General features: G+C 46.3%; 1 protein-coding gene across 1 annotated transcript; it reads left to right on the top strand.

The window, feature by feature from the left end:
- Positions 1 to 107,402: 107,402 nt before the first annotated feature.
- Positions 107,403 to 220,839, top strand: KCNK3 (potassium two pore domain channel subfamily K member 3). The gene is made up of 2 exons (XM_060250600.1): positions 107,403 to 107,743; positions 219,260 to 220,839. The coding sequence occupies exons 1-2, from the start codon at positions 107,461 to 107,463 to the stop codon at positions 220,165 to 220,167; spliced, it is 1,191 nt and encodes a 396-aa protein (XP_060106583.1). The 5' UTR covers positions 107,403 to 107,460; the 3' UTR covers positions 220,168 to 220,839.
- The last annotated feature ends 18,944 nt before the right edge of the window (positions 220,840 to 239,783 follow it).

The following is a 239,783-nucleotide window of genomic DNA, read 5'->3' as shown; positions in this document are numbered from 1 at the left end:
GACAACAATGATGAGCAATAAAAATAGCTGTATCAAATATTAATCTGAGTAGCTATGTAAATAGCAGCACCCAATGAGTTCCCGCAAATTCACTGCCATTTCCGAACATCTTTCAAAACAAGAAAGATACCAGGCCCTGGAAAGTGAGGAGAGAGGAGACTAGAAACAATTCCCCTGCAAGGGCATTCTACAGGCTAGGCACAACTGCAGGAAAAGTCCCATCCCCATGTGCCCATGATGGGGTGGGGAAGTGGGAGGGGGGAAAACCCAGCAGCATCATAACCAGGGCAGACGACTGGTGTGTAAGAGACATAGGTGCCAACATGTCTATTTTGCAGGTAGTGTTGGTTTCCCATCTCTAAGTGGCTGCAATTTTGAGGCTTCATTTTACAACCAGGTAAAATCTGGGTTGCACTGAAGGGAAGATGGAAACTGCCTTGGCTCCTCTGGCCTTCATCCACCAGTCCCTCTGCCTGCGTCCTTCTTTGGCCACAACAGGTTGGGAAAAAAAAAGGGGGTGCAGGTGTGTATCCTGTCTTGGTGCTTTAGAGCCCTGAAAAGCACCCGGGGGGGGGCTCCATCTCAGGGGGAGGGCTGGGTTTCCTTAATTATTATAGTACACTGTAGCCTTGCCATCCCTAATCCAGTACTGCCTAATTGCTTTATATAATACCCGTCAAAGTACAATGCCCAAGCACTGAATGAGGTCTGTCAGCTATGCACAACAGCCATGAAGTCAGAGGATTTGTCAGGGTTGCCGACTCTGAGTTTACAAATTCCTACATATTTTTTTTTTGTGGGGGTGGAGCCTGGGAAAGACAGGATTGGGGGAGGGGAGGGACCTCAGTGGGGCACAATGCCATAGAGCGCCCCTCCAAAATTGCCATTTTCTCCAGGAGAACTGATCTAGAGATCAGTTGTAATTCTGGCAGATCTTCAGGCCCCGCCTGGAAGTTAGCAACCCCATCTTGTCCTGCACTTTTGCGCGACTCTTCTTTCAGCCTCTGGTTTGACACACCAGACCTGTGTGATGGGCCTCCTAGCCTGGTGATCCTCCGGCCCTGCCTGCTGATTCTCACTGTCGGAGCCACGTCTCCGGTCCATCCGTCACATCAGCCTCTTGGCTCCTGCTCAGGCGCATTCTTGCTGCCAGAAGGACCCCCCAGCTGGAGAGATCGGCTGAGCCCCAGAGAGGCATCCTTGGCTGATGTGGCTGTCTTTGCACCTGGAGTGGAGTTTTCCAGCCAAGCTGCGAGCAGCCAAGCGCTTGTTGCTGTCTTACTCTCCCCTCCCCCACCCCCAACCATCAAGGGCTCAGCCTGAAGATAAATGGTTTTTCCATCCAGCAGTCAGCCTCCCTGGGCCATGACCCGTGGGAGGCCAGGATAGGAGGGTGGGGGGAGAGATGGAAAAACACTAAAAGGCCTTTGCCAAGGCTATTTTCAAACTTGCCTTGTATCTGCGGCTTGGAGAGAGAGGGCCACATGCTGGGTGCTCAGGGGGGTCCAGGTTAACCCTTTCTGTCCTGCTACAGGCGCTAGGCACTGGGCACTCAGCTCTCGGAAGAGACATTGATCTTAAATGGGTGATCCGGCAGCCACAGCCACTGAAGGTACAAAGACAGCGTCATAATACAGAGGGACGGCTTGGCTCTGGGATGCACAGAGCAACAATAAGAAAGCAGAGCATGCCTCTGAGCATATGAACCTATGAAGCTGTCTTATTCTCAGTCCATCAAAGTCAGTATTGTCTACTCAGACTGGCAGCGGCTCTTCAGGGTCTCAAGCTGAGGTTTTTCACGCCTATTTGCCTGGACCCTTTTTCGTTGGAGATGCCAGGGATTGAACCTGGGACCTTCTGCTTACCAAGCAGATGCTCTACCACAAAGCCACCGTCCCTCCCAACATGTCTCCCAACATGTGGAGTAAGCAACCCTCCACTAAGTAACCACAGACTGTTCCTACAAACCTTAGGCTAGAATAGCTGCTTCCCCCCTGTGGAATGCTGAAGGCAGTAGAATAGAGGAATGGTGGTTTCTGGTTGGATATAGGCACATTTCTTTCCTGTTCCTGTGTTTCTGGCCAAACAGATTTGGGTTGGGTTTTTTTTTAACCCTGCAAAAACAGAGACTGCAGAAGTGAAAAATAAATGACTGGCCGTACCATGGGCAACGAGGGGTTTGTTGTACCATCTCTTGGGAGTGGGAGGAGGATCCACAGCAACCTGCTGTCTTTCTGAGTCTAGGACAGAAAGTGATCTCCAGGGTTGAGGCCCTTGAGATGCTCGGCGCATGCTGTTCAAGGCCTTGCTGTGCTTTAATCTGAAAAGCACAAGGATAGTCTGCCTGGATCAGACCCAGGTTCCATGTATTCCATCCCCTTTCTGACAACAGCCACCCAGGTAGGGTTGCCATCCTCCAGGTGGGTAAGAAAACAACAAAACACTGTGTAAATTACATGCTTCAAATACATGCTTTACATTCTTTATGCATGCATCACTTATTATTATGTCTCACATCAAATGCTCTTAACCCCAAAACTATAACTTCAAGAGTCCACAGTCCTCAAACAAAGGCTCTATTGCAAATAAGATCCAAACTGGATCCTGCAAATAATAGGTACCAAATCCTGCTGTCTTTATATCTCTTGCTGGTAGACGCAGAAGGTACTGTATATCCTCGAATCAATCCTGAGGTAGCAGTCCTCTATTCGACAGGTGTCCCAGGTTTAATTCATGTTTCATTTGTCACTTCCACTAGCCGTGTATTCTTGAATCAGGAACCCGTACTAAGGCAACTGCTCACATCAACTTGCTTAGTATTTCTTAATTTGCACGAAGGGTTCTCCTCCAGGTGGGGGATGGAGATTTCCTGGAATTACAAATGATTTCCATACTATTTTCCTTTAGTATAGATTTAAAATATTTTCCCCACTTCCCCTGGAGAAAATGGCTGCTTTGGAAGGTGGACTATATGGCATTATACCGTACTGAGGTCCCTCCTCTCCTTAAACCCCACCCTCAAATATCCAGGTATTACTGAAGTCAGAGTTGGCAATCCTGCATCCAGATGCTGTTGGGCACTCACAAGCAGGGCAGGAAGGCAAGAGCCTTGCCTGTGGTTAGTCCCCAGAGTTTGATATTCACAGGTAAATTGCCTCTGACCATGCAGGTTCCATTTAGCTATAATGGATCCACAGCCTTGGAGATCTCACCATGAATTTAACTGTCCTTTTTTCAAAGCCTCATAAACCGCTTGGCCATTGTCAACTTTTGTGACAGTAAATTCTGCAACTGAGTTCTGATAAAGTTCTTCCTTTTGTCTGCATGGAATCTTTAGCCCATCAATTTCACAGATCTTTCTTTCTAGCACTTTGGGAGAAGTAGAAGGACTTAAGTCCTGAATAGCCCTCTCTGAATCATCCATAATTTTACAAGTCCCAATCATGTCCCCACTTAAACTAAACCCCCTCCCCCAACTCTGAATGGTTTAACCTGCCTCCCAGAAAAGGTACTCCAGCTCCTCCTCCTTTTGATACCTTCATTCCTTTTAGAAATTGCAACTTGAACAAAAGGCACACAACTATTATGAACTGCTCACGTCAAAAAGACTCAATGGAGGCTGCTGGTGGTAGTTGTCTACATATGGCACTGGCCCTCTGAAGGCCTCCTCTTTTCCTATGCCTTGACAAATAGTCTGATAGCGAGGGCTGCCAGCCTCCAGGTGAGGCCTGGAGATCTCTTGCTTTTACAAATGATCTCCAGCTGGCAGAGATCAGCTCCCTTGGAGAAAATGTCTACTTTGAAGGGTGGGCTCTAGGGCATTGTACCCTGCTCAGGGCCCTCCCCTCCCTAAACCCCGCCCTTTCCTGGCTCCACTCCCAAAGTCTCCAGGTATTTTCTGACACAGACCTGGCAACTCTAATGGTGACATTACAGATTTTATTTACAGATGGGAGGCAAGCAGGCAGGCAGACAGCACTAGTTTCTGGGGGGGAGGAGACGACTGAAGAAGAGGAACTTTCACTAGAGACTGCCAACAACCTAAGATATTCTGCAATTTGAATATTCTGCATTTAAAGGACTTGTGGATTTATGAACTAAGTATCACTTTGCATTTATAACTCTATATAGTAATTTTTATTGTGGAAATATTGGTGTCTGGTGTATTGTAAAAATAGCAATATAGGAATATATACATAGTGCTGCACAGGGCTGCCGCTTCACACGTGCCCACAGCTGTTCCTTTCTGTATAATTGCTTCACATGCTAGAGTTCAGAACCCTGGCATTTAAAACAGGTTCCAGAGGTTGGCCAGTGCCTCAGATGAAGCCCCTTGACTGTCCATACAGTTGCTTGGGAGACTCCTCTGCTAATAGGTAATAGAGGCAAAGCGTTGCCCCTATAAGGAGGTCCTGTCTTGCCGTGTTACTCGATAATTCTGTAACAAATGGGTACTGCTGGGAGGACTGCAATTGGACCCGGGCCAAATTCACACAGTTTCTCTGCCCCACCATTATCTCGAGCCACTCCCTTCAGGCTCCGTCACTTTCTCCTTCTTTGGTGACGGGGAGAATGTATTCATTTTTCATAATCCTTCATCCGAGATGCAAAGACAAACACACGCAGGCCAGAGATTTATAACCAGTGGAAAATAACAAGATGATAAGATCAGCCTCTGGCCCAGCCAGCAAGATACATGGGGTGGAGGGGGTGGAGGGGTGGGGAGCCTTTTACCATTTCGCCACTGAGTGGCCAAAAGGGAAGAGAGAGCCCATGATGGAAACTTTGTTGAGTTGGCTTCGGGAGTGCCTTGTGTGTTTGTTTGCACACGTGCTTCACAGAGCTGCTGCTTAATTAACATGGATAGCCAGGAACCAGAGTTCAAACACAGTCAGCTAGCGAGATGCTTTAAAGAGACAGAATCGAGGTTGCCTCAGACTCTGGGCAGGAATCTTCTTTGCTAATTTGTTGAGCAAGTGCAATATAGTGGTCTGGGGAAAGAATCCACACACATAATGCTTTAGTGAGGCTGAGGCCCATGGCAAAAGGTTCTCCTGGTGATGCTCACCCAGCATGCTAGGCACATGAAATGCAATACATCAGTTGCACTTAGGGTTACCAGGTCCTCCCTTTGCCACCAGCAGGGCATGGTGTGTGTGTGTGTGTGGGGGGGGGTAAGGTTGCCAGATCCAGGTTGTGAAACTCCTGGAGATTTGGGGATGGAGCCTGGGGAGGACAGAGACCTCAGTGGGATGCAATGCCATAGAGCCCACCCTCCAAAGCAGCCTTTGTCTCCATGGGGACTGAGCTCTGTTGTCTGAAGATGAGCTGTAATTCCAGGGGATCCCCAGGATCCAGCTGGAGGCTGACATCTCAAATTTCACATAAGAACATAAGAGAAGCCATGTTAGATCATACACATATATACACACACACATATACACACTGTGGCTAATAGCCACTGATGGACCTCTGCTCCATATTTTTATCTAAACCCCTCTTGAAGCTGGCTATGCTTGTGGCCGCCACCACCTCCTGTGGCAGTGAATTCCACATGTTAATCACCCTTTGGGTGAAGAAGTACTTCCTTTTATCCATTTTAATCTGTCTGCTCAGCAATTTCATCGAATGCCCACGAGTTCTTGTATTGTGAGAAAGGGAGAAAAGGACTTCTTTCTCTACTTTCTCCATCCCTCTATCCCTTGTAAACCTCTATCATGTCACCCCGCAGTCGACGTTTCTCCAAGCTAAAGAGCCCCAAGCGTTTCAACCTTTCTTCATAGGGAAAGTGTTCCAGCCCTTTAATCATTCTAGTTGCCTTTTTCTGGACTTTCTCCAATGCTATAATATCCTTTTTGAGGTGCGGCGACCAGAACTGCACCCAGTACTCCAAATGAGACCGCACCATCGATTTATACAGGGGCATTATGATACTGGCTGATTTGTTTTCAATTCCATTCCTAATAATTCCCAGCATGGCATTGGCCTTTTTTATTGCAAACGCACACTGTCTTGACATTTTCAGCGAGTTATCTACCACGACCCCAAGATCTCTCTCATGGTCAGTCTCTGCCAGTTCACACCCCATCAACTTGTATTTGTAGCTGGGATTCTTGGCCTCAATGTGCATTACTTTGCACGTGGCCACATTGAACCTCATCTGCCACGTTGACGCCCACTCACCCAGCCTCAACAGATCCCTTTGGAGTTCCTCTCTGGTTCTCACCACCCTGAACAATTTAGTGTCATCCGCAAACTTGGCCTCTTCACTGCTCACTCCCAACTCTAAATCATTTATGAACAAGTTAAAGAGCATGGGACCCAGTACCGAGCCCTGCGACACCCCACTGCTTACCATCCTCCACTGCGAAGACTGCCCATTTATACCACTCTCTGCTTCCTATTACTCAGCCAGATTTTGATCCACAAGAGGACCTGTCCTTTTACTCCATGGCTCTCAAGCTTTCTAAGGAGCCTTTGATGAGGAACTTTATCAAAAGCTTTCTGGAAGTCATGTTAAACAACATCTATCGGGTCTCCTTTGTCCACATGTTTGTTCACCCCCTCAAAGATGATGATCACATGATCACAAAAGATGCAGAAGCGCTCAGGGAAGCTTAATGCAAGAATGACTAAGAGGCCCAGTGGCCTAGGGAGATCTGTGCCATTGATGAAGTTCATTGTCCTCAAGCCACTTGTCTTACAGTATTGTCAGTAGGGTTGCCAGCCTCCAGGTGGGCTTGGAAATCTCCCACTTTCACAACTGATCTCCAGCTGGCAGAAATCAGCTTTCCTGGAGAAAATGGCTGCTTTGAAGGATGGATTCTAGGGCATTGTGCTATGCTCAGGCCCCTCCCCTCCCCAAACCCCACCCTCTGCTGGATTCACCCCCAAAGTCTCCAGGTATTTTCCAACTAGGGGTGCCAAGCTCAAACCGAGGGTGGGGGAGCCCCTGGTTTTGGGGAGCACAACCCACAGGCAGGGAGGAGGCTGCTGGGGGAATCCCCACCCCTGATGAGCCCTGTCACCATGTGGTGCAATGACATCACCTGGAAGCGATGTCATCATAGCTAGCACTTCGCATGGATGCTCTAGGAATCGCGACAAAACTGTGGTAGTGGCGGAGGGACTTGACAGTCCTATTTCCAACACAGACCTGGCATCTCTAATTGTGACATAACAGATTTGTTTACAAATTTAGAAGAAGAAGAAGATGATATTGGATTTATATCCCGCCCTCCACTCTGAAGAGTCTCAGAGCGGCTCACAATCTCCTTTACCTTCCTCCCTTACAACAGACACCCTGTGAGGTGGGTGGAGCTGGAGAGGGCTCTCACAGCAGCTGTCCTTTCAAGGACAAGCTCTGCCAGAGCTATGGCTGACCCAAGGCCATGCCAGCAGGTGCAAGTGGAGGAGTGGGGAATCAAACCCGGTTCTCCCAGATAAGAGTCCGCACACTTAATCACTACACCAAACTGGCTCTCCAAATTTACAGGTTGAGCAGAAGTGAGGCAGGCAGGCAGCACTAGTTTCAGAGTGGGGTGGGGGAGCAGAATAATCAGTCCAGTGTTATGTTATCCTAAGTAGCCTCAGTCAACCATAGCTCTCCAAGCAAGCTCCTAAGGAGCTTCTCTCTTCTGTCCACATGGAAGCTGAAACCATTCCTCTCCCCCAATCTGTTTGCCCCCGACTAAGCAGCAATGAATGTGATACAGCCTTCAAGGTTCTGAGTAGCCATCATTGGCCACCATTCAATATTAGGCCATGCAAAAACCTTCACCAAAGAGCTTTTTTGTTTAACTAAAAAGGATATTCCTTATACTGGATTTTTAATAAGCGCCTGTAATACAAGTATCTGCTTATAATCCTTTTCCCTCACCCATCCCTTCATCCTTTGGTATTTTGTCTATTCGGTTTTAAGCCATTCTGGCAGGGGCTAGTCTCTTTTATTCTTTGTATACTAATTTGTAGAATGAATTCTTCACAAGCTATAAATTGTAATGAGATTCAGAGAGAGGGGGGGATTTCTGCAAGGTTACTGTGCTGCCAGTAATCACCCAGTGATTAAGGAGGAGGAAAGGAAGGGATTTGGCCCTGGACTATAAGAACCGTGCCAGATCAAATGAATGGTCCATCAAGTACAAAGTGGCCAAAGAGCTGCCTGGAGGACCAGCAAACAGGGTTGCTATGCAGAGGCAGGCAACGGCAAACCACCTCTATTCATCTCTTGCCTTGGAAGCCCTATGAGGGGTTGCCATAAGCTGGCTGCAACTTGATGGCACTTTCTACCAGGCTCAGCATTCTTTTTTGCTGAGCAGCTGACAAATAAAGCGCTTGGCAGTTTGGCAAGTTTTGAATAGTTTAAGAACATAAGAGAAGCCATGTTGGATCAGGCCAATGGCCCATCCAGTCCAACACTCTGTGTCACAAAGTGGACAAAACCCCCCACAAGTGCCATCAGGAGATCCATCAGCTGGGCCAAGACCCCAGAAGCCCTCACCCTGTTGCCCCTCCCAAGCACAAACTCCAAAGTCAGTTTACCTGACTATGGGGGAGCAGCCTTGCAATGTTGCTTTGTTTTGTTCTGGTAAGCCACTACTTGACAAAATGTACCTGGACAATGATTTGCTCATCAGTCTCTGCCCAGTAGGAACTCATTAGGCCACACCCTCTGACACCAGGCCAGCCGGAACTGTGTTCCTGTGCGTTCCAGTGCACCCCCTCCCCCTGTGTCTCTGTGGCCCTTTTCTGTGGGAGGAGAAGGAAGAGTCCTCCAAACCTCCCATCAACTTGAAAGCTAATGTTTCAAAGGAAGCGGGGGGGGGGTGGAGGGGTGGGGGGGGGAGCAAAGGGGACTCAGAAAATCAGGGTGACCCAGATTAAACACCTCAGAACAAACCCTTTCCTTTGGTTTAGTTTCTTAGGTCTCAGACCCTTACAGAATAGGGTCCATGACTAGATTTTGCTTGTCACGAGTGGCTTGGCCATTTACGCTGGCCGGAGATGACTTTTCTTTAATCAAAAGTATCTAAATCCCTTTCTAATCCCAAGTGCGAGCAAAGGGCTTCAGCCGAGAGTCTGACGCACACAGACGCTCTGATTCCCTTTCTTCTCCCCCCCCCCAACTCCCTTGGTCACATGTTACCTGTTTGGAGAAGAGGTATGGGAGAGGGGAGAGCAGGGAAATGGAGGGTGAACGGGCCCATGGACTCAGTTCTTGGGTCATGTCTAGTAGAAGACCCCACTGAACCCTTCTGTGTTTAAGCCACGATCAGAAACCAGATTGGCAGTTTTTGGAAAACTAAACAGAGGGCGCCTGAAAGGATTTCCATATTTATTTAGGGTATTAATGTATTCATTAGCTGCTCTGCCAATTAAAAAATGCTTGAGATATACTCTGGTTTCTCTTCAGATCAGGTAGCTCACTGTGATCTTTAAGTATCCAAGACTGAAAATGAGTCTCCAATACAGTAACAATGCTGTTGTTGCTGTTCATATATTTTAACAAAATTTAGAAAAAATACAGTGAAACAGCAGCAAAAATAAGCAGCCAATAAAAGCAGCAGATAACCCATGTTTTTTTTTTAAACGTATCAGGAGATGACCAGTGCAACATAGCGGTTAAACTTTCAGAGCAGGACCTGGGACAACTGCATTCAAATCCCCTTCTCTGCCATGAAAGCCCACCTGGGTCCATCCCAATCTCTCATTTTAGCCTACCACACAAGGTTGTTGTGAGGATAAGGTGGAGGAAGGGAAAATGGTACAGTAAGCTGTTTAGGATCCCAATTAGGGAGAAATGTGGGATTTAAAATAATATCGTCCCTTCCTAGGTAGCACTAATCAGATCTGGAAAGCGACCCTTGGTGGTGGGAAGTGGGAGGCTCTCCTTTGTTGGAGACTAGATGGCCGTCTGATAGCAGTGTAGATTCTGTGAATTTAGACAGAGCATGAGAGGGAATGTGGGAAGGGATGAGCCAGTGTTTGGCTTGCAGGGCCCTTTCTTACATGCCCAGGGTAATGCTAACCATGACTTGGGGGTCAGGAAAGGATTTTCCTCTGGGCCAGATTGGCTCAGGGTTTCTGGAGGTTTTTTTTGTCTCTGAGTATAGAGCAGGGGTCACTGGGGGAGTGTGTCTGGGGGTAGCTGTGAATTTCCTGTGTTGTGTGGGGGTTTGGACTAGATGACTCTTGGGGTCAGCAGTATTCAGGCACCATCTCTGATTTTGTATAGGAACAGCTGGATGCCTGACCTCTGTTCCTGATGGTAGATCTGAACTTGCAGTGGCAACAATCAGTAAGGTGATTGGAACAACTGATATCTGGTCTACGGGTGTTTCACATGCTAATCATGCCCACCAAAGCCCTAGGATGTCTGTGAGCCGCCCTGAGCCCGCCTTTTGGTGGGGGAGGGCGGGATATAAAAATAAAATTTATTTATTTATTTATTTATTTATTTATTTATTTAGGATTGCTAGAAAAAGTCAACATCTGGAATTGCCCTTAGGTATCTCCCCTTCTCCTCCTTGAAGACCAAAAAAGGAGGATTGACCTGCATACCTATAGGCTATGGAGATTATATATATATATATATATATATATATATATATATATATATATATATATATATATATATATATATATATATATATATATATATATATATATATATACACAAGAGACAGCTTAATTATATATATATATATATATATATATATATATATATATATATATATATATATATATATATAATTAAGCTGTCTCTTGTTGCCATAAAAATGAACTGAAGATTTCTGTAATTTATCTGCTCTAAAATGTGCAATTTAGCAAAATCTTTCCTTTGCCTGCTGGCAAAGAAGCTCAGATCTTCTGTGCACCTGAGATTTCTGCCAATTCCTAGTTTCAACAGGAGCAGAGGTCCAGACTCCATAGAGGAACACTGTTCTGTTCACACTCCTCCAGTATGGGGTGGCTTTCTCCCCCCTGATTATCCTCCCAAGAACATGTTTGCAATAAATTTCATTCTATTGAAAGATTAAGGTTATTGTGATTCACTAGCTTCACAAATAACACACACATACACACCCACCCAGGGCTTCTTTTGTAGAAAAAGCCCAGTAGGAACCCATTTTTCTATCAAGCCACACCCCCTGATACCAAACCAGCCAGAACTGCGTTCCTGTGCTTTCCTGCTCAAAAAAAGCCCTGCACACACCAATATCCAGGAAGCTGCAGTTAATCAGAATAAAGGCAAGGACTGTAGATCAGATTTGCAAAGAGGAGGCATTAAATCTCAGTCCCTCTCCACCAGAAGACCACCTAATAACTTGGTCATATGCATATTTACTTAGAAGCTAATTCAGTGGAACTTAGTATGGAACAGAAGAAGAAGAAGAGTTGGCTTTTATATCCCATTTTTCTCCACCGTAAGGAGTCTCAGAGCATCTTACAATTGCCTTCCCATCTACTCTCCACAACAGGGACCTTGTGAGTCAGGTGGGTCTGAGAGAGCACTGAGAGAAACTGTGACTGGTCCCAGGTCACCTAGCAGGCTTTATGTGGAGGAAGAGTAGGGATTCAAACCCTCTTCTTTAGATTAGAGGATGCTGCAATTAATCACTCCACCATGTTGCCAGCCTCTAGATGGGGACTGGAGATCTCCTGCTATTACACAACTGATTGGTTTAGAATAGGAAAAGGAGTTTGACAAGGATGTATATTGTCACCCTGCTTATTTAATTTATATGCAGAGTACATCATGCGGAATGCTGGCCTGGATGAAGCACAAGCCGGAATTAAGATTTCCAGGAAAAACATCAACAAACTAAGATATGCAGATGATACCACTCTAAAGAACCTCTTGTTGAGGGTGAAAGAGGAGAGCACAAAAGTAGGCTTGAAACTCAACATCAAAAAAACTAAGATCATGGCATCTGGCCCCATCACTCCTTGGCAAAAAATGGGAGGAGCTATACCAGGCCATAATCTTAAAGAACTCTAAAAAATTCTGGTCTATTGTATCAGGTGCCCATAGAGTTGAAGCCCCTTCTATGTCTGCCATTTCCCCCAATGTCTGGTATCAATATTTCTTCTCTATGTTCTCCCAAAGTAAACTATACACTTCTAGACCTTTCAAACTTTCTCAGGTAGATCTTCTGGAGTGGCCCTCTGTGACTTCTGATGAAGTTAAAGATCTAATTTTGCAATTGAAATCAGGTAAAGCAGCAGGACCAGATGTTATTCCCTCTGAAATCCTAAAGTTAGATCCAGATTGGTGGGCTACTCCGCTCGCATCTCTCTTTACTAGTATTGACAGAACTGGCATAATTCCTAAAGCCTGGCTTAATTCAATAGTGGTTCCAATTTATAAAAAAGGAGATCCCACCACTCCAAATAATTACAGGCCGATTAGTCTCCTATCCACCATTGGTAAATTATATTCTAAGTATCTGCTGAGGAAACTTGAACAATGGATGACACGAGAAAAAATTCTTGGTCCGGAACAGCTGGGTTTTTGTAAAGGCAAAACTACTCTTGATCACTGTAATACTTTGTCCCATCTAATGTCCAAATACACTATTGGGAAAAAGATGAAATTGTATGTAGCCTTTTTAGACTTAAAGGGAGCATTTGATTCAATTGACAGAGACCTGTTGTGGGATAAACTGGAACAAACAAGTATTGATAAAAGACTCTTTATGCTCATTAAAAAATTATATACTTTCAACTTTTGTCAAGTCAAATGCTCTTTATCAGGCAATCTTACGTCAAAAATCCCGTTAAGAAAGGGGGCTAAGCAAGGTTGTGTGTGGGCCCCCTTTCTGTTTAACCTCTTTCTTAATGATCTTGCTTCCTTTTTGTCAGATACTGACCATCATAGTCCAAAACTTGGTGCTAGACATGTTCCCTTACTGTTATATGTGGACGATACCATCTTACTATCTTGTTCCAGAATTGGATTAAAGCGTTTGCTTGTTCGCTGTATCACCTTCCTTAACAGCAATAAGCTCCTATGAACTATGACAAATCTAAAATTGTTGTTTTTTCCAAATCTTGGAAACCAACTAAATAGTCAATAGGCGGCAAAGAGATAGAACAAGTAAAATACTACAAATACCTAGGAATTCATTTTCAATATAACACACTTTGGACTAATCATCGTAACTGTATAATTAAGTCAGTCAATGTTAGCGTTGCAGCTATCCAGCGCTTCTTTTACAGCAGAGGCAATCAGTTTATCCCAGCCACACTAAAAACTTTAAGGCTAAAGTGATATCGCAGCTTTTATATGGGGTCCCAGTGTGGATCACAGCCTTGGATAATAACATTGAAGGTGTCCAATCAAAATTCCTACGGAAAATTCTGGGATTCCCAAAGTGTGTACCATATGCAGTTTTGTGTTTAGAAACAGGGACGAATCTTGTGGAAACACAAGCATGGCTAATGTCACTTAAATACTGGCTACGGCTACATTTGCACTCTGACTCAGAGTCATTTATATCAACTGCTCTCAGAATCTAATTTGTCAAATTGGCTAGTATTTATTGAGAAGAAAATAAAATCTATGGACATTGATTTAGATTCACTTCTTATGCTATCCTTAAAAGAAGCTTTTTTTGAAACTTAAGCTCAGAATTCTAGATATTGAAATGCAAATGTTATATAGCCAGGCCAACAAGTCCTGCTCCCCGCTGAATTTCGAACTTCCTCTCTCAGTAGGGAAATTAGCGTCGTATTTCTCCTCTCTGCAAGCTCCACAGCAACAGCGTGCGTTCTCGTTAACGAGATGTAATGCATTACCATTTGCTATCCTATTTGGTAGATTTAACAGGATTGAGTACTCTAATAGACACTGTCTTTGTAATTCCAAGTGTATTGAAACTATTTCCCATGTACTGAACTGTCCTCTTTATGATGATATTCGTTGTATATACCAGTACTTGAAAGATATCTTAGCAGATATGTTGGGCTGTGCTAATTCAGGCAAAGTCCACAAACTTTTAAATGACACTTGCGCTGAGGTAACTTTAAGGGTGGCTAGATTTCTCCAACAGGCCATGGAAATACGACAGAGAATGGTTCTGGAATGACCACATTTTATTTGTTTTAATTATTTAATTTGGCTAAACTCAATTCATATATATTTTACTTATTTTATGTATTTTAGCTCCCTATGTACTTTATAATCTTGGATTTTATATTACTTATATTGCTATTTTACCGCTAAATCTGTTTTATGCTGATAAAGGCTTGCTATTTGCTATTTGCTCCTTGGCAAATAGAAGGGGAAGACATGGAAGTAGTGACAGACTTCACATTTCTGGGATCCAAGATCACTGCAGATGGTGACTGTAGCCATGAAATTAAAAGATGTTCGCTCATTGGGAGGACAGCTATTGTGAACCTAGGCAGTATAATAAAAAGCAGAGATATCACCCTGCCAACAAAAGTCCGTATAGTCAAAGCGATGTAGTAATGTATGGCTGTGAGAGCTGGACCATAAGGAAGGTAGAGCGCAGAAGAATAGATGCTTTTGAGCTGTGGTGCTGAAGAAGAATCTTGAGAGTCCCTTGGACTGCAAGAAGATCAAATCAGTCAGTTCTAAGGGAAATCAACCCTGACTGTTCCCTGGAAGGCCAGATGCTGAAACTCAAATCCTTTGGCTACCAAATGAGAAGGGAGCACTCCCTGGAGAAGATCCTGATGCTGGGAAAGACAGAAGGCAAAAGAAGAAGGGGACGGCAAAAGATGAGATGGCTGCACAGTGTTACTGATGTAACTAACACAAATTTGAGCAGACTTCAGAGGATGGTGGAAGCAGGAGGGCCTGGCGTGACTTTGTCCATGGGGTCGCAAAGAGCTGGACTCGACTGTGTGACTGAACAACAACAACAAGAGATAAAATGGCTGCCTTGGAGCATGGGCTCCATAGCATTATACCCTGCTGAGGTCCCTCCATTTCCCAAGCCCTGCCCTCCCCATGATCTACTCCCACAAAATTCTCCAGGTCTTTCCCAACCCAGAGCTGGCAACTGTAGTATGGAAATACATGGTACCTTGGCTTTTGTTGGGCAAAATGGATGTGGTGGGAAAGGACACTTAATCCTAGTCAAGTCAAGTCTGCTGTCTCTGCTTCACTAATGCCACACTACGCTCCTCCAGCCACTTTTTCCATTTTCCAGTTGGCTTCTATTTTCAGAAGCCAATTATGAAGCGAAGTGTTCCATCTGCGCCTTGTGGCTAATAGCCACTCATGGACCTCTGCTCCATGTTTATCTAGTCCCCTCCTGAAGCTGTCTATGCTCATAGCTGTCACCTGTGGGAGTGAATTCCACATGTTAATTCTCTTTGGCTTATGTGCCTCTGCTTGTGAACCTATGTGAAACAAGATTTTGGACTAGATAGACTGTGGATCTGATCCAGCAAGGCTAGGGTTGCATCCTAACTTGTTCTGTCCAGTTGTGGAGAAAGAATAAATGGACAGCAGAATGAGCAAATCAAAGAATGGCTTGTGGTGTCTCCCCACCCGCCTTGAATATTTGACTGTAAAGGGTGGCTGTTCCAGGGTGATCTTGCCCAGCTGTCCCCCTCCTAACAATTAACAGTTCTGATAAAGCAGATACAGTCCTTTCCCTGGAAGCATAATGGGATCACTAGAAGAGATCTGGCCTTCTGGAGTATTAGCTATTTATGGTGGAGCTAGCTGATTAATGACAGCAATAATTTCACAGGATTAATTTGCCGTTTTACACTGAGCTCTTGAAACTGGTCTGCTAGAAGAAACACATCAAATTTATCCTAGAAAGCCCACAGAGAGGAAACTGGGAAGGGCCTGGAGGAAGTTTCCCTTTAAAAACTGGGTTCTGGGATACCGATGCAGAGGTGAGGAGTCTGGTGTGTTCTAAACTCATGGAATTTTGGGTCAGGGACAGCATCACTATTGGGACTGATTACCTTGCTGCCATGTGTTCTGGTTTCTCCGCCAGTCCTTCTTGGTCTGCACATTTACAAACAGATCATTTGGATCAAAACCATTGGAACTGGTTGTGCAGAAACTACTGTAACCTACTTCCTGAAATTCCATAACAAGATACATCAGGAGCAGGGATAGTTGTCCAGTTTTGTGATCCTGTCAAGACACTGAGCTAAGGTCTAGCTATGTATTACATTTTCCCCTAGGATTTTCCTGGGTCAGAAGAAGAGGTATGTTCTGAAGTTCTGTTGTTCCTAGGAACCATGGTGCATTGTGTGTGTGCATGTGTGTGTTAGAACATGCCTTTGTACTATTTTCTTCACTTGAAATGGCACTTGGGGAACTATTTGTTCCTCTATGGGAATGTAAATGCAGTTTTTTTTAGCACACATGCCCCAGTGGGGCAACTATCACCAATTTCAGTTCAGGAGCACAACATGGAGGAGATATAAGCTCTCCTCTCTTTGTGCGCCATGGTCCCAAACAAAATTGGGTCTGTGCATGTCTAGGAGATGCAGAACATCACCACACATCTCTGTATCCCACCAGGGTACATCCCTGGGGAAAATATTTACTTAGATCCTAAAATCCTGCAAGATTGGTGTGTGTGTGTGTTCCTAGCAGTGTGACTAATATGATAACCACATAATATAATAAGTTACCACTCTTGAGATCTGAGACCATCTCCCTTTGGTCTTCCATTCACCTGAATAAAGAGGACTCTTTGTTGTCCTGCCTACCTAGGGTTCTGACTGAACTTTGGGCTGGCAGATACAGGGAGGTTGGGGGTCATACCAAGGAAGTGCGGAGTTTTAGGTGGAAGTGATGTCAGTTCTAGTTGATGCTTTAAGAATTTCCCCTGATTTCTGTGATAAAGACCAGAAACTAGGAAAAATTCCTAGAGCACCACCATCAATGCCATCACTCCCATTTTTTCTCCTGCTCCTCAAATTATCAAGGGTGGGGAATCAAGTGCGGGGGATTGCCTGCTGCTTGTAGGCAAATGGTGATCCTATTCCCACCACCTCTCAGGCTAGTGACCAGGCCTCATTCTTGGCAGGAGTTCACAGGAGCGGAGCTCTGAAACCTCTAAATTTTATTGTGCTCTTTCTTTCTTACTCCCTCCTCCCCAATAATTGTTTCTGGGCTCCATTGTTCAAACCCCCTGAGAATTTTGCTGAACTTTAAGATTTGACAAACTTTCTAATATCTTTCCCCACAAAAAGGGAAAATAACCAAAACATATAAAGCAGACGGATGGAAATCTTCATCATGCCTGTGTGGCCACACAGGAGAAAATAATTTTAAAAGTATGATGGGAGCAGGGTTTTATTCTGACAATTTTAATTCAAGAAGCATGTTAAGGTAGATGCTGAGCTGATATAATTTAGTGCACCTTTCGGTGATGTCAGGGGTGTGTGGCATATGCAAATGAGTTGTGATAATGAGCTCTGGCAACTCTTTTTCTATGAAATGATCCCTGCTAGCGAGCATACATTAGAATGGGGTCAGAGAGCTGTGATCAATACAGGCAACTATCTTTGATTCCCCCCACTTGTCTGTGATTATCAAGGTCTGGTGTTTTCAGGATTTGTTTGTTTTTCAGAAAGGGAAATGATTCCCATCTACTCTGGATTCCTGGGTGATTTCAGCTAGGGCTGCTGTTGCACACCTGTTTTCTTGTGTTTGAGAATTAGACTTAAAAGCTTTACCATGGCCTTGATGTCCGGGGCTGTTTATAATTCGGGAAGGCGGTTCCGTTGCCCTGTCATAATTAATCAGCGCATGTGGCTGCTGCTTGTTCATTAATGGAACATCCAATTCTTTTTATCTCTGCACCTCTCCCCGGTCCAGGAAACAGGCATCCCAAGTAATTTGATTTGCCAGTTCAGAGCAGCTAATGCATGCACTAGAGATGAACAGATACCTGGAGATTTTCCATGACACCTATTTTGGACAATTCTGTTCTTTTTGCTTAAAATGTAAGCAGTCTACACTCCAGAAGGGTAGGGGAATGAGTGGAGGGAGAGATGATTAGATTTATAGGTTTTAAAAGGCAAGATTTGAAAGTGGAGCTGAAAAATAGAAGATGACACAAAATAGGGATCAGCCATCATTTCATCCACTTCCTCTGTTTCAGGTGATGTATCCATCAACTTCATTTCATGAGAAATACCAGAAAAACTCAGCCATTCTCTTCCCTCCAGCAGAAGAGAGCAAACATGGTCCCCAAGAGTGTCCAAGAAAAAAAAACACCACCTCTAGCAAAATGAGGGAGGGAGTCATAGTTCAGTGGTAGAGGATGTAATATGTAGGCCAAAAAATCTCACATTTAGTCCTGGGCATCTCTGCTTCAGAACTTCAAACCACAATACCCTGCATTACAGATACTTTAACGTTTTCCTCTGCAAGGGTGAAAAGAACTTTTTTCTGTGGACAAAAGGATTGAAAGCCATTATTTGTGTCATTTTCTCCCCCCAAAAGCAGGCTCATTGGCCACATTGAACCTCATCTTCCATGCTGACGCCCACTCACCCAGCCTCAACAGTTCACAATCCTCTCTGGTTCTCACCACCCTGAACAATTTAGTGTCATCTGCAAACTTGGCCACTTCACTGCTTACTCCCAACTCCAGATCATTAATGAACAAGTTAAAGCGCATGGGACCCAGTACTGAGCCCTGCGGTACTCCACTGCTTACTGTCCTCCACTGTGAAGACTGCTCATTTATACTCACTCTCTGCTTCCTATTAATTAGCCAGTTTTTGATCCACAAGAGGACTTGTCCTTTTACTCCATGACTCTTGAGCTTACTAAGGAGCCTTTGATGAGGAACTTTATCAAAAGCTTTCTGGAAGTCAAGGTAGACAACATCTATTGTGTCCCCTTTGTCCACATGTTTGTTCACCCCCTCAAAGAACGGTAACAGGTTAGTGAGGCAAGATCTTCCTTTATAGAACCCTTGCTGAGTCTTTCAGAACTCTTGGATGTATGCCATCTGGGCCTGGTGACTTATTAGTTTTTAATTTGTCTATCAGTTGTAGGACCTCCTCTCTTGTCACCTCAATCTGACTCAGGTCTTTCAATACCCCTTCCAAAATTAGCGGTTCTGGAGTGGGCAAACACTTCTCATCTTTCACAGTGGAGACAAAAAATGCATTCAGCTTCTTGGCCATTTCCCTATCCTCCTTCAGTAATCCTTTTACCCCTTGGTCATCCAAGGGCCCCGCTGCCTCCCTGGCTGGTTTCCTACTTCTGATATATTTGAAGAAATTTTTATTGTTGGTCTTTATATTTTTTGCAATATGCTCTTCATAGTTCTTTTTTGCCTGCCTGATCACAGTCTTGCATTTGATTTGCCACAGCCTGTGTTCCCTTTTATTAATCTCACTTGGACTAGCTTTCCACCACTTAAAGGAGTCCTTCTTTCCTTTTACAGTTTCCATTCCTTTGTTTGTTAACCATGCAGGCCTTCTCTTATACCTGTTTGTGCCTTTCCTAACTTGTGGTATATATTTTATCTGAGCTTCTAGGATAGTAGTTTTAAATAGTCTCCAAGCTTCCCCAAGGGTTTTGACTGTATTTACCTTTCCTTTCATTTCCTCTTCACATGCCTCCTCATCTCACATAATTTACCCCTTTTAAAGAGAAACGTGGTTGTGCTGGTCTTTTGGGGCAACACCCTATTTATACAAATGGTGAGATCAATAACATTATGGTCACTGCTCCCAAGCAGTGAGATCACTTTTACAACTCTCACCAAGTCTTGGGCATTACTTAGGACCAAATCCAGGATCGCCCCACCCCTGGTAGGTTCTGTGACCATCTGCTCCATAGCACAGTCATTGAGAGCATCTAGAAACTCAATCTCTTTCTCTCAACCTGAACACATATTGACCCAATCATTCTGTGGGTAGTTAAAATCACCTATTACAACACAGTTTTTACATTTAGCCGCTATCTTTAATCCTTCCATCATATTATAATCATTCTCTATCTTTTGATTTGGTGGATGATAACAAACCCCATAGTTAAATTTTCTTTTGGGCCCTCTATTCTGACTCAAAGCATTTCTAGAAGGGAATCTAATTCTTTGACCTCAGTCTTACTGGACTGTATTGTAAGCCAAAATGCCCTCAAAAGAGGTTGGGGAATTGACAGGTGGGCAACTTTGGCTCAAAAGGACCTAGAATCTATGTATACAGGATTCCACTGCCAGAAATTATTGCTAAATTTACCAAGGACACTAATTAAGTAAAACAATTATGAATTTATTACAGAAAAATATAGAACACACATACAAGACAATAGATACATATAACATACATACAGGCCTAATAAAAATAGAGAGAAATATATAGAGGTAACTTAAGGATGGACAAACAGGGTGATAATTACCGATTGTAGTCTTTGAGTAAGGCTCCAATGGCGACAAACTAGGGAGATGGGGGAAGGGACCCTCAACTGATCAGGAATCGGGGATGTATCTAAACAGCAGGAATGGGGTACTGCTAGATGCACATGTGCAGAATGTTGGGTCAGAGTCTACCTTGACCCCTAAGGGGGCAGGAGGTTCAGGGGCGGATGACAGGTGGTCAGCTGGTACATGACCTCAGAAAAAGGGGAGGCTCCACAATGACCATAAGGGCTGGACTTGTGCGGTAGCCAATGGCCAGTTTATTGGGGGCACCTGATTGGATACCCATACCTGGCCAATGAGCGGACCTGGCCCTAGGTACCTGATTGGGCTTCCAGGTAACAATGGGCAAGGCGGAGTTTCCAGTGTGACAGTTAGGGCAGGGCATGGGTGGAGGTATCGGCTGGAGGTGATTAAACAAGCTATCCAAACTTATCTGTAAGTGACAATAGAGGGTCAAATTAATACCTAAGGTGACACCTGATTTACACAATAACTATGGCTCTGAGTGAAGCTGTTCTTCCTCTTCTTTACTCCTCTTCTGGCACCATCCTTTGTCTTGGGTTCCGTTGGACAAAAGCTTAGGCAGTCTGGCAGGATCCACACCTAAGATAAGCTTGATTGCCTTATGCAGAAGTTGAAGCAGCTGTTGGATACGTGAGTCTCTTGCTTTGCTGTAATGGAGTCAGGAAAACAAGATGGATTCTGCTGGTGTTAGCCTTTGGTTCATGGAAACAGGCTGGAAACTGTTTGCCTGTACAGTTAATGGCGGCATGGCTTCTTCCACTACAATGGCCGAGATTGTGCATGCAAGGAGCGGCTGGAGGCTTGTCTGTAGTTCTGGCTAACACCCATCCAGAGATGTAGAATGCTGCTGCAAAGCTGAGGCTTATAGTATTCACATAAGCCTTAGAAACCGTGGGCAAAGTCCACTTCTTAGAGCAGATGTGTGTGAGTCAAAACTCCAGGCACCCTGGCAACCATACTGGTGATCATGATGTCCATGTGTATGAAAAGTAGGGGGCTTTTTCTTACAGTATACCCTCTCTGACATTAAATCCAGCTCTTCAACTGCAGACCAACAAAGCTGCCCACCACCCTGAGTATTTTGCATGTTTCGGTACATTCAATCTCAAACCTTGAAAAATGCAGAGGCAAGTTTGCATGTATATGCAAAAATACATGCGTTGTAACTTGCCTTGTTCAGACAACATAGTAATTGCATGTATCAGGAGGATCTATGCACCTGTGGGAAGCTCCCAGTCAACACTCCCTCTAAGCTGTGGAGTCTTGTGAGCAAAATTTCTATTGGCATTAAAGTTGTGAGTGAGTGATTTGGCTACTGCATACATTAGTTTGTTCTGGGGCCATTTGTTTTGAGCTAAGATGGGGAAGGTGGGGTATAAATTTAATAAAGTAAACTAAACTAAATTAAATGTGTGAGCTGAAGGCTAAAAAACTGTGAGCTAGCTCACACTAACTCAGCTTAGAGGGAACACTGCTCCCAGTGTGCCTGGATGCAATGTCTGAAAAGCTCTATTGTTTATTTAATTAAACCATGGCTTCATGCAATGTTTGACCTGAGCCATCTGTGCATGGATACAAACTCAGAAATTGCTAAGGGAGTCATCCTGTGTTAAGTGAAGTGCAAGGAACTGCTGAATCTCTCCTCTTGTCAAAATAATATACTGCACTAGTGGGATTTTGAGCTTAGATGCCCTCTAGCCATTGCAATCTGCCGGCTTCCTTAGAGGATGGAGAGCAGTCCCTTAACTGAGACTGTGCATTGTCCGTTCTGTTAGAAGCATCCCAGCCACGAACACACCAAGAACTCCTGTGATTACAAATTATTCAACTGGATTGCGCAAGGAATGAGTGCCAGATGCACGTGAGGACCAAAAGCAGTTCTTAGATTGAAAGATTTCCTCATCTCACCTTGAAAGGCTGATTCATTTATTGGCAAAAGAGCCGATATCCTCAGCCTCAAAAAGGGGGGGGCAGAATCAATAGGAGGAGCAGCTATGGAGAAGAGGCGGCAGCAGCGTTTCCCCCCTCCCCTGCTTCCATTTTTTTGGGGAGCGGGGGAAGAGGCTGGAAATTCTGGGGTCCCCCGCCAGGGCGGGAGGGTTGGGAAGCCTAATGAGCAGGGAAGAGGAACCAAACAGTCTGTCCAGGAAACAGGAAATGGAAAAGAACAGGGCAGTCTGGGAAGCAGGGAACAGAAGCCATAGCTCAAAATTAGGTGTATAGTTGCTCAGGCCAAGACCTAGGAACAAAGCAGTCTGTGCAGTCTGTACTTCTAGCTAACAAGCATTAATAACAAAGCAGGTCTCCAACCCGTGAGATTAAACCAGTTCAAACAAAATATCAGAAGGGAAGCAGAAGACCATTCCATTGTAATGCATGTAATAAATATATCATGCGGCCAGGGGGAGCGTGGATGGCACAGTGCTCACAAGTGAGCACACTGGAAGTATTTGTAGCCAGGACTGGCCCTAGACTGTCTGGCACCCTAGACAAGGCTAACTTCTGGCACCTGCCTCTGCACTAATAACCTCACAGAGTCACCGGGGGGGGCACCCAATTTGGCTCCCCCAGAAGGCCAGCACCCTAGGCAATCACCTAGTTTGCCTAGTGGCAAAGCCAGCCCTGTTTGTAGCCAAGGTCAGGCTAGGAGGAACTAATGCAGAGGCTGCTGGGAGATTCTTGATTGGATTTATGGAGGGTTAGTCTATCAATGGCTACTAGCCATGGTGACTGGGGGGAATTTCCACATTCATAGGCCTCTGAATCCAGAGCCAGGAGACAACATCAAGGGGAGGCTTCAGCCTCTATGCTTCTGCTGCTGGCTGTCCAGAGGAACTGGTTGGCCATTGTGTGACATAGGATGCTGGACTAGATGATTCACTGGTCTGATCTAGCAGCGCTCTTTTTATGTTCTTAACTGTGTGCCCCTCAACTTCCCCTCCTCCATCTTCTAGCAAGTTCTCCCACCATCCAGTATGTCCTATTCCTGCCATGCTGGGCAACACATGCAGCCTATAATATACCTTTTTACTTGTCAGTCAGGATGAGGGTACAAATTCAAGTTCCTGCTTCTAGAATCATACAGCAGAGAAGACAGGTGTGCTCAAAACATCACCCATTTATTGTCTAGGAGACACAGAGACAGAACTATCTGGTTTCAGAACAAAGCAGCTCATGCAGTCTGTACTTCTAGCTAACAAACAGTAATAACAATGCAGATCTCCAACCCATGGGATTAAATCAGCTCACATCAAAAGGGAAGTAGAAGACCTTTCTATTGTAATGCATGCAATAAATATATCATGCAGCCGGGGGGAGTGTGGGTGGCACAGTGCTCACAAATGAGCAGCTGGAGGAAGACGCACGGGCAGGTGGCAAGGGAGGCACATAGACTGGGGATTGGCAGGAGTGGGTTTCCCCCTGAAGTCTTGGACTCTGGTACTGCTTCATCTTTGGGGACCAGGAGAACCAACAGGACCAGCAGAAGAAAGTGGGCTGAAAAAGTGATGAGGCGATGTTACGAAGCTGCTTCCAGTTGCATAACTGGAAGTGACATCACTCATTTTGGGAGACTCTAGTAACCCCAAAAACTCAGTGGAGGTTTTGAATAGGAGGGGGAGATATCAGTGAAAATTGTCCCTCCACCACTCTTGCAGAAATCTTGGTGGAATCCAAATAGCCATAAAGTAACACTGTTAAGTGTTATCTTCCCATAGTAAATAATTTTTCTAACATAAGTCCCAAATATTCAAAACCATCACTCACTGGGCACACTGTGAATCATTCAGATTATAAATTTGGAGTGAGTGGGTTGTTTATAATCAGATTCTACCTGGGAGAATGTCTTTTTCATTACTGATATCAAGAAGAAGGAGAAAGAAGAGAAGAGGAGGAGAATAGATTTATACCCTGCCCTTTACTTGGAGTCTCAGAGCGGCTTACAAACTCCTTCTTTCCCTCCCCACAACAGACACCCTGTGAGGTAGGAGGGCTGAGAGAGCTCTTTTGAGGGCTGCTTTTGTGAGAGCAGCTCTTTTGAGAACTGTGACGGACCCAAGGTCACACAGCAAGTATATGTGGAGGAGTGGGGAATCAAAGCTGGTTCTCCCAGAATAGAGTCCATGCACTTAACCACTACACCAAACTGGCTCTCTGAGTACTGAGGATCAAGTGTAGATGCGCAGTTTGGGCAGAGAGTTTCCATGCAGGGCACATGCTGGTAGTCTGGAGGCTCAAAAGCATCCTTAACATGTTGCATAGGTGGAAAGAAAGCAGCAGATCTGGGAACATTATATCAGCCAGGAGCACCTGAACATAAGAAGCTGTCTTAAACCAAGTCAGCTTGATCTTTGACTGGCAGGGGCTCTCTGTCAGAGAAAGACCTTCCCCAAACCCAAGGATCCTATAAGACCTTATGCCAAGAACTGAGTCTGAAAACTTCTGTATGGAAAGCAGATGCTCCACCTCTAAACCACAGTGCCCCCAACCCAGTCAGTAGGATTATGGTTTGTGGTTTCAGCTGGAACTTCCTGCCTTTCTTTCTTCTGGCCACCTGTCCCAGCAGCATAGTTCTGACCTGCAGTGCTTCCTCAGGGCGTCACAGTGCTTAGGGCTGAACCTGAAGAGTAGATTCAAGGACTGGATTTCTAAGAATTTCTATTTACTCCTCCCTGGCTGTAGGCATTACCTTGAGCAACCAGCCTATAAAAACACATCTGGTGTGCGGAGTGCCTGCCTTTAGCAGCGATGTATGCTTAAGGGTAGCACATTTGTATAATCACAGCAACAGATTAGGCATTGTGCTACTGCTGAACACATAGCAAGAAGCGGAAGCAGACAAGTCTCTGAGGATCATTACCTGACAGTGCGTGTTGACAACAGTTGTGTAAACACATTTGTGGCTATTTTATATTCAGGCAAGAACAGTTTATGAGGCATCAATTTCAACAGACGGCAGCTGGGAGAAGGGCATTATTGGATTTTAAAAGGGACTGAATGGAGAACTTTAAAACTCCAGCCGCAAATGATGGTTCATTACAAACCCAAACCCTGCTGTCAGGAAAACCAAATTCATAACTAGCAAATACATTTAAACTCTGAGGCAAATCAAGATGCTAGTTCTGTTCACTGTTAAACCATTCAGGGCAGGGGTCAGCAGACGGTGACTTGGGAGTGACCACTCACTCTCCAAGCAATGAAAAATAGCTGCCCACCCCTCCTCCAGCTCTGCTCTAGTCGCCTTCTTATTCTGCTCTTTAAAGAGACCCACAGCAGCTGCTCTGCTCTTTCTCTTTCATGTGAAGGAGGAGGAGGCACATAGATTTATCTATTTATGTTAATTATAGTCTGCCTTTCTCACTGAAATGGAAAGTGGATTCCGCAGTGTAAGTCAATGCAGTCAGCAGGATGGGACATCCAATAAGCAATGTCATAGGGTTAGGATGGTAGAAATCTGAAACCAAGCAGAAATCCCAAACAAAGCTGAAACAAAGCATAGGTATTAACATGGCATGTTAAACAATGCAGAAATTATCTAGTCGGATAACTTAAGTAGGAATGGATAGTACATGGTATATAGAGCTTTTTTGGTAGAAAAAGTGCAGCAGGAACTCATTTGCATATTAAGGCCACACATCCCTGACATCACCATTGTTTTGCACAGGACGTTTTTGTAGAAAAAGTGCAGCAGGAACTCATTTGCATATTAGGCCACACACCCCTGACACCAAGCCAGCTGGAACTACATTCCTGGGTGTTCCTGCTTTTTTTTTTTTTTTTTAAGCCCTGATGGTATATATAGTAGCACATTTCAGTCCCTTTTAAGAACATAAGAGAAGCCTTATTTTCCTTCATTAAAGCATATTTCTGAAACATTCCATTACAAAACTGCCCTATTAGCTTTGTAAAAATGCCATCCTGATGGAGTGTAGGGGGAGGGTCTGTTCTGCATGTTTTGTTGTTATTCAATTGCACAGTCGAGTCTGACTCTTTGTGAACTCGTGTACAAAGTCACGTCAGGCCCTCGTGTCTTCTACTATCCTCTGAAGTCTGCTCAAATTTGTGTTAGTTACATCAGTAATGCTGTCCAGTCGTCTCATCTTTTGCCTTCTGTCTTTCCCAGCATCAAGGTCTTCTCCAGTGAGTGCCTTCTCATTTGGTGGCCAAAGTATTTGAGCTTCAGTTCAGCATCTGACCTTCCAGGGAACAGTCAGGGTTGATTTCCCTTAGGTCTGACTGATTTGATCTTCTTGCAGTCCAAGGGACTCTCAAGAGTCCTCCAACACCACAGCTCAAAAGCATCTACTTTTCTGCGCTCGGCCTTCCTTATTGTCCAACTCTCACAGCCGTACATTACTACTGGGAATGCCATCACTTTGACTATACGGACTTTTGTTGGCAGGCTGATGTCTCTGCTTTTTATTATACTGCCTAGGTTCACCACAGCTGTCCTCCCAAGGAGCAAACGTCTTTTAATCTGCTTGTATGAGGGTCCAAAGCCATGAATTCTCCCTAGAAGCTAAAATAACTAAACTAAGGCATTGTACTTTGGTCATATATTATGAGACAACACAAGTCACTGGAAAAGACAATAATGCTAGGCAAAGTCAAAGGCAAGGAGGAAGAGGCAGCCTGAGATAGACTGACTCAATGAAGGAAGCCATGGCCCTCAGTTTGCAAGACCTGAGCAAGGCTGTTAATGACAGGGCATTATTGGAGATCATTAATTCATACAATTGCCATAAGCTGGAAGCAACATGATGGCACTCAACACACACACACACAAGGCTGTGAAGGGCTTTGTATGTGGTAGCCAGTATGCTGAGTTGCTCTCAGAAACTAATGTAGGTAGATCTAGGTGGGCAGCTGTGTTGGTCTGAAGCAACAGAACAAAGTTAGAATCCAGTAAGACCAATACAGTTTTATTCTGAATGTAAGCTTTCATGTGCATGCACACTTCATCAGATAATGAAATGGGGTACAATGAGCAGTGCTGCATATAGCTAGTGGGCAATGGTTAAGCATGCAAAGTAGTACAAAGTTAGAATCCAGTTGGGAAAATGTTAAAATGAACACATTGAAAAAGCACTATTTGCATGGAAGTAACTGTTAGAATTGGAGAATGATGGTGAGAGTGTCACAAGGCAATAAATGTAGAGTCCCAAGCACCAGGTGCCATCAAGAGGTCCACTAGTGCCCTGCCACTGTTGCCCCTCCCAAACACCAAGAATACAGAGCATCACTGCCCCAAAGAGTTCCAACAATATGTTGCAGCTAATAGCCACTGACGGATCTCTGTTCCATATGATTATTCAATCCTCTCTTGAAGCTGTCTATACTTGCAGCCGCTACCACCTCCTGTGGCAGTAAATCCTGTGACAGTTATATTTCATTTCATGTCTCTGCAGCCAGACAGCAGAGAACAGTGCTGGCAGGTACCATAAGGCAGAACACAGGCATTTACAGTATTTCCCCTTCATTGGCAACCTGAAAGCCCTTAAGAAATGAAAGCAAACTGAATGGGGCAAATTGTAATCAGATTCCCCTCCCCCCCACTTAATGAGCCTGAAGGGGAACAAAGGTGAGCTCTGCTTACTAAGGTAGCTGGCAGAAAAAGCACATCCATTACTTCTGGCATCCAAAGATGGGAGGCAATTTGTCCAGAGGAAATCAAAATCCTTGTCTCCCTTTCTCTTGCTAATGGCCAAGACTAATGAGGTGACATGGAACTCATCCATCCAGGACTGGGAAGTTTTCCCAAATCTGTTTCAACTCAAAGCAAAGGACTATTTATATTCAGTGGATTTTTTTAATAAAAGGAAGTAAGATAGAAATTCCTCACCAGGGTAATCTATATCCTACACTAGACTCCAACTTCATGCGCAAGTGTTTAGCACAAGGATATAATTCTTAGGTGAGGTTGTGGCTTAGTGATAGAGCAGCTAGGTGCATTTACACTACACTAAATAATGTGTTTTATGTCCGGATTTTTATTATGTAAGAATAGCCAAAGTCCGGATGTAAAACACATTATTTAGTGTAGTGTGAATGCACTAACTGTTTGGCATGCAGAAAGTCCCAGGTTCAACCCTGGCTTTGGCCTTTGAACAAATACCTTAAGAAAAAAACCTTGCACAATTTAAAGAAAAAGTAATGTTTAGGATATAAGATCAGGGGTCATTTTGTAGAAAAACAGGTGGTGGAGCTCATCCAGGATTGTTATGCAGCTGCACCTACTAGTCAATGGACAAGGTGGGAAGGAGGAGGGGGAACCTTCAGAAAGGTTCAGGAACTGTGTTTCTATGAGCTCCTGCTGAACCCGAGGCCTGTATAAGATGTTAGAACTGTCTGAATATATTTTCTTATGTTTATGATGTTATAATGACATTTTATGTCCGGTGGACCAGAACAAAAATGGAAGTAAATCAATCAGCCAGTCATAGATTTATATGGTTGTATAAGTGGAAGGTGCCTTGACCTGGATAGCTGAGGCTAACTTAATGGTGTCAGATTTTGGAAGCTAAGAGGTTGGCCCTGGCTAGCATTTGGATGGAACTGGAGACCACCAAGGAAGTCTAAAGTCATGATGCAGAGGCAGGCAATGGAAAACCACCTTGGAATGTCTTTTGCCTTGAAAACCCCATGAGGTCTTTAAAAGTCGGCTGTGACTTCACGGCACTTTCTGCCACCAACTTGACACTTAAAAATCAACGAACTACAAACCAAACAATCTCCACACTACAGAGATCAGTTCTCTTCAAGAAAATAGCTGCTGTGAAGAGTAGACTGTATGACATTATACTTTTTAAAAAGTGGAACAAATTTAATGGACCATTCTGTCCAGTTCTTTGTGTGTGTATAAAATGGCATCGAGTCACAGCTGACTTACGGCAACCCCCTGAAGGAGGTCCCCAACCTGAGATACCCCCTACTTGGTATAGATGCTCTTCAACCTTTTCATTAAATTGTCCACAAAAAGGGACTCTAAGCTCTCCTTTACAGTATGTGAGAACTCTCCATAGGCACCTCGCAGCATTTTTAAAAATCTATTTGGGATGTGTAAAATAAGAAGCATAAGCCTTCACAGTTTCCAGCTAATCTCAGTTGTGGTTGGAACTTGAGAAGATTTGCCTAATGTGTGACTCCTGAGCTTTGCAGCGATCTCTGTAATGGAAGGGGGGAATAGGCTCCAATGAAGGCAGGAAATGTGATGAAGAACGGAGTGAGATTCTGCTAGAGAATAAGACAGCCTCCCGGTCCACAGCGAAGCCAAGTTTCTCAACAAAAGGAATATTATTCTGGGCAAAGGCTACCCTCAGAGCAGCTGGGGCCCTGCCAGCTGCTCACAAGCCGCTCTGGTTTGATCTCGGCCTCCGACCTCTTTTCTGCGAGCATAAATGGACTTTGATTATGTACACAGTCAGCTAATCCCCTCAGTTCACACGACACAGCTAATCCCTCAGCGCTGGGCTGCCTGATGAGGGCTAATTGGCAGTCAATGTGGCTACAAATGGTGGAGAATGACACTGCCAGCAGGGAAGCAGCAGGTTTTGCTGGCTTTGCTCCTGCCCTGGCATTGCTAGTTAGATAATCTTTCTGGGAAAGGGGATTCAGTGATGGCTGCTGCCACAGGTGGCTGCCAAAGGGGGGATTTGATAAATTCATGGAAGAGTGGTCCATGATGGATGTTGACCATGATGGTTAAATTGGGAACCTCCATATTTAGAGGCAGTATACCTGAGAATTCCAGCTGCCAGAGGGGGACAGCAGAGGGAGGCACAAACTTTCCAGGGCAGATGTTGAGTCTTAGTGGAAAACAAGGCTGGACTGTATGGATTATTGGCCTGATCTAGCAGGATTCTTCTTATGTACTCAGGAGGAGGGAGCAGGAAGTGCCTTTCTCTTCCAGAGACAACCACTGCCAGTCAGAGATAATATTAAGTTCAATGGACCAATAGTCTGATTCAGGAGAAGCTTTGTATTTTCTCTTCTGAACCCAGTCCCAGCTTGGTAATCACCAAATGGCTAGCCATTGCCATCCACTTTAGAAGGAGAACGTAAGAACATAAGAAGATCCCTGCTGGATCAGACCAATGGTTCATCTAGTCCAGCATCCTGTCTCACACAGTGGTCAACCACTTCCTCTGGATGACCAACAGCAGGGCATAGAGGTGGAGGCCTTCCCCTGATGTTGGTTCCTGGCTCTGTGATTCAGAGGTTTATTGCCTCTGAATGTGGAGATTCCCCTCAGTCACCATGGCTGGTAGCCCATGGGTATCAAACTTGCGGCCCGGGGGCCAAATCAGGCCCCCGGAGGGCTCCTATCAGGCCCCCGAGCAACTGGCTGTCATCTGCTTCCTTCTCCTTCTCTCTTGCTTTCTTCTGCATCACAACTTGCTTTGCCAGGCTCTCTCAATTGCACAGCAGAGCTACTGAGCCAAGCCTCTCTTCCTTCTATTGGTTGAGGATCCTCCCCCTCCTGGTCCCCTGGGGAAGGAAGGAAAGAGCCAGAGCTTCCTTTGCTCAGTTCTCTGGATCGCACGGGAGAGATACAAGGAAAGCAGCATTAAGGCAATGAGTGCTAATATTTTAAGCATGCTTTATTTTAATTTTTTTTTTAAAAAAAATTAGATTGTGTTTGTGTCCTTTATAAAGTTTATATCTCTGCTACCTGGCATTACATTTCATGACACACATGGCCTGACAAGGTCCCGTTTATGTCAGATCCAGCCCTCATAACAAATGAGTTCAACACCCCTGTGTAGCCATTGATTGACTGTCCTCCATGAATCTATTCAATCACCTTTAAAGCTGTCTATTCCTGTGGCCATCACTACATCCTCTGGCAGTGAATTCCACATTTTAATCACTCTCTGTGAAAAGTAGTATTTCCTTTTGTCCATCCTGAACCTCCTGCCCATCAGCTTAATTAGATGCCCTCAAATTCCAGTATTTTGGGAGAGGGAGAAAAATCTCTCTTTGTCAACTCTCTCTATCCCATGCATAATTTTATAAACCTCTATCAGGTTCCTACTTAGTTTTCTCTTTTGTAAATTGAAAAAGCCCAGACTCTTCAGCCTTTCCTCATAGGGAAAGTACTACAACCTCCTAATCTTCTTGGTTGCCCTCCTCTGTACTTTTTCCAGCTCTGCAATGTCTTTTGGAGATAACAGTGACCAGAACTATACACAGTATTCCAAATGAGGCCACTCCATAGGGGCATTAAAATATCAGCCATTTTATTCTCAATGCCTTTCCTAATAGTCTCTAATACAGAGTTTGCCTTTTCACTGCTACAGCACGCTGGGTTCATTGAGATATCCACTATGACCCCAAGATCTCCCCCCCTCCCCCAGTCTCAGCAAGTTCAGACTCCATTAGCCTATACTTTAAATTGGGATTTTTTGTCTCAATGTACATCAGCTTACACTTACCAACACTGAACTTCATTTGCCACATCGTTGCCCACTCATTCAGTTTGTGGAGGGCCTCTTGGAGCTCTTCACAATCAACCTTGTTTTTCACCATCTCAAATCATTTTGTCATCTGCAAACTTGGCCACTACACTACTCATCCCTAGTTCCAGATCATTTATGAATCAATTGAATAGTGCTGGCCCGAATACCAATCTTGTGGGAGCCCACGCTTACTTCCCTCCATTGTGAGAACTGTCCACTGATGCCTGCTCTTTCCTTCCTGTCATTTAACCAGTTTTTTAATCCATAAGAGAATGTGTCCTCTTCTCCAATTATGCTTACTTTACGCAGGAGCTCAGCAACTGTCACCTCTTCGATGGCTTGCAACTTCCAGAGCTGAATTTATTTATTTATGTTTTATCCTTCCAACAACAACAACCCAGGGAGGTCGGTTAAGCTGCAAGAGCATCCCAGGCAGAAAGTCATTCTGCAAGGCTTCCATGGCAGAGAGTGGATTCAAACCTGGGTCTCCCTGAGCCTAATCTAGCATATTATCCACTTCATCACACTGGCTCTGCTGCCACTTGATTTTCAGGACACTTCTGGGCTTCCCTGTCTCTCTACTGGCATCATTCCATGATAGAAGACAATATTTTCATCCCCAAAGAAACATGTTTAAGTCATGGTATACTGGGATAATTTATGTAGCACTTCAGAGCGATCAGAGCAGTTAGACTCAGTGGAGCTCAGTGATCACACAACAACCTCATAAGGCAAGCCAGTATCATTATCCCCTATGGTTGAAAATCAGAGGGCTAAATTTGAGAGGATGGTGGCTTGAGAGAGGCCACTAAATCAGTTTATGGCACAGCGATTAGATTCAAATCTGGAACACCCTAGTTCACAACTCATTACTTTAGCTCTTACTAGCTCTTGCAGTTTGCCTGGGCTAACTGGTGGCAGAAGCTGAGCAGCAGCTCCACATGGCAGGCACAGCTTTTAAAATGCTGCTTTTAGGCCAGCAACAGTGAGTATATCAAATGCTGTGGATTTCTTCAGTGCATGGGACTTGGGATGCATTCTGGTGAGAAGCTGGGTCTCTCCAGGGGTAAGGGGACTCTTGGCCCTGGAAGAGAGCTTCCAGGTGGTGGTGGCCCCCTCAGGGGACTGTCCCTTCAAAGAGCCACAGCCTGCACTAGCGCTGGTGTCTTTGGTATAGTTTCTGGGTAGAGGTGAAAAAGGTGGAGCCCAAAACCTGCTGATGGTGAAACATAGGGGTCATTTCGTAGAAAAAGAGGTGCCAGAGATCATTAGCATAACTCATTTGCATGCGCCACACACCCTTGACATCACCAAAAGGTTAATTAAATTTTATCAGCTCAGCATCTACCTTAAAATGCTTCTTGAATGATAATTGTCATAATAAAACTTTACTCCCATCACACTTCTTAAATTACTTTCTCCTATGTGGCCACAGTGGCATGATGAAGATTACTATCTGTCTGCTTTATATGCTTTGGTTAATTTCCCATTTTTTGTGGGGGGAATATTATAAAGTTGATCAAATCTTACAGTTCAGCAAAATTCTCACAGGGGGTTTGAATAATGGAGCCCAGAAGCAAGTATTGGTGTGGGGGGGAGGGTGTAAGAAAGAAAGAGCACAATAACATTTAGAGGTTCTGGAGCTCCACTTCTATGAGCTCCTGCCCAAAATGAGGCCTGGTGAAACTGCTCCCCACCTCTGGCTGCCTTCCTTGCCAAAGATGAGGAATGGGTGGAAAGCGGGACAGGCATCTCACAGAGGTCTGAGAGGAGCAGAACAGAGCAGAGCAGCTCTGATAGCTGAGACAGCTGGAGAAGTTGCTGAGAATTTCTGAGTTTTGAAAGATTTCATTCTGAGGTTTGTGGGACTGCCTAAAATTCTGAGTTGTGATAGCTGGGGAACTGCTGTTAGTTTGGTTGAGTGGGCTAAAGGTGAAAGTGATTGAGAGTGATTGCTGCTGATTGCTTAGGAGTGCCTCTGCTCCACCCTCTTTGCATTTTAAGCTAAGCCTTGCCAAAGGCTGAGCACATCTCACAGAGGTCTGAGAAGAGCAGAACAGAACAGAGCAGAGCAGCTCTGATAGCAGAGACAGCTGGAGAAGTTGCTGAGAATTTCTGAGTTTTGAAAGACTTCATTCTGAGGTTTGTGGGACTGCCTAAAATTCTGAGTTGTGATAATAATAATAATAATAATAATAATAATAATAATAATAATAATAATACTTTTTATTTATATCCTGCCCTCCCCGCCGAGGCAGGCTCAGGGCGGCTCACAACATATAAATTAGCAACATATAATTAGCCACAGTGTGTGTGTATATATAAATTTTTTTGCCACTGTGTGACACAGAGTGTTGGACTGGATGGGCCATTGGCCTGATCCAACATGGCTTCTCTTATGTTCTTACAATAAAACCATAATTCACAATAATTACAATTATATAAAACCATTGTGACGGAACCGGCCCGATTCTGCCTTCAGACCTGGTCCCGTCAGCTCCCTATTGAGTCGCCAACTCCTGGAGGGAGCTATTACTCCTCCTGCCCCTTGGGCTCGCTGCCACCACCTGCTCAGTCTAGGGGTTCAGACTGAGAGGAACAGGACTCCCAATCCCCCTCTCCAGCTATGAGGCCGGGCCTCAAAGTCCTCTGCCACCCTGTATTTGGGTATCACAGAGACCTCAGCACTTCTTTGGGGAACCCCTGGAGGATTGGTACCTTATCCAACTGCATGCCTTCCCCCTTGCCCGGGGCCCCCTTTATAAAACAGCGTGGTCTAAGGCGGTTGGGGATCTATGTGGTACAGAGATGGACTGCCAGCATTTAAAACAGTAAAAATATTTAATTAAAAGAGAAAAAGAAAATAAAAGAAGAACAAAACAAAAACAGTTGCATGTAAGCACAGCACAGCAAACAGCATGACAAAGAAAATGTGTTATAAACGCATCCTACTGTCCCTGATCTAAACACACCCTGCCTTTTGGGATGACTTACTTGGTCTTACTGCCTGGAGGCCTCATTTTCCTGACTAGGCCGCATGCACAGGCAGGGGCCCCCACACTGGCAACCTCTTCCTTCGAGCTGCAGCTGAGAACTCCCTCTCTTCCTGCCTAACACATGCCAAGAACAAAAGAACTTCCTGCCTCTCTAGGAGACTTTCCCCCTAGCGTTGTTGGTTTGGCTCTGGAAGGGAGGGGGGGAGTGAGGGGAAGGCTAGGCCGAAGCCTGCTTAGGAGTTTCATATTTTCCTTCCCAATGAAGCACCAACCTGGATTAAAATGGCGTTTCTCCACAACCATCATTAAATCATTAAATCAACTTGTATTAAAATTAACGTTATGGTGCTATGACTCAGATCTTCTATAAAATTCAGTGGCTAAAACATATCCAGCGAATCTTTCTTGGCTCGGTATTAAGTGAAGGCTATTTTAAAGTGGTAGGTCTTGCAGGCCCTGCGGAATTGGTCTAGACACCACAGGGCCCGCACCTCCTCCGGGAGTTGGTTCCACAATAGTGGAGCTGCAATGGAGAAGGCCCGATCCCGAGTAGTCTTCAATCTGGCCTCCCTTGGCCCAGGGATATTCAGCTGGTTTTTTCCAGCTGACCTCAGCGCTCTCTGGGGTTCATATGGGGAGAGACGGTCCCTCAAGTACACTGGGGAACTACTGTTTGTTTGGTTGAGTGGGCTATAGGTGAAAGTGATTGAGAGTGATTGCTGCTGATTGCTTAGGAGTGCCTCTGCTCCACCCTCTTTACATTTTAAGCTGCGCCTTGCCAAAGGCTCTTGGCCTGTGGCTCTTTGCCTAGGGGCTCTCTAACGACCAGGAACCCAGATCCCTAATTTCCTTGTTCTCCCAATAAGGTAAGTTGACCCTCCAGAAGGGGAGCCACTTAAACAAACAGCATTTAAAGAGGACCGTATATATATATATATATATATATATATATATATATATATATATATATATATATATATATATATATATATATATATAATAGAATGCCAGCGGGGGGGGGGCTTTCCAGTGTTTTGCACTGAGTGTCACATGTATGACTATCTGCCCAAAGGACAGAAGTCTTGGGTGTGTGCTCAATGCAAGGAGCTCCTGGTCCTCAGGGAATGAGTTCGTACCCTTGAGGCTGAGGTGACTGCCCTGGAGAAGCAGAGACGGTCAGTTAGACACTTGGGGAAGACTCTCAGGGGCGTATTAGATGAGTCCCGCTCTGAACGTAGCAGCCCCGTTGCTGCCAGAGAGTGTGAGGGTCGAGAGGGAACAGGGCACCATGCTGAGGATAAGGGGAATGCACCCTCAGAAGGGACTTCTTCTTTGGTTGGTGAGAGGGAATCCTTTCGCGCCAAGGAACCATCCCTGGGCAAGGGGAGAGGGAGGGTTTTGGTAGGTGATTTGATCCTTAGGCAAGTAGATAGCTGGGTGGCGAAACCACGTACTGACCGTATGGTGACTTGCCTGCCTGGTGCGAAGGTAGCGGACATTACGCGTATAGTAGATAGGCTGATAGTGCTGGGGAGGAGCATGTGGTCGTAGTGCATATTGGCAACAACAATGTGGGGAAATGCAGTCGTGAGGTCCTGGAGGAAAAATTTAGGCTGCTAGGCAGGAGACATAAGGCCAGGACCTCCAAGGTGGCCTTCTCAGAAGTGCTACCTGTTCCACGTGCAGGGCAGGAGAGACAGGCACAAATTAGAAGTCTCAATGTGTGGATGAGACGATGGTGTAAGGAGGAAGGGTTTAAATTTGTTAGGCACTGGGATGCTTTCTGGAACAAGCGGGAGCTGTACAAAAGAGACGGTCTCCACTTGTCCCCGGATGGAACCAGGCTGCTGGCGCTTAAAATCAAAAAGGTGGCAGAGCAGTTTTTAAACTAAATCTTGGGGGAAAGCCGACAGGAGATGAAATGTCTCTGGTTCGGGAGGATTCGTCTCAAAGAGATGAAGGGTTGGCTGCTATTTTTCTACCGGGTAATGGATCAGAGTTGTCCACTGTGATGGTGACAAACAGCATGGACAGTCTGCCAGAGTCTCGAGGCGGCAGGAAGAAGGTGGCGGGCCTAGCTTGCCTGAGAAATTATAGATGTTTGTATGCAAATGCTAGAAGTAAATTCAAAGTAAAATTGGTGAATTGGAATGTTTAGTGTTGGGAGAAAACATAGACATTGTGGGAATTTCAGAAACTTGGTGGAATGAGGAGAATCAGTGGGACACGGTGATTCCTGGATATAAGTTATATCGGAAGGATAGGGAGGGAAGGGTTGGATGTGGGGTGGCTCTGTATGTCAGAGAGGATATACGGTCCAGTAAGACTGAGGTCAGATAATTAGATTCCCTTTTAGAAATGCTTTGGGTTGAAATAGAGGGCCCAAAAGGAAATTTAACTATGGGAGTTTGTTATCGCCCACCAAATCAAAAGAGAGAGGATGATTATAATATGATGGAGAGCCAGTTTGGTGTAGTGGTTAAGTGCGTGGACTCTTATCTGGAAGAACCGGGTTTGATTTCCCACTCCTCCACTTGCACCTGCTGGATTGGCCTTGGGTTCACCATTAGCTCTGGCAGAGGTTGTCCTTGAAAGGGCAGCTGCTGTGAGAGCCCTCTCAGCCCCATCCACCTCACAGGATGTCTGTTGTGGGGGGAGAAGATACAGGAGATTGTAAGCCGCTCTGAGTCTCTGATTCAGAGGGAAGGGTGGGGTATAAATCTGCAATTCTTCTTCTTCTTCTTAAAGATAGCGGCTAAACGTAAAAACTGTGTCGTAATAGGTGATTTTAACTATCCGCAGATTGATTGGGTCAATATGTGTTCTGGTCGAGAGAAAGAGATTGAGTTTCTTGATGCTCTCAATGACTGTGCTATGAAGCAGATCTCAGAACCTACCAGGGGTGGGGCGATCCTGGATTTGGTCCTAAGTAATGCCCAAGACTTGGTGAGAGATGTAAAAGTGATTGCGCCGCTTGGGAGCAGTGACCATAATGTTATTGATTTCACCGTTTGTATAAATAGAGAGTTGCCCAAAAAGACCGCGACAACCACGTTTAACTTTAAAAGGGGTAAATTCTCTGAGATGAGGAGGCATGTGAGGAGGAAACTGAAAGGAAAGGTAAATACGGTCAAAACCCTTGGGGAAGCTTGGAGACTATTTAAAACTATAATCCTAGATAAAATACATACCACAAGTTAGGAAAGGCACAAACAGGTATAAGAAAAGGCCTGCATGGTTAACAAACAAACTAATGGAAGCTGTAAAAGGTAAGAAGGACTCCTTTAAGTGGTGGAAAACCAGTCCAAGTGAGATTAGTAAAAGGGAACACAGGCTGTGGCAAATCAAATGCAAGACTGTGATCAGGCAGGCAAAAAGGGACTATGAGGAGCATATTGCAAAAAACATAAAGACCAACAATAAAAATTTCTTCAAATATATTAGAAGTAGGAAACCAGCCAGGGAGGCAGTGGGGCCCTTGGATGACCATGGGGTAAAAGGATTACTGAAGGAGGATAAGGAAATGTCTGAGAAGCTGAATGCATTTTTTGCCTCCCTCTTCACTGTGGAAGATGAGAACTTTTTGCCCACTCCAGAACCACTAATTTTGGAAGGGGTGTTGAAAGACCTGAGTCAAATTGAGGTGACAAAAGGGAACGTCCTACAACTGATAGACAAATTAAAAACTAATAAGTCACCGGGTCCGGATGGCATACATCCAAGAGTTCTGAAAGAACTCAAAGTTGAACTTGTGGATCTTCTAACAAAAATCTGCAATCTTTCATTGAAATCTGTCTTGATTCCTGAGGACTGGAAGGTAGCAAATGTCACCCCCATCTTTAAAAAGGGTTCCAGAGGAGATTCGGGAAATTATAGGCCAGTCAGTCTGACTTCAATACCGCGAAAGTTGGTAGAAAGCATTATCAAGGACAGAATGAGTAGGCACGTTGATGAACACGGGTTATTGAGGAAGACTCAGCATGGGTTCTGTAAGGGAAGATCTTGCCTCACTAACCTGTTACAGTTCTTTGAGGGGGTGAACAAACATGTGGACAAAGGAGACCCAATAGATGTTGTTTACCTTGACTTCCAGAAAGCTTTTGATAAAGTTCCTCATCAAAGGCTCCTTAGAAAGCTTGAGAGTCATGGAGTAAAAGGACAGGTCCTCTTGTGGATCAAAAACTGGCTGAGTAATAGGAAGCAGAGAGTGAATATAAATGGGCAGTCTTCGCAGTGGAGGATGGTAAGCAGTGGGGTGTCGCAGGGCTCGGTACTGGGTCCCATGCTCTTTAACTTGTTCATAAAAGGAAGTACTTCTTCACCCAAAGGGTGATTAACATGTGGAATTCACTGCCACAGGAGGTGGTGGCGGCCACAAGTATAGCCACCTTCAAGAGGGGTTTAGATAAAAATATGGAGCACAGGTCCATCAGTGGCTATTAGCCACAGTGTATGTGTGTATATAACATTTTTTGCCACTGTGTGACACAGAGTGTTGGACTTGATGGGCCGTTGGCCTGATCCAACATGGCTTCTCTTATGTTCTTATGTTCTTAAATGATTTGGAGTTGGGAGTGAGCAGTGAAGTGGCCAAGTTTGCGAATGACACTAAATTGTTCAGGGTGGTGAGAACCAGAGAGGATTCTGAGGAACTCCAAAGGGATCTGTTGAGGCTGGGTGAGTGGGCGTCAATGTGGCAGATGCGGTTCAATGTGGCCAAGTGCAAAGTAATGCACATTGGGGCCAAGAATCTCAGCTACAAATATAAGTTGATGGGGTGTGAACTGGCAGAGACTGACCAAGAGAGAGATCTTGGGGTCGTGGTAGATAACTCACTGAAAATGTCAAGACAGTGTGCGTTTGCAATAAAAAAGGCCAACGCCATGCTGGGAATTATTAGGAAGGGAATTGAAAACAAATCAGCCAGGATCATAATGTCCCTGTATAAATCGATGGTGCGGACTCATTTGGAGTACTGTGTGCAGTTCTGGTCGCCGCACCTCAAAAAGGATATTATAGCATTGGAGAAAGTCCAGAAAAGGGCAACTAGAATGATTAAAGGGCTGGAACACTTTCCCTATGAGGAAAGGTTGAAACGCTTGGGGCTCTTTAGCTTGCAGAAACGTCGACTGCGGGGTGACATGATAGAGTTTTACAAGATAATTCATGGGATGGAGAAGGTAGAGAAAGAAGTACTTTTCTCCCTTTCTCACAATGCAAGAACTCGTGGGCATTTGATGAAATTGCTGAGCAGACAGGTTAAAACGGATAAAAGGAAGTACTTCTTCACCCAAAGGGTGATTAACATGTGGAATTCACTGCCACAGGAGGTGGTGGCAGCCACAAGCATAGCCAGCTTCAAGAGGGGTTTAGATAAAAATATGGAGCAGAGGTCCATCAGTGGCTATTAGCCACAGTGTGTGCATGTGTGTGTGTGTGTGTGTGTGTATACCACTGTGTGACACAGAGTGTTGGACTGGATGGGCCATTGGCCTGATCTAACATGGCTTCTCTTATGTTCTTATGAGTTGCAGCTCTGCCTTTTAGGATAGCTAGGGAGAAGAGCTGATGAGTTCACTCTTGAAGGTGTCTTATAGTGAATCAGACCATTGGTCCCATCAAGGTCAGTATTGTCTACTCTGACTAGCAGCAGCTCTCCAGTGTCTTTCACAACACCTACTGCTTGATTCTTTTAACTGGAGATGTCTGGGATTGAACCTGGGGTCTTCTGCACACCAAGCAAATGTGCTACCATTGAACCACAGCTACAACCATGGCAGGAGAGGGTTTGGTGATAGGAGAATCCGGGGGGCTTGCAATCCCGTCTCCTCTCCATCTGAGAACATAAGAAAATAAGAAGAGCCCTGCTGGATCAGATGAATGATCCATCTAGTCTAGCATCCTGTCTCATGCAGTGGCCAACAACAGGACACAGAGGCCAAGACCCTCCCCTGATGCTGCCCCTTGGCTCTGGGATTCAGAGACTGACTGCCTTTGAATGTAGAGTTTCCCCTCAGTCACTGATAGACTTTCCTCCATGAATCTCTCCAATCCCCTTTCAATGACCTTTATTCCTCTGGCCATCACTAGATCCTCCGGCAGTGAATTTTGCATTTTAATCACTCACCGTGTAAAGAAGTATTTCCTTTTGTCCATCCTGAACCTCTGCCCATCAGCTTCATTGGATGTCCTCGAGTTCTAGTATTTTGTCAACTCTTTCCTCCCCATGCATAATTTTTTAAACTTCTATCATGTTCCCCCCTTGGTATTCTCTTTACTATAAGGACAAAGGAAGTGAGGTACCCCAAGGTTGAGAGGACTGGGGGGGAGTGAGGTTGAGACACCCACTCCTTCACAGGGCCAAAGAGACTTTTTATACTTTTCAGCTACCATTCTGGTTTCTGTCCAACATGTTGCATATCACCACTGAACAAATGCACCCATATCCCCAGTCATGATGCAAAAGACTAAAAAACAGATCATTTGAACAGCTGCATTGGCTTTACCAAGTGTGGGTTGGAAAGAAAGCCTTTCACAAAAGCATAAGCCTCTCTTTTCATACTAGGGCTTCATCCTGAACCCATCAGCTGAAGAGCCAGCGGCAGATGACGTCATCCGTTGGCACACCATGTCCATTTGCAAGCTGCCATAACTCCTCCTGCAGGCCTGTCTGTGGCTATTTTTAGCATCTTGGAGCAGAAGACTGGAGTGACGCTGCCGAGACGCTTGTTCTCCTGTCTCAAGAGTGACCACTCGTCAGCTTGTAATAGTCCAGCAAAGGAGAGAAGGGAAATAGCTGAGAAAAATCACACCTTCAGTTAAAATCAGGATAGACAGAGGTGTTCACCTGAGATTTATTCCCTGAATACCTCCAGACATTTGCTTGATTGGTCTCATAATGTAGAAAAAATACAAAACTATATAATATATGGATGCCTTATATCTTTTGTAGGGTTGCCAACTCTAGATTGGCAAATACCTGGAGATTTGGGGGTGGAGCCCGGAGAAGGTGGGGTTTAGGGAGGGGAAGGACCTAAGACAGGTATAATGCCACAGAGTCCACTTTCCATTTTCTCCAGGGGAACTGATCTCTGTCGCCTGGAGGTCAGTTGTAGTTTGGAGAGATCCTCAGGCCCCATCTGGAGACTGGCAATCATAACCCTCTGCCCCCAACTGATTTTTGTATCCTACTCCCGCTATGTTATGTACTTGCTACACTGCCTGTTGCTCATTTATGATCAAAAGTTTGCTTTGGTTTCAACGCAGGATTTTGTAGGCATCATTTTATGTAGTGAGTTTAACTGCTGTATTACCTGGGCCCTTTTTTTGTAGGAAAAGCCCATCAGGAACTCATTTGCATATAAGGCCACACTCCATGATACCAAGCTAGCTGGAACTGCATTCTCGTGTGCTCCTGCTAAAAAAAAAAAGCCCTGGTATTACCTATCAGTGCCCATATTTCAGCTCATTCCATAATTATCTGAAGATGTATTACCTGGGCCCTTTTTTGGTAGGAAAAGCCCAGCAGGAACTCATTTGCATATAAGGCCACACCCCATGATACCAAGCTAGCTGACCTTAATATAGCATTGACCTTGATATAGCATTCAGTATAAAGCAATTGTGTGTGTGTGTTCAAGGTAAATAATAATACTTTTGTATGTATGTATATATGTATACATGCATGCATATAAAGGGGTGGAGGTGGCGGTGAGATTTCCAAATGAAGTGGACTTCGTGTATGTAAAAGAGGAGCCTTTAGCTTACTTTTTATTTGATTTCAGATTATTTATACCCTGCCTTTCCCCTTGCCCTCAGTGGCTTAAAGCAGATTAAGTGTGTGTGCATTTTATGTGTGTATGCATCATTATTCATGCATCTAAGGGCCAAACTTTAAAACTAATTTTAGACACTTTTATTGCAACGAGGACAGTTCTAAGCATTACCTTTGATTTCATTAGACCATCTGGGAAGCAGAAAGGCTCGTGGGTTATGGAACGTACTGAGGTGCAGAGCATCTGCGTTCTCAGAAACACTGCACCTGTTGGACTTCTGCTTGCCAGGCAGCTGTTCGGAGCACAGAACACTTTCCAGAAAGACAGACAGTGAGCTGAGGCTGGACTATGTGAATGTTGCTTCACCACTGGATGTCCAGAGCAGCAGATGGAGGGGTAGGCGAGCACCTGTCCATAGGTGCTTGCAGGGTTACCGCATCCAGGTTGGGATATTTCTGAAGATCTGCAGATGGTGCCTGCAGAGTTTGGGGAAGGGAAGGAAGTAGCTCAGTGGAGATGTGATCAGATGTATTTCCAGGAGATCTGCAGGCCCCACCTGGAGCCTGGCAACCACATGCTTGGAAGGGGATATGTTGGGAAGAGGAGCTTTTTTCATCACTGTAGCACTGTGCCAGAAGCTGTACAGAGTGGCATCCTAAGCATTGTTGATGTCCTACACCTTAGCACAGGGGTGGCCAAACTTGCTTAACATAAGAGCCACATAGAATAAACATCAGATGTCTGAGAGCTGCAAGACATGAAGGAAGGAAGGAAGGAAGGAAGGAAGGAAGGAAGGAAGGAAGGAAGGAAGGAAGGAAGGAAGGAAGGAAGGAAGGAAGGAAGGAAGGAAGGAAGGAAGGAAGGAAAATAGATGGGGAGAGAGAGGTGGAAAGAGAACAACTTTAAATGCATTCTCCTAGCCGCTGGCTGGCCTGCCATGGAAAAGTGATTTAAAGAGACAAGTGTCTTCTCCAAGCTGGCTAACAGGGAAGCAGGGGCTTTGAGAGCCACACAATATGCGTTAAAGAACCACATGTGGCTCCTGAGCCACAGTTTGACCACCCCTGCATATGAACAGCTGTCCCTGGAAACCTTTAGATCTCTTCTGGGGGAAGCCAAAATTAATTTAATTTAATTTCTTTTCACTGGGTTGCTGCTGAACATGTGATGGTGAAATACTGCATGTATTAGGGCTGCCAATCTCCAGGTGGAGCCTGGAGTTTTCCAGGAATTTCTGCTTATTTCCAGACTGCAGAGATCAGCTCCCTGGAGACATGACAGCTTCAAAAGGCAGATTCTTTTGCAGTGCATCTCTATTGAGCTTCCTCCCCTGCCAAACTCCACCCTTCTCAGGATCTGCCCCCCCCCCCCAAATCTCCAGAATTCCCCAAGGCACAGTTGGCAACCCCAGAATGCATGATCCCCCTCTGTGCTTGTGCTGTGTTATGTCATATGATGCATGAGCTGCTATATCAGTGCCACCCACAAACCATCCCAACATGCAGCTTGTAAGTGTATTTAGGTGCCAAGACAGCATTCCTTTTCTAGGGAGGCTCGCATCTCCAAGCTTACCAGGAGATAAGCACTGAGGAGCGCAGCTGGTACAGGATGGGGGAGTGACTCCCTGGCCAAGGTCTCATCTCTTGCATGAACTTCGTAGCTGGGTTTAGGCAACCGGCCATTCTCACAGCCAGTCCACCCCGGTTTTTAATATGTGGAAAATAATGATCTACCTTGCAGGGCTGATGGAAGAATTGCTGAGATAATATATGCAAATATGGAAATTTTTGAGGGCAAAGCTTAGAGACAGGGAGTGTGTCACTGAAGCAGCAACATCGCTTTTGGGTGATCCCTCAGTAGGAAGTGATGTCACCCTCCCTCCTGCACAACGCACTAGGGATTCTTGCAATCTCTGTAGTAAAAACCATAGAGATCAGGGAAATTCCTAGAGTGTAGTGGACATGGGGCTGAAATGCCATCTCTTCACATTTTCTTTAGCTGAGAGAGTGGATGAAAGCTGGGAGGTTGCCTGCTGTGGTAAGTCTATTTGCAAAACAGTTGAAATAGCCATTTAGTTAAAACACTCCCCCCTCCCCATTGCAAATGCCACAACTCACAATGTAAAGTACAGTGTCAGTTTAAGACAATACACACAAGGCCAACAATTATTAACATTACAAAGTAATTGAGCTTCCTTCTGGAACAAATGTGTTTTCTTTAAGTGACACCACAAGGCCTATAATGACATTCTTTCCATATTGACACTACTGACAAGATTACTTGCTCCAGAGCTACTGTTGTCCAAGATACTAGGCTGAGGCAGACCTAGGTCTGTCTGTCTCCTTGGGTTGCCAACTCCAAGCCAGGAAATTCCTGCAGAAGATCTCACAGAGGTCTGGGAGGAGCAGAGCAGAGCAGCTCTGATAGCTGAGACAGCTGGAGAAATTGCTGAGAATTTCTGAGTTTTGAAGGACTACATTCTAAGGTTTGTGGGGCTGCCTAAAATTCTAAGGTGTGATAGCTGGGGAACTGCTCTTTGTTTGGTTGACTGCTCTTTGTTTGGTTGACTGCCTTAAGGGTGAAAGAGATTGAGAGTGATTGCTGCTGATTGAGAGTGATTGCTGAGGAGTGCCCTGCTCCACTCTTTGCATTTTAAGCTGCGCCTTGCCAAAGGCGCGAGCCTTTGGCGCGAGCCGAAGGGCGAGAGCTAAAGGGCTCTTGGCCTGTGGCTCTTCGCCTAGGGGCTCTCTAAGGAGCAGGAACCCAGATCCCTGGCTTCCTTGTTCTCCAAATAAGGTAAGTTCCCAATAAGGTAAGTTTAGGTAAGTTGACCCGCCAGAAGGGGAGCCACTTAAACAGCATTTAAAGAGGACTGTATATTTTAATATATATATATATATACAATGAAGATAGAATGCCAGCAGGGGGTTGGGGGCTTTCCAGTGTTTTGCACTGAGTGTCACATGTATGACTATCTGCCCAAAGGACAGAAGTCTTGGGTGTGTGCTCGATGCAAGGAGCTCCTGGTCCTCAGGGAACGAGTTCGTACCCTTGAGGCCGAGGTGACTGCCCTGGAGAAGCAGAGACGGTCAGTTAGGCACTTGGGGAAGACTCTCGGGGGCGTATTAGATGAGCCCCGCTCTGAACGTAGCAGCCCCGTTGCTGCCAGAGAGCGTGAGGGTCGAGAGGGAACAGGGCACCGTGCTGAGGATAAGGGGAATGCGCCCTCAGAAGGGACCTCTTCTTCGGTCGGTGAGCGGGAATCCTTTCGCGCCAAGGAACCATCCCTGAGCAGGGGGAGAGGGGGGGTATTGGTAGTTGGTGATTCGATCATTAGGCAAGTAGACAGCCGGGTGGCGAAACCGCGTACTGACCGTATGGTGACTTGCCTGCCTGGTGCGAAGGTAGCGGACATTACGCGTGTAGTAGATAGACTGATAGACAGTGCTGGGGAGGAGCCTGTGGTCGTGGTGCATGTTGGCACCAACGATGTGGGGAAATGCAGTCGTGAGGTCCTGGAGGAAAAATTTAGGCTGCTAGGCGGGAGACTTAAGGCCAGGACCTCCAAGGTAGCCTTCTCGGAAGTGCTACCTGTTCCACGTGCAGGGCAGGAGAGACAGGCACAAATTAGAAGTCTCAATGTGTGGATGAGACGATGGTGTAAGGAGGAAGGGTTTAAGTTGTTAGGCACTGGGATGCTTTCTGGAACAAGCGGGAGCTGTACAAAAGAGACGGTCTCCACTTGTCCCCGGATGGAACCAGGCTGCTGGCGCTTAAAATCAAAAAGGTGGCAGAGCAGTTTTTAAACTAAATCTTGGGGGAAAGCCGACAGGAGATGAAATGTCTCTGGTTCGGGAGGACTCGTCTCAAAGAGATGAAGGGTTAGCTGCTATTTTTCTACCGGGTAACGGACCGGAGTTGTCCACTGTGAAGGTGACAAACAATATGGACTGTCTGCCAGTGTCTCGAGGCGGCAGGAGGAAGGTGGCGGGCCTAGCTCGCCTGGGAAATTATAGATGTTTGTATGCAAATGCTAGAAGTGTTCAAAGTAAAATTGGTGAATTGGAATGTTTAGTGCTGGGAGAAAACATAGACATTGTGGGAATTTCAGAAACTTGGTGGAATGAGGAGAATCAGTGGGACACGGTGATTCCTGGATATAAGCTATATCGGAAGGATAGGGAGGGAAGGGTTGGAGGTGGGGTGGCTCTGTATGTCAGAGAGGATATACGGTCCAGTAAGGCTGAGATCAGAGAATTAGATTCACTTTTAGAAATGCTTTGGGTTGAAATAGAGGGCCCAAAAGGAAATTTAACTATGGGAGTTTGTTATCGCCCACCAAATCAAAAGAGAGAGGACGATTATAATATGATGGAAGGCTTAAAGATAGCGGCTAAACGTAAAAACTGTGTTGTAATAGGTGATTTTAACTACCCGCAGATTGATTGGGTCAATATGTGTTCTGGTCGAGAGAAAGAGATTGAGTTTCTTGATGCTCTCAATGACTGTGCTATGGAGCAGATGGTCTCAGAACCTACCAGGGGTGGGGCGATCCTGGATTTGGTCCTAAGTAATGCCCAAGACTTGGTGAGAGATGTAAAAGTGATTGCGCCGCTTGGGAGCAGTGACCATAATGTTATTGATTTCACCGTTTGTATAAATAGGGAGTTGTCCAAAAAGACCACCACAACCACGTTTAACTTTAAAAGGGGTAAATACACTGAGATGAGGAGGCATGTGAGGAAGAAACTGAAAGGAAAGGTACATACGGTCAAAACCCTTGAGAAAGCTTGGACGCTATTTAAAACTATAATCCTAGAAGCTCAGATAAAATACATACCACAAGTTAGGAAAGGCACAAACAGGCATAAGAAAAGGCCTGCGTGGTTAACAAATAAAGTAATGGAAGCTGTAAAAGGTAAGAAGGACTCCTTTAAGCGGTGGAAAACCAGTCCAAGTGAGATTAGTAAAAGGGAACACAGGCTGTGGCAAATCAAATGCAAGACTGTGATCAGGCAGGCAAAAAGGGACTATGAGGAGCATATTGCAAAAAACATAAAGACCAACAATAAAACTTTCTTCAAATATATTAGAAGTAGGAAACCAGCCAGGGAGGCAGTGGGGCCCTTGGATGACCATGGGGTAAAAGGATTACTGAAGGAGGATAGGGAAATGGCTGAAAAGCTAAATGAATTTTTTGCCTCCGTCTTCACTGTAGAAGACGAGAACTTTTTGCCCGCCCCAGAACCACTAATTTTGGAAGGGGTGTTGAAAGACCTGAGTCAGATTGAGGTGACAAATGAGGAGGTCCTACAACTGATAGACAAATTAAAAACTAATAAGTCACCGGGTCCGGATGGCATACATCCGAGAGTTCTGAAGGAACTCAAAGTTGAACTTGTGGATCTTCTAACAAAAATCTGTAATCTTTCATTGAAATCTGCCTCCATTCCTGAGGACTGGAAGGTAGCAAATGTCACCCCCATCTTTAAAAAAGGTTCCAGAGGAGATCCGGGAAACTACAGGCCAGTCAGTCTGACTTCAATACCGGGAAAGTTGGTAGAAACCATTATCAAGGACAGAATGAGTAGGCACATTGATGAACACGGGTTATTGAGGAAGACTCAGCATGGGTTCTGCAAGGGAAGATCTTGCCTCACTAACCTGTTGCATTTCTTTGAGAGGGTGAACAAACATGTGGACAAAGGAGACCCGATAGATGTTGTTTACCTTGACTTCCAGAAAGCTTTTGATAAAGTTCCTCATCAAAGGCTCCTTAGAAAGCTTGAGAATCATGGAGTAAAAGGACAGGTCCTCTTGTGGATCAAAAACTGGCTGAGTAATAGGAAGCAGAGAGTGAGTATAAATGGGCAGTCTTCGCAGTGGAGGACGGTAAGCAGTGGGGTGCCGCAGGGCTCGGTACTGGGTCCCATGCTTTTTAACTTGTTCATAAATGATTTAGAGTTCGGAGTGAGCAGTGAAGTGGCCAAGTTTGCGGATGACACTAAATTGTTCAGGGTGGTGAGAACCAGAGAGGATTGTGAGGAACTCCAAAGGGATCTGTTGAGGCTGGGTGAGTGGGCGTCAACGTGGCAGATGCGGTTCAATGTGGCCAAGTGCAAAGTAATGCACATTGGGGCTAAGAATCCCAGCTACAAATACAAGTTGATGGGGTGTGAACTGGCAGAGACTGATCAAGAGAGAGATCTTGAGGTCATGATAGATAACTCACTGAAAGTGTCAAGACAGTGTGCGTTTGCAATAAAAAAGGCCAATGCCATGCTGGGAATTATTAGGAAGGGAATTGAAAACAAATCAGCCAGTATCATAATGCCCCTGTATAAATCGATGGTGCGGTCTCATTTGGAGTACTGTGTGCAGTTCTGGTCGCCGCACCTAAAAAAGGATATTATAGCTTTAGAGAAGGTGCAGAGAAGGGCAACTAGAATGATTAAAGGGCTGGAGCACTTTCCCTATGAAGAAAGGTTGAAACGCTTGGGACTCTTTAGCTTGGAGAAACGTCGACTGCGGGGTGACATGATAGAGGTTTACAAGATAATGCATGGAATGGAGAAAGTAGAGAAAGAAGTACTTTTCTCCCTTTCTCACAATACAAGAACTCGTGGGCATTCGATGAAATTGCTGAGCAGACAGGTTAAGACGGATAAAAGGAAGTACTTCTTCACCCAAAGGGTGATTAACATGTGGAATTCACTGCCACAGGAGGTGGTGGCGGCCACAAGTATAGCCACCTTCAAGAGGGGTTTAGATAAAAATATGGAGCACAGGTCCATCAGTGGCTATTAGCCACAGTGTATGGAGCACAGGTCCACCAGTGGCTATTAGCCACAGTGTATGTGTGTATATAACATTTTTTGCCACTGTGTGACACAGAGTGTTGGACTTGATGGGCCGTTGGCCTGATCCAACATGGCTTCTCTTATGTTCTTATGATTGTAGAGCCTGTAGACAGTGGGATTTGAGGAGGAGAGGAACCTCAGCCAGATGTAATGTTATAGAGTCCGGCCTTCAAAGCAGTGATTTTCTCCTGGGAACTGATTTCTGGAGAGGTCAATTGTGATTCTGGGAGATCTCCAGGCCCCACCTGGAGGTTGGTAACTTTACAGTGCCACCCCAGGCCTGAGTGCTTTGTTTGTTTGTCTAAGCCATGAACGTTTCTGCTTTCCAGATGGCCTAATGAAATCAAAGGTACTCCCTTTCCTTGTACCAGAACGGTCCTTGTGGCAGTCAGGCCCAGGCTGATGGAATCAGATTTCTTATATTAGATTCAGGAGGCAAGACCGGAGGAATGCCTTGAAACTCGCTCCTCAGATGTTCTCCCTCCAGAGTGGAAGGTCTGACCTGTTTTATTTATTGCCCTCTGAGCAACACAATAACAAAGGCTTGGTCTCAGCGGACAGACACAATCCATTCATTTGGAAGGCCCAGAAAGAAGAAATGCAGAATGTGAACTGTACAACGTACACAGAACTCTTTCTCTGCTTAAAAGAGGGGAAAAGAGATTTAGCACGGTCTTTACTGATGTACACATTTGTTGTTTGGGATCCCAAGATAGGGCTAGGCTTGCCAGCCTCCAGGTGGGGCCTGGAGATCTCTGACTTTTACAACTGATCTTCAGCTGGCAGAGATCAGTTCCTCTGGAGAAAATGGTTGCTTTGAAGGGTGGACTCTATAGCATTGGACTCTATAGCTGCCAAGTCCAATTCAAGAAATATCTGGGGACTTTGGGGGTGGAGCCAGGAGACATTGGGGTGGAGCCAGGAGACATTGGGGTGGAGCCAGGAGCAAGGGTGTGACGAGCATAATTGAACTTCAAAGGGAGTTCTGGCCATCACATTTAAAGGGACCACGCTCCTTTTCAATGCTTTCAATGCCTTCAATGAAATAATGAAGGATAGAGGCATAAGAACATAAGAGAAGCCATGTTGGATCAGGCCAATGGCCCATCCAGTCCAACACTCTGTCACACAGTGGCCAACCCCCCCCCCCCAAGTGCCATCAGGAGGTTCACAAGTGGGGCTAGAAGCCCTTCGACTTTGCCATCTCCCAAGCATCAAGAACGCAGAGCATCACTGCCCCAGACAGCTCCAATAATATGCTGTGGCAAATAGCCACTGATGGACCTCTGCTCCATATTTTTATCCAATCCCCTCTTGAAGCTGTCTATGCTTGTAGCCGCCACCACCTCCTGTGGCAGTGAATTCCACATGTTAATCACCCTTTGGGTGAAAAAGTACGGTACTTCATTTTATCCATTCTAACCTGACTCAGCAATTTCATTGAATGCCCACGAGTTCTTGTATTGTGAGAAAGGGAGAAAAGTACTTCTTTCTCTACTTTCTCCATCCCATGCATAATCTTGTAAACCTCTATCATGTCCCCCTGCAGTCGACGTTTCTCCAAGCTAAAGAGCCCCAAGTGTTTTAACCTTTCTTCATAGGGAAAGTGTTCTAAACCTTTAATCATTCTAGTTGCCCTTTTCTGGACTTTCCCCAATGCTATAATATCTTTTTTGAGGTGCGGTGACCAGAATTGTACACAATACTCCAAATGAGACCGCACCATCGATTTATACAGGGGCATTATGATACTGGCTGATTTGTTCTCAATTCCCTTCCTAATAATTCCCAGCATGGCGTTGGCCTTTTTTATCACAATCACACACTGTCTTGACATTTTCAGTGAGTTATCTATCACGACCCCAAGATCTCTCTCTTGGTCAGTCTCTGCCAGTTCACAACCCATCAACTTGTATTTGTAGATGGGATTTTTGTCCCCAATGTGCATTACTTTGCACTTGGCCACATTGAACCGAATCTGCCACGTTGACGCCCACTCACTCAACCTCAATAGATCCCTTTGGAGTGCCTCACAATCCTCTCTGGTTCTCACCACCCTGAACAATTTAGTGTCATCTGCACTTCACTGCTTACTCCCAACTCCAAATCATTAATGTACAAGTTAAAGAGCATGGGACCCAGTACTGAGCCCTGCGGCACCCCACTGCTTACCGTCTTCCACTGTGAAGATTGCCGATTTAAACTCTCTCTCTCTATTTCCTATTAATTAGCCAGTTTTTGATCCAGAAGAGGACTTGTCGTTTTACTCCATGACTCTCGAGCTTACTAAGGAGCCTTTGATGAGGAACTTTATCAAAAGCTTTCTGGAAGTCAAGGTAAACAACATCTATTGGGTCCCCTTTGTCCACATGTTTGTTCACCCCCTCAAAGAACTGTAACAGGTTAGTGAGGCAAGATCTTCCCTTACAGAACGCATGATGAGTCTTCCTCAATAACTTGTGTTCATCAATGTGCCTACTCATTCTGTCCTTGATAATGCTTTCTACTAGCTTTCCCGGTGCTGAAGTCAGACTGACTGGCCTGTCATTTCCCAGATCTCCTCTGGAACCCTTTTTAAAGATGGGGTGACATTTGCTATCTCCAGTCCTCAGGAACGGAGGCAGATTTCAATGAAAGATTACATATTTTTGTCAGGAGATCCACAAGTTCAACTTTGAGTTCTTTCAGAACTCTTGGATATGTGCCATCTGGGCCTGGTGACTTATTAGTTTTTAATTTGTCTATCAGTTATAGGACCTCCTCTCTTGTCACCTCAATCTGACTCAGGTCTTTCAATACCCCTTCCAAAATGAGCAGTTCTGGAGTGGGCAAACACTAAGTTCTCATCTTTCACAGTGGAGGCAAAAAATGCATTCAGCTTCTTGGCCATTTCCCTATCCTCCTTCAGTAATCCTTTTACCCCTTGGTCATCCAAGGGCCCCCGCTGCCTCCCTGGCTGGCTTCCTACTTCTGATATATTTGAAGAAATTTTTATTGTTGGTCTTTATGTTTTTTGCAATATGCTCCTCATAGTCCCTTTTTGCCTGCCTGATCACAGTCTTGCATTTGATTTGCCACAGCTTGTGTTCCCTTTTATTAATCTCACTTGGACTAGCTTTCCACTGCTTAAAGGAATCCTTCTTATCTTTTACAGCATCCATAACTTTGTTTGTTAACCATGCAGGCCTTTTCGTATACCTGTTTGTGACTTTCCTAACTTGTGGTATATATTTTATCTGAACTTCTAAGATTGTAGTTTTAAATAGCCTCCAAACTTCCCCAAGGGTTTTGACTGTATTTACTTTTCTTTTCATTTCCTCTTCACATGCCTCCTCATCTCAGAGAATTTACCCCCTTTAAAGTTAAAAGTGGTTGTGCTGGACTTTTGGGGCAATTCCCTTTTTATACAAATGGTGAAATCAATAATGTTATGGTCACTGCTCCCAAGTGGTGCAATCACTTTTATATCTCTCACCAGGTCTTGGGCATTACTTAGGACCAAATCCAGGATCACCCCACCCCTGGTAGGTTCTGTGACCATCTGCTCCGTAGCACAGTTATTGAGAGTGTCTAGAAACTCAGTCTCTTTATTTCGACCAGAACATATATTGACCCAATCAGTCTTCTATGGGGGCATCTTCTTTGGGGGCTCATAGAATTAGACCCCCTGGTCCAATCTTTCCGAAACTTGGAGGGTATTTTGGGAAGAGGCATGGGATGCTATGTGGAAAATTTGGGTGCCTCTATCTAAAAACACAGCCCCCTCCAGAGCCCCATATACCCAAGATCAATTTTCCATTATACCCAATGGGAATGTCTCCATAGGGAATAGCGGAGCCCAGCAGACATTTCCCTCCCCCCACTTTCTGATGAGCCTGAAGCAGCGGGAGGGCCTCCAAACCCTCCCCCCACCTGGGGATTGGCAACCCTATTTCCAACCCAGACCTGGCAACCCTATTTCTAACTCTCGCTTGGAAATTCCTGGAACTTTGGGGCTGGTACTTGGGGAGGGTAGAATTTGGAGAGAGAGGCAGCTCAGGGATGTGATGGCCAAGAGGTTGCCTTCTAAAGCTGCCATTGCCTACAAGGGAACCAATCTCTGTAGTCTGGAGATCAGTCATACTTCTGGGAGCACCCTAACTTGATGTTGGGAACCCCTATCCCAAGAGGGAGGGAGGAAGTTAGAGAAGTGACAGTCAGTTCCTGCTGGATCTTGAACTGTAAGTCTAGGGACAGGATTCTTCAAGATACACAGTGGGCCTATTGAGTTTAGGCCCTTTATAAAGAATATTTGCTTGGAAGTAAATCCCACTGTACCACGTAGGGTTGCCAGGTCTGACTCAAGAAATATCTGGGGACTTTGGGGGTGGAGCCAGGAGCATGGGTGTGACAAGCACAACTGAAGTCTGAAGGGAGTTCTGGCAATCACATTTAAAGGGGCCACAGGCCTTTTAAATGCCCTTCCTCCATTTGGAAATAATGAAGGATAGGGGTACCATCTTTTGGGGCTCATAGAATTGGACCCCTCAGGCCAATCATTTTCAAACATGGGGGGTACTTTGAGAACATGAACTGGATTCTGTGCTGAAAATTTGGTGCCTCTGCCTCAAAAACCAGCTTCCCCAGATCCTCAGACATCTCCCAGAGTCCGCTCGCGGAGTGGGCAGCATATAAATCTAAATAAATAAATAAATAAATTCACAGATCAATTCTCCATTATACCCTATGGAAATTGGTCTCCATAGGTTATAATGGAGTGCTCAACAGACATTTTCCTTTTCCCCCTCCCCGCTTTCTGATAACCCTGAAGTGGAGGGAGGGCCTCCAAACCGGGGGATCCCCTGCTCCCACCTGGTCTTTCTTCTGGATAAACATGCATACCTCCGGAGCCGGCAGTTTTAGGCCTAGTTTACACATGCAAGAGAATTTGGTGGTAGACTTGATGATGTGGTAGAAACTGGATTGCTCCACTTTAGGTAACAGGTGGTAGGTTTCTAACTTTCAACATCCCTTTTGTAAAAACTCCATGCAAATAGAAAGCTAGTTTAGGGTTTAAAAGAAGAAGAAGAATTGCAGATTTATACCCTGCCCTTCTCTCTGAATCAGAGACCGTTTTCGCACAGAGCTCACCTCGCAGTCACAATCCTGTTCCCTCTGCAGTGTCTGGCTGGATTTCCCACCATCTGCGCCGAAGTTATAGGAAGTGCCGCAGCTTTTGCGTAGCAAACGTAAACCGCTAAAACCCAGTTTACGTTTGCTACGCAAAAGCCGCGACACTTCCTGTAACTCTGGTGCAGATGGTGGGAAATCCGACAGACACTGCAGAGGAAACAGGATTGTGACTGCGAGGTAAGCTGTGTGCAAAAACGGTAAGAGAATCAGAGCGGCTTACAATCTCCTATATCTTCTCCCCCCACAACAGACACCCTGTGAGGTGGGTGGGGCTGAGAGGGCTCTCTTACAGCAGCTGCCCTTTCAAGGACTACCTCTGCCAGAGCTATGGCTAACCCAAGGCCATTCCAAGCAGGTGCAAGTGGAGGAGTGGGGAATCAAACCCAGTTCTCCCAGATAAGAGTCCATGTACTTAACCAGTACACCAAACTGGCTCTCAAAGAGGGCCTAAAAGAGGGGTGAACCAGAAACTTTCCACCATTGTGGGGAAGATGAGCTTAGCCCTTTTTTATAACTAATTTTTTAAATTGTAAAAATCTCGTGCCTTTTGACAAGAGGCCACATTCTGAGCTGTGTTCAGATGAGAGGGCCAGTGCCTTTGGGTCGCATCCTTAGAGACATTAATGCAAATCATCTGTGATGGTGGCAGACACTAGAAATAGATACGTGCCAGTGGCACATGCATTTATAGCGTTTAAGATCAGAGGGCAACACAAGGCCCTTCTCTTTTCCTGGTTCCTGTAAGATAGCAGGAGTCAGCAAATTCCCTCCAGTTATTAGAAATAACCTTGTTAAGTTATTTAAATAAAATGGCATCTGGCTAGAAGTCTTTCCAAGCTGAATGCAGCAATCTGAGGTACAAAAATAGATAGAGATGAAGTTGATGATGATTCAATGTCAACAACTCAATCAAAATTGTGTCTCTTGGGCTGGTTTGACCAGATGGTAGAAGCAATCCAAGCTGTCATTAAGGTAACAACATATTTTTTAAATGGCCAGTGAAGCAGTGAAGAATTGAAGAGGACCACCTCAACATCTTCTGTGGCATTGCTGTGGCACACCTAAGATCACTGCCACAGGAGGTGGCAGCGGCAACAAGCATAGATGGCTTCAAGAGGGAATTGGATAAACATATGGAGCAGAGGCCCATCAGTGGCTATTAGCCACAGCATGTTGTTGAAACTCTCTGTCTTGGGCAAGTGATGCTCTATATTCTTGGTGTTTGGGAAGAACAGCAGTGGGAGGGCTTTTAGTGTCCTGGCCCCACTAGTGGACCTCCTGATGGCACCTGATTTTTTTGGCCACTGTGTGACACAGAGTGTTGGACTGGATGAGCCATTGGCCTGATCCATCATGGCTTCTCTTATGTTCTTATCTGAATACACAGTTCCCTAAGCTGGCAGAATATCCTTCGGGCCAGCTTTTTGAGTGCAGGTGATGGCTGAATTGTATATTAGATTCAATGCCCAGGAATGCCAAGGGTGATCCAAGTTGGGTGATCAGGTCTTCCAAGATACTCTCTCTTCTTCACAAAGCTGTCATGTCCCAGTTCTTGGATGCTTCAGACTGTGACACTGAGGTATAGGCATTGTTTACAGACCCTGTTCAGCAGACTCCTGCTCAGGGATGTTTTGTTCCTCAAGCCAGTCTGAAGCCTATTGGGGAAGAGCTGTTTTCAGCCTATCCAGAGGCTTCAGGCTAAGAGTTTTGACTTCTCAAGAGATGAATCTGACTCTGCAGCTTCTAACAGAGAATGCAAAGGGCAAAACTGGAGGCTGTCCAGCAATACTAGTGTGCTGGGTTGCAGGCTCTGAGTATCAGGTGCCAGAAGTCTGGCAAAGCCAAGTTGTTCATTCCAAGATTAGGGGTCCAGAAGTCAGGAGAGTCAGTGGCTTAGTATCTATCCTATGTGCTGCATCCACACCTATCAGCTTCTCTTGACTGGTTTTATAGCCCCATACTTAAGGGCCATACTTGCAAACGGTGACTCAGAAGCAATCCTGCAACTATTCATCTTCATTATCAGCAAGCAGCTGTCTGTAATTCTGTTCTCAGCCTTCATCTGTGTGAGTGATGTTGGTGGGCTGGGAATGGCCAATGGAGGTTCACGTACTGAATCAGGGTTGGAGGGTTTTGGTGGCTCTGCACCAGCTGTTGGCTGTGAATCCTGACAAGCTTGCAGCTCCTTTTCCTGCTTGTTAGGTTCTGTTAACTCAAAGCTGGCTACATGGGGCTCCTCTTCTCCTGAGAAGTCCTTGCTATCACTGAGCCGTGGCTGACTTATGACAACCAGAGTTCGTGGCTCCAAGACAGGGACCTTTAAATTCCCACATAACCTCAACTAAAGGGCATGGCTGGGACACTCAGCAATTTGCTTTGGTATTTAGGTGCTCCATTCAGCTCAGAGCCACATCAGCCTACCACAGGAACTCTCTTAGGTCCTAAAGATCTTTGATCTCTCCCTACTAGCTGCATCTGACTCATTGGACCCCAGTATTTAGTGCTTAGTGGCAATGGGCAGAAGACTCTTGCTCCAGACGAGTCCTGTTACAACACTATACAGCATCCCTCAGACTTTCAATCCCACAAAGATACAGGATAAAGCCACCCTGTATAGGAGATGGTGTCAAAGCTCAGAGGCCAGCAGTTATTCAAATTTGGATAGGAAAAATGGAAAAGGAAGTCTGTGTGGTAATAATTCAGCCTTCCATCTTTTTCTTATAGTGGGATGCTCCTGTGAAGCACTCCATGAAGGCATCTCCTGGCTCTTCACCAGATCCAATACAGACATTCAAGTTTGAGCTTGAAGTTGAAACACATGGTTGTTATCCAAAAAGGCAATGCAGTTCAATCAAATATTTTCTCTTATCTCGCCTCTCTTTTTAACAGCCATTTTGTGTTAATGCTCAGGTCAACTTCTCTGTGCTCCTTCATATCCTCCCAAGTACACTAATCGCTCAGTTTTGGGGGACAGCAATTTCTGCAGAACAGCCATTTGGTTTTGGATCCTGTGGTCTCTCTCGGCTTGACTTCGCGAACGAAGATTTAAGAAGGGTGCAGTAGTCCACGTCTGCTGCAGGCTCGCTGGTGGCTGACAAGACCAATGCGGGACAGGCAGATCCGGCCACAGTGGCTGCAGGGAAAAGTCTGATTTGGGGTTGGTGCTGTAGCAGTGCGATTCTTCCTCAATCTCCTTTTGTCCTCAAGACCAGCTATGCATGCGTTCTCAAAGGAAGAGACAGCCTGGTGGATGGTGTGCCTCCATGCTTTGCGATCTGAGGCTAGGTCAGACCACTGGTGATGGTTGATGCGACAGGTGCCAAGGGATTTCTTCAAGGAGTCCTTGTACCTCTTCTTTGGTGCCCCTCTATTTCGATGGCCGGTGGAAAGTTCGCCATACAGAACAATCTTGGGAAGGCGGTGGTTTTGCATCCTAGAAATATGCCCTGCCCAGCGCAGCTGCGTCTTCAACAGCAGTGCTTCGATGCTTGTAACCTCCGCCCGCTTGAGGACTTCAGTGTTGGTCACAAAGTCACTCCAGTGGATGTTGAGGATGGTGCGAAGGCCGCGCTGATGAAAGCGCTCAAGGAGTCGCAGGTGATGACGGTATAAAACCCACAATTCGGAGCCGTAGATGAGGGTTGTCATCACAACCGCTTTGTAAACATTGATCTTTGTGCCTTTTTTCAGATGCTTGTTGCTCCACACTCTTTTGTGCAGTAGGCTGAATGCACGATTTGCCTTTGCCAGCCTGTTGTCAATCTCCTTGTCGATCTTGGCATCTGAGGAGATGATGCACCCCAGGTAGCTGAACTGCTGGACAGTCTTCAGAACTGATTCACCCACAGTGATGCAGGGAGGGTGATAATCTTCCTGGGGTGCAGGCTGGTGGAGAACTTCTGTCTTCTTCAGACTAACTTCTAGGCCAAATAGCTTGGCAGTCTCTGCAAAGCAGGACGTTATATGCTGCAGAGCTGATACCGAGTGGGAGACGAGTGCAGCATCATCAGCAAACAGTAGCTCTCGGATGAGTTTTTCCATTGTCTTGGAGTGAGCCTTTAGTCGCCTCAGGTTGAACATGCTGCCATCAGTACGATAGCGGATGTAGACACCATCGTCATCATCTAGATCTACTGCAGCTCTTTGAAGCATCATGCTAAAGAAGATTGTAAAGAGAGTTGGCGCGAGAACGCAGCCTTGCTTTACACCTGTGCCAATTGGGAAAGGCTCTGAGAGGTCGTTGCAGTGTCTGACTTGGCCTCGCTGGTCTTCATGTAGCTGGATGATCATGCTGAGGAACCTTGGGGGACATCCTAAACGTTCCAAGATTTGCCACAGGCCTTTCCTGCTAACGGTATCGAAAGCTTTGGTAAGGTCGAGAAAAGTCACATATAGACCCTTGTTCTGTTCCCTGCATTTCTCTTGGAGCTGCCTGAGAACAAATACCATGTCGGTGGTGCTCCTGTTAGCTCTGAAGCCGCACCGGCTCTCTGGGAGGAGTTCTTCTGCAATGGTGGGCACCAGTCTGTTCAGGAGTATTCTGGCAAGGATTTTGCCTGTGATGGAGAGCAGGGTTATCCCCGGTAGTTGGAGCAGTCTGACTTTTCTCCTTTGTTCTTGTGTAGAGTGATGATGATTGCATCGCGAAAGTCCTGTGGTAGTTTGCCTTGTTCCCAGCAGGTGACAAGTACTTTGTGAAGTGTGCTATGTAGTACTGTGCCCCCATGCTTCCAGATCTCTGGTGGGATTCCATCAACTCCCCCTGCCTTGCCACTTTTCAGTTGCTTGATGGCTTTAATAGTCTCTTCTAGGGTGGGGATCTCATCCAACTCTGTTTTCACTGGTTGAAGTGGGGTGAGGTGGATTGCTGAATCTTGAACTACGCGGTTGGCACTGAAGAGAGCCTGAAAATACTCCGACCACCGGTTCAGTATGGATGCCTTGTCTGTTAGGAGCACTTGGCCGTCTGCACTACGCAAGGGACTCTGAGCCTGATATGATGGGCCATATACTGCCTTCAGGGCTTCGTAGAACCCTCTTAAATCACCAGTGTCTGCACACAGCTGGGTTCTCTCTGCAAGCTTGGTCCACCACTCGTTCTGAATGTCTCGAAGCTTGCGCTGGAGGTTGCTACATGCAGCGCGAAAGATTGCTTTTTTCCTGGGACAGGAGGGCTGAGCAAGATGTGCTTGGTAGGCAGATCTCTTTTTCGCTAGTAATTCTTGGATCTCTTGATTGTTCTCGTCAAACCAGTCCTTGTTTTTCCTTGTGGAGAACCCGAGGACTTCTTCAGAGATCAACAGGATGGTAGTTTTTAGGTGTTCCCAGAGTGCTTCTGGAGAAGGGTCTCTGGGGCAACCGGGGTTCTCAATTCTTGACTGGAGTTTTGCCTGGAAGGCAGCTTTAACTTCGGCTGACTGAAGGCTGCCAGCCTGAAGCTTCCTCCGAGGGATACCTCCTCTCCTGGGTGTGGGTTTAAAGTGAAGATGGAGATTGCAGCGTACAAGACGATGATCTGTATGACATTCTGCACTGGGCATTACTCGGGTGTGTAAGACATCTCGAAGGTCTCTCTGGCGCACCAGAATGTAGTCGATAAGGTGCCAGTGTTTGGACCGTGGGTGCATCCAGGTTGTCTTCAGGCTGTTCTTCTGCTGAAAGATAGTGTTGGTGATGGTGAGCTGGTGCTCCGTGCAGAATTCTAGCAGGAGGCGCCCGTTATCATTGCAGTTGCCAATGCCGTGTTTGCCAAGTACTCCTTTCCAGGCTTCCGAGTCTTTACCTACTCTGGCATTGAAGTCGCCAAGGATGATCACCTTGTCCTCTGTAGGGGTCTTCCGTACGAGGTTGCATACATCAGCATAGAACTTGTTCTTTTCTGCAGGATCTGCTTGAAGGGTTGGGGCATACACACTGAAGAGTGTTGCATGCTGCTTGTTTTGAAGTGGGAGGTGCATGGACATGATGCGATCTGAGTGACCTGTTGGCAGGTTTTTGAGTTTGGAGGCAATGGAGTTCCTGACCATGAAGCCAACGCCAGAAAGGCGGCTCTCAGCCTTTGACTTACCCGACCAGTAGAGGGTATAGCCAGCACCATGTTCTTGAAGACTACCTTCTTCAGGGAAACGGACCTCTGAGAGCTGCTATGTCAATATTCAACCTGAGAAGTTCATGGGCAACTAGAGCAGAGCGTCATTCAGGGTGACCACTGTCTACTGTGTCAAGCATGGTTCTGATGTTCCAACACGCAAGCTTAAGCCTTTGCACTTTGTGAGGCAGGTGCATGCCTTTTCTTTGTTGTTATTTTTCGACCGCAAGTAAGGATGCCCGTTGACCGCGGCTAGCCAACTGGGGTGGGGGAGACGAGCTTTGTTTAGGCCACCTTTTCTAGGCCCCTCTCCGTGTGGAGCAAGCAGTGCTGTCCCTAGATAAGGCTGCTTGGTCGTTCAGGGTGCTGCCGAAAAATGCTTTCGTCTCCGGGTCAGCATCAGGCGACCAATACCCTGAACCGCCTACATGCAGGATCGGGACTGCGGCTTCCAGTGGCATCTTCCACCTGCCGTTTCACCCCTTGCCCATCACTGCAGGACTTGGCGTGTTGTGGGTTGTGGATGTGGATATGCCCTTCAGGCCTGCGCAGAGGAATTTTTAGGTGAAGCACAGTGTGCGCGGTACTGGCTCCACCCTTTCACCTTGGGGTCATCTGCCATGGCCCAGTAAGCCGGGACGCCGGCAGCGAGTCCTCCAGGTGGTAGTGTTACATTAACGAGCTCTATCTGCCCGGGTTTGATGTTAGAGTTTTCCTTCTCTTGGCTGGCAAGGTTGGTGAGCCCAGCCTGCCCATCCGGTTATACCGCCGGACATTCGGTCGCACCATGACATGGCAAACTCTGTGAGAAACGGGGGGGGGGACCAGCGGGAAGGTGTTGCCATGGATGCAGTAATGCAGGAGAGGCCATTGCAGTGACCATCTGCCAGGCAAAGCTGGACAGTGACCACGCGGCGTTCACTACACCGGGAAGGAGAGGCTATGTATTGCGCATACACTTTCCCTGGGGGGGCAGGATACCCAAGAGGGAGCCCACCCCTCCCCCCCATTGTATCCTGTGGTACAGATGTATCCTGTGGTACATCTCCACTAATGGAAAGCATTTCCATTACCTGAATTGGTCCTCCTTGCCACCATTTCCACTATAGTCGCAAATGATTCCTGAAATGCTGTTCTTGTCGGACAAAGGATATCCACCCTCTGAATTACATGAGGTGGAAGACAGAAGTCTGCAATGAGAGAGGGGAACTGGAGAAAATAGCTTCCATTCGTCTGCTAAGCAGAAATTTACCATGGGATCCAAGCCAATACAGTGAAGGGGGTTAGAGGACTGAAGTGGGGCTTCAGACAGTAGAGTTCCAATCTTCAATGAAGCTCTATGGGTGATTTTGGGCTAGACAGTCACAGTGGATAAGGCTAAAATGGGAAGGAACTGTGTGTGCCATTCTGAGCTCCTTGGAGGAAGAGTGGGATAAAAATCAAGTAAATAAATATTTGCTAATCTGCTGGCAATCATTTCCCCAGTTTTTGCTTCCACTGCTCTTATCAATTCCATTAGAACAAAGCTTTACAGTTGATACTATTATGCGTTGCCCTTGTTATCCAAGTGGAAATGCAAAACAGACAATTAGAGATGCAAAAAAAAGGAGGGGGGGATTATGAGGATTGTATTGCTAAAAGCCTAAAGACTAACAATAGAAAAATATTTAAATACATTAGGAGCAGGAAATCGGCTAGGAAAGCAGTTGGACTATGGAATGACAATCGAATTAAAGGAGCACCAAAGGATGATAAGGTGATTGCTGAGAAACTAAATGAATTCTTCTCATCCATTGCTGAAGATACGTCAGATACCTGTTCCTGAATGGATGTTTTCAGGAGGGGAGGATGTGAAGCTTAGGCCAATAGTGGTGACAAGGGAGGAAGTTGTAGGACCAATAGACAAATTGCAAAGTAACAAATTGCAAACCAGACCAGATGGTACATCCATCCTAGAGTTCTTAAAGAGCTGAAATGTGAAATTGCTGGTCCTCTAGCTGAGATATGCAGTATGTTCTTGGACCAGAGGACTGGAGAGTATCCAGTGTAACCCACATTTTTAAGAAAGGATCCAGGGGGAATCTGGGAAATGACAGGCTGGTTAGCTTAACATCTGTTCTTGGTAAATTGATGGAAAGCATTCTTAACAATAAAACTGTCAAGCACATAGAAAGTCAAGCCCTGCTGAATAAAAACCAACATGGCTTCTGCAAAGGTAAGTCCTGCCTCACTAACCTTTTAGGCAGGGGTCTGTCTCCTAATAATTAGCCCCTGTTTGGGAAATATCAGCTCATCAATTCTGGACTATTAACCTAACAAAGAAATAATCAAATGAGCAGCCATGACCAGTTTTCTTTTACTGCAACAATTGAAATACTAACTATACATTGTGATGTATATTTGAAAGCTGCAAAAAAAAAAAAACATTATTGGTAAAGTTTCATTCCAATATTGCATTCCATAGGTATTCCTTTGCTGATTTTGTGAATGCTCTGTTTACAATTAACTTCTTCTTCATGTTAACATATTATTTCCAGAAAGTATGGTATATCACAAGTTGAGCTGCAGATTCCAGAGATGACAGTGCTATCTTGGTTGAATAAGTACAATGTACAATAAGACATGGCTGATAACATCAAAATGTGAACCACATCTACAAAGCAGGTTCAAACAGAAAATTGCAGAGTACAAAGTACAAAATACAATGGAATATAAATATAACATAATGATGGATTACTAATTATATTATAATATTCTTGCAGTTGCTTGAGGTTTTCAATTCTGCTAAATAACATTTAAACTTATATTTAATGTCAATTATATTATAATATTCTTGCAGTTGCTTGAGGTTTTCAATTCTGCTAAATAACATTTAACCTTATATTTAATGTCACATTGGCCAAGCAGAAGATCCAAGTTAAGAGGCAGTGTATATATAGCAGTTAATAGCTATACATTAATAGCTATTTCGTAGCTACTTAATAGCAGTTCCTAAGGACCATTAGTGGGCCTTCAGGCTAATCTTATGTGGTTTCCCCAAAGCATTTACTTTGCTTGTATTGGATGGAGGATGCTGGTTTAGATGGATCTTTGGTCTGATCTAGCAGGGCTCTTCTTGTATTTTTCAGTAATATAATCTTCACATAAAAATGGTTCTGAAGATTTTATTTCTTTAAGTTTTTTTTATTTCAGTGTGGTGTCACTGCACTAAGAAAAATTACACACAAGAAGTTTCTGAAGTTCAACTTTTCCAGATTTATTATTTCAGAACAGCAGCTACTATACACAATGATAAATTGCATCCAGTACAAAGTGGTTGTTTTTTGGTGGTGTTCTGTACTGCCATTAAATATATATGGCCCCCACTTTTTCTCCCAGTCATCTCTCCCCTGCTCTATTTTCCCTGTATCCCAACCTTCCTATCACTGCCTCCCATCTATTGCCACCATGGGCCATCTCCTTCTCCACTACTGCTGCTGCAAGCCCACAGCTATGGAGGCCCCACTTTGTGTCTAGGGTTAGCCTGAGGCTAGCAGCCAGCAGGAGATTTAGCCAAGTGGCACTGTAGCATTCACCCAAAACCCTGTGGTTAAACCACAGAATGCTAAAGCATCCCCTGGCACAATAACATCACTTCCAGATAGGGTTGCCAACTTCCAGGTGGAACCTGGAGATCTCCCAGAATTACAACTGATCTCCAGACTATAGAGATCACTTCCCTTGGAGAAAATGTTGCTTTGGATGGTGGTCTCTAGGTGGGCATTATATCCTGCTAGGGCCCTCCTCACACCCTGCCCTCTCCTGGTACCACCCCCCCCCCATATCTCTAGGAATGTCACAAACTAAAATTGGCAGCCCTGCTTCTCAGTCACGTCTGAAGTGTCATTGGGCAAGCCCCCCCCCCCAGTTTCCCTGCCATTTCCCCTCTTCCCCCCTACTGGGTGGCAGCAAACAACCTCTGCAGGGGATGGGAGGTCTCTCACTGAAGTGGGAGATCTTGCCTGCTTGACTTCAAGTTGGGGTCTGGAGCTGTCCCAAAATTACAGCTGATCTTCAGACTACAGAGATAATGTTTCTCCTGGATGAAATTCCAGCTTTGGAGAGTGGACTCCATGGTATCACATCCCTGCTGCACTCCTTCCCCTCCTCAAACTCTACTGTCTCTAGATACTACTCCCAAATCTCAAGGAATGTCCCAATCTGGAACTGAAAGCTGCTCTCCCCCTCCCCCCAATCTGTGTGTCAGTGTTACACCAGTCTCAGCAAGGGAACTATGTCAACATTGTGGCATTCCCTAATTGTGTCTGGACTGGAAGGGGTACACATTGGAGCGGAATTGTCATCTGCAATAGGAGACCAGAGGTGGGGGAGAGGACAGTAGGACCTATTGGCAGTCTAGGAGCTAGGCATTCCCAGAGAGGACCCAGTCTCCCAGATCACAAGAGAATCAAGAGATGGAGCACAGGCATCCCTGAGCTGGCAGAAAAGCTGAGGGCAGCCTCTGAGGCATGGCCAAACTGCTGAAGGGCACCTCCATTTGACTGGAAGCATCTCTCCTCTCTAGGCAATGGAGAGTGGACAACAGAACTACCAGCCAAAAACATGGAGAATCATTGTTCTGAAATCAGGTGCTGAGCCTGCAGGCACTTTTGGAACTTTGAGGTAGGAAACGGTATCAGCACAAAATGGCTGCCATGGGAGGGAGAGCAGCAGGACCAGTCATAAAATGGCTGCCATAGGTTGCAAAACTGGCTCTTGGTTTTGGGAAAGAGATGCTGTTTGTATTCAGTTTCTGAAAGAAAGGTGAGGGTTTGTTGTCTGTGTAGCCACAGGTAGACATTTCTAGTATCAGAGAGATAAGAAAGTCTCTGTCATGGCCAGTTTGAGACCACACAGCTGTAATGCACTTGCCCAGGATGAAGTTAGTACACATCACTAGTCAGCTGTTTTTCTTCCTTAGATTTCATCCCCAAGATTTAAGAAGTAAGTGCATGCCAAGAAACACATTGATGTGTTTTGTAGTGTCTAGGTACTGTGTGGGGAATTACTGTAGTTCCCTCTCAGGCCATGGTAACCTAAAACTGGCATAGTGCCTTCATCTTTGGAAGCAAGGGGGTTCTTTATCAATTAGTGTTGTCAAGTAGGGGTTAAGAAATAGCTGGTGACTTGAGAGAGCAGCTTGGGGTGCTTGAGGCTTAGGGAGAGGAGGACCTCAGCATGGTATAAAGTGAACCCTCCAAACCAGCCGTTTTCTTGTAAGGAACTGACCTCTGTAGTCTGGAGATCAGTTGTAATCGGTAACTCTCCAACCCCTGCTTAGATGTTGGCAACCCTAACCAGAGGCAGGGCCTTTTCAGTTGTAGCACCTTGATTCTGGAAGCTCCTTCCCTTCAAGGGTTTGCTTGGTTTGTAATTTATTGAATTTTAGGTGCCAAGTTGATGGTAGAACATGCCATCAATTTGCACCTGATTTATGGCTACCCATACGGTTTTCAAGACAAGAGATGAACAGGGGTGGTTTGTCTTTGCCTGCTTCTGTATAATGATCCTGGTATTCCTTGGTGGAGAGCCAGTTTGGTGTAGTGGTTAAGTGTGCGGACTCTTATCTAGGAGAACCAGGTTTGATTCCCCACTCCTCCACTTGCACCTGCTGGAATGGCCTTGGGTCAGCCATAGCTCTGGCAGAGGTTATCCTTGAAAGGGCAGCTGCTGTGAGAGCCCTCTCCAGCCCCACCCACCTCACAGGGTGTCTGTTGTGGGGGAGGAATAGGGGTCCCAATCCCCCCGCTTTAGCGGGAGACTTCTGGGTTCCCAGCTTAATCTCCCGGTCTTCAAAAATTGAGAACCGGGGGGGTGGGGGGGTGGAGGGGGGGAGAACATACTTATAGAGCTCCTGAGCAGTTTGTAAAATCCCTGTCCCTTTAAGGCTGGGCAGGAAGGAGGAAACAGGAAGGGCTTCGGAGAACGGCCCCTCCCTTCTTTGCTTTCGTTTTCACAGCAGGCACAGTTCTCCGGAAGAAGACCAAGTAAGTATTTGTGTGTGTGTGTGTGTGAGAGAGGGAGGGGGCAGGGAGGGGGATTCCCTCGTATGGAGGCCCTCCCCCCCTTTAGAAAGCGTGGGGGGGGAGGGAAATGTCTACTGGGCACTCTATTATTCCCTATGGAGAATGATTCCCATAGGGAATAATAGGGAATTGATCCGTGGGTATTGGGGGCTCTGGGGGGGCTATTTTTTGAGGTAGAGGCACCAGATTTTTAGTATAGCATCTAGTGCCTCTCCCCAAAATACCCCCCAAGTTTCAAAACGATTGGACCAGAGGGTCCAATTCTATGAGCCCTAAAAGATGGTGCCCCTATCCTTAATTATTTCCTATGGAAGAAAGGCATTTAAAAAGGTGAGCTGTCCCTTTAAATGTGATGGCCAGAACTCCCTTGGAGTTCAATTATGCTTGTCACACCCTTGTTCCTGGCTCCACCCCCAGTGTCTCCTGGCTCCACCCCCAAAGTCTCCTGGCTCCGCCCCCAAAGTCCCCAGATTTTTCTTTAATTGGACTTGGCAACCCTAGGGAGGAAGGTAAAGGAGATTGTGAGCCGCTCTGAGACTCTTCGGAGTGGAGGGCGGGATATAAATACAATATCTTCACATCTTCTTCTTCTTGTCCAAATATTAACCAGGGCCAACCCTGCTTAGCTTCTGAGATCTGATGAGATCAGGCTAGCCTGGGCCATCCAGGTCAGCAAAGTGCCCAGTTAAAATGTCGTTATTAGCCCCGGCCTTTTCATCACTTTGTGGACTGTTTGCATACAAGTTTATTTGAAAATTATGTTTCTAGCACATGGTGGCAGCGAAACATTACAAGATCAGACAGGTTTTGAAAGGTGTTTGTTCAGTGGAAACTGGAGGGGGGGAATCTATCTTCTTCTGAAAACTGAGTGGAAAGTAGCTATCTCTGGGGATTTACGACCTGTTAGCTCTTACAAAGCAGGTTATAAACTATGAAGATGAGGGTAATGAATCACACTGTAGTTGCAAGCACACAGTTTGTGTTTACAAGCCTGGAAATGTTTGCTGCAGCTAAAGAACAGCTTGGAGTTATTGTTTTTTTGTAGTCACGCCTGTAATTAGATGTGCCCTTTCCCACTACTGAGAGCAGCAATGTAGCAGTTAAGAGTGTCAGATTAAGACTTGAGAGACTCGGGTCCAAATCTCCACACAGCTGTGAAACTCATTCAGTGAACATGGGTCTCTCTCTCTCTGCCTGAACTACTTCAGTGAGTTGTTGTGAGGATAATATGGAGGAGGGGAGGTCCATTTATGCTTCCTTGAGCTCTCTGGAGGAAGGGTGGGATAAAGAACTGGAAATACAAATAAAATGCAATGTGGGACTATATGGTGGGACTATCTGCCCTGCTGTTCTTCCAATAATAACTCCACAAGTGCACTAATTTTTCTTATTTCATCCAAATGTATGGAAAGCAATGTAAGTCCTCTCTGAAATACACATCTCAAAATACACATCTCAGCCTCACCTATTTTGCAGGGGTGATATTGTGGGGATAAAAAGGAGGAAGGGGAGGACAATGTTGCAAGTCACCTTGAGTTCCCCTTGGGACAGTTTTTGTTGTTCAGTTACACAGTCGAGTCCGACTCTTTGCGACCCCATGGACCAAGTCATGCCAGGCTCTCCTGTCTTCCACCATCCTCTGAAGTCTGCTCAAATTCATGTTAGTTACATCAATAATGCTGTTCAGCCTCATACCTAAATTGATACCTCCAAGTGCTAAGAGAAAAATAGAAACTGCAGGGAAAATGAATGACCAAGGCTACGGAGGGCGGGGAGGACATTATAAAATTATGCATGAGGTGGAGAGAGCTGACTAGGTGAAATTTTTCTCCCTTTCCCAAAATACTAGATCTTGAGGGCATCCAATAAAGCTGATGGGCAGTAGCTTCAAGATGACCAAAAGGAAATGCTACTTTACACAGATAGTGATTAAAATGTGGAATTTTCTGCCAGAGGATGTAATGATGGCCACAGGAGTAAACAGCATGAAAAGGGGATTGGCTAGATTCATAGAGGATAGGCCTATCAGTGACTACTAGCCATGGTGATTGAGGGGACCCTCCATACTCAGAGATACTAAATCTCTGAATTCCAGAGCCAGGAGGCAACATCAGGGGAAGGTCTCAGCTTCTATGTCCTGTTGTTGGCCCTCTAGAGGAACTGGTTGGCCACTGTGTGAGACAGGACACTAGACTTGATGGACCCCTGGTCTAATACAGCAGGACTCTTCTTCTGTTCTTAATGCAACCATTGGGAAATGTGATAACTCAGTGGCAAGGCACACATGTCACCTGTAGGTTCAATTCCTGGCTTTTTCAGTTGAATATTAAAGCAGGCATTTAGAAAAACCCTTTTCTGCTGCAGTTAAATTCCAGTCTAGTAGCATCTTAAAGATTTTCTGGATATATATTTTGATATAAGTTCCTGAAAGTTTTGTTGGTATTTATGGTGCTGATGGATTTGATTCTAGCTAGGCTTGCCAGTCCCCCAGGTCCTCAGCTAGATGGCTGCTGGGGGAAGCCCCATCTCAACAACCACCATGTGCCTTTAAATCTGTGCAGGCTTAAAAGAAGCCTGCAACTGCCTGTGTTTTGGACTGGTTGTGTGCCTTTAAATCATGAGGACAAAGAGGAAAACTGAATGTGTGGGGTGATTAGGCTGAGCCACATGGGCCTTCCAATGAGTGTGTAAAAAGGAAGAGAGGGAGCAGAGTTCCTCTGTTTGTTTGGAGGAAAACTACACCCCCGCAGGCTGCTTTGCTTTTGTTTTCCTGTTAGTCTGAAGAAGTTGGTTGAAATACAGCAGGTGGTTACATTCAGCAGCTCCAGTGAGAAAATTGCCCCAGTGAGATCACAAAAGTGTGTGCTTGCAAACTAAGTTTATCTTGGCTGCTTTGTGAGCATGTGTGTGTGTGTTCACTTTCATTTAGTGGAAGTGCAGCCAGTTGCTGGAGGAAGGACATATTTAGGGGAGCTGCACTGCTGTTTATTTATTTATTTTTGGGTGGAATGGGAAAGTTTCCTGGCTTCACCCCCAAAGTTCCCATGTATTTTCTGAGTTGGACCTGGCAACCCTAATGCTAGCTCTTCACAGCAGACCAAAATGGCTACCCTCTGAAACAACCTTTTCTGCTGGAGACCCTGAAGAGCCACTGCCAATTAGACAAGAAAATATAGAGCTAGATTGAAGTCTGTTTTAGTGTAAGGCAGATTCCAGTGTTCAATTTGCAGTCCCCTGGGCTGCTGCTGCCTGGGCATTCATTATGCCTGATCATGTAAGGAAACGAAAATATGGATAGATGAAAGCCAATTATTGTCTCAAAGTGCTACAAATTGAACTGTTAAAGCTGATCTGTAGCAGTTATGGATTTGAAGTTCTGAGGTTCATTACGGGCTATTTTCCCTCTTATTTGCTGAGAATTGGATTGGCACTGAATTACAAAAGCCACCCAAGACTTTTTTTCCCTAATATAAACCACACTTGTCTTATACAAAATAACTTTGAAACATACAGAAGACACGTGTGCACAACATATTTGCTTTCATTCAGTATGCAGAGCAGGAGTACTTTGCTTCACAGTGTGTTTAAAACAAATGAAACTATCAAGTTTACATTCTGCTCTTCTGTTCCTTGTACATATTGGGTATACGTTAGGATTTTAAATATGTAGTTGAGGCTTCATCCTACTGACCTGCAAATGAAATGGCTTTGTGGAAGGAATTTTTGCTGCATCTTCCTTCCAGCAGTCCACTGAAAAACTGCTCTGGAAAGTCGGGGGAAGCTTCAGAATTAATCGGGAGCGGTGTGAAACCAAAAAGGAGAATCAAAAGAAATCCCCCCATCATATGCACAAGTTGTAGAAGACCTCATGCAAGAAGTGGACATTTCAGAGCTGGAAACAGTGCAGAGGAGGGCAACCACGATGACTAGGGGATTGGAGCACCTTCCCTCTTAGGAAAGGCCGAAAAGTTTGGGACTTTTCAGTTTGCAAAAGAGGGGGACACATAATCGAGGTTTATCAAATTATGTGTGAGGTGGAGAGAGCTGACAAATTAGGTGGACTACAACTAGGAAATACATGTCCTTTTGTGATTTACCTAGATTTGCAGAAACACCAACCGGCAGAAAACTTTATTACCTTTTATGGCTATCCAGACCAAATGGCCAAGCCACACTGTTTTACCATGTGATCACAGTCAGTTTGCCCTCTTAATCAACAAATTGCATGTATTTCAGCCCACTATACCAGATCCCCTTGTCTGATAAAGTGTGCTTAGAGAGCACATGAAAGCTTACGTTCTGAATAAAACTTGGTTGGTCTTAAAGGTGAAACTTGACTCCTGCTTTGTTCAACTCTTCTGTTGATAGAGGGAGTGCTTATCACATACTGGAATCTCATGTTAAGAGTTTAACAAAACCACACAATACCAGGTCGATAAAAGGAAGCATGTACCGGAAAGCCTTACATCTCTTTTGGAACCTTTCCTCTGCAGGTTTTTGCCACAGGTTAAGCATATTAGTACAGGACAGACTGTGAATGATAAAGTCTTACTGATAACAGAACAAAACAGCAGCTGTGCTTGATCAGACCAATGGCCCATCTAGTCCAACTTCCTATTTCCATTCCAACATGTTAGAAGAACAGACTGGCAATGTTTCTTTCTCAGTCCTCCAGGACTACAAACACCATAGAGCAAGCTAGATAGCTAGGACAATATCAGTCTCCTTCCTATCTGCTCTGCTTTCACTCACCCTCTCTAACCAGTGGAATGAAATCTCAGGGAGCTTCCTTCCTCCTTCTCTGCATCTTCCTTCTTCTTCCCTGCATGCATCAGGAGGAACTAGGGTTGCCAAGTCCAATTCCAGAAATATCTGGGGACTTTGGGGGTGGAGCCAGGAGACTTTAAGGGTGGAGCCAGGAGACACTTGGGTGGAGCTAGGAGCAAGGGTGTGACAAGCACAATTGAACTCCTTCCCTCCACCCTCCCCTTCTCCAATTCCACCCCAGAGGCGGAGCGGAGTGGGCGATGCCGCCGCGCTGCTGCCGCCTCTTCCCCGCCCCACCGCAGCCGCTCCTCCGAGATGGGCCCAGCCTGAGCCCATCTCGGAGGAGCAGCCACGGAGCAGCCGAGGCGAAACCAGAGAAGGGGAGGGGAGGGTGGAGGCAGACCAGGAGCACGGCGAGCCGCGAGTCCAGATCCTAGAAGGACCCAGACTCGCGGCCTGCCATGCTCCTGACCCGCCCCCACCCCCCTGACTCCACCTCAGAGGCGGAGCGGGCGATGCTGCCGCCGCCCCCTCCCTGCCCCATCCCAGCTGCTCCTCCGAGATGGGCCCAGCCTGATCCCATCTCAGAGGAGCAGCCATGGTGAAGCGGAGAAGAGGTGGCAGCCGCGCAGCGGCGTCGCCTGCTCCGAGATGGGGCGGCTCGCCACGCTCCTTGGCGCCGTTTCCCTCCACCCCCCGCTTCTGTTTTTTTGGGGAGCGGGGGAAGAGGCTGGAAATTCTGGGGTCCCCCGCCAGGGCAGGAGGGTTGGGAAGCCTAGGAGGAACAGCATGGTGTCTCTCCTCGTGATCTGAACTAAGCAAATGGCCTACTATAAATCCAAAGCTATCCACTGTTAGCTAGAATAGTCAGTCTTTCTCTCTACTGCACTTATATGTTATGTTTCTTAAATAAATTCTCCAGTATCTGTTTCTTAACTGAAAGCAAAGGCTCTCTGTGCAATTTGTGAGATAGTGTGGTAAACATTAGACTAGGCCACACTGTTGCGCTAAAGCTAGGCTTCCCAATCCCCAGGTCCCAGTGGGGGATCCCCCAGTTTTACAGACTTCCCCCCACCCCCAGCCATCTGGCCAGTGGGGGAAGCCCAGCCCCCATAGCCAACATGCACCTCTAGAGCTCCGGCCATTTAGAAACCTGCAAACAGGTCCATTTCAAAATATGTGTGTGTGTGTGCCTTTAAAGTTGAGCAGGAAGCCGGAAGTACTTCATGGGGAAGGGTCAGCAGCAGTCTTGATTTGTTTTGCTTTTGTATCAGAGCAACTAAGAATGTGTGTGTGTGTGTGTGTGTGAGAGAGAGAGAGAGAGCAGGGTAACTAGGGTTGCCAAGTCCAACTCAAGAAATATCTGGGGACTTTGGGGGTGGAGCCAGGAGACTTTGGGGGTGCAGCCAGGAGACATTGGGGGAGGAGCCAGGAACAAAGGTGTCACAAGCGTAATTGAACTCCAAGGGAGTTCTGGCCATCACACTTAAAGGGACAGCACACCTTTTTAAATGTCTTCCTTCCATAGGAAATAATGAAGGATAGGGGCACCTTCTTTTGGGGCTCATAGAATTGAACCCCCTGGTTCAATCGTTTTAAGACTTGGGGGGTACTTTGGGGAGAGGCACTAGATACTATACTGAAAATTTGGTGCCTCTTTCTCAAAAACCAGCTCCCCCAGAGCCCCCGAAACCTCCAGATCAATTCTCCATTATACCCTATGAGAATTGATCTCCATATAGAGAATAATGAAGTGCTCAGCAGACGTTTCCCTCCCCTTCCACCCCATTTCTGGTGACTCTGAAGCGAGGGATTGGCCTCTCTACTCACGAGTTGCTGCCAGCTTCTTCAAAGTAACACAAACACACCATCCCAAGAGGAAGCCTTTCAATTGGAGACTGAAGCCTCTGGAGGTGGAAAGGCACATGGTCCTCTGGGGGCAGGGCTTCCTCCCGCCGGCCAGCTGACTGGGGGCGGGAAGGAGCCTGGAAAAGCGGAAGAACCCCTGCTGGGACCTGGGGATTGGCAAGTCTAAGGGTAGCCCCTGTTCTTTTCAGATATAGTTGTGGAGGAACCAGACCCAGTAAGTGTGTGTGTGAGAGAGAAAGGGTTGCCAATCCCCAGGTTTGGAGGCTCTCCCCCCACTTTAGGGTCATCAGAAAGCAGGAGGGAAATGTCTACTGGGCAATTATTCCCTATGGAGAACAATCCCCATTGGGAATAATGGGGAATTGATCCACAAGTATCGGGTCTCTGGGGAGGCTGTTTTTTGAGATAGAGGAACCAGATTTTCAGTATAGCATCTAGTGCCTCTCCCCAAAATACCCCCCAAGTTTCAAAATGATTGGACCTGGGGGTTCAATTCTATGAGCCCAAAAAGAAAGTGCCCCTATCCATTATTTCCTATGGAAGGAAGGCATTTTAAAAGGCTGTCCCTTTAAATGTGATGGCTAGAACTCCCTTGGAGTTCAATTATGCTTGTCACACCCTTGCTCCTGGCTCCACCCCCTAAGTCCCCAGATATTTCTTGAATTGGACTTGGCAACCCTAGTTGAAGCTCAGAAAGAACACTCTACTAAGTGAAGGTAAGGACCGCTGCCTGACCAGGCCAGACATCCTAAATCAGACCCAACACAACAGGGGTCAGCTGTATAGAAGTTCATGAGCAGGGCCCACAAACAACAGCCTTTATCGGCTCCCCAACATCAGACAATCATAGGCATTCTGCCTCTGAAACTAGAAGCCTGCTCGACTATCATGGCCACCAGCTAGTGTTAAGGCAGTCCCCTATGAATCTGCCCCAACCCCTTCTGAGCCCATCTAAGCTAAAAGCCATTACCATAGCTTTACAGCAGTGGATTCTACAAGCCAACTACTTGCTGTGACAATCATTTGTCCTGTTGTAAGTTTCCCAGTGTAGGTCTTGCATTTGCATTAGAGACTGGAACCTTGTGAGAGAACATGCCCTCTGTTTCTGACAGGTCTCTAGCAGAAGGGAATGAGTTCATATGTGGGGCAGCCACTGAGTGAGAAGGATGCCTTGGATGAGATTCCCACTGATGTCACTCTGCAGGCACATCAGTCACAGAGGGCATCCTCAGTCCACTTAAGAGACTGCAATGGGACACAGCAGTGGCTGGCAGTAGGCCCGAGAGACCAGAACAGTGCAGAAGCACCTTGCATCAGGAAACTTGCAAAGCTTTTCAGGCATGTCAAACTCCTTTGTTATGAAGGCCAGAACTGACATAAATGAGACCTCATTGGACTGGACCATGTGCGTCATAAAATGTAATGCCAGAGATATAAACTTTATAAAAGACACAAACACAATTAAAGATTTTTTTAAAAAAAATCTTAAAACATGCTTAAAACTTTAGCACTTGTTGGTCTTAAAGGTGCTTTCTTTGTATTTTTCCCATGGGATCCAGGGAACTGGGCAAAGGAAGCTCTGCCTCTTCCTTCCCCAGGGGACCAGGAGGGAGAGGAGCTTCAGCAAATAGAAGGAAGAGAGGCTTGTCTCAGCAGCTCTGCTGTGCGATTGAGAGAGCCTGGCAAAGCAAGCTATCCTCCCTTTCTTCCCAAGACAGGAGCCTCAGCCAATGGAGAAAATAGAGGCTTTGCTCTGTAGCTCCTATGCAATTGAGCAAGCCTAGCAAAGCAAGCTGTGATGCAGAAGGACGCAAGAGAGAAGGAAAAGGAAGCAGATGACAGCCAGTTGCTCAGGGGTCTGATAGGAGCCCTTTGGGGGCCTCATTTGGCCCCTGGGCCATGTTTGACACCCCTGCTCTAAAAGTTATGTGATCACTATCTATGCCAATAAAGGTATTTGGATTGGATTGGATGTGGTCAATAGCAAATTCCACACTTAATAACAGGCATTTTTCAGCTTCAGTTTTATAGATGTCTGTTTTGCACAAAAGGTAGCCCATACATGGGAAAACAGGTTAAGTGAATACATTGTGGGCTAGCTGCAGATTCCATAGCTGGCTCTGTAGGCATCATTTCACACAGCATGTGGCATTTTATTGTCTGGGATAAGCTCATTGGTGAGTGTCCAAGCCCCCTCATCCCACAGTGGAGACTTTGAGGTGAAGGTCAAGAGCAAATCACACAAAATGTGAGTATATTCTCACTACCCAGGATAATAAGCTACCATCAGCATCTCTAAGCTAACCCTTGACTGAGAGTCCTCAGCCCCTCCTCCTTTTTGCCGTCAAGTCACAGCTGACTTGTGGCAACCCCGTGGCAAGAGACATTCAAAGGTGATTTGCCATTGCTTACCTCACAACCTTGGAACTCCTTGGAGGTCTCCATTGAAGTTCCTTCTCTCCCTGAACCCTGCTCTCTTCAGGCTCCACTCCCAAAATATCCAAATTGTTTTCCAACCAGAGCTAACAACTCTGACCAGGATTTCCTAGTTAGCTCATGATATCTGACTAGGTTCAGTAATTCAACTAGGCCTAAAAACCTGAACTAAACTTTGAAAGACTGAGGAACAACTAAACATGGCCAGGTTCTTGACAGTGAGGAACTGCTCTGCATCAGTTTTGGGCAACAGTGAATGGGGTGCAGCCATTTCACTCCCTTCCACCTTTGTAGTTCTGCATGGGCTCCTGCTCTATTTACTTGACTACATTTTAAAACTAGGGTTTGCTGGTGGTTGTCTGGAGACTGCATTTGATATATGTTGAAAACTCTGATCCAACACAGCACCTGCTAAAATTCATGAGATTTCATTGCACAACTCAGGAGGTATTGAATCGAGTCCATATTTTATGACATTTATTAAGGTGATGTAACAGTTAGACCAAAGGTGGTTTTGTTTTGTTTTTTAAATGGAATGCTTCTTCCTTGAGCCATAGATAAGAGAAGCATAATGTTTACCTGCCTTTTATTATAATAAATAAGCTTTTATTAGGGTTTGTAGAATCTTTCGGGCTCAAGTGCCGTGTTCTACTGGAGAAAGTTTTTCTTCCAGACGTTTCATTCTCAGCTGCGGAGAACATCCTCAGTGGCGTTGCAGCTGGAGCAGGCACTCTGACCTTCTTGGCTGCTGTGAGTCCTCACTCCGGCTGCAACGCCACTGAGGATGTTCTCCGCAGCTGAGAACAAAACGTCTGGAAGAAAAACTTTCTCCAGTAGAACACGGCACTTGAGCCTGAAAGATTCTACAAACCCTAATGATGTTACCAGCTGTGAAAACCTGAAATCTTTGATAAATAAGCTTTTCTTTAAGATTTAGGCTCATGCAATGAAAGAAGGAGAGGCTTCTGGTGAACATCATGAAGTTGCTTTGAACTAAGGAAGCGAGGTTTTTGACCAATCTAGCTCAGTGTGGTCTGAACTGGCATCAGGGTCTGAAGCAGAGAGTGGTCTTTTATAGCTCTACTACTTAAGGTCCTTTAAAAACAGATGCTAGGGACTGGAATTTTCTGCCTGCAAAATTTGCAATTGAGCAAAAACCTAGCAAACTTAGACGTGGGTCAGGCATTTGCTTTTCCCTGTACGCAGTTGTTGAAGGTTTAGCTTGATCTAGTAATTAGAACCAATTCTTAGGCCCGAGACTCAGTACTACAATTTCAGAAGTAACCATAAAGGTGAGATTGCCTCAGGGCACAAGCAGAACAGCACAAAACACAGTCTTGAGTGATTGCTGCAAACAGCAAACATAGATTTAGAAACCTGGATGGATTTCAGATTTGGAGGAAAGGGGAAGATAGATAATACCGCAGGAATATAATTATTGGGCAATGTCCTGTTTGTATTGTGTTGGGCAATCTCCTGCTTGCATTTTGTCCGATATCAGATGATGAAATGCCCTAAACTGTCACCAGCCAAACACTGCCAATGTTGCCCTGATAATTATTTAGAGTGGTGCCATTTGAATTGTTGATCTCAAGTATCAACATAGCATGGGATGGTCATGACAGTCACCCCAGAGCCACTGGGAACCCATTCAGGGAGAGCCTCTATCCATCTAGCTCAATATTTGTCAACTGCCCCAGGGGCAAAAGCATTCTCTTCCGACAACAGGTGGTCTCTTTTACAGCCTTCCACCCATGCCTGGAACAGGCCTGGACTTGTTTAGCTGCAATTTGGGAGCCGTCCAGGACACTGAAACCGCCGAGTCCAAGTGGATATTTTTGCTCTCTCAGCCTTTGCCAGCTGCTTCTCTTGTGGCCAGGATGCTGGCAAAGGTTAGACAATTCTCAGCCTGTTTTGTGTTCCCATTTTCCAGAGGAAATCTGAGCTGGGCAGGTCAGAGCCAGCCAATAAAAAAGCAATAATTGCCAGCCAGGGCCTATATTTAGACATATAACAGGTGGCAAGCCCGGGAACAATGCTAAAGCTGTTTGGGGAGGCAGAAATGGACCCCCCCCCCTTAGGGAGATCAGAGGCTGCAGTGCCTCTCCCATCCAGTGATTATAGAAGAGCAGATGGGGCTAGAAGGAGCCCCTTTGCCTTATATTGGGGAGGGGGTGTTACCTACCTGAAAGACTGGGCAGCTGCCCCTGGCAAGCGGCCTGGCCAGCTGAGATGCTGGGGAAAAGCTCACATTGGGACAGATTTCCAATTCTTGTATTCTTAGGGATTTCCAATTCTTGTATTCTTAGGCGGGGTGGGGAGAAGCCCCCACAGATTAAATGTATTTTAAATATTTATGCACATCTATTTCTCCTGAACATTTCAGGACCCCAAGGGGGTGTAACAATATTAAAAAAACCATTTAAAATAAACATTAAAACAACAGATACTCAATGCATTAAAATCATATTAAAAACTAATCTAGAAACATCTGGTGCCCCATTGGAGGAATTGTTCCCCTCACCTTGCCTGGACTCAGGCCATTCCCAAAGCTTTCTGGGAGAACTCTGCCCTTTGCATCCTCACTGGAAAGCCCAAAGGGGAGACACCTTCTGACCTCTTCCAGGAGGCTGCTTCATAGACATAGGCATGGGTGCTGAAATGAATCGGTCCCTGGCCTGTTGCAGAACATGACTTAATAAAGGCAGTGCTGACAACAGACCTGCCTGAAGGACACACTTCCTACTGTTTTGTTGTCTGGCAAAAGTTTTCAGGTGGGCAGCCATGTCAGTCTGAAGCAGCAGAACAAAGTTTGAGTCTAGTGGCACCTTTGAATAAAACTTTGTTGGTCTTCAAGGTGCCACTGGACTCAAACTTTGTTCTGCTGCTTCAGACTGACATGGCTGCCCGCCTGAAAGTTTTCAGGATCCTGAAAAGTACTAGGTTCAAAGCATGAGGATGCTCAGGAGATAGTGAGTTCAGCTCTTTATTCAGTGATTACAGCATAACGATAAGGAAAACTGAGCTGCTTCACAGGGCCAAGGGCCCCACTTATAAACCTGCAAATAAACCCACCCCAAACCCCAACACACTAAACTAGGGCAGGCCTGCGGACTCTTGATTGGCCACCTCCCAGAATCCATGTAGCTATTGTCATGGAGCCTCAAGCTCAGACAAGTCTCTGATTGACCCTAAGGGCAAGTTTCAGTTTCAATATATAACAGATCTTCTAACCCCCCTCAAGTGCTTGAGCACTGCTCTGACTGAGCTGCTCTGATACCACAGGGGAAGCAGAACTCATGAAGGCTGAGATAATGGAGTCCTCCGAGAAAGAGGACAGCATGACAGCCAGCATGGTGTTGTGATTCCAGTGCTGGACTAGGAACCGGGAGACCCAGGCTGGTTTCACGTTGGTCGTTTTCGCACTCACCTCCAGCCGGCGCGACCCCCCTCTTCACCGCGCAGGATCTGCGCGGATTTTGCACTAAATGCCGCGGAGCAGCCTTTTGCGCCGGAAACTCCCGTTGCAAAAGCCACTCAAACGTAAATCGCCAAAAAGCAGTTTGGCATTTGCGCGGCTTTTGCGATGGGAGTTTCCGGCGCAAAAGGCTGCTCCGTGGCATTTAGTGCGAAATCCGCACAGATCCTGCGCGGTGAAGAGGGGGGTTGCGCCGGCTGGAGGTGAGTGCGAAAACGACCACTGTGAAATTGACACAATTTTATCCCACTATGAAAAAATCCGCTTCAGTTTGAACCGTTTCTGGGCTATCAGACAGCCACTGCTGAAGCAGCAGGATCCCAGCAACGGTCAGTGGTTGCCCATTCACACTGCTAGCCTGGCTCAACCATGAACCCATTGCAGAAAAGGTTGTCTTTTTAAAAAAGGCACTCAATCAGAGAAGCACACAAGCACACCTCAGAGAGGGGTTATGGGGGAAAATACCCCAACCTTGCCAGAAACGACTTGGCATGATCACACAGCTCTTCCGCTTATGAGTCGCCCCAGGGCATTCAGATAGTAACCTATTAAGTGACCTACATCCGATTCAGGGGGATGGTACCGGGAAAATCCAGATGGGGTGAGTATGGGTGCGGCTTGGAGGGCAGATGTGCTCATGCACTTTTAATCTGAATGGGAGGCGGGGCTAGGTCTGGGCAAATCTCCTGTGTGAAACCACCCCCAGGCTTGAATCCCCACTCTGCCACGGAGGCTCACCTTGGTCTAGGCACTCTCTCTCTCAACCTAGCCTACCTCACAGGATTGTGCGCGTGCACACACACACACACACACACACATTCACATATAAATATAAAAATACAAAAAAGAGAACATACCCTGTTAACTGCATGCAGATCAAATGGATATTAAAAGTACAGCTAGAGCAGGGGTCCCCAACCTTTTTGAGCCTTTGGAATCCTGACACAGTGTGGTGGGCACAGCCACGGTATGGCTGCTGCAGCTTACCTTTGGTCGTACAGTGCAGATCCTTCTGCTGTGGTGGCAGCTGCTACCAAAGCAACTTTTTTTTTTAAAATCTGCTTAGCCAATCAGAAGCCTTGCTGGGGGAAATCCCTGCCTGGTCCCACCCACTTTCTAAAAACTCTTGGCAGCACCAGGAAAGGTATCAGCAGGTGCTCCTGGTGCCTGAGCTAGAGGGACCTGTTTAAAAGATGGCAACCTTATCAGGAGCTCTGGTAGATCCTGCCTATGTAGAGAAACATAGCGAAATATTCAACGGGCAATCTAAACCCAAGATGTGGAATTTCAGCCTCTCCCACCAACTTGGCTCCTGCGCCCTCCTTTCTTTGCCAGCATTCCTTTTTGTTTAAAATATTTTCCCCAATCTCATAGCATATTGCTCTGGAGGAGGGTTCCAAAAATAAATATGGAACAGTCAAAGGTGAAGCCAATAACACAACATATCATCAAATGGTTAAAAGATCTGCATTAAATAACCCAATAGCAAAACTCAGCAGTATAAGCTGAAAATCAAAAAGCTGCCTAGAAGCAAGATACAGATAGAAAAACAATTCACAAATCAACAAAATATCAATAACAGCTTTTCCTCTCCCTGTAGCCTGTATCAGAGGTAATTCCTTCTGACTAGAATTATTCCTTTTAGGCAGTGAAGAGGTGGCAGAGGCCCTCTTTAGGAGCTGAAAGCAAAGATTGGACAATTCCTGGGCAAACAGCTATGGAGGAGAGGGGAGCCCGTCTTAAGTTGGCATCTCTCCCTGCTTGCTGAGTTGTGAGTTGCAAAAGAAAGGCAGGGAGATAACTCTGACTTAAAAGAACCTGCAAATGTATAGAATGAGAGTCTCTCATTTTATGCCACCCTTCTTGAAAGGAGACCAGAGCAACACACACTGTTTTCTCCTTCTCCTTTGGCCTACAATCCTACACAATGACCTTAAGAAGAAGGCTAGATTGAGAAAGAGTGGCAGGCATCAATTCACCTGTTGAGCTTCATAGCAGAGTGGGGGTTTGAATTTTCTCATCTGGCGATCTCACCACCACACCAGACCTCAAACTGATGCCATCAGTGAAGCTCTAAGAGATTTCTGGTCAGATGGGTGGAGTAACTGGAGAGACAGTGGGCAGTATTTATGATGGGGCATCCACTGCTGCTTGCCACTCTCTGAAATAATCCCTGGATGCTTCCCCCCATCAGCTCCTCAGCAGACTTGGTGGAGCTGTGTGTGTGTTTGTTGTGTGTGTGTAAAGTGTTGTCAAGTAGCGTAAGAACATAAGAGAAGCCATGTTGGATCAGGCCAATGGCCTATCCAGTCACACAGTGTCACACAGTGGCCAAAATAACAGGTGCTATCAGGAGGTCTACCAGTGGGGCCAGGACACTAGAAGTCCTCCCACTGTTGCCCTCCCCAGCACCAAGAATACAGAGCATCATTTCCTCAGAGAGAGAGCTCCATCAATACCCTGTGGCTAATAGGCACTGATGGACCTCTGCTCCATATGTTTAACCAATCCCTTCTTGAAGCTGTCTATGCTTGTAGCTGCCACCACCTCCTGTGGCAGTGAATTCCATGATGGGGCAGCCAACTTATGGCAACTCTATAGCAGGGGTGACCAACAGTAGCTCTCCAGATGTTTTTTGCCTACAACTCCCATCAGTCCCAGCCAGCATGGCCAATGGCTGGGGCTGATGGGAGTTGTAGGCAAAAAACATCTCAAGAGCTACTGTTGGCCACCCCTGCTCTATAGGGTTTGCAAGGCAAGAGATGTTCAGAGGTGGTTTGCTATTGCCTCCTTCTGCACAGTGATCCTGGTCTTCCTTGGTGGTCTCCCATCCCAATACTACCCAAGGCCAACCCTGCTTAGCCTTCTAAAGCTGACAAGATTGGGGTAGCCTGGGCCATCCAGGTCAGGAGCAATGAGACCCTGATGCAAAAGAGGATACCAACCCTGCAATATCTTCAGGGCGTATGTAGAAGAAGGCATTTCAGTAGATGCAAGTGGAAGAAAGCTAGGAATGCCACAAATCTCATCTCAAATGTGCTTGACAGTCAAGCGTACTTTATTTGACTATGATGAACATATGTGAGCTGATTGCTGGGTCTGTTTGCCTGGGCAGAGAACAACTTGAATGCCTACCAAACAGGTGTGGATCAAATTGCTTGCAACTGGTGCACAAGACATTTTGGTAGGGTGATCCAGAAAAAGAGGCAACATAAGGCATGATTCATAACAAAGGTTACATTCTTCTGACCTTTCAGCCTCTGCTCTACATTTCCCATCTTTTTCATCCCCTTCTGCTCTGTTGTCTCTTTCAATATAGAGGGCTTCTAATTTGCCCAGCAACAGACTTTGGGCTCCCTCATGGGACAAAGTTCTAAATACCAACAATGAAATAAACTGCAGCTATTGAAGCACAAACAGACATGAGCCAAACTGACAGGTGTTCCAGCATCTCAATGAAAAGCTTCACCTGCCGAAATCCCATCCTTTGCCTCTGATCACAATACAAGATGTTGTTCCATGTCCTCATAATGAAGAATCCACTGGTTTCTTCCCCGCCCCCACTTCTGTTTTTGTCACCTTGTGCACATCATACTCTACAGCAATGGTTTGCACACAGTGTTCCCAAAAGGATTATGACAAGGTAATGTTGTCCAACACCCTTGAAAGATGACCTGATCACCACGAATGACCTTTACAAAAGCCTCAGTGCTCAGTTTGTGCTGGACAATGGCAAGGACCACAAAACAGAAGTGTCCTAAAGTTGCTGCAGAACAGCATTGGTACACACTCTGCACTTGTAGAGAGCCACATTCACTATTGCTGTTAATCAAAAGAGAGGCATGATTACTGTGTGACCTTTTTGCTTCCCTGCCAAGCACACCTTCAAAATAATATAGTATTAATATTAAATATACAGCTGTAAACCTATAAAATATAGCTATAAAATATATATAGCTGGTACCTCTGCACAGATGGAATTGTCTCTCCCTACCACTGTTGAACTTTAGCTTGAGTATCTGTCTTCTCTCTCTGTGTTTCTGTTCTCTCCTCAGCATGAGGCACAACAGCTCAGTGAGATCCCTAAAGTCCTCAAAGGAGCCGTCGGTGGCATGTCAAAGAGCCACACATGGTGCCAGAACCACTGAGCACATATTGCTGCTCTGCAACATGGAAGGAGGATCTGTGGTGGAAGAGCAGGGGTTACTTAGAAGTTGAATTAATGTGGAAAGGAAGGAAGTCAGTCAATGAATTTAAGCCTTCTTTAAATAAACACCAGTCCAATGCTGAGCCAAAGAAGCCTGGAGGAAACATCTAGACATCTGGCCTCAGTGGATTTTTAGGCAGATGACAGGGGCAGTTTTGTCCAAGCTGGGCTGCCCAAGCTTGGCACCAGATAGTAAACCCATTGCAAAATTGCCTTGACTCAGCACAGAGAAGGGGGCTGGGCAGCAGCTGCTGAGGCCAGCTGGTTGCATGTTCTCTTGGGAAGTGGGTAGACTCTGTTTGGCAAACAAAATGGGTGCTAAGCAAAACAGGGCTTCATTCAGTGATGGAGATGATGGCTCCCATGACAGATAATCTCTATAGATAAGGCACGATGTACATTGAGGTCAGTGCCCCCCCCCTTTTCTCCAGAATACTCCTTTCCACAAGCTGATTGACACAATCCCTCGTCTGCTATTGATATTGTGATATTGTGCTATTGCTCTGGATTGTGGAGGGGGAAAGTGCATGCAGTTGTATGGAACTTTCCTCCTTTGGCCTCTTTTCCCCTTTCCTTCTCTGCTGCCCTGTGTTGAATTGTAGGTAGGAATGTATGTTCATCCAGTTGTTTTTCCTTCAGATATTCAGAGCCACATATTTTGTTCTCCTTTGCCTTGTGTTTTCCTAACAACAACCCTGCAAGTCCAAGAGAGCAGGATCACCCAGTGAGCTTCACAACAAAATGGGGGTTTGAACCCAAGCTTTCCCATTCTGGCATTTTTAAATCCTGAGCCACAATTGCTCTTCATGTTGCCTGGAAACTAAGTGTATTGGTTTAGAGAGAGTTAACAATTCATGTGCCAGCAGTGTGCAAATGACACTTTCATATACTGTGGACTTGCTTTGTTCCTGTCCCTTTGTTTTGGCCTCTCCCCCGGTCAACAGCAGCAAGCTTCAAATATGATCAATGACTCCTGAGCATTTAAGCAAACAGGCACCAGATGTTGCTTTAATCAAATCTCCATTTTGTTGCTTTTAACTATGTTACAAATTAAGGTCTGGGTTCTGGGGACGGCTGCAGAAGGCAACAACAGATGCCCTGTGCTCTGAGCACACACCTTGCTTATGATTTTGTGGCTTGCAGAGGTCTCTGGGCCTTTCGGTGGTGCAGTCTGGCAAGAAGTTTTCTTGAGCCAGCCCCACGCAGGAGAACTTCCCAGCAGACGGTGTCCTAAATTCAAAGGGAGCGTCATGCAGAATTGTTTTGGTTTGTTTGCTTAATTACAGTGAGACAAATCAAGAAGATCTGAGTCCCTTGGGCACTGGTGATGTGTCTTAGGAGCATTGTTAACAATGCCACAAAAGTAAAGGTTTGTGTCCAAGGAAATGTTTTTTTAAAAATGTGAGAGGTTGATGGGAGGGAAAATGAAGCAATGGGGTAGGTTAAGACCCTTGGCGCAAATTAGATTCAAATTCCTCTTCTTCTCTGGTTTCAGTGGAGGACGTTCTTCTCTTGGTTTGCAAGAAAGGAGAGAAAGGAGAGAAAAAGACAAGTCAGAGAAGATAACTACGTAGGTGACTGGATGCAGGGAAAGTGCAGAACACTTTTCAGGCTCCACTTGTAGGTCCAATAGCAGATCAATTTGGGGTGAACAATATCTTCATTTATGCAGGAGAATTATGCAGGAGAATTTTTAAAGACCTGCCCTTTAGCTAAGATGCTCAGGTGCCTACTGGTTCAGCTTACAGCAGGGGACTGATTGTTTAGAAGGCAGTATGGGTTGCTTTTTTTTGCTTATGAACAGTCTGGCCCTGTTTGCCGGGTTAATTTCTGTGTTAAGTGTGTGGTTAAGCCAATTTGGTGTAGTGGTTAAGTGCGTGGACTGTTATCTGGGAGAACTAGGTTTGATTCCTCACTTCACCACATGCAGCTGCTGGTGTGACTTTGGGTCAGTCACAGTTCTCTCAGAAGCTGTTCTCTCAAGAGCAGTTCTCTGAGAGCTCTCCTAGCCCCATCTCCCTCACAAGGTGTCTGTTGTGGGGAGAGGAAGGGAAAGGAGACTGTAAGCTGCTCTGAGACTTCAAGTGAAGGGTGGGGTATAAATCCAATCTCCTCCTCCTCTTTTGAAAGTAGGTGAGACCAATAAGACTTCTGATTGGCCACTGGAGATCTGAGAGATATTGCCAAATAAGTTTTTTAGCTTGCTCAATACATGTGCCCATGTGTACGCAAGAAAATATTTTTAAACAATATGTACATTTTAGAAAACATCCCTTAAACAGGGACTCTGCCTGAAATGCAGAAGGACCACAATCAGACTTTGGCATAACCTCACTTCCTGACATTACATAGTTGGCTCTGCCTCCCATTACAGCCATTTTGTAGTGGTGTCACCACCTTGTCTCAGATTTCCAAAGGTGTCTTTTGGCTCCAAAAGTTTGAAGACTCCTGCCACAGATCCATTACCCTGGAGGGGGGGATCAATTTGGTATAGGTAGTTTGGTGTAATGGTAAAGATCAGCAGAGTCTAATCTGCAGAACTCAGTTTGATTCCCTGCTCCTCCACATGCAACTTCTGGGTGATCTTGGGTCAGCCACAGCTCTCTCAGAGCTGTTTTCTCAAGAGTAGTTAATGAAAGAGCTCTCTCAGCCCCACCTACTTCACAGGGTATCTGTGTGGGGAGAGGAAGGGAAGGAGACTGTAAACTGCTCTGAGACTCCCAAGTGAAGGGCAAGGTATAAATCCAATCTCCTCCTCCATCTATTATGCAGCTGGAAAAGTGGCAACAATGTGGAAGGAAAATGAAACTGCAAAGTTGTTCAGCATAGTTCTCTCAGATATGGTAGGCTTTCCAGGCTGTCAGGACATTTTCCTTGAAATAAACCTGTCAAGTACTGCAAGTTCTTCACCAATCAACACACTTTAGTTTCATCAAAGGTGTTTATTGATAGCAAGCCATTACAGTCAGGCAGAGTTTTGCTGAAGCTGTAGTCAATGGCCCTTGCCCACTCAGATATACCTGCGGTCCATTACATAGTTCAAAAGCAAAACTACCAAAATCTACCAATCACCTTTCCTCTCCATCATATGTCATCCCCAGTCCTCATTCTACTGAAGAAAGCTGTGAACGTCTCTGTGAACCAGATAATGTGGCCTTGGGAGGCTTGTAGTGTCTAGCTCCAGGGTGGAAGATACATAATCCGTTACATATGCATAATTCCCCAACTCCCAACTTATGGCAAGAGGCACTCTTGACAAAACCCTGCGGCATAGAATGGGACCTGCTTCAACTTGCTCCCATGGACTGGTTTTTGGTTACCTTCTCTGAGGGGCTCAGATCCTTGTAGTTTGTAACAGTGGCTGGTTTTACACTGTGAAATTGACCCGATATTATCCCATAGGGAGAAAACCTGCTTGCGTTTGGTCTGTTTCCAGGCTATCAGACAGCAGCTGAAGGGACAGGATCCCAGCAGCAGTCAGTGGTTGCCCATTCACACTGCTAATGTGACTCAACCCACTGTAGAAAGGGTTGTTGTTTTAAAAAAACTTCCCGTGTGTGTGCAGTCAAGCAGAGAAGTGCACAAGCGCTCCTCTGAGAGGGGTTAGGGGGAAAAACCCCCTACTGTGCTGGAAAGGGCTTGGCATGATCACACAGCTCTTATGCTTATGAGTTGGCTTGGGGGATTCAGACAGCAGCCGATTATGCGACCTACATCTGATTCAGGGGGATGCTACTGGGAAAATCCAGGTAGCTTTTTAATGTGGATAGGAGGTGTCTGGAGATGGGGTGAGTACTCAGAGGGCAGATGTGCTTGTGTGATTGTGCGCTTTTAATCCGAATGGGAGGCAGGGCTAGGTCGGACCAAATCTCCTGTGTGAAACCACCCCGTATGTTTAAACAAGATGTGATTTTGGGTGGCAGGTGACTTGCTGGCCTTTTGACCTACACATGGATCTTTATAGGTTCGTAGTTTAAATAACCATTTCACAAAGCAGAACTTTTTTTTGTTATTCTTAAGGCAGTTTCTCATATGATGCTTCAGCGGCAATGGCCAATGACATTTGTTTCAATACACTGATACAATCAGAATTTTTTTTTTTAAAATGCACATAAATCTGCTGTTTGTGGAACTCTCTCTTGGTAAAAGAGAGACTCTCCACCCAGCAAGCATCTACAGGACAGAGCCTCTGGCAGCAGTTTTAATAGTTGATCAATGAACAACCTTTGGTGCTTCTGATAAATAAAGTTCACTCAAGATGCTGCCAACAAGAAAACTGACAGTTCCAAAATTGATTGCTGCACTTCTGAGGCTGATTTCTAAAAAGAAATGGGTTCACTTATTAAGAAAGAAAAGGAAAGAAATTCCTCTGGATCAGAAGACTGTTTGCTCTGTTTGCATGACAAAAAAGAAAAGAAAAGCAAGGGATGTGGCTTTCTGCAGAAAAACCTCAAGGACTTAGAATCAAATAAATAAGGACTTCAAGGAAGTCAGAAGCAGGGAGGTAGAATTGAGAAACATGAAACTTATGCCAAAGCTTTCCAGTTACAAAATTCAAACAGATCATGCAAAAGGAGAAAACATCTTGAAAAAGGAGAAAATTGTTCATTCCCACAGTGTTTCCAGAAATCCTTGGTGACTCAGTAGCTTTAGGAAGGTCCTTTTCTGGCATCTTTCTTGAGATGCCTTTCTGGGGCAGCCAAATGCCTCCCTCTGCTCTGTAATGCTGCCTGCATTGTAAGGGTGCTAAATCTCTGCCTCTCCCTTCACTTCCATGCATGAGACCCCTTGGAAGTCATAGAATCATAGAGTTGGAAGGGACCTCTAGGGTCATCTAGTCCAACCCCCTGCACAATGCAGGAAACTCACAAACACCTCCCCCTAAATTCACAGGATCTTCATTGCTGTCAGATGGCCATCTAGTCTCTGTTTAAAAACCTCCAAGGAAGGAGAGCCCACCGCCTCCAGAGGAAGCCTGTACCACTGAGGAAGTGCTCTAACGGTCAGGAAGTTCTTCCGAATGTTGAGCCAGAAACTCTTTTGATTTAATTTCAACCCATTGGTTCTGGTCCTACCTTCCAGGGCCACAGAAAACAATTCCACACCATCCTCTATATGACAGCCCTTCAAATACTTGAAGATGGTGATCGTATCACCTCTCAGCTGCCTCCTCTCCAAGACTTCTTCTTCTTTCATGGTAATTGGATTAGTAGTCCTCCCCCCTCAACAGGGCTGGCGTGTGGGAGTAGGCTAGGTAGGTGGACACCTAGGGGAGGAGAGTATGGCCCGCCTAGGCCACTCTCACCTTGAAGGTAAGAGCAGCTGGGTGGGGAGTCAGTGTGTGTGCTCTTCCAAGCCTGACTTCCCTTGCAAGGGAAGGTGGGCTCAGAGGAGAGCACATCCCACGCCACCACTCTTGGCTTCGAAGCAGAGAGCAGTGGGGTGACACAATGGCCTGTGTGCTCCTTGGAGCCTGAGCACACAGGCTACTGCCCCACCCTCACCTTCCTGGGGTGCCTGGGGTGGGGAAAGGGGTGGCGTCTAGGGTGCCAGGGAGTGTGGTGCTGCCCCTGCCCCCAAGCTGTTACAGCACATTTTTAAAAATTAGCAATTGTAATTGCTTATAAAATTGGGGTCCTTTCTCTGATATCTTTTAATGACAGAGGGATGATTCTTTAGGTGAGGGGGGGGTAGAGTCCCCAAGAATTTCATCCAACTAGGATGGGGGAAAAGATGCTACAGCAGGGACTGTGAATACAATAAATAAAACAGACTTTTATAACAATGATCATAAGAACTGTCAAGGAAGCTTTAGAAGCAGAAAGAAGTGGTAAAATGAATACAAAAATATTGCAGACTTGGAGAGAACCATACAAAGCCATCTGAACCAAAGTTTCAAAGTAAAAATGCCATAATTTATCAACCCCACCACAGTGACACTTTGGATGGAAGGGAAATTATTTATGTATGTACAGAGGAGGCAGGCAATGATGTGGCAGTCAGGCACTCTGATCTTGGCAGACTTCCAGCAAAGAAGGAAATATTTAAATGACTTCTTTCCAGTTAAGGTTTCTGGGGAGAAATAAAAATATTCTATAATCGCAGTGAGGGTTTTTTTTTTAAAATTGCTTGGAATAAATCCATTCATTAATGTGTCTGCAATCACTGTGAGGTAATGATCCTATATGCTAAAAAAATTTGGAAAGGAATTTATTTCTCCCAAGACATTTTCTAGGATGTCCTCGTAAACACCTACAAGCAGATGGCTAAAAAAGAAGGTGAAATTGATTCACTTGTAGGGTTGAGTTGAAATGGATGGCCATTTTCATGAATAATCAAAACCGAAATGTGCCCCCATTCAGTGATTTTTCAGAGGCTGCTACATTAGTAAAAAAAGTGTTTACCTTTTCAAGAGAGCCAGTTTGGCATAGTGGTTAAGTGTGTGGACTCTTATCTGGGAGAACCGGGTTTGATTCCCCACTCCTCCACTTGCAGCTGCTGGAATGGCCTTGGGTCAGCCATAGCTCTGGCAGAGGTTGTCTTTGAAAGGGCAGCTGCTGTGAGAGCCCTCTCAACCCCACCCACCTCACAGGGGGGAGAAGATATAGGAGATTGTAAACTGCTCTGAGTCTCTGATTCAGAGAGAAGAGTGGGGTATAAATCTGCAATTCTTCTTCTTCAAGCAACAGTGCTATCTGTTCCTGATCAGCTAGGGCAAACCATGTGACCAGTGCAAGAAGCATGATCGTTGCTTCAAATGAGTTTCAATTTGCACCCTGTGACACTGATATAATGTACCAGTCGCGGAGACGAGCGTAGGGCAATGTAGTTTATTACATGGTACAAAACAAGATCTTGAGGACAAAAGGAGATTGAGGAAGAATCGCACTGCTACAGGACCAACCCTAAATCAGACTTTTCCCTGCAGCCGCTGTGGCCGGACCTGCCTGTCCCACATTGGTCTTGTCAGCCACCAGCGAGCCTGCAGCAAACGTGGACTATTGCACCCTTCTTAAATCTTCGTTCGCGAAGCCAAGCCGAGAGACAAAACAAGATGGAAGAGAGAGAGCACGCGGGCCGGGCCCCGCATATATACAGCACCGGAACTATTCTTCCTGCTGGCCAGTCCAATGTAGGCCAGCCATATTTCCCGCCACTAGCTGTGATTGGCGGGTGGCAGCGCCCCGCGCGGAGGCACCTGGATGTTCACAGTTGCCTCCACTGCTTGGCGGACTAACACTATTTTGCTGTTGCGTTATTATGAAATGGTCGCGTTCTGCGAATGCCATACATTACACTCCTCCCCCCTTAGTTTGTGACATAATCCTGGAGGTAGGCGGGAGGTCGGCGCTCCCGTGTTGAACGCCTTGGGGTTGCTTGCGGTGCCGGGGCGGCTTCGGTTTCCGGGGTCCCTCCGGGGGCCTGAGCGTCGGTGGGCTGCGGGTCTGCTTCTGGGGGTTGGTTCCCCTCTGCTTGTGGGTGTGGTCTTGGTGCTGGCGCAGGGGTTGTTGGTGGCTCCTCGGACCCCGCCACTTCCCTCGTTCCCGTGGGTACCTCTGGTAGGGTCCGGCGGCGCATCTGGTCGATGTGCCGGCGTAGGATCTGGCCCCCCTCGGTGGATACCTTGTAGTGGCGGGACCCCACGACCCGTAGTACCCGCCCGGCTACCCACTCTGGTCCCGAAGCGTAGTTGCGGGCGAACACTGGGTCCCCCGCGAAGAACCCCCTAGCCGCGTCTCTGACCTCCGGGGATCCTCGCACGTCGGAGGCTCGGTCGGGGTGCAGTCGGTCCAGCCTTGTGGTGAGCTTGCGTCCCATGAGGAGCTCGGCTGGGCTGACCCCGGTGACTGGGTTCGGGATGACCCGGTTGTCGAAGAGGAACGCGGCTAGTCTGTGGTCCCAATCGCCCTGCACTATTCTGCCCAGGGCCTCTTTTGTTGTACGAACCATCCGCTCAGCCTGCCCGTTGGTGGCCGGGTGGAAGGGGGCCGACCTGATGTGTCTTATGAGGTACCTTTGGAGGAACGCCTGGAATTCCCCCGAGGTGAATGCTGCCCCGTTGTCTGAGACCACGGTGTCCGGGATGCCGTGGGTGCACAGGACCCTGCGCAGTGCTCTAATTGCCGCTGCGGAGGAGGTGGACCCCACGGGGATGACCTCTAACCATTTTGTGTATGCGTCTACAATGATTATAAAGATCTGCCCCTGGAATGGCCCCGCGAAGTCTATGTGGAGCCGGGACCAAGGTTTCCTTGTCGTCTCCCACCGTGTAGCCGGGGCGCTGGGTGGGTCCGGCCGCGACTCCTGGCACGCGCTGCACCGCTGGACCCAGTTTTCTATCTCCCCGTCCATTCCCGGCCACCACACATAGCTCCTGGCTAGGGCCTTCATTCTCACTATGCCCGGGTGTGTTTCATGGAGTGATTCCAGGACCCGTTTCTGTAGGGGGGGGGGACCACCACCCGGCTCCCCCATAGCAGGCACCCCTTGTGGGCTGCAAGTTCCTCCCGTCTCATTTTGTAGGGCTTGAACTCTTCCCCCATGTCCCCTTCTGGCCACCCCCTCACCACCCAGTCGAGCACCCTAGCCAGAGTTTTGTTTTTCCCGATGGCCTTGGCCACCTCTGCCGCGTGGAGGGGCTGGTCTGGGAGCGACTCGACTGACATGACTAGGTGTTCTGGGGCAGGATCGGGGCCCGTATCTGGAAGCGGCAAGTGGCTGAGTGCGTCCGCGTGGCCCATTGCCTTACCCGCCCTGTGTACCAAGGTGTAGGTGTATGAGTTGAGGAATTGGTTCCACCTCAACACCCTTTGGGACAGGATTTGTGGAGTTTGGCGGTCTGGGGCCAGCAGACCCAAGAGCGGCTTATGGTCGGTCGCTATTGTGAACCGGCGCCCGTACAAATAATCATTAAATTTGTGGATCCCCGCTACAATGGCCAGGGCTTCCTTGTCGATTTGAGCGTAATTACGCTCCGCCGATGTCAGTGTGCGCGAATAGTAAGCGACCGGTACCTCCCGGCCGTCCGGTAGTTGGTGTCCCAGGACTGCGCCCACCCCGTACGGCGATGCATCGCATGCCAGGATGACCGGGAGGCGCTCGTCGAAGTGGTGCAGCACCGCGTTTGAGACCAGAACGTCCTTCACTGCCTGGAAAGCGGCGGCTTGCCTCTTCCCCCACACCCATGGAGCTTTTTTGTCCAGTAACCGGTGTAGGGGCTCGGCAATGGCCGCCTTGTGGGGTATGAATGTGTGGTAAAAATTGAGAACCCCCAAGAAGCTCTGTAGCTCCGCTTTACACGTGGGGGCTGGGGCTTGAACGATGGCCCTGGTTTTCTCCTCGGTCGGGTGGATTCCCTTCGCGTCCACGGCGAATCCCAGGAACTCCACCCTTGGCACCCCCAGCAAGCACTTCTCCCTCTTTACTCTTAGGCCAGCAGCTTGGAAACGGCGGAGCACTTCCCTGAGGCGGTTGCTGAACTCCTCAGGGTCCGGGGCGGCGATTAAAACGTCGTCGAAAAACGGCTGGACTCCGGGAATCCCTTTGAGGAGAGCATCCATTATACTCTGGAAGATCCCCGGAGCTACGCTGACCCCAAACTGTAGCCTGTTCACCCTGAATGCCCCGCTGTGGGTGACAATCGTCTGTGCCTCAGCCGTTTTGGCGTCCACCGGGAGCTGCTGGTAGGCTTGTGCCAAGTCCAACTTCCCAAAAATCTTTGACCCCGCAAGGGCGGCCAGAACGTGGCTGACTACCGGCACTGGGTATGGGTTATCTTGGAGCGCTTTGTTGATTGTGCACTTATAGTCTGCACATATCCGCACTTCCCCATTGGGTTTGACCGGAGTCACTATGGGGGTCTCCCACATGGCATAGTCGACCGGCTCCAGGACCCCCTGTGCTACTAAGCGGTCCAACTCCGCCTCGATTTTAGGCTTCAGGGCGAAGGGGACCCTCCTTGCCTTGAGCCGGATCGGTCTGACCGTTGGGTCGAGTGGTAGGGAGATGGCCGGGCCCTTGTAACTACCCAGCGACCCGTCAAATACATCCGGGAACTCTCTGCACACCTCCCCGAACCCTCCTGCTGTGGCCGTTTGCGCCACCTCAATGCAGATTCCCAAGGGGCCGAACCATGCAAGACCCAACAGGGTGGTAAGCGGTCGCTTGACCACCAGGATGTCTAGCGGGCCCCTGAAGGACCCTCGCTCCACATGTACCCGTGCCCACCCCGCGATCTGAACCGGGTTTTTTTGGAAGTCCCGCAAGATAAAATTTGCCGGTCGCAGCTGCACCCCCTGGCTGGGGCATAGCTTTCTCAGGGTCTCTTCCGCGATTATGGAAATGGAGGAGCCTGAGTCCACTTCCATGAGGCAGGGGGCTCCTTCTATGAGGACCGCCATCTTGATCTTGTTGGGGGTGGTAAGGGGCAAGTTCAGTACCTGGAGTGTGGTGGAGGCCGTGGAGTGGGACTCGGCAGCCTCGTGGTGCGCGGTTGGCCGCGGGCGGTAGGACTTGGCTCGGCAAGCCCGCGCTATGTGGCCGGTCTTCCCGCAGCTCCTGCAGTCCCAGGTCCGGTACTGGCAGTCCCGTCGGTCGTGGGGGTCGCCGCAGCTGGCGCATTTGGTCCTTTTGTTGGTGCGTCGATTCGGCCGTTCGCTGGCTCGGGGGCGCTGTGGAGCTCGGGCGGTTGGTCCTGTGGAGCGGCGCATCTGGAAGACTTCCCCCTCATCCTGGTGCTCGGGTTCCAGCTCCTCGTGGTGGGCGGTCTCGGTCTTGGCCCTGGGGAAGGTCCGGGTGGTCCTCTCGAACGCCACAGCCTCGCTGAAGGCGCTCTGGAGGGTGAGCTCTTCTTTGGCGAAGAGCTTCTGCTGGAGCCTCTCGTCGCGGAGACCCCACGTGAATCGGTCGGCCAGGGTGTCTTCCAGCTGGGGGAAGTTGCAGTTCCCGGCGATTTTGCGGAGGGCCGCCAAGTAGTCCGCAGCCGACTCCCCTGCAGCCTGGTCCCTTCGGTGGAACAGGAACCTGCGGGCCACCCGTGAAGGCTGGGGCGAGAAATGGCCGGTGAGGAGCCTGATGATGTCCTCGTAGGACTTCTCCGTTAGGCGGTCGGGAGCTGAGAGACCCTTGGCGATCTCGAACGTGGCCGGGCCGCAGACGCTCAGGAGAACGTCCCTCTTCATGCTAGCGTCAGTGATCTTGTTGGCCCTAAGGTAGAACTCAACCCGTTCCGCATAGGACTCCCAGCCCTCTGGATTTGCGGGGTCGAAGGTCTCGATGTACCCGGTGGTTCCGCGCTGGGTTGCCATGGCGGCGGCGGTCGTGACCCCTGGTTGCCCTAGATCTCCGTAGTAGCCGATGAGGCTAGCATCCCATCCTCGTCGCCACTATAATGTACCAGTCGCGGAGACGAGCGTAGGGCAACGTAGTTTATTACATGGTACAAAACAAGATGGAAGAGAGAGAGCACGCGGGCCGGGCCCCGCATATATACAGCACCGGAACTATTCTTCCTGCTGGCCAGTCCAATGTAGGCCAGCCATATTTCCCGCCACTAGCTGTGATTGGCGGGTGGCAGCGCCCCGCGCGGAGGCACCTGGATGTTCACAGTTGCCTCCGCTGCTTGGCGGAGTAACGCTATTTTGCTGTTGCGTTATTATGAAATGGTCGTGTTCTGCGAACGCCATACATTACAACTGATATATAGCCAAATCTCATTGGCTGTATAATGCTATCATATCATCACAATCACTGTTCTTAATAGCCTGGGATCACTCTGGAAAGGTGCAAGAAGCCCTAACCCGTGAAACAATGAAACTAGCAAACTGGGGAATGACTTGACCAAATGACTTGGAAAAAGTGACTTGTTCTCAGTGGTTTGGGTTTTTAGGCAAACATCTGGTGCAGCCCTAGGCAGTTGTTCAAAGAACTGCCAACTGGTCATGGCCAAGGCACATTTTTTTTTGCTGACAAGTCATGACTGACTTATGGCAACCCCTTATGGTTTTCATTACAAGAAATGTTCAGAAAAGGTTTGTCATTGCCTGCATCTGAGTAGTGACCTTGGATTTCCTTGTTGGTTTCCTGTCCAAATACTGACCAGGGCTGACCCTGCTAAACTTCCCAGATCTGATAAGATGAGGCTAGTCTGGGCTATCCAAGTCAGGGCTCAGTGCAGCTGTTCACTAGCAAATACTGGAATTATCAGATTTGGTCAATTACTTGGCTGGATAGAGATTAACCAAAGAAATAGTGGAATCCACCAATGACTACAGTCTTCCTAAAGAAGAAACACTAGAAAACATGAGCAGTCAGCAAGTTTCAAACATTTCCACTATAGCATGTATGTATGTATGTATATATATATATATGTATGTATTTATTTATTTATGTATTACGTTGGAGGCCCACCAACCTCGTCAGCCTAAGAGAAGGAAAACTCTAACATCAAACCCGGGCAGATAGAGCTCGTTAATGTAACACCTACCACCTGGAGGACTCACTGCCGGCGTCCCGGCTTACTGGGCCATGGCAGATGACCCCCAGGTGAAAGGGTGGAGCCAGTACCGCGCACACTGCGCTTCACCTAAAAAATTCCTCTGCGCAGGCCTGAAGGGCATATCCACACACACAACTCACAACGCATCAAGTCCTGCAGTGATAGGCAAGGGGCGAAACGGCAGGTGGAAGGTGCCACTGGAAGCCGCAGTCCCGATCCTGCATGTAGGCGGTTCAGGATATTGGTCGCCTGATGCTAACCCGGAGACGAAAGCATCTTTCGGCAGCACCCTGAACGACCAAGCAGCCTTATCTAGGGACAGCACTGCTTGCTCCACACGGAGAGGGGCCTAGAAAAGGTGGCCTAAACAAAGCTCGTCTCCCCCACCCCAGTTGGCTAGCCGCGGTCAACGGGCATCCTTACTTGCGGTCGAAAAATAACAACAAAGAAAAGGCATGCACCTGCCTCACAAAGTGTGCAAAAACTAAAGCTTGCGTGTTGGAACATCAGAACCATGCTTGACACAGTAGGTAGTGGTCGCCCTGAACGACGCTCTGCTCTAGTTGCCCACGAACTTCTCAGGTTGAATATCGACATAGCAGCTCTCAGTGAGGTCCGTTTCCCTGAGGAAGGTAGTCTTCAAGAACACGGTGCTGGCTATACCCTCTACTGGTCGGGTAAGTCAAAGGCTGAGAGCCGCCTTTCTGGCGTTGGCTTCATGGTCAGGACCTCCATTGCCTCCAAACTCGAAAACCTTCCAACAGGTCACTCAGATCGCATCATGTCCATGCGCCTCCCACTTCAAAACAAGCAGCATGCAACACTCTTCAGTGTGTATGCCCCAACCCTTCAAGCAGATCCTGCAGAAAAGAACAAGTTCTATGCTGATCTACGCAACCTCATACGGAAAACCCCTACAGAGGACAAGGTGATCATCCTTGGCGACTTCAATGCCAGAGTAGGTAAAGACTCGGAAGCCTGGAAAGGAGTACTTGGCAAACACGGCATTGGCAACTGCAATGACAACGGGCGCCTCCTGCTAGAATTCTGCATGGAGCACCAGCTCACCATCACCAACACTATCTTCCAGCAGAAGAACAGTCTGAAGACAACCTGGATGCACCCACGGTCCAAGCATTGGCACCTTATCGACTACATTCTGGTGCGCCAGAGAGACCTTCGAGATGTCTTACACACCCGAGTAATGCCCAGCGCAGAATGTCATACGGATCATCGTCTTGTACGCTGCAATCTCCGTCTTCACTTTAAACCCACACCCAGGAGAGGAGGTATCCCTCGGAGGAAGTTTCAGGTTGGCAGCCTCCAGTCAGCCGAAGTTAAAGCTGCCTTCCAGGCAAAACTCCAGTCAAGAATTGAGGACCTCAGTTGCCCCACAGACCCTTCTCCAGAAGCACTCTGGGAACACCTAAAAACTACCGTCCTGCAGATCTCTGAAGAAGTCCTCGGGTTCTCCACAAGGAAGAACAAGGACTGGTTTGATGAGAACAATCAAGAGATCCAAGAATTACTGGCAAAAAAGAGATCTGCCTACCAAGCACATCTTGCTCAGCCCTCCTGTCCTGGGAAAAAAGCAACCTTTCGCGCTGCATGTAGCAACCTCCAGCGCAAGCTTCGAGACATTCAGAACGAGTGGTGGACCAAGCTTGCAGAGAGAACCCAGCTGTGTGCAGACACTGGTGATTTAAGAGGGTTCTACGAAGCCCTGAAGGCAGTATATGGTCCATCATATCAGGCTCAGAGTCCCTTGCATAGTGCAGACGGCCAAGTGCTCCTCACAGACAAGGCATCCATACTGAACCGGTGGTCAGAGTATTTTCAGGTTCTCTTCAGTGCCAACCGCGTAGTTCAAGATTCAGCAATCCACCTCACCCCACTTCAACCGGTGAAAACAGAGTTGGATGAGATCCCCACCCTAGAAGAGACTGTTAAAGCCATCAAGCAACTGAAAAGTGGCAAGGCAGCAGGAGTTGATGGAATTCCACCAGAGATCTGGAAGCATGGGGGCACAGTACTACATAGCTCACTTCACAAAGTACTTGTCACCTGCTGGGAACAAGGCAAATTACCACAGGACTTTCGCGATGCAATCATCATCACCCTATACAAGAACAAAGGGGAAAAGTCAGACTGCTCCAACTACCGGGGGATAACCCTGCTCTCCATCGCAGGCAAAATCCTTGCCAGAATACTCCTGAACAGACTGGTGCCCACCATTGCAGAAGAACTCCTCCCAGAGAGCCAGTGCGGCTTCAGAGCTAACAGGAGCACCACCGACATGGTATTTGTTCTCAGGCAGCTCCAAGAGAAATGCAGGGAACAGAACAAGGCTCTGTATGTGACTTTTGTCGACCTTACCAAAGCTTTCGATACCGTTAGCAGGAAAGGCCTGTGGCAAATCTTGGAACGTTTAGGATGTCCCCCAAGGTTCCTCAGCATGATCATCCAGCTACACGAAGACCAGCGAGGCCAAGTCAGACACTGCAACGACCTCTCGGAGCCCTTCCCAATAGGCACAGGTGTAAAGCAAGGCTGCGTTCTCGCGCCAACTCTCTTTACGATCTTCTTTAGCATGATGCTTCAAAGAGCCGCAGTAGATCTAGATGAGGACGATGGTGTCTACATCCGCTATCGCACCGATGGCAGCCTGTTCAACCTGAGGCGACTAAAGGCCCACTCCAAGACAATGGAAAAACTCATCCGAGAGCTACTGTTTGCTGATGATGCTGCACTCGTCTCCCACTCGGTATCAGCTCTGCAGCATATGACGTCCTGCTTTGCAGAGGCTGCCAAGCTATTCGGCCTAGAAGTTAGTCTGAAGAAGACAGAAGTTCTCCACCAGCCTGCACCCCAGGAAGATTATCACCCTCCCTGCATCACTGTGGGTGAATCAGTTCTGAAGACAGTCCAGCAGTTCAGCTACCTGGGGTGCATCATCTCCTCAGATGCCAAGATCGACAAGGAGATTGACAACAGGCTGGCAAAGGCAAACCGTGCATTTGGCCGACTGCACAAAAGAGTGTGGAGCAACAAGCATCTGAAAAAAGGCACAAAGATCAATGTTTACAAAGCAGTTGTGATGACAACCCTCATCTATGGCTCCGAATCGTGGGTTTTATACCGTCATCACCTGCGACTCCTTGAGCGCTTTCATCAGCGCTGCCTTCGCACCATCCTCAACATCCACTGGAGTGACTTTGTGACCAACACTGAAGTCCTCAAGCGGGCAGAGGTTACCAGCATCGAGGCACTGCTGTTGAAGACGCAGCTGCGCTGGGCAGGGCATATTTCTAGGATGGAAAACCACCGCCTTCCCAAGATTGCCCTGTATGGCGAACTCTCCACCGGCCATCGAAATAGAGGGGCACCAAAGAAGAGGTACAAGGACTCCTTGAAGAAATCCCTTAGCACCTGTCACATCAACCATCACCAGTGGTCTGACCTAGCCTCAGATCGCAAAGCATGGAGGCACACCATCCACCAGGCTGTCTCTTCCTTTGAGAACACACGCATAGCTGGTCTTGAGGACAAAAGGAGATTGAGGAAGAATCGCACTGCTACAGGACCAACCCTAAATCAGACTTTTCCCTGCAGCCGCTGTGGCCGGACCTGCCTGTCCCACATTGGTCTTGTCAGCCACCAGCGAGCCTGCAGCAAACGTGGACTATTGCACCCTTCTTAAATCTTCGTTCGCGAAGCCAAGCCGAGAGAGAGAGAGAGAGAGATTACGTTGGATTCATATCCCACCCATTCTGCGAAGACTCAAGGTGGCTAACAACATAAAATAAACAGATGCAACATTAGTAAACAGTATTAAAACCATAACAATAAAACAATCAAATAAAATCACAGCGGTGCTACTACATCTATTATAAGCAGGATCATATGGTGTCATCATCTCTCCAAGGCTATCGAATCCTAGGCAGTTGGTATTTACAAGATAAGTCCCTTCCTCCCTCTCCCTCTCTAACCATGCAACCATGGATGCAGGCAAAAACAGAAAAGATATTTAGTGGGGAAGTTAATATCTAATCAATTTAGACCCTACATACTTCCCAAACCATCTCTGTGTTTCATTGTTGTCTGTCCAGCCAAGGTATGAAGGAGGAGGAGTTGGATTTATACCCCACTCTTCATTTGGAGTCTCAGAGCAGTTTACAGTCTCCTTCCCTTCCTCTCCCCACACAGACATCCTGTGATGTAGGTGGGTCTGGGAGAGCTCTGAGAGAACTGCTCTTGGGAGAACAGCTCTGAGAGAACTTGTGACTGACCCAAGATCACCCAGAAGCTGCATGTGGAGGAGTGGGGAATCAAAGCCCTGTTCTCCCAGATTAGAGTCACTGCACTTACCCACTACACCAAACTGGGTCATCATTGTAAAAATAGTCAGCGTGTATTAGTTGATTGAAGTAGGAAGTGTCAAGTTCTCTGACAATTGGGTCAGAATGGCAGGTGGTTGTACTGCATTGTGCTATTCATACATGTTCAGTCATTTTATTTCTTCACACTATCTTGGAGTCTGCTATTATATCCTGGTCTGTATATTCATTTTTTACCTTGCTCATACATGTATCCAATTGTGCTTACTTTGGCATTTCACTTGCTGTAACTTTTCACAAGATGCGCAGGAAGAAGACTTTAGCAGCGGAACTGTTATCTGGTATCCATGGCAACTTCTGGCTCTGGCCAGACAACCTTGAGCACCCAAATCTAACTATGTTATACATTTAACAGACAGGGCTGGCTTTAGTTTGCACACCTTTTTGTTTGGTATATTATTGGTTCTGTTTGTAAGTTACCCTATTCTCGGTAATGGCCTCATAGCATGAAGGTTCATTGTTCTGTATTGATCTCCAATAAACTATTGACCATTTTCACGTGCACTGAGTTGACTGCGATCAGTAACTGGCAAAACCTTACTGGGAGTCCAAATAGAAGAGGACTGCTTTCTGCATATGTGGTGGAAGTGTATGAATATTTAAAATGTTGGGAACAGGAGTTATTATAATATAGCTTTCCCATATAAACAAATTATTGCTTGCAGTTTAATGTATATTGTATTTTATTATTATTTACATTGTATGTTGCCTTGAGTTCCTATAAGGCAGAACCACAGCTAATGGAGTTGTAAATAAAATAAATTAAAATTCTAACTAGAGTTATAGCCCTGAAGTCAACAGGCATATAGGGTATAACTCTATTCAGGATTGCACTGTCACCCACTTTTTACTTTAGTTGCTGAGACCAAAACAAGAAGAAAATAAACAAGGAATACACCAGTGAAAGAAACAATGCCCTTGAACCACAAGAATGAAATCACTGGCAATGCAGCCTTCAGAAAGTCATGCCCTTCTCTCTCTATTGAAGTCAATAGACCTAAGGTTTAGTTTTTGCTTGCCAGATGTGTAATTATTCTTAGGATTACACAGTTGTGTTATAATCTTTGGCAGAAAATGTGTGAAAGCATTGAAATATCAGATGTGCCATTTGGGAGACGGAAGGTTTTGAACTTATTTGCGGATAGGTGTCAAGTCTTCTTGCTTATTGTAAGCGGAGAAATGCTTTGGGCAAGGTAATTCTTCAGGCTGTCTCTGTGTTATTTCTGATGAGTTCAAAGGGGAATATTTCAAGAAGGAAGGAAAGAAGGGAGGGAGGGGAGAAATAAAAGGACTGCACCAAAGACAAGGAATATTTTATGAAGAGTTTATTGGTTTAATTATTGTATTCTAGAAATTTTTATGATTAGGTCTTTTAATAGGTTTAATAAATATACTATGAAAGTTATTATTTTCAAAAAGAAAGCTGGAGTCTGATAATAGCGACCAATAGGCACACCCACTGTCACATGATATAGATATTCCTTTTAAAAGTTCAAACAGGTGGACTTTCAGAAGGGCATGTAGTGAATGGTTAGTGTCAGGGATTTTTTGTAGAAAAAGCCCAACAGGAACTCATTTGCATTTTAGGCCACACCCCCTGATGCCAAGCCATCCAGAACTGCGTTCCTGTGCATTCCTGCTCAAAAAAAAAAAAGCCCTGGTTAGTGTACTGCAGTGGTTTAAAAGTGTTGGCCTTGGATCATTGAATCCTGACCTTGAATTTCCATTTGAGCTGTGAAGTGGACTGAGTGATCTTGGGCCAGTCATTTGCTCTCATAGAGTCAGTGTAAGAGGACAAATTGGAGAATCCTACCCATGTATACCACCTAGTGTTGCTTGGATGAAGGGAGGAATAGAAACACATGGAATGAATAAACGGCTTAGAAATTAACTTCCTTTATAGTACAGTCCCATTAAGAGTTACTATAGTCTAAGCCAAATGATGTCAGTAGAGAAATTCTGAATAGTGCTTCACTGCTAGAGGCTTAGAAGCAAAGGATAACCTTTCTGTCTTGGCAAGCTTTTTATGACTGATGAAGTGCAAAATCTATCTATCTGTCTGTCTCAGAGATTTCCAGATTTTGATTCTGTATTTCTAAATGTTACCCCCCTATAGCTGAGCAAAAAACAAAAGAAAAACAAAAATCCTTCTCATAAATATTCAAATCCACAGAGGAAATTATTCATCAACTGCTTATGCTATTGAGCCTTCTTCCTCCTCATTAAAAGTGATTGCTCCACACTGCTCTTCTTCAATAATGCTGGACACACTCATTTCCTGCAGAAATTGTCTCATGGCTTCAATAAACAGGAATCTTGTAGCACTTTAACACCTAGTAACCTTTCATTCTAGCATAAGCTTTCATGGAATAAAGCCCACTTCTTCAGAAGCAATGAGACTAGACCTAATTTCTCATTCAGGGGTGGAATGGCAATTTTCTTTACCGGGAAAAAAACATCCTGGTAAGCTGTTGCCTCAAGGCCTGCTGACATCCTTGGTGGGGTGATAGGAACATACGAGATGCCCTGCTGGATCAGAACAATAGTCCATCTAGTCCAGCATCCTGTCTCACACAGTGGCCAACCAGTTCCTCTGGATGGCTAACAACAGGGCATAGAGGCTGAGACCTTCCCTGGATACTGCCTCCTTGCTCTGGAATTCAGAGGCTTGGTGAATTCAGAGTCACCTATCCTCTAGGAATCTATCTACTCCCCTTTTAAAGCTGTCTATTCCTGTGACCATCATATTCCACATTATAATCACTCTCTGTGTAAAAATAGATAAGAACATGGAGGTGCATGGGCACAGCAGTGTGCTTCTTTGCCCTGCCAGATTGAGGGGAGGGGATGTGGCCCTTTCCCCTTTTGGCCTCTCACTCTGCCCCCGTTTCCCCTTTTGGCCTCCCAGTCTGCCCCTGTTTTCATCACATAAGAAGAAGTGGGCTGCAGTCCACACAAGCTGATGATGGAATAACATTTTGTTAGTCTTTAAGGTACTTTAGGACTCTTCCTTATTTTGCTGCAATAGACCGGCACAGCTACCCATCTGGAATTATCCTCAAAGTTTTGAACTGCATTTGCATTTGTATGTTGGAGGCATACATATACACAAACAGTCAGACAATTGTGAATCAGTGGGCCATGGACTGAGGATTGTTGTGGCAGAACCTTTTATATAATAATAATTTATTATTATATAAATAAAAATTATTATTATTGTGCCTGAGCCTGGGTCAGAATGAACCATAGGCAGTGCTCCTTGGTGTTCTGCTTGGCCTTTGTTGCAAACTGGTGGAACCCTTACTGTGACTTTATGAGCTAAGCAGCTACAATCTCTGTTTAGGACATAGTTACCTTTTATAGTCCCCAACTGTTCTCATTTGATATTGTGATCCTACAGGTTTCCCTAAGGAATTGGGATGCCACAATGTAGGAGAACCTGGGCCCTTGAACTTCTAAATGGGAGAGAGGAAGTCTGATTCTAATCAAGCCCAATCATGGAGGAGTGCTTGGTCATGGGTGCCTTGATGGTGGTTCTTGCAGAGGAGAGTGGTGGCTTAGACTGAAGAGGTAGGCATGGCTGGAGAGGAGGGAGGGAGGTGAATTTCCACATAGGCAGTAAAGCTAGGAATGTGTTTGATAGTTGTGTCAGGAGCCACCTTAAGAAATTGGTGGACACATTTTCCCCTGACTATCTGAATTAAAAATTGCTAGAAAACTCTCTAGCATACATGTCTACAGATGGAGGAAGAAGAATACCCCTATCAATGGTCTCAACTTTCTTCAACCCTTACCCTTCCAATGTATTTGAATACCAATTACTCTTTATGAAGTTCTTTCAGTTCCTGGTATTCTGCCATCACCATCCACCCACCCCAGAATGAGCAGGAGGAAAGTTAGATGTACCACCACACCCAAAAGTGAGAGCACTGCTATTTTAACTGGGAACTGATTTTCTCTGGCAAAGGCAGGGACACACACGAACAAATGAAACTGCCTTATACTGAATCAGACCCTTGGTCCATCAACGTCAGTATTGTCTACTCAGACTGGAAGCAGCTCTCCAAGGCTCTCTTTCACATCACTTACTGCCAGATCCTTTTAACTGGAGATGCCAGGGATTGAATCTGGGACTTTGTGCATGTCTGCCACTGAGCCATAGCCCCATATATCTTCTTGAGGCTGTATTTCAGTGGCATATACATTTTAAATAAAATATAAAAGTTAATTAAAATAAAGTAAAATACTGGAGCAACAATACACATTCTGAATAAAACTTAGTTGGTCTTAAAGCTGAAACTTGTCTACTGCTTTGTTCTGTTGCTTCAGACCAACACGGCTGCCCACTTGGATCTGTCTACAAGGGAACCTTGTTCCAGAGCAGATTTCCTTATGACCTAAGTGGGCAGCCGTGTTGGTCTGAAACAGCTGAACAAAGCAGGAGTCAAGTTGTACCTTTAAGACCAATTTTTATTTAGAACATAAGCTTTCGTGTGCTCTTAAGCACACTTCATCAGATGAAGAATCCAGCATTCCTTGTCTGATGAAGTGTGCTTAAGAGCACACAAAAGCTTACGTTCTAAATAAAAATTGGTTTGTCTTAAAGATACACTTGACTCCTGCTTTGTTCAATTCCTTATGACCTGTCCTTGGTCCTGAAATTCTTCTATTCCCTTGTTCTAGCCTCTGGAATGCACTGTTGCATTCCTCAGGTTGTTGGTATGCTCCATCAGCCTGACCCTCCACTGGGTGGCAGCTCTCCACCTTGAACAAAAAGACCAGATTTATGCCCCTGTCTTGGGCAGAATTCAAGGATGTACCACTGCTCTGCAACAATACAGTTCTCGTATTATATTAGACAAGAAGGTCACACAAGTATACAGTATTTCTCAGGAGGCACCTGTGATAGAATTATGGTCTCTTTGTCCATGGAAATTCTCACAGGAGCCAAGCACAGTGGATTAATCTTAACTACATGGCACTTAAATACCATTCCAATTGAGACTCTCCAAGAACATGAGAAGCATCAATACTAAATAACCACCATGATTGCTTCTGTTCTTGGTTAGGTGGGGGAAGAGCCATCCAGGGGAAGAGTAACAGATTTCCTTTGTCACTGTGAGTGGGACAGGAGGACAACAGGTGACTCTATTCCTGAGACAATAGGGAGAAAGAAGGAGAAAATCTGAAATTCTGACTCACAAGAACACTTCAACTGGGAAAAAAAACCAAGTTATAACTTGAATTTGCATGCACAAATCTTCATTTAAAAATGTCCCTAATTTGAATTTTAACTGAATTAATATAGGCAAAACTAGTTTACTTTTTCTTGGCCATGGATTTTTTTTTTTGCATATTGAAATTCTGTGAAGGATTTTAATTTCATTGTGTTTTCTAGGTTGTTTTCTATGCCATTCTAAACAGAGTTACATCTTTCAAAGTCCACTGAAGTCACTGAGCTCAGAATGGTATAACTCTGCTCAGGATTGCATTGCCAGCATCTATTAATCATCTAAGGAATGAATCTGTTAGAATAGTTTACTTTCTTCCTCTTTAGTCTCATGCCCTCCTATTCCAATATCCTCAGGGCCAAACTAAACAATACTCTTTTTGGCAGGGAACCTGTATTTAACTTGCCAAAAACCATACTGAATAATTTGTCTGTCATTGTCTATTACATCACTGTAGCTGTTGGTATGGAGGCAGGATGGCTCTACCAGGTTCCTGAAAGTCTTGTCCAAGTACCACTCTCAGATTCTCTAAGTCAGCAACTTTGGTCCTCAAGGGAAAGAACTCATTTCTTGAAAAACAGGAGTTTATTGACTAGGTAAATAGCCATTCATTCCTCACTCCATTAAATACCCTGGATAGCCATCATACCCTGCTGGATTTCGACTTCCATGGCTGGTTGTGTCTTTAAAGCTTTTTAATTAATTAGCTTTTTAATTAATTAGATTAGTCCAACTGTGATGTTCTTATTTTTAAAACCTAGTTGTAGTTAGGTAAAGGGATTGTAGTGTTCCTGGCTTTGTACAGGGGCTCATCTTCCCTGTCTCTCTTACCTTGAGCTAAACCTTCGATAGAGTTTAATAACATCTGGAAAAGTTTCCCCATCCAATGAAATCTGTTAGTCTCACCCTTCAGCTTTGGACTGGACATAGCTGAACAAGCTGAACATCGTCGAACACATTGCTTTCATGGCACCTGCAAGTTTGCTTGTGGAGAATAAGTATGATTTGGTGCAGAAGTATGGATTATATGAAGCTGCCTTGTACCACTGGTCCCCCTATTGCATCCTTCCCCACAGGATCCCAGAGCAGCATTCATGGTTCTTACTCCCCCATTTTAGCCACCACAACACCCTCCCCCTCAGCCTTGCTAACTGGAGATGCCAAAGACTCCGTTATTTGGAACTTAAGCCAAGTTTTATGGCTCTCCTCCCTCTTTGGACTCCCAGGTTCTTCTTCAGAATCTTAGCGAACTAGGAACCGCCCAAATGGACCTGGGGACCCCCCGCCAGTTCAATCTCGTGAGCCATCAGGGTGGGTGGCCTGGATCCCCTCCCTCACCCCCCCCCTTCTGCCAGCCTGCCGGTCCGCCCCTTATAAGGACTGGGAAGGCAGAGCGGAGCAGCAGCAACAGCAGCAGCGCGAGCGACGCCCGAGCGGGGCGCTCCTGGGGGTGGTGCTGAAGGGACAGCTCCACCGCGGCCTCCCCTCCGTCCCTCCCCCTTCGGAGCACCAGCGGGCGCCTGCCGGCCCGCCCGCCCGCGCTCGCCTTGCCCAGCACAGCTGCCGCGGGAGCCTCAGCAGCAGCCATGAGCCAGGCAACCTCCCCGTCTTCTCCAGCCGCCGCGTCAGCAGCATCAGCCCCAGCCCCAGCCCGCGCTGCCCGCTCCTGCCGCCGCGGGGCCCCCCGGCAGCCCCGCGCCGCTCCTTGCTGCTGCCGCTGCGCCCGCGCCGCCCCACGCCCGGCGGGACCATGAAGCGGCAAAACGTGCGGACTTTGGCCCTGATCATCTGCACCTTCACCTACCTGCTGGTGGGCGCCGCCGTCTTCGACGCGCTCGAGTCCGAGGAGGAGACGGCCGAGCGCAAGAAGCTGGAGCAGAAGCAGACCGAGCTGAAGAGCAAGTACAACCTCTCCGAGGATAACTACTACGAACTCGAAGGGGTGGTCCTCCAGCTCAAGCCCCACAAAGCCGGCGTCCAGTGGAAGTTCGCCGGCTCCTTCTACTTCGCCATCACCGTCATCACCACCATAGGTAAGACTGCAGGGGCCGCCGCGCTGCGCCCACCGCCCCTGCGCCTCCGGACACGGCGCCCCCCTCTGCCTCCAACTAAGCCAGACTCTTCCCCCCTCGGGTGGGGTTGGGTTGAATGGAAGCTCCCCCCTCCCCTTCCACGCGCTTGTAGTGTGTCTTGTTAAAGCGCCGGTACCGAGGGGAGGGGACCCGGGCGAGGGGAAGGAGCGGAGTTTTGCCCCTGGCTCTGCAAAAGGCATCAGGAACCGCCGGGGCTTGCCTGCAACCGGGCTGACGTTTCCAGCCCCAGAATATGGAACTGTCCTGCCGCCTCCTTCTCAGGCGGTCGGTCCCCTGGTCTCCGCCAAACGCTGCTCCAGCGGGATGGGAGACCCTGAGGAACCACCGGGAAGGGGGGGGGGGGGGGTCTGAAGCAGGAAGGGGGAATCGGTGGGAATTGCCAATTAGGCTGGGCGCAACCCAGGAACTCCCAGCTAGTAAGGAGGGGGGCACCCAAAACTATGCATCTTCACACACGAGTGAGAAACAGACGGCGTCTTCGGATCGTTTAAGCGCCCAGTGTAGCCAAAGCGCCCCCCCCCCCTTCCCATCCCGCTTCTTCCTTTCCCTTGAAAGCGAAACTGGGGTCCCTTCACGTCTTCCAAGGGGTGCCGAGCTATTCCCTTTTGATCAGCAGTCTGATTCAAACAAACCCATCTCCAGGGAAAGTGTTGGATTTCATCTTTTCCCGGCTGGTTAGTGGATTGGTGAGGCGGGGTTGGGAGTGTGGTGGTGGGGGGGGGGAAGCGTGAAGTGAATGCTAAAGCACAGAGGGAACAATAGAGACAAAGGGCCTCTCTTACGGAAAGCAGACCCCTCCTCTTCCCTTCAGGCCCCCCTCACCTCCTGCCAGACAGCAACCGAGTTTGGTGGTTGCATTTGAAGAAGCTGAATGGGAATTGAGACTCAGTTCCAGAAGAGAGACAGTCAGTTTTGATGAATGTATCACAGAAGGCGCTATGGAATGATTAGGAAACATCCGTTTTGTGGGAGGGGGCTTCTTTTGGGGGGTGGGTGGGAGAATGACACAGCAAGGCTGCAAGTGAAGGAGGGGGAAAATTCCCCTCTATCACCTCTTGGAGATAAACCAATATGACTAATTCCTCACTCTTTAATGACCTTCATTTGGGATAAAATACAATCATGATGCTTAAAGAGTTATAAAGTAGCTGTACTTTCCACCCCATCCCCCCCCCCCTTGTTGGGGATTGTAAGGAAACAGCCAGTAAAGTGGGGGACAGAACAGATTTCTTAAACTGGAATAAAAGCTATGAACTTGTCTAGGAATCCTGTTGGCTGTGGCGGAGGGGGGGGGCATAGATGGAAGCCCTTTCAAGCAATCCAGATGTCCGGGGACCATATTCCAGTTGAGGCAGGATTAAAGAGAACCACCTCTCAAAGGCCTTGCAATTCATCCCTGGTTTGTGAGGAAAATCCTTCCATCATTTCCCCTCCCCAGTTTCCAAACACATGAATAAGAGGGGGTGGAGGTGCCTTACTATGTCTGCAATGCGTAGGATTCCAGCAAGTGTCAGTAGCAACAAATGGAAAACAGGGAGGGGTGGGGGTTCCCTCTGTGAGATAATTGAAATTGGAACCTTCTTTCTGGTCCAGTCAGTTTAAAAAGGTTCTTCTCGGTTATTATACAGACAGAGAACATCTTTTTAAATATCTCAAGCACGTGTGTGTGTGTGTGTGTGGGGGGGGAACTATCTCTTATGTCTGTCTATATTTAGATCTCAGTTCACTACACTAGTCTCTGAATGGTCTAGGAAGGTAATAATGCTTCCTATTTGATCGTCACAACAAAGCAGTTACGAGGCTCGCCATTGTTCCTAGTTTACCGATGGGAAATTGAGGCAGAAAAGGAGCAACTGAGAGACTGGCATACTGAGGAATTAATTCCATGTCACTGAACAACACTACACTTAAGTTCCATAAAGTTCATAGATTGTTACTCTCTTATCTTTCTTAGAAAGATCAGGGAAAGATTTTACCCAAGTGGTCTAAGACACTGGTCCCCAACTTTTTTGGCACCACAGACCGGTTTTGTGAAAGACAGTTTTCCCACAGTCTGGGGGTGTGGAGAGGATGGTTGCAGGATGATACAATTGTGCACTTTGTTTCTATTATTACATTGCAATATATAATGAAATAATTATACAACTTACGGCCCAGTTGCTAACAGGCCATGGACCAGCATTGGACCCCTGGTCTAAGAAACCTGGGAACAGAAAACTGTTGATTTCTTAAACCTCACTAGGGGGAATGGGAAAGAAATTATCCTGCAAAATACTGTCTCTGCCCATAAAGGCAGAAATTTCCAAACTGCATCAATCTAATCAGGATTGCTTTCCTGCATCCATAATAAAATCAATGAGGGTCAATACTATATAAATGCTGACTCCAAAATATGTGGCTTTGTTTGCTAGGCTGTATATAGTTACTTGAGAGTAAGTCCTATTGAACTCAGAGGGATCTTTTCTCCCTGTGAGAGGATCACATTGCATGTAGTGTAAACATTCAAAAACATTTTAGTCTCCTCCGTCAGCATTTCTAGTCTAAATGAGGACAGAGAGATTTCTTTGCCTAGAAATTATACATCTCTGTTTACACCATATGAAGCCAGATACAAATAGAGCATTTTTAAAAGGGCAAACAAAATGCAGTTGGGTAGCGTTGAATGTGCAGAGGAAGAGATCAGTTTAAGCTCCCAACTCTTGCTTGCAATCAGATTAATTCCTGATTTATGTCTCTGTTGCTTTATAACAAGAGTGGAATTCTGGCTAAAGACCCACAGAGGCCAGACAACCCTGAAACTGCCTGCAGTGCTTCCAAATTATTGCTCAAACCTCTTGAAAGCTCTTCTCTGCAGCTTGCCTTGTTCAGCATTTGCCCTCCCTGGATTAGGAAATCACCTTGGCTTTGGCAATTTGCAAAATCCTTTATGGGTTCACTCTTTATTCATGCTCACAGCAGGTTTGCAAAGTCAGCCATTGCTGCTCCTTTCCTACAACATATTTAACCCTATTTTTATACCGTGTCTTTTCAAAATTTGGCACAACTTCCAGTACAATTGATAAGAGTTTAAAGAAAACAAATAAAAAACAGTAAATGCAAGCGAATCAGCCACAAGAGTAACCCTGGCCCTGATGTTTACACAAGAGCTGTGGACCTTACAGAAGAGGCAGGTGGGAGCCAGTTTGGTGTAGTGGTTAAGTGTGTGGACTCTTACCTGGGAGAACCGGGTTTGATTCTCCAGTCCTCCACTTGCAGCTGCTGGAATGGCCTCGGGTCAGCCATAGCTTTCGTAGGAGTTGTGCTTGAAAGGATAGCTGCTGTAAGAGCTCTCTCAGCCCCACCCACCTCACAGGGTGTCTGTTGTGGGGGGGAGAAGATAGAGGAGATTGTAAACCATTCTGAGTCTTTGATTCAGAGAGAAGGGTGGGGTATAAATTTGCAGACTTCGTTGCTGTTTGTTTAATCATGCTATCCCAGTCTAGGCCAGGCTCTGGGCGATGTACATCAGCCTGGTCCCCTTTTAAAGGTTTCATATCCCCTCTAACCAGCCTCAAGACCAGCACTCTGAAACTCATTGGGAATGACATTCCCAGCTGTCTTCTAAAGGCTATTCTCTTTGGCATAGATATCCTTCCTTCACATGGTGTGGGCAAACAGAGGCAATAAACCTCTGAGACTAACCTGCAGATTATTAAGGGTCTCATTCCAGGAGAGCTTATATCCTAGACATGTTATTTCATAAGAAGAGCCCTGCAGGATTAGACCAGTGGTCCATCTAGTTCAGCATCCTGCCTCACAAAGTGGCCAACCAGTTCCTCTGGAGGTCCAATGGCAGAGCACAGAGGCTGAGGCCTTCCCCTGATAGTTGCCTCCTGGCTCTGGGATGCAGAGGTTTACTGCCTCTGAACATGGAGGTGCTCTTAAGCCATGATAGCTAGTAGCCACTGATAGACCTATCCTTTATAATTTATCTGCTCCTCTTTTAAAGCTATCTATGCTTGTGGGCATTGCTACATCCTCTGGTCATGAATTCTACATTTAAATCACCTGTTGAGTTTAAAAAAACCCTGCTTCCTTTGTCTGTCTTGAATCTACTGCCCATCAGCCTCACTGGGTGTTATTATTGTGATATTTGGTTAATACAGCAGAGTTCGCCCAGTCACAGAAGTGTGATATTGAATGAAGAAAATAAATCTCCCAAGAAGAATATTACAAAATAAAGATTACATTTATTAAAGTAGATTCAGTTCACATTCAGGTTGCAGTTGAAAGGAAAGAAAGAAGCCTAAACTAAAGAGCATTTCTAAAACAATCTAAAGGGCACTAATCTCAAGAGCACCTATCACAAGCTAAATCTGGCACTATGTGCTTGGAAGCATGAAGGAATTATTTTTACAGGAGAGACCTGTAGAGACATGTGACTCCAGGCAGAACCATGCAGAGAATGGAGAGTGTGGTAGAACGTGCCTGCTCTGGTTTGCAGGCCCCATTTCCAGCCTACCCTCTTGATTTTTTTCTCCCACTTGGAGGGAGCTCCCTCCCTCCCTCCACTGGCCTGATCCAACATGGCATCTCTTATGTTAACTCACTGCCACCAGCTGATCTTCTGCCAGAATTACCCACTGGGAGGGTTAGGAGGACTCCCAGCTTCCTTTCCAAGTTCCAAGGCTTTGCCTCTGTGCCTCCCACTGGCCAGTGCCTGGTCACCATGGAGACAGATTACAGCCTTACACACCCCTGGAGAAATAGCCAACTGCCTACCTTCCCTTTTTTGGAAAAAAAAATTAGTGTGTCTGAGATGGTTGGAGGTCTATGTGCTACAGAACCTGCATCAAAAATTATAAAATATTTATTAAAAAGAAAATATTTATGAGCATACTTTTGGTACAGCACCAAATTGAACAAGGGATACAAAAGAAATGGGTAAAATGCAAATTCTCTGTCCTTCTCTGTATACATGCCCTACCTTGAGGCTTGTTTCAGCTCTTGAGGTGAGAACATGGTCAATTGTTCACTTCCCAGTGGAGAGGTCTGTGTGTGGTCATGGATGCAGCACCCAAGGAAACGAGACCACCTTCTTGTGGCAAGTATTTTTTAAAATCATATCTGTTTCTTCTCTCTCTGACCCCAGTCAGGCCAGGTCAAGGAAACTTTTCCTGGCAATCTCCAGGAATCTCTTTCCTGGAGACTTTCTAGCATTCCATCCCTCCCAAACTCTGTTTCCTGCTTGGAGAAGGGGAAGAAGAAGAAATTGGATTTATATCCCGCCCTCCACTCCGAAGAGTCTCAGAGCGGCTCACAAACTCCTTTACCTTCCTCCCCCACAACAAACACCCTGTGAGGTGGGTGGGGCTGGAGAGGGCTCTCCCAGTAGCTGCCCTTTCAAGGACAACTTCTGCCAGAGCTAAGGCTGACCCCAGGCCATTCCAGCAGGTGCAAGTGGAGGAGTGGGGAATCAAACCCGGTTCTCCCAGATAAGAGCCCACACACTTAGCCACTACACCAAACTGGCTCTCCAGAAGATCTTGACCCACCCATTACCTCTCCTGCTAGATCCATTTGCAGTTAAATAAAGGTTAACTGAGGTATGTCTGAAAAGTGATTCTACAGACACTGTCCCCCCTGGCCTGTTCTCTGCCGAGAGGGGGTGGGGAACCTTGATAAAACACAAAGTGGAGGTTTGGCTCATTTCCAACCTCCCAGTAAAAAAAGTATTTCTTCTCAGAGAGAACAAAGGACACAGAGAGAGGAGGGGTCAGAGGGTAGCTCTCAGGTTAAGACAAAGGGAGGGAGACATCCTCATTCAAGGAGACAGCACTTATACAAACATAGAGTGACAGAGTGCTCCCACCCCAATGTCCAGGCATGTGGAGTTGCTCACTCCAACAGTTCTTGAGTTCTGTTATTTTGGGAGATGGAGAAGAAGTTTTCTCTCTCTCCACTCTCTCTCTCAGTTGGGATCCTGAACGATGGATCAAGTCACATTGCTGCCAGCAGCTCATGCAGATGTGCTACTGCTGCAACTGCAGAGAGGCTGCCCCTGCTGTGGCCTTACGCTGGAATAATCATGTGAGTTATACTTGAAAGACAGAGAAAGTAACTTGCTCAACCTGGCTGTGGCTATTTTGGGACTTGACCCCCGACTTCTCAGGTTCAGCTCCTGCCTTTCATCTGCTGGACCACATGGGATGATTCATTCTGTGTACCATTATTCATTTCGATGGTCAAACCTCATTGTGAAGGGTGGAGAAGAAGTGCAAAAGACGAACTGGAACTGTCCCAGTCACTTGTTTTGAAATGTGCATGGGGGGGGGGAGGAGAGTGGCCAGTATTGCAGTGTCTCTGCAAGATCCCTGTGCTGCTCACCCAGCCCACATGAACAAGAAGGAAACTCCCTGCCAAATTGACAAGTATTGGACTATAGCTAAGATACACATGTTTAGCTTCAGGACATCTGCAAATGATGACTTTATGTTTTATTCAGCCTCCTGTCTGAATAAGATTTATGCTGGTTACAATAACTTATTTGATTTCTCTGCTGCAGCAGTTCACAGCATACAGGGCACAAGTTTGTGTGGTGGCTGCACATAAGAGGGGAGAGGCCAAGGCTCAGGGGTCCAGCCTGTACATGGGACATGGGGCTCACCCACCGGCTTGCTCTGGTGCAGAACTGGGCTTTCTGCAAGTATGAGCCTTAATTCTTTAAAACTCTAGAGCATCCTCTTGGCACGCAGAAGGTCCCAGATTCAGTCCCTGGCATCTCCCGTTGAAAGGGTCAGGTGATGTTAATGACCTTGTCCTGAGGCTCTGGAGAGCCACTGCCAGTCTGAATACACAGTACCAACTTTCATGAACCAGTGGTCTGATTCAGCAGAAGACAGCTTCATGGTGATGATAGCTCAGGAGGCATGTGAGCAAGTTTGACAAAGTGTGCATGAGTGAAAAGTTCTGTGCTCGTGCAGCAGCCTGTCCTTCCTTCCTGGACTCTACTTGATTTCTCCTAATACCTCTTTACTCTCCCCTCCACTTACCTTACCTCTTTATTTGGCATCTAAACATTCCTTAAAATAAAGGAAAAGAGAACAATTTCCAACCACCTTCCCGACATTCTTGTGTTTTGGGATGACGCATGCAACCTGAGGGACCATCTAAAAATAAGAAAGTTTGCATAAATTATATTTAATGTCTACGGTACAGCGGATAAAGATTAGGAATGATTTTGTGAGTGAGAGAAGTTCATGTTCCAGCTCTGAAGAAGTGAGCAGTCATGAAAGCTCACACCTTGCCACAAATGTTGCTAGTCTTTAAGGTGCTACTGGACTCTTGCTCTTTTCTACTCTCATAGCTCTATTATGGACATTGTCCAATTCAACAGTGAAATCCTAAGAACATTTTTCTAGGAATAAGCCCCACTGAACTGAATAGGATTCTGAGCAGACTTGCTTAGGATCACACTGTAACTTTATGATCTGGAAGTAGGGTTGCCAATCTCCAGTTTGGGGCAGGCGATCCCCTGTTTTGGAGGCCCTCAATTTTGGAAAATTGATCTGGGGCTCCGGGTGCTGCTTTTGAGGTAGAGGCACTATATTTGCAGCATAGTATCCAATGCCTCTCCTCAAAACACTTCCCAAGTTTCAAAAAGATTAGACCATGAGGTCCGATTCTATGAGCCCCAAAAGAAGGTATCCCTATCCTTCACTATTTCCAAATGAAGGGGAGGCGTTTAAAAGGTGTGTGGTCCCTTTAAATGTGATGGCCAGGACTCCCTCAGAGCTCAATTGTGCTTGTCACACCCTTGCTCCTGGCTCCACTCCCAAGGTCTCCTGGCTCCACCCACAAAGTCCCCAAATATTTCTTGAATCAGACCTGGCAACCCTATCTGGAAGACTGCTTTGCATGGCCTTGTCCCAGCGTGCCATATTGATATCACCTGTTAAGGATACTCATAAAGGTCTGAACATATCACTTTTCTTACTGATATGAAAAGTGCATTAAAAACTGATAAAAACCATTCAATCTAAAAGCAAAGATATAAAACAAAATAATGCAGAAGTATCAGGATTGAAAAATGATGCATGCAAAGGGAGGAAAAAACTTGTCAAAGACAACATAATTGTCTAAAATTTGAAATTATATGGAAGAGAGGATGACAGAGGTAGGAGAACCTTTCTGGCAGCAAAAGGAGTGGTGATACATAAACACTGCAATATACTATAATACTATAGCTTAGTGCTGCAACCTGCTGAGTGGATTGTTTATACTGTGGTTCTGATTCCTTTATAAGAATGGCATCCTGAACATTTCTGTTTTGCACATTGTGTGAAAGGATTAGAAATGCGAGGGCCTTCCTGACAGCATCAGGCAGGTAGTTCCATAATGTGGGAGCCATCACAAACATATGAACACAAATACATGAAGCTGCGTTATACTGGATCAAACCCTTGGGCTAGCTAAGCCAATATTAAAAATGTAAGAGAAGCCAATGGCTTGTCCAGTCTGACACTGTGTCACACAGTGGCCAAAACCCAGGTGCCATCAGGAGGTCCACCAGTGGAGTCAGAATTCAAAAGCCCTCCCAATGTGCTCTCCAAGTACCAAGGATACAGAGCATCACTGGCCCAGACATAGTGTTCATATTTTGTGCTCTAATGGCAGCAACTCTCTAGGTTCTCTTTCAAATCACCTATGACTTGATCCTTTTACCTGGGGAAACTGGAGATTGAACCTGGGTCTTTCTGCAAGCTAAGCAGAGGGTCCACCATTGAGCTGTGCTGCCTAATGCTGAGTCAGACCATTGGTCTAGTGAGGACAAATTTGTCTGCTCTGATCTGTGGTGGCTGCCTAAGTTCTCAGGGAGAGGTACTTCATGTCACCTCTTACCTGATCCCCTTAACTGGAGAAGCTGGGGATTAAACTTTCGACCTTCTATATGGAAGCTGATGCTCTTAGTAGTGAGGCTTTCCTCAGTTCCTTCTCATCAGTATGGGAGACAGACAAGTCTGATCAATGGGGCCCAAACCCTCCTCTGAACTCTCCTTTTCCTTTCAGCCTTTGGCACAATGCCTTCATCCTCAGGATGAAAAAGAATTTCTCATTGTGCTGTTCGTATTCCAGTGGTTCACTTGGGTTCTTTAATGTTGAGGGACAAAATTGCACTGCTGAACATGATTGATTTACAGATGACATTTGACAGGAGAAAAATATCAGCGATATTAAAGCCTGAAATTCAGGGTTTAAGGATTTTTTTAAAATAATGTACTGCTCTGTGGACTGCTGATTCTATGGTTATCCTGATAACTAGCCAATTTTTTACAGAATAGTGGCAAATTAATAGGTTAGAGCTTCAGGCTGCAGGAACTGAATATGCAAATATTTGATTTGAAAAGACACTCTGCAGTTCAAACCCGTCCCCCCCTTTTTGTAATCCATAAACTTTACTGACCCTAATTTGAGATTTGAGAGTGATGTTCAAATGTTGTCCTCTGAGCCCCTTTTGTTCCAGGGCTGGGGGTCAGTAGGCCTTAAAAACAGCCAAGGGGTGAATTTGGGGAAGGTGTCTGTAGTGAGAGGGGGAATCAGTAGAATACAAATTGCAATCTACTCATTTCTATCTACTGGGAAAATGCTAACTGCTAATGATGACAGGTGTAAAAAGAGGGACATGTTGCTCAGCAGGTAAAAGGCAGTTAATTCTCATTGAAAAAAAAAATTAGGCAGGAAGCATTTGGTCTTTAACATGGGTAAACCCTAAAACAGCCTAACATTTACAGGTTCATTCAGGTCGGCAGCTGTGTTGGTCTGAAGCTGTAGAACCCTATTTAGCTTCTTCTAATGAAACCAAGCCTAATCTGGAACAACTGAATGGAAGGCAGAGCTTCTTCCTGTTTGTCCCTGTCTCCCCGCCCCCCTCTCTGTTCCCTCATCTGTGTTGAATGTTAGGGTTCAAACAAATGAGATACTTGGAGATCTGTGATCAGACCCTGCCAGCATTTTAAAAGAATACTAGAAGGACCTGTTTGGAGGTCCAGTTGGAATCAAGACGGGGTTTTACTGATTGACTTCCCCAACTGAAATCACCCCATGCTGCTATAAGTCTCCAAAGAGAAAAGGAGGGAAAAGACTGTGTGTCTTTCCTCCTCATAGGCTAAAAGCAGTACGGGGAGGATCGTTTTGAAAAGCCAAATCATGAAAGGGTGGCATGGTTAAACCCTCTCTCCCATCTTCCTATGGCTACTCTGTACACATGAAATGTCCACTTATGAGTTGCGGGGAATTCTGCCACCTCCATCTTGTCTGCTTGGATGCCGCCCTGAGCCTGCTTCAGCGGGGAGGGCAGGCTATAAATTAAAAATTATTATTATTGTTTATAAACTCCGACCAAAGGGGGAACCTTATCAAAAAGACACTTTGTTAACTACCATGGGCATTGATGATGTTCAACCCCAGTGGGAAGTTTCCTTGTGCTAGATTCATTGCACTGAGTAGCAGCTGTGTACATGAGCACATGAAGCTGCCTAAGACAGCTTGGCCTATCAAGCTCAGCATTGTCCACCCTGACTGGCAGAGGCTTTTCAGGGTCTCCAGTAGATGCTTTTCACACCATCTAAGACCTGAGCCCTTTTAGCTTGTGACGCTGGGGGTTGAGCCTGGGACCTTCTGCAGCAATGCAGGTGCTCTATCAGCCATGGCCCTGAGCTAAGAGTGTGCAAGAAGTCAGAAACAAGGAGATCTTTTAATTTAAGCAACCCAGTGCTTAAGCATCCACAGTGCTGTGTGCTACTGACTCAGTTTGGTGTAGTGGTTAAGAGCAGTGGACTCTAATTTAGAGAAGTGAATTTGATTCCCAAGTTCTTCTTCACATGAAGCCTGCTGGGTGACCTTGGGCCAGTCTGAGAGTTCCCTGAGAACTCTTTCAGCCCCACCTGTCTCACAAGGTATCTGTTGAGGGGAGAGGAAAGGAAGGAGATCATAAGCTGCGTTGCTTGTCCTTCCAAAGTTCACAGTCCCAGAGTGTGCCGGTTCACAAATTGGTCAAGTCAGCTTAATCCAGGGAAGCGGAAGGAGGCTGGATTTGAAACAAAATGTGAAGAGAGATTACGTGGGATTATGGAGAGGGGAGGGAGAAGTGGAAGAGGAGCTGGCTGTGGGCAGTCAAGCAGCTGTGAGAAAGGGCTGGGGAGTCAAGCTCAGAGCTTCATCCTTAAGAAAAAAGAATGAGGCACTGGTGGAGGGGAAGGCACAAGCCAGGAACTGATGCCTACAGGAGCAGTTGCATAATTCCTACTTCAGCTCTGTGGACAAAAAACAATAACTGGATTTCCATAGCAAAAATAGCAACGGGCAACATTTGCAGTTGCGAATGATGCACCAGGATGTGACAAATAGGATCTGAGCTCTATTTTCATATTCATTTGAGGAAATCCAGCAATTTAAATGCACCATTGCTACTATAATGGAAGGCCCTCCAAGAGTGATTTGTCATTTTGACTCAGATGTGCCAGTCAGAAAAGCAACATTTGAGCTGTTGTCTCTGAGCTGGAAAGTTTCCCTTAAACCCTACGTGTGCTGAAGTTAGCAGGGTTGTTACCATGGAAAGATTCACACAGGCACATCCATCACTTGTTTGGGTGAATTTGATCTCCTGTTGATGATCAATGGCTGTTTAAATGGAGTCCAGTGAAAAGGCAAAGTGAAATGGAATTCTGCCTAGCGACTGCCCGTGGTGCTGGGTGGGAGGCTCCACACATGCTTCGGATTCTAAAAGCCCTCAATTCAGTCCCTGGCATCTCCAGTATTAAGGATCTCAGATAACAGGTGTTGGGAAAGGCCCTTTTTTTTGTCCCCAGAGAACAGCTGCCAGCCTGAGTAAGCCTGGTCAAGTGATAGAGGAGGGAAGTCCCTTGTGAATCTTCTCTGGAGAAATCTCCTCTTATGTGTCAGGGCCAGACTCAGCAAAAGACATTGCATTTGCCTACCTGCCCACCAGTTATTTTGTGCAATCCTTTGAAGAAGGTCAGAATTGTCTCCCAGCATCCTCAGCTAAGTTTGCAAGGGATCTTTAAAGGGAGTCCCAATAACTCGGTGGTACAGAAGATGTTTTGCATATGCCAGATTGGATCCCTTCCATCCCCAGTTAAAAGGGACCCAGGATTGCGAGTTCCATATAGCGGAGTTATTCTCTTCTGCATCCACAACAGGCTTAGAAGGTTGTAAACCTGCATTGGGTGGCACTGTAGGCCTCTTTAGTAGGCTGTATTGGGCTTAGTGGGAATGAGTGGTCAAGGAAGGGCAGATTCGTATAATCTCGGACATCACGTCTCAGCTTGGGTACCTCCTAAAACAGTTAAATCCCAAGGACTTGGTGGGTGCAGCTACTTGGGTATTCCATGCAATGTCTCTGAAGAGCAAACAGCCTGTAACCCACAGAGCTGCCCCTCCGCGTGCATGACACAGAATGTTCACTATCTCAGGCATCCCTGCTCCGGCCTTGACTGCTCTTCTGCTTGCTCAAAATTGTCCTTGGCTTTGCTCACAGGGTCACGCTTATCTCCAAAACCATTTCCTGATCTCATTCTTTGATGGCACAGGAAATCTCCCATTAGATGATGAACTTCTAGCAAAGTGTCAGCATCTGTTGTCTGAGGCACAGAGGCAGACGAGCAGGTCTAACAGTCCAAGGGACTTGGCGTCCATCAGAGTTGTCAAAATAAGTCGCCCCACAGATCTTCTGATTGCTTCACTCACTGTGCCCTCGGCTGAGAAACACCAATCATGCACAGCATCCTTTGGCTTGTTAATGATTACCATTTCTTTGTTGCTTTACAGGCCCACCTGCAGCGCACATTTAGACTAGTTACAAAATGGCTCCATTGACACTGGTTTTCCTAAAAAATGAAGCTTTCAAATGTGCTAAGAATTCATTACTGGAGATTCAGTTTCCTCAGGTTCCTGTCTGGGAACCCTGGCAATTAAATAAGAGCACAGTTAGTTTAGATTTGTGGCATAGGTTTATCCAATGTTCCACAGTCCCTGTAATTCACTTTCACAACTGTTCTGCAAGGTAGGCCACCTCTCTGTATAAATGGGGACTAAGAAAGTAACTTGCTCAAAAATACCCAGTGGCAGAGGTAGGACTTGGAAGTCATAATTTTCCCTTATACTTCTCTCTCCCCCGCATCTTTCTTCCATGTGCATTTTTTTGCCAGCCAACTGGTAGTTTCTTCCCTATTCCTTCTGAGTCTGGCTGCCTTAAAGGATCCTGTCCTGAATGCCCTTAGTTATTCCCATTACCTGAAGCCTGGATTCTTCTTCCCTTCTAGGGATATGCCTTAACCCCTCTCCCCACCCCCACAAACAAACACCACAAATCCCATTCTTTTATTATAAGTCTGAACAGGGCAATGAGAAGGGAAGAGAGTGAATCACAAGAAGATGGAAGTGACAGGGATACTGTCCCACCAGCAAAGAGAGACAGATCTTGCTACCAAAGAGAACTGTGCCAGTAGATTTCTGAGAATTGTGATTCCATTGTTTTCCAGGACTTTTTTGTAGCAGGAACTCCTTTGCATATTAGGCCACACCCTCTGATGTAGCCAATCCTCCTGGAGCTTACAGTAGGCCCTGTACTAGGAGTACAGTAGGCCCTGTGAGCTCTTGGAGGATTGGCTACATAAGAAGGGTGTGGCTTAATATGCAAAGGAGTTCCTGCTACAAAAAAGCCCTGGTTTTAGCTTTTGGGACTGTACATAAGCAGCAGCAGTGTCAACATTTCTATTTGCCCTTACCAAGTACTTTCTTATTGAGAGAGTCTATATGGTCTCAGTAACTTATTGTTATAGTGATATAAATCGAATGAAATAAAATAAATAGTTCCTACAGGGCGGCTGTGGTATGTGTCAAAGTATGCCTGTCCTGGGGCTCCTGAATGTGCCAGTGCTTGGAGTACCAAAGACCTCTCAGCACCTGCATTCCAGAACCCAACAACAACAACAACAAAATTTTATTTGTATCCCGCCCTCCCCGCCGGGGCAGGCTCAGGGCGGCTAACAGCAATTCAAACATTAATTATACAGAAATAAATAAAATTACATTTAAACAGTTTAGTTAAAATTCAAATTAAGTTTTAAAAATTAGTTAATAAAAGTGCTAGTGCTATATTTGCTTTTATGATGGCAGTTTTTCTTAACAGTTTCGTTCTTCTTCAGCGAAAGCCAATCGGAAGAGGATGGTCTTGCAGGCCCTGTGGAACTGTTCAAGGTCCCGCAGGGCCCGCATTTCCTCTGGAAGTTGATTCCATAGGCTCGGAGCTATAGAGGAGAAGGCCCGGTTACGGGTGCTTTGCAACTTCACCTCTCTCGGTCCGGGAATAGTCAACAAGTTTTTCCCGGCTGACCTCAGTGCTCTCTGTGGTTCATATGGGGAGAGACGGTCCCTAAGGTAGACAGGTCCTCGACCATATAGGGCTTTAAAGGTAATAACCAGCACTTTGTAACGAACCCGGTATACAACTGGCAGCCAGTGCAGCTCACGCAGCCCAGGCTGTATGTGCTCCCACTTGGGAAGCCCCAACAGCAATCTAGCCGCCGCATTCTGCACCAGCTGCAGCTTCCGGGTTCGGTACAAAGGCAGCCGCATGTAGAGGGCATTACAGTAATCCAGTCTCGAGGTGACCGTTGCATGAATCACCGTTGCCAGATCTTGGCGCTCTAGGAAGGGAGCCAACTGCTTTGCCCGTCTTAGATGGAAAAAGGCTGACTTGGCAGTGGCTGCAATCTGGGCCTCCATTGATAGTGAAGGCTCCAGTAAGACTCCCAGACTCCTGACCTGGCGCGCCGCTTTCAGCGGTGCCCCATCGAAGAATGGGAGAGGTATTTCCCCTCCCCGAGCGCCCCGACCTAGACAAAGGACTTCTGTCTTCGCTGGATTCAATTTCAGCCCACTCCTCCTCAACCAAGTTGCCTTGTCCTGCAGGGCACGGTCTAAATTCTCTGGGACGCAGTCAGGTCAGCCGTCCATTAGCAGATAGAGTTGGGTGTCATCTGCGTATTGATGGCACCCAAGTCCATGTCTCCTAGCAATCTGGGCAAGGGGGCGCATATAGATATTAAATAACATTGGTGAGAGAACTGCCCCCTGAGGGACTCCACAATCCAGTGTGTGCCTCTGGGACCGCTCGCTCCCAATTGCCACCCTTTGTCCCCGATCCTCGAGGAAGGAGGAAAGCCATTGTAAGGCAGACCCCCTCACCCCTACATCGGCGAGGCGGCAGGTCAGTAGCCGATGGTCGACCGTGTTGAACGCAGCCGACAGGTCCAGCAACATCAGCACCGCCACACCACCCCGATCCAGATGCCGTTGGAGATCATCTACCAGGGCGACCAATACTGTCTCCGTCCCATGACCCGGGCGAAAGCCGGACTGGCAAGGGTCTAGGACGGAAACGTCATCCAGGAAGTTCTGAAACTGCAACGCCACTGCCCTCTCTATAATTTTACCTAAAAATGGTAAATTGGAGACCGGTCGGTAATTTGCCAATTCGGCCGGGTCTGCTGTACTTTTTTTCAAGAGGGGGCGGACCATAGCCTCTTTTAGGGATGATGGAAAACGCCCCTCCGAGAGGGATCTATTTATGATGTCCCGTAAAGGACATTCAAGCTCCCTCTGGCAAGATTTAATTAGCCAGGAAGGGCATGGGTCTAAATCGCAAGTTGTAGGGCGCGCAGATGAGAGAATTCCATCAACTTCCTCCAGGTTGAGTGGGTCGAAGTGATCCAGAGTTAAACCAGAAGACAGGCACGGGGCCTCAAGCTCATGTACTGTATCCAAAGTGATGGGCAGGTCCTGGCGGAGCGACGTGATTTTGTCTGCAAAGAATTTCGCAAAAGCCTCACAGCCTATTTCTAATTCTCTAACGTTTGGTCTGCCCTGGGGCAGTGTAGTTAAATGTCCAATTATTTTAAACAATTGTGCCGGGTGCGAATTTGCAGACGCAATCTTGGCCGCAAAGTACTTTTTCTTCGCGGCCTTGACTGCCATCTCATAAGACCTCATAAACGTTCTATAGGATGTTCTCGCCGCTTCGTCACGAGTGCACCGCCATTGCCTCTCTAGTCGTCGGAGTCCTTGTTTCAATCGGCGTAGCTCCAAGGTATACCAGGGAGCCAGCCTTGAGCGAGGATGCAGAGGACGTCGGGGTGCGATCTCGTTGATTGCCCTGGATAGCCGATCTTGCCAGGCCTCAACCAGGGCATCAAGGGAATTGCCAGGGGGCCAAGGATCCTGAAGAGCCATTTGGAACCATTCCGGGTCCATCAGGCTCCGCGGGCGAGCCAAAATAGGCTCTCTGCCCTTACAGGGTTGTGGTAGTGTCTCCATACGAGCCTTGAGGGCAAAGTGATCTGTCCATGGTATCGCCTCTGTTGCAATTTCGTTCACTTGAATCCCGGTCGCAAAGATCAGATCTAGAGTGTGCCCCGCCTGATGCGTGGGGGTCGTGACAAATTGAGTGAGTCCCAGTGTCGCCATGGAAGACACTAGGTCCATCGCCTGAGTGGAAGCTGCGTCATCGGCATGGACATTGAAGTCCCCCAGGACCAAAAGCCCTGGGTACTCCAACGCCCAGCCGGACACAGCTTCCATCAGGGATGGTAAGGCGCTGGCCGGTGCGTTAGGCGGACGGTACACCAGCCAGATCGCCAACCTCTCTCCGACATCCCACGCAAGGCCAATGCACTCAATACCATCGATCTTTGGGGCCGGGAGAGCCCGGAAGGAGTAACCCTCCCGTATGAGTACCGCCCCCCGCCCCCCCCGCCCGCTAATCCACGACTGGTGAAAGACCGAGTAACCCACCACCCTGGAACACTTGCCAAATGCATGCCCTGTCCTCCCTCTGACACATCACCTTCACCTGCCTTTCTTCGATTTTAAATGCTTCCCTGCATCTGTTTTCTGGGAATGCCTCCTGGCACCCAGGGCACAAAGAAGAATTTTAATTACTTTAAAAAGAAAGACCTTTTGTCCTCACTTCCTAAAACTTGGCACAGAGGGTCCTTGAAAATTTCATCCCAGTGGCTCTGGGGGGAAAATTAGATGAAGAAATGTTCTTCCTTTAATTGGGAACAATATGAAGTCCATTTCTCCTAACTGCTTGAAGTTTGTTAGGCAGGATCCCATGGGTGAGGTATACACAGTCCCTGAAATCTGCACCCTAATTGGATAGAAAACAAAGCTACCTCTCAAAATGCATCTCCCATTGAAACCTATGGAAATGAAATGACAGATGACAGATAGGAAACAAGCCTTTGCAACCGCAAAGTGGAGAAAGCAGCAAATACATTTTTACCTGGTTTTGCCTAGGTTTTTTTTTTTTAAGTTTTAACAAGGGTGCCTTGATGGGCTAGGAATGCTCCTCCGTTATTAGAAGCAAACTGGCATGCAGAAATGAACTAGGCAATGTTGTTCTTGGCATGACAAAAACGCAGGGCAGGGAAAAGCTTCACCTAGTGAATTACTGTTTGTTGGGCTGCTGGTAAAGACACAGGAACCAGATGGACCAGGCTAGCCTGATTTGGTCAGTTTCTAGAAGCTAAGCAGGGTTGGCCCTGGCCAGTATTTGGATGGGAGACCACCAAAAATGTCCAGGATCACTATACAGAGGCAGGCAATGACAAACCTCCTCTGAACATCTCTTGCCTTGAAAACCCCACGGAGTTGCCATAAGTTGGCTGTAACCTGATGGAACTTCCCACCCCCAAAGATGCAAGAGCAGAGCCAGTAGAAAACCTGAAAAGTTGGAAACCTTGGGTAGGGTTGCCAGGTCCCCCTCAGTCATTGGTGGGGGGAGGCAGGGTAGGGCTGCCAGCACCAGGTTGGGAAACTCTTGGAGAGTTGGGAGTGGAGCCTGGGGAGGACAGGGACTTCAGTGGGGTGCAGTGCCATCCTCCAATGGATCCATTTTCTCCAAGGAAACTGATCTCTGTCATCTGGAGATGAGTTATAATTCCAGTAGATGCCCAGACCCCATCTGGAGGCTGGCATCCCTAACACTGGCAAAAAGAATGGGCATAGATGCAAGTTCCCCCTTCGCTCCCCCGGCAGGTGTTTCTATTTCTTTGAGGACATCCTGCACACTTTCTAGTATTCATGTTTGTGTGAATAAAACACCCCAGTTTGCAGGAAATGAATCTTTCATGTTCTGCTGATATCTTCTTCCCTCCTTTGTGTCTTAGTGTTCTCTTGCCCCCAGTACTCTACAGCCTTCCATTGACAGTTCCTCCATTTCTGTCACTTCACTGATTTAAGAAACATTCTGAATTGTATGATAACTCAAGTATCAGGAACAGATCAAGAAAGCAGGTGCTTGAGTGAGCAAGATGATGCCTGAGAGAGGGTGGTACGCCTGCCGAGATTCTGCCAAAAAGAGGGAATGTGGAATTAGGTATGGCATTCAGCTTCCTGGAAATCTCTGCTTTCCATTAAAACCTCCCAAGTTTCTATCCCTTACGGCTGCCAAGAAATTAGTGAAAAGTATGTGAGCATTGCTGGAGGAGAAAAGTGGCTGGGGTTGGGACTTCAGCTCCTGACCACTGTGCATGGGGAACAGAAGCAAAATAAACAGAAGCAAAATAAATATAATTATTTTTTTTGCCACTGTGTGACACAGAGTGTTGGACTGGATGGGCCATTGGCCTGATCTAACATGGCTTCTCTTATGTTCTTAATCATGCAAATACAAGAAATCGCAGAAATAGACTCACAGTACAATCCTATGCAGAGTTACTCCATTCTAAGCCTGAAATTCATGGGGTGCAGAGTGAGGTAACTGCATAGGGTAATCATGCAAATACAAGAAATCATAGAAATAAACTCAGTTCCATTCTCTGCAGAGTTATTCTGGTCTCAGTTTACAGAAATACATAGCTTTAAACTGGAATAACTCTGTGGAGGATTGCCCTATCAGTCTTCCTAACTTACATAGGCCATATAATTCACTTTTTCTTGATACAGTGTCTGGATTTTTTTAGTCAAATAATTCTTTCCCCCCCTCATAATCCTGAAAATATGCAACACTGCATCACCTCATTGTCAAAGTCCATAATCTCTTTCTTTGTTAGTCTGGCAAATACTGCAGCATTCTTACCTGACTGATTGCTGTTGCCCAACTTGTATGTGTGCTTTTCTTTGCCAGAATATGTTCTCTGCGCAAGACTCCCCATTTCTCGGGAGGTCCTGCTGGACACATCGGCCTTTATCAAAGATACCAAGATGCTGGTGCCATAGATATCTGGAGGTGTGCTGATTTCTCTATAACACTGTTTCCCATTTTCAGGGTCGGGACCCGGTACTGGGCCATGGAAGCCTCACTACCGGCTCACAAGAAAAGCCAAAGCTAGCCCCGCCCCCAGCAAAGCATGGCCTCTGCTCTGCTTCCTTCCTTCCACCATCTCTCTGTTGTGCAGAGAAAAGCTAGTCTTGACGATTGACACAGGCTGCAAAGCCTGAGCTCCATTTGGCTTCCTTCCTTCTCTTGTCTCTGTATTGTGCAGAGAAAAGCTAGCCTTGAAGACTGACACAGGCTGCAAAGCCTGAGCTTTGTTTGTCTTCCTTCCTTCTTTTTGTCTCTGTGTTGTGCAGAGAGGAGCTGGGCTGCCTCTCCTTCCTTCTCCTCCTCTCCCAGTGTTTAAGAGAAAAACTGGCATCCACTGGCACTTTAGAGCCATGAAGTGTTCTTCAAGGTATGAACTTTCATGTGCCTTGCAGTATGTTCTTTTGGGGAGATTTCCTGGGAGGCCTGGGTGGCAAAGAAGGGGTGGGTTTTTTTCCAGGGAGGGGCGGGGAGTGGGCATTCCAGTAGCTTTTTTTTTTTTTTTTTACCAAACGACCCCTGGGCAGAAATGTTGTTGGCTGGAGTAATCTGATGGTGAGTAAGGCTTTTTTTCTTTTTGTCCCCCCTTCTTTCTTTTTACATCTGCAAGGGATGCTCTGTCTGTATTCTTGGTGCTGGGGGTGGGGGGAAGCAACAGTAGGAGGACTTCTAGTGCCCTGGCGCACTGGTGGACATTCTGGTGCTTTTTGGGCATTGTATGAGAGAATTTTGGACTGGATGGTCCACTGGTCTGATCCAACATGGCTTTTCTTATGTTCTTCCTTTCCATGTCTTTCCTTTCCTTTCTTTTCCTTTCCTTTCCTTCCATTTCATTCTTTTCCTTTCTTTCTTTCCTTCCTTCCATTTTTACTGGATAAAACTTTTCTGTTCATCATAATGTTGTTGCAGACATAGGATCTCTGCCAATGAAAAATTGGCACCCCCAGTTGTAGCCAGCTGGTCTTTCTATGAGATTTCTGTGTGAGTGAGTGAGAATTAGAGGTGTGGGGCAGAAAGAGATTATTGAAGATTACTGCTGTATATATCAACAGCACTGGAAGTGATGGTACTATGAACTCTGCACCATTTTACTGGTCTTGCTTTTAACAGCTGTCTAACACCAAAATTAAACTCCTCTTGTAGATATTAAAAAGGATGAAAGAAGTTCACTGGCTAAATATCTGCACAACAGGTTGCTTTTAAAGGCATGGAAAACACAGCAGTAAAAAGCTGCAAGCCCCTCATAAATATCCTTTTTGGAATAACTGCAGAAAAGCTTGTATGAACTTTATATAACTTGAAATTAATTCATTAATTGCAGTACAATTCTCTGCTACCTTTCACAGCAATTTCCCAGTGTTTCAGTCAAGGAAAAGTATGAAAAATAGCTGTCAAAAGATTTTCTTGAAACCAAGCAAGCTTGGTTGTAGCTTGAGGCAGGGTTCCAGTAGTAGCAGCTGAAGGAAGGGCCTACTAAGTGTGTCAGCATATTTTGAGGTACAGCAGCTGCCAGGGCCCAGTGTGGGTGATACACAGCACTAGCATTCCTGATGGCAATGGCAACAGCACTTCCAACTGCATACACTGGCCAGTGCTGTTGAGGAAGGGGTGTATAGGAAAGAACACACAAACAGAGAGGTGCATGCAGGTGTGAGGCTGGAAAGAGAGGTCCCTGGGAATGTATGAAAAAGTTGCAGACCATGCACTTTCCACCCCCATTTGGGCTCAGCATGAGTTTCAGAGAGATTTTTCTGAAAACGAAGTTACTTCAGAAGAAGAGGCGGGTTTGGGGGAGTGCCTTGGAAGGGACATCACAGGAAAATGTGGAGTTTTGGTTTTGGTGGAGTTTTGGTTCAGTGTGCTCTGGAAGTGATATCACTTGGCCCTTGACCTGGAAGTGACACCACAGGAAATGACATAATTCCTGTCTCCTGACTCCACCCCCAAAGTCTCCTGGCTCCACCCCTGGATTTTAGTGGGCCACAGAGGAGAAGTGTAAAAACAACTGGGCCACGGGAAAGAAAAGTTTGGGAAACCCTGCTCTAGAAAGCTTGATGGGGAGAAGTTGCAAGAGAAAAGAAATAAGTGCAGTGAAAGCATGGATCCATTTGGAAAATCTGTGCATAAACTGTAGCCAAGAACAGCAGGGGGAAGGTTTCAAGAGGGAACTGGATAAACACACAGAACAGAGGTCCTTCAGTGGCTAGAAGCCAGAAGGTATACTGGGAACTCTGTGTCTGGGGCAGTGATGCTCTGTATTCTTGGTGCTTGAGAAGTAGTAGATTTTTGTACCTCCTTTTTTCTACTCTAAAGAGTCTTCTGATTTTGTACCTGGGACTAGTGCCCTGCAAAACCCAAGATCTAGATTGCAAATGTTAATGTGCATGTGTCAAACAAACAAAATCCACATGCAAAAAGGGCTTGTGGAAACATGATCTTGTAATCCTCATGGTGGAGATAGGACAGGCTAGTGTCTCTTGTGATCCACTTTCCTCTCCATTCTGAGAAGACTTAGGAAAATTCCAGGATGTGGGAAGGATCCTGCAGCAGACAGAGATAAAGGCACTTTTCTTTTACTAGTGAAGATTCAACACTTTAGCCCCCCCTCCCCCCACACAACTACTATGCTACTGAAATGGCAGAATACAATAAGCCACAAAAAGGCAATAAGGCACAGAATGGAAACCACAGAAAGTCAGTGAACAGGTAGGAGCTTCTTGCCATGGTAGGTTTTTCTGCTTCCTTCTCTAGCTGGATTTCAGGTGGGAGCCAGTGATGGTCTGACCAAATGCCAGTGTCAAATGAACACCCCAGCTGCTGTTAGAGTTGCCAGCCTCCAGGTGGGGCCTGGAGATCTCCTGCTTTTACAACTGATTTCCGGCTGGCAGAAAACAGTTCCCCTGGAGAAAATGGCTGCTGTGGAGGGTGGACTCTATGGCATTGTACCATGCTGAGGGCCCTTCCCTCCCCAAACCCTGCCATCTCCTAGATCCACTTCCAAAGTCTCCAGGTATTTTCCAACACAGATCTGGCAAGATTAGCTGCTGTAAACATTACAAACCAATGTGTCTCAGTACTCGGAACTGTGAGCAAGGATTGTGAGCATTCACTTGCTGAGGAGGTGTTTGCTTGTGGCTTGGAAGTGGTGGGGAAATAGAGCTGATTTACAAGGGGGACAAATTTAGAAAAGTTTAAGAATCACTGTGCTAAGTGCAGTACAGTCCATCAGCCACATATTTGCAATCCTTGGTTTTGCAGGCCCTTGCAAGCCACAAAAATGGGGGTACAATACAACATAGAGTATATTTGGGGAATGCCATATTAGTGCATTTGCAATGTCAGCATTGCTACCTTAAAGGGAGACCTATGTGAGAGCCAGTTTGGTGTACTAGTTAAGTGTGCGGACTCTTATCTGGGAGAACCGGGTTTGATTCCCCACTTCTCCACTTGCACCTGCTGGAATGGTCTTGGGTTAGCCATAGCTCTGGCAGAGGTTGTCCTTGAAAGGGCAGCTGCTGTGAGAGTCCTCTCAGCCCCACCCACCTCACAGGGTGTCTGTTGTTGGGGAGGAAGATAAAGGAGATTGTGAGCCACTCTGAGACTCTGAAATTCAGAGTGGAGGACGGGATATAAATCCAATTTCTTCTTCTTCAGTGTCAGGATATACACATAGAAGCACCTCATATATGTAAGTCCCAGACAACAATTCCAGGGGGATTTTTTTAGCTTTTGTGTACTGAGACACAGCAAGGCTCAATATTTCTCCAGAGAAAAAGGGGAGGGAAACAGATACATAACCAGATGATAGCTTTCAGAATACAAAGCATCCGAGAAAAGAATGCGTAGCTTTCACATCAAAATCCGTTCTAAACAACTGCGGTTTTAGGCAATGCAAAGATAAAACTTGGTAGCAATTTACTTATGGCAATCCAAAAATAAACAAGAATCCTCCTGGTGTCCAAATCAAACTGAGTTACCCCTAAATATGTTCCTCTTCCTATGTAGATCATTCAAGGACACACCACCTGGGTATGGGAGACAGTTTGGGTGTTTGAAAAGTTGGTAACTTCTGGGGTGGTAAATCAGGAGTGGGATGACATGCCCAATGGAGTGAATTAAAATGATGTCATAATCAGGGGCAACCAGTGAAGTTGGGGGGGAGGGGCATAGATTCAGGATGGACAAAAAGAGATGCTTCTTTATTCAACAAGTAATCACACTGTGGAATTCACTGCCAGTGGATGTAGTGATGGCCAGGAGTACAGATGGCTTTAAAATGGGATTAGACAGATTTACGGAAGAGAGGTCAAACTGCATGTTCAGAGGCAGTAAGGCTCTGAACACCAGTGTTAGGGGCCAACATCAGAGGAAGGCTTCCTGGACTAGACAGACCACAGGTCTGATCCAGCAGGGCACTTCTGTTCTTATGCAGCGGTAGTTTGTTGGTTGTATAGCTCTGCATTTTTTGCAAGAAAACATATGATGATGTTCATATGTTTTATTAGAACTTTATTTATTTATTTGAACAACCCACTCACTGTATTATCTATAGTACAATTTGTAGGGTTAATGCATTTGGTAGTCTATATACGTTGGCAGAATTATTATCTTGTCTACCTTTATAGCTAATCTCATCAAAACTTTTAGATGTAATTCATAGACACAGTCATATTAATAGTCAACTTATCTAACTGAATTCTATGTAAGATACGTAGACTGACTTGTTTACCAAGAAATAGACAGGGAGATAGAGAGATGAATAAATAAACATTGTCTCATTAGGTACTTCCCATCCAGACCATTCATGGGATAGTGGGCAAAATACAAATTCAGCAATCAGCTGACACAGGAACATGATCTGACTTGGGACGGGCTGTGGCTCAGTGGTAGAGCATCTGCTCAGCATGCAGAAGGTCCCAGGTTCAATCTCTGGTATCCCCAGCTAGTCAGATCATGTGGTAGATGACGTGAAAGAGCTCTGCCTGAGACCCTGGAGAGCCACCGCTAGTCTGAGTGGACAATTCTGACCTTGATGGACCAAAGTCCTGATTCAGTATAAGGCAGCTTCTTGTGTCCCAAAGGGCATAGATTCTGCAGACAGTGGGATACACGGCCTAATCAGTCTGAAGCCCTTGAGGATACAGCTCAACAACAATATTTCCTCACTCCTGACCTGGCGCAGGACAGCTCTGTCTGTTAGCAATGAGGGCAGCTACAGCATAGCCCCTGGGCACAGAGAAGGAGGGCTGGCCTTTGAAACACATCGCTCACAAGGGAAAAAATCCACCAGGAATGATAGAGCAGCCAAGGCCCTGTGAGGAACTGGGATGATGAGAAATAATGAGGCCCTGGTTTGTGTGTGTGTACATGATGCTGGGATTCATTTGGCGCTGAGGCAGTGCAAGGACACATCCTCAAATGTATCACCTGACAACAGGTGATATAATTTGTAACATATCCCAATGGAGGTCCTGAGCCACCATAAGCAGCAGACATACAAAGAAATAATGAGCAAACACCCCCCCCCCCATTTTTTTCCTGCTGCCTGATTGGGAATGGGTGAGCTTTATGCCGACAAACCACCATGAGGGAATGAAAGCCAGAACTGATACCGTGCTTGTTCTTTGGGTGCCTGTGCAGGGTTTTTAATGACAGGCCTGTCGGCTGAAGAACATCTCAGATCTTGAGGTCTGAAGGGTGATGGTTGAGAGTTTGTCCTGGTAATAGTGCTAGCAGACTGGTTTGAAGAATGTCAGAAACTTTTTCTGAGTTGTACTACAGAGATCCCAAAAAGAAGCAGATCAGTGCAAAGCCTACTCTCTGAATCTCATGGTTTCTCTTTTGTCAGAACCAAGTTCCTTCCTTCCTTAATTCCTTCCTTCCTTCCTTCCTTCCTTCCTTCCTTCCTTCCTTCCTTCCTTCCTTCCTTCCTTCCTTCCTTCCTTCCTTCCTTCCTTCCTTCCTCCTCCCCTCCCCTCCCCTCTCTTCCCTCTCTCCCTTCTTAAAAATGTGTACCTAGCCTTTCCACCTTTGCATTTTTACCAATGCAGTCTGCAGAGCTATACTTTTGATACTGTTGGCTGACGATTTCAACTTAAAAAGGGGTTTTGATCATATGAACAGAGACCTTTGTGACTGGCAAAGGTTCTCTGTGTATAGAATTTTGATGTTACCTCTTCCTCCCCCCCCCCCGCCCGCCTTTTTGCCATCAAGTCACAACTGACTTATGGTGACCCCATGGGGTTTTCAAGGCAAGAGATCTTCAGAGGTGGTTTGGTGTTGCCTGCCTCTGCATCGTAACCCTGGTATTCCTTGGTGCTGTCCCATGATCTAAGGCTGACACTGCTTAGCTTCTGAGATCTGATGAGATCAGGCTAGCCTGGGCTATTCAGATCAGGCCTATTATCTGCTTCGGGATGCCCAGTCCTTTTTTTAAAAAAAAACCCTCTGGAGATAGAACCTGCAGCATACAAAGCAGATGCTATAGCACTGAGCTACAGCCCAATATCAACTCTAGTTTGAACCAGAGCTATTATTTATTTTAAAATGTATGCCTCACTGTGATAACTTCAAGGGTAAAAAATATAGAGAAATAATAACAATCCTTAACTGATATCAGTAGCCCAGAAATCAATGGTAGTGTAGTTCCACTTAAAATGGCACTCTTAACTTCTGACAGGCTTCTCCAGGAATTCATCAGGCCCCTTTGGGAAGCCTTCTGAGCCAGCAGCCAACAGCAGCGCCTTCCATAAGTCAATAATATGTTGCGTGACTGAGCCCTTCAAGGCACAGGAGCCTGGCTGTTCTATGCTGCATCCCCTTTCTCAATGATTTTTTTTAACTTGTTGTTGTTGTTGTTGTGCTCTATGCTGTGCATTTTTCTGGGAAAGTGAGGTGGAAACTTTCACAATAAACAAGAAAATGGCTCCTTCTTCTCCAAGATGCTTTCTGCGGTGATGTAACCTGAGATCTTTCTCCCCACAAAGCATCAACTTTCCTGCCCAGCCATGTTCCTTCGCTTTCATGATGACATTCAGAAAGCCCAGGCTACATTACAGATGCAGCAGAGTTGACAGTTTGTCAGTCAAGGGGGCCCCAAGGATAGCGTGAACATTTCTGGCAAGTTAGCCTAGCCTTCGGACTTGAGCTCAACTCAAGAGGAAGGAATCTAAAAGAAATGAGCAAATATGCCCGGTTTCATTTACATTCTTGTCAATAGCTTCTGTTTGTTCCTTTTTGCTGATGGCCTTGTTGATTTCCTTGTAGGCTGCATTTACTTATTTATTTTGTTTAGATATTTATACCACACTTCCCTCCCAAGTATGAGAACTCCAAAGCAGTTTACAACATAGTTCTCTCCTCCTCCATTTTATCCTCACAACAAGATTGGTTAGACTGAAAGAGAGTGACTGTCCCAACTTCAGCCAGCAAGCTTCCATGGCACAAGTGGGGATTTGAACCTGGGTCTTCAAGATCCTAGCCCATTGCTCTGACTGCTACACTGTCCTGGCATGAGTGCATGAATGGGTTTTTAAAATGCAGTTTGTATGAGATCTATAGACATGTTCTATGTAATTCATATGTGATATTGATTTATGGGTGCACAACAAATGCATAGATTTTGTGGACACAATATGGTCCAAGGAAAAAGAATGGCACAACAATAAAGGATCTTGAATTTTTTGAGGGGAGTAGCTGCAGCACAGAATCTTTAAAAGTATGTGCCGAGATCCTTTGGACTGTTATGGAAGTCCTATTCACACAGTCAGCATCCATGCCTTCATGTTAGCTTGCTACACATGTTACAGGGAAGGACTGTATAAACTGTACTATATGCACATGTTTCTTTCTTTGCATATGTATGGACTATTCTTATGTTATCTTCAATTCATCTATGGCTGAACACACAGTATCAATCCCACTTGGTCCCAGTTGTTTCCATATGGTCCCAGTTATTGGTTCCTGGCTTTGCTTTTCAGGGGCTCTTCCTTAATCGTGTTACATACATGTGTAATATACTGCACATATGCTGTAACATATGTACAGAACTGTGTTCTCTTACACACATTAACACTCTAAATACGCACACAAATAGAAGGAGAAGAGGGAGAAGAAATTGGATTTACAACCTTCAAAGGGAGTCTCAGAGTGGTTTACAACCTCCTTTCCCTCCCCACAACAGACACCCTGTGAGGTAGGTGGGGCTGAGAGAGCTCTTTCTAGAACTGCTCTTGAGAAAGCAGCTCTGAGAGATCTGTAAGTGACCCAAGGTCACATCAGCAGGTAGATGTGGAGGAGTGGGGAATCAAACCTTGTTCTCCCAGATTAGAGACCACACACCTAACCACTGCATCAAACTGGCTTTCAATAACACTGAGTTGTTAGACCTGTATTTTCTTTGCATTCAGTCAAAGCATGTGTCATGTTAGGTGGGTTCACACAGTTTCACTGTTTAGAAATGGTAGGCAAAAAGGAGAGTGTCCCTGGCTCACAGCTGCTGAGGTCCCTGCCAAACTGCACACCCTCTGGCCTAATTTTAGCTCTGCCTCCAGCCACATGAGCATTGGCAGTGGCATTAACCCAGTTGGTATGGTTTGGTAGGCAGCTGCCCATCACAGGCCAGATCCCTGGGCCTGAGTAGTGCCCACATCCTACCTTGTTTGCTAGGGTCACGAGGAAGCATTAAAAGCTGTCATGATCTCCAGAGCTGTTAAGGGATTCAGAGATTTACAACCAGAAAGAGGACCTAATGGGACATCTGACTCCAGCCTGAAATGGACAAACCGGAGTAAATTGCATCTGTTGATGGCCACCCTGGTCCTCCCCCTTGCCATTTTTAATCCTCCCAGATCTACATGCAGCTGAATGTTCATATCATGTCAAGCAAAGTTCTCTGTGCTACTCTGAATCAGGGTCTTTTCACATCGTACTCTTGTTGGAATCCTACTTATGATACTCTGTTGGGTTTATTTATTTAAAAACATTGCAAATTCTACGTTAGCATCCACTGATACACCCTGTGGCAGTGAGCACAAATTCCTCTAGTTTTGTTTTCTTCCTGGTCCCGGTTATATCTTTCTTATCCCTCTTTCAAGTTTTCTGTCTGTGCACCAGGCTTCGTGACTTCGGAGTTCCCCAAAGATCTATGCTATTCCCTTACTTTAAAAAAAGAATTATATATTTTCCCACTTGGCTCTATTCTTTGTTCCTTTGGTTTACTGGATCATTTCTACATGGAGGGGCCTTCAGCTTGACTGCTTGCTTTTGCTTGTCATTCTTCAGCTAACTGTTATGATGTTTCTTGGCTCTTTCCCTCTGGGTAACTGCTTCTTATTCCTTAAAAAAACAAATTCTGATAAAACTGAGTTTCTGCCATGACCACTTTCTCCTCCTATTTGCTTCCTTTTTTTCCTAATGAGTAATTCTACCATTTCTTGCATGGGGAAACCTCATAAATTCAACAGGACCTTTCTCCCCAGATATCCACTCAACTTCCACTTTCATCTGAATATCAATAAAATTTGCCCTTTTAACACATCCAAAATTCTTGCCTACTCTTGTGACCTATCACATTTTTGGGGAAATATGTTTTAATGAAACAAATATGTTTCTACACTAATTCCAAATATAAGTATAACCAACTGCACAAATAGAGGGTTGGGGTTTTTTTTACATTATCTATTTCTTGATCCTTTAATCTGGAAATATCTGGGATTGAACCTGGGACCTTTTGTATGCAAAAAAGGTAAAAGTAGTTCCCTGTGCAAGCACCAAGTCATTACCAACCGATGGGGTGATGCCACATCACAGTGTTTTCTTGGCAGAAGTTTTGTTACAGGGTAGCTTGACATTGCCTTCCCCAGTCATCTACACTTTCCCCCCATCAAGCTGGGTACTCATTTTACCAACCTTGGAAGGATGGAAGGCTGAGTCAACCTTGAGCTGGCTACCTAAGTACTGCAGTTCTCCACTCTGTGCCACATGCAAAATTACTGTTTTTATCACTGAGCCACAGTGCTACCTTTTCTCTTGTTTCTTTTCTGTGCCTTTTCTTGCCGAGATCACAAACCTTACTGCACAGCCTGAGTCCTCCAAGTGTTTTGTCCAAATAGCCTCGACCCTGCAGGTGCTCTAGAAAATAAATCAATGAGGATGAGGTACACCTGTTAGCTAATCTTGCCAGAGATGGCCATGACCGGAACTCAAAGGCTAAGCGAGTCCATTCTCAAATGAGAAACAATGCAGTTATCATATTGTAGGCTGACTTTCCTATTAAAGAAGAAAAATAAATTAATGGGTTTGGAAGTTTATAATCTGACAAAGGGCAAAATGTGAGGGGGGGGGGAGGAGGGAAATGTTCATCAAAATCCTACCATTTCATATTTGCATGAGAAAATCTCTCTCTCCAATGTTTGACAAATGAAAAAAACCTCTCTTTTTCAAAAAAAAATTGAATTTTTGTCTTAGCTATAGACTCATCCCTTTTCCTTTGCTGCAGAGATCTCACTGTTCCCCCCTCCATTTCTCCATGCTGACTGCCACTCTCCCTTTGTCCCTCCAAGGAGTACCTGCTCGGCTTTGCCCCCTTCCCTCCTGCCAGCCCAGGTGCCTACATTCTTTCCCTGTGCCCCTTTATAAGCAGATTTTCTCAACACGGCAGAGCTATTAAGGCCTCTGACGTCAAGAAGGACCTCAGCTTGAACTGCATCCAGGAGAGACTGGCTGCGGCTCTGTGCTCAGTCAGAAGGCGGCTTGCTGCAGACTTGTTGAGTTCGGCTGACCCCTTCCTAAATAGGAGAGAAGGATCTTGGTGTGGGGTGGGGAAGGAACCCCCCATGGCTTCAGTGAACTATGTCATACTCTTTTGGAACACACTATGTCTTTCTGGTTGGAACAGTGGACACGTTAAGGGTGCCTGCTGGTGTGACTTCAGGTTTAATTGATACTGTGCAGATGTTGGAAGAATAAGGATGAGCAAGTGAGTCCTTAACAAACCAGGTCTTTTTACAGTGTTCTGCGCAGAATGACAGAGCTGAACGTCCAATGCCCTGCAGGTGGTGTGTGTGGGGGTTAAGGTTGTCAGATCCAGGTTGGGAAACTCCTGGAGATCTGAGGATGGAGCCTGGGGAGGACAGGGACCTTGGTGGGGTACAATGTCCACTGAATCTACCCTCCAAAGCATCCATTTTCTCCAGGGGAACTGTTCTCTATAATCTGTAGATGCACTGTAATTACAGAGGATTCCTAGGTTCCAGCTGGAGGCTGGCATCTCTAGCCCAACATTGCTATGACATGCTTCAGGATTATTCGTCCTTAAAACATTGCCTTATAATGATATCTGCTTCTCCAAAAATCCTGTGTTTGGTGTGCTTCAAGGGAAGTAAAGATTAAAGATACAATCCTGTACATAGTTCATCTGTAGAAGTTTCCCTCTGAAATGAATGGAAGCTACTCAAGAGTTTGCTGCATCATGTACTGAGCATCCAACTACAAAGATGCAAACATTTGTTGTTGGGCCTGATAGAAGAAGGCTGCAAAGCCATATTAGGCTGTAAACGGATCCTATGCAGCATTACTCCAGTCTAAGCCAATTGATTTCGATGGATTTACAGCTGCTTTCACACATGCTGGGTAAATCACTTTCAATGCACTTTAGCGATCATTTGCAGATGGATTTTTCCTGTTTCACCCAGGAAAATCCAGTTGCAAATGCTCATTAAACTGCATTGAAAGTGCATAATCCAACATATGTGAAAGCAGCCTTTGTAATTCTGGTTAGGACTGCACAATTAATCATTAATTATCTCTAAGAGATAATTCAGACTAGTCTGATGAGCTTGGAAGCTAAGTGGGTTCAGTTATGGTTAGGACTTCAATAGGAGACCACAAAGGGAGACTAGAGCTGCTGCACAGAGGAAGGCAAGCTACCTCTGCTCGTCCCTTCCCTAGAAAACTTCAAGTACTCCTTCAAGTACTTCTTCAGGTATTTGAAGGGCTGACATATAGAGGATGGTGCAGAACTAATGGGTTGAAATTAAATCAAAAGAATTTTTGGCTAAACATTAGGAAAAACTTCTTGACAGAGCAGTTCCTCAGTGGAGTTGAAGTGGGAGGTGGTGGGATCTCCTTCTTTGGAGGTTTTTAAACAGAGGCTAGATGGCCATCAGATGAGCCCTGTGGCACAGAGCGGCAAAGCTGCAGTACTGCAGTCCTAAGTTATGCTCACGACCTGAATTCGATCCCGGCGAAAACTGGGTTCAGATAGCCGGCTCAAGGTTGAGTCAGCCTTCCATCCTTCCAAGGTCGCTAAAATAAGTACCCAGCTTGCTGGGGAGAAAGTGTAGATGACTGGGGAAGGCAATGGCAAGTCACCCAGTAAAAAGTCTGCTGTGAAAACATGATGCGACGTCACCCCAGAGCCGTAAATGACTGGTGCTTGCACAGGGGACTACCTTTACCTTTTTAGATGGCCATCAGACAGCAACACTGATTCTGTGAACTTGAGGGCAGGGGGAGGTACTTGTGAATTTCCTGCATTGTGCAGGGGGTTGGACTAGATGGCCTTGGAGGTCCCTTCCAATTCTATTATCCTATGAAAACTTCATGAGGGGTCGCCATGATGGTACTTAATTAATTTCTTATTTAGCAGCTTTCACCTACATAGTTGTACTCTTATTCCAGCTGATGAAAGGAGAGGTTCTCTCTAGCCTTCCAATGTATAACTGCAAATGCTGTGTGCAATTTGGGAAGGGCTATGCTCAGTGGCAGGACAATATATTGCACACAGAAGCTCTTTGGTCTAATCTGCAGTGTGCCCCATTAAAGATCACTGGTAGTAGGTGTTAGGCAAGACCTTTCTTGGTCTTAGACTCTGGAAAACGGCTGCCAGTCAAGATGAAAGTCTGACGCAGGGTCTAACTATACATTCTGGCTCTTTCCAGGTCCGTCCCTGGGGTTGGGTTCTGAGAGCTCCCCAGGAGCACATTTCAAATTGGGGCCTTGATGTGCAAGGAGAAGGGGCTGAGACCCTCCTGAGACTGCCCTGATGCCATTTTCCAAACCAAGATGGTGCCTGGAGCCTCTATTTGCCATGATGGGAGCTGTATGTATACTGCTACGTCAGTTTCTGCTGTGAAGCAAACAGCAGCTCTCCAGGGTCTTTTCAGATGAGAAAGCAGTATTCATGGAAGGTGTAAGCCTCTTTCCCCAATGTTCCACAGGCTCCCATCTACCCTGGAAGCATGGAGCTCTCAGAGCTATGTGGCCTTACCCACTGGGGACATAGTTAGGAAAGAAAAGGAACAAAGAAAAGCAACAAGGAGCCCTCTGCATAAGACAATGCCTAAATACTGATGGGGCAGGGACCATATAGATAGGGTTGCCAACCCTGGTTGGGAAATTCCTGGAGATTTGGAAGTGGACTTGGGGTGGGTATAATGCCATAGATTCCACCCTCCAAAGCAGCTCTTTCCTGCAGGAAAACTGATCTCTGTAGTCTGGAGATCAGTGGAATTCTGGGAGATTAATGCCCCACCTGGAGGCTGACAACCCTACTAGCTGGAGCACCAACTTTACACACAAGAGGCCCTAAGTTCAGATGCCGCCAACTGAGGCATCATGAGTAGCGGCTCTTGGGGAAGACCCTTGTCTGCCTGAGAGGCTGCTGCTTGTCAGAGGAGAAGACACAAGATTGAGCTGGGCAGAGTAGCAGATGATAGGACAGGTCCTGGCTTAATGCTGAGCACCTGCTTGGCACACTGTAGGTCCCAGCTTCAATCATAGACCTCTTTTGGGAAGGGCTCTGTGAGAAGGCAGGTTCTGAGGAAGAGCCTTCTCAGTCCAAGGCTATCTGAAAGGCAGAGCAGCCAGTGGTCTCTGAGGAAGACAGACTTGTCCTGTCTTTTTAAAAGAAGCTTAACATGTGGAAATGGGCAGATAAATTTTTCCATGGCCCAGAAGCAGATAATATCACCTGGCAAATAACATTCCATTAAACCTCTATACTAAAGGAACAATGTGTATTTGTAATTTGCTTAAATACTCTTGAGACTTTTGATCATATGAGCAAAATAGAATGTGTGGAATACATTACTAGAAGGATATGTTTTCCCTCCAGGCCTGTTGGCAACCCTGTATGCATGTGAGGGCGTGGAACAATTTCTAGTCATCCAAGAACCAGCCTTGTAGAAGGAAGGAAAGGGACAGAAAGAGAATGCCAGTCCTGAAATACATGAAAGGAAACAGCCTGCGTTGCTGTTAATTATAACTACTGTGTTCATTAATAACATTCATCATAATTTATGAATCAGCTCTCGACTACAGAACGGCAAGGCAGAACAGAGTGCCTGAGCAGTCCTAAGCAATGCTTGGACCATGTGCACTCTCTCTCTCTCTGCCCAAATGGAAAATGATCGGCCGGGTGACCTTTTTCCTAACTGCCAAACCAGGGCCAAGTGGAACAGCTGCACAACAGCTTTTTCCCAACCTGATGCCACCCTGTTGGGATCTTCCAGTCTCTTTCCTGCAAGTGTCAAGGGGAACAGGGTACGTTCCTTTCTGGCAGGCTCTCTTGAACAGCCAAGCAGCTGGTAGAAATTAAACTAGTAGAGCACTCCCCCATCTTGGCATCTCTGTGACAGAGACGGCTATACCTGTTGACTTTCTACATTTTATGCCTCTAGTGAGGAGAGAGACTCTATTCCCTGTCTGATATAACCCATGACAAGGGGCTGGGCTGAGGTGATGAAGCAACAGGGTCTCAAACTCCAGACAAAGACCTGTTGAGGGAACCACAGCAAGTTCAGTGCAAGGTGTCCTCCATGGGTGACCTCTGAGAATTCTTTTCAGAAACCCTGAAACCATTCTGATAAGCTCGGAGCAGGGCAAGTCCTGATTGGCCAGTGCTCAGACACAACTGATCTGATTGCTTTGGCATCGTTCGTGTCTATGGTGACAATTTACAGACCGACATAAGCATAGGAGTCAGGTCCTTGCCCCACTATTTGCAACCCAATATTCCTCCACTGCATCCAGGGCATCACACATTGTTCTCCCTTCCTCTGTTTTATCCTCACAATGACCCTGTGAGGAAAGTAGTTTGAGTGACTGGCCCTAAATCACACAGTGAGGACACTGGCTAAGTGGAGATTTCTTTGTATCTGGGTCTCCTAAGTACAAGTCCTATATTTGGATCACTGTAACCAGGGATTTTTGGTGTAGAAAAAGTCCATCAGGAACTCAATTGCAACGTAGGCCGCACCCCCTGAGGCCAAGCCAGTCAGAAGTTTGTATTCATGTGCGTTCTTGCTCAAAAAAAACCCCTGACTGTAACTAATGATTTAAGCTTGCCTGTCCCAAATTCCAACATTGAGAAAGTGAACAGAGATGGAAAAGGAAGAAAAGGAGTAATGGAGGGGCCAGTGAAGAAAACTGGATACACTCAATTAGCTAAGGGATGGGATGAGTCCTACAGGTTTAAGTTGAAAGCTTGCTGGAAATGGTGGACCTTTGAAGAATGTGAAGCAAGAGAAAGCAGCTGTTCTGTTAGGGTTGCTAGCTCTGGGTTGGGAAATACCTGGAGATTTTGAGGTGGATCATGAGAAGGGCAGGGTTTGGGGGTGGGAAGAGGAGGGACCTCAGCAGGGTATAATGCCACAGAACAGGGGTGGGGAACCTCCAAACTGAGGGCCATATACAGCCCTCGAGAAAACTTGGTATGGCCCTCGGGAATTACTGGGCCGAACCGAGCCATATGGCAGCCTCCCTGGGGCCTGGCTGGCTGGCCGGCCGGCCAGAATTGCTGCAAGGCCTGAAAAAGTTACTGTCACAGTTCAGTTTGCACTTGATTATCCCAGATGGTGTGGCCTAATATGCTAATATTAGGGGATGTGGTCTAACATGCTACTGAGTTCCTTCTGGGCTTTTTCTACAAAGAAGCTCTGGACCTATGCATTTGCCTAGGGCAGCAGGCCAGGTGTGTGTGTCAAATTAGGCTCTCCCCACATGACTTCAAATAGAAAAACAATTATTTGCATTAATTTTGCTGGCTTGAATCATTCTCCCTTGGCAGAGCACTGTTTTTTAAGTTGATAATTTTTTATGGACCGTGAATGATGTAATAAATATCCATATGGCCCTCAGCAGAAAAAAGGTTCCCCACCCCTGCCATAGAACCTATCCTACTAAGCAGTCATTTTCTCTGTGTGAATTGATCTTGGTTGTCTGGAGATCAATCATAGTAGCAGGAGACCTCTAGGAGCCACCAGGAAGTTGGCAGCCCAAATTTGTGGAGAAGCTGTGACTGGGAGGGGGCAACAAGCATTCTGGACAGCAAGGGGGAAAAGGTGGAATCACTGACCTTTAAAAGCCTATAACAGTTTGGAGCCAGCATAATTTAAGGACTGCCTTCTCCCCTATGACCCTACCTATCCTCTCTAGTCCCCTTTGGAGGCTCTGCTTTCAGGGCCCCCACCCACTTGAGGCTAGATGAGTGGCAACTTGAGAAAGGGCCTTTTTGGTCGTGGCACCAAAACTTTGGAACTGCTTTCCCAGGGAGATTAGTCTAGCCCAAACAATACAGACATCCCATCTTCATCACCATAAATTGTATGCTGGGCCTAGCTAACAACAAATATTTGGAACAGGGGCCAGACACAGCCTTCTGATGGAAACCAAGCTTAATGATATTAACCCCCACCCCCAACAGTCTGGCATATCTCTTGCAGACCAGGAAATTAACCCTTAGGCTACCACACCCAAGGAGATTTCTGTTTTCTCTTGACCTATTTCTTCCTTTAATAGTTACCCTATGCATCAGGTGTATGGTGTATGTAATTTGCCACCTCAGGAATCCACCACATTAATTCTGTGATGATTTGATATGATTTTTTTAGCCTGTGGGAACTAGAATAAGAACATATGAAAATAAGAGAAGCCATGTTGGATCAGGCCAATGGCCCATCCAGTCCAACATTCTGCATCACCCAGTGGCCAAAAAACCCAGGTGCCATCAGGAGGTCCATCTGTGGGGCCAGGACACTAGAAGTCCTCACACTGTTGCCCCTCCCAAGCACCAAGAATACAGAGCATCACTTGCCCCAGACAGAGAGTTCCAACAATATGTTTTTGTCTAAATAAGAACATAAGAGAAGCCATGTTGGATCAAGCCAATACTTGCATTTTATCAGGTTGCCAATTTCCAGATGGGGCCTGGAGGCCTCCATGAATTATAACTGCTCTCCAGGCTACAGAGATCAATTCCCTTGGAGAAAATGGCAGCTTTGGAGGGCAGACTCCATAGTAGCACACCCCTGGCTTAACTCTCCTTTTGCCCCAAATTTCAACCTCTTCAGGCTGTGCCTTCAAATCTCCAGGAATTTCCTAAACTGGAGATGGCAACGCTTGCTTCTGTGGGAAAGGCTTTTAGTGTCTGTTGGCTGTAGAGTTCCGATTCCAAGCCATATGAGATGATGAAGACTATATAACTGTCCTCATGCCTATGGTTCTCCTTTAAAAAGTGACTTCTGGTAAGTTGCATTTGTAAACCAAACCTTAAGACACATAATTCAGATTGTATAACAGGAGTCAGAGAGAAAAGTGGGGCAGGGCAGTGTACCCAAAGTTCATTGGCTACAACCCCCTGTGCCCTGGCCTAGGACTTATTCCTGTTGCTCTCTGGGTCTTCTAGCCTTCTTCTGCTTCCTTCATATATGTCTTTGGGTTCAGGTTCTGAACTTCGTTAAATGCTTGGGGCTCTTTAGCTTGGAGAAGCATTGACGGAGGGGTGACATGATATAGAGGTCAATATGAGAACTCATGGGGCCACAATGAAATTGCTGAGCAGTCGGGTTAGAATGGATAAAAGAAAGTACTTCTTCACCCAAAGGGTGATTAACATGTGGAATTCACTGCCACAGGAGGTGGTGGCGGCTGCAAGCATAGACAACTTCAAGAGGGGATTGGATAAACATATGGAGCAGACATCCATCAGTGACTATTAGCCACAGCGTATTGTTGGAACTCTCTGTCTGGGGCAGTGATGCTCTGTATTCTTGGTGCTAGCGGGGCACAGTGATAGGACTTCTAGTGTCCTGGCCCCAGTGATGGACCTCCTGATGGCACCTAGGTTGTTTGTTTGTTTTGTTGCCACTCTGTAACACAGAGTGTTGGACTTGATGGGCCATTGGTCTGATCCAGCATGGCTTCTCTTATGTTCTTAGCAGCTGTTGTCATTATTACACTTGTGACATTTTTAGGACGGTAATCTAGTAAATAGATTAAAACAAATTAAGGTTACAGAATCAGTGGTCCATTATAGGCTTGCTGAAGCAGAAAGATTAAGCCAGTGAGTACTGTTTGGGTTTCTGATGCTCAAATTGCCTTACAAGACCATGTTAGAATCCCCCTGGTTTCCAACAGCAGTCATCCAGGTTTCTGCAGGACACACAGGTGATAGATAGCCTCCCGTTGCTGTTTATTCCCTGCATCCAGTGAGCAGAGATAGACTGCCTCAGAATACAGAGGCTCCATTCCTAATGATCTTTACTGTTGCTGTTTTATCCAGTTCTTTTATCCAGTTCTTTTTTCCTTTTTCTCCAAAGTCATCTCAGCTTACAGTAAACAACTTCTGTACATTTCTCTCCTGCCAAAGCCACACGCATTCTGAGTCGGCAGCAAAATCGGCTGTTGCTGGCCAAATGAGGTCAGCCCTGGCTGGGTGGAGAGCCACTGGTCCCCAAGCCCTGGAACTGGTGCTGCTTCCAGTGACAGCCTAAAATGGAAAAGGACTCCTTTTAGATCCTCTCGATGTCTCATATCCTGAAAAGTGAACTTGGAAGTCTGAGAATAGGTAGGATTCACTCCCTGCTGAGAAGCAGGTGTGACCTCCGTTGGGGTCTAGTGGGCAAAACGGAGTATTTTTAGAGCACGAGGCGCACTCGGCTGCTCGATTTATGGGCTCGATTAAATATTTATCAAATGACTTCTGTGCTGGAGTGGCTGCCGTTGTCTGGCTTTTGCTGAGGCACTGACTCTGCCAATGAATCATTCATTGAATCATTCCCGGTGGGAAGTGGGATAGATAGAGCAAGAGGCGCATCATGGGTAGTCATGGAGTGAGCTTGACAGAGGAGCAGCAAGCATGTGCCTACCATTTGCCTGGATCCTGAAGGTCACCTTTGCATGCTGAAGACAGCAGAATCTGTTTTTCATTGGTTCGTTTCTTTCCACCAAGTCGCAGCTGACTTATGCCAACCCTGCAGGGCTTTCAAGGCAAGTGATGTGCAGAGGTAGTTGGCCTTGGCCTGGCTCTGCGTTGGATCTCCTTGGTGGCCTCGTAGCACTAGCCAAGACTGACCCTGCTTAAGTTTCGAGATCTGACCAGATCAGGCTGTACCCTGTTATCTTTACTGCTGGTGGACCCCTATGTTTTTAACTTCTGGGCAACAGACAGAAATTGGCACCAGCATAGTGTAGTGGTTAGAATTTTGGACTAGGATCTTTTCACTGGGCGGCCATATTGATCTGCAATAGAAAACTCTGGTAGCCCCTTGGAGATGAACAAGATGTTCTCTAATGAAGGGAGTTCTGACTCTTGAAAGATTATGGGCGTTTTTGCACTGACCTTACTCCGGAGCGACGTCCCTCTTCACCGCGCAGCGTCTGCGCGGATTTCACACACGTTGCTCCGCAGAACCCAGAAGAGCCGCAAAGTCCCGTGGCTTTTGCGTCGCAAATGTAAACCGCCAAAAACCAGTTTACATTTGCGATGCAAAAGCCGCGGGACTTTGCGGCTCTTCCGGGTTCTGTGGAGCAACATGTGCGAAATCCGCGCAGACGCTGCGCGGTGAAGAGGGACGTCGCTCCAGAGTAAGGTCAGTGTGAAAATGCCCTATGTCTCCCAATACCTTTCTGGTCTCTGAAGTGCTGCGAGACTTGAATCTAGCTGGATTGGGATCTGAGAGACTTGGGTTCTAATCCCATCTCTGCCATGGAAGCTCACTGGGTGACCTTAGGTCAATCACTTTCTCTGTGAGCCTAACCTTAATTTTCTTGTCCCAAGCATTTCCCCTCTGCTCTAATGAAATTTACTACAATGTTCATTGTCCCTTTGTATCGAGTCCCTTCTTTGCAGCCCCCCTCCCACCTTCTGACTGGCACAGAAGAACTCACAGATCTCCATTCCAACTTGTATCTGGCTTAAGGGAGCAACTCTCAAAAACTTCTACCCTCAAAAGAGCCAGTTTGGTGTAGTGGTTAAGTGTACAGACTATTATGTGGGAGAGCTGGGTTTGATTCCCCACTCCTCCACTTGTACCTGCTGGAATGGCCTTGGGTCAGCCATAGATCTTGCAGGAGGTGTCCTTGAAAGGGCAGCTGCTGTGAGAGCTCTCTCAGCCCCAGGTCCCCACCTACCTCACAGGGTGTTTGTTGTGTGTGGAGGGGAAGGTAAAGGAGATTGTGGCTGCTCTGAGATTCAGAGTATAGGGTGGGATATAAATCCATCTTCTTCTTGATTTTATAGTGCTCCTGGACTCAAATCCAGCTGTTCTACTGCAGTCCAACACAGCTACTCACTGAAATGAACCTACCTACCTCCTAGGGCTTTTGTTAGCGAGGACAGGGTTTAAGATGGTGATAAGCCGGTCTGGGTTTCCCCACTGGGGAACAAAGTAGGATATAAGTAAAATAAGTAATAAAAATGCAGCTGAAGTAGTGGGAATGTCACCAGTGACTTTCTTCTTGCTGTGCCTCTGCTAAAAATAGACGCAGGAGCCCTGCCAAAAGGAACAGTGCCACTCCTATATCTTAAACCAGCAAATAGATTTGCCAGGTTGCAACCTGGAGGTTTGCCCTTACCTTTAAGTCTGCAGAGTTGGGCAAGGAGGCAGCTGCAGCTTTCCTCATCCATCCCCCCATTCCCTACAACCCCCTGATTCTTTCATCTGTCTCCCTTCCCCAACTGCTGTAAAGATTAAGCCTCCAGGTGTGCCACAGCAGATGGGAGGAAAGCTCACTATGTAGATAGTTATTAGCTAAATATAGCCAGAGCCATTTGGCATTTATTGGCACAGATGCAGCTTGGAGGTGACGGAATTGAAATTATCTTTTGCCTTTGTTCCTGCATAAGTACTAGGCTGTCCTGAAAGGCAGAGCGCAGTTGACCCACATCCTAGGATCCTAGATCTCTGCATAAACTTGCATGCTGGCTCCCCCCCCCACGCCCCCCACATCCATTTAAAACCCTTGCTTGGTAGTTTGTGCAGAGGCAGCATCCCTGATCTGTGCAAGAACTGTTTTGAAAAGCTACCTTGAGCTGGAGATTGGAGAGGGTCTGTGGCTCTGTGGTTGGAGATCTGTTTTGCAAGCAGAAGGTCCCAGGTTCAATACCTCCCCAAGTTTCCAGCTCAAAGGAAAAGGTAGTGAAGGAGCCCTTACTGGGATCCTGAGCAGCCATTTCTGAGGCTGAACTTAATAACCAATGGTCTGAAGCAAATTCATGCACCCCTAGGGTTAATTCAGTTCTTCTAAAGCAAAAATAACTGGGTCTTAGTTTGGATTAGGCACCCACATTTGTTCAGTTTAAGGATCCACCTAGTAAGACTGTAGCTTGTTTGACATTTGAATCCACAACTTGATAAACACACACTCTTCAACCCTATCCAGACATTCTGAATAGAGGTAGAATGAATGTATAGAGAGGGGTTTGGGCCTGCTGATTTCCAACCCCATCCCTAGGGTTGCCAGGTCTAACTCAGGAAATATCTTGGGACTTTGGGGAGCAAGGATGTGGCGAGCACAATTGGACTCTGAATGGAGTTCTGGCCTTCACATTTAAAGCCGCTGCACTCCTTTTAAATGCTTTCCCTTCATTAGAAATAATGGAGGATGGGACACCTTTTGGGGGGGGGAGGGGCTCACAAAATTGTAGCCCCTGGTCCAATCCTTTTGAAACTTGGGGGATTTTTTTGAGGAGAGGCACCAGATGCTATGCTGAGAATCTGGTGCATTTACCTCCAGATGCCCACAGATCAACTCAGATACCCACAGTTCAATTCTCCATTATACCCTATAGGGACTAAACTCTATAGGGTATAATGGAGTGCTCAGTGGACATTTCCTCCCCTCCCCACAAATTTCTGATAACCCTGAAGTGGAGGGAAGGCCTCCAAACCATGGGTAACCTGCCCCCACCTGGGCTGTGGCCTAATATGCAAAAGAGCTCCTGCTGGGCTTTTTCTACAGAAAAAGCCATGTGAAACAATGCGACATAAAGAGGTGTCGTGTAATATGCAAATGATTTTCTGCTGGGATTTTTCTAAAAAAAAAACCCTGGTGATATGTATGTTATTTTATTATGTCTGCGACCACACAGGCTAAATAATGGACTTCCAATCCACTTTCAATGCCCTTTCCGATTGGATTATACTGTGTGAACTGGGCAAAATTCAGTTGGAAAATGCATTGAAAGTGGACTGAGAGTGCATTATTTAATGTGTGAATGTGTGATCGCAGCCTATGAGTAATTTTGCTTCTTACTGATGATTCTTCTCCTGTTCAGGACTGAATAGGACTCTAGCTGCTGGGCTGGGCTGTCTCTTTCAGCAGCATACAGAAGCTGCAGATGATCTCGAACGTGCTTGACCTATTCCTACAGAATGGGATATCATGCCTCATAGCAGACAGTTGAACTAATGGGCTCCTTTGAAGTCTTTAATTCTGTGATTCTGTAATCCAGTCTTTCAACAAATCAGTGTATTTAGCTATCCGTGGCCTGTTTCTTGTCTTTGATTCTGATTTGCCAAGTTATTACTGCAGTAGATGTTGCTATTTTTTTAAAGTCATCAGAAGAGATAGATAGATAAAAAGTATTTGACATTTGCTAACTCTGTGGATTTGTTCTTGTTTGTGCAGAAAATTGCGCACTAGGACAGTTGCTAAGCTCCTCCTAAGCACCCAGTCATATTTTTGTTTGATTAATTACGTCCACACGAGAGAGAGAAAATATTTGCCAATTGACCTCCCAGGGGGGACGCAGTGATTAATGTTTGCTAAACACGAAGACTGAAAAGGGAAATGAGCTTGGAAACTGATGAGTTTCCTAACTCCCCCTGGCAAGGATGGTATTTCAGAAATAATTGGACGGAGGTTGCCAAGACCTGCCTGAATCCACATGCAGCAGGTGATCTGGGAAGGTCCCTTTTTGGAAGGTTTTTGAGAAGGCTGTTGCGTACACATACATCTGGAAGAAAGACCTTGCATTGAGTGGCAACAGTTGTTGGGGGGCTGCAAAATGTCAAAGGGACCATAGCATCGGCTTAACATGCAGAAGGTCCCAGGTTCAATCCTTGGCATCTCCAGTTAAAAGGAACAGGAAACAGGTGAGATGAAAGACCTCTGCCTGAGAACCTCTCGGCTTGGCTTCGCGAACGAAGATTTAAGAAGGGTGCAATAGTCCACGTCTGCTGCAGGCTCGCTGGTGGCTGACAAGACCAATGCGGGACAGGCAGGTCCGGCCACAGTGGCCTGAGAACCATTGCCTGTCAGTTAGGGCTGCCAGCCTCCAGGTGGGGTCTGGAGATATTCTGAAATACAAACTGAACTCCAGACAAAAGAGATCAGTTCCCCTGGAGAAGTAGAGGGAAAGAGTTGGTTTCTATACCCTGCTTTACCTTACTCTAAAGAGTCTCAAAGAGGCTTACAATCACCTTCCCTTCCTCTCTCCACAACGGTCAACTTTTTAGGCAGGTGGGGATGAGAGAATTCTAAGAAAGAGAACTGGGACTGGCCTAAGGACACCCAGCAGGCTTCATGGGGAGGAGTGGGGAATCAAACCTGTTCTCCAAATTAGAGTCCTCCAGTTTTAACCATTACTATGCTAGCTCTGTCTGGAGCAAATTGCTGCTTTGAATGCTGGACTCCATGGCATTATACCCCATTCAGGTAGGGTTGCCAATCCCCAGGTGGGGGCAGGGGATCCCCTAATTTGGAGGCCCTCCCCCCAACTTCAGAGCCATCAAAAAGGAGCGGGGGGGGGAGGGAAATGTCTGTTGAGCACTCCATTATTTCCTATGGAGACCAATTCCCATAGGGTATAATGGAGAATTGATCTGCAGGTATCTGAGGCTTGTGGGGGGAGGGGTTCTGTTTTTTTAGGTAGAGGCACCAAATTTTCAGCATAGCATCCAATCCCTCTCCTCAAAATACCCTCCAAGTTTCAAAAAGATTGGACGAGGGGGTCCAATTCTGTGGTGCCCCTATCCTTCATTATTTCCCAAACAAGGTGCCCCCATCCTTCATTATTTCTAATGGGGGGAGGCAGTGTGTGATTCCTTTAAATGTGATGGCCTTTGGAGTTCAATTGTGCTTGTCACAACCTTGCTCCTAGCTCCACCCCCAAAGTCTCCTGGCTCCACCCCCAAAATCCCCAGATATTTCTTGAATTTGAATTGGCAACTCTACATTCAGGTTCTGCCCCTCCTCAAAGGTTTTTCCCAACCTAGTCAGAGTAGACAAGATTGATCTTGATAGATCAAGAATCTGACTCAGGATAAGGCAGCTTCAAAGCTGTTCCTGAAGATGGTAAGTGATGAGGCCTAGATGTTTGTATTAAGGCTACAAGCTCCACCTGCCCCATATAACAAGGACAATCCTGATTTACTGATATCTGTCCCTGATAAAATAACACTGGACAGTATCCCAGGCTGGCAGCAGGCTCATATGAACATATGAAGCTGCCTTCTACTGAATCAGACCCTTGGTCCATCAAAGTCAGTATTGCCTTCTCAGACTGGCAGCGGCTCTCCAGGGTCTCAAGCTGAGGATTTCCACACCTATTTGCCTGGACCCTTTTTTGGAGATGCCAGGGATTGAACCTGGGACCTTCTGCTTACCAAGCAGATGCTCTACCACTGAGCCGCCGTCCCTCCTTAGGCTGCAGCCACTTGGAGGAAGATCCCTCTAAACTGGAGGACGTCTCCATAGGCTGGTGCGAGGTCTCCAGTTTAGTGGTGAGGTAGGAGAGAGGCCACTGCTCTTGTTTTGTTCTAATGGGAGATGCTGGGATTATTATTAGGGACAATTCTGTTAGTGTGCCTACAAGTGCAGTAGATTTCTTCACCACCCAGCCCCCTTTCCCACAGAGGAAGAAGAAGATATTGGATTTATATCCTGCCCTCCACTCCGAATCTCAGAGTGGCTCACAATCTCCTTTATCTTCCTCTCCCACAACAAACACCCTGTGAGGTGGGTGGGGCTGAGAGGACTGAGAGGGGAACACATCTCTTTTTTGCATTTTTAGTTTTATTTTTAAAAAAGATTATGTGCATGTACATGTGAGTGTATGTGTATACTTGGAGGTCATGGCAACCTCTGGTGACTGACCCCTACTGGGGGCATGGGGGATATTCAGAGAGGTGGCTGGATACAGCCTGCCTCTGCCTCCTGGCTGCTGGTATTCGTTGGAGGTCTCCCATCCAAATACTTGCTAAAGTCAGCCCTGCTTAGCTTCCTAGATCTGATGAGATTTGGCTTGCCTGGGCTATCCAGGGCAGGGCAGAGAGGAACACATCTTGACTGGAATTTACATGCCTGCAAATGCACATGTGTGGACACCAAGATGTTTAGGCACTGGTTCCTTTCCCTATCTCACCATTGCCTATTCCAATAGGAAATGTTTCTGATGTCACTTCTGGGAAAACTCAGTGAAACCGCAGAGCATTGGTAATTCCTAGAATTACGTCACTTCTGGGTTTCCCTGGAAGTGACATCATGCTGTATCTGACAATGGTGCACACCACAGTGCACAAAGATTGCCAGTGAGACACCTCCTGCCATAGTAGGAGACTTGAGAAGCTTAAATTCCTTCTCCCCTGAAAGTGATCACTTGATTTGTTCTTTCTTTTATTACACTTATTTTCCACTCCCATTTTTATGGCCGTGGAGGTGGCATAAGACGCCTAGGGAGGTGTCACATCTGGGCAGTCACAGTGGCCCAACTGAGACCTGCATCTTCACAAGGCTGCTGCTATACCTGATGCCTCCAAGGCATGCCCTAGGACGGGGGAGGGGGGGCAGTTTTATATTCCATTTTGTCTCCATTAATTGTTTTTGAACAGTGTTATCGGCAATTAAAGACAAATTGTTTTGAAGAGATAAGATACTGCTTAGATCAAAGCAGAACACTGCAAAGCAAATCAGTTTGTTTGCAAACCAATTAAAATGATCCAGCAATTCAGGTTCTTGTCTTAATTAGCTTCTCATGGAGCCAAGGATTTTGCAAAGGGATCTAACAGTAAGCAGGTCCTGTAAGGGGTGAAACCAGTGCTTTTTTTGTAGAAAAAGCCCGGCAGGAGCGCTTTTGCATATTAGGCCACATTGCCTGGCCTGGGAGTAGGTGGCTACTGCACAGCCCTGTAGCCAGGATCTGAAGAATTGGGGGGCCCTGATTTTTTTTCAGGGGGCACATAGTGGCCCCAACCTCCATGGCCTTCTCTCCTACCACCGCTGAGGAGGAAAGCTGCCAGCTCGCTGCCATACAGCCTCCCCCTTCCCCACGGCTGCCCCAAGGTGATCCCTTTCCACCCCTCTTCCAGCAGCTCTTGTGGGGAGCCACAGAGGTTTAGATACATGCCGCACGGTCTCCTGCCCTTACCTGTAGCATGATCCAGCTAGGCAAGCCTGGCGGGACAAGGGGGCGGGGGGTGGAAGGTGCCACCAAGTCGCAACTGATTTCTGGGGTTACAAGTCCTCCAATTCGGATTTCTTCCTGTCGGAGGGTGAGCCGAGGCTGCCCAAGCACAGCTCCCACCCTTGTGTGGGTGGCCAGCGAGACCAGGCCAGAAAACTCCTGCAGGCGAACATCACCTCTCCACTGATCCCCAGCCCTGGACTGCAGCTGGGACCTCCACTTGTGTGCGTCAGCCTACCCTACCCTGCCCTGTCTGCAATGGAGCCATCCGCCCCCTACCCCCGCCGCCCCACTTGAGGGCCAGAACAGCCTCTTCTTGCAGGCGCCCTCTAGCCCAACGTCAGCCCAAGGTGGAGCTTAACTTTCAGTCCTGGGCGCTGAAAGTGCCCTTTGTTTCTGCTTACTGAGGGGTCAGAGATTTCTTCCAATCCCTAAGCAAGCAGAAGCAACAGGGAGCTTAAGGTCTGCTTGTTTAGGGGCTGGAAGAAATCTCTGACCCCTTAGCAAGCAAAAACAACGGGGCATTTTCAGCGCAGGACTGAAAGTTAAGCTCCACCTTGCTTCTGCTTGCTTATGGGCTGCTTGCTTAGGCACTGAAAGTGTTCCCTTGTTTCTGCTTGCTGAGGGGGTCAGAGAATTCTTCCAGCCCTTAAGCAAGCAGAATCAACAGGGAGCTTAAGTTTCAGTCCTGGGCTCCAAAAGTGGCCCGTTGTTTCTGCTTCCCCTAAGCAAAGAAGCAACTATGTATGATGACAGCAGAATGGAGGAGGATGCAGCCGAGGCACTGGAGGCTGTTTAGGGGCCCCTGCCTAGCAGTTAGGGGGCTGTGCCCCCACAGGCCCCCTCGTAGCTAAGGGTCTGCTACTGCATGGCGGGTCAGGCCAGCCAGAGCCCTGTCCAACCCTGGTGGCACTCTACTCCCGTGGGCTCTGGCAGAAAAAAAAAGTCTTGGTTGAAACCAAAGCATCTTGCAGGATGTCAGATCCTTTGTAATGTAATTTAAGACACTTAATTTAAGCTACTTGAGTCCCCAAATTTAGGACTTTCAAGACCTTAGCAGCACTGTGAAAAACCTTGCTAATCTTGACTTGCTGAATATCTTACTTCCAAGGTCTTGCATGTAGAATTTAAGACATATGTATGAACCATTCATTTGTTTAAATTTTAGTGTTCATTTAGAAATATGATATGATACGTGTTAATGATTTGAACAGCCAGAATACCCCAGTTTAGCCTAGGGTTGCCATCTACCAGGTGAGTCCTGGAGATCTCAACTAATTACAACTAATTTCTAGACAACAGAGATCTGTTCCTCTGAAAAAATGGCTCTTTTCGAAGGTAGACTCTATGGCATTGTACCTTGTGGAGGTCCCTCCCATGGCTCCACCCCAAACATTCAGGAGGATTCCAAGGTGGAATTGAGAACGCTGAGACCACTGGAAGCTAAGCAGCCTCAGCCATAGCAGGTGATGGGATGGGAGAGCACTGAGGAAGACTGGGGTTGTGATGCAGAGGAAGGTACTGGCTTAACACCTCAGCTTGCCTCTTGTCTGGAATGTCCTATGGACTGGGCCACTGTCACCATGAATTAATTGCAACTCTGTGTCATGTTCTTCTTTTCATAATTGAGTGGTTTTTCTGGACCCAGGAAGGAATGGTGGGCACACACACAATTACTGGCTAGCATGATTCTATATGCCCCAGGGCAGGTTATGCATTAATTAAAATCAACCTTTTTATGCTTGTGCAGTAAGCGGCATTAATCATGTTGGTGCATCGTCAGAATTTATAGATTAAACTGTAATTCCAAGGCAGCAGTACTGAAACACATACAAATCAGCTAGCATAGAATATGTGTGGTGCTTTTGTGCCTGCATATTGGTGGCATGCATCAGTCAGTGGCATTCATTAGACTGCCACGTGCTCAGTCCTGAGTGGGATGATAGTTCCCAGGTGGCAGTGCAGCAGGTGTCCATCCAGGTAATATGAATCAGGACAGGCTCACCTTTGGGAGCTGTGCTGGCAACCAAATGGGTGAGGAGGAAAGGCTAGAGAGAAAAGCATGGCAGCATTGCCCTTCCCCAAAGGGTTGAGACAACCAACACTAGCATATCTTTGTGAGCTTTTTTTTCTGTTTGATGTATGGAGCAAATGAGGGGTGGGTGGTGACAGCCAGGGCAAAGTTGCATGAGACCATTTAAGTAAACTTAATTAATTGCAGGATGTGAGTTATGCTTTCTACATTGACTAAGGCTGAAGTAGAGTCCAGTGGGAGATGACCAGCCTGGGGATTCCAGTACTCCTGGGGAGGGGAAGGTATGACAGTGGGAATAGACATCAATATAAGGGAAGGAGGCCAAGACAAGGTGGTGCTCGGCCACCTTCCGGTCTGTGTCCCATCCTGACAGTGACAGGTAGTGGGGCCAGGCTGAATCACTCACCTTCGTCATTGGTGTTATGGAATGCCAGGTCCACAAATAATAAGACCTCGGTCCTCTGAGAGTTTCTGCTCGAGCAGGACATGAACTTAGCTTGCGTGGCTGAGACCTGGGTGCGAGAGGGAGACATTGTGGCTCTCTCCCAAACGGTTTCCCCGGGTTACTCGGTCTTTCACCAATCACAGACTAGCGGGCAGGGGGGAGGGGTGGCTCTATTCATACGAGAGGCTTACTCCTTTAGGGCTCTCCCAGCCCCAGAGATCAAAGGTATTGAATGTGCCGGTCTGGTGTGGGACATTGGGGAGGGATTGGCAATATGGCTGGTGTACCATCCGCCTAACGCACCAGCCAGTGCCTTACCATCCCTGATCGAGGCTGTAGCAGGCTGGGCATTGGAGTACCCAAGACTTGTGATCCTGGGTGACTTTAATGTCCATGGTAACGACGTGGGCTCCAGTCAGGCAATGGACCTAGTGTCATCCATGGCGACACTGGAACTCTCCCAATTTGTTACATCGCCCACGCACCAGGCGGGGCACATGTTAGATTTGATCTCTGCAGCCGGGGTTTTGGTGGATGATATTACTGTGGAGGTGGTGCCATGATTGGACCACTTTGCCCTCAAGGCTCATGTAGATGTTCCACCCCAAGCCCGTTTGGGCGGTGAGCTTATTTTGGTTCATCCGCGGAGTCTGATAGACCCTGAGCGGTTCCAAATGGCTCTACGGGATCCCTGACCCCCTGGCGATTCTCTTGATTATCTGGTTGAGTCCTGGCATGGCCGGCTCTTCAGAGTCATTGATGAGATCGCACCTCGATGCCCACTGCGCCCTCGTGTTAAGCTGGCCCCGTGGTACACTCCGAAGTTGCAACAGTTGAAATGAGGGCTCAAGACGGTTAGAGAGGCAATGGCGGCAGACTTGAGACGAAGCAACTAGAACATTTTATAGAGAGTTTATGAGGTCCTATGAGATGGCAGTCAAAGCCACAAAGAAGACTTACTTTGCGGCCAAGATTGCGTCTGCAAATTCGTGTCCGGCACAATTGTTTAGGACAATTCGGAATCTTACAACACTGCCGCAAGGCAGGCCAAATGCTAGTGAATTAGAGATAGGCTGTGAGGCTTCTGCAAATTTTTTTGCAGATAAGATCTCATCGCTCTGCCATGACCTCCCCCCCACATTGGATACAGTATGTGAACTTGAGGCCCTGTGCCTGTCTTCTGGTCCAGTTCTGGATCGCTTTGACACACTCAGCTTGGAGGAAGTTGACAGAATCCTCTCTACTGTATGCCCAACAACTTGTGATCTGGACCCGTGCCCCTCCTGGCTAATTAAAGCTTGCCAGAGGGAGCTTAGGTGTCCTATACGGGACATTAAATAGATCCCTCTTGGAGAGTCTTTTTCCAATTTCTCTTAAAGAGGCTGTGGTCTGCCCTCTCCTGAAAAAGGCTACATCAGATCTGGCCGAATTGACACATTAACGGCCAGTCTCAAATTTGCCCTTTTTGGGCAAAATTATTGAGAGGGCAGTAGCGTTACAGTTGCAGAGTTTTCTGGATGACGCTTCCGTCCTAGATCCTCACCAATCTGGCTTTCGTCCGGGTCATGGGATGGAGACAGTGCTGGTCGCCCTGGTGGATGACCTCCAGCAGCATCTGGATCGAGGCAGCTTGGTGGTGCTGATGTTGTTAGACCTATCAGCTGCATTTGATACAGTTGATCATCAGTTACTGACCCGCTGCCAAAGGGTGGTGATTGGGTGAGAACTGACCCAGAGGCATCCACTTAATTGTGGGATGCCACAGGGGGTGTTGCTCTCCCCAATGTTATTTAACATCTACATGTGCCCCTTGCTCAGATTGCCTGGAGGTATGGGCTGGGTTGTCACCAATATGCTGATGATACCCAGCTCTATCTATTGATGGATGGCTGGCCTGGTTGCGTCCCAAAAAATCTGGACTTGACGTTGCAAGCCTTGGCAGGATGGCTCAGGCTGAGTAGGTTGAAGTTGAACCCAGTGAAGACAGAGGTCTTTTGCCTGAGCCGTTGTGGCCTGGTAAGGGAAATCCTCCTACCAGCTTTTGACAGTGTGCCATTGGAAACGGTGCACAAGGTCAAGAGCTTGGGGGTGCTACTGGAGCCTTCCTTGTCAATGGAGGCCCAGATAGCAGCCACTGCTAAATCCACCTTTTTTCATCTTAGGTGGGCGAGGCAGTTGGCCCCCTTCCTGGAGTGTGACGACCTGGCAACAGTGATCCATGCAACGGTCACCTTAAGGTTGGACTACTGTAATGCCCTCTACATGGGGCTGCCCCTGTGCCGAACCCGGAAACTGCAGCTAGTGCAGAACGCGGCAGCCAGGCTGTTATTGGGACTCCCTAAGGGGGAGCACATACAGCCACGGCTGTGGGAATTGCACTGGCTGCCAGTTGTGTACTGGATTCATTACAAGGTGCTGGTTATAATAATAATAATAATAATAATAATAATAATAATAATAATAATAATAATAATAATAATAATAATAATAATAATAATAATAATAATAATAATAATAATAATAATTTATTTCTATCCCGCCCTCCCCGCCGGAGCAGGCTCAGGGTAATGTATTACCTTTAAAGCCCTATATGACCGAGGACCTGCCTACCTTAGGGACTGTCTCTCCCCATACGTTCCTCAGAGGGTACTGAGATCTGGTTCACAAAATCTATTGAAATTCCCTGGGTTGAAGGAGGCCAAACTGAAAACTACAAGAGAAAGGGCCTTTTCGATCACAGCTCCCCACTGGTGGAACCAATTACCAGAAGAGGTGCGGGCCCTGCAGAGCCTTGCCCAGTTCCTCAGGGCTTTCAAGACTACCCTCTTTCAGCTGGCTTTTTCTTAATGTGGAATCTATTGTCATCACGAAAAATTGTAAGATGAGTAACATCGAGACTGTAGCACCAAACTAATTTGCTGGAACTGAATTTGATGGTTTTAATTAGATGGTTTTAATGTAATAGTATATATAAGTGAATTGTAATATGTTGTGTAAACAGTTTGCTTTTATCATTGTAATGTTTGTATTTTATATTATGCTATGTGAGCCGCCCTGAACCTGCTTTGGCGGGGAGGGCGGGATACAAATTAAATATTATTATTATTATTATTATAAACTAGAAAACCTGTTATTGATTTTTTAAAAATACAGATATACTGGATGCAGGAAAGGACAAGGGATGTAGAATGAGAATATGCATGGGCGAAGCAACTGTGGTATAATGGTTAGAGTATCAGACCAGGAGCTAAGAGACCCTGGTTCAAATTTTCCTTGCTGACCTTAGGCCTGCCACTCTTTTGAAAGCTAGCCTACTCTGCAGGGTTATTGTTGCGAAGATACAATGGAGGTTTGTAGAATCTTTCGGGCTCAAATGCCGTGTTCTACTGGAGAAAGTTTTTCTTCCAGACGTTTCGTTCTCAGCTGCGGAGAAAATCCTCAGTGGCGTTGAGCCCGAAAGATTCTACAAACCCTAATGATGTTACCAGCCGTGAAAACCTGAAATCTTTGATACAATGGAGGCTTTGGGTACCCAGTAAGGAGTAAAGTAGAATATAAATATCTAGATAAATAAATAGAAATAAATTTGAACATTAAAACCAGAACTTTTCTGGAGGTTTCCAAGTGTGGTGATCACAATTTGTGATAGAACTGTGATCCAAACCACGCAGGTGATGAAGCATCCCTGACAATAAGCACAGGTCTCAGTCTAGGGCATGCATGTAGGAAGAGGAGAGGGTAAGATTAATTCACTGATAATCTATAAAACTCTTAAGGTGTCAACCTTGAATTTCAAGGACAGGCAACTGCTGTATCTAAGGGAGGTGTTTAGCAGTGTAATAACTCTGCCAACTTATTCTGGTTTTAGCTTCTTGAAATCAGTTGGCTTAGACTGGAGTAACTGTGTCGGATTACGTTGTTATGTGTTTCCCACTCAGCTTTCCAAGCATGCTGCTAGGGTTACCAACTCTGAGCTGGAAAAATCCTGGAGATTTGGGAGTAGAGCCTGGGGAGGGTGGGGTTTGGGGAGGGGAGGGGCCTCAATGCAGTTTAATGCCATAGAGTCCATCCTTCAAAGCAGCCATTTTCTTCAGAGGAGCTGATCTCTGTTGACTGGAGATCAGTTGCAATTCTGGAAAATCTCCAGGTTGGCAAGTTAGCTGCAGCCAGAGCAATAATTTCATCTTCAGGGTGTGGGGCGGGGGGGCTGCAACATTTTCAGGTTAGCCGAGATCCTCTTAAACTAATTTGCAAGGAGGGGGCACAGTAACATCATGCTTGGGAGAGTGTCAAGGTCCGTAAACAGCTTGGATGAGAAAGATTTATCCATGGCCGGAAGAAGCTGACTACAACAGAAACCCTACGGCACTTAAATAGGGTTGCCAACCTCCTGATGGTGGCCAGAGATTTCCTGAGATTATGACTTATCTCCAGGTGATAGAGATCAGTTCACCTGGGAACAACTGCTGCTTTGGAAGGTGGACTCGCATGATGCCCTATTGAAATCCCTCTCCTCCCCAAATCCCCTCAGGGTCCACCTCAAAAATTTCCAGGTATTTCTCAACTTGGAGCTGGCAACTCTAATAAAGACCAATAACATTTATTCTAGCATGAACCTTCTGGCCAACCCTGCTTAAAAGTTCCCATTTTAAAACTGCACTTTGACATGGGATTAGGAAAATTCATGGCAGGCAGTTCTATCAGAGGCAACTAGCCATGGTGATTAAAGGGAACCACCACATCCAGAAGCACTCATCCTCTGAATCCCAGTGCCAGGAAGCAACATCACAGGAAGACCTCTATAACTGGTTGGCCACTTTGTAAGACAGGATGCTGGACAAATGGACCACGGGTTTGATCTAGCAGGGCTCTTCTCATGTTGTTACAGTCTAGGAACTGAAGCAGAATTCTTGTCAACCAGGAAGTAATTTGAAAACATGATCCCATCTTTTAAATGGAAACTGTCATGTCATCTTTTGGGGGAAGAGGGGGGAATTGAAGGGATAAGTACTCTGGATCAGATGGTGCACCCAATGCCTGTATTATCGTTCCATGTCACCGTTGACCAAACTCATAGAGTGGAAGTTGAAGGTGGTCTTCAATGGATCTGAACTAGAAGAACTTATTAGCATCATGGAACTAGTTCCGCTGACAGTACTCCTTGGCACTAAGTATAGTTTGGGCGCTCTCCACTTTGCACACCAAGAGATTGTGCCTATGTGCAGGCCTCTCAACAAACACTGTTGCCATTTTGCATTAAAAGGGCAATATGTACCTTTTCTTGCAGCTTTGATATGCATGAATGTGTTCCCTCGCAATTCTCAAAGCCATACCTACCTCATTTCACACCTGATGCAAGAATATAAAATTGTGCCCCCTATACTCATTTTGGTAAAAAGGTAAATACATAAATAACAAGAGTAATAATACATTCGCTAGTCATGATATCCTTTTCCTGCACCCCTCAGCTTTGTGTGCCTGGGGCAGCCCTTATTATAGCTCTGAAAATTGTAATATTATGTGAGCCAAAGCTGGGAAATATGTATGTTGCCCTAGTCATACAAAATGGCAGCTGCGTGTACTGAGAAGATTGGACATGGGCGTAGCATATTCTCCTGGTACATGAGGTAGTGTCAGAGTCACAGTGACTGAAAAGGGTCACCGAGCAGGTCAGAAATGGGCCTTGGTGGGAGAACTGTCTAAGAGAGAGTGGGCTCCCCCCCCAGGTTCTAAACATAAGGAAAGGCTCCCTCTGGTAGCCTGTGAGCAGCTTATTATTAAAACTCAACAGGTGCCCCAGCCTGTGTGTTTATTGCTCTTCTGTCCTGCCAAGTAAGAGAGCGAGTCAACCAGATGAGGCCATAAATGTGTCGTCCTGTTCTTTGGGAATGTAAACTGAACCAAGAGAAAAAAATAAGTGTCCTGCTGTAAGCCAAGGATCTGTATTGTGTGTTTACTTGGCTTTATAGGAACACACACACACATTTCATGGTAGCAGCACGTATTAAACAACAGCTGATAAAACTCATTAGAATACTCAGGCTATTCTATTTTTTAATTGATCGAAAACTGTTGCATCTTGCTTCTCCATGAGTCAAGATGACTTCCGGGAAATGCCAATAGCAATTAAACATAATTTAAAATAAGACTATCATAAAAATGTAATTGTGGGAACGTGGACAGCTATATCACTGGGCTAGAATGCTCCCTTGGAATCTCTTTAGAATATATTCTTTTTTGTATCTTAAAGATGCAAGAACAGAATATCTTTGGTCCTTACTGGGGAGGTTGTTTTGAAAGATAGCACGTGTAGTGATCAGACTTTTAGACTAGGATTTGAAAGATCTAGTGTCTAATCTCCGCTCTGTGATCTTGAACAGTTACTCTTGCTCAGCCTGACCTATCTCAAAGGGTTGTTGTTGTGGGGAGGAGGTGGAAGAGGAGAGAATAATGTCCTACGCCACTTTGGTTTCTGACCGGAGAGAAAAGTAGGGTATAAATATTTGAATATGGTAGATGATGATATAGCCCAAGCAAGTTCAAACTCATCAGAACTCAGAAGCTAAGCAGGGCTGTCTCTACTACTATTTGGATGGGAGGCATCCAAGGAACACCAGGGCCATGACATGGAGCAAGGAAATGGCAAACCACCTCTGAACATCTCTGGCCTTGAAAACCCTATGGGGTTGCTATACGTCAGCTGTGACTTGAAGGTCCTTTCCACCACCTTCCCATGAACCAGACCATGAGTCCACTGAGCTCCATACTGTTTTTTCTGACTGGCAACAGTTCCCCAGAATCTCAAGCAGATAAAAGTTTACTTTCAGAACAGATTTTTTAACTGGAGGCACCAGAGATCCCTTCAGCACAGAAAACACGTTATCTACCACTGAACTGATATAGACAACCAACTTTGCCTTGCCACCTTAGGATCTTAAAGTGTCTTTGGTCTCTGAATTGACTGATATTTGAGCATGAAGGATGATGATGATGATGATGATGATGATGATGATGATGATGATGAAGAAGAAGAAGAAGAAGAAGAAGAAGAAGAAGAAGAAGAAGAAGAAGAAGAAGAAGAAGAAGAAGAAGAAGAAGAAGAAGAAGAAGAAGAAGAAGAAGAAGAAGAAGAAGAAGAAGATGATGATATTGGATTTATAGCCTGCCCTATACCCTGAATCTCAGAGTCTCAGAGTGGTCACAATCTCTGTTAACTTCCCCCACACACAACAGACATCCTGTGAGGTGGGTGGGGCTGAGAGAGCTCTTACAGCAGCTGCCCTTTAAAGGACAACTCCTATGAGAGCTATGACTGACCCAAGGCCATTCCAGCAAGTGCAAGTGGAAGAGTGAGGAATCCAACCTGATTCTCCCAGATAAGAGTCCGTGCAGTTATCTGCTGCACCAAACTGGCTATCACAGACCTTAGAACCAGGTTTCTTCACTATATTGATGATCATGCACAGCTTTGAATGTGCAGGATGATCTCTCCTAGCATTTACCTGGAGGTTTCCAAACAACAGTGGTCATGAAACTAAAGATGTGGTTGAATTTCATAAGCTTTTGAGTTTGATTTGAGGGTCCTTCTCCTGATGTTCATTGTCCCTGAAGGGAAATTAGATCCAGACACTTTATGGTCACATCATTGTGTCCTGGCACTTTCTCCCTCCTCTCTTGTTAAGGTGAAGACATTCTGCCACAATGATTGCATCTCAAATCAGAAATGGAGAAGAAAATTCTAAAAGGAAGGTAGCTCAGCAACATCTTAATTAACTTTTTTGACATTCCATGCAAGATAGAATTGCATTCTAATTGAGTTTAAAGTGGGGCGGGGACTGGACAAATCAGGTTTTTAAAAGATAGGAAAACAACATCCAAAATTATGATATTGTCCAGGGTCTCTGTTAAAACAGTGTGAATAATTTCTGGCAATTCCATTCCTATGGACAACCAAGCTCTCGTTGGAGTTCTATTGCCTTCCTGAGCTGCTCCTCAGAGGCATCTGGCTAGGATGCTTTTGGGAAACATGATCCTAGATGGATCCTATGTTTTCTTACATTCCTTGTGGATGGGAGGGGGGCATTCACTTTCTACCATACACATGGAGATGGCTTCATCATGCTCTTTCTTTATCCACCGTATTGTGTTGCTCTCCCTGTGATTCCTCACCTCCAGCCTTGCCCTTCCTTGGCACTATTTTAGGTTTCCACTTGCTGCACACAACACTTTCTAATTTGTCCTTACTGAATTTCATTGTCTTGCACTGAGGCCATCCTGTCAAGGTCATCACGAATGCTCTAATCCTCCTCCTCTGGAGAATGTGATCCTGGCCTTCGTATCTGGGTGTTCACCATGTCATCAGCACGTCCTGCAGTTGCAACCTGTGAAAACTCCATGCCAAATCCAGCACTGCAGGGAGCCTGGGCAGCTCTGTGTGTGAGTGTGTGTGCGTGCGTGCAGGGGAAGAGTGTGTGTGTTGTGTGTCCTGACTGAGCAAAGTCAAGGCCAGATGTGATATTAATAACCCTCTCTCTGACTGTCTAACTTTGGCTAACATTTGTAAACCCAGAATGGTGCAGCTAACAAAAAAAAACACAAAGTGAATCCGGGATCTTGTCCCATATTTTGTTCACTTTTTCAAAATATTAATATATCACATCTCCCAATTTGTTGGAGGCAAGTTTCCAAGAAAACACATACAATTACAATGTAAAATATACCTGCCTGGTCTGTATTGTTTTTAGGGCTGCCAGTCTCCAGGTGGGACCTGGAGAGCTCCTGCTTTTACAACTGATCTCCAGGTGGCAGAGATCAGCTCCCTTGGAGAAAATGGCTGCTTTGAAGGGTGGACTCTATGGCATTGTACCATCCTAAGGCCCCTCCCCTCTCCAAACCCCACCCTCTCCTGGCTCTACTCCCAAAGTTTCTAGGTATTTTCCAATCCAGGTCTGGCAACTCTATTTATTGTGTATTCTGATTGTGCGTGTTGTACAGTGGGTGTTTACACAGTGTTGTATGTCAATAGATTCAGAGAAGTGACATATAAAAGTTTCAAATGAATACTAAAAAGCTGCAAAAGCTGCATAAAACATTAGCCAGCAATGTCAAAACTGAACATTAAACACGGCAACAGAAAGTTCAATTTAGACAAGATCTAAAATTCTCTCACACACAAATCTTGATTTTAAAACAGCACAGGATGACCAGCACCAAATTAGCAAATTACAACAGTCTGGGCAAATAAGTAGGCCTTGGCCTGTGCCAGAAATTTTTCAGACTTGGTGCCAGGTGGAGGGCATTCTGTGCATGTGAGGGCCTCTTCAAGGGCTGCTAACTGCCTGTTAAAAAAAAAAAAAGTTCAATGCTTATAATAGAGGCTTAATGGGATGATATTAAACAAGTGTGGTTATCTACCTCTATGCCAGAAAATGTTTCCACTGCCCATTTGTACACATTAAGCCTCTGTTAAAGGGATAGGACATTTTTCTCCAGGGCTATCAGCAACTGTAGGTTTTCCAAGGTATCCAAGCAACAAACAGGAGCTTTGGGGTCAAGGAAATGGGGAAGCCTTGTGCTAGGGTTGTCAGGCCCCCCTGGCGGAGGTGAGGGTCCCCCAGCACCAGCCCCCCCACCAATCAGTTGACCCGCATGGGGAATTACTAGGAGAAGGAGGGGCCGGTTAAAGGTTTTCATAGGCCCTGGGCAAAAACCTATAGTCAGTCTCCCTTTCTCCTTTGTTACAGTGCCTTTCTTCTCTCACTACACCTGTTCCAAACTATCAGTGGCTGGCCTGCAGTGCCCTGGGTTGTCCCCCCAATAAAACTTTTTCCTTTCTTTTGTGGCTCCAAGACTTGTGTTTTTTTCTGGAGGTGAGGATGGTGCTTGGAATCCGCTGTGTTGCTGAAAGCAAGCAATAAAGAACAGAACACCGATGTGTGGAAACAAGAGAACAATGTAAGCCACTTTGAGTCCAGGTTGGAGAGAAAGATGGGGTTCAAATGAAGTAAATAAATATCCCTAAAGACTCATGAGAGATAAAATAGACAAAGCTATAGTGACTTGCTCAAAATTACAAATTGCACTCTAGATCAAGGCTGAGTGATTAATTTTTTTTAAAACCTGACCTCAAAGGTCTGTTTTGAACACAATCACCATTAAGTGCCTCTCTACTGATCAGTTTCCCATCCCAATATAGAGCATGCTGTGGATAAATCATCACAAAGGCTGACAATTACTGGCTAAGACAGTATTTTCCTGTAACTTGGAGAAGAATGGGATTGCATGCTGTTTGGTTTATGCTGACAATAGAAAAATTAGATCTCATAGATAATGTTAGTTCATTAGAAAAAAAAATCAAACAGAAACAATAGAAAAAGCCCCAGTTTGTTTGAACTGACACAGTCCCAGCTAGCTTTTGAATTTTATTTTATTTATTGTCAGGATTTCAGCAAAGACCTGCAATTAAAAAGACCTCAGAATGTAATCTCAGGCCTTGTCAGACAATATCAGTCTTTCTGGAGGGCAAACCTTGGTATTTCACTAACTGGTACCCAGCCACCTCAGATGTATCAGTTTCCACTTTCAAAGGTATAAGCCAGGGGTGGTCACAGTTGCTTAATGTAAGAACAAACATCAGATGTTTGTGAGTTGCAAGACATGAATTTCAAATATTTGAGAGAGGAAGGAAAGAAGGAAGGAAGGAAGGAAGGAAGGAAGGAAGGAAGGAAGGAAGGAAGGAAGGAAGGAAGGAAGGAAGGAAGGAAGGAAGATGGGGGAGGGAAAGAGGGAAAGAGGGAGAGGTAGAAAGAAAACAACTATCTTTAAATGCATTCTCCAAGCTGCTGGCTGTATCTAGGGGAACTGCACTGTATCTAGGGGAACTGCACTGCTGTATTTTTATTTCTTTATTTTAGGGGATGGGAAAGTCTCCTGGCTCCACCACCAAAGTCCCCAAATATTTTCTGAGTTGGACCTGGCAACCCTAGCCATATGTGGCTCCCAAGCCACATTTTGGCCACCCCTGGTATAGGCAAAGGTACCTCAGTTCCTGGTCTTTACTGTGCAGACTGAACTTGCCAGAGCAGTGCCCACCCCACCAATATAGTTAGAGATGGGGACAGACCTTCTGGGCTCTAACTTCATCAACTGGCCCACCTTGCCAACTGCTGATGCTGGCAGCAGTATAATTTATGTAGGGAATGCTTGCAAGTGCTTGTTCCTTAGCACTCATTCGTCCATATCATCCTTCAGAGTATCTTGAATCCTACTTTACATTCAGTGCCATCTAATTCAGTTAAGTCTATAACACATTCTTGCATTCCATGTTAAGACTGCAGGCTTCTTCATCGTGCCCTGAAACACTCCCCCCTTCTTATATCATCCAGATGAAGATCTCTTGGGAGCTTAGAAACTTGCTCTGTTGGGGGGGGGGGCAGAGCATCATGAGACAGTGGAGGATGCAGTTTGAAATAGCTCCAACAGCCTTCCTCCCCATTGCTCTTTACTTCTAACGTCCTAAACTCCATTGCCAACAAAATGAATGGGGAAAACTGCCTGAACAAAAAAGAAACCAACTACAAAAGAAACTTGCTCTGTTGATTTTTTTTATAGACCAGCATAACTGCTTATCAATCTTTTTCCATGTTTGGATACACAATATATTAGTTAGAGGGATGGTGTGTTCTTCCTCTGGTGTTCTAAAGTTTCATATATGAGAAGTGGAGGGGGGCACCTGCATTACCCATTTCATCTGACATTTCTTTATGATTGGACAGGCTTTAAAGATTACAAAATGCCCCCAAAAGCAATTTATTCTCTGACAAACAACATAAAAGAAAATATATTTTTCCAGCTTGCAATCTTTCTCGCAACACTTTTTAAAGAAAACATCTACTTGATTCTAATGGCTTTTGCAGGGAAAAGCATTTGAGTTGCAGTTTACATAATTACTGACTCTAGAACAAAAAAGGATAATTGGACAAAGGTTAAGCAATCTATTTTTACACTTCTTTACATATGATGAGTAGAGTCTTGTAAATGCATGAAGGTCTCTTCCCGTCCCATCCCCCAATATATTTGTCCTCATTTCTACTTTCCTGGATTGCAGTGTGCCAAAAGAGAATTCCCCCCCTCCCCACCAATGTATCACTATGAAAGTGTTTGTATCTTTTTCTGAGCATGGGATAGACTTTGCTCATGGAACAGCATGTATTTTCTTGGATGGATATGAGAAGTGGAGGGGAGCATCTCTATTACCCATTTCATCTGACAGTTTTCTGTGATTAGACAGGCTTTGATTCATGCCATCTTCCACGGAACTCACCCCGTCCTCCCTCGAAAGCCCAAAGCCTTGCTCTGGTTTGGCTCCATTTAACTTGCTATATGAGGACAGGTGCAAGCACTCAGGCTGGGGCCTGGAAAACTTTCAGAATGGTACATCTGCTCTTGTGAACAAGGCAGAGTGCAGAGGTTGCTGCTGTCTACCCACCCTCTCCCACTTTATGTGCTGGTTATGAGGTTGATTCATGTCCTTTTCATGTGTCAGCCTGCTAGCTTGTGCCCTTTGCTCAGGGCACAAAGTAGTTGGTCCTGCTGCCTTTGCCTTTCCACCCCCACTTTTCCCAGCCACCTTTGAACACCCAATCCAGCAAAAATAAAGCCCCCTCCTCAAGTTCCTACTTTATGTGCTGCTGCTGAAGCAAATTGATGGTTGCCTGGCACAAGCTAGCAGACAAATGCACAAAAAGGACTGGGTCACATGCTTCAGAGGCTGCCGGAGCTTCATGAACCAAGCACACCAGAAATGGAAAACCAGGGAGGAGGTAAGGAAGACTCCTTCCTTCATTGGCTATGCTAGGGTGGGAGGTGGGAGGAGGCAGGGAGATAACCCTCCCTCATTGACAGAAGCTGCAATTGGAAGTGGGCCCCCAGGCAGCTCTCATTGGTTGGCAACTGGCCAAGTAAGCTCTGTTTTGATCAGGGCCTGGTCCAGGCAATGTCTCTGTTGATGTCACTCCCAGAGTGCACAGGAAATGATGTCATTACACCAGCAATGTCCTGGTGAGTCGTGACACTCTAGAATTTGGCCAAAAACTCTAGGGTAGAAGCCATACCAGAGTTACTACAACATCAAAGGATGATGACATCACTGCCTGTGTGCACTGGGCCTTCCTGACTCTTCTGGTAAGTCCCACCCATTCCCTGCTGGTGCTGTATGTGCCATGACATCAGTTCTGAGTTGGGTTGCTAGGTCCAGGTTGGGAAATACCTGGATATTTTGGAAGTGCAACCTGTGGAGGTTGGGGGTTGGAGGAGGAAGGACCTCAGCAGGGTATAATGCCATAGAGTCCACCCTCCAAAACGGCCATTTCCTGAAGGGGAACTGATCTCTGTCACCTGGAAATCAGTTGTAATCCCAGGAGATCTACAGGCACCACTTTAGGATTGCCAGACCCCCAGCAGGGTGGGAGAATTCCTGCTTTTGTGAGGTGCTTCCCTACCTCTGGCCAGCTGACTGGTGGGAAATCCCACCCCCAACTGGCCTGAAAGTTGATGTGATGACATCACCATTATGACACCATTATGTTGCTGATGTGACACAGCCAACGCTCTAGTTTTTGGGCAAAACTCTATGGTAAAACTGGCTCCTAACCATAGTTTTACCCAAAACTAGAGTGCCACCCCCTGACATCAACAATGTGATGGCATCACTTCCAGGTGACATAATTGCACTCATGGTAGAGAGCACCCAGAGAGGACCAAGGATCCCTCTGCTGGCTGCCAAGTAAGACCTGGCAACCCTATACCACCTGGAGGTTGGTAACCATACTTCTGGAGAAAACAGAAGTGATGTCACGCTGCTCTAAGAATGGCCAGAAATGCTTTAGTAAAACCACAGAGTTTCTGACAATTCCTTGAGCAATGTGATGTCATTGCTGAGCTTTCCCTGAACATGAGGTCACATCACAGAGAACACCAGCATTTTTTTTTAAAGTTAAAGATTGCTGGTGGGAGATTTTTCTCCATAGTAGCCCCACCTGGCAGCAACAGTTACCACCATGCAATGAAGTCAAGCCTAATTGAGACTATTTCACAAGTGGCAGACCCAGCACTGGTGGCCGCTGAACAACTGAGACTGGCCCAGCTCTGGCAGCCACTCTGCAACTAGGCCTGATCTGGGAGCAATGGCAGCCACCACATAACTTGGCATGGCCTGGTGGTGACGGTGCCCACCATGCCACTGGACCCAGCCTGGCTCTCCCCAGTGGCAGTGGCAGTGCCCACCATGCAACTTGGTGTGGCCTAACATTGGTGGTCATCACAGAACTTGCCCAGACTTTTCCTGGGGAGGGCTGACAGGGGGAGGAAAAGAGAGAAAGGTGAAGATAGGGGCAGGGTTGCCAGTAGTTAGGAAGGAGAGAAGGAAGCAGGATAAGAGGAGAGGCAGGGCCAGATTAACCATTAGGCCAAGTAGGCACTGGCCTATGGGCCCCCCATGCCTTTAGGGGCCCCGGGCTGGCTCTCCCCTCCCAGTTTCCCCCCTGCTTGCAGCCCTCTCAGCCTGCATGCAGAGCCAGCAACTGAACCGCTCTTTACCCTACTTGCCTGGTGCAGCTGCTGCTGGTGGCATCACCAATTTTGCCTCTCTGCCCCGCAGTTTTGTCAAAGAGGCTTTTGGGAAAGTGCCTGCAAGCTGCAGTGGGGACCACAGGCGGCGGGGTGAGTGCTCCAACTCTGAGATAATTTGCAAGAGGACCCCCGAGATTTTGACTGCCTAGGGGTCTCCACTCCACAGGGTTTAATTCAGCAGTGGGGAGAGGTTATGGGGGCTTTCAGGGAATACTGTGGAGACGGGGTATCCCCTGCTGCCATGCTCCTAGTCCACCAATCAGCTGGCTGACATAGGGATTTACCAGAAGAGGGAGGAGGCCCAGCCTGTTTTTGGCAATGTGGTGACATTATCTTGTTGGTGACATAATGGCAATGCTCTGGTATTTGGGCAAGAACTCTATCATAGAAGCCATTTCTACCATAGAGTTTTTGCTCACATACCAGAGTGTCGTCATGACATCATGGCATGATGATGTCACTTCCGGCACACAAGACAACAGATACGCGAGGTCTTGATGTAGCCAAGTCTCTGGTGCCGTTGCCTGGGACTCTCTCCCATTCCTGATAAGTTCCCCCATCCCCCACTGGTTGCCAGGAGGGACCTGGCAACTCTAACTAGAAAATTGCTTGTGGATTATGTGCTCTGTCTGTTCTTTAATCCCTCTTGAAGATGAGGCTTCAAAACGTGCGTGAGCAGCATTTTCCAGTGCTTAATTGTTTTTACAGTCAGGGATTTTTCCATCTCCCTGACATCATATATCCTGCTTATCTGGATCCTGAATTGAATAGGTGTCGGCACTATGTTGCCTCGCAAAAGACAACAGATAAGTGAGGGCTTGGAGAAGGAACCACATTTTTCACGAAATGGTCCATTCCTGGCTTCCTGTCAGAATTCCCTCTTTAAACTACATAGATAAATTGGTTAAAGTTTGAAGAAGATGGAGGGGAAAGGGGTTTATTAGAAAAAAGGAATAGAAAGCAGAGGGAAAAGAAAAGAAACAGAGGTGAAAAGCTGCACTTTTGTGTAAAGTAATTCTTCTGCATCTTTGGTTAGTTGGGGCATAGGTTTTTAATGAATAAAATTGGACATCTGTGTTGTTCTTAACATTCATATTGTATTGAATTAAACAAAATATTGGTATTATACTTCTCTCATCAAAATCACTAGAGACATTTCCCACTACTCAATAATGTACAAATATGACAAAAGACTAGATGTGACTGACAGCTGCATCTGGAGTGGATGATGGGTAGGGTTACTAGATGGTGCCTAGCAGCCAGAGAGAGGTTGTAACTGTAGAATTCCTGGTGATTCCTAGAGCTGCCCAGAAGTGACAAGGGTAGTTCTAGGAATCGGCAGGGATGCTAGGGTCAGAACTTCCTGTAAGTAGATGGAACCTTATTTATTTATTTAAAAATTCTCCCCAGAACAATCATGTCCCCCCCTTCCATTTGGCCCCAGTTTCTGTCTGCTGATCAGGTGGCCACTGACTGACAAGGGCCATAATTACCTGGAGGTCTCCCACCATAAGTGGGCTAATGGGAACCCTACTAATGGTTTTGTGCTATGGGTAATTGCCTGGCAAATCCATCCATGAGTGACGACTATTGTTAGTGCTAATCTTTGAAATACCTTGTCATGATCTGGGGTAGGGCTCCCAAGATCCTGCTGGGTGAGGTTTGGCAGGGAGGAGGCTGCCAGGGTGAATCCCTGCCCCCCAAAGGGTCTGTCGTCATGCTGCATCATGATGTCACCTAGAAGTCACGTATCGCACCAGGCACATTGTGCGGGATGCTCTAGGAATTCGCTGGAGATGCTATGGTTTAGCATGGGGACGCTCTAGCAATTTAGGGGGAAAACTCTATGGTACCAGGTCCCCCCCTCTATGGCACCATAGAGTTCTCCCCAAATTACTAGAGTGTCCCATGTGACATGCCCGGTGCAATACATCACTTCCAGATGATGTCATTGCACTGTCCACGCTGTACATGTGTGAGAAAAAAGTCCTCCGCCAGCAGCTGTGGGGGACTTGGCAGCCCTAATCTGGGGCCTAGTGTGGCCTGGAGGGCAGGGAAAAGCCTGCCTAGGAGTAGATACAGGAGCCTGCATTTCCCAGGATTTCTACTGTTCCCTCTGATTGGGCAGAGTTTTGGAGGGAAAAGTAGCTCAGAGAGGGGTGGGACCTGGGAGGAAAGTATGACTAGGCTTGGCTGGAAAGGGAAGTTGTCTTCTTTGGGAAAGGCTACAGGAGAGGAAGCAGCAGGAAGGTTCCCTCACTCAAGGTGGGTGAGTTTGTGATAATAGTAGAAGGGAACATCTAGTTAGATGTGCCAGGGCAGTTATTTTTTCTGCACCAGCCTTTATTGTTTCTTTATTCACTGTTGAACTTAAAAGTCTTTTATTACCCATCTGTTGTTTGAGCACTTATGATAAATTTCTTTTAATTAAAACTGCCTGCGTCATCACATCTCTTCGGTCACAGTTAAAAGATTTTGCTAAAAAGGGGTTGGGTGCATGCTCTGGACCCTTCCAGACAGACCCTAAACAGAGTGGTGGCAGCCAATAGAAGGCCCTAAGCTGTGTGACACACCTGAGGAGTCTTTCAGTTTCTCTGTGGGAATGCCAAAGGTTGCTGGAATTTTACAGGAACTCCAGCTGAGGTACTTTACAAGTATGCTAGACCTTGGGAGGGTCCAAAATTAAGAAGTACACACACACACACACACATGGGCGGGTGGGTGGGGTCTTGTGTCGGGATCCACTCTGTAAGCTTCACTATGCTTAGCAGCTGTAGTACTGCTTACATTAGAGAATCCTAGCACAGTCTTTGTAATGAACCCAATGTTGGTAATTGTGGTAAAGATGGCAGGGGAGGAAGAAACTGTTGACACCTACTACCTCTCTGCTAGGGTTGCCAAGTCCAATTCAAGAAATATCTGGGGACTTTGGGAGTGGAGCCAGGAGACATTGGGGGCGGAGCCAGGAGCAAGGGTGTGACAAGCATAATTGAACTCCAAGGGAGTTCTGGCCATCATATTTAAAGGGACAGCACACCTTTTAGAATGCCTTCCTTCCATAGAAAATAATGAAGGATAGGGGCACCTTCTTTTGGGGCTCATAGAATTGGACCCCCTGGTCCAATCCTTTTGAAACGTAGGAGGTATTTTGGGGAGAGGCACTAGATGCTATACAGAAAATTTGGCACTTCTACCTCAAAAAACAGCCTTCCTAGAGCCCCTGACACCCGCGGATCAATTCCCCATCATTCCCTATGGGAATTGTTCCTTGAGGTGCATAATGGCTGTGGGGGTGGAGCTTCCCCCGCCGGCCAGCTGGCTGGGGGAGGGGGGAAGCCTGTAAAACCAGGGGATCCGCCGCTGGGACCTGGGGATTGGGAAGCCTACTCTCTGCCCCAGCTGGCATAGAGGGGAAGATGCATGTGATTATCCTGAAGAGGGGAAGATGCATATGATTATCCTGGGAGAGCCAATTTGGTGTAGTGGTTAAGTGTGCGGACTCTTATCTGGGTTTGATTCCCCACTCCTCCATTTGCAGCTGCTGGAATGGCCTTGGGTCAGCCATAACTCTTGCAGGAGTTGTCCTTGAAAGGGCAGTTGCTGAGAGAGCTACCTCAGCCCCACCCACCTCACAGGGTGTCTGTTGTGGGGGGAGAAGATATAGGAGATTGTAAGTCTCTCTGAGTCTTTGATTCAGAGAGAAGGGCGGGGTATAAATCTACAGTCTTCTTCTTCCTCTTCCAAGCTATCAACCTACTCCTTTAAGGGGAGTTCTTCTTCATGGTGGCTTTGATTGTTCAAGGTGACTTGTGGCATGCATGGGTGCTGTGGTGCCTATAAGCACTGCTCTGCAGTTCTCCGCTATATGAGCACTCTTGTGGATTTCAAGGGAAGAGAAAGATTTCAAGATGTATAATGGGGGACAGGTGTTAGCAGGATCCAAAGGCACATTCATGGTTAGGGGTTCAGAGGTGAAGGAAGACCTGGTCTTTGCTGCTTTCACATTTGTAAAATTGCATCTTCCTGCAGGAGAAAAATCTCCTTCCTGCATAAGAAAAATCTGCATTTGTCTGAAATTCTCTCTTCCGCACAGCAATGCTTTGTGTGCATCAGGCCCCAAACTGTTGCATCCATAGCTATAGGCAGGGTGGGGGTGATGAGTGCACTGGCCAATCCAGAGCACTTGCTCACTCCACCTAAAATTTTCTTTTAAGGTAGACTTTAAAAATTTGTGACATGGCACCTTGCATTTAAACAATAAGATGGCATTTAGAAAAGGAACTTTGCTAGTACGAAACAATCCCTAACAGCTGGTGTTTCCCCAAATAACCCCAAGGCTTACAGAAAAATCTTAACACTTATTTTTAAAAAACAAAACAAAGAAGTAACTTGTGTGTACATCACAACTTTAAAATGACTGGCCCAGGTCTTACAAAGGTACAGAAGATGGCTAATAGATTCAGGATGGACTTGCTTTCCTCAATAAATGATTGAATTCTGGAATTCACTGCCCGAGGATGTGATGATGACCATGACCATTGATAACTTGAGAAGGGGATTAGACAGATTCAGGGGGAAGAGGTCCATCAGTGGCCCTAATGACTAGATGGAACTTCCACATTCAGAGGCAGCAATGCTCTAAATCCTCTGAACTGAGAATTGAATTGAAAACTAGCATGGTGTAGTGATTGGACAAGGATCTGGGAATCCCCACTGCACCATGGAAACTTGATGGCCTTGGGCCAGTCACACAGTCTTAGTCTACCCTACCTCACAGGGTTGTTGTGATGATAAAGGGAAAGGGGGGCAATATTGTAAGCCACTTAGAGTACCTATTGGGGACAAAAGTGGGTTATAAATGAAACCAGCAAACAAATAAATATAGGTGCTAGGAGATAACATCAGGGGAAGGCCTTAGCTTCTGTGCTATGCAGCAGAGTCAGGGAAATGAGAAATTGAAGCAGTCACAAGGTAGAACTGCGAGCAAAGGTGGATAAAGAAGTTGATGGGAGGAGCTGCGGTTGGAGGAAGGGAGAAGCTGTAGGAGAATTGGGTTGAGCATGGGGAGGGGAGATGGGAAACAATGGGGAGCATAGCATTTGTCTTTCCCTATGAGCCTCCTTGGTCCATCCTCTTGTAATATTTATAGTAAGAAGATCTGAAGCAAAGAGTTTCAGGACAGATAAATGGAAATGAATTCTCCACACAATGGATAATTAACAGATGGAGTTTGCTGCCTGCCACCAGATATGTCAAAGGCTGTGATGTCTTTACAGTTGAACTAGACATATTAATGAAGGGCAGGACAAGCTATCAGCCATGAGACCTTAACAGAACTTCCATGTTCAGAATTAGTACACCCTTGTCAGGAAGAGGCAATCAATAGGATGGGGCTATGGTTGCCAGGTCCCTCCTAGCAACCAATGGAGAATGGGCAAGACTTACCTGGAGAAGGAAGCCAATGTTACAGGAAGTGGCATCAGTATACTGCAACATTGCTGTGATGGTCTGGTATTCTGGGAAAAATTCTATGGCAAACATGGCCACCATGATGATGTCACTTCCTATGTGACACAGGCAACATGGCCTGGTCCTTCCTCTTTCTCCTGGTAAGTCCCTTAGCCGGCCAGCTGACTGGTGGCTTGGGGGCAGGGTTTGACCAAGGGAACTCCCTTCCCCCAGGGGGACTCTGGAACCCCTGGATAGGGCTGTTATTTTCATGACCAAACTGCGGGTTTCTCAAAAGCTTTTAGAGGGCCATTGTTGAAAGCCTTTGGTCTGAAACAGTGACATATAAAGGCCACTGTGTTATGGTGGTTAGCATTGGACTAGAATCAGGGAGATCCAGGTTCAAATCCCCACTCTGCTATGAAAGCTTGCTGGATTGCCTGGGCTAGTTATACACTCAGCATAAGGTACTTCATGGGATACCAATTATGTGGGATGAAGCGGAGTAAGGAGACTTTGGATTGTCTCCTTACTCTGCTTCATTGTAAGCTGCTTTGGATCCCTACTGGGGAGAAAAGCAAGGTATACATTTTTTTTTTAATTGCAATGTATATTTCTAAGGAATACTCACACAGGTCTGAAAGGGGGACTGGCACTCCCTGACAAAAGACTGAAGAAGAAAATGATTTCATTGCACAAAATGTTTGAGAAGAGGCAGCAGAATTTGGTAATACTGGGTTTAGATCCCCCAGTGGAACACAGACACACACAGAGAGAAGTCTACTAGTGACTACAAGCCATGGTGACTCAAAAGAACCTCCACATCCAGAGGCAGTCAACCTCTGAATGCCAGTGCCAGGAGGCAACATAAGGGGAACGCCTTGCCTTCATGCCTTGTTGTTAGCCCTGCATATTAACTGGTTGGCCACTGTGGGAAACAGGATGCTGGATTCAATGGATCACTCATCACATGCAACTGGGCTCTTCACCTGCATCTAATTAACCTCAAATTGTTGTGAGGTTAAAATGCAAGACAAAAAAAAAAAAAAGATAAGTGAGAACAATTAGGGAGGGGAGTGTTTTTTTTATTGTTAAGAATGTTTGAGGAGGGAAACTGGCTGAACACCAATCATAATGAAAGGGGTAATTAACTGAGGATGGTTAATCCTCATTCCCATTTTGGTGAGTGCTGGGTGGGAGATAAACAATGACTTTGTGGGATCCTTTGGCAGCACATGCTTTAGCCCCTTTTACAGGGTGAATCCCTACAAAAATTCTAGCACTGAATGTGCAGACCGCAAATTGGGCAAAACAGGCAGTGTTTGGGGGCGGGGAGTATGGAATGTTGCATCTGGAAAAAAATCCAAACAAAACCCTGGATTCACTGGGTGGCCTTGGCAAAAAAAAAGAAAGTCACCTCTGAATACCGTTATCTCTGATTTGAAATCTGAATCCTGAGAACATATTGCTTGGGCTGAGTCAGGCTTAGAAAGCTCCTTCTGTTTTATGGCTGTCAAAGTTGCAATTAGGGTTGCCAACCTCGAGATGGATTCTAAAATTCTCCTAGAATTACAGGATGCTGAGATCTGTTCTTATGAGAAAATGGCAGCTCTAGAGAGTGGACTCTGTGGCATCGTGTTCCTTCTGAGCTCCCTCATGCTCCACCCCTAAATCTTGAGGAATTTCCTGGGAGTTGGCAATGCTAGCTTGCAAGTGTTCATCATGCATATTTTATGCTGTTGCCATCCTTACAAACAGCTGTGTAAGGCTGTCCCCATATTGCTGCCAAAGAAGCCTGAATGTTTCAGCTTAGACTGAGGTCATCAGGGCTTAGGAACTCAACAGCATTGTCCAGAGTCAGTGGTTGGATGGGAGACTGCTGAAGAAGACAAGTTGCTCTGCGGAGGCAGGTGATGTCAATCCCTCTCTTTTCATCTCTTGCCTTGAAAACACTATTAATGGAGTGGCTGTGAGGCAGTTGATATGATGGCATGTTATTCATTACTGATAAGAAGCTGAGGAAGAGGGTTTTTTTCTTAGTTGCCTGGGGGGGTCTTATGACAGAGGTTAGATATGAACCTAGGAGGGACCCAATCACAACTCAAGCCCTATGAAGAAAGGACTTGAGAATGTTCTGTCTGGAGAAGAGGAGGTTGAAGGAGGACATGATTGCTCTCTTGAAGTATTTGAAGGGCTCTCACTTAGAGGAGGACAGGGAGCTGTTCCTGTTGGCAGGAGAGGAGACGACTCGCAAATTAAGAATGGGAAGGTACTAGCTGGATATTAGGAAATTTTTTTTTACAATAAGTGTTGCTCAACAGTGGAATCAATTACTGAGGGAAGTGGTAAGCTCCCCCTCACTGGCAGTCTTGAAGTAGCGGCTGGACAAACCTTGTCAGGGATGCTCTAGACTGATCCTGCATTGAGCAGGGGATTGGACTAAATGGCCTGTATGGCCCCTTCCAGCTCTGTAATTCTATGGGCGTTTTCGCACTGACCTTCAAGTAGCGTGACCACCCTCTTCACACCGGAGGATCTGCCCGGATTTCGCACAAGAAGCGCCGGCACACCCAAAAGAGCCGGCTACTTCCGTCGCGAAACCCGCTCAAACGTTTTCCTGCTTCTTGGCGGTTTCCGTTTGAGCGGGTTTCGCGACGGAAGTAGCCGGCTCATTTGGGTGCGCCGGCGCTTCTTGTGCGAAATCCGGGCAGATCCTCCGGTGTGAAGAGGGTGGTCGCGCTACTTGAAGGTCAGTGCGAAAACGCCCTATGAGTCATTCTCTTAATCACTGTGCTTCATCAACTCCATAAGGAAGCCTGGGTAAAAGTTTTCAACTTGGTTTCCCTGGTCAAAAGTTTACTGTAGCATTTAGTAGTACTAAGGAGACATGGGTTCAGATCTTCACTTGGCTATTAAGCTTATAATGGAGGATTGTCAACCTCCAGGTGGGGCCTGGAAATATTCTGGAATTACAATGGATCTCCAGACAACAAAGAAAAATTTCCCTGGAGATAATGGCTGTTTCAGAGGGTGGGCTATATGGCATACCCTGCTGAGGTTCCTCCCCTCCCTAAACCCCACATTCCCCAGGCTTTCTGCACCCAAATCTCCAGGAATTTCCCAGTGTGGAGCTGGCAACCCAATATTATGTGACCTTGGGCCAGTCACATACTCCTTCATTCTCAGAATAACATTTCCACAGAGTTTTTGTGAGGATAAAATGGCGAGGAGATCCACTTACAGCACATGAATTCCTTGGAGGACAGGCAGGGTTTTTTTTTTAAAAAAAAAAGGATAAATGGACAACCACACATCTTTTCTGACTGTGAAATATGATACTTTGTAGGAGTGAATTCCTGAGATACTTTCCCTAAGGATATTCCAATTGTAGTGTGGTTATACTTTCCTGGAAAGGTTAGGAACTGATTCCCTCCCACCCCAGTCTCTCTAGAGGTATATGGTTTTGATCTTCCCCAGGATGGGATACATGCCAAACCTTCCTTTATAAATTGTTTTTAATACCAGTGTGAAGTGCAAGCAAGAGATGAAAAGAGGGCTCCTTGTATTCTTGTTATGCTTCTGGGCTCATGCCAGTGACTCTGTTTGGGCTGATTCCTCCAACCGTACTGCTGGTTGCTTTTCCTCTGTGGTTCACCTTCTCTGACATGGACACAGGATGTCCAGGTCTCAGCATCCCAAGACCTGAAACTGGTACCTGGTAACGTCATAATGAATAGCCCAACTTACTTTCCACGTTAAGAGTTGGACCACATAGTATCTGTGACTGCATTATAGTCAGAAAAGCCAGTCTGAGGCTGGGGGTGGAAATGGACTAGTGCAGTTTGGGGTTTTTTTCTTCCCATACATTTTTAGTGGTCAAGCGCACATGTGCTCTGGGCAGTTTTTTTTTTTAAAAGAATACCGGTGAGTGCCTAGAGCGGATTGGCAGGTTCATACCACTAATCTGCCTCACTTGCATGCTCCCACATTCATAAGCTGGAAAGGCAGATGGCATGTGGCCCTAAATTTGCTACCACTTTGGAAGTGATAACTTTTTGAGCCATGGCTGAGATGCCTAAAGATGGGGTGAGTATGGGAGTGGGACAGGAGGCAGATGTGCATGATTGGATTTGTTTTTTTATCCATCTATGAGCCATCCCTGTGTTGGCTTAAAGTGCCTATCTGGACCCAGCCACTGAGTTCCTAGTTTCAAGCTGGAGATTTGGGGTGGAACCTAGGGAGAGCGGGACTGAGCGAGGGGGTGGAATCTCAGCGGGACTGAGCGAGGGGGTATAATGCCATAGAGCAGGGGTGGCCAATGGTAGCTCTCCAGATGTTTTTTGCCTACAACTCCCATCAGCCCCAACCATTGGCCATGCTGGCTGGGGCTGATGGGAGTTATAGGCAAAAAACATCTGGAGAGCTGCCATTGGCCACCCCTGCCATAGAGTCCAGCCTTAAGGTAGGGTTGTCTGGTCTGGGTTGGGAAATACCTGGAGATTTTGTGGGTGGAGCCTGTGAAGGGCAGGGTATGGGGAGGGGAAGGACTTCAGTGGGACATCATGCCATAGCATCCATCTTTTAAAGCAGCCATTTTCTCCAGGCAAACTGATCCCTGTTGCCCAGAGATCTGTTGTAATAGTGGAAGGTCTCCAGCCACCACCTGGAAATTGCCAACTCTGCTCCAAAGAAGCCATTTTTCTGCAGAGGAACTGATCTTTGTTGTCTGGTGGTCAGTTGTGATTTTAGGAGATCTCCAGCCACCACCTGGAGGTTGAAAAACCACAGAGAGTCACAGGGGAAAGGAACTGGAAGTCAAGCTGCAAAGCTCCGTGTGCAAAACCCCCCTCTTAATTGTGTTTTATAATAAAGTGGAAATTCCTTTTAATAAAGTTTCAATCTTCTGTAATCTATGTAATTTCTTTTCACATATCAATCCACTTGATGCCTGGTACAACAATGATGGAGCATAATTTGCAGTTTTTCTAACCCAAGACTCTTTCTCCATCAAAAACCATGGCTCCAAAATGTAATCCAAAGTTTCTTAACCAAACAGTTCCAAATTCTTTTGACAGAATAATGCAGCAGCAGGCAAAACCAGTCTAAAGTCCTGTTTTGCTGGCCCCCTTTTCCAAGCTCTGTTTAAAACAATTATTAAAAGGAATTTTCACTTTGTTATAAAATACGATTAAGAAGTTTTTTCGCACACAAAGCTTTACAGCTTGATTTCCACCACCAGGAGGTTGGCAACCGTAGGACACTTAAATAGAAAAAGATTCCAAATTATATTTCACTCCTTTTTTTTCTGAAGCCTTACTTTGTTCCCATGTGTCATCATTTTTTACTTTTATTACAGTTAGGGCCCTCAAAAGCTGGAAGTTGCCCAGAACTCTCTGGACATCTGACAGAACTTGATAGATGTAATCAGGTGGCTTTGAGGAGATGGACTACTACAGCTACACATTAAAAAAAAAAAAAAAAAAAACTATGGTTGAGCTAATGGTAGCGTCTCAGTTGTCAGTGTCCCCAGAGAACTTCAGAGCAAGCCCCCCCCCCCCCCGCTAGGAACAAAGCTGGAGACCTAGAACCTGCTGCTGCACCTCTAGGTTCTTCAAGGGCAAGGTGTGTTGGGGGTCAAACTAAACTACATGGAGTTTGCAGGTCTCGCTGCATCTCTTCAGTCAATGGGGCCTTGATGTATATCAGGACCCTCCTGGGAGATGAGAGGGAGTTAATCTTTCTACTCCTGAGGATATCCTGACTTTTACCTTTAAATGGTAAATAACAATATGGAAGGGAGGACCTGGTTTCAATTAGTGGAGATGGTGAGGTTAAACTCTCTGTCTGTGCTGCCCAAACTGGATCAGAACTCTGCGTGGCTGAAATTGCTCTTTTAAAAATTGCTGTGATGATCCACTCATGGTGGATCTCCTGATGTCTCATCTGTGCTGACAACTGCTAAACTGGTGGAGGTGTTTGTGTGTGTGTTGTTCACAACAGGATGCTTAACCCTGCCCTGGATTTTGTTGTCCTTATTATTGAATAGCTGCCATTCAAAGATGTTGTGTGGACAGGAAACTGTAGGAGGGGATAGAGGGGATGCAGTGCACAGGCATGTGAGTTCCATTTGAATGGATTGATTTGCACTGAAGACACAATGACTTCGTTCCACCACCTTCATTGAAATCTAACCTCTCAAGTCCTAGGAGGAGTTTGAAACCTCAACAATAGCAAGTTTATTGCACCTGTGTGCACAATAACAAACTTTTCATGAGTTATCCGTAGAGTCCACCTCCAAAGCATCCATTTTCTCCAAGAATCCACCTTGAGCCTGCTTGTAGGAAGGGCAGGATACAAATCCAAATAAATAAATAAATAAGAAACTCATCTCTGTACTATAGTAATAAGCTGTAATTCCAGGAGTTTCCCAAGTCCCCCTGGAAGATAACATCCCTAATCTTTAACTAGGGTTGGCATTTTTTTAAACTGGTCTTTCTAGCTGTCCCTTTCATATCAAATTGATCTGCAAACTGTTATCAGGCGATGCCGTTTAACTTCATGCCATGAAAAACGTTAATTGCCCATTTCTATACACGAAACCTTTATTAAACGGCCTGGATTTCCCCCCATCTCAGAAATTAACCCTACACATATCTTGAGGCAAAATAGAGACAACGTTTTAGCAAGTCCCACAAAAAAGGGATGGTTTCTGGTAAACAGATGGTTGATGCATATGTAATAACAATGACAATATAAAGAATAAGTACGTAAAGTGTGTCTCTGTGCATGCACAGAGTTCCTTTTTCCACATGCAGACTCCAGATGCTGGCTTTATAGGGGAAGACTTCCAGAAGTCAAGCAGTGTTGAATTCTGTCCTAGCCAGATCTGGCCTCCTTAGTTTGCTGGAGTAGAGAGTTGGGGTGCTGCAATCTCCTCTGTTTTTTGTTTTGCCATCAGGTCACAGCTGATTTATGGTGACTCCATAGGGTTTTCAAGGCAAGAAATATTCAGAGGTGGTTTGCCATTGCCTGCCTTTGTGTAATGACCCTGGACTTCCTTCATGGTCTCCATCCATATACTAGCCAGGGCCAACCCTGCTTAGCTTCAGAGATCTGACAAAATCAGGCTAGCCTGGTCTATCCAGGCTGTTTCTTTTTGTCTTTGTCCCTCTGCAATCCTCCTTGCTTCTGCCTGTGTCTGACACAAGCAGGCTGCTGGCTGAGGGGTGGGGAGTGTGTGTATGTGTGTGTGTGGGGGGGGGGGAGCAGCCTTCTCCTTCTGGCCAGGGTGGGCAGAGGGCAGAGGGAGCCGCTTGCCTTGATCCTCTGCTGCGAATGGCTTGGAGCAACTCCAGCACGGAATGGGTCTGGCCTGGGGCCAATGTAAAAATAAGAAAAAATTGCCTGATTCTGTCAGCACAAACACTCCCTTTGGCTGGCTGCAGCATTTTCCATGACACCATCAGCTCTGGCGGAGGGCTAAGGCCTTCCCAGCCGTGTAGTGGAGATATTGGGGTGGGTGGGGGTGGAAGGGGAGGGACGGGTGACAGATGTGACCTGACAGGCCTGGGATGTCAGGGTGGAAGAGCTGCGGTGTGTTTTGTGGGATGTAGTTGAGAGGGCTGGCTGTGTAAAAAATGAGGCAGGCAGGGCAGCCATTAAAGACAGGTGAGGAGAGGCAGGAAATGGAGGGGGAGTTCTGATGAGCACATGAGACTTAGGGTGTGTCATAACATACTTTGCAATGGGTTTTTACTGTGTAAGAACAGCAAAATCCACTTGCAAACAGTCATTGTGTGAAAGCATCCTTAATTTCTAAAGAGAAGAGATTTTGGAGCTCAAGTTGGATAGTGTTGCAAAGTCTCCAGGTGATGGCTGGAAATCCCCTGGAATTACAACTGGTCTCCAGGTTACAGAGATCAGTTCCCCTGGAGAAACTGGATGCTTCGGACGGAGAGTGGACTCTAGGGCATTGTACCATACCGAACTCCCTCTCCTCCCTATGCCCCACCCTCCCCAGATTCCACCCCTAAATCTCCAGGAATTTCCCAACCTAGAGCTGGTAACCCTACAAGCTGGGGGAAGTTATGCCCCCTGATGTGAAGACCTTTGGTTTTATTTGATATCTACGAGGTCTGAGTCTTGGTGACACTAAATGTTAGTTCTGAAGTTAACTTGCAATCAATTTTATCAAACAATGTGTAGTCTCATGTTTTTTTATTTAACTTTTCTCTGCTGCCCCAAAGTACCTTCTCTACACTCATGTCATTGGACTTCACACTAGTTGCTACCAACTCCATGGGACTAGTTGCTGCCAACTCCATGGGAGATTTGCCAAGGTGCAACCTTGGGAGGGTGAAGTTTGTAGAGAATCGGGAGCTCAGTGCACTGTCGTGCCATAGACTCCACCCTCTAAAGATTTGCTCTCTGTAGCCTGGAAATCACTTTTCATTTTGGGACATCTTTAGGCCCAACCTGGAGGTTGGCAAAGAATAAGAAGAGGAGGAGGAGGAGATTGGATTTATACCCCACCCTTCGCTACCCAAAGGAGTCTCAGAGTAGCTTACAATCTCCTTTCCCTTTCCCTCCCCACAACAGACATCCTGTGGAATAGGTAGAGCTGAGAGAACTCTAACAGAAACTGCTCTTGAGAGAACAGCTCTGCGAGAACTTGTGACTGACTCAAGGTCACATCAGCAGGTGCATGTGGAGGAGTAGGGAATCAAACTCGGTTCTCCCATGTTGCAGAGCACATACATTATAGCTGCACACACTCCTTTACTCTTTATTCAGCCGCCCTGAGCCACTTGGTGGGAAGGGCGGGATATAAATCATAAAATAAATAAATAAATAGGTGAAAAATTCAAAAATTTTACATTATAAACTCTGTTCCTTGGTTTCAGACCAGCAGATCTGGGAATGGATTTGACAGAAGCTGAGGATTTCAAAACTGAATTTGTCCCTATTGGCTCTGGTCTTATGAAGACTGAGACCTGGAGATTGCTTTCCATGCTAAGAGTCAGTATCAGCACAGAACATGTTAAGAAACAATACAAAAGTGCCTCTGAGGGTGTGCAAAGGGTCTTTCCCTCATCACCCGAGACAGCCCTTCAGCATTCAGCTTCCAAACTGAATGGAGGCTGTCACTGCAAGATATTATTTTTTAAAGAAATGATCCTCCAGTGTGGTGAAGTGGTTATGTCAGACTAGGATCTGGGAGACCCAGGTTTGAATCCCCATTTGTGCCATGAAAACTCGCTGGGTGACCTTGGGCCACTCACAACCTCTCAGACTAACCTACCTCACAGGGTGGTTGTGAGGATAAAATGGAGGAGAGAATGATAAAAGCCACTTTGGGTCCCTGTTCGGTAGAAAGGTGGGAAATAAATGAACTAAATAAGTGAATAAATAGTGTTTGCTTTTAGGAATAGGTGATTTCTGGCTAAGGGAATAGCCCAAAAGTTGCTTTGTCTCTTTCTGAGACTCCCTGCCCCCTGCTTCCAAATAGTCAGGTGGACAATAGCTGGGCACATGAGACCAAGAGCTAAATATCCTTACAGCTCAAGGCCTTGGCATTTTTTTTAATTTTTAATTTTTATTATTATTTTATTCGATTTTTAGCCCGCCCTTCCTGTAGAACAGGCTCAGGGTGGGTTACATCATAAAAACACTCAACAGTTAAAAACAATTTAAAATATATACAATCTAAAATTACATAGAAACAGCAGAGACTAAAATGGCAAATTCTGCTTCACAAACATGGCCTATTGTCCAGGTCCAGCAGGTCCTATAGCACTGGGATGGAATGAAGGGGGGAGGCCGGTAGCAAGTGATGTCCACTGCCTCAGCTGAAAGCCCAGTGAAAGGCATCTCCCTTTCCAGGGCTTTTTTTTAAATTAGAAAAAGCCCAGCAGGAACTCATTTGACTATTAGGCCATAACCCCTGATGTCACCATTGTTTCACACAGGGAATTTTTTGTTTTTTAAAAAACCAGCAGGAACTCTTTTGCATGTTAGGTCACACCCCCTGACACCAAGCCAGACAGAACTGCATTCCTGCTCAAAAAAAGCCCTGTGCCTTTCTTACCTCAGGGAAATAAGGGATGAATAACAAATCAGGTGTTCCACAGAATGGATGGCAAGGCCTCATTGCTGATCTTCCCTTGGTGTGCAAGGAAATCTTATCCCCTCCTGTTCTCCCTCGATTGCTGTGGGAAAAGCACCTGCCATCAGTGCCATAACACTTCAAGTCCCAGCCATGGAGGTGCCCCAAAGGAGTCAAAAGCAGCCTGAACTCAGATGCCAAACCTTGGTAATTGGGTTGCCAGTGTGATGCCCAGGTCCATACAAGGAACCTTTGGCAGAACCTGGGAACTGAACCCAGATCTCCTCCACCTGCATCCCTGACATGAAGATGATAGTCTCTTCCAAATCTTTTCTCCCTCTGGCTTAGTGTGACCCTTTTACTAAGGGAAAAAGTCCCTTGATTGGGCATTCTTTCCCCAGGGGAGTAAATCAAAAAGAATTTGATCTTTCCTTTGGCAGCTAAATGGCCACGTCACTTCGGAAAAAGCCTATCTCTCTCATCTCGGCCTCTCTCGCTTGGGATTACATGTCGTTTTGCAAAGGATGTTGTTTGAATTAGAAAGACAGAAAGCTGGCAGGAGAGGAGGTGCTCATTTCCCCAAGGAACCATTGCACAGGATGTTAATGCACCATTACAATTCCTAGAGCCCCCCTGCATTAGCATTTAGGGATGAGAATAAGAGGCCACTTTAGCCCTGCTGACAAGTTACTGTGCATACACATACAATTGAATAATTCAGCCCATGTAAACTAAACTTGTGATTAAAACCCCACACTTGACCAGGTATGAGTCTCTCCATTTTTAAAGCAAACACATGTTGGCTCTTTCTTACAAACTTTCCTACCAGTTTGGTGTAGTGGTTAAGTGTGCAGACTCTTATCTGTGAGAACCGGGTTTGATTCCCCACTTCTCCACTTGCAGCTGCTGCAATGGCCTTGGGTCAGCCATAGCTCTGGCAGAGGTTGTCCTTGAAAGGGCAGCTGCTGTGAGAGCCTCTCAGCCCCACCCACCTCGCAGGGTGTCTGTCGTGAGGAGAGAAGACATAAGAGATTGTAAGCCACTCTGAGTCTCTGATTCAGAGAGAAGGGTGGGGTATAAATCTGCAGTCTTCTTCTTCCAACCAATGTACAAATCTGCCCCTTCCTTTGGTAGTTCTTGCCCCTCCTCACTGGTCCAGCTCTCTGTAAAGATCCCCAAAGCTTTTGTTTTGTGCACCTAGATCTTTCATTTTCTCTGTGCTCTCCGGGTGATCTAGGGCTGTTAACCCCAAGGTGGCACCTGGAGATCTCCAGATGACAAAGAACAGACTACAGATCTCCAGACTACAGGTGTGAATCCTCCTGGAGAAAATGTCAGAAGAAGAGAAGACTGCAGGTTTATACCCCACCCTCTGGATAAGAGACTCAGAATGGCTTACAATCTCCTATATCTTCTCCCCCCACAACAGACACCCTGTGAGGTGGGTGGGGCTGAGAGGGCTCTCACAGCAGCTGCCCTTTCAATGATAACTCCTGCTAGAGCTATGGCTGACCCAAGGCCATTCCAGCAGGTGCAAGTGGAGGAGTGGGGAATCAAACCGGGTTCTCCTAGATAAGAGTCCGCACACTTAACCACTACACCAAACTGGCTCTTAGAAGGGTTCGCTCTAGGACATTATATTCTGCTGAGACCCTTCCACTCCTCCACGACAGCTTCCTCCACTGTGGCTGCTTTAAAAAAAAAAATACTCGACCTTCCAAGATGATTGTATTCCATGTGAGTTTACTGCTGGTGTTTATCAAGAGGCTCAGGATCTATGAGCGGAACACATCCTGACCTAAGCACCCATACTACCAACAACCTTAAGCTAAGAGGAAAGACAGGATACATATATTTTAATGAATAAATACCACATTTTTGAATGAATGATGCAGTGTCCCACTCCACTGTGCACCCAACCAGCACAACAGTAAAATAATTGTTGATCATGTCATTTTTGGAGTGAGCAAATCAACGTGCCCAGACATTGGTGTGTATGTGGGGAGGGGGCTACATCACTCTAAGTGTGTATAAAAGTGCTATCTCCTTGAATGGGATGCCTCTCTTTGTCTTAACCTGGAAACTGCCCTCTGCCCTCACCTCCCCCAGAAAGTACTGGGTTTGATGCCTGAGTAGACTGAGTTGATCACAACCAGCACCAGCGCTAGGGGTTCTGCCACTCAAAGCAGTCCCCTGCGCCACACCCCCCCACAAGCTCCCTTGAGGGAAATCCTCACATGTGCATGCTTTGTGCACAGGTGGCACAATGACGTCACTGAAAGTGAGGTCATCACACAGGGCAGGTGAGTAGGGGATGAGGAAGCAATGGGCAACGCACAAGAGTGCTGCCGCACCACCACTTTCCCCTACAGTATGCTCTTCGGAGGCTTCCAAGGAAACCTCCAAAGCATGCACTGTTTTAGCGGTGCCTGGCTGGCTGCTTTTGGGTTGAAAGCAGCCAAACGGTGCCTTCCCATTGCACTGCATGCCACTAAAACAGTGCGGGCACCGCTAAAACAGTGCACTCTTCGGAGGCTTCCTTGGCTCAGTCCTAAAATGCTCCAATGAGGCAGGCAGGAATTAGCAACCCACATTAAACACAAAGCAGGAGTCAAGTGCATCTTTAAGACCAACAAAGATTTATTCAGAACATAAGCTTATTCTTTATTCTTCCCATTCTTCACGTGGCCTTTCACGGAGTCAAGTGTCTCTATAGGTTTCTGTAGACACAATGCTCTTATGCAGGATCAGCTGGCCACTTGTGATAGAGAAAGTACTCTTTAGATTAGGCTTCTCTCTCTCCTTTTGACTGCAACCTGTATGAGAATAATTCAGTTCACATTCTGCTGGCAGTCTAAAGGAAGGAAAGAACCCTAATCTAAGGAGTACTTTCCCTATTGCAAGTATTTATCTCACCCATAAATTGTTCTCCCCTTGCCCCATTTTATCCTCAAGATGACAGCCTTGTGAAGCTGAGTGATTACGTACTTACCTATGCCAGTGGAAGGATTTGAAACTGGATCCTCTGGTCCTGGTCCAATGCTCTAATCATGATACACACTAGCCCAGGGGTGGCCAAACTGTGGCTCGGGAGCCACATGTGGCTCTTCAACACATATTGTGTGGATCTCAAAGCTCCCACCATCCCGTTAGCCAGCTTGGCGAAGGCATTTCTCTCTTTAAATTACTTCTCCAAGCCATGCCATCCAGTGGCTTGGAGAATGCATTTAAAGGTGCTCTTTCACCTCTCTCCCCCCTCCCTTCCCCCATCTATTTGCCTTCCTTCCTTCCTTGCAGCTCTCAAACATCTGATGTGCATGTTTTGTGGCTCTCAAACATCTGATTTTATTCTATGTGACCCTCACATTAAGCAAGTTTGGCCACCCCTGCACTAGCCCTTGATTTTGCATTCAGGTGCTTTCCATGGTTGTCACTGTTATGTACCAGTCTGGGAGACGCGCGTAGGGCAACATAGTTTATTGCATGGTACAAACACGAGGTAAGAGAGAGAACACGTGGGCCGGGTCCCGCATATATACAGATCCGGAACTATTCACCCTGCTGGCCAGCCCAATGCTGGCCAGCCATATTTCCCGCCACTCGCTGTGATTGGCGGATGACCAGTGCTCTTCGCGGAGGCATCGGGTTGTCACCTTTGCCTCCGCGGCTTTAGCGGACTAACGCTTTATCGATGGTACGTCATAACGAAATGGTTGCGCTGTCTGGAATGATGGCGTTCTACGAACGCCATACACTACACCCCTCCCCCCTCAGTTAGTAACATAGTCCTGTAGGTAGGTGGGAGGCCGGCGCTCTCGAGTCGAACGTCGTGGGGTGGCTTGCGGAGTCGTGATGACTTCGGGCCCCGGCGTCTCCTCGGGAGCCTGAGCATCCGAGGGTTGCGGGGCGAGTTCGGGGGCTTGGTTGGCTTCTGTAGGAGGCGGCCGCGACATGGATGGCGGCGGGGTTGTGGTAGGCTCCTCGGGTTGGGCTGCCCCTCTTGTTTCTGTGGGTGCTTCGGGTAGGGTCCTGCGGCGCATCTGGTCGATGTGCCGGCGTAGGATCTGGCCCCCCTCAGTGGATACTTCATAGTGACGGGAGCCCACGACCCGTAGCACCCGCCCAGCCACCCATTCGGGTCCCGCGGCGTAGTTGCGGGCGAACACTGGATCCCCGGCAAAGAACCCCCTGGCTGCCTCGCGGACCTCGGGGGACCCTCGTGTGTCAGCGGCCCGGTCGGGGTGCAGCCTGTCCAGCCTTGTGGTGAGCTTGCGCCCCATGAGGAGCTCAGCTGGACTGACCCCTGTGGCTGGGTTTGGGATGACCCTGTTGTCAAAAAGGAATGCGGCCAGCCTGTGATCCCAGTCGCCCTGCACGATCCTGCCCAGGGCCTCTTTGGTAGTGCGGACCATCCGCTCGGCCTGGCCGTTGGTGGCGGGGTGAAAGGGGGCCGACCTGATGTGCCTTATGAGGTACCTCTGAAGGAAAGCCTGGAACTCTCCCGAGGTGAAGGCGGCCCCGTTGTCCGAGACCAGGGTGTCTGGGATGCCGTGGGTGCATAGGACCCGGCGCAGGGCTCGGATGGCGGCTGCCGAGGAGGTGGATGCTACAGGGAGGACCTCTAACCATTTTGTGTATGCATCCACGATTATAAGGAATATCTGCCCCTGGAACGGCCCCGCGAAGTCTATGTGGAGCCTGGACCAGGGTTTCCTAGTGGTTTCCCACCTTGTGGCCGGGGCGCTGGGTGGGTCCGGCCGCGATTCCTGGCACGCACTGCATCTCCGGACCCAGTCCTCTATTTCTCCGTCCATTCCCGGCCACCACACATAGCTCCTGGCTAGGGCCTTCATCCTCACCATGCCCGGGTGCGTTTCATGTAGTGATGCAAGGACCCTTTTCTGAAGGGGAGGGGGAACCACCACCCGGCTCCCCCATAGCAGGCACCCCTTGTGGGCCGCGAGTTCCTCCCGCCTCATTTTGTACGGTTTGAACTCTCCCCCCAGGTCCCTCTCTGGCCACCCCCTCACCACCCAGTCGAGCACCCTCGCTAGGGTTTTGTCTTTCCCTGTGGCCTTTGCCACTTCGGCAGCGTGTATGGGCTGGTCGGGGAGTGCCTCTATTGACATCACCTGGTGGGCTGGTTCTGGGTCGGGCCCCGTGTCCGGCAGTGGTAAACGACTGAGGGCATCGGCGTGGCCCATTGCCTTGCCCGCCCTGTGTACCAGTGTGTAGGTGTATGAATTTAAGAATTGGTTCCATCTCAGCACCCTCTGAGACAGGATTTGGGGGGTTTGCCGGTCGGGGGCTAGCAGACCCAAGAGAGGCTTGTGGTCGGTCGCTATCGTGAACTTGCGACCATACAAATAATCGTTAAATTTGTGAACCCCCGCTACGATCGCCAGGGCTTCCTTATCTATTTGAGCGTAATTACGCTCCGCTGACGTTAAGGTGCGGGAATAGTAGGCGACCGGTACCTCCCGGCCGTCCGATAGTTGGTGCCCCAGAACAGCGCCCACCCCGTACGGCGATGCATCGCATGCCAGAATGACTGGAAGGCGCTCATCGAAGTGGTGAAGCACCGCGTTAGAGACCAGGACGTCCTTCACTGCCTGGAACGCAGCGGCTTGCTTCTTCCCCCACACCCAAGGAGCTTTTTTGTCCAGTAACCGGTGTAGGGGTTCCGCGATGGCCGCTTTGTGGGGTATGAACGTGTGATAAAAGTTGAGCACCCCCAGGAAGCTCTGTAGCTCCGCTTTACTCGTGGGGGCTGGGGCTTGTACAATGGCCCTGGTTTTCTCCTCGGTCGGGTGGATTCCCTCTGCGTCCACGGCGAATCCTAGGAACTCCACCCGCGGTACCCCCAGCAAACACTTCTCCCTCTTCACCTTGAGTCCAGCGGTTTGGAAACGACGGAGCACCTCCCTGAGACGGTTGCTGAACTCCTCAGGGTTCGGGGCGGCGATTAAAACGTCGTCGAAAAAGGGCTGGACTCCTGGGATCCCTTTGAGGAGAGCGTCCATTATACTCTGGAAGATCCCCGGAGCTACGCTGACCCCAAACTGTAGCCGGTTCACCTTGAACGCCCCCCTATGGGTCACAATCGTCTGTGCCTCGGCCGTTTTGGCGTCCACCGGAAGCTGCTGGTAGGCTTGTGCCAAGTCCAGCTTCCCGAAAATTTTGGACCCCGCAAGGGCGGCCAGGACGTGGCTGACAACCGGCACTGGGTAGGGGTTATCCTGGAGTGCCTTGTTGATTGTGCACTTGTAGTCGGCACAAATCCTCACGTCCCCATTCGGTTTGACCGGAGTCACTATGGGGGTTTCCCACATGGCGTAATCGACCGGCTCTAGGACCCCTTGTGCTACTAGGCGGTCCAGCTCAGCCTCGATTTTAGGTTTTAGGGCGAAGGGGGCTCTCCTTGCCTTAAGCCGGGTTGGTCTGACCGTGGGGTCGAGCGGCAGGGAGATGGCCGGGCCCTTGTAGCTACCCAACGACCCGTCAAAAACCTCTGGGAATTCTCGGCACACCTCCCCGAACCCCCCGGCCATGGTCGTTTGTGACACCTCAACTCTGATTCCTAAGGGGCCGAACCACGTGAGGCCCAACAGGGTCGCCAGTGGTCGCTTGACTACCAGGATATCTAGCGGGCCTCTGAAAGACCCTCGCTCCACGCGCACCCTCGCCCACCCCGCGATCTGGACCGGGTTTTTCTGGAAGTCCCGCAGTACAAAGTCGGCCGACCGCAGCTGTCTCTTGTAGCCGGGGTGTAACCGCCTCAGGGTCTCCTCCGCAATTATGGAGATGGAGGAGCCCGAGTCCACCTCCATGAGGCAGGGGGCCCCCTCTATGCGGACTGACACCTTAATCTTGTTGGGGGTGGCCAGGGGCAGGTTCAGTACCTGTAGCGTGGTGGAGGCCGTGGAGTGGAACTCAGCGGCCTCGTGGTGCGTGGTTGGCCGCGGGCGGTGGGGCTTGGCTCGGCAAGCCCGCGCTATGTGACCGGTCTTCCCGCAGCTCCTGCAGTCCCAGGTCCTGTACTTGCAGTCCCGCCGGTCGTGGGGGTCGCCGCAACTGGCGCAGTTCGCTCCTTCGTTGTTGCGTTGGTTCGATCTTTCGTTCGCCCGGGGCCGCTGTGGGGCTCGGGAGGCTGGTCTTGCCGAGCGGTGCATCTGGAGCGCTTCTCCTTCGTCCGGGTGATGGGGGTCCAGCTCCTCGTGGTGGACGGCTTCCGACTTGGCCCTGGAGAACGTCCGGGAGGCGCGCTCGAAGGCCACGGCCTCGCTGAAGGCGCCCTGAAGCGTGAGCTCTTCCTTTGCGAAGAGCTTTTGCTGGAGCCTCTCGTCGCGGAGGCCCCAAGCGAACCGGTCGGCCAAGGTCTCTTCCAAATTCGGGAAGTTGCAGCTTCCGGCGATCTGGCGCAGGGCGGCCAGGTAGTCTGCAGCGGATTCTCCCTGGGCCTGGTCCCTCTTGTGGAAGAGGAACCGTCGGGCCACCCGCGACGGCTGCGGCAGGAAATGGCCCGTGAGGAGGCGGACGACCTCCGTGTACGTTTTCTCCGTGAGGCGGGCGGGCGCCGAGAGACCCTTTGCGATCTCAAAGGTGGCGGCCCCGCAGACGCTCAGGAGCACGTCCCGCTTCATGCCGTCCTCGGTTACTCGATTCGCCCTCAGGTAGCAATCGACTCTCTCCGAATAGGATTCCCATCCCTCGGGCTTCGTGTGGTCGAAAGCTTCGATGTGACCAGCTGGTACTGGTCATGGCGGCGGTCGTTGCGAAGTAGCGATACAGCGATGAAGCGATGGGACGACGAGTTGCCCGGGCGTCTCCTTCGTAGCCCTTGTCGAAGGACTAAAATCCCACCTTCGTCGCCACTGTTATGTACCAGTCTGGGAGACGCGCGTAGGGCAACATAGTTTATTGCATGGTACAAACACGAGGTAAGAGAGAGAACCCGCGGGCCGGGTCCCGCATATATACAGATCCGGAACTATTCACCCTGCTGGCCAGCCCAATGCTGGCCAGCCATATTTCCCGCCACTCGCTGTGATTGGCGGATGACCAGCGCTCTTCGCGGAGGCATCGGGTTGTCACCTTTGCCTCCGCGGCTTTAGCGGACTAACGCTTTATCGATGGTACGTCATAACGAAATGGTTGCGCTGTCTGGAATGATGGCGTTCTACGAACGCCATACACTACAGTCACCATCTCGCTGGGGTGCAGGGTTTGTATTGCTTGCATTATTTCTGTAAAATTACAGCCCAGACTAGCCCATCTCATCAGAGCTTGGAAGCTAAGCAGTGTCAGTACTTGGATGGGAGACCACGAAGGAAGACCAGGACTGTTCTGCAGAGGAAGGCACTGGCAAACCACCTGTGCTCACCTCATCCCTTGAAAACCGCACGAGGTCAAACTTCATGGGGTCTCAATGTGTTGTAACTTGACACCACACTTGGTCTTACTTAATATTCCAGCCTGTCCATTTTGCCTGCCTGACTCCTAAAGTTGACTGTATGCAAGAACTCAGAACTGGATTACAAACATAGTGTGTTCTGGAGCAAAACACTGTTAGCCTCTAGGATTCCACAGGACTCCTGCTTATTTTTGCCTGAGACCCGTTTTTAAGAACATAAGAACATAACATAAGAGAAGCCATGTTGGATCAGGCCAACGGCCCATCAAGTCCAACACTCTGTGTCACACAGTGGCAAAAAATGTTATATACACACATACACTGTGGCTAATAGCCACTGATGGACCTCTGCTCCATATTTTTATCTAAACCCCTCTTGAAGGTGGCTATACTTGTAGCCGCCACCACCTCCTGTGGCAGTGAATTCCTCCTGTGGCAGTTTTTCAATCTGTTAAGCCCTGAGTGTATGTCAACAGGATGAATGCCACCAACTGTGCAAGCATAAAAGTAGTACATACATTTAAATGGTAGCTGATATTGCATGACCTGCCCTTGAGACCATGGAGAGGTCATGGCATAGTGGCAGAGGATTGGCTTTGTGCTCAGACACTCAGTCCCATGTTTAGTCCCTAGCATCTCCAGTTAAAAGGACCAACTAGTAGGCGATGTTGAAGAGCTCCCCCTGAGGCCCTGGAGAATCACTGCCGGTGAGAGCACACATTACTGACCCTGACAAACCAATGGCCTGAGACCAAGTGGTCTTAACCAGTGGGCAACAGGGGCCTGCACCCCATGCTGGAGGAAGCCTGACCACACCAACCCCATATGGAGGGCAGCAGGGCTGCTTTCGCCTCCCCCATCTGGGGCTTGGGTAGCAAACTTGACTTTAGTAGGAGCACTTGTGCCAGTCTAAAGCTTGGGTAGTTTCTCCTGGGTCAAGGTCTGCCCTTTGTTTGAACCCCAGTGGTGGGGATCCCTGCGGATGGTAATGATTCTGGGAGCCCATCCTGGGTTTTTGCTCAGGGCCCCAGAATCGTGAAGACTGTCTTGGGCCTGACTCAGTATAAGGCAGCATCGTGGCTGCAGTCCCAGGATTGTGTGCATGTGCTACCAGCAACCACCCAGACAGCTACCATGTTGACTGCTGTCAGCAGTGCCAATGTAAAACCAGATGCTGCTTATTTAAAATTGTGAATAGTATGGGATGCTTGAACTGAGGTTGGAAAATGGCCACTGTGAGCAGGGTTAGGTTGTTGCTGTTGATAGGGCAGAATCTGATTGGCTAGGGAGCTTGCGGGATCATCATGTTTTTAATGTGATCCCTGCTCAGATGGAGTGGCTTAGGAAAGGAGGGTAGTTCCCATACGCAGATGAAGCGGGTTCTATTTTGAAGAAAACATATGCTGGAATAAATAAAAATTGTGAGTCTTTAAGGTGCCACCAGACTCCTGTTGATTTTTGTTTGCAACATGAGTCAATGTTTAGAAGCAGTGAGTTGGCTTGAAATAGATGGGCTTCTCTGTTTTCATTCTCTGAAATCCCTGGAGTAATCATCGGATATGGTCTCAGATCCAGAGTGGATGGACAGCAGCCTTTCCTAAATGGCATGACTGGACGTTTTGCTGGCCTTACACAATACCTTTCGCCTGTCAAAGCGTTGTTCATTTTGGTCTCGACATTTTAATCCAATAGAGATAAATGCTGGGGCTGAGGCTGGGCGCGATCAGTTGATTGCGACAGACTGCCTGTTCCCGGATGAGTCTACTGACCTTACATTTTTGACATTCCTATTATTTTCTCGAATAAGCGGAGCTTTCTTTATTTTACCCTGGTCCTTGTCCCCAACTGTCACCCTTTATTAATGTGCTTTGGAGAGAGCTGTTTACCCTCAAAGTGGCACCAAAACCTCACAACTCTGAGGAAGAAAATAGAGCATATGCTATTAATAAGGGATCAGCAGAGGAGACGGGCCCATGTGTTAAAGTCACAGCCAGGCAGATTCCCGCTCCAGAGAAGTCTGCAGAAGCAGACACAGTCGCCTGCAGCCCCTTTGCCTTCTGCTTGGCCAGACTTTGCCGGACATTATTAGCTTCACCAGGGGTGAGGTGGAGGCTGCTGGCCTCAAAAATCAATACCACTAAACGGTCCGCTTTATCTTCCGTGTAAATGTCGGCTACAGCTCAACTAGCTACAGGGACTTGTAGGCCACCTGTAAATATTGACTGTTTTCTAGCCTTGTGCCATTTATTTATTTAAAACCTTGCTGTAGGCACAAAGGGAGGTACAAAATTATAAAATATAACAACACAACACAGTGATCCACAGAGTGGATCACAGTGTGAATCACAGCAACTATAAAAAATAATGACAGCAACAATAGCAACATTTTAATAGGGTTTAACCTGCAGGTGAGAACCAGTTTGGTGTAGTGGTTAAGTGTGTGGACTCTTCTGTCCTAGACCCGTGCCGGTCTGGTTTCCGGCCGGGCCACGGGACGAAGACGGTCCTGGTCGCCTTAGTAGATGACCTCCAGCGGCAACTGGATCGAGGCGGTGTGGCGGTGCTGATGTTACTAGATCTGTTGGCTGCATTCGATACAGTCGACCATCAGCTGCTGATTCATCGCCTCGCCGACATAGGGGTTAGCCCTACAATGGCTTTCCTCCTTCCTCATGGGTCGGGGACAAAGGGTGGCGATTGGGGGTGAGCGATCCCAGAGGCGCACACTAGACTGTTTTGCCTCAGGGAGCAGTTCTCTCCCCGATGTTATTCAACATCTATATGCGCCCCCTTGCCCAGATTGCCCGGAGGTTTGGGCTGGGTTGCCATCAATATGCACATGACACCCAGCTCTATCTGCTAATGGACGGCTGGCCCGCCTCCGCCCCGGGGAACCTGGACCGGGCTTTACAGGCTGTTGCAACGTGGCTTAGGCTGAGCGGGCTGAAGTTGAACCCGGCGAAGACAGAAGTTCTCTGTGTGGGTCGTGGCGCTCTGGGGATGGAAATATCTCTTCCGGCCTTTGACGGTGCCCTGCTGAAGGCGGCGCAATGGGTAAAGAGCTTGGGTGTTTTACTGGAGCCTTCATTATCAATGGAGGCCCAGATAACAGCCACTGCCAAGTCAGCATTTTTCCATCTGAGGCGGGCGAAGCAGTTGGCTCCTCTCCTAGAGCGTCGGGACCTAGCAACAGTGATCCATGCGACGGTCACCTCAAGACTTGACTACTGTAACGCCCTCAACATGGGGCTGCCTCTGCCGGACCCGGAGGCTGCAGCTAGTGCAGAATGCGGCGGCCAGGCTGTTGTTAGGTCTCCCAAGATGGGAGCACATACAGCCGGGGCTACGCGAACTGCACTGGCTGCCGATTGTACACCGGGTCCAGTACAAAGTGCTGGTCATTGCCTTTAAAGCCCTATATGGCCGAGGACCGACCTACCTGAGGGACCGTCTTTCCCCGTACGAGCCCCAGAGAGCACTGAGGTCAGTAGGGAAAAACAGATTGACTATCCCTGGGCCAAAAGAAGTTAAACTTCAGAATACCTGAGCACGGGCCTTTTCTACCGCGACCCCATACCTTTGGAATCAGCTCCCAGAGGAGGTACGGGCCCTGCGGAGCCTTGATCAGTTCCGCAGGGCCTGTAAGACCACCCTCTTCAAACAGGCGTTTGGGAACTGCTGAAGTATAAATGTGTAACAAAGGAAAACGCCAAAATGGTCCAGCTTAGGGATCTTGCTATTATTATCTCAACTGACAGGGATAGCGTCAAACAATAATGTTACTGTCAGATTTAGTAATGTTTAACTAAGTATTGATTGTTTTTAAAATGTTAATCTTAATGTTTTATTTATTGTATTGTTTATTTATGGATACTGTTAGCCGCCCTGAGCCTGCTTCGGCGGGGGAGGGCGGGATACAAATAAAATTTTACTTACTTACTTACTCTTATCTGGGAGAACTGAATTTGATTCCCCACTCCTCCACATGCACCTGCTGATGTGACCTTGGTTTTCTCAAGGCTGTTCTGCTCAAGAGCAGTTCTGGGGGAGCTCTCACAGCTCCACCTACCTCACAGGATGTCTGTTGTGGAGAGGGGAAGAGAAAGGAGATTTGTAAGCTAGCAAAGGGTGGTGTATAAATCCAGTCTCTTCTTCTGGTGCCAGCCTGATCTCGTGAGCTAGGGTTGCCAGCCTCCAGGTGGGGCCTGGAGATCTCCTGCTTTTACAACTGATCTCCAGCTGGCAGAGATCAGCTCCCCTGGAGAAAATGGCTGCTTTAAAGGATAGACTTTATGGCACTGTACCATGCTGAGGCCCCTCCCCTCCCCAAACCCCGCACTCTCCCAGATCCACTCCCAAAGTCGTCAGGCATTTTCCATCACAGGTCTGGCACCCCTAATCTCATCAGGTCTTGGAAGCTAAGCAGGATTGGCCCTGGTTGGTATTTGGCTGGCAAACCACCAAAGAATGCCAGGGTTGCTATTCAGAGGCAGGCAATGACAAACCACCTGTCAGTCTCTTGCCCTGAAAGCTCTACAACATTGCCGTAAATTGTCTGTGACTTGACAAAAATAAAAAGTTGCAGGTGTTTTCTTGGGGAGGGGAGTACAGAGGAATTGGCTGTTCTTTGTACCTTTTACATTTCTGCTGATGTCTTGACCTGGATAGCTCAGGCTAGACTGATTGTATCAGATGTCAGAAGGCTAAGCAAGATCATCCCTGGCTAGTATCTGGATGGGAGACCACCAAGGAAGACAGAGGGTGAGATGTGGAGGCAGGTGATGGCAAACTGCTTGTGAATGTCTCTCGCCTTGAAAACCATACAGGGTTACCTTACATCAGCTGTGATTTGACAGCAGTTTCCACCCCAAGCTTCCTTTAGCCAAAAGGGAAAGGTAGAGCATAAATATTTTAATAAATAAAACAAACATGATTTTAAGCTGAGAGAGAGGGAGAGCGGGAAAGAGTGCTGAGAATTCCATATTTCAATCACTCTCTATGTAAAGTAGTATTTCCTTTTGGCCATCCTGAATCTGCTGCCCAGCAGTTTCATTAGATGCCCTCGAATTCTAGCGTTTTGAGTGAGGGTGAAAAAGTTTTCGTTGCCAACTCTCTCCACCTCATGCATAGTGTTATAAACTGCTATCATGTCCCCCCTTAGTCGTCTCTTTTCTAAAGTGAAACAGTCACAAACTCTTCAGCCTTTCCTCGTAGGGAACTCCTGGTTACCCTCTTCTGTACTTCTTCTAACTCTACGATGTCCTTTTTGAAATACAATGACCAGAACTGTATACAGTATTCCAAATGAGACCACACCATACATCTATACAGAGGACATATAATATTGGCTGGGGTTTGTGTGTGTGTGTGTGTGTTTGTCTTAGAGGGAAATATTGTGAGTTTGTACATTGTGCAGGGGGTTGGACTAGATGACCCTGAATGTATCTTCCAACTCTATGTTTCTATGAGTCTGCATCTGGAAATTATGTCGATCTCTGGTGACTAACCCCTACTGGGGGCCTGGAAGATATTCAGGGAGGTAGCTGAATTAGCCTGCCTCTGCCTTCTGACTGGGTATTTCAAGGACATTCTACCATCCAAGTACTAACCACAGTCACACCCCCCCCCCCCCTAGCTTCCGAGATCTGATCTGATTGGGCTTTCCTGGGCTATCCAGGTCCGGGCAATATTGGCTGTTTTATGTTCAATCCCTTTCCTAATAATCACTAACACAGAGTTTGCCTTTTTCACTGCTGCGGTGAAAAAGTCTCCAGTAGGGACATACTGTGAAATAATAATGACTCAAAACGTGAACCATATCCATTATGTAGCACAGTTACTGTAACATATTCAATTGTAATACTTCCCAGCATCTGGAAATGATTGAAAATGTTTGGTCTGACAGGTTTTCTGGTGCATGTCAACTTTCTGTCACCCATGACAGGAGGAGGGTCATTCATATAGGAAGGCATAACTCAACAGATATATATCTGTCAGGGATATCATCCAACCAGAACAGTTTAGAAGTGTTATTGCTGAGCTGGATTGTCCTGACTAGCATTTCAGAGCACAGTGTTTTCGACTTTCTGCCTCTATCTGAGGCTTTGGGAGGTCTTTCTGATTCTGTATGAGAATGGCTAGGTTTGAATAGATTTTGGGGGTATAAAGGTTCCAGAGTCAAAGCTCCCTTGATCAGATAAAAGTTGGAAAGAAGATCTGTCAGTCCCCATATCCCACTCAGACGGTGGGAGGGGTGTTGCAAAGAAGGAATTCAGGATGCAGAATGTAGAATGTGCATAGTAATCAGCTCAATTAGAGCAGAGGGGGGATTCTTGGAGGCAGGAAATTAGCATCTGTAGTAGGGTTGCTAGGTCCGACTCAGGAAATATCTGGAGACTTTGGGGGTGGAACCAGGAGCAAGGTTATGTGACAAGCACGATTGAACTCTGAAGGGAGTTCGGGCCATTACATTTTAAGGGACTACACGCCTTTTAAATACCTTCCCTTCTTTTGGGGCTCATAGAATTGGATCCCCTGGTCCAATCTTTTTGAAACTTACACCTATTAGACCTTCTGTTTATATCCACCAGCAGGTAGATAGGACTACACTGACCCTTCCTGCACATAGACAGCATACCTGCCCTGGAAAAGACCACTGACGTAAATTGTTTGTACCTTCTGGCAGGGAGAGTGCATCCTGCTCCAAGAGAGGCACCCCCACCCCAGTCTGTAAAACGCTCAACCAGGAAAAACCATGACAATGTGAATAAAAACTGATGGTTCTGCGTCTTGAATTCCATTTAGGAGAACCTCTGGAGGAGGGCATTTAGGGAAAAAGCACAAACTGGGCCAGGCTTGTGTGATGGAGTCCAGAGCTAAACTCAGTCCTTTCTTGGGCTTTCCTTTCTCCCAGTCCAGCTGACTACTAGTAAGAGTTAGGATTGCCAAGCCATCCTCCAAGTAGGGGATGGAGATCTCCTGGATCTCATACTGATCTCCAGACTACAAAAGTCACTTATTAGTTACTTATTTAACACATTTATTCCACTTCTTCTGGAGAAAATGGCTGCTTTGGAAGATGGACTGCATTGTGTCACACCATTGCAAGATCCCTCCCCTTCCTAAACCCCACTCTCCCAGATCCATCTTCAAATCTCCAGGTATTTCTGAACCTGGAGCTAAGAAGCCTGATAGCCAGGTTGAGGCACCAGGCTCCAGAGAACAGTGACCTACATCTTGGGGAGGGTCGGGGTGGAATTCTAGTAGGAGCTCCTCTGCATATTAGACCACACACCCCTGATGTAGCCAATCCTCCAAGAGCTTACAAGGCTCTTTTTTGTAAGCTCTTGGAGGATTGGCTACATCAGCAGGGTGTGGCCTAATATGCAAATAAGCCCCTGCTAGAATTCCACCCCTGGGGAGGGCCTTAACCCTGTTGGAAAGGGCAACATCTGGTGTACAAAGAAGAAGACAAAAAAGACCCTGCAGGGGGCAGCAAGAAGACAGTTAGGATAGATCCAGGTGGGCAGCTGTATTAGTCTGAAGCAATAGAACAAACTTAGTGAAGTCAGCACCTTCTCTCTTTTTAAGTGTAATTCCTTGACTGTCTGCAGGGCAATATCCTGCTTCTTCTTAGAAGTTCCATACTGTGGGTGCGATCACACAAGAGATTTAGTGTGGCAGTATCCTGGCTCTGAAAAAGCCAGTTCTCTTTTATCCATGCCCTGGCATTCATATAGCCCTCACCCTGCTGCTGGGAGAGGTAGGGGCCACATATGCACAAGAGGATCATTCAGACTGCTCATTCGCATGCTGGGCAGGTGCAGTACACATTCAGCCATTCAGACTGCCGGGAAATGCACCATACATATGGTTTAGAGGTTTGCTACTGGGAACTTCTCAGTAGCTATTTAATCTGATCCCAGCCCGTCCTCAGACAAGGTAGGTACAGGCAAGACTCGGGAGGCAGATTGCACCCATGTGATTTAGCACATTAAATCCAGATAGGAGGTGTGGCTAGGTCGGGCCAAATCTCTTGGGTGATCGCACCTGTGTCTCTCCCTCTCTCTCTTCAGTAGAGATATAGTTATACTAGCTCCAAAATAAACCTTTATCTACACTTTCATCAGGTTGTGCACCTTTGATATGTTAATTACTTTGCCAAGAAGCCCCACAATCTACAAGCTCCATTTTTGCCTAGAAATTTATTGCCCACTGCTCCCTGTTTGAGGATCTCAGGAAAACTTGCTCATACTCTAATTCTCAGCTCTTGTCATTTTGTAGTCTGAAGGGACCTCAGAGACCACAAAGTTGAGGCCACTGCTGAGCATAAGTCTCCCTGCCCATCTCTCTTGAGTTTTTTTGGTGCCAACTCTGCCAGTGATTTGTTAGCAGAGAACTCCTGCTCTCCCACAAGGTGTGAATGTGCTGAATTAGAACTGATTATAAGCTAGCTAAACAGTATTAACTGGGGTTGCTTAATAGATGCAAGGAAGGCAGCATAGAATAGCCTGATCAGACCTCAGAAGCTAAGCTGAGTGAGCACTGGGAAGGGAGACCACCAAGAAAGACTGCAGAGAAAGGCAATGACAAACCACCTCTGCTTCTCACTTGCCTTAAAAGCCTCTTGCTGGGGTCACCATAAATTGACTGCAGCTTGAGGGCACTTTACATGCATACTTTACTTTACATAGCACAATGCTTTTCTGAGCCACCACTCTGTGCTTGTCATGTATTATAATTCTTGCACATTGTGCCCTTTTAACTCAATAGTTCACCATTTGTTCTCCTCTCCATGCGCAAGCTGACATTTCGCTCCCTGCCACCTGATGAAGTAGGTTCTAGCCCGTGAAACTTGCAATATATTTGCTAGTGCGACAAGACTTTTTCCCTTCCAGTTTTGTTGCAATGGACTAACACAGCTGCCCCAATGGAATTTGCAAGCCATCAGCAGAAACATTAGTAGAAACTCCCGATGAGGGTAGGGTCAGATGCTTGCTCGTTAAAAGGGGACAGCTGAGATTTGACATCCTTCTGTGCCAGAGGGCTTAGTTCATAAATCTCGATTCCCTGGCTAGACTCTTATCTTCAGTGGCAACAGCTTGAGGGAGGAGGGCATAGTTGGCAACAGCTGCCCTTGGCAGGAATGTCTTCCTCTCAGATGGAGTCCAAGCCAGATGGATTATCATCTGTTTATTCCGTAATTCTTCACAAATGTCCTGCAGAAGGTCACTTGGCCATTGCAATGTTATGATAGGAAACATAGACCATTTCCCAGCTCACATAGATAGGGTGGATTCAAACAACTTCCACCCCCCCCCCCCACCCCTCTCTAGCAAGGAACTATCATTGCAATAATTCAGTGGTTAATAGGAACCAGTGGGAGACCAAAACTCTGCAGTATCCCTGATGTTGTTTTAACGTCTTTGTTCAACTGTTGGAGAAGGGCAGCTGGAGAACGGCATTGCCCTTCATCAAAACACTGACAATGCTGTGTTACTCCTACTCTGAGGCCTCTGAAGTTTCTGATTAGTTTCCAGGCACAACTCCAGGTGCTGGTACATACCTGCAAAGCCTTTCATGACCTGGGGCCCACGTACCTGAAGGAGCAACTTTCCTGGCATGTTCCTGTGCAGCTGCTTCATTCTTCCCTGTTAGGTCTATTGTTAGTACCTCCCTTGTCTAAGGTACATTTCACAACAGTATGAGCTCTGTCTTTTTCAGTGGTTGCCTCATGCCTGTAGAACAGCCTTACAGATGGGGACGCCTGGTCTCCTACTATCCTGCCCCAGGTCCTGCTACTCCTGCTGCTGCTCAGTGAAGCAACAGGGGGGAACTGGTGTTGTGCCAGTGCCACTGACACTGCTGGGAAGGGTACTGGTTCTGGTAGGTCCAGATCCTTCTTTAGTTAGCACAGCGCGTGAAGCTTTAATGCAGCAGCTGCTTGTATTGAGTCTAAGCAGACCATGTGATTGCAAAGTTACAAAGTCAGACAGAGCCATCTTTTCAAGATGAAACTAAACAATAACTACTTTATTACAGAAACACACGTCTTAGTGAATATTAAGAGGAAGCGACAGATCCTAAGCTAACTATCTGGCAGATGAGGATGGATGCAGATAGGAGCATCCCTCAGCCCCATCTTGTGTGGGTGGAAGAAGGAAGAGAGAGAAAGGGACAGGAAGGAAGTGGCTTCTCCCTAGGAGTGTTCATTTGCACTTTAAAGGGAGATTGACAATAGAGAGTAAACAGGAAGAAGCTTTGTGTGTGCCTGTCTGCCTTGCCTACTGTGTGGTCACTTGCTTCTGGAGATCTAAGGCACAGGGACATCATACCAGGTTGCTCCAACAGCCACAAGGTCTCTTCTGGTGCAACCCAGGAAGTTATGTCGCTGTGTCAAGGCAATGCTCTAAGTTTCCAGCAAATCCTAGAGGCCACCTTGGTGCAACGACATCACCAGAAGTGGCATCAAAATGTTTGCACAATTGTCCAGACACTGTCCCCTCCATCTCCCAGGAGTTGCCAGTACTAGGCCTGGATAAACATTGTAGGATCCTGTGAGGAAATAACAAGGAGCCATACAGAGATTCCTCCATGAAAGTTAGAAAGAAACATACCCTTTCGCAAGATGAAAGCCAGGTTTCTATGATAGGAATTGCTTTGTGGATCATCCCCTTAGATATTTATTTGGGTTTGCATGTGAACTTCAGGAGAGAAACTGGCAACTACTATAAAGCAACTCAAGGGTTAGCCTGAGTGTATTTTGGGAAGACATAAGCCAGGGATGAGGATGGTGAAAGTGATGAGGCTGTTCTCTCCAGACTTGAGGGAATCTGTGCAGTAGTTTCTGAGAAAAGGAAAAGCAACCCTTTGATTTATGGTGCTGCTGGAGCAAAGGAAGGTTAAGGACCCTGTGGCCGCAATGATGTGCACAGATACTTATAGACGAGGGCTCCACATTCTGAATCAATCTTGCCTGTTTTATGAGATTGGAGGATGGTGGTGGAATCAAAGGGGGAAATGGAGACATTTGTTTGTCTTGGCAGGCTAAGCAGCTTCATCACATTCCTAGCAGCTTCAGAGAAGTTCTGGGCAGTCCCAGTGGAATATATCAAAAATCTATTTAAATCTCTTTCAGATATTGGCAACCTTGCCTCTTCCTCCCCCCCCCCCCCCAACAATCCAGAGCATAACAACCTCTGTGTTAGATTCAGATCAGGTTTCGGGACAGCTGGATGCAGCCAGCCCAATCTTGCTCTCTGAACTCTTGGGGGAGGAGTACAGTGTGATACCCTGATCCTCTCTCTCCCAAGGGAGAATTAATGCCTGAAACAGCCATTCCAGTGCCAGAGAGGCCCAGCTTGGTAAAAGACATACATACAATATACATTTAAACAACCCAGCAAGCCCCTGATCAAACGGAAAGCAGGTGATGATGATCAGAGGGACTGGGTTCCTCTGGGTGGCTCACAGGCCCAGAGCCCTTGCATCCATCAAGAAAACAGATGAATCAGAAGCCCAGAAATGATGACAGCTTTGTCTGGAGCAGGGATTTTAACCTCCATCTCCACTGTGCCATGGATTGCAGCCCATTTACTGTGCTCTAAACGAGCACTTAATGGGAAGCATTAAGAAGCCTATCAGTTTGGTGCAGTTCTGGATCTTTTTTCCTGGTGGATCAGAATAATGTCAGTGCTACTCTGCAATATAACAGAGTAGAAATTTCTCTGACAGAACTACTCTTAGAAAAGGATGTTGTTAGTTTAACCCATACCTGAGAGGTATATATCCATAGCAGGAACTCATTTGCATATTAGGCCATATCCCCTGACATCACCATTGTTTCACACAGGGCTTTTTTGTGGGAAAAGCCCAGCAGGAACTCATTTGCATATTAGGCCACACCCCTGCTACCAAGCCGGCCGGAACTGCATTCCTGTACGTTCCTGCTGAAAAAAAGCCCTGATCCACAGTATTCTAATGTATTTTTGTATTAGTATTTGAACAGAGGAGACTGCAGCTTCATTTTACAGGGAAAAGTTGTTATTTTAACCTATAATTTAGAGGAGACCAATGGAACATTACAGCAGATTTTCTTCACAATTAAGAGACCTAATGTCATTGCTATCAGTCTCCAATTCTGACGTTTATTGCCCTTGCTGTTTTTTCCATCCTGTCAACCCAAACTGATGATTACCAAATCCCAACTTGTCATTCTTTTAATCTACTAAAACATTTTCATGATTTTGCTTACGAATTCACTGCCCACTCGCTTTATATGTAGGACTGCTAATTCCATCCCATACTGTTGTCTGATGAAGTGTGCTTTTAGCACACAAAAGCTTACATTCTCAATAAAACTTCGTTGGTCTTAAAGGTGCTACTGGACTCAAACTTTGTTCAATTCCTGGGAGTAAGCCTCATTGTGTAGACCTGGAAAAGAAGAAGAAGATGATATTGTATTTATATCCCGCCCTCCACTCCGAAGAGTCTCAGAGCGGCTCACAATCTCCTTTACCTTCCTCCCCCACAACAGACACCCTGTGAGGTGGGCGGGGCTGGAGAGGGCTCTCACAGCAGCTGCCCTTTCAAGGACAACCTCTGCCAGAGCTATGGCTGACCCAAGGCCATGCCAGCAGGTGCAAGTGGAGGAGTGGGGAATCAAACCCGGTTCTCCCAGATAAGAGTCCGCACACTTAACCACTACACCAAACTGGCTCTCCAGAAAAGATCCTAAGTTGACCTGCTGAAGTATGCTTTATCTCCCACCCCTACCTTCTTCAGCTGTGGCTAGTAATGGTGGTAATCGGCTTTGACAGAGGCAGAATTGTGGCACTTAGGTGTTTCTCCTCCCCCGGTAAGGTGCCCTATGGGGCCTGATGTCAGTCCTTTTCACTGCAACAAATAAGAGCTAGATTTAAATCCAGTAGCACTTTAGACATCATCTGGTATGAGCTTTCAAGAATCAAAGCTCCCGTTGTCAGATGCCTGATATCTGCTCAGGTATCTGACAAAGGAGGCTCTGACTCTCAAAAGCTTATTACCCCCCCCCCCAAAAAAACCCCTTGTTTTCTGAGATGCTGCAGGACTTGAATCTAACTCTTCTACTGCAGCCCAACATGCTTATCTTCTGAAACTGCAACAAATAAGCATCAGAAATCTAAAGAACAATCCATGTGTGCCTTGCTCTCTTCTCCAATCCGGTTGCAACTTGAAAGTCTATTAAATCGAGAGGGATTAAGGGAGAAGAGAAAGTTAATCCTGAAGGAGGCACACAGATCAACTGCCAGGAGGTTGTCAGATCAAAATTTCTACCACATTTACTTGGTACTTTCTTCTTCTTCATCATCATCATCATCTTCTTCTTCTTTATTTATTTATTTTAGTAAATTTCTATTCCACCCATTCCCTGTAGGACTCAGGGCGGAGTACAACATATAATAAAACAATAAAATACAATAAAACAGACAACTCAACCGCACTTAGATTACCATGCATCACATATTGCCCAACCTAGCCATCTCACATCATGATATCTCATAAGGATGGCAGTTTTTATTCCAGTTCCTAGCACAGATGACAGTGCTGGCTGGGGAGGCCAACCAGATCAAGAACAGATGCCCGCAGCCTCAGCTAAAAGCCTGGCAGAACAGCTCCGTTTTACAGGCCCTACGGAAGGCTAATAAGCCACCTAGGGCCCAGATCTCAAAAGGGAACTGATTCCATCAGGTTGGGGCCAGGACTGAAAATGCCTGGCCCCAACCTCCTTCTCCTCCATGTTTGGAAACAACGTAACATAGAGCTGTTGAGAAGCTTCTGAGAAGGAAGCGCTGCCAAAGAGAAACTGGTGACCCATCACCCTCCTTTCCCAGTATTATCATCAGCAACTTCCAGTAGTCCTTTCTCCTGTGGAAGCACTGTAATAGCTTTGCTGCTTGGCCTTCATCTATGAGGTAGTCTGCAGGTAGTGGGGCTGAGTCACAAAAACACATAAAGCTGCCATAACAAGTCAGATCACTGGTTTATCAAGATCTACTCTGATTGCCAGTGGTTCTTCAGAGTAGAGGTCTTTCATATCAACTACTACCTGATTTTTTCCCCTGGAGATGGCAAGGACTGAACCTGGAGCCTTCTGAATGCAAACCAGATGCCTTCCTCTTATTTTATTTATATTTATTTTGTTTAATCTCAGCATTGGAAAGGACCATCAGGGCCATCTAGTCCAATCCCCTGCCAATGCATGAACTGCAACTATAATATCCCTAAGCAGGTATCCAATCAATATTTAAAGCCCCCCAGCAATGTCAAATTCACCACCTCATGAGGAAGGCTGTTCCAGTGTTGAACACACCTCAATGTCAGAAAGTTCAATCCATCTGAAGCAACAGAATAAAATAAGAGTCCAGTAGCACCTTAAAGACCAAACTTTTATTCAAGGTATAAGTTCTTCAATTTAGATGAAATCTCTTTTCCTGTACTTTGTTTCCATTAGTTTGAGTCCTATCATCCAACACAACTGAAAAATGTGTGCCCCATCTTCTGCATGGCATCCCTTTAGGTATCAGAAGGCAGCAATCATATCACCTCACAAATAGTCTTTCTGCAATGTAGAGACTTCCATCCTCATCAATCTCTCCCAACCCCTGCATCCCCACTCCACCAGGCCAACAACTGGAACAAAACTTTTCAGAGGTTTTCCACCACTTGGGCAGTGTTTCCCAGCCTGTAGTTTGGGACTCAAAAGTGGGTTGCAGAACCTCTGAAAGTGGGTTGTCAGTCAGCCCTCCCTAATGGCCACTCCTGCCCTGCACTTTCCATTGCTCTCTTTTGTATTTTGGAAACAAAGAACTAACCCTAGAAATAGTATCTTCCATGCCATACATTAGTTGATATTTTTTCCTCATTTCATATACCATGTTGATCAAGTGAAACATGTCCTGACAGTTATGAGTATGATTTTCTTAGGACTTTACGAGGGATTATAGGGAATAATGGAGAGCTGACCCTGGAAACAGTATCTTTCATGTCATACATTAGTTGATATTTTTTTTCCTCACTGCATATACTATGTTGATCAAGTAAAACATGCCCTGACAGTTTTGTAGAACCTTAAGAGGGATGATAGGGAATAATGAAGAAGGAGAAAGTGGCCAAAGGCTGGAATGTAACCATATGCAAAGACTGTATATGTCAAAATGCCACTTCCTTGGGGTTCATAGTGGGGGCAGCAGTGCCCTTTGTTGGTTTCTCAAAAATATCTGGTTAGCCACAGTAGAAAATGGAATGCAGAATCAGATGGGTGCCAAGGTCATAGTTGCCTAGAGCACTTGGGTCAGCTCTGGATGAGTCCCCATACCAAGTAAATTTGGCCTTGCAGGTCACCATCCCAAAAAGGTTGAGAATCACTGCTCTGGTGCCTAGGGTTGTTACATAAGGAATCATTCCCTTTAAGGCTGCCTCTTCCCTTAAATTCCCTGGTGATCAACTTTCACAAGGGGTAAGAGCCACATAGCATAAACATTAGATGTTTGAGAGCTGCAAGATATGAATGGCAGATGTTTGAGAGCAGCAAGGAAGGAAGGAAATAGATCAGGAAGGGAGAGAGAGGTGGAAAGAAAGGAACTTAAAATTCTCCAAGCTGGTCAATGGGGGTGGTGGGGGCTTCAAGAGCCACACAATATGTGTGAAAGATTCGCATGTGGCTGCCGAGCTGCAGCTTGGCCACCTCTGGTTTAGCACCTTTGTATGTTTCCCATTATAGAATTCTTGTGCCACATGGCTAGTCACAGCACTAACCTGAGGAACATCACATTGTAAGGCCTTTTTCTATGGCCTGGTTTTTAATCTTCATTATAGACCAAATGGAAACTGATATACATTATGATCAAAGTGTGTTGTGGTGCTGTAGTTGAATCTGGGTTCTGATTCCCACCTAGCAATGAAGTTGAAGACCTCTGCCCATGTCACAAAATTTCTATGAAAAAGGAACACTCATGTAGAAAGTCATATGTGATGCATGTTGTGTGGCAATCACACACACAGTATTCTTGCACTATGTTCATGGGCTAGGGAGCTGCTTAACACATAACTCATGAAATGAGTTGATGTGTGTATGGTTGGGCTGCTCAAATATCATTTTCTCATGGTTCTCTTTAAAAACCTTCTGAATATTGTGGGTGGCAACCAGATTCAGTGTCACTTGAAGTTGGCAAAGCCTAGGGCTAATGCCAATGTGTATTCACAACCACCTGGGAGCTATGTTCTGGACCAGCTGAAACTTCCAGGTGGTCTTCCTTGGTAATAAAAGTGAGGGGACACCAAATGAAACAAGGAAGTATTTACTTGTTGGCAGAAGACAATTCTAGAGGAAGACAGATGAATCTCCTGAAGAAAGGAATTCCAAGTTTTGCCACCATGACAGAAAGCCCCCATGTAGCCTTATGTGTTATGGGCACCCAAATCAGGGCCTCTAAAGAGTCATCAGGTAGGTTTGTATAGGAGTAAGCAGTCTTTAAATTATGCTGGCCCCAAGCCATGGGGCTTTAAAGATCAACACTAGCACTTGAATTGGGCCTGGAAGCAAATTGGGAGCCAGTGTACATGGCTAAGACTAGAGTGATCTTGTCCCTAAAACCCACTCAATATTCCGGCAGCAGCACTCTGTACCAACTGTAGCTTCTGGATGGTCTTCGCTAGAAGTCTTCTAGCGCAGTGTATATGTGCAGTACGAATGTTTAAAAAAGGAAGGTTTCCAACACTGCCTTGACAAATGCCTGGACTTTTGAGAGTAATGTCTAGGGAGTGCAGAGTTTAGAGAGGATGTGATGTCACTTCCAGGTGACTCTCTAAGCTTCCTTCCATGGTCTCTCCCTTCACTTATGGTTGGCACGTGGGCACACACTGTAAATAAAGTAACAGCCAAGAGGAAAATGGTTGCACAAAGTTACCATCTCTGATGGGTGTGGGGCCTTTTGACATATGCAGGCCTGATTGACAGTAAAACTTTATAACTATTATTTGGAGCTACACTGTTTTATTGATTGCCTTGCCTGGAACAGATATTTTATGCTTGTAGTGTGTGTTGGTATTAGACCACTGAAGAAGGCCCTCTGTGCCAAAATGTGTTTGGTCTAGTGGTTATTGTATGTGTAACTTATATTTGTTGCTTTATGTGATTCTTAATGGATATGATGTTACACCACTACCTCTTTGTTTTTATCTACATTCTACAAATGCTATTTTCAATTTGTATTTATTGTGCACTTTGCAATAAATAGACCTATTTTGTTCTACCTATGTTTCAGCTGCTCAAACTTCAAGGTTCCTGACTCCTCTCTTGTGGTCTTTACCATACAGGCTAGGGCAAATGCCTAGAGTGTCACTAGGTGGAGGTCATTTTTTTCCTTCTCAATCCCTTGGTGCAACAGTGGAGCTGGGGGCAGGTAATTCTGTATGCTGGAAGGGTAACTAGGAGGCTTATCAAATACACATAACTATGTATTCACTGATATCATATACTACACTGCTTTTACTTGGCTGTTCAATGTGACATCACCAGGCCACACCCCATGACATCACCAGTCCCTGAGCCATAAGACTTAGAATCTCAGATGTTGGGGACCTAACAAAACTGTCCTTACTTCTTTCTACTTCCTACTGATTGCTTTAAAATACATATTTCTGAATTGCACAACTGCAACATCCACTGTGGGTAATGGATTATTGTTTGCTCATGGATGAGACTAAGGCACTCTGTGCAAGGTCTAATGCCCCCTTTCTTTACTGCCTCTTATCACAGTGGAATCCACTCACTGAAATAGTTTTCAGGGTTAAATTCTGGGATGGGAGAATTTTTTTGGTCAAAATTCCTCAGACTATTATTTTTCTGCTTGGTTGGGAGCCTGCTTTGAATTTGACTTCATATCACATTTAGGGGCATCTCTAGCTCTGGGCTGGAACTATTGTGGCAGGGGCGGGGGAGGCTGGTGAGGGGCTGATGCTGAGTCAGAGACCGGGAGGGTGACTGCAGCTGCATGCATTCCAGCCCCTTTTTCTTTTTATAGCTTTCTCCCTTTCTCTGTGTGCCGTTCTATGCCAAGCAAAAAACCATCTCCGCTCATTGCACTTAAACAAACTTGATGGCACAACTTGAAATCAGGGGGCCAAATGAGGTCAGACTGCCTGCAGGGCTGGGGGGTGGGGCTCATTCAGCCTCCTCTCCCCTTCCCTGGTGCCCCCCCATCCTGTAAGGAACGTCAACCCCATATCCTTAATGTGGGAATTAAAGGGTTGGGGGCTCTGTGTTTGGCCAAAGCACCCCTAGCAGAAGATTCTGTCCCATAGACGTTGTGTGGCTATACATCCTTCCCTAAGGAGATGCAGGCTGGAGCCAGCCTCTCCCCACCCCACTGCCCCACCTCTCTTGTCTGCATCTGTGCTGCTGTGTAGGGTTCACAGGAGGACAAAGAGAGTACTGAGAAAGGAGATGTTTGAGGCTGGACTAGGGTTGCCAAGTCCAATTAAAGAAAAATCTGGGGACTTTGGGGGTGGAGCCAGGAGACTTTGGGGGCTGGAGCCAAGAACAAGGATGTGACAAGCATAATTGAACTCCAAGGGAGTTCTTGCCATCACATTTAAAGAGACAGCACACCTTTTAAAATGCCTTTCTTCCATAGGAAATAATTAAGGATAGGGGCACCATATTTTGGGGCTCATAGAATTGGACCCTTGGTCCAATCGTTTTGAAACTTGGGGGGTATTTTGGGGAGAGGCACTAGATGCTATACTAAAAATGTGGTGCCTCTACCTCAAAAAATAGCCCCCCAGAGCCCCCAATACCCACGGATCAATTTCCTATTATTCCCTATGGGAATCATTCTCCATAGGGAATAATAGAGTGCCTAGTAGACATTTCCCTCCCCCCCCCCACGCTTTCTAAAGGGGGGGAAGGCCTCCAAACTAAGGAATCCCCTGCCCCCTCCCTCTCACACACACACACTTACCAGATCTTCCTCCGGACAACTCTACTTCCTGCGAAAATGAAAGCAAAGAAAGGGAGGGGCCTTCTCAGAAGCCCTTTCTGCTTCCTGCTTCCTGCCCAGCCTTAAAGGAGCAGACATTTTGCAAACGGCTCAGGAGCTCTACAACATGAAGCCTAAAGGTATGTTCTCCCCCCCCTCCACCCCCCACCCCCGCTTCCAGAGTTTTGAAGAGCAGGAGATGAGGCTGCGAACCCAGAAGTCTCCCGCCAGAGCGGGAGGTTTGGGAAGCCTAGGCTGGACTGACCTTTCCACACAATACCACCCAGGATATATTTCCCAGAAAAGGAAGCTCAGGTGCTCTAAATCTGCCTGGAAGCCAGTCTGCCTGCACTCTGCACATTCTCTGAATCACTTCGCAGTAATTGTCACGTCATCTTCACAGTGGAACAAACTCCCTCGGGAGGTGGTGGGCTTTCCTTCCTTGGAGGTTTTTAAACAGAGGCTATATGGCCATCTGACAGCAATGAAGATCCTGTGAATTTAGGGGGAGGTATTTGTGAGTTTCCTGCATTGTGCAGAGGGTTGGACTAGATGACCCTGGAGGGGTCTATGATTCTATGACTGCTGAAGTTGCTCTTTTATTTATGACCAGTGTGTTAAGGATGTGCCACAACATGGGCATAGTTTTGGAGGGTAGCCAGGTTGGTCTGCAGTAGAACAGCCAGATTAAAGTCTAGTAGTACCTTCAAGACCAACCAACTTTAGAGGTACAAGCTTTTGATAGTCAGACAGGGCCGACCCTAGACTGTCTGGCAGCGTCGGCAAGGCTAATTTCTGGCACCCCCCCCCTGCACTGATAACATCACCGAGTCACATTGGGGGCGCTCCAATTCTGGGGGGCCCAGAAGTTTGCCTAGTGGCAGGGCCAACCCTGGCCAAAGATCTCTTCATTTGAATGCAAGGGCATATTGAGGGTTATAACCTTCCAGTGAGTGAGACTGGTTATATTGATGTATGCCACATTGATTAGGAAACTCATTCAGAGCAAGCAATCTAGACTAAAAGATGCTCAGAATTCACACTTCTGGCATTCACACTAAAGGTGTTCATCTACAGGATTTTTTTTTTAAATCAATATCTAGCTTGCCATTAAAAAATGGCAGCCTACCCAAATTCCTTGGGAAGGGAGAGTCTCAAAATTAATATATTAAAGATGGCACTGTTTAAATAAAAATAGAATGATGAGGTGTGTTTAGGAAGCTCAAAGGATGGTGAAACAGAATTTGAGAAACTTACAGAGCTTCTGAAAGAATTTGAATTGCTTGGGCTGGAGGGAGGGGCAGGGGCTGAGAAGACCACAGAGAACGACAGACCTGTGAATGCTTTTGCTTAGATGAAACATCTGTAGGAAATCGGAATTGGAGGCAAGTTAAAAGGATTATATTAACATTAGTGGAATTTCACAGAAAGGGGTGTGTATAAGTAAATGAATGCACATGGTGGAGAATCAATTACATACTGCTTCCAGATCAGCCCACCTCTTTGAATATAATCCTTTCATGATGAGGATAATGATGTGAAGAAGAATGGGCGAGAGTGAATGAGATTCTCTAAATTATCACATTTTTTATCCCACCTTCCCTCCAAGGCACTCAGGGTGGCACACAAGAGGTATGGGTGGGAAAGCAATAGAAATGTCTTTCTAGCCACTTGCTGGATGGGCTATGGCAGCAATCCCCAACATGGCACCCACGGGCACCATAGTGCTCTCACTAATGTGTTTCCTGATGCCCATTTGCTTCTTCCCTGAAATGCTTTTTTTTTTCAACACAAAGAACCAATCCAGGCTGTCTTCCATCTCAGGAGGTGTTTCAGAGGAACCTAGGAGATATCACCTTTGGGTCTGCAGGGTGCATCAATACAGAAATAGCTTCCTCTACCATGGGGAGAATGCTTGGCTTGGAACTTCCCACTGTTTTGTGATCCCCCCCTAGCAGTCATTTTGTTGCTGGTCCTGCTTGCTGTGGTAGTAGGGCTACCAAGCTCCTGCAGAGGGCAGGCATCCCCCAGTTTGGGGAGCCCCAACCCGGAAGCATGGAGCAGGCCACCAGGGGGATCCTCGCCCCAAGGGGCCCTGTCATTGCGTGACATGCCCCGCACAATGACATCACCCAGAAGTGATATCATTGTGCCAGGCACGTGATGCCAGGGATACTCTAGAATTTGCGGTAAAACTCTGTAGTACCATAGAGTTTTTACCATAAATGCTAGAGTGTTGCAGCGGCAGAGGGACTTGGCAACCCTATGTGGTAGTCATTCTGTAAGGATGCCCATTACCTTGCCTCAAAATCCCAAAGCATTTTAAAAAGGCTGGGGACTTCTGGGCTCCAGCCTTTGCTGTCCTTTAGGGCGGAATATGGCGACTTTGAGAGGTAGGGTGGCCAACCTCCAAGCAGGGCCTGGTGATCACCTGGAATTGCAGCAGATCTCCAGACGACAGAGGTTAAAGCTAGTCCAGATTAAAACTGGTTGTCTTGGAGAGTGAATTCTATGACATTATATCCCACTTAGGGGTGCCAACGTCAAACTGGAAAATTCCTGGAGATTTGGTGGTGAAGCCTAGGGAAGACAAGGCTTGGGAAGTTGAAAAACCTCAGTGTTAAGCCATACCCTCCAAAAGAAGCCTTTTTCTCCAGGGGAACAGACCTCTATAGCCTGGGAATCAGCTGATCAGGATATCTTTAGGCCCCACCTGAAGGCTGGGAACCCTACTTTGAAGTCTCTCCCTACACAAACTTTCCACAGGCTCCACCCTTAATCTCCAGGAATTTCCCAACCTGGAACTGCAACCCTGTTGTTAGGCCATCATATGTGCAGGCTCTTTCACCGGCATTGCACAGGATCTTCTCCCCCCCTTTCTGCTCCCCCCCCCCCGTTTTCTCTCTGAGGTCACATTATCCTCTTAGGCTTTAAAACCATCTGTAATTACGCCTTGTAGCTGTTGGGCAGGTTTAAAGATGATCTGACCTCTTTTCATTTTCATGGTTGCTGAGATCTTTCGACAAGCACATTTTCTAATCATCTGCTGTGAAGGGGGTCAGGAGCTGCCATGGCCTTTGGGGACTCATCAAGAAGATATGCTAGAGCCCCCTAGTGGAAAGCGGTGCTATTTGAGTGTCTCTGTGTCTCTAAGATGGCTGTCTGGAGGACAAACAAGGAGCTATTTCTTTTTTCCTTGGCTTTGCAGATTTGCTTACAAAAGCTTTAGGCAGCCCTTTCTGCTTGCATGCATCTCCAGCATCCCTTTTTTTAAATAAGGGAAGCCTCTCCTAGGAGACTAGGCAGATTACTCTCTGAATCTCTGATGACACTGAAGCTAACATAGATGGCTTCTGCATGCACTTGATTTCACCCAGGAGGGTTCTTGTCAAAGTGCCACCCTCTGCACTTTGAAGCACAGCAGGTATTGATGAAGAGCAGGGCCTTCTGGGTGGTTGCTCCTTTGCATGGAATTCACTTTCCACACTTCCTCTTTCTGATTTATTTTTTTATAATGTTAGTAAAGATGTGGCTGTTTCGATTGCCATTTGGTGGCACTGAGCATGCTGCTTTGGACTAGCTTTAACCTGAATTTCAATTGCTTGTGATCACTGATTGTGCTTAGAGCATGTTGTACTTCCATTGCACCTTGAGGAATGAATGAAAACCTGTTGAACTGGAATATCAGATGGAAATAGGGTTGCCAACTCCAGCTTGGAAAATTCCTGGAGATTTGTGGTGCGGTGCCTGGGAAAGGCAGGGTTCGGGGAGGGGGGAGGAGTTCAGCAGTTGTGTAATGGTCACAGAGCTGCCATGTCGTTCTAGGGGAACTGATACCGGTTGATCAGTTATAATTCCAGGAGAATTCCAGGCACCACCTTCAGGCTCCTTTCCAACCCTAGCCGGAAAAGAAATTTAAAAATAAGATCATACTTGGGGGAAAGTGAGACACAAAGAACTTTACCCCAAATCTAAACATCCAGCTCAGAAACAGAGCACCCCGTACCAGACTGCAGTGTGCTGGCTTTTAAAGTGTCATATCAACAGACAATGGCTGAGCAATCTGGGAACATGAAAGGATTATATTAGCATAAAACACCAGTTTGTGTTTTTGGGGTTGCACTGGTGCCCTGCAAGAGTGGCTGGATTGTTTCCTAGAATATGTTGGATGGATGCATCACCTTCTCTAAGCCCATTGGGTGCTGCACAGATCCCACACTCTACAAATGTGACTTCCTCCTGGGGGAAAGAATGATGATTAAATCCCAAAGGCGACATTTGATAGATGTGAGGGAATCCAAGGACCATACCAAAACTCCCCACAGCCAGAAGAGGACTGCCCCCTCTCTGACTGAGGAAAAGGGAGGGTAGGATTATGGAAGAGAATATGAACTGGCTATATGGCCACTGAAATGGAGGTGGCTGAGGTTTCTGCAGGGAACTGGGGAAATATCCATGTATCCTTTTGCGTATGAATGTGGTGTGCCTCAGTGCTGGGGAAACATGGGTGGGAAAGTGTGGATCAGGTACAAAAAATGTGGCATATAAAGTCTATGGGAAAACAATCCACAAATCCCTTTGCTCAAGGGTGGGAAAATGATGTTGACTTCCAATTCCCAGATGAACAATATTCTTAGAAGTGGAGGGAGTCTATCAGCAGGAGATTAGGTTGGGCTTGGATGTTGGGAAAGAGAGATCAGATCACACCAGTGGCCCATAGCCACCCAGACTTCCAGAGCTTCCCTCTACTGGCCTACTTCACCACCCCTGCTTTTCCCCATATTCTCCCCAAGTCTGTTCCAATTATCCCGCCAGCATCCTGTTCCCTCTGCAATTGTCCCACAATAGTCTCCCCTCTGAGTTCCCTCATTCTCCACCCTGATTGGTCCTTCCTTCATTGACCAAACATCTGCAGCTGCTTGCCGTGGGTTAGGTAGGAGTAGCTCTGGCCTGCAGACTTCTTGGTGTGGCTCTGTGTGTGTCCAGGGTGTGCTGACAGGGGTTTGTGGGTAGTATCATAGGGAAGGAGTATTTGTAGCTTCTCCTGGCTCTTGTACCAAAAGCAGGAGCATGTGGACCAGAAGAGGACCTTGGCACAGATTGCCACACCACTGAGTTTGCAGGCCACAGTAGCCATCCAGCTGTGACTCCTCTCCATTCTTTCCAAACCACCATAATGAATGAGGAGGAAGCAGGACCCACCAGCTATCAAGCAAGGAGGGGAGACTCCTTCCTCAGTGTACAGATGATACCGGTTATCTATCAAGTGGTACTGACCACATTGCTTGTGCTTTGTGTCTTTCTTCCCTAGGGTACGGCCATGCAGCCCCCAGCACCGATGGTGGGAAAGTCTTCTGTATGTTCTATGCCCTGCTGGGAATCCCCCTTACCCTGGTAATGTTCCAGAGCTTGGGTGAGAGGATCAACACTTTTGTGAGATACCTCCTCCACCGTATCAAGAAGTGCCTTGGCATGAGGCGGCCAGAAGTGTCCATGGCCAACATGGTCACCATTGGGTTCTTCTCCTGCATTAGCACGCTTTGCATTGGAGCTGCGGCGTTCTCCTACTATGAGCGATGGACCTTCTTCCAGGCCTATTATTATTGCTTTATCACCCTCACCACCATCGGCTTTGGGGACTATGTGGCCCTTCAGAAGGAGCATGCCCTCCAGACCCAGCCCCAATATGTGGCCTTCAGCTTTATTTACATCTTAACTGGGCTGACTGTCATCGGGGCCTTCCTCAACTTGGTGGTGCTCCGTTTTATGACTATGAATGCTGAGGATGAGAAGCGGGATGCTGAGCACCGGGCCCTGCTCAATCGCAACGGGCAGGCCAGCAGCGTCCACACCACGGACACAATGGCTTCCTCGACCTCTGCCGCACTTGGGGGTGGTATGGGAGGGGGGAGCGGCAGTGGCCGAGGGGGGTTCCGGAATGTCTACGCTGAGGTTCTCCACTTCCAGTCCATGTGCTCCTGCCTCTGGTACAAGAGCCGGGAGAAGCTGCAGTACTCCATCCCTATGATCATCCCCAGAGACCTCTCCACCTCAGACACCTGCATGGAACAGAGCCATTCCTCACCTGGCCACTACCCTGAGACACCGTCCAACAGATGTTTCTGCAACACCCAGCGTTCAGCCATAAGCTCTGTTTCCACAGGACTTCATAGCTTGTCGGCTTTCCCGGGACTTATGAAGCGCCGTAGCTCTGTGTGAAATCAAGGAACTCTTTAAAGACAATCCTTAACTGCAGAGCAAGGAAGGAAACTAGTGGAGACAGACAAATTACAAATTTAAAAAAAACAGGCAGAGGAAAAAGGTGACAACCAAACCTAGACTTTATACCAATACTTTCAAACGGGAAGAAAAAGCATGGATCTTGGGTGGTGTGTGAACCATGAAAGGAAGTGCATAGACAGATGGACTAAGCAAATAGGTTGGCCATCCTGGCTATCACAATGGAGAACTGAGCTACCCAGATCTCTACAGAGTGAGCTACGGGTGGGTTCAGTAGTCTTCCCATGTGGATCAAGATGGGTGGGGGAAAGGGCGGTTACCCCTCTGAGGGGGTACACCTTGTGCACCTGTTTTCCCCTGGACAGGAGCTTTTTTTTCACACTGTTCAGGTTGGTTGAACTTCTAAACTTTCTTTCTGCAGCAACTCCACAAAAAATGTGAAACTTGAAAATAAATTTTTGTACCCTCACGGGAGCACTGGATAGGGTGGGGGATGGCTCTCACGAGCTGAGTGTTTGCGTCTAGACGTATACCTCTGAGGACTGAGGGAAGGATGTAGCAGTTCTTCTCATCACAGTCCAGTAAAAATGCATGTGTGTGTCTTGGGGAGGGGGGGTCATGAACACAGCACTTTCCCACTCCATTCTCTTGGTCTCCCCTCAATTTAAGCTGCAAAGTACACTCTCTCTTGACCCTCACTGGTACGTAAGTGGGTTTCGTGTGCAACTTTCAGAGGATGAGGAATCTGTTCCTGGGAAAAGAACGTGTGCAAATAGCATCAGGTAGGAATGGCCCACATGTCTTTAAATGCTGGTAATTTTGTATAAGGAGCTGAGCTTCAGCTCAGCAAAAGTTGCATTGTAATGACTGTGTTCTCTTCACACGGAACACTGCTGTTCTGTATCTTTCACTCAGGAATAGGTTCCAGGGTGCCAAAGTGTACAAAGCAGCCCTGATTGTGTATGTGCTTTTGTGAGGGTGTCTGTATGCTACACATGTCTATGGGCCTATCCTTGCCCCTTTCTTGCATGCGGGTCCACTACTGAAAATTTCATGCTGGAGGACATTACCCCTCGAACACTCCCCACATCTAGTGAATGGGTCTCATGATTATCCCTTCCCTCCCTCCCTTTCTTGGTCCCTCTCTCCTTCTCTGTGCCATCTGCAGAGGTTCAAAATGGGAGTGCCCTTCCTTCTCAAATCTGTCTTTTCCCAGCATTTGCAGCTTGAGCTGGCCATGTTTGAATGTTCAAGTTCATCACAATGTCCTGGTGTGGCATCTGCACACCGTTGTGCCAGAGAAGTCTGATGTGACGTAAGGGCAGAACATATTTCAATTGAACTGGGGATTTTCTGACCTAAGATGAGCTATAATACCCATTCAAAGCAGGTGAGGATTAGCCAGGTATGCATTCAGCTTGCCTGAGAGAAACCTGCTTTTCACTTTTGTTAGACCTACATCTCCACCAGTTGACATGGGCCAGGTACTTGTGTTAGAAAGCCACCTCTATGAAACAGCTCCCTGTTGTTAGCCTTTGCGAACCCATGACCTCTGGATTCATTTGCACAATCACTGCTAGTATTCTTGCTGAGGGATGGATTCTTCCATCTGCTTCTCTCCGAGTTGATGCACATCATTAGAAGAACCTAAGGACACAGTTTTTGCAGAATGGTCCCATTTCAGACAGCATCTTTGCCTGTTTATAAAAACATCCCAAATATAGAAAACTAGCATGTCAGTGTTCTGGCAGGCCTTAAGAGCTACTGAGTCTTTCCTGAGATGGGCTGTGGCTCAGTGGTAGAGCGTCTGCTTGGTATTGAGAAGATCCCAGGTTCAAGTCCCAGCATCTCCAGATTAAAGAAGGATCAAGTAACAGGGGATGTGAAAGATCTCTTGAGACGTGGGAGAGCTGCTGCAAGTCAGAGTAGACAATGCTGACCTTGATAGATGAATGGTCTGACTCAGTACAAGGCAGCTTCATGTTCTCATGTAAATTGCTCACCATCTTCTCTAGTAACTGACAGCTCCAACTTCCCAATATTCTACTATGTCCCCATCAAAATGGCACAATAATGGCTGGAGTTTCTTTACTGTAGAGATTGGGAAAGGGACATCAAATCAATGAGTTTGTGCCTCTCAACAATAAATCCATGAGTGAATCTGATGTAAAATACATACAGTCTTACACTGTGACAGACTGTAGGCCCACAGGACTCAGTATTATGTACTCTGGCTGCTCTCTTGCAAACAAGGGTCTTCCCAACACTGCTCAACACTGCTCACTGGAGATCCTTCCAACTGGAGATACAAGAACTCTAACCTGGGATTTTTGGCAGGCAGTCAAGGGTTCTATCACTGAGCAACCATTGTTCCTCAAAGCCAGTGCTAGAGTTGCCAGTCCTCAGGTCCCAGCAAGGAATTCCCCAGTTTCTGGGGGCTTCTCTTCCCAATGCAATGAAATCACCCGGCAGTGACATCACCATGTCAGGGATGTCTCATGGGGATGCTCTGGTTTTTGGACAAACTCTATAGTTTAACTATCCCAATTTAACTATCGAGTTTGCCTAAAAACCAAAGCATCCCCTGCACGATGTCCACAACTTGATGATGTCACTGCTGGGTGATGTCATTGCAATGGGAACATCACGTGATGTCACCAGCCATCCCTGGAATCCCCCCAAATTCCCACCGAAAGGACCTGGCAACCCTAGTGATTCCTAACATGACACCTGCTGATGAAATTTCTGGTGTTCCCTTAGTTCTCTTAGCTTGAGAGTTAGTTTGGTGTAGTGGTTAAGTGTGCAGACTCTTATCTGGGAGAACCGGGTTTGATTTCCCACTCCTCCACTTGCACCTGCTTGGAATGGCCTTGGGTCAGCCATAGTTCTGGCAGAGGTTGTCCTTGAAAGGGCAGCTGCTGTGAGAGTCCTCTCAGCCCCACCCACCTCGCAGGGTGTCTGTTGTGGGGGAGGAAGATAAAGGAGATTGTGAGCCACTCTGAGATTCTTGAGTGGAGGGTGGAATATAAATCCAATGTTGTCATCATCTTCTTCTTCTTCTTCTTCTTCTTCTTCTTCTTCTTCTTCTTCTTCTTCTTCTTCTTCTTCTTCTTCTTCTTCTTCTTCTTCTTCTTCTTCTTCTTCTTCTTCTTCTTCTTCTTCTTCTTCTTCTTCTTCTTCTTCTTCTTCTTCTTCTTCTTCTTCTCCAAAATACCTCTCTACAATGCAAAGAGCCACTCCTGTCTTTCTTCCATTTCATTGGGATGGGTAATACTGAAGATTGCAGGTATCACTGGCTTTATGTCTGCAGAAATTGCCCATGAAGAAAAAGTTGCCCCCATCATGGAACCAAAGCAAACCATAGAACCATGGTTTGAAAACTCCCATAATTTTGTATTTGAGTCTCATGGCAGCCACTTTGTAATGGCACCCATTCTCAAAAATTCCTTAAGTGCCCACAAGTTTAACATTGAAGACCCCTTCTCTGAGCTTTGTTATATTGTGAATAGGCATGGATCATTTAAATACATGATTGTCCACAATCTTTTTATCATATACTTCTTACCTAAGAAAGGTTTTCCCTCTTGCTGGAGATGTTAGTAAGTGAAGTCCTCAAAAGGGCAAACTGTCTATCATATCACTTGGATACTCCCCCTATCCTCAACAGGTCGCACTTCACAAGGAAGAGGTCTTGTCATGGTTTTGAAACATCTTCAAATGTCAGCTCCATCAGCCTTTAAAGACCACCATGACTCATGATCTGGAGACAGACTGAAACAATCCAGTGATTTGTCATAAAAGGAGTATCCACTCAAATGGCTATGTGAATTGGTCTTTCTTTGGTCTTTGGCCTATTTTTAGAAAGGTATGACAGTGTCCCCAAGCAAAAGACATTTTCTTCCATTCCTGATATTCACGGGCTCTGATTTTAAGAAGGGCACCCTGCCAACCTTGCAGAGTAGTCCAATCAGTTGCCGCTAACAATGTAGAAGGAGAGGTCAATGTGACTCACCTTGCTGGAGCTTGAGATATTATGGTCTAGGAAAGCAACATGAAAATGTCAGTCGGTATGTGGGTTGAGCCAGGAAAGGAGCAGAGACAATGACTGACTAAAAATTACCAGCAGAACACTTAACCATGTTGAGCAGTTTCCTTTCCTATTTCTCGGCTTCCCTAAGCAGGTTCCAGACTTCTCCCCTTGCCTGCTGCCCCTTGATCAATGGTTATGATGGCTTGTTTCAAAGCTAAGAGCATTAGCTTGCTCTAAAACATTCTTTCATTTCCCTTCCATCCTGCTAACATGAGCAGAAGGCAGGGGAGCAGAAAGAAAGCAAAGAGAGAGAGAGAGAGAGAGAGAGAGAGCGCAGGATAGCCATGCTTCCTGGCTAAAACTGGCTCATGCATCAGCAAACAAATCAGGCTAAGACCGTCTTAGGCTAAAGCTTTTGCTATTTTTTTATTTTGCCCACATGACCCTGCCTGTTGTGATGGAGGTAACCCACCCAGCGTCACGTACACAAAGAAAAAAAAACTTTTGAGTGGCAGACAGAGACTCCAGGATGCCTCATTGGGCCACAGGTCTGGGTCTGGGATGGCAAAGCAGTAAAAAGGTGGAGGGGGAAACTCCTTTGGAAAAGATGACAAAAAAGATGCAAGATGTGCTCGGTGCAACTCACAATCCAGCACAATTAAAAATGACAATCAACCAACCTCTTATCCATTCATGTTAACAAAATGCAAATGTCTTTTACGGTGCAATCCTAAACAGAACTGCACCCTTCTGCACCTGCTGGCTTCAGTGGATTTAGAAGGGTGTAACTCTGTTTAGGATTGCATTGCTACCCTCCTACCACATTGCTGCCTGCCTGGTACTGTACACTCTCCGTTGACAAACAGTCCCAGTTGGTAAGCAGTCATGGATTGCAAGAAAAAAAATTCCTGGTGACTTGTTGTGTTACATGTGAGTAAGGAAAGGCAGAGAATAATCTCTGCCGTGCAGTTTAACCAGGGCTTAATTTTAACAAATGAGAATTGGTTGCCAGGGTTCAAGCTTTCTTGGATACTTTTGCATCAAATCCCAGATGTGCAAGGGCTGTTTTTACCCATGTGCTCAAAAGCATGGTTTTCTTTATATATTCTTTCACATCTTCCAGGGCTGATCCTGGACACCAAAGGTAGGCTAAATGCTGACTCAAATCAGATTGGCTACATAGCGTCATAAAAGCCTAAAGCTAATATACGCAAGAAACTGAAATTGTTAGATTTTCTATCTTTTGGCTCCATTATCGATGGAAAGGGAGATGGCAACCTATAAGTCAGAAGGAGTCTGAGACTGGGAAGGGCAGCCATGAAGGAGCTAGCAAAGATTCTTAAGGTTAAGGATGTGTTGCTGGCAACGAAGATCAAGGTAATTCATACTGCAGTATTCCTTTTTACTACATATGCGTGTGAAAGTTGAACAATGAAGGAAACATTTGCAGGCATTCACTATTTCTGTTCTGGAATTTGTACACTTAAAACTGTGAAAGAACTCTTACTAACGAGAATCAGAACTCTTACTAATGAGCATAGGTTTTAAACACTGCATTTATATTGTTTATGCATAGAATTGCAACTGAATTAAGTCATTTGCAGAATTTGCTTTAGTCGTGGAGAGGACTAGCATGTACTTAACCCAGCAGAGTCTGAAATACTGGACCTGGATCAAGGCATGGAGTTGTCACAAACACCTCTGAGTGAGCATGACATCGAAGCCCTCAGGAATCTCAGTGTCTTGGATCCTATGAATGAATTCCATGAGAGCTAGTGCCTGCCATGGAGCATTCTTCTTCCACTAAAACTTTATTGAAAGAGGAATGGTTTTTAGTGGGCCCTTGTGCACATGGAAGTTTCAGCAGAATAGGGGAAGCAGAGACTAGCTCACATGGAGCACACTGATAAGATCCAAGCCATTTCTAATAAAGATACGTGTGCCAGAGAGATGGGAACAGCTGAGACACCCAGTCCAAGAATACACAGTAGTGGCTCTGGGTTTCTTGCCATGCACTGTGTGAAATGGTCTGTGATGAGCATTCAGATGTCGTGGTTCTAAAAAAAAAAGATAATCAGCCATTTGTAGCATACAACTATGGAGTAAGGTGATATAGAGATTATTCTAACTGCCTAGACAGATAAGAAAGTGTGCAAAGTGGCCTGTGATGATTCCTGTCTTGCAACATGGACCAAACTACATGATACTTTTTTTGGAGAGTCAGGTTTGGTTTCTGAGACCTGACTTGCTGATCCAAAATTAGGGAGATAACTTACCCCAGAGCCATTTCAGCTTAGGAAAAAAGAAGTGAGGGAGAAGGCAGGAGTCTTTGTGCCCCATGAAAGGTATATGCATTGCATATACATTTGCACAAACACACACTTATGTCTGATCAACTGTTGCAAAATATGTTTAGAATATTTTTCTTTGTTTCCTTACTATATCCACAGGAAGTCTAAAAATTCACTTGAAATCAGTTAGTGCTAAGTCAAAAGCTGAGTGCTTTTCTTGAAATGTTGTCAGTGGGGCAAAGTGTCTCCCTTTTGTTGTTTTTAGGGGGCTGCAAAAAGAAAAGCCAAACAAGATTTTATTAAAATTCCTGCCCTCCTTCAAAGCATACACATAAGGGTAATAAATGACCTGAATGGGATCATCCACAGGACTAGTCCAGTGCCTTCACTCTCAATTTGTCCTCACTCTCAATTGGCTTTGTTTGCCATAGTGATGTCATCATATAGCCAAATCAGATTGGCTACATAGGCATCATGATGCAATTGTTATTATATGATTCCTGGTTAGCTAGAAGCAGAAGGAGAAAAGGACCCTAGCCAGGCTAAAAATAAAAAAAATCACACTTTTTGATTTTTGGCCTGGCTTGGGTCCTTTTCTCCTTTTGCTTCTAGCTAATCAGGAATCATATAATAACAAGCAGGGGAAGAGAGGGTGAAATCACAATAGTGAATGGATGCAAAATCAATTATCATTAACATCCAGTGTATCCCTGGGGCTCATATGTCTTGGAAATCTAATGATTTAAAAATCCAGTGTTAGAAACGTAATTAAAATAATGTATCTCATTTTTTCAAGCAATGATAAAATTTATGTTATCACCTATTATCACTGGATTTCTTTTCAGTGAAATTTTTAGAATTCCCCAAATAACTGAAAACACTTTGGGTATTAGTGGTTCCTTTTACACTTTGACTTTGTGATTGTCTCTTATTTTTCTTTCACCATGCTGCCTAATGCTACCTAAGCTGTCTTGGAATTAGCCTTTGTTCAATGGGGTTTGTTCATAAGGACATTCACATAGGATTTCTGACTTTTATTTTCAGAGGTTATGAAGAGCTCTCAAAAAAGGTCAGATTCACCACACCTTAATTCAGCAAATGGGCATTTTGGGGGGTATCATACTCTTAAAATTATTCTTTTAAAAATACACAAAGAAAGCACACTCCCATTGTGCAGAAGCAGTGGTATAACACAAATGCATGCTGGAAAATTGTGCACTATTGCAAACAACCTTTCTTGCTTAAAGCCCTTCCACATATCAGGTGTCACATGGGCTTACCTGGCTGCTGCTAGCAGAAGAGTTCTATATTTCAGCAGGATTTTATTAGAATTCCTGTCCTCCTTCAAAGCATACACGTTATCATACTTCTTGCCAGAGCCTTCCCTTGATAGTTCCTTTCAAATCTGAGTTGAAAATGATTTCACCTGCCAAGTGTGGTGTTTTGATAACTCTGTCATTTTAATCCAGGCCAGTGTTTTAGACTGCTGTAGGTCACTCCAGGACTTGATCTCAGCAGGAACAGAGAGAAAGAAAGTTGTCACTGCAACTCCAGGAGGAAAAGGAACTGCACTAGAGATGGGCATGAACTGATCCGTGAGTTGTGATTAATGCACGAATCGGGCAGATTCATTGTTCGTTCCAAACTGGTTTGGCCCCTGGTGATTCATTTGGTTTGTTTTTGTGGTTTATTATTCCAGGCAGCCTGGCGCTGATTCAATAAATTCCTAAGCAACACTGAGGGTGGACTTCTGGGAGCCCAACACCCATAGCAGTTGTCCATAGTTTGACTGGCAATCACAGAGTTCCCATTCTGCTCTATAGGAACAGACACCCTGACCCTGCTGCTTTCACTTTGCAACATGAAGATAGAAAAGTTAGTGGTGAGAGCTGAAGCTGAGCTTTCTTGGGGGCACCTGCTTTAGGGGACTATAACTTGGACATTCCAAATCCAATCTTCCCCAAACTTGGAGGGCAGGTGGAGGAGAGCATGCTGAAGACTCCTGTTGAGTTTTACACCTCCTGAATCAAACAAACCAATGAACCATGAACCAGTTCAGGCAACCATGTGAACCACAAACCACCATTTCTCTGGTCCGTGCCCATTCCTAAACTGCACTTAATAAACTGTGCTCCTATTTTAAACTATGCTGCTTCCTTATTTTGATGCCTAGCATTAAGGTCAGAACACCAAGACAGGAAATATTCCATAATCAGTATTTGCTTAGCGTATTTCCCACTGGATCGCAAGGTGGCAGAACTTCTACAGTTTTGTAAGGCAGAGTGCCACCTTTGGCCAGATGGAGGTACTACAGCAAGGAAGTGTGATCCGTAGGACAGAACTGGTCATTTGGGATTCCCTTGTCCTATGAAAGATCAGGGCTGCTCCCAGAAGAGGCTTTCCTGCTGTCACTTATGGTAGGCTGTGTTGCCTTCATACAGTATTTGTCAAAAGACAACTTCTTCTAAATTGCAACAGTCACTTTGACCATGCACCAAATCCAAAATGAGATTTTTAAAGGCCAATTCACACAACCAAATAAGAGTATCATCATTTACTCCAAATAAGAGTATGGTCATTTGCTTCAGTGGGGAGGGAAGTGGAGAACTGCCTACTATTTGCCCCAGCCAAGAAATGTCTACTTGAGAGCCCTGCAACTCAAGGATTCTTTGTCTGTGGGACTGAAATTGTATCCTAGACTTTTCTGGCCCATTCTCTGTGTTCTGTAGTAAGGCATCTGACCATTGTACATGGAGAGTTGTGCACAAACTAATGAATTGCCTGGATGATGGAACTAGACTAAGAGCATGGTCAACTCCCAATGGCAAGACCTTTCTCAGATATGCAGATGTTCTTGTTTTTTCCTTCGCTGCCTCTTCTATCAGCTCTCCTTGATCACCATCTTGTGCCTTTGTTTTTGGACAGGTTTTTTTAAAATATGTGAACGTTTTCTGCTACATTGGGAAGGAGAGAGGACATCTCAACTTTATTTCCCCCTTCCTGCCATTAGGTCCTGAAGATTCCGCCAATTAATACCACATGATCCTGCACAAATCTGAGATCTTGCCGGCTCATTTGAGTTAGTGGCAAGATGTTTCTGGTGTAAACCTTAACATACCTGACTCCTTCATCATCTGGTTTTGTGGATGCAGAGCTCTATAATTTCTCCTCTTTGATGATTACTATGGTGTGCCCTATTTGTGAGCTTCCTAGAAGAATCTTGTTGGAACTATGGTAACAGACAATGGATGGGTTTTTGATCCAGTAAGGCTCTTTGTGTGTCCTTATTAAAGCTACCTACAGCCATCTTGCGCATATACCCTGCTTACACTATGGGGAATCTGTGAAATGGCTCTGATTATCCTTAGCACATGAACTAATGGGCTCCTTTGTAGAGCAGAAATCTGAATCTCCCTGAAATTAAGTTGAAATCAGTGGGAGAAATGAGTCTCTCAATGCATTGAATCCCATTGGTTTTCAAGAATGCATCACACATGACCTGATTCATGTTGTGGGGTTTACAGCTGTTTAGAAGGCAGCCAATGTAGGATAGGGTTGGAGCAGGAATGGCATGCATCCTACCATCCAGTTGAGCAAAGTGAAAAGCCTTCCCTAGCCTAAAGAGCCTTTCGTTCTGTGAAATGGCTCTTCCATCAATGGACGAGCCACTTAGAATAGAGGAAGGCTCTATAGGGAAGATTGCTTAGGCTGGAGGAAGTTTTGTGTAAAGATACTTGCCAATAACTCTTGCTATTTTCTCTCACTTGTTTCTAGTTGATTCCTAATTCCACCAGCTTCTGCACATCAAGCATAATCACAGTACTTTCGTTGTGCATATCTGCACTATTAGATGCAGCACAGGCAGACCAAGTGTCCCTGGTTATCCAGGGGTTCTTTAATTTTCTTTATGCACAGGCTCTTTTCCTTGCATTCAGGGTGCTTTGTTTAGTCAACAAAACCCGGGAATAGAATCAACAGGATGGGTTGTGATTTTAGGACAAGAAACTACATAAGCAAACCTAAAGTTGTGTATCCGTGTGATGTACTGTGAACTTGCAGCTGACATGGTTACCATGTAGGGCTTTGAAGGCAAGAGAGGAACAGAGGTGGTTTGATATTGCCTGGCTCTCTGTAGCAACCCTGGACTTCCTAGGTGGTCTCCCATTCAAATACTGACCAGGGCCAATCCTGCTTAGCTTCCAAATTCTGATGAGATCAGGCTAGCCTGGGCTATTCCAGGTTATGCACAAAAAACCCATCAGGAAGGATTTTACTGTAAAAATTGGGAGGTCACCTGGAAAAGTAATAATTTAAATATTTTGTCCTCCAACCAGGGTCATTCATTTTTAGCCATGAGTGCAAGGAAAAAATTCTCAGGGATTGACTGATGGTGAGAATAAAGGCACAACTATTGAAGGGGGCACAGGGAAATCAATAGCTTGAACAATGACCTTTGAGACTGAGCAAGTGACATGTGTCTAAAAGAGGCAACGATCTGGTGCTCTCCTGTAGCTTTCAGGTTAACAAGTGCAATGTTTATTTCCTCATCCGATACCCAGGAAAGCCATTTGCTGGTTGGTTGGGTGGAAGTGATGCATGAAGGTGAGACCATGAAGTAGGGAGGGGGGAGATGGAAGATGTGGGCACAGCTGACACAAGCCGAAGGAGGTGCAGTGCTTTTTGGGTGTGCAGCCTCCTTGCAAGTCTACCATCTAGGGCAGATGCTCCATTGATCTGATGGACAACCCGAGCCCCAAAGCAGGTAAATGTTATCGACATATGGTTTGCTGAGAAATAAAATGGGCCATTGGAGAGGAGGTGGGGGACAAGAGTCTGTTTTGTACCTAAATAAATGGGCAAGGTTTTGTTGGGGAAAGTCAGGGGTTATTGAACACAAAAATGAAGTTTGCTGGTTTGAATTCTGACCCACAGTCTATGGTTAAGCCCCTTTTAGACCAAAGGGCTGGAACAATTTCCTTTGCATGTTGTCTTGCAAATGTTTTGAAATAAAGAAAGCAAGCTCTGCTTCCTGTCTGAGTGGAGAATATCACTGCTCCAAGATAAGAATTCAGCAGGTTGGGGAGAGGCTAGATCCCCTGCTGTACGAGGTGAACCTTGGCCCAGTGAAGATTTCCTCCTAATTGTGCAAGCAGTTCACTTATTAGGGAGAATTAAAGGGGCCCTGTGTTTGGTTTTGACCACAAGAAACTCACCAAACCTGTATTTTGTTATTTTTAAAACAGGCAAGGATTGAAACTCACCTAGCTCTAATACTTGACAATGTGTACATAAAGTTTAGAGATGGCATTTTAAAGAACTATTTATTATAAGTGATATTACACATGAACACACACACACACCCCAATCATATCTCTATCAGTATAGGAAAAAATGTCTTGCGAAAGAAAGCTTTGCAGAAAATTCGGGATTTTAAAAAGAATTAATCCATTTGGAAGCGTTTCATTCTTCTGTCGTTGTTTTATACACTCTTAGAAATGGCCAGGGTGAGGGTGGGGAGAACTGACTGAGTTACTCCTGGACAAATACTCTCTTTCTCATGCCAAAGCATATTTATACTGCTCTTTTATGTTCATTTTAGAAACAAAATAAAGTCAGATTTCAAGCTCATGTTTGTCTTTTTTCTCATTCCCTCACCCCCTTCCTTTAACAAAATTCTCCTCTGTTAGTTTTAATGGCAATGGTTATGGTTAAGTCAGTGAGAGCCAGTGTGGTGTAGTGGTTAAGAGTGGCAGGCTCTAATCTGGAGAACTGGGTTTGATTCCCCACTCCTCTACATGCAGCCAGTTGGGTAACCTTGGGCAAGTCACAGTTCTCTCTCTCAGAACTCTTTCAGCCCCACCTACCTCAGAAGAAGAAGAAGAAGAAGAAGAAGAAGAAGAAGAAGAAGAAGAAGAAGAAGAAGAAAAGATTGGAGAAGCCTCCACTGCTGGCACTGGCTGAACCCAGCCTGACCGTTTCCTCTGTCTTGAGCTCTCCATCCATATGTCAGCATAATTTCTGAGTACCTAACATTTTGTTTTTAATGGACACCTAGCAATAATCTCCCAGAAGCGATCAATATTTGACAGTAACTGTCATGTGACTTACCATATTCATTTAGCCCATTTCAGCCTAACTTCATTCACGGGAGTCAATGATCTAGTTAGAAAACATTTGCTGAACTCGTGGGGGGATCTACTCAATCATGTTTTTGCATTCAAATATATATTCATGTCATTTCATGAAATCAATTTTTAAAAAAATTTGCCATGCCAGGTCTGCTAAAATACATTATGTGCATTATATATCTGCCTTCTCAGTATTCTCCCTTCTGATGGACCTCTCCTCCCTGCATCTGCACAGTATCCTTTTAGATGTTGTTGTTCTGCTCTAAGAAAATGATAACAAAAAATTGTACTCAAAATAGGCAATCTGTGCTCATGTCTATCATAACAGCCATTAACAGTTGCATGAAGAAGAGTAGGATTCACTGGCAAATGATGCAGTGATGGCTATGAGCACAGACAGTTTTAAGAGAGAATCAGACAGATTCAGGGAGAAAGGTTCAGTAGCCATGATGACTAAAGGGAAATTTCGCATTCAGAGGCAGTAAACCTCTGGATAACAGTGCCTGGAGGTAACATCAGGGGAAGCCCTTGGTTTTTATCGCTTTTTGTTGGCCCTCTGCAGTCAATGTTTGGCCACTGTGAAACAGGATACTAGACTGGACGGACCACTGTTCTAACTCAGGTGAGCATCTCTTATGCTTTTTTTGCTCAATTCCTGATGTTCTTGTCCAGTGTGCTCTATCCTTTATGATGAGGACTGTGTCTTCTCTTTCATTTGTTCAACCTAAGCCACTACTTTCTTTCACAAGGGCCTCTTCTCAAGAAGCTGTCTTCTGACCACATGAAGCACTGAAACACTCTTTACCAGGACATGTGCCATCTATGATGAGGGAGTGCCAGTCTAATTTATGCTCAAAGACACACTTTCCTTAACAGTATCACAGATTCTGGAGCTGAACTCTACTTCTAACCATGCCCTGCCTTCTGTATTGGAAGGTCTTTGTTCCCACACCACAATTTAGCACATCAGTGGAAAACAGTTGATGTTCCCACAACTGTGATTTTCACCAATGGTCACTCTAGCTATTTTGGAACTGACATGATGGGATTATAATAATACTCCCTTGACAGAGGCCCCAAGACAGCTGCTTGGCGGGAACCGTCTTGGAACAAAGGAGTCCAGAGGGGCTGGGAGGTGAGCTGTGGTGGGCTGGGAAAGGGGAGGGCACAGGGGTCCTGAGAGCAGGGAGACATTTTCAAACCTCTGAGTTATCACAAAGCAAGTAACTGCCAGGATCTAACCTTGGGGCCTCTCCGCTGACACAGTTTCCAGGCATCTTGGATGTATTTTGTCCCTGTGTTTATTTTTCCTTTTGTCAAATGTGAAGAGCTGCTAATTAGAAGAGCATGTCCCACTTCTCTCCTGATGGGCTTTTCCCATGAAAAGAATTAAAAAAAAATGTGATCCCATTTCTTTTCAACAATTATACAAGATTCATCCTGTTTTGGAGCGTTTGGGTCTGGCCTGGCTAGACAGTGACTAGATTTGCAACATGTATGAGTGAGATGCATTACATTTTATAGCACCTTCTCCAGCCCGAAGTATTTATTTCATGAAAACTTAATGCGCAGAATAGACATAATGGATAACAAACAAACATACAGAAGCACACATGGATACATGAAGCTCCCTTATATTGAACCAGACTCTTGGTCTGTCCAAGTCAATATTGTCTACTCAGACTGGCAGCAGCTCTCCAGGGTCTCAGGCAGAGGTCTTTTCACATCACCTGCCACTTGATCCTTTAACTGGAGAGGCCAGGGATTACACCTGGGACCTTCTGCATGCCAAGCAGATGCTCTGCCACTGAGCCGCAGCCCCTCCCCAAAAGAAAAAAAGGAAGTGGAGGAAAGCCTTTGTTTAAAATGTCTTGCATCGATTTAGCCATTAAATGGTCTCCTACCACAGTGACAGCAACTGTGATTGTACTGCTAGATTCAAGTCCTGGGGCACCTTAGAGACCAACAAGACTTTGGGAGTATCGGCTTTTGAGAGTCAAAATTAAACTTTGATTGTGCTGTTTTTTGTCGTTGGTTCCAGCACAATGACGCCAACAGATTGTTAGATAGCTATGCTATTACAGAGCTCCAGCAGTCCTCTATAACTGGATTTTCCTGTGAGATAGGAGAGTCCAGCTGTGAACAACTGTTACAGTGCAATGATAGCACAATATCCAGCAGTGTGTGGGTGCACAAACATGAATGATTGCCAATTTTCCAGAATCAGTATTACCTGAATCATCTTACTCAGTGTTTCCACACCCCCAAAAGATGGAACTTTGTTACTGCACCCGTGTAAGTGCACACACACACACACACACCACAAGGCTTGCAGAATCATACCTAATGAGTGAGATCAAATTCAGGGAAATCAACTTTTTATCTTTGGGGTGTGACTGATGCTAGAGGGCTTAGATCAGGGATGTTGAACTCAGTTGTTATGCGGGCTGGATCTGACATAAATGAGGCCTTGTTGAGCTGAGCTATGTCAGGCAGAGTCATATGTTAAGATTAAGTAGCAGAGATATAAACTTTATAAAGGACACAGACAAACACAATTAAATGTTTTTTTTAAAGAAATAAACATGCTTAAAACATTAGCACTCATTGGTCTTAAAGGTGCTTTCTTTGTATCTCTCCCATGGGATCCAGGGAACTGGGCAAAGGAAGCTCTGGCTCTTTCCCTCCCTCCCCAGGGGGCCAGGAGGGGGAGGAGCCTCAGACAATAGCTCAGTAGCTCTGCTGTGCAATTGAGAGAGCCTAGCGAAGCAAGCTATTCCTTCCTTTTTCCTCCCCAAGGGAGGAGCCTCAGTCAATAGAGAAAAAAGAGCCTTTCTCTGTAGCTTCTGTGTGATTGAGCAAACCTTGCAAAGCAAGCTGTCATGCAGAAGGAAGCAAGAGAGAGAGAGAGAGAGAGAGAGAAGGAAGCAGATGACACCCAGTTGCTCGGGGTCCTGATAGGAGCCCTCTGAGGGCCTGATTCGGCCTCCGGGCTGCATGTTTGACATCCTTGGTTTTGATGTTTCTCACAGTGCCATCCTAAACACAGTTACATCCTTCTAAACCCATTGACTTCAATGAACTTAGAAGAGCATAACCTTGTTTATTCAATTAATGATTCAATTAATGCAAAGAAGTCTCACGGGGGGAAAAGTCCTGCTTTTATTAGCTATCCGTGTGTGATGTTTGAACTGTTGTGTTAGAAGCTCTGAATTGGGGCCTTGTTAATTCATAGTAGGGCTGATGAAGGAAAGACAAGAGTTGAGCATGAGAACTTTTAGATCAGACCAAAATTCTGCCTAGCCCAATCACAGTTGCTAGACACCCCACCCCAGCTCCAGTTTGGTGTAGTGGTTAAGAGTGGTGGACTCTAATCTTGGAGAACGAGGTTTGATTACCCACTCCTCCACATGCAGCCAACTGGGTGAACTTGGACCAATCACAGTTCTCTCAGAGATGTTCTCTCAAGAGAGAGAGAGAGAAGGAAGCAGATGACACCCAGTTGCTCGGGGTCCTGATAGGAGCCCTCTGAGGGCCTGATTCGGCCTCCGGGCTGCATGTTTGACATCCTTGGTTTTGATGTTTCTCACAGTGCCATCCTAAACACAGTTACATCCTTCTAAACCCATTGACTTCAATGAACTTAGAAGAGCATAACCTTGTTTATTCAATTAATGATTCAATTAATGCAAAGAAGTCTCACGGGGGGAAAAGTCCTGCTTTTATTAGCTATCCGTGTGTGATGTTTGAACTGTTGTGTTAGAAGCTCTGAATTGGGGCCTTGTTAATTCATAGTAGGGCTGATGAAGGGAAGACAAGAGTTGAGCATGAGAACTTTTAGATCAGACCAAAATTCTGCCTAGCCCAATCACAGTTGCTAGACACCCCACCCCAGCTCCAGTTTGGTGTAGTGGTTAAGAGTGGTGGACTCTAATCTTGGAGAACGAGGTTTGATTACCCACTCCTCCACATGCAGCCAACTGGGTGAACTTGGACCAATCACAGTTCTCTCAGAGATGTTCTCTCAAGAGCTCTCTCCAGTCCACCTACCTCAGAGTGTCTTTTGTGGGGAGGGGAAGGGAAGGAGATTGTAAGCCACTCTGAGATGACTTCTCCTCCTCCTCCCCACTACCACTGCTCAGACCAGCAGTAGAAGAATTTTTTAAAAAATGTCTGCCACACCAAACTCTAAGGTATCACTGGAAACTCTGCGCTTTTGCAGAAGTGTGATGTCACTTACAGGTTTTCCTGGAAGTGATATCACACTGTTGCCAGTAGCCACCCCCTGGTCTCCTGCTGGTTGCCAGACCATGGCTGGCAATACTAAATTTAAGGTGCTTTTTTCTTCAGTGGTCTACAAGATACCTAGAGGGTGTCCTGAAAGCAACAATTCCCCTCTGTTAACTCCTCTGCAACTAAGCTGATGAGAGCTTAACTAGTTGGAAAGTCACCCTCTCAGCCTAAAGATCACTTCATGGTACAATGGTACAAAGAAAGGCCATGTGGCTCTTCATGGCATTCTTTCTTTATTTTGTAATTCATTTTAAAATACTACTATTCCACCTTCTGGCACAGCAGTCTCAAGGCAGCTCTTAAGATATAAAAATGTCAGTAAAAACAGTTTAAAATTCCCACTATATAGCCCGGTAACTAGCAGGAGATGGGGGAGGCAGTTCCTTACTGTGTGTGTGTGTGGGGGGGGATCTTTGTTGCCACACAATAATGTCACTTCTGGTGCAATCCAAGAATGTCAGCATCATACTGGGGTGATGGTCTAGCACTCACCTCAAATTATGGAGTTTCTGGGCATAGAGTTCATCCTGGTGTGATTCTGGTGCTTCTGAGTCTTGCAGGAAGTGACATCATCACACAGCAACAAAGATTGCCCCACCCGTTTTTCTGGTCTGCACCTGCCCACCAACCATATGAGTATAGGTGGGTATTGGTAACAATTACCAGGAGTTTGCCTGCCATTAGTGGGCATCTGGTAAGACTATCACAAAAGTAAAATGGCATAACAATGTCTAACAGATAAAATAACAATAAAAAGCAAAGAGTTAACCAACAAATCTTAAATCAGGTGGAAAGTCAGGCAAATGACATTTCAACAGTTTCCCCAAAAGCTGCCAAAAAGATGCTAGGTGAATTTGACTGGGAAAGACATTCCACACTCTCATGGCACTGCCAAAAATATTATGTGTATAATCCTTTGAATGAGTGGCACACAAAATCCAGGCTTCACTAGACAATCTCAGAGTCTGTATAAATTCATATTGGAAAGTGAGGTCTCTCAGGCGTCTCAGCTCCAAAATCTTCTAAAGGCTTGACAGTTTTAAATCTATACTTTAAACTGTGCCTGGAAATGAATGGGAAACCAGGGTAGAAAGATGAAGGTATATATGATGGTGGTGAACCCCAGTCATTGCCTTTTCTGGAATTTTACCAGGTCATGCATGGCTGGCTTCTTCAGCTGGCACTAAGCAGGTAAAGGCCTGGATGCCACCTGATGGGACAATCACAAGGACCCAGAAACCAGGTTAAACTTTTCCAAGGAACAGCAGCCAAGTTATAACTGGCCAGGCATCTCTGGCCTCACTTGCCTGCCAATGTGGTGGGGTAAAGTGGGAAGCACTCTAAGAGTATCTGAAATCTCCATGGTGAAGACTTAGAGATTTGGGAGTTCCTAGACTGCTCTACCTATTTTGCTGGCCTGCATCTGCCTGCCAACCAAATGAGTATAGGTGGGCATTGGTAACAATTACCAGGCATTTGCCCATCATTAGTGGGCATCTGGTAAGACTATCACAATAGTAAAAAGACATAACAATGGCTAACAGATAAAAAATATTAAAATCACAGAGTTAATCAACAAATTTTAAATCAGGTAGAAAGGCAAATGACATTTCAACAGTCTCCCCCAAAACTGCCGAAAAGATGCTAGATGAACTTCCGGGTTCTGATGCAATTCCTCCCCAACTCTCTCCCACCTCCTTGGCTGGCAAGTGAACCCTGAGCCAGCTGGCCTGGGTTAAAGCTGAAGCTGCCAGCTGGTCAGATGCCAGTTGGAGCAAAGGGTTGTTCCTGGCACCCCCTGCCCTCAGGTACCTTAATCAATAGCCTGGAGCTGCTTGGTGCCTGAATCCATGCAAAGATACAATTCCCCCAAATTCACACAAATAATGTTTTTAACCAATGATTTACAAAAAGGTAACATAACAACATCAGTCAGCAAGGAAGTCGATTCAAGCAAATGAAATCTTTTAAAGAAGAAACACATGTCGTTGCCAGTCTTCACTGGATAGGTATAAGCTATTCAACTTTTGGTTTGTTTGCTGTCATGCTAACTTTGTTCCTGTAAGAAGATTAGAAAAACTGCCACCAGCATTGGTTACAGGTAAGACAACAGGACAATTTTAATTTGAAAAGTGAGGGGGGGGGGATGATTTCATTGTCTGCATATGCCCCCAACAAGTAACAAAAACAATTGCTACCTCTGCAAAAATGGAGGCAGAAATTAAACCACAGCCAAAGCAACGTGACTTAAAAAATGGGAGCCCAGTGAAACCTTAAAGACTCATCTGTTATTGTGGCATATACGTTTGTGAGTCAGAGCTCACAAAAACTCATGCTGGAATAAATTTCATTAGTCTCTGAAATGCCACTGGACTTTTTTCTTTCTTTCCATTTTTGTTGCTACAGACCTATCTGGAATTATAAAGCAGTTTCCTGCTTTCGGTTTCCTACCGAAAGCTTCCTGCTTTCGGTTTCCTACAAGAAGACAGAAACATAACTCTGGGAAGGGTTTTTCACATGTGCGGTGCCACCATAGGGTCAAAAATCATAGAGTGGGAAGGTCTCACCAAATAAGCATTCTTAAAAGAAGGGATCCAAGTCAGACCTTTCTTATGCCTTCTGAATTGTTGGGGTGGAAGGTGATTACACAAGAGATTTCGTTTCTTTTGTGCGGGGGGGAAATCCTTCTTAATGCACAACAAGCAGTAATGTAGATAAATGGGTCAGGGTATGAAATCTAAAAACAGAATCTTATATTAAAAAAGTGTTATTCTCTATTACCAACACAGCAATCAGATTAAACTGATGAAATGAGAGCAAGTATTATAAAAGAGAAAGGTAGCATATGTTTCT

This window comes from Heteronotia binoei, chromosome 1, assembly GCF_032191835.1.
Source record: "Heteronotia binoei isolate CCM8104 ecotype False Entrance Well chromosome 1, APGP_CSIRO_Hbin_v1, whole genome shotgun sequence".
NCBI lineage: Eukaryota > Metazoa > Chordata > Lepidosauria > Squamata > Gekkonidae > Heteronotia > Heteronotia binoei.
This window is presented reverse-complemented; position numbering and strand designations above follow the sequence as displayed.

Excerpts from the sequence above, each read along its gene's own strand:
- KCNK3 (XM_060250600.1), top strand. The coding sequence starts at position 107,461 with ATGAAGCGGCAAAACGTGCGGACTTTGGCCCTGATCATCTGCACCTTC. Across the intron at positions 107,744-219,259 it reads CACCGTCATCACCACCATAG|GGTACGGCCATGCAGCCCCC; the intron begins GTAAGACTGCAG and ends TTTCTTCCCTAG.